The sequence below is a fragment of the Chelmon rostratus genome, chromosome 14, assembly GCF_017976325.1.
Source record: "Chelmon rostratus isolate fCheRos1 chromosome 14, fCheRos1.pri, whole genome shotgun sequence".
In the NCBI taxonomy this organism is placed as follows: domain Eukaryota; kingdom Metazoa; phylum Chordata; class Actinopteri; order Chaetodontiformes; family Chaetodontidae; genus Chelmon; species Chelmon rostratus.
In genome coordinates, this window is record NC_055671.1 from 13,434,352 (window position 1) to 13,722,709 (window position 288,358).

A 288,358-nucleotide genomic window follows, 5' to 3' on the forward strand; every position below is an offset into this window, starting at 1 on the left:
CTGACTTTATTCAGTTCAGCTTTATTAAAAGATGAATAAGTGCACGCACATTAATGCAAAGCTACTAAAACACAAAATATGCATGCAGCTGTTACATATGAAGTATTGTGCGCTGTATATTAGAGACAAATATTGATGCACCACACCAGATACAGTACTCATGAAAGTAGGTCAGTGCACACACACACACACAAGCACACACACACAGAGAGAGGGGAACATCTCTGAACGTAACAAACTTTATTATAACTTTTAACTGAGCTTGAGGTCCTTCAGGGATTTTTTTTGAACTGCTATTTGTCGGAGAAAGAGTAAAGTTTCCACTAAGACATATTAATGAAAAACTGTTGCTAAAATAAGAACCAAATGTGGTGTCTGTTGCACACATGTAGCAATATTGTGTGTGTTATGTTACGTATGAAAAAGACTGTAAGCATCCTGTGAATAATTTTGCCTGCAGTGTCCGCTTCTTAATACTCAAATTTAATTTATTCCGATGAAACAGCGATGGAACATGAATTTTCGATAATGTCCTCTGTGACTCTGGAGGGAGCTTTTCAAGCCTTGAAAAAAATAACCTTGATGATGTCATTAGGGTTGGAAACATGTTAATAAAGCCTGAACTGGTGGTGTGAAGCTAGAAAGAGGTGAGCATTTCAGAGGAAGGAAGGGTCTGTGTGCAGCATGTGAAATGTAGGATTACCATAACTGAGCCGTTATGAAACTAAAAGTCAGATTTTGGCCATCCTCTTTTCAATTTGTCTCTTCTGAGTCCACAAACTTTATGGAAGAGCAATATCAAATCCTTGAAATACCCCTTCAAAAGTCTTTCCAACAGCAACCACAACAAAAAATGTAAAAAGTTAAGATGTTTATTGAAATCAGGAGTATCAGCGTTGGGCTGCATTCACAATCAGGAAATTTTGCATCATTTTGCTGTATTTGAGCCAACAATGTTAAATTTACATGCAAGGTTAGATAAGAGCATCTCAGCTCAAAAATATATTCATAATGTCCTATTCACCCAGAAATCTCTTTGAAGAGATTCCCAGAACTACAAACAGGACCTGTGGAAGTTGCCGAAGACAAGTTCTACTCCAAGGTCAGGCGGGCCCCAGTGAATATGTTCCCCCTCTCTGGTATCCCCCACCGCAGGAAAGTTACCATGAACACATCCCTACACGTTGACGTTCAAAGGCTTTCAGCAGTGCCCCTGGTGCCAAGATCCAGGTTCATGCTGTTTGTCAGTTGTTATCACTGCTGGCAAAGGAAAAGCCTCTCGCTGTTTTCCATTGCTTTATTGTGAAAGAGATGTGTGTGTTCTGTGTCAAGAGGGCGCGATGTTGTGCACCTTCCTGTTTGTGGTCTGTTTGCACGTCATGTGGTAAACAGCCTTGATTTGCAAATCAATCACCGCGATCCAACTGGCTCTTTTCGTGCAACCGTAGTCCAAAGGTGCCTGACCAACAGGATTCATGGAGGAAAAACAGTCACCGGGCTCTTTGGCTCAAGGCCTCTGAATTGCTATTTTTAGCAACTTTTCACTTTTTTCTGTGGCGTCAAGCGGAGAAAAAAAATGACAGGAGAAAGGAGCCAGCTGAGTCAGTGTGAGCCTGGTTCTCATTTGTGCTGACCTTGCATTATAGGACTCCCTCACTAGTGTCACTCACACTTTACACTGCAGGATGGAGCAGAGCGAGGTGGAGGGGAGGATGTCAGAGCAGGCAAGGAAAAGAGAGAGACAGTTTACTGCAGCACTCGTTTGGATTTAGATATGCAATCAGACTCATGGAGCCAAAACAAGAGGCCAGCGTTGAACTCTGCTACATCGCTAATTAGCGAGAAATTACAAGAATTGAAGGGGATAAGTCCACTGAGAGTTCGGCTTTATCGTTTTAGCTTTTCTAATTGCCATTTTGACGGAGTGTTTTATGCACATTGTTTGTACTTGGTTTAAAAATAACACCATTAATCATATTTTTAAATCTTAAAAAAAGAATAAACTGTTCTCTGGATTGCAGCGCAGAGCAATCAGTCAGCTAAACAAACTGTGAATGTATGAAAAAACGCAGCGTGCTGCTACAAAAATGCAGATTTCCCCACCGCTCCCGAGTGTTTTTTCCGCTTGAGAGTGCGCAGGTGTCAGACGCTCCGGTGAGAGCCCAAACATTTCAGTTTACCTTCAGTCAATCAATCTGTTGGCTTTTAGACGGCTGAAAGTACCTCAGGCAAGAAAGACATGAAATATGAACTACATACAAATTGTTCCAAGAACTCTTGACAAATGTGCAAGTGTTGCGGCTTTGGAGTGTAAATATCGGCAAGCGACCTGCTAACACTTTCGCCAGTTTACCCTCAGGTTGCTGCAAGTGCTACACAACCAGGCTGCCAGTGTTGGGAAAGTTACTCTTGAAATATAGTAGGCACCATATCACTATGCAACCGATTATATTTGATTACTTTTCGTGGGGAATCTTATTTTTTGTGACTGTGTTACATTAACTTACCTGTAGCTGTCTCCTTAGGTTTTGACATTGAGCATTTCAATGCATTTTCACTGCTGGTAAACAAGTTTTGAATGAATGACTGTTATATTCTACATTTAAACTTCTTACAGAAAGATCAGATGCAACCTCTTTGTAATCACCAGCATTTTCATTAATGAACTGTAATTCAGTTAAGTGAGATGAACATATCACTTAATCTGGACAGATAATGGTTTGCAGTGTAATGTGAGGCAGTGTTACTGTTGCAGCCACTGAGGCCACAAGTGGCAGTTACAGGATGAAGCATGTTGAATTCACGTCGCTCCCCATTATTCTTTCCAGCCTCAGCGGCAGAAAGAGCGAAATCAGTGGACTGACTCAGTGATGTCATTTACTCAGTAATATCTATTTCCTGTTTGTCAGCATTCGCCATCACTGACTAATGGTCATAGTCGCCAAGTGAGGCTGTGAGCTTATTAAACTACATTTGAGCACAGTTTCGTATTCAAGATGACGAGATAATTATTTGGTGATCTTGAAATAATAAACCTAAATGAATCACGAGCAGTCGCAGCCACTCTCGGCTTCCGTGGTCTGCTGATAATCTGACTTTTATTGCTTTTCTTAATTGGCAGCATTTTGAATAATCTACTAACCATGCTGCTTTGCTTATTGTTCTGGTAGAATTCTCAAAGATTTCGCACCTTATGTGCGTACATCACCGGACTGCAGAACCCCAAATCGATTCAACTTTTGACTCCTGTGCTGCAGCCATCAACTGCCTTTCCTGATTGTGAAGAATGAAGAGCAGTAACCCGTTTATACATGATCTCATGCTCTGAGCCTGAATGGGCCATTCAACCCCGCGCAGGTTGCGATGTTGCCAGCCAACACACTACAGGGTGGGGTGCCTTTTCTTGTTAGTAATTCTTTATTTGCATGAATTACAGGCCGCGGTTACTAAGGCAGAGTTCAAAGGTCGTGTGGATGGCACCCAGTTGGAAGGAGCAGAGGAAAGGGAGGGAAGCTGAGTGAGCCAGGATTATTCAGTGTTCCCTGCTCTGCAGAGGCCCTAATAGACTCCATACCTCTTTTTCCCTCATCCCCTCTCTGTGTTCCCTCTTTTCTGTTTTCCCCCTCTCGATCCGTGTTGCTGCAGTGGGCGACTGCAGTGGGAGATCTGGTCCAGGTCCGACTGCCTGTCAGCCTGTTAGTCAGCAAGGATTGTCAGAATGTCAGCAGCAGCTTACTCCGAGTTCACAGCGAGGCTTGGAGTCCTGACTCGCCTTTGTCGTCATTTCATTTATCCTTCCGCGTCTCTGTCTGCTTCGCCTCTCTCCGTCTCACTGTCACAATACCGCCCCCCTCTCTCGTTCTCCGTTCTGTTCGTCTTTGCCCTCTTAATTTGCGTCCAAGATGTGAGCCAAAGGTCTGACTGAGATACCGAACTTAAGAAAACACTCTTGGCCCTCAATCAGGGAGGTTAAACCAACACCATAGGCAGTGAGGAAAAGCGACAGGACAACAAAACCACTGCTTTCCAGTACTGCAAACAAAAAACGGGGCTGCAGCGAGCCTTTAAAAGGGAAAAATTGATTGTGGTGCAGGCAAAATGTGTTTCACATTACAAGCCATTATGCTGATTTATGATTGATAGATCGATAGACTGCGAGTCAAGTTTTTTCTTAGATGGAAAAGTTCTATATTCCGCGCCGAGCATTTTAAAACACCACGGCTGCCCATTTATTTCCCCGCGGCTCAGCAAATCACGTGTACACCTGATGTTTTTCCACTGTGTGTGGAGCATATCCCAAAGCTCTGTAAGGAGGCGTGGGTCGCTGACCCCTCACTGTCAAGGAAACGTCAGGCGTTATCCTCTGCAGATTTTTCAAGTTAAAACAATAAAAGGCAAAGCTTTACTTGTGGGGTTACAGCCGGCATTCCGTCCAGATTATTCGTCTGGTGCTCACAAAATCTCACGCATGTAAACTTTCCCAACACATTCAGTAAGAACACAGCAAATCAGCGGAGACAACCAATCTCAGAGCGCTCACTTATTGTTTTGCATTTTTGGCCGTACACAGTTAAACAATAGCAGAAAGTAGCTACTCTCCAAAGTCACAGTGTTCTCGGCAAGCTCGTTCTTAATTAATTTCCCATTTTATTCTAATCTCCCCTGACTGTTATCTGACAAGACTGTATTCAGAGAAACTCGAGCCATGCATAATTAGTTTCCAGTAGTGAACCAGCTTACAGCATTGTGCCGCAGCAACTTCTGTTCACTCGGCTCTATTGTGATTCTTCTCTAATTGATTTACTTGCCAACATTTGTAAACAGCCTCTGTCTTTCTGTTCGCGCAAATTTTCCGACATGTGCCCGTCAGCCTGACGCAAGAGTCCCCACCGTGAGGCCGTGAGAAGTGCGGATGTTTTATGACTCGGATTGCAGCGCATGTGCTCAGATACAGGAGCAGTCAAAGGTTAGATTAGCAGAGATTACCTGAGTAGTTCACCCTGTGATACTCATAGTTCAAGAGTGTAATAAATATTCCAAGATAACAATAATGGAAAGCAGAGGAACCCCATTAGTAACTTTGAATTTCCAGTCCTTCAAAATCAGGCCAGCCAGAGATGCTGCTACACATCAAACCACATGAACTTTGAAACTATCTTATTTTTACAGCCAAATTTGTCATGTGTTTCTCCTGGAGCAGATGCTCTCTCTCCCTTGCTTCATATCTTTGCACTTTATTCATGACTTCTCCCTCCTTCTCCCGCCTTCCTCCGAACCACGTCCCATGTGAATTACATCCGTATGCAGCTATTCTGCAGCAGTGATTTACATTCGATGGCAGCGCTCGTTGCCAGTGCAGGAAGCACTGTGATGTTCACACAACCAGGGGCAAGAGCAAGGAGGCTGCACAGTGAGTCAGTAACATAGTCAGGGTGGTTTCAGTTGCCACAGCTCAGACACATCCAGATTTCTATGTGATTATGGTGAATAATTTTGTCTTTAACCCAAACAAAACTAAAGTCATCTAAATATAATTATGGACATTTAAAAAAAACAGTGCTCTCCTTTCTCTATTAATAACAAAAACATTTATGTAACATAATAACGTAGAAATTCAACATGCTTCTCATGCAGCAAAGTGAATAATTGTTGTTTTGACACACTTCACAGGTCAGAATGTGTTTCCAAACTTTTTCTCACTCACTCTGCTTGACAAAACAAATCTCCCCAAACCTCCCGGGGCTGATCGGGGGGGAAGAACTGCTCCATCTTTCTGTCTTCGGTACGGACAAGTCTTATAGCTTTGGATGAGTCTGCCCGAAGCGGAGAAGTGAAGCAGGGAATTAGGGAGTATTTACAGTAAGAGGGAGATCAGTTCTATGGAGGTTTTTGGCCGAGAAGGGACGTGGATCAGGCTTATCATTGAGACGAGCCAACTGCTTGTCATTTCAGCTTAAAGCATTGGACTGCTTAAGTGCTCGAGGCATGAAAAATTTGCTCAACACTTTGTTTAGATTAAGTTGGAGTAAAAAAGTATTGCTAAGCGACATGGCTTGTATCCACATTATTTGCACTTAAATAAATTGGTTCCAAGTTTTTTTTTTTTTAAATGATGATTTTTTGACACTTACAAGCGGCAGCATCACGCTCCTCCGCAGAGGAGAGACGAGACTGATGGCTGCCAGTACAAGATATGAGCTTTGCATTTTGATTTTGATGTTACTCTCTTCCCCGTGGTTCGAATATTATATCATTATTCATTTGTTTATGTGTAAAGACAGTAAAGGCATATATCCCTATATTCAGCATACTCATAGCAAACAGCGCAAAAAATGGAAAGCAAGGAAATGAAAAAAAGGAGAAAAAAAATTTCCCTTTGAGTCACGTTTAGCATTTAGCGTTTGCTTGTCCCTGTGGATTGTGGGTATATTGGTCAGCCAATTACAATAAGGCTGAAGTCACAAAAACACTGGAAGTGTGAAGTGTGTACACATGCTGATCATTAATATTTAAACTGGCAATAAAGTTTTTTTTCCCTTTAATGTATCATTATGAAGTCAATGTTGATTGCATGATGTAATGGCTTAAGAGTAATGACACCATCAGCGTTTAGACTGGTTCCCCGTGAGCCCCGCTTTCGCTTTGCAGTTCTGCCGCCACTCTGCCTGGAAAATGGAGGCTGATGGGTGGTCCGGTCCAGCTGAAACCATTTGTATCCGCCTTCACGTGTCAATTATCAATGAAATGAATGGATGAACTCACACTTTTTCTCCCAATGTTTTCTTCTCCTCCCCCTCCACCTCGGAGGGCCATCCCTGCTGTAGTTACTTGGAGCAATACTCAAACTACTATATATATATACTCCATAAAAAATTATGACAATTTCACTTTACCTCTTTATTGAAGGTGCATCTTTCGCCTCTCTAGTTTCCAAAGTGGTGTTGATCATTTCTTCAAAGAATTTTTGAAACAAATGCAGTGCATCCTGTGCTCTTGGTAGTTCCTGCAGGCTCTGAGGACAATGGAAAGCAATCAGGTTGTCTTTGCAATAGCAGCCTTTAATGATAATACCGCTATAATAAACACTAGTGTGGCTTGATAAGTAGTCTGTTTTGACATTAATGCTGAGACTGGTTTAGATGTTTTGCTGCTTTTACACTTCTATAGAACCGGGAGATCCAAGATTTGGCTTTCTATCAGTAATTTCACAACATTTCACCTTGTTGGCCGCATCAGTTGGCTAGTTGACAATTCAGTCCAAAATCTGGGAACACATTGGAAGTCCGTGTGGTGATTCATAGGCACTGAGCCCAGGCTAGGTCTGGTGAACATACTGTTGCTTTATCAATATTGTATTGATTCAGGTTAAGGTTGATAATTCACTGAAATGTGGCTCCACCTTTCAGAAAATCAGCTGGGAAACTTGGAGGTCCAGGCTGCTCATTATACAAGAAATCATTACTGTAAATGGCAGTGAAGCGTTTCTTTGAACGGACTGAGTCACTGCAGCCGTCAGTAATAGTAGTAGCTGAGTCAGGATGCTGCGGCTCCTGTGTTTGATTATAACCCAGTGTCTCAGGCTCCACATGTCTCCCAGGGTGTCTCTCACAAGCCGTTTCTGTGAATAAAACACGTAAAAAAAAAAAAAGGGACAATCTCTTTTGGCCCGCATGAGTAATGAAACCACATTTCTTCTCTTGCACGGAAAGTAGTGAGAGAGAGACTTTCAAACGAGGGTTTGCGACTTCCCAAAATGTTTTCCTGCCGATAAAAACCTGGATTACTTTCACTGATTCATAACAGTGTTAAGCTTTGCTTTGAGGCTTATTCCGCGGTCGTTTGCGCGCATGAAAGGTCAAAAGATCCGAATGGATTGTCGCAGTGGGTGGCGTGGCTGCAGATAAAATGAGTCACGTTGGAACGAGGTTGTTTTTTAGCCTTGTAATGAACGGTCGAGCTGTGGAAGAATTGGTTTGGCCTCTTTACCAATGACTGCCGCAGACCACATAATAGAGATATCAGGCGTAGCGAGCTGTGAATGATGAAGATTTACGGGGGGGCTGTGGATATCTTCGAGGTGTCCCCCATGGCTCCCACATTTCCTGTCATGTCTAGAAAGTAGACTCCCTCTTTAACCTCAGCAGGAGAGTTCACTCTCATCACTGCCACCTCCCCTACCGTGTCCTCTGCTGCAAACGCCCCTTACCCCTCCTCCCCCCAAACTCTGATAGCCATAGAGATTTAGATAGATGCATCAGGGTATTGCACCTTTCCAAAGCACCTTTCTATCATACTTACAGTGCACTGTCATTTTGAATTATATCTAGCGTGGAAAAACAGGCTGAAACTCTTGCTGATTGAGAAAAACCAATGCTGGCTGAGTCTGGTGAAATAGGAAGGAAGGGAAAACAGTTAGGTAGAAAAATTAAGGTATTTTCCCAAGTCACTGTGCTGCTGGCAGTGTTTTGATCCATTCTTATCTCCTTCTGAGTCGCTGCAGACGCCCAACACTGGTTGGTTTCTTCTCACCCGTATTTTATCTTTGCGTCGTTACGCAATGAAACACGGTACCGGTCAGTGCTTCAAGGTTTGTTTTCCAGCGGTGTCAGCGTGAAAGATGGCTGCACAGTAACTCTTCCCCCCTGGAAAGACAGGGGAGATTTGGACGCGGGCTTCGTTGGCTAAATCGTTAACAATAAAGCATAAACATGATTCAGTGCCAGGGGAGTGGATGCACAGTGCACAGAGGTCCATGTATCTATTTTATACTTGATTAAACCATTTTGTAGGTCACCCTGACACGGAGAAAGCTGGAAGAATATGAATTTACTCAGCTGACAAACCAAATTCCTTCTCATAAGGGAAACATCACTTTTCCATCAGTCATCAATCCCTTTTTTTTCCTAGAAACTCACCAAAACTTATTTATTTAGAGGTTTATTTGGAATATTGATTTATGCTTACAGTCCTGGGGTTAAGACAGCTGAAAAGAAGGACTTTTCAAATGGTTACAAGAGCAATGTTTCCATCTATTGTCAAGCTTCTCAAAGCATAGTTTCGTCAGAAGTTGGCGGGGGAAGCGGCGTCACGCATGGCTCTAATATACAGAGTAGTAGAAGAAGAATGTTGAAAACTGGAAAGGACACGAGTCGCGTCTGCCACCTGACAGAAAAACAGACTGCAGAAATTTGTTTATTTGGATAAAACTTGGTTCATGTGCAGATTTATCCAGACAAAGACATCAGTTTTTGGTATAATCATGAAGAGAAAGGCCTGCTGCTGAGTTGACGAGTCAGAGATTTGAATCTGAGACTCTTGCGAACTACAGGACAGCACTGACTGACCCTCCACGGTGACCTGCCCACAGAAACCCAGCATGATCTTGAAAATCCAATGTCACGGTCAAGTCGGGGCACCATTCGTCTTTTGTGCGGCGTTCCCACCTTCAGAGCGACGTTCAAGTTCCTCCTGCGGCCTTGTGACATTCTTTGCTGCTCTCTCTCCTCAGCGGTCACATGCGGTTGCTATTCGTAGACATACAAGTAAATAAAAAAACTGTTTCCCCTCACTTTTCAGATGCAAGTTTTGCTTTGGCCCTTTCGCCCCCCCCCTCTTCGCTCTGGATCTCAGTCCGCCTCTTTCTCTCGCCTCGCTTGGCCCCCGCTGTGCGAGTCGTCCAGGTTGTAAAGGAAAGGGTTTGTGGTTGTACATAGCTCAGATGAACTGAATTCCTGACTGCGTGGCATGTCACCCGGAGGAACAGTAAGATGTCAAGGCCAGCAGGCCATGAATGAAGGCGGGAGAGAGAGGGGGAAAGAAAGCCGCCCAAGAGATTGTGTGCTGGAGTAAGATGGATGAGGTGAGAATTCCATTTCATTACAGAAACCGGTCAGAGCGAAACAGTTTAGTGTTTTTTTTCTACTCTTTTTACATAAAGAATTTTCTGCTTACTAGGATTTCTTTTCTCCACATCTGCAGGTGGTGCATATTTAAATCAGCAGCTGTGTGGTTCAACATCAGGCAGTTCCAGCAATTTTAATCCGCTGCCCCTGAGATGTACTGTACTCCTGAAGCTGTCCACTGTCTATATATTTGTGATGACTGCAGTTTAAAGCAGTGCTTTGACTTCTTGAGGATTTCGCTCGTAAATGCACCCTGTAATTATTTAGCAAATACCGCAAACCAAAACAAAAAAAAAAATATGTGACTGCCTGTTATTGTCACCATCTGTTTCTCTGTCCTTCCCTCCAGCCACATTCTCGCTTCTCCAGTTGAATCTTGAATCGTTATTATCTACCTGTCCACCAGATGTCACTCTCATTTGCCCTCCCATCACCTCTTTCCTTTCACATGAGCTTCCCTGCCCACCTCCCCACCTGCATCTCATTTCTTCATCAGCCCTGCAGCACATGTACCAGCCCCTTTACTGCAACCAGTTGTTGTCAGATCAGTGTAGTTACCATGGTTATTTGCTTTCCAACCACCTGAGCCTGCATCCTGCACCTACCTGCATGCCTATCAACCTACCTCTGTCCATGCTTATTTAAATCTTGCTGGTCTTTAAATCCTTAAACTGTCCAAATCTGCCTTGACTATCTTCAGTTAGGTCTTGTCCTGCTGCCTCACACTCACCTGTCTGACAATCCTCTTACTGTCTTGTTACTGTACTGTTCACATCTGGTTCCCTTGCACCTCCATGTATGTACAGTTACATGTATGTACAGAACAAAAATGACACTGTGAATTGTTGAATTGGGAAGTTAGTTTAGTTACATCTAAGTTTAACTAAACAGAACTAGTTTCTTGTAAGGCTTAATTTTCAATTTAGAAGCCAACGCCTCTCTTTGAAAGAGGAAGGATGTGTTGCACGACGTAGAATAATTACAAACAAACGACTGACGGCACAAATATCTCAATCCATAAACTGTTCATGCATACATATATCCTTACATACACACCTTTATTTGTGACTGAATTACCGTGAAACATTCAAGACGCTCTTACTTTTTGCCCTGTAGGAGTCGTCACAGATGCAAACAGAAATACACAAAGGAACAACAAAGAACAAAGTTTGCCAAGTGGAAATTAAGGATCATATTTCACTTCATACACATATTGTATGCGCTTTGTTTGCATTTATAAGTTGACTTACACACCATCTGTCAGTTTGTCAAAGTACAGATTGCGCCTAAAGTGTTTAAGCATAAGCACAACCTTAAATGTTAAAATTCTCAGTAAGGGTACATGTACCTGACTTATTGCTCCAGGTCTTCTCTATGGTAACAAACCAACTCTTCTACTAAACGACTTAACAACTGCAAATGGTAAAAGTACAGAGAAGCAGCCAAAACCAAGGTTGGCATCACATAAACTCTGGCCCTTGACATGGAAAAAAAGATTGAGGGTGGAGGACAATGTAATCCTCGGGGCAGCAGACTCTGGGATTTGTGAAAAATGCATACCATGAGGTTGATGCTTGAACTAGATCCAAGTCGACCGACCTCGTGAATATCGTAGCGTGCGAAAAGAGTTGCTCCCTATGAATTCGGACACACAGCTCCAGAATTACTTTACTCTTTTGCTCTTGTTTTCCACTGAATAATGGGCATATGGGAGGCTGCTCACAAAAGAATAGCTTGTGCCATTAATCACCGGCTAAAAATAAGACTTACACAAGCACAGCTCTAAGTGATGGAGAAGGTGACCAAAACAGTGGCTCTCTGGAGAGAACAGGGAGAGATGTTGAAAACAGCTTAATCATTCCCCACACTGCATGTGTGTGCGTGCCTGTGTGCACATGTGGCCATACAATGCACATACAGTAAATGCTTCTCAAAGATCCAAACTGCAGAGCGAAACTATCACTCATGGCCGAGACTGTGTGTGTGTGTTTGGAGAACCCAACAGGCGCTGATTGCACTTTATTTAGGGCCAGCTATAAATACATATATGGATCTTTTTACAGTCATCTCCAAACCGGTCTCTGAGACACCCACACACTCTTCACTCTCAGGCTTGTTAAATGAATGGGAGTACGGCTTGCCAGTCACATGGAGGATGCAGACGGCGGACGCATCATAGATACTTGTTTTCGGGAACTCTGGGAGGTGAGATCACGCAGTTGGCTCGCACACTTTGTACAGCTCGGTGCCAAAGTGCATTGTGCATTTACACGAAGATGAATACAAAGGTTCGTTATTTCCCTGACTTTGCTTCTCTGGGTCACATTACAGATGTACATGTTGCAAACATCATTCTTGTCATCTAAAAGGGGGGGCAAAAAAATAAACTGCCTGAACATTGTAAGCTGTAACTGTCAGTTATTGTGTTGCCAGTCCAGCAACACTGTCAACTGACCTCTCCTGAACCTCTCTCAGCATTGTTTAGCTGCAGTGTTGAGCCAGACGTCTTATTGTTTTTGCTTTTGGGGTTTCTCTCACGCTCGCCCTGTCGCTGTGGAGGGTCTCTCCAATACCACTCGGCTGACCTCACACAGCGAACTCTGGCTTTGTTGTGAAGCGTCGGGCTCGCTGCACATCTTTGTGCGCATTACAGGGAGCGCTCAGACGCTCACAAGTGCGCACGTCTACGTTCTTGTGAGCGCAAGGCGGGATTTGTGTGTATGTTCCTATCTGCAGTTCAAAACCTCGTGTTGAAGGCCCAGAAACACAGGTTGAAGAGAACTGGAAGGGGCTCAGGAACGGCGAGCAGAGCAAACACGAGTCCAAGACTTCAAGTGGAAACTATTCCAGACTAGAGTCCCATCTGCTTTCACTTTAGAGTCTGAGTCCTAAACTAAATAAAGATCCCTCCTGAACACTTTTATTGCCCTTCTCTTTCTATCCATCCTTCCCTCTGGTCCGAGTCTTTTTTGTGTATCTCCTCTCCCGAGCACAGATTCTCTTTATTGTTACTTTGTGCGAGCTTCGGAGGGTTGACTGGAGTGTGAGCTGGCTATACTGTATTTATTCCTCCCTCTCCCTCCCTCTCTTTGTCTCCCTTCTCTCTGGATGCAAATAAAACTGTCTCGTGGCGTTATGAGTTAAAAATGTCCCTGGTAAAGGCCAGATCTGATCCCTCTTATATGCAACACTTGGGTTTGTTGTTTTCTACCTTCTTCTCATCTAAAATATTGTCTCTGCCTTCTCTCTGTTAATGATGCATATCTGATGACTGGCATCTGCTTAAGGTTTTTTCCTGTTTGAAATTGAATATAATCTAATGTTCCCCTTTTGGACATTTTCAGTTAATTTCAATCCTTTCATCTTGCTGCCATTTTCAACTGTCTGAAAGAAGGGGCATCCTGCTCATTAAATAATTAGCGGCAATGGAATTTATTGCTTTTTTTATCTATTGTCTATTACTACTACTAATTACTACTTATTACTATTTATCAGTGTTTATACAGTCAGTATTTGCATGTGTTTGGCATCACTAGTCCACTAGTGGCCACTTGCTCTCTCGTCCTATATAAACAGTCATTGATAAATGTGATACGGGAAGAGGGGGCAGTAAAGGGATGCCCTAAAGACAGATGCCAACAAAACATCTGGATGCCTTTTTTTTTCTTTGTTTATTATGCTTGAGTACAGGGAACAAAGAATGCATGTTTTCTGGCACAAACATTTACCATCCCTTCATTTAAGTGCCTTGTGGATGATAATTTGATTAAGTATGATTCTCTTATGTTTTCTGAGGTTGCATCATTTAAATGCTTGTCTCCGAGACCAAGACGACATTCATCAAAGAAGTATTTGTTTTCAACTTTGTGCGCTTCCCAGCAGGGCGAGCGACCACAGAGTAGCACAGCAGCATTAAATATTCCAATCAATTCGACAAACAGAATTGCTGAGTGCAGTCTGCACTCGCAGGGCCCTACCATAATGAATAGTTGCCACACTAAACCAAGACAATCCAACTGAGTCAACACCACAATTTTGAGTCCCATTAAATCCTCACAGGAATAAAAACACACACACACACAAAAAATGCTGCAGCTCCATTGTGGCTGGAAGTGGACCCACGTTTAAGTGTCTCTGTGTTCGACGTCAACCAAGGGAGCTCCGACTCTGTGAATTATATCCATCTGCTAATGTCATCCCAGCCCTCCCCTGCCTCTCCCTGCATGGTACGGTTTGGATTGTCACACTCTGCAGCCAAGGCAATCACTGGGCTAACTCCCAGGCATGCGCTGCAGCCAACGGAGGCCATGTTTTTGTTTGTCTAAACAAACACTGTCCATTTTTTGATGTTAGGTTTGTTTGAGTTTCAAATAACAGACACCAAAGGGAGGAATTGGGCACTGAACAAAGACTTCTTCATCCATACAAAGAATTCATAAAATGAATGAGACACTCCTGAAGTCCACATGAATCTGGAGACACATCTGCCGAACAAAGAGATGATGATGAATTTGTGGCTGACCGCATTTCCCAAAGAGACGTTTACTGTATATTTATGTGGAGGTAATTCTGTTTACTGATGCGCAGTCTAACTGGCTGTCTCTGGCTTGGTATTGCAGGTTAGGGGAGGGCAGAGCCGCGCTCAGACAGCTTCTGCCCACTAGCCGGGTCACATGTGACCTCATGATGCTGGAGACATCGACAGCCTCCGTCTAATTCTTCCTTTGGGACTCTAACCAGCCACACGGGGTGCATGAATAAGTCATGATGTAATCTTTTTGTCTGAGGTGATGCCCCTCTTTCTGATTGCTACCCCTCTCTCTCTCTCTCTCTCTCTTGCTTATTCAAATTCAAAACAAGAGCCTGTTTCCATTAAGGCAAAACTGGCCCGTGCATCTTAAGTTCGGGACCAGTTTTCTTTTAAGAGATGCACACTTGCCCTTCTCCTTCCCGCTCCTCTGTTTCTCCTCTGGGTCCTGTTGCGGTGAAGCAAGCAATTTATGCATCTATTGATTTTCTTGTTTGTGTGTTAGCCCCATGTGAAGGAGGAGCTTCTTCTGTGGGGTTCTCAGCTTCGGCGAGCCCCAGATCCAGCCGACCGAATCGCACCAAATTAGTCCCCTTGGAAAAACGCAGAGACGTGTAGAATGGAGTGACAAATGATGAGTGAGAATCAATAATTACTAGAGAAGAAGGAGAAAGGTGAGCATTTCATGCCTTGCCTTGTCACTTGTTGTTCCAGTTGTTTATGAAGGCACTGTTCTACTGACTTTCACTCTGTTTGCCATTCTGTGTTTTATGTTTCGGTCCGCGTCTCGGCCACCCCCGAGGGAACGAGGTCTGCATGATGTTAGCACGGAGGTGAAAGGTCAGAATACAAAGTGCTTAAGAGGGGTGAGGAAGGCTTCAGGGATGATTGACTATGAGAGAAAAGAAAACAAACTAGAATGGTAACCTGAGCCCCTTGGAGCTAATTTATGTATAAAATGTGCAGAAAGTCAGAAAAAGCATTAAATACTTTAAAGTTCAGAATGCGGCATGACTGAAAAGAAGATTTCTGCCCCGCCTTACACACCTGACTTTTCCCATCACTTATGCTGCTTTCACTCCGGAGGATAATCTCTGCAAAAAGCTGAGAGTATCAAGATCAGTGACTACAGAGAGTTTGCTAGATTAGTGTTGCCTTGAAGCCATTTGTCATTTTGTCAAACATAAAACAGATGCACATTCACATCACAATCAAAGAGGCATCTTTATTGTCCACTCACATGGGAATTTGCCTTTGGCTCCAAGGCAAAACACATGGTGTAATAAAAAAGAAAATAACACAAAAGGACACGATGAAGACAGTTCATACACAGACACTTCCTCTGCCATGGGTTAGAATGCATCAGATAAAAACAAATAAGTGGGCTTGTGATAATAATTGGTTGGGGTGAAAGTGCTAAAATAATAATGAATAAATATCTTAGATAGACATCATAAAAACAACAGCAGTCGCTAATATCTGATAAAAAAAAGTCATGTGTTTAGAGAGATGACAGAGGATGGAATGAAAGATTGCTTAAAGATGTTTCTCTGACTCCAGATCAGCACTGAGCAGTTTCCACATCTGAAAAATAATAATTCACAGTCGGATTTGTCACCATCTACGGCCTCTCCACATTGTGTGAGAGGATGTGACATGAACATATTAGCTCAAGACCTAATAGAGAAAAAAATCCGAATTGTATTGATTTCACCAGCTTTCTGTGTCATGTTGCGCTTCCTTGTTGCGAATAGCAACAGGACACAATTTCATTAAAAAAGGATTTTTTTGCACAAGCGAAGGAAAATATGAGCTTGGCAGGAAGACACGAGAACACCATATACAATCACGCAGACAGGAGGTAGTAAATCAAGGGTAGAGTAAAATGTGGAGTATGCTTTTGGTGTATGGTATGGGTGTGTGTGCGGATGTGTGTGTGTGTGTGAATACAAATGCAAGCTGATCACAAACCTGCCCATCCTAACATGCATTTATAGCAGGAAGCCGCCTCATCAGGCAACATCTATTTTGGGTGTCACTATGTGTGTGTGTATTTCCCATGATGCACTTATCAGAGGAAGTGGAGAGCCCCCAAAACATGCATCCTTTCATTCACCATGAAACATTCACAGTCAACAAGCGTGTCAGCTGATAAAGGTTTTCTACAGCAGATGATAATGTATATTCAATGTATACTTTTCCCTTTTGCCCATTTCACCTATTTCTGGAAATGACAGTAAGAAATAGAAAGAGTCCATAGAGGGGGTTGGAAAAGAGGCCATTGAAGTTTACTTGGTACATCCTGGTTGTAATTCAGGATATAAAAAAACCTCTTTGCTGTATCTCAACGCTGGCAGTGTAAACCCAGCTGAGTTTCAAGCAGTCGAAGGTATTAAACTGGCTCTTAAGCTTCCACAGATGGATATACAATGGTTCCTGCTTTACCCTAGATACACTGTACATACAGATGAGGTGCATGTGAGTGAGAGAACACAATAAACACTGAGCTGAATATGTTTCTTAACTGTGAAGGACAGATGTCTCGGAAACATCTGCAGCAATTCCAGGGCAAAGATGAGCAGCTTTCCCAGTAAGCCACAATGAAAGGCTCCGAGACGCCGAGATGAGCACTGTTATAAGCTGCACTCGCCCAGAATAAAGTTGAGGCTGCTTTCTTGAACTTTTTTTTTTTTTCTTCAACGGGAGGAGGATTTGTAAGAGAATGTGGGGCTCACTCTGGTTTTATGGCTAGTTTTGATTGGTTTAATCTCCACAGTTGATCCTGTGAAAATACGTCTTTGTGGGGTTTCAGGGGATGGAGAGGAAGAGGGGAAAGTCTGAGCTTGTAGAAAATTGCAGAGAAGAAAGGCAAAACCAATGCCATAATTCAGTACAGTGAAACCTTTGTGGCAGGTGGAAGAGGATGATGGTTGGATGGATGTACACACCGCCGGCAGCCCTGACTCAGACTCCCCAGCACGCCAAAGTCACAAAATCACATGTGAGGTTTGCTAATTATGGGTATCAGTGCACACAAATTCCAATACAAATGATACAAGTTGACTCTGAGTGTGTTTGTTGAGTAACGTCAGCAACTGTCTGACTCACCATGAGTTCGATAAGAATGCAACACAGGTTTTGATCTGCTGTGAATGACTATGATCCTGCACTCGAATGACACGCAACAGTTGTGCAATCATCACGGCGGCTACGAAGATCCACTTGGAAGAGCTGCTCCGGTGTCTCTTTCTCCTCTAAGTCCTCTGCTAACCCAAGTTCACAGGTTTTCATAAACTCTCTAAACACCCTGAGATTTAGTCCAGCCAGTAGCTCCGAGAGAGAAATTACTCCATGACCATATAAGGACATAATGTCTCCTGATCTGCAATCTCAAATGCAGCTGTGCGTGTGTGTGTGTGTGTGTGTGTGTGTGTGTGTGTGTGTGATCTTGTACGTTGTAAGCACAAATTTGAGTTTTTTGAGGATATTTTTGGAACGTGAGGACGTATTTATTCATTCTAAAGGCAGTTTTAGGGATAAGACAAGGCTCGAGGGTTAAGGTTAGAATGGGATTATGTTTCAGCTCAGGTTGAGTAAAGGTTTGGGTCAGGTGATTGTTATTGTGATGGTCCAGGCTGGGGTTGGGGCTAGGGAATGAGGCATGTCAGCGAGCATCTTTGCAAGTGTTTATTTTTGACGCATATGGTAAATATTCTGATGGTACACTGCTGGCTAGTTGACGGCCTTGTGATAAAGAGAGACCGTAATTGAGATTGTGTATATACATAGCAGAAGGTACTCATGGAGCTGGAATATATTTCCCCATGTATAATAAAATCTCACCTTTATTTTTTGTTTTACTTGACACGCTACTTGAAATTTTGTGTCACATTCCCAAACAAAACATCCTCAGTCCCTGCCCAAAAAGGAATAAAAAAAAACTCACAGTGTGATACAATTTCTCAATTTCTCCTTTTTACAATGTTGCTGCCAAACATGTCAGAATCATTGTGTAATGTTCCAAGAATGCAGCGATTTCTAATCCACTAGAAGCTTTTCTGGACCCTCCGCTTGCGCTGTTTTCTTAAAGGGGACCGGGGATAGAACATGAAATGGGTTTGGAGGGAATACAGGAAGGAGTGGTGGGGAAAACTGAGAACGTGTAAAATCTGCGAGAGGGAGAGGACGCAGGTGGGCCGAGCGCCCGCGTCTGACCTGTAAAACTCACTTCAGGATAGCGGCAGCCCACTGTGCCAAATCTGACTTGCTTTCACTTCGTGCTGAGGGCGGGGAGGGTCACAAATGTGCTCACCCTGAAATTAATGCAGGAGGGACAGTCAGACAGTGGCAGAAACAGTGGCATACATCCAAAGGTCAACATTTTGGAGGTAGAGGATTTCTGGAATGAGTCTGCCCTGTTGCTGGCCTCCTATTTTAATAGATTTGACAAGTAAGTTAATTTTGGTGAGCAGTCTTACCCACAGTAGAGGGGCTTATAGTGGCTATTTGGGTGGCTAGTGGCCCCCTGCCTACTTAAATCCTTATAAGTGCTCAATAAATTAAACCTCTTGTGGAATTCACTTCCAGGCAAGCTCATATTAGAAGTCCTGCTGTCACAGGTGACTGAACAAACTCCTCAGTTTCTATATGCTGTTGCACCACTGCAGCCAAATTCCTTTACATTTGTAGTTTTTGGCCAGTAGAGTGATTGATTTTACTTCTTTTAGGATTGTTGACTGTTTCAAAGCCATTAACCCGGCATCCTGTGTCTGCAGACGGATGTCAGCGTCGTCAGTTACTCTCCGTGCAGTCACTTCAGCAGCAGCTAGAAGGCAGAGGTCAACAACTGGCTTTTACTTTATGCGCTATCTCCAAGATGCTGTGGCTGGAATTAGGAGGGGCAACAGCAGAGGACGAAAGATGAGGAAAAGTAAGGAAGAGCAGAAGAGGTTATTTGCTTTTTCTGCAGGGGGCGGAGATGGTCTTGTCATTTTAAAGGGGTTCGAGGGGATGTTTGCTCACCCTCTTAATGGCTTAAAAGGACTGGAAGCATCTATCTTTCTCTCCGCGCATTTCGGGGGGGGGAAGCCCAAGAGGAATGGACCAATTCTGCCCTGTGACTGATTGCACAAGCTCCAACAGATATGCCCCAGCACACATGGAAAAATACCATTATTAAAGTAAATATCACAATGGAATTTCCATTATGCTGACATCAAGGGAGGATATGCTCCATATTAATAAAATCCCATGAAACCAGTTTACATTTGAATGCACTCATCAGAAGTTCAGGAGTATGTGGTTTTGTGTTCTTGTAGAATTTAACAAAACACTGTCTGTCTATGGAAATACGTGCAGATAAACAGTATATTCTACTCATCACACCGGAGAACAACATTACATGCACACAGGCTATTAACTGCATAGTTTGATACTGTACATCCATCTCTCATGATTTTGTGTGTGTGTGCATGTGTGCACATGGACATAAACTGCATATTTATGGGATAACTTTATTGCTTAAAAAGACCAATATGTCTCTGGAGCAACATATTCTCCAAAGGAATGTCAATGTGCAAGTGTTGTGAGAGCGTGTGTGAGAAAGAACGAAAGAAATGCTGCATAGCGAAAGAGAGAATAGGCAAAAAAAAAAAAAAAAAACACTAGATAGAACAAGATAATAAAAATAGATGTCGGGAGACTTTGCATGCATCCACACACACACACACACACACTGACACACACACACACACGCATGCACAGAAATCACCCTCTAAATCATTTATGCTAGCCGCCACTGAGCGTGAGCAGTGACAGCCTTCATCACGTGGTGCCTGGCACTGAGGCTGACAGCCCGGTCTGTAACATGAGGACCGAATGGACCTGGGAATCTCCAGGGGGGGCTGGATAGGATCTTTCTGCACCTCCATGTAACACACATCTGGCCTGCTGCACCGCTGTTACGGCTGGGGGTACGGAGGGGGCGATGGAGGTGAGGGGAGGGTAATAGTGGTGTATTCTTGGAGCAAGAGATGAGGTCTCACATGAAAGCGACCCATGCAGCTGCTCTGTGGTTTCTTGCTTTCTTTCTGTGCAGATTTTCTTGACCTTAGACAAATATGTGGAGATTAAGCAAGCACATAATAAGCATTTCATTTATGAGTCTGAAGAAAAGTCAATTTTTTTGTCATTATTTATGTCCATCTATGCAGTTGCATCCGTGCTTGTTAGTAGCTGTGGTGCCGGTAATCACACTGGGCCTGTCAGTGGTCTGTTTGACGTAAATTTGGACATTATCCTTGTAGACAAATGCTCCAGCGAGGCTTGTATTGCTCCGTTGCCCGGTAAACAGACACATTCTTGGCTTCCTGGGCACATTACTTAATGCAACTTTGGATTTGACGTTAAATGTAGCTAAAGAAAGGAGTATATCTTGCGATTGCTTGTACAGGGGTAAATGTTGAGTTGAGTTCGGCTGCCACTCCGTGTCCTTGCCAAATTATGTCTTGTGGGTTTTAGTTATTCATCTTTGTGGTATAGCATCAGAACTACTCCTACTGTTGTTGAGATCATGTGTTTTCTTTAATGTTGGGATGCCTCCAAGACAGAAAAAACAGTCAAAAGATTCACACAGGTTTTTAAGATCTTGTACCTCAAGTGCTAAATTCCCTGTTTTTACCATTGTTCATCTATTACTGTCTTCTAACTCTTCTCTTTTTTTTTTTGCCTTGCAAGCATTTCCCAACTGTTTCAGCTGACCAGCGTAATGGAAAGCTCCACATCAAACCAGACCGGACCCAATGCACAGTGCAGGCAGCCTAATGGGTCTCATAAGGCTGAATAATGTAAATGTCACCAAAGAGCTCAGACAGAGACCACAGACAAAACCGAGAGTGCCAGTGTGCGACGCTGTGTGTTCAAAAGGATTATACTGTAGAGCAGAGCTGGTTGGTGCTGTAGTGGCATGTAGCACTGGGAGGTTCATATTCTCAATTTCACAGTAGTTTCGTAACAGGGGCCATGAGCGAAACAAAGTTTAAAGACATGGAGCAGCATGGGATGTCCGTGAAAAAAAGGTGTTTCCTCTTTCATTGTTAGTGGTTGACTGGATGTGACTGCCTCATAAACCCGGTGAATGCTTGGTGTTTCTGCGGCGGCCTGTTTGATTACAGTCCATTTCCCCTCTCCCACAGCCCCACCAGGTGGCTGCCCAGCTCCCCTCTGTGAGCCCAGCCCACCGTGGCCACGCAGCACTCAAACGTCCCGAAGGCGCTGATGAGGTTCGTTCAGGGGCTTTCGGGCTCACTGCAAAAATTATGGGTTCGTTAGAACAGTTTCAAAAACCAGTCTGACATAAAAAAAAAGATCAAAGGAGTGCCTTTAGGATCCCATATTTTTTAAAAAAGGATTCATTAGAATACACAATATGCTGGAGGTCCACTGGGTTTCTAAACGTTGTGAGTATTGGTTTGACGGGAGCCACCAGATTCAAGCTTTTTCAAATGATTTTGGTCAAATGCATTTGTTGATCATGTCATTTTTCTCAACTCTGCACTTACTGTAAATTCCATGTAAACATTCATACAAAACAATGTGTGTGTGCACTGTTTTGTGTTTGATTCAGCTGGATGTTCCTGTCTTTAGAGGCTTGGATGATCTATTTTGTTTGACTGTTTGAATCTAAAATATATGCTGTTTTTCTTTTTACTCTCATTAGGGATGATGCCGACATGAGCTCACTAATCTCTTAAGTCTGACTGGGACAAATCTTTTTGAAGACACGTCACCTCTTCATACGTCCTCAGGAAAAACAAAGTTTAGGAGAAGCATCTTGACTCTCATTAACTACTGATTTACCACAGCTGGCACTAATGTTAAGACGATAGCTCTAATTTATTTTTATTTCATATGCGTTTTCTTTCTGCTTTCATGATTGGGTCTATGTATCCCCTGTTTCCTGCTGGGATTAGTGTGTTTGCTTTGATGTGGGTTGTGTCCCTGCTGAGTGTGTGTGGGCAGGCCTCTCATTCCTGTGTGTGTGGCAGGGTTGAGGTGAGGGGGTACATGCAAGCCCCCTTTTTACTCTGGCAGTGTTTAGATGTAGTGCGTGACCTGGAGTGCACCATAAACCAGCAGATTCAGGAACAAATACAGCTGTAAAACTCTGATCTTGGCAACTAACGCAAACACTTCTGATCACAGCTTGCTCATTTGCTCACGTGTGTGTCAGTGTGTTCGTGTGTGTGCGTGTAAGTGCCCCATTATGCGCATGTACATTGTTCGTGTGTGGGTCGTTAACAAGCTACGGCGTGTGCTGCCAAGTACAGGTAGCTGATTTTAAAAACAAAATAAACTCAGGAAGCATTAATAACATCTCTGGCACACATGGGAACGCACTGAACGCTTCCAAACTTGCCAAAGCCTCCATATGAATGACTAATTCTTCAGTGGGAGAGACCGACCATAGCAATATCACGTTCAACATGCACCGATTATAATACTTATGTGTTTAATTCAGCATTTGTGGTGAGAAACATTATTATTAGACTGTCATTTGAGGTTTAAAAGTAAAGCAAAACTTACCTACCTTACCAGGAAAGTAAAGCTACTGAAGTTACCCACTAGACAAAGCTGACTACTCTTATTTGGTAGTTTATTAACAGTTTGTTAAGCTCCATGAATAATAATTATTCAAAAGTGTTATTCAATAGATGTAGTGTAAAAGTTAATTGTGTACCTTGGAGTAGTTTAGCAATAGGTCTACTTGCTCCCTTTACCAGAGCTTTCAGCTGTATTTCCTGACGTTCCTCAGTGGATGGAGTGTGCTCCGGTTGTCATGGAGATAGCTCAGTTAGGTCATGTGATGACAATTGAGCTGCTGTATCAGCTGTTGCTCATCATTCTTCCTCAACTGTTCTTTCACCCTGTGGGCCAACACGATGTTATAACACAACATGGTTAAACTATATTGAATTCAAAATAACCAGGAATAAAAATACAAGAAGACGTGGAAAAATGAATCTGTTGGAAATGTGTTTCTAACAGTTACTGTTTGAATGAAACTCCACTTATCAATGGAAAAGGAAGGAAAGGATTTACACTACTCGGCCATGAAAGCTCCTGTGCTAATATTACAGCTCAGCAACACACACGCTTTAGAAAAACAGCAGCACGACATCCTGCAAGGAAAAAGAAAAACCTTCCGCGGCAATGACCTGTAATATTTACCCAGGGTGACTCCTGAATGGCTCACTCACAGCTACAGAGGGCCCCGCAAACCTCAGGGCAGGGGCCGATGTTTTCGTTGCTCCTGATGCAGAACAGATGAGAAGGACTTTTTGGACATTTTGTGGTTGCTGTTGAAGATTGGAACGCCCTGCATTCAGTAGCTTCATGGTCAGTCAAAACATTTAAACGGTGATATGACCTTAAAATACAAATGAGAAAAGTGCATTTCCGTGCAGGCGTGGCTGCTCGACAGACATCTGCCTACAAGGAGACAGCATCACAGTAGAGTACACTCGGCCTCGGTGTTAACCACTGTGAGGTCAAACACTCTTTGTTTGAAAAGAGGGTGGGGTGTCTCTCTGCAGTGTAAACACTTCAAAAGAGAACAGTCTATTAGCAGCGTTTCTGATTAGCTGATGAACAAAGGCGATCAAGCTGGTGTGGTCTCTTGGAGGACATACATCAATGTCACTGGCTCGGGGCCTGCGAGTGATTGGCGTGTTCATTAGGTGTCCTGTTTACAATAAGCAGAGAAGCCCACATGTGAAGTCAGCAGATGATTCCGAGAGTCTCTGAGCGGCTGTTAGTCATCCAGTAGTTCGTGAGGATGATTGTAAAAGCCGCTGTAGTCATCATCATGTGGCCGCACGGTTTTTTCCTCACAAGCTGCTTTGCTTCATCAGCTTTTGAACTGAGTTGTCTCTTTGATGATGAGAGCTAAAGCATCGTGTTAGTCTGCAGTGGCTTATATGAAGTCTGCTTTTTGTGTGTTTATATAGTGTAGATTTGATTCTTATTTGGCTGTATTTATGTGTGGGATTTGGTGCCATCATGAGGGCATATCAGGTATAGGATGGACAAAAGCTCTTCAGTCAGTATTTAGTGATGATGTTAAAGAAGAGAAAATGCAGTGATTTCTGATTTATGTGCAGGGTCAGCGGAGGAAGTGTCTGCGTGGGCTGTGAACGTGTCTGCATGAGATTTTCGCTAAATTTGCGTGAGTCTTCACATGATTCAACAGGTGAGTCTGCACACTAATGACTGAGTAAGGACCAACATCCACTGCTTCCAGTAACTGGTCGAGCTGCGGCCAAACTCGCGCTTCCTCTGGTCGATGACTAACTCAGAGATCACAAACTTTCTCCGCCACTTTCTACAACCAAAAAAATACGTGCAAACCTCCTCTGTGCTTCACGCTGCTGACTCTGCATTTTCCGTGGTGCAAATGAGTGGTCACACACAACCATGCATGAGTGTGCTTCCTCACCAACACTCTCTGTTCATGCCATCATTCACGTCTTCCCTCAAGTGCTCATTTGCATAAGTTCATCACGAATGGGCACAATTCTGTGTGATTTTACAGCAAGTGAGAATTTAATTGGTGTTTTTATTCCGCATGAACATGCAATGAAAATCCTCCACATGAGCATAAAAGCAAACTAGGGCAAAGGGCCTAGCACAGGCAGTAAAAAGCAGCTATGAATTATGGCCCTTGATTTGAAGTTAGTGTGGTAGAGTTGTTGGTAAAAAGAATAATCTCAAACAGAGGTCTCTGTGGAAGCAATCCCTGCAGCACAGCCTTTCATTGCGCGTTTGTTTTTTCATCCTTTTGGAGGGATGAACTTCAAGTTAACTTACTCAAAACGCCAGCCTGCAACTGTGCATTCTCTGTTTATTGGGGTAAATCTACAGCATTTTCGTACATAAAATAAATACAGTTATTTATTTTTATTTCATTGGGTGCTGCTTGGAGCTCAAATGGCCTTTTATTTGACCAGCTTTTACCAAGGAATGCATGAATATTATTATTATTGCTACCCTGTCAAGTATTGTCATCTCCCTTCTCATGCATAAAACACATGGAACTAATGTAATTGTAGCATGTCTTGCGGAAGAGTCAATAAATCCACTCAGTCCAATAAATCAAGATTCACGACACAATAAAAATGAATCACAATCATAATTAGGAGAAACTGATGGTAACTGGCCAACCAGGAGTGGGAGTGCGATTGCTTTATAATCTGGGTGGACAGCGCTGGACGCACGCGTGCAGTAGCAGCAGCTGCGACTAATTATGTCACATGTAATTATGTTTTTTAACATGTTCGCAAAGCTGTAAAACATTTTTGTTATTTGTTCACTCTTTCAGAATAGAGAAGAACTCGCACGAAACGCCACACCATGTTCAGTGGAACAGGTAGTGATGCAGACTGGCACCAAAACACACAGCGACAGCTGGAAAATTCATACTGCATTCAAGCACACTTCCATTAGCAAAGCATTCCCATATGGCATTTCACGCCCGCCCCCCCCCCCCTCCAAAAAAAAAAAATACCAGGAGAGTTTCTCTTGGCTCCACACTTCTTTCAGCATCCAATCTATTCATTAATAAAACGCTCACTCTTTGCTTTCACTTCCCACCTCCTCCCTCAGACTCTGACTGACTGCAGAAGCTGTTTGAATCCCCTCAGCCCGTCAGTGTTTGTAGGATCTCGTCCAGCACTGTTAACGGTGACCATAGTGGTTCATTCATTGCTTGTACGCTTGAGTGCAAGACGGGCTTTATGCTCAAACATTCATTCATCCGTCACCTCGAGGCTCAATCAAACTGTGATGATGCCCAGGTGGATGTGAGGGACCTTTTGAGGCATGATCTGTATGAAAAGCATTGATCTCTGGCATGAAATCCATATTGTGACCGTGTCAGACGTATGTGTGCAGTGTTTTAATGTATTGGCTGCTACCATCCTTTTCACTGAAAGATGCCACACTTGCTTCAATTCTGTGTGACTACAAGGACTCAAATTATTTATCAGACGTGTTCTGGATCTCAGATGTGACTGAAATCTGGATGCAAGCATGCCTGACTGACAGACTCTGCAGAGAGTTGCCGCTATTTCATATGTTTCAAGTGTTTTATTGTTTATTTTTAATGCATGAGACAATATGAGAACAGTAATACCACACAGCATACAAAAGGCCCAGCACAATTTTTCCTCCTCAGGAGATCACATGCCAAAACTTACCCACAGAGGGCAGTATTGTAGCTGTGTTGTGCTTTGACCATATGAGGTTTGGAAGTTCTCTCAGTGAAATGATGGAGATGACAAGTAAGCAACCTAAAAACTCACCGGAGACATCTACAATCAAGAAGCAAGGAAAAATATCAAATTTTATAATATAATATGATACTTATGGGTTAACCTTTGTTCAATAAAGCCACACTGATGTGTTCACAAAATTTGAATTATAGTGTTATGTGAAAATAGTAATATATCTAAAATTTGAAAGAATATGTGCCAAAGCATTTCCCTTATATCCGCCCACTACACTGGCTGTCCCATTGTATCAGGCCACTGTATGTTAATGATAAGCTGACTGTTTGAGGTGGGATGGGGTGTTTACGAGCTTGTTCTCATACAATAGATCTTCTTCACACAAACAAACATGCTTTATCTGTGAGGAGCAGAGATTAAAACTTTTTTTCAAGAAAAATGCAAATATACTAGAGGGCTAACCTTCAGATATTGCACAATTCCAATTTTATTGCATAATTTCAAATAAACTCAGCTATTAACACGTAGCACAGGTCTTTGTGCCCCAATTATGTCATCAAAGTGAATTTACCGCTGCGGCCACAGGGGGCAGGATTTCTCGGCATAATGGAGTTTGCCTCCAACCTTTGGCTTCACGGTGATCATCAGCCCCGTTAGATCATTAACACAGTTAGAAGAACTCGCACTTACCTGAGTTAATGAACAGCCACCAGCAGCTGGCTGAAACCTTCACACGTCACCTGATGGATGCCCAGAAAGATGGGCTGCAGCCGGGTGGAGGAAAAAGCAAGAACTCTCACTCCCTTCCGAATTTCAGGTACAGTTCAGACGTGCGATGGGGAAGTGCGCTTAAAGCCTGATGTCTATAAAGTTTCAGTTGAAACATTTGTAATAACTGTGCCTTATCAATTATCCCCAACCCGTATATCACACATGTAAAGGCAGGCAACTGAAAAATAAAGATGTTTGGAGTTGTGCCAGATTGTTTACTATTTAAGTTAAGTAGCTATATTATTAAACATATATAATTTAAATACATTTATACATAAATATTAATAACTTGATGTTACACGCTGCTCGGCAACAGTGACGGCTAGCAGCAGGTAGCATCATGGTTTTTTCAAGTTTTGCGTTCATAAGGAGTGATCCATCTTCACAATGAGTGATCCATCTTCATAATGAGTGATCCATCTTCATAAGGAGTGATCCATCTTCCCGTCAATAGACGTTCTTTGTATCGGAGCGCGTCTGCAAAATGAATTCCACCGTGTCGTCAGTTCCGTAAAGCGATCCTCCTGGCTTCATTAAAGACAAGGTAGAGGATTATTTACGAAGAGTCAGAGGACAAACACAGTTAAAACAAGCCTTTACGTTACTTTGCCATTTAAATATTGTTAAACACAGCGCCGCGTTGTTTCCCACGGACGCCTTTTCCCGTGGACTGACCAAAGACACACCAGTCTCCTCTTAGCCGCGCATGAACTGGGATGCACTGCCGTTAGCCTGTTATTAGCTTGCTCGCTAGCTTCCAGAACAGCTCTGTTTGTACGACGGGACCAAGCGCACCGTAAGTCAAAGCGTTTAAAAACACTTCATTTTGTCTGTTTTGGGGGACGTTACATCGCTGCCGTCGTTAACCCGCCGGCTTTGCCCGGTGGACTCTCTGGGTTGTTTGCCATGTTTAACCAGCTGCATGTGTGAACTAGAAGCAGGCCTTTTTCGAGAATGCAAATTCAGTTCCAGCCTGAAAAAAGGCTTCACTAAAGTGCTCATTTTCAGCACATTGCGATGATAATTCGTTATGTTTTCCGGCCATACCCCCATAGTAAACCGCCACGATGCTGGGCAGATTGAGCCCACCGGGGGCCTGCAGCTAGCCTTACCTGATGGAGACTGAACACCTGTGCTCGTGCACCTGTTCTGGCTCCCAGGGTTGTTTTTTTTTTTTTTTTTTTTTTTTTTTTTTTTTTAATAGTGCGATTCATTTCAAATCAAACGTTTCAGTTTCTCACTAGAAAACTCAACTATCAGTCATGTTATCTTCCATCAGAAGTGATGATGGACAATAAAGTACATAGTCTGTGTTGTAGATCTTTAATTGTATATTTCAAGCTATTTTGGGAGCTTGCTAATTAGAGACTGACAATAAATAATATGTAGTCTCAGCCTGATTTGACTCAGCCTGGACTAAATGACTTGACTGAGAGGCAAATGACAGTGAGTTAGGGAACTTATTGAAGACTAAATCCTGCAGCTCAGCAGGGCCTGTGTCAGATGTAGGTGTTATGCAAAGCAGCTGACTTGGTTACTCAGACTATGAAGCTTTTAGTCTCTGATGCAAAGTAGCTGAGTATCTTGTGCTGTAAGAGCAGAGTCTCAGTTGAATATGCAGACTTTCCAGCACATAACACAACATGATCAGTGAATAAGGAGATGTCTGAGCTCTGACACAGGTGCAGGAAGCTTTCTTAGAGGAGTGTTTCTGCGCTGAGTGTTGTTGGGCAAGAGAAACACTTCCAGTGTCTAAAGTCAACACGTGTCATTCTTCAGGAAATGGACTGGGCCACCTGTGCTTTTTTTTTTTTAATGGAAAAGCCCACTTAAGCGAGGTCAGAGCAAATGTAAACAAGCGGCTCTCCTCTCTCCCTTAAAACAACGTCTTTACTATGGGTGCCAGCAAGTGATCCAGCTGCCATAAATCTGCCATATTGTTATGTTTGTTTCGTTCAGCCACATGGTAGCAAATCTCACAAGGACACCAATCTTTTTTTTTTTTAAGTAATTCAATATTTGCCTTAATTTCATTACATAATGCACACTTACTACACACTTATTAGTTATATGCTGCATGTGAGTTGCCAGGTTTTCTGCTTTTCAGCTGTGTTACAGCATTCTGTCAAACTATCAGTCCAAAACCCAAAGACTCTTCATTTATGTATTCTTAAATGACAAAGAAAGGCAGCAAATCTTAGATTTAAGAAGCTAGAACCAGCAAATATTTGACTTTATTGCTTGCAAGGTGACTGAAATGATTAATCGATTATCAAAATAGATGAAGATTACTCTTGCTCGACCAATTGAGTAATTGTTGCAGGACTTATTCACATGGCATGTGAGATTACACTGAAATAAGTTTAGTAGCCATATGTATTGATAACATAAAATCGGCATTTAACCATCAATTAAAAACAGAATACTCAGAATTACATTGTGAGGCATTTGTTGATAAATTAATGAGAGATATTAATATTCTGAACATTTTAAAAACAGTTGCCAGTTGTTCTTTGATCCATCTTTTTAGCAGTGACTCAGAAGTGTGCAAGCATATTTCATTTTAGCCTTCCTTTGATAGTTCTCCTCCATCTGAATAAAATCAACATACATTACTCACAACTGCAATTTCCAGGCCTTTTTATTTTGGCCTTAAGAACAAAAAGCCACAAAACACCCACAAGTGCATAATGAATCACCTACTGTATTATTGACTTTTGTATGTCGTTTGCAGCGCTGTAATACATGCTGGGCTTTATCAAGGTGTGATGTTTACCTGTTTAACCGACACCCTCCTCTGCAATGTGAAAACCATGATAAGCCACGTCTTTGGTCTTCAAATTGACCTAAATGTTGTCTCTCTCTCTAACACACACACACACACACATATAATACACACAGACCAGTTGTTAGTGTTTGTGGGAGTGAATTCATTAAGCTGTGAATTCATTATTCCTGTCCAAGTCAAAAATAGGACCTATATTACAGCTTGTAGCAGGCCAAATCAGGTTGACCTACTGGAAGGTGGAGACAATGTCGATGTAAACATTTTGATGTCTCTCTCGAGCCAGGGTTTTTCGGGAGTGGGCACTGCTAAAATATGGCCCTGTAACTGAGCTGTAGAGTAAAGTGGCCACTTCAGCGAGCCAGCTCATTATAGCGGTGGCTCCTGCGCATGGGCCTTTCATAGGTGTGTTGTTTTTATGCCGAGTGGTAGCCTTGCTCTTTGAAAACCACCCTCTTGCTTGTTTGTGGCAATTATATTCCCATCTGCTTAATGATTTGGCTGTTTTGACTACGCTCTTTGGTCTCTCCTCTTCAAAGCAGCATTTAGGCCTCGCTGTTTTTCCATCTCTGCCTTGTTCACTTTATTTGCATGCAGTAGTCTCTGGTAGCCACACTTTCTCTCTCTCCTTTGTGTTCACAGATATAGTGCATTATGACAGACAGCATCATGAGTAAAGCTGCCACAATGGAGATTCCGATCAACAGCAATGGTGACACGGGGACGCTACCAGAGGACGACAGCCTTGAACAGGTGGGTCACTGCTACTGTATCAGTTGACAGTCCGCTGTGTGGAGCATTTTGAGACCACCCTGTGCTGTTCTTATTTACCCATTCAAAGCTATTACACATGAAAACAAATGTGCAAACTGTTAGCGCTAACCCACTTGTGATCCCAAGCTGACAGAAGATAATTTTCATACTCAAGACCAAACTGCAGTGAGGAGAAGAGAGTACCGCGAATCAGAGATGTTTTTTTATCTTATTCATGGACTTAGCGTAATTTAGCTTATTGTTTTTTTCTTACTATGTAAAGAAACACTCTGATACTGCTTGGCCATTGTTGGCCCTTTACAGCTGTTTCATATCTTAGAGATTGTTGCATAAAAGTGTCTTACAGTAGTCTGGAAAGAAAGTCATAGTATTAGTTTAAAGTTGTAGTTATTTTTGTATAGCTATTAGCTATATATTAACTTTAAACACCTGTTTTTATTGGTTTACTGTTTAAGTGTGCACTTGCATTTTTTGTCAGGTTTTTCTTCACTATGAAATCAGTTATTTTCAGTTTTCATTAGGTACCCACATGGGTTTTCTTGCTTTAGATTTTCCCTTAAGGAAACTACAACAATGGCCTGAGCTTGAAGTATTCAGTGATGCAGTAGTATCCATGCAGATTGTATCATTCACACGAGAGCACATGAAGGAAATCTAACCGACATACTTAAGCCAGTTGATGTCATTACTGTACGTGGCGTTACTAGACAGATGAGTGCATATGTACAACACAGTTTAGGAATTAGGCTTCTTACAACCCTGATTATAAAAGCATTGCAACGCTGTGTAAAAATAAATAAAACAGAATGTGATAACTTCCAAATCCTTTTTGAAATATATTCAATTGAAAAGAGCTCAAAGACAATAAATTTAACGTTTTACCATCAGCTTCATTGATTTTTGTAAATATCCGCTTATTCTCAATTTGATGCCAGCAACACGTTTTAAAACACGTTGAGGCAGCAGCAACTAAAGACTGGGAAAGTTGTGGAACGCTCCAAAAACACCTGTTTGGATCATTCCACAGGTAAACAGGTTGATTGGTAACAGGTGATAGTATCACGATTGGGTATGAAAGGAACATCCTGGAAAGGCTCAGTCATTCACAAGCAAGGATGGAGCGAGGTTCACCACTCTGTGAACACATGACTGTATAAAGGATGTCACTTCAAGGGCTCAGGAACACTTTGTAAAACGGTTGTCTGCAAACACAGTTTGTTTGCAAATGCATTCATTCTGTTTTTATTGTTATTTGTTGTTTTACACAGTGTCGCAACTTTCATGGATTCAGGGTTGAATACAGATGTCAGTCCTGAATGTTGCCAGACACTGTTATTCCTTTACTTGATTGTATCTGTAATGAAATGCTCAGAGCAGAATGTATTGTCTCTTATTGTGAACTTAAGGATTGTTCTCTGCCTTGACATAACTGTTATTGCATTACGTATAACCTGTCATACGCTACCAGACGTCCTTGGGTCTGTTTAGCTACAACAATGGAAAGAGACCCTAATGGGAAATCAGGTTTTGGAGACCAGCTGTCTCCTTGGGAACCAGTTGTTCCCGTTAACAGCTCGTTTGGCCTCGTGTGCAGGTTTGCAGGGCAAATCTCTAGTGTATTTGGTTAACCTTAGTGCTATGTGCTTAACTGAAATACGAAACTCTGAGATGTAGTTGTTGCTCTCCAGGCGGGGACCGTTCATTTACAGAAGCACTTGTGGGCCTCATTTGAAGGCAGAAGACACTGTGCTGCAGAGCAGCTGAGCACCAACACTTTGTTTCCACCATTTGTGGGAGTGTCTCAGTCAGAGTCAGACTGAAATAACAGTGGAGTTGCAGTAAGCTCTGTGGAACAGGTTGCTCATTTTCCTGCATCTCAAGGCACACCTTGTTGGACAAACAGACTGAAGATCCTGGAGTAAGCCTTGGCAGTTAGTTTTGTTATTTGCTCACCAAACTGTGTGTGGCTCCACACACGTAGTAAAAGAAAGCCCTAGCTTCTCACCAATCTCGCTTAGTGAAGCAAGTGCGGCTCCCTCACTTTAATGTGTTTGTGTATAAGAAGTGTTTAGCTGCACTGTTTAGTCCTGGATATCAAGCAGTTGTCATGGCAACTCTGCAATTAATCTGAAACTGGCTGTGCTTTGTCCTTGGGTGAAAGCCCTCTGAAATCAGATTGATATCTACTGTGCAGCGCTGTTGGTTAAAGCTGCAGCGCTCTGGATTGCTCGCGCAGATAGAGATGAAGACTGGCAGGTTAAAGAAAGCAGGAGTCTGATTTCAGCTGCTGTAGCATCATGATCGTGTCAGAGCAGGGATGTGACTGGCAGCTTGACAGTGACAGCTGGGACTGGCTGCCAGCAGCATCCCGGCAGAAGCATCAGCTGCATCACAGTAGCTCACTGCGGTCTACTCACACAACCAGCGGCATTTGAAGATGTCTATGCTGTCACACACAAGTTCTCAGAGGTGATTACTTGTGCTGTTAGATTTGCAAAGCTGCTCAGTTGTTCCGAACAGAATGGTTTGGGGCATTTTTAAAGCCGAGCCTCTGCTATCCAGCCTATATTTATCATGTCACAGCATTCTGTTTTATGATGATTTAAAGGTGCTGTAGTTTCCTTCATCTCAGGGAACAGGCACTGTGTCAACAAAGTGTCTAGGGAGGCATCAGTGTCGGCGTCAGTTTTCTCCCACATTGAGCAGATGCCACAACATGAGGCAGATCTCTAAAAGCAGAGCTAGCTTACACGTACAGTGAATGAAGGAGAAAATGTAGTTAAACAGGCTTTGTCCTTCATTTTTTTTTGTCGCTTCAGCGTCTGTGTGGTTGAATATCCATCTTTACAAGGGGTTTAATGTTAAAGTGTGATTGTAGGCTGCAGAAAGTGGCACCGTTGCTACGATGAAGGCCATTTGGCTGAAAGGTCACATGTTAGTTCTGCCATGACCCACAATGAATAGCTAAAGAATAGAGAGTTGTGTTTTGGGCCCTCAGATTTGGTGTTTGTGTGGATGTTTGTGTTTGTCCACACTTCCTTCCTTCTGGTTTATTTCACTTGTAATGTATGTTTGCGGTGGTGTAATAGAGTCTGTATTTATTTTGTCCAGACAGTGATGGAATAATATCATGGCAAAGACGTGGTAACACGCTATAAAATGGAAAATGATGAGCCTCAGCACACAAAGCAAAAAACATGTTTTTATCCAGTGGACTGGAAAGTGGATGATCCACTTGAAACTTTAACATAAACCAGCTAAATGATGAATCCTGACCCGCTGTGATATCAGTCATCACTGCTCTCCATCCTACATCCCTGCTGTCTGTGGACATTACAGTGATTTTCTGGGATTTCTTTTGCATCGTTCTCTCTTGTTTCATGATTTCAGTCATGGATGTTTCTTTTTGTCTCCTTTTCTTTTCTATTTGTTTCTTTTTTCTTTGTTGTTGTCGGTCTTGTGTTTGTCGATTCCCCCCTCCTCCATCTCTGTGCAGGCTGCAAAACTGCAATGGAGCTTAGATGAGAAGGTAGGGAGCTCCAGAGGCAACAGGGTGAGCAGGCCATTTGTGCATTTGTGTGTGTGTGTGTCTTTATGTTGGTGTGTATTACTGCCCAGTGGTTTGTCTTTGTGCTGCATTAAATTGTCTCGCATCACTACGTCGGTTTATCGCACAAACTGTCAGATATTTCATTTTTATGGCAAACCACTGTGCAGCTCGAGTTGTGCTGCTTGTTAATTTGGCTCCTACTAACTCTAGATAGAAGGAATCTCTCAATCACGTTTTTAGCGATAACCCTCAAATTGTGTAGTGTTAACAAAACAGCTAACACATCTCACATTACGATGTTTCCATTTGATTATTAGACTCCTAATCATCCAGCGTGTGTGGAACTAATGTAGCCTCGACTCTGTGTGTGCACTTGGGTGTTGTGTGAGTGTGAGTCCTTAATTTAGGCAGGTGTTGGTTGACAAAACAAACATAGTGTCACGCTAATAATCATCACGCCATACTACTGCTGTAATATTGATGTGAATTGGCTCCGTGTTCTGTTTTGATGTGTTTTGGCAGTCGAGAGAGCTGACCATGGCTACAAACAGAGCCCTGCAGCAGAGTCCAGATACATTTGCAATAGATACAGTTTGCATCATGCAGATTTTTTTTTGTCCCCTCACTGAGTGGATCACAGCAGGCATCAAACATCCTCTTTATGTTTGCTTACAGGAAGGAAACGGCCACCTCCCTTCTTAGATTTTAGAGTTCTCTTATCACAATCGTACGGGAGCGCTGCCTTACGCTTTGTGATGCTGGTAATTCGTCAGCCGTGACGAAAAATTGTGCCAGGTTTATGTTGTCTGATCCCGGCCTAAACGAGAGTCGTAATGATTAGTCGATCAATCAATTAGTCAGTTGAAAGAATTTTAATTGCCAACTGCTTTGGTAATTGATTTATTATTTCAGTCAAAAATGTCAAACATTTGATGGTTCCAGCTACTTCAATGTCAGGATTTTCTGCTTCTTCTTTGTCATTTATGATTATGATTGGACAAAAGAAGCAATTAGAAGATGTCACTCTAGGACATTGTGATGAGCATTTTTAATGCTTTTTTTGGAGGGGGGTGGAGTTTTATAGACAAAACGATTGATCAATTAATTATGAAAATAACCTGCAGACTAATCGATACTGAAACTAATCCGTAGTTGTAGCTCCAGTCTAAGAGCTCAAAGTTTCAGGAAGTGTGCTATATATTACGCTCCCGTTTACATGTTACGATTGATGGCATTGGTCTTTGCTCATAGTTCAGTCACCATGCTGAGTTTGTAGCAAATTAAATGAGAGGCTTGCTCTTTAAATGAGGTTAAATTCAAACCTGTTTGTCATAGCAACCAAGGCCAATCAAGTGAGAAACCTGTTCAGGCCAGATTTCCCATAAATCCCTCATAAATGTTTTTTTTTTTTTTTTTTTTTGCCACGAGCTGATACATGAGCTGGAGGGCAAACAAACGAAAACAGTGAGCTAAATTAAGGAAAACACACACAAGGTGGATCGTGTTGCTTGTAACACATGATCCAGAGCTCCACTGAAGCCTGTGATTGTTTTGGAAGGAGAACATGGTTTGCTTGAGCATTTCCTGTGGCGTCGATCACCGCAGTCACTGCTTGGGGTGAGACTTAAGGCCTGTCACAGCTGTGGTATTGTAGTCCACTCGCTCGCTCCGATCAGGGCTGGAGATTCAGTTCAAGCCATTAGTTAGGTTGATTATTGACTAGGCACTTTAGTGGCGTGTTTTCTGTCTTTCACAAACTTTATGGTTGTCCCTGATGGATTCCAGATTAGTGGTTCAAGTTGGACTGCCTTGTGTGTACTGACTAACCTTTCTAACATAGCAGTGTTTGTCCCCCTCTAGTGAATAAGCCTTTAACCTACATTGTGTGTGAATTTAACACTCAAGTCATAATCTCCTGTCTACTGTATGTATCCCTACCCAAAACCCTCTATCCTTCCCTTTGTTCTTGTTCCTCCCTTCTTTTTCTCTCAATTTCTCCACTTTTCAGGACCTACAGCAGGTGATGGTATCAGGTCCCAATCTCAACGAGACTAGCATCGTATCTGGGGGTTATGGAGGAACAGCAGAGGGTATCATCCCCACCAGCTCAATCAAAGGTAGAGTCCTACTCTGCCTCGCTCACTCATTTCCAGTTTCCTCTCAGCTTTACCGTCGCTCCTTTCCTCTGCACTCACTGTGCGCCGCTGACCCAGGAGCTATTCAGTGAGTTCATTCAGAGGAAAAGTGTTTGATTGCTGGGGCCTCCAATCCTTCTTCCCATGAGATCATGCTCCACTTAATTTACTCTGATTGGTGGTCAGTTTACACTGATTGAGCTATTTTAGGCCTGCAACAGATCTGAAAATATGCCTCAGTGGTCTATGTACAGACTACAGATCCAGATATGGGGGAAAGCACAGTGAATTGAATTGAATTGATTTTAAAAGCCATTTGTGAGCACCAACGTGTTAAGTCTAATAGTAATGTATGTATTGGATGTGGTCCCAAACTGCCTGTTTGTAAAAAGACATTTTTCATAGCTACACGTACTACAGTAATCAGTAAACTTGATGGAATTGACATGCTAATTTTTACTGTTTGCTTAGCAATCATCCCAACCAAAGATAAAATGATTTGATGATGATTATTCAGAGTTGAAAAATCTGTCTAATAGTAATCGAAAATTCTACGGCGTGTTTTGATGTCTAACGAGCCATCAACGCGGTCCCTGCATTGTTTTAACGGTCGCTGGGTAATACCTCCATAAAGTGCCCCAACTCATGACCATCTCAAGTTATCCGATCTGCTGTAACACTAAGACGGCTGAAAGGCAAGTTCATTATCAAACATGTCAGCGTTTTTAAACATCAGCGGTTTGAAGCCAGATCATGTCAAGAATTAATAGTTGCCCCAAGTCAAACACCCACACTTCCCTTTAATTATTTTAATGTCTCTTCTCACTCATAAGCAACCAACATTTTGCGGTCAAACTTGGTACCGACTGATGAATAGATCCAGCACATTTGTGGTTTCTCCATATGTCATATGATACAAAAGGTCCACTTAGGAATTGACTTCCGTCTTTAGTTGAAAGCGCTGACTTCAGCATGGCTGTATATACAGTGTCAAAGAGAAATAACAACACTCGTTTGATACTAATATTTCTGCATCTTTGTCCCGCTCTCTCTCTCTCAGGCCCCGCTGTGCGCTACAATGCAGAGTTTAACAAAAGGATCCCAGTTACAGGATTAGGTGGCTCCTCAGACCTGATTATTATTGATGATGGAGAGCTTATTTCCAAAATGTGATTCTTTTTTTTGGGGGGTGGGGTGTTTCTTGCTTACCAATTACGTAAAAACAACAAATATCCTCATATTGTTGTTTTTACAGAATTGGTAAGCAAGAACCTTTGTTCTGTTAGCAGCAATGCACATAATGCAATTTAGATTTTCTTGTGTTTTAATGGATTTTTCTCACAAGATCAAATCTCATTTTGGAAAGATGCTTTTTGCTTTGAGTATGTCTGTTTTAGAGAGCTGGGAACCAGCTTCTCTGTCCCTCTATCTTTATCAGATTTTCTCTTCATCAGTGGAGAGAGGTGCTCTGCTGCTCTTCTTGGACTCACCGGGGCTTTTTTTCTGTCACAGCCTTTCTTTTACATATTGTTCGTCCTTTCTGGTCTGTTATTTTAAGCGTTTTAAGGGGTCTATAACTCTGACCTTGAATATTCATGACAAAGAAAGATATTATTGGGAAACTTAAGTTTTCATTTTTAGATGTCCTCATTTCTCTCATGTAACCATTTCCATTTATTGCTATTTAATGAAAGGCTGATCCAGATTGTTTAGTGTGGCACTATTTAGTACTACTGCAATTCAAACTGCCCCCGTCTTCATCATCGCTCATTTGTCTGCATTGTTCACTGTCATGCACTAAATGTTGTCTTTTCATCTTGTCTATCTTTGTCCTCCACCTCCTTTTCAACCATTCCCTCCTACATGCTCCTCACCCTCCTCTTCTCCCTTTTGTCATCTTTCTGTTCTGTCTTTTATCTGCATCTCCTTGCTCCTCCCCACAATCTCCCTCCTACGTTTATCATTCCATTTTTGGCACGCTTGTTCGACCTCAATCTTTACTTCATGTTTAAACCCTAAATATCCAATTATCATTTTAAATCCCGAAAAAAAAAAACTTCCCAAAATTTGAAAAATCCCCCTCCCTGCCCTGATCCATACTCGCCCTGAACCATTCCTTCATCCGTACCCGACCGCTGTCGCAGACCTGCGTACGAAGGCCAGACGAAGTAACGTTTCCCCAAGCAGTTCTTTCTTCTGCCACACAGCAAGCCAATCAAATGAGCACCAAGGTACTGGGGAGGCAAACAGAGTGAAGTTGACATTGATTCCTCAGATATGCTATTTTACCAGTGACCCGAAATATCCCTGCAGACATGTTGTTCTTCCTCAGTATTTTCTCCCAGTTTGCATCTCCTGCTCTTTACTCACTCCTGTGCATGTTTACACTGCTTTAAGGGCTAATGGTGATGGACATGACAGATTTAAGAAACCATCTTTCTTGAATGCAGCACAGTTAAAATGCACTTTCAATGGCTGAGGGTTGAGTGTTCGGTCTAATCTTTGCTGGGGTTAATCTCCTTGTCTGCCTAAAAAGTGCTTGTTTGCCCGTGTTTATTTACAGTGTTCTCGTGTTTCTATTTTTGGCTCTTATCTCTCAGGATCCAACATGCACCACAGCAGCAGCAGCTCGTCGATGACGGCAGAGGAAACGACCCGCGGTGTGGCTGTGGAAAAACTAGAAACAATGAAGAAGTGGGGTCTCAACACTTATAAGGTATCTGAGATTCTATGTAATGCATCATGATACAATGACAGAAGGGAGTTGCATTGCGTTACTGATGTGTCTGTGTGTGTTCCTTCATTGTTTCAGTGTACAAAACAGATGATCTCAGAGCGTTTCGGTCGGGGTTCGCGGACCGTGGACCTGGAGCTGGAGGCCCAGATTGAGGTGCTGCGAGACACTAAAAGGAAATATGAGAATGTGCTGCGATTGGCCCGAGCGCTCACCAACCACTTCTACAACATGGTGCAGACGCAGCACGCGCTGGGCGACACCTTCGCTGACCTCAGTCAGAAATCTCCAGAGCTACGGGTGAGACCTCTAAATCTGTTCCTGTAGCTTTTACATGGCCTCCTCTTCACTCTTAGAGATTGATCCGCAGCTTTAAGGCTGAGTAATAACGCCGGGTATGGTTGCACTGGTTAGTTTTATGTACTCGACCTCTAAAAAGCATTAATACCATTCGTGTTCTGATGTGGTTGCCTTTACAGGATGAGTTTGGCTACAATGCAGAGACTCAGAAGTTACTGTGTAAGAATGGGGAGACTCTACTTGGTGCCATTAACTTCTTTGTGTCCAGCATCAACACACTGGTCAACAAGACCATGGAGGACACCCTGATGACAATCAAGATGTATGAAAATGCCCGGTAAGGACATGCAGGACATTCATTATTCTTCTCATCTATAAATGACTGTTTGATGCCCGTGCCCCTATGTGAGCAGCTTTTTTTTAATTATGATGTTACAAAATCATCATTCACTCTTGATCTTTGAAACATACCCACCTTTTTCTTAAAGTGCCTGAATTTGTTTGCAAATTTCAACATTTTTTTGTATTGATTTTGTAAGAATAACACTTATAAACCTCCGATAATCTGCTGCACCAGGACTGTGTGGGTGGGGTTTGATCAGAGTTGATTGACAGTGACCAAGCAACCCACCAGCTTTCATCACATTTTCGATTGCTGAATCCTGATTGGTGCACAGACACAGAAAGAAACCAATACAAATACACTAATCTAACTAATGTTGTGCTCATGTTGGATCCAATAGCTTATAGTAAAGATGGAGGTTTTCAGGGCCTTTAAAACTCTGTATTTTCTCTCCTCCAGGCTGGAGTTTGATGCCTACCGGTCAGACCTGGAGGAGCTGAGTATGGGCCCGAGGGACGCTGTAGCCATGGCCCGCATAGATGCTGCTCAGCAACAGTACCAAGTCCAGAAGGACAAGTATGAACGGCTCCGCTCAGACGTCACCATCAAACTCAAGTTCCTGGAGGAGAATAAGGTTAGTGGGCTGGGTGGGCCTGCATCAGCAGCAGCAGCAGCATCAGCAGCAGCAGCAGCAGCAGCAGCAGCGTTCAGAGTGATAAAAGTCTGCATCCAGGTGACTCAAAGTGGTTTCTAAGCTCCCCTGTGTCTCTCTCTCTCTCAGGTGAAGGTGATGCATAAGCAGCTGCTCCTCTTCCATAACGCCATCTCGGCGTACTTTGCTGGCAACCAGCAGCAGCTGGAGCAGACGCTGAAGCAGTTCAACATAAAGTTGAGGCCCCCAGGGGCCGACAAGCCCTCCTGGTTAGAGGAGCAGTGAGAGGGTCTGCTGGACCTCCTGCAGCCTCCTTCTCGACCACCTCCACCTGTTACCTGTTTAAACCCCCTACTTACAGAGGACCACTACGGAGGGCGACACATACAGATAATTGGGTGGATGAAGAGATGAGATGAGCATGTGGCTGGACTGGACAGATGGATTGCAGGGTATTATTGATGAATGGGCTAAACGCAGCAGGAAACCAAGTGGCCAGTTTCATGAACAGTCTGGGGGCTTTTAGTGCCTCTTCCCAACTTCCTTTTTGTCCACTCTTTCTCTTTGTTCTTTGTTCCCAGAGAAACTGTTCATCTCTCCCTTCCCTCTCTCCTGTTCGACTCGACCCCCTTCTATCTCAACACTATTTTGCCGTGTGAGCTTGTACTCGTCATGTTCATGGCCATTACTGTGCTCCCAGAGTTAGAATTCAACCCCACACACACACACACACACACACACACACACACACACACATCTTAATGAACACAGACAGGTGAGAAAAGGAAGAATGGTAAAAAACCATTAAAACACACTCAAATGTGACCAAACACTACATCAAAACTCTTCCAGACCTTACCGCTCTCCTGGTGTGCCTCCTTATATATGAGCTAATGTACTAAATGAACACGTGGCCTCGGGCGAAGAAAGATAAGTTCAGAAACGGATTTCAAACCACACATGAAGGGGATTTGTATGGTACACTGGAAAGGAATGTCCAGACATTTCAAATCGATGTACATTTCAAATTAAGTACTGTTTCACTTTTGCAATAAATATGCGATTGTTTGTAGGTTCTAAAAAACACAATGTTGTGTTTAGTTTTTGCTTGATTTGACTGCCACGTCTTTTATTTTGTAATTATTTCGTTTCTAGTCAGCTGTATGTTCTATGCTTCAGAGTGAAGGGCAGTGTACTGTTTGGGCAAACGTGTGCTGGTGGCTTAGACTGCAGCCACCGCCGCGCTTCATCTGTAATCAGCAGAAATGCTACAAGTTTCAGTCGTACCCTGAAAATCCTTCAACGCGTATATGCAACGATTGTTTTAAGGCACACTGCCACTTCCCAAAGTTATACTAGCTCTGGTCTTTGCTCATTGTGTTTTATTTGCCCAAAGAGAATACAAAGAGATGCTTATTGGTTTTCACATCGGTCCGTTCAGTCCCACCGACTTGGATGGATTTAGTCAGTCATTTGTTTAACCAACTGTATTCGAAAGGGTTTGATTACATTTTGTTTTCACGTTGATTCATTGAAATGTGTTTTTGTCTTAAGTTCTGTCTTTTTAAAGTTAACAAGGACATATCATCGACATCAAGGGTCATACTGTATGTCAGCCCTCCTAAAACAGGATATATTTGTCTATGGTTACCTTTCTTCACACTGAAGATGTCTGTAGCGCTCTAATATTACTAATCCTAATATTTTGGCATAAAATCTTGTAAATTAGTCATTGGGGAATGGGATAACACTGATGATTGATCATTTGTTTTATTTCCATCTGAAACGACGTCTTGGTATGATAGTAGTAAACAATCATCCATTCTTGCCAGTTAAGAGAAGGAAGTAACTACTACCTGTGTAACATTGAATTGTTATTCGTCACTGTATTTATTATGTTCATTGTGTGTGTTAATCTGTTGGAATCAACATACTGTACAATGAAACCTCTGATATCTGCAAATTACGACTTGACGAGTGTGACATTTATAGCATATTGCAGGAGACACACTAACCTAAAAACATGCATCAGGATAACCAAATCTGGAATTGATTTACTCCAAAAAACAAACTGATAGAAAGTGTTTTACTTTGTGAGTCCTGAAGATAATCCAGTGTACTGAATGTTTCACCATGCTGAATTTAACTCCCGAGAGCCTCTAGTAACAGAAGGGAGAGCTCTGTCAGATAATGGTCCTCCAGCTTCTTGTCTCCTCTGTATTTGCATGGCAGGCAGGGATCCAGAGCCAACCTGCAGATATCTGTGGATGCGCCGATGCTCTGCTCTTGGCCTTCTACATGCCAGCTCGCATGCACTGGCCATGCTTATGATTTCAATTTTGAAACTGGCTGAGGCAGAATCCAAAACTTTTAATGCTGCACTCCGGAAGACAATGATGAAAGGAGGTGGATTTGATGAAAAGACACAAAAACAGCAAACATGGATGCTATGATTTGTTTGGCTTGTGTTTTCTGAATAATGTGTCAGTGTGTCAAACGGGTGTATCTTAATTCAGGCTGACAGTCACTAAGACCTTGGCCTCACTTGTGGCTACAATTGCAGTGTCACTGGCCAGCTCCTGGTCTGTTTGACCACCACACAGCAATATTAACTAAATGTGACTCCTCTTTCCAAACCCTGCCCCTCTGAAATTCCTAACCCCAACACCAAGATGAATGGCAATAGGATTTTTTCTTTTGTTGTTGTTCCGTAGTTGTGAAACCTCCAGTAAATTAAAAAAAAAAAGTGTGACACGCATTTAAAAGTCACTCTTACTAGCAGTCTTTGCATTGTTGATGAAAGAGAACCAAGATTTATAAAATGAGATATTTTATTTGTGTACAATCAGTGTTTTCTAGGCTGAGTTGGCGCGTTGTACTGTATGAACGATTGCACATAATGCTATTTAAAGATGATAAATGAAGTCTTGTCATGGATTGATGTGATTCTCTGCCTTCATTCCTCACTACGACCTGAAAAGTCCCACCCCAACCTGAGGGAATAAAATTAAAAGTACACATTTTCAAATGCTCTGGCTGTGGTTTCTGTTTGCTCTCTCATCTCGCTGGTGTTGCACTGTGTAGCCCAGTGTGCTTTCTGTTGCATGTAGACCGAGAACGAACATCTGGATTCATTCAAATAAGACTTTATCCTCATGATTACATTCATACACATCACATATTTAAGAATCGTTTATCAGCTTTCTCTTATATAAAATGCTTTTTTAAATTATTGAGACAGCTGGAGCCCAACATTTCCGAATCACCAGTTACAATTTTATTTGCATATTTTTGATGCATGTTTCTTTAATGCAGAGTGCAGCTATTTTGTAAAATTCCATAAATAAAAATATAACAACTTTTTCTTTGGATGTAAATGACATGGTAGTGTTTGCATAATCATATATAAGACTTTACACAGCTTTATCTGCCTTTTTGTGTGTGTTGAAGGGCTATCAACCAGACAGAGGATGAATAACATGCTTTAAATATTACACTTATATATCAATTATACTTACTTTTTGTTCATACAGGAAGCGGTTTAACTCTTCATCACCAAATGGTCACACATCTTTTTCCTCGCCTCCTCCCAAAAGGGCGTCTCCGTACCTGGCAGCTGATTTGATTGGTGGAGGCGCGCCCCGCACCTGTGGCCGCTGTTTGTGAGACAGACTGTAGCAGTCTGCAGGAGCACGAGGCCACGTCGGAGTGGGATTTTATCTGACAGCTACGTTGAAAAACACGGTGAGTAAAAGTCATTTGCAGCGATGCTTCGGTGAGAGTTCAAAGTGTGTTAAAACGCCGCCTCTCTGTTTATTGTGCAGGCCGGGTGATTGGTTAAGTTAGGGACATTTAAGGATGTGAGAGCCCTTAGTTGTATGTAAGAGTTTCCAGCGAATCTCGGTTAAAAAATATCAAATTAAGGATGCCTTATTTTAAAAAGTGCACCGACATATTTTAACAACACTCTTGGAGTCTCTTGTGTCAACGTTTGTATTCGGCATGCGAATATCCCACCAAATAGGCTATATTAAATTATTCCGCTTAGTTCGCACGTTATTTTCCGCAGCTTCCACCTCCAATATAAGCAGCAGATCTCTGCCGCAAATGTTGTGCATGACAAAATTAAAGTAAAGATCACATGTCAGTATTTGCTTGATGGATGGCAGCTTTGCCGAGTACACTACAGGGCTTTAAAAAGTAATATAAGATATAATTCAAGTTGTATGAAGCATTAAGCTTTGCAGTGAAGAAGGAAGCATTAAAAAGGGAGATTTTCTTAATGATGTTTCGTGTTGTGACTGTAAGAACCAGAATTAAGGGGAACATTATGTTTATTATTTATATTTATTTTGTGTAGTTCAAGGAATGGAAGTAGAACAATAATGAAAATGTCTTTGTGTGAGTGAAGGAGTGATTGTACAGTGTTGACCAGCTGCAGTGTCTGACTTTGGTTTTGGAATTTCATAGGTCACTTAAAACAACTGAAGACAATAGAAGAAACTGATAAAGGCAGTTCTTTGGTTAAATATCAAAGCTGTCACAGGCTTTGGGCAGGCTGTCAGCAAAGTAGTAGTTGTAGAAACACAATCTTTATGAAATTTTTGTTCCTTGATTGTGTTGTTGATAAGTAGAATTTGAATTCCCTCCGTGGCTTTGCCAGTGAAATGGATAAACATTCATCTGTTGCTATGAAACAATGAGAAAATTATGACATTTGAAACAGATGGTCTTTTTTTATAACCATTTTTATGGATTTAATTTTTTGTATCTCCTCAGATCTTAGTGGCAAACAGCGGAATACTTCCTCCAATCATCTTTTGGATTTGAGAGATTACAGATGGAGGGAGTGCTGATTTTAAAATCTGCTTCTCCTCCCAGCTGTTCCTCTCAAAGCTCTTCTCCTCCTCGTTCCACGGATGCTCAGGAAGACTCAGATCTCCAGTCATCTTCTCCTGTGCCTCCCGTCATGTGCGTTACTACTGCACCACCACCACCACCACCACCACCACCACCACCTCCTCCTCCCCCTCTTCCTCCTCCTCCACCTCCACCTCTTCTTCCTCCCCCGCCTTTCAGCTCCCGTAATGACCAGCGACGATCCATGAAAAAGCTGAACTGGGACACCATCCCCAGCCAGCGTGTCCTGGGCAAACTGAACGTCTGGACGTCTAAGCGGCCTCAGAGGGACCTCGTGCTGGATATCCGGAGCATGGAGGAGCTGTTCAGTCACGTCGACAAACGGGCCTCGCTACGCCATTCGAGGGTCATGGGTCTGAAGAACTGTGATGGCATGGACCCCTTTCCACAGGAGCCTCAGGTACATAGCTAGAGGTTGCACTCAGGCCTTGTTTTGAAATTTTGTTTGATATAACAAAGGTTGATTTCCTGTAACTGACCATCCTACGTTTTTATGGAGAAGTTAGGGAAGTAACAAACACACAAACAGGAACCTCTTTTAAAAGTTCCACACTAATCATGCAATCAATGAGGAACTTGCTGAAGTAAAACCATGCTTGGGTATTTGTTTGCTTCCTCAGAGATTATGTAAATGATAATCTGAATGTGGGTGGACAGAGGTGAAACTTTTTTTTCTGATTGGTATTCATTGTTTTTCTCTTCAGGTCACAATCCTTGACTCTAAGAAGAGCATGAATATTGGGATCTTCCTGAGGCATTTCAAGAGGTAAGGATTGCTGAAGTAAAAGAGGGTGATATCAGTGACAATAAGTGTCTAAAAAAGAAAATGATGTGTGATTCGGTGAAAGAACACATCAGAGTTACAGATGGAAACACAATGAGAAGAACAAAAGGACATTTCCTTGTCAGAAATACGGGTCTTGACTCACTTCCACCATTAGCCAACCAGCAGGCTCTTTATCTCAGCGGGCCATATTCAAATAAATGGAAAGGCCTGTTTAAACATCATTTTGCTTTGCACAAAGAGCGTGAAAGAAAAAAAAAACAAAAACCAAAACATACATGACAGCACATAATACATAACATAAAAACATAAGCTGCATTAAAAAAGCCTAAAAAGGAAATTAAGTGCAAGTTCAAAAAAGTGCCAGACTAAATGCTGTGTGGGACAAAGGAACATTCCTGGGCTTGCTACACCTTCGCCCTAAAGATACAGTAGATTACAGGTGATTTTAGGCTTATTGTTATTTGCAGTTTGCATCTTTTGCATGAGTGTTGGACTGGTTTTAGAGATGTGGGGGACACAATGCAGTCAGAGGTTCTTAAATATAAAAAAAACATAAAAAGTAAGTTCTATTTCCCGCATTTAGATATACAAAAATATGATTTTCAAAAGTGAGGGGGTGTTTTGGACATCAGAACTGTAATACTAAAAAGTATAGTTATATTAAATTGCCTTGTAACATGTGTGCATACGTGTGTTGTAGTTCCATGTTTAACAAACCGGTTAACCTACTGTAGTGGAGTTTCTGTGTCTGAACCTCATCAAGATGATGTCACTTTCAGTCCAAGGTTCACTCTGCTCTCACTTTGAATACCAAATGCACTCTCAATGTGGGTCAACAGCTATGTGCTGTAATGATGCATGCTTTGACCTGTTAGTCAAATTCAAACTGTGTCAGCTTCTGTGTGCTAGTGACAAAGGTGCACCTGATGATGCTATTTGAAGGCATTTTGGCCTTTGCTGGATGCTGTAAAAATACCTGTGTGGTTTCATGTAAAGTGTGGCGTTCTGACTGAATATGTCAGGAGGCGTTCATGTTTGTCCTGCTCCCGCTGTAGAGAGAGCGGTGATGGCGTTGTCAGAGGGGGCATCTGTGTGTGCCAGTTCATAGCTGACTTTGGGACACATTCTTGTAAACACGACAGTATGATATAGAGATTCATACTGACACCAACCACCCCCCCTCACTTCCATGGAGTAGATAACCACATTCGTTTTTGGAGCACCTTCCTGCATATATTTGCGTATTAAATTTAAAATCTGTAGCTTCCTATACGTCATCCTTTGCAGCAGTAACATCCAACATCTAATCGACAACCAACAGCTTTTTGGATTCAATAAGATACTAAATTCACATTGCTTTTTTCCTGACATCCATGTTTAGGCAGTGTTTGTTGTTCTTCAGGGTTTCACTTTGCGACTGCCGTGCTGTTAAGCAGCTTTCTCTCTAATCTTAGGTGCACTAAAGGGGACAACACCTTGAGAGCTTTCTCAAATAAGCTGGTGGTTTGCAACAGCTCTGCCAAGCAACAGCAACATAAAATACAACCCTGATTCCAAAAAAGTTGGGGCGCTGTGTAAAACAACATAAATAAAACAAAATGCACAAAAGACAATATATTTAATGTTTTACCTCATCAACTTCATTGATTTTTCCAAATCTGAAGTTATTTTGATTTTGATGGCAGCAACATGTTTCAAACAAGTTGCAAGTTGCACAGGAGCAACGAACGACTGGGAAAGTTGTGGAACGCTCCAAAAACACCTGTTTGGAACATTCCACAGGTAAACAGGTTCATTGGTAACAGGTGATAGTATCGTGATCGAGGGAGCATCCTGGAAAGACAGATGGGCTCAGGAACACTTTGTCAGCTGAATCTGGTAAACACCGCTTGTTCACAAGTTGCAGTGTTTTGCATTCTGTTAAAGCTCTGTTAAAGATAAAGTTCAGTCTTATACTCACTGGAATGGATAACATGCCCCCAGCAAGTTCGAGGCTGCTGTAATTTGTCTTTCATGCTGTTTTTAAAATGAATAAGTAAACAGCTGTATGAGTCAGCAGGACTAATCATGTTTGATAAGTCCTGCTGATTATTGCAGGATTTCAGGCAGCGTTAATTTCTTTTAATGGCTGCTGTCTTTTGTCTCCCTCTGCAGGCCAGTGACAGAAATGGTGCAGGACATCTGTCAAGGAAACTGGCTCCGGTTTGGAACAGGCAAGCTGAGAGAGCTTTGTAAACTGCTGCCAGAGGAAAGTGAGGTAATGACAGCTACACGCTTCTCATCTATCTGCTTTAGTCCAGTATGCATAAAATAAGATGGATGAACATTACTTTGAATAAGAGCTAGTAAGTCCAGGTCTCCTCCTGAGTTATATTTCGATATTACATCTTAAATGAATCATTTTGGAGGAGTGTGTTATGTCCATTGACTTGGTCAATCATACCACTTCACTGTCAGTACCTGATACTCGAGAACTCCAGTTCCCTTTTCTCTCCAGTCTATCTTGTAATATCCATAAGAAGGGGTGATGATAAACACGTGTCACAGGTGAAGCAGCTGCTGTCATTCAGTGGGAACCTCTCTGTGCTACCTGAGGCTGACCAGTTCATGGTGCAGCTGGTCAAAGTGCCAGGGTGAGTCTGGAGTTGTTTTATTATATATTTCTGAAATATTGATTTAATTCCACTTAGTTAAAGAAATGTTCTTTAATACAAACTCAAGCCAACTACTTCAAAATGCACAAATATTTTACACATATTGACACTTCTTTTCCCAATCAGTGACCATCATTTACAATTAAAAACATTAGTTGCTGAAATCTTAAGATATTTGCATCTATTACCTTGCATTTGTCATATTGTTTTTTAGAATTCTATCACTTTGACCTTATATAACAAATTAAAACATGCATTCATTGAGGAAACTGTGCTTTTATTTTTGGTGATCTGTCAGTCACTGAAGATTTGGCCTTATCCAGATGTCTCTAGGCTTAGCTGATGCGGTAATTAACAGGTCTGTTGTTGCGTCCTGCCTTCAGCTACGAGGAGCGCCTGAAGACGATGGTGCTGAGGGAGGAATTCTTTCCTCTTATGGAGGAGGTGAAGAACTGTGTTGCTGTCATGACCAAAGGAGCTAATGGTAACATTTTACATTTCCAGCTTCGATCTCTTTTACACCACCCAGTCAGTTCTCATCTGACCTTTTATATTAAGGTTATTTGTCGCTGTCTCTTTTTCTTCTCTCCCCTTAGAGCTGTTGGACTGCGATGACCTCCACTCGGTCATTCGGCTGGTATTAAAAGCTGGGAACTACATGAACGCTGTTGGTATTTTGTTTTTGTTTTTATTACCTACATTAATGCGCCTACTCAGCATTTACCATATGATATACCATTCAAATATTTTGTTTTTCAGGGTGGCTACAGTGCCAACGCCATTGGCTTCAGGATGACCTCTCTGCTCAAGCTGGCAGACACCAAGGCCAACAAGCCTGGCATGAACCTCATGCACTACGTTGCCAAAGTGAGGGGGATTCCTGGGGTGGACAGATGCTCACTGACGAAGATCTTTGTGAAACCATGACCCCCCTCCGCCATCATGCTATGTCCCTAAACTGTTCCATCTCTTTGCCCACTAATTATAACTAACCATCGCTCTCCCTCCTTTACCTTCCACCCACAGCAAGCAGAGGACATCGATGCGGAGTTGCTGACTTTTTCCAGCCAGCTTGAAAACATTGGGATGGCATCAAGGTGAGTCTCATAAGTACACTGACAGCCTAGCTGGTTATTTAACTTGAAGTGGTTTGGTTTGGTCGCCAACAGTAGCTTCAAATGTTGACACATCTGGTAAGACGCAGTTTTCTGTTGCCTCAATGCTAAAAATGTTGCTCGCTAACAGAATCTGCAAAGACGAGGTAATCGCAGACTTTGAGAAAGAAGTCAAGAAGATCAAGGAGGTGAAATTGTACAGCAGCAGACAGCCTGGCCTCTTACAACAAATGGAGACATTTCTCATGGTAAAGTTTGCCGCTTGTCGTTTCACCACGCATGTGCAAAAGTGCCAAAATGAACTTCTGAATACGTCGTGTGGTTCAGATCCCTCTTCTTTCTACCCTTTTATTTTGTCGTTTCTCAGAGGGCCGAGGCAAAGCTGGCTGATGTGGAGTCCTCTCTCCAGGAGCTCAATGCCCTGAGTGACGCTGTCGCTGAGTACTTCTGTGAAGACCCAGCTACCTTCAAACTGGAGGAGTGCTGCTCCATCTTTCATTCATTTTGCAAGCGGTTTGACACAGCGGTACAGGTAAGAAACGAACGTTGTTGCTCTGTCAATAGTTTACACTTAGTTGCATCTTATTTGAATATATTATCTCTATACACGGCTGTAGGAGAACCAAGAGCGAGAAGCAGCAGAGCAGAGGCGCAAGCGGAAGGAGAGCATGCGTATTGCATCCAAACGCCGCTCCACGGTGTCTTGCCCAGGACCTGAACCTGACCGGGACTCCTCCAGCTTGGAGTCGGTTTTACACAGCTTTCTCACCACAGTTCCAGAGGGATTAGCCAGATGCAGGAAGAACATGCTGCCCCCGATCAAAGGATCCCCCTCTGAGCGCAGTTCTCCGACTGGTCCACCAGTAGAAGTAACTGAGGCAACACCGCGTGCTGGACAGGAGAGGCCGGAGAAGAAGCAAGCCAAGCTGCAGGAAGACGGCGAGCAACTGGAAAACAAAGAGGAAGCCAAGAAGATGCGTGAGATAACTCGGAAGGTGCTTTGCTACCAAAACGGCAGAAGCAGCCTTGATGGAGACAGAGTTTCAGGCACTCCACGGAGGTCGGAGAGAGCGCAAGACACGCCAGCTACCCCGAGCACCCCCCGGCCTAGAACCAGAGACTTCTTCTTTGCCAACAATGGGGATGTGGGCTCACCGTGGACTATCGTGAGCCCTTTTACTCGCCCCCAAAGAACCCCCCTCCAGGGAAACAGACAAGTACACCCATGCAGACTATCCTTAAGATCCGACGGAGATGACCTTGACGATGGAGTCTGGGAGAGTGACGAAGGCAAGCAGCTACCCAGTTCCTCCAACCGTGATGGTCTAACATCGCCGTCTGGGGGTTCTGTGTCTCTTCCTGAGTGCCCCAGTCAGAGAGCCGTGTCGCAGGGTCCAATCCTCAGGTCGGCTTCCATGGACGAAACCAGGCAGTCTCCAGTCTTCCGGCTGGGAGACATGTTCCAGAGAAGCATATCTCAAGGTTCCTACTCCTCTGGATCAAGGACAGAAAAAGGAGCAGAGGTCTGTTCAGCGCTGGGCAGAAAGGTGGAGAATCAGGTAGAGGGGCAAGTGAGCTCCTCCGGGTTCATATCCTTCTTCAGACGCATTGGGGGCAGGAGTAAGCCTGGTAATGTGGAAAAGCAAAACTTCAAAGGATCGAATACTTGATTAAAAATTTTATTTAGAGACAGAGACCAAGCTTTGTCATTTTTTTGTGTGTTTTAGATTGATGAAATGTCTGTCTTTTTTCTTTTTTCTTTTTTTACTGTTATGGTTTTACCCTTCAGTGGAACCAAGGCAAACGAGGACTTGCTTTGAACTGTGAAGGTTTTGACTTTGTGGAAGCCAAACCACGTTCAAAAATCGTAACACCTTTCTTTCTTATTTACCTTTTTGTGTGTAATAAAGGGTGACATTATACCTTTCTAATTTCCCTTGTATATGGATCACTCTCCAACATTTGTTATTTAATGCTCTTCAGGTCCAAACGTCTGCTTTTCCAGCCTTTTCATGACATCCTTGAACGCCTCCTTAGTGAAGCCTGCTCAGTTTCCAGTACTTGCCTTTCACTTCATCTATTATTTCTTGTCTCTGTCAGTTCGGCTGGAAGGCAGTTGTTCAGGTAGCAGAGGAGTTCGCCTTTCAACTTTAAGGCTTTCAAGACTTTTAAGACATGTACAATGAGACAACTACAAAGAAAAGTGCAAGCAGATAGCTAAATTTGGTATTTTCATTAAAATTGCAAACTCCTAGCGACACTCCAAGTGACAAGACTACATAAGTAGGACACATTACTGTTGGTGGACCCCGGCTGGGTTTTGCCAGCCCCCCTTTGGCTTCCAGATGATCTGTCCTTCCACCACTGTGCCACCCTGACGTCTCTGCTCAGCAGTAGCAGAGATTTTGGACAGAAAGAGAAGAAAGAGACATTCAGCTGTGTTTCTGTGGCAACAGGGTTTGTTTACAGCCGTTTCATTTGAGCTCTCGCAGTGTAATAATACTCTCTTGAACAAACTGCTCAATACAGGCTCCTCTCTGACTGTTCTGTTGTCCTCCCACGTCCAACCCTTCCGCTGGCGGGCGCTCAATGGCGACATTTTCAGTCGCCTAGCATTTCAGATCAACATGCACACTGAATGGAATAAAAGAAGGAATTTGGGGAAAGTACGGGCCGTTTTCTTATGGAATTGGACGACTGTGACAATGAAAATGTGGTCTTTTCTCGAGGCTATAAGCATGCAAGCTCATGTGCAAGCGCGGCCTCGTACGCAAGCAGAGATAACAGTGTGGTACTTGGAGCAGAGCGATAACGTCAGTAGCGACTGACCTGCTTGATGTAAAACGAGAGCTCCAGAGTACAATCAGGCCATTGTGATAGAGGAGGAGGACCATCTCATGTGAGTCAACTCCCGAGGACTTGAGGTGACTTGCTGTCTCTCATCGGGCCTGTGCGTTCAGTGTGTGTGTGTGTGTGTGTGTCCCAGTGAAAGATGAGAAACGGGCATAAATAGAGAAGAGGAAGGAGGTGAGGTGAGGTGGGGGGTGGGACTTGGACCAAGTGAGAGCAAGAGAGGGAGGGAGACTTGCAAGTTTTATTGTGAGGAAGAGTTTTAGCAGAGAGCAGAGGGGAGCATGTGACAGGAGCGAGGAGGCCAGAATTTTAAAGACAAGCGAAAGACAGAAGGGAAAGGAGCAAGAACTAATGTCAGTAGGCTTAAAGAGGCCTGTGCAGTGACAATCCTGGATATTTCTTAATGTGGCAACTGGCAGCTGGACCGAAAAGGTAAATTCATATTGTTTCGAGTATGAATAGTAACAGATCAGCTGTGAAATATGTTGTCAAGTGTAGTAAACTTGCTCTAAGTAATGTATTTTCATGTTTTTATCATATAGGCCTCAAAGCATTTAGCACTGAATTTGTGTTGGTAAGAAATAAAGAGGCCTGCTGGAATTCAGCTCCCTGCTCTTTGGTATCATGACAGAAGGTCACACTGTGTGGCACTGCACTGGTTGCTTGTGCTGTAAACTTAATCCGCTGTGCCAGCCGTAATCAGATTTGAACTCGCAGGGAAAAACGGTGAAAAGGGTCCACCCGCGATGCAAGGTGTGTTTCCAAAGTCGTGTCTGAAATCACCTTTTGGGTTCTCGACTCTTCTGACTCCAAGTCTCTGCAAGACACTTCTGTCAGGAGAGTGTGAATGCTGAACCTGTGACTGCTCTGAGGCAAAAGTGGCAGCCCTTGATTGGAATTTAACATTGACCGGGTTTGATTGAGCTTGGAAAAGTGTGAAGCTTGTAAACAGAAACAAGTTGATGAGTGGAGTGGAGATTTAGGATACATCTTTTGTATTTGTATATCTGTCACTGGGTTATTAAACACTGCAGTTCCTTCGCGTCTACATTTGTTTATTTGTTTCCCAATACAATTCAAACAACCAAAGGTTTGACCCCGACGTGATTTGAACACGCAACCTTCTGATCTGGAGTCAGACGCGCTACCGTTGCGCCACGAGGTCCTATACATAGAATTTAGGGACAATTTTTCAAGTGCCCGCATCCATTTCTCTCTACTATGGTATGTCGTTTTGGATATTTGCACGACATGTTTATCCTCGCCATCGTAAGATTTTACGCACACAAAACCTGTCCTTGTCAGAGCATACAACACGAGACGCTTTCACGGTGTGCTTCTCAGATACTGTAAAAAAAACATTATAAATGTTTCATTTATGGATGTCTTCGGATGCAAAGTGTTTTACTCGTTGCCGCATTTACATTTGACTCCACTGATCCCGCGCGTCTCTTCATTTCCAGATAAAAGGTGAATGAAAAAGGTGAGATCACAGCGCTCCACCGAACGCGCGCGGCGTGACGGTGTACGTGTCCCTGCAGCTCCATCCGGTTACATGTTAGGATGCTGCGGGTGACTTTGGCCCCAGCCAGTCACTAGATGGTGCAATTGAACAGAGCTTGTTTGGTTTCTGATTTGCATTTTTTCCTACTTACTGCTTTGCCATCGAGCGCGGAGCCATGATAAATAATAGTTGGCCCTCTAAGACATGTAAGTAGCCTATTTGTAAGTGAATTAATATCTTATTCAATTTGGCTGAAGTAATGCAATCTGTAGAAGAATGCATTTGAAGTTGTTGCTTAAGGTCCGTCTGAATCCAGTAAGAACTAGATGTAAATGAATCTGTTGTAAAGCGGAACAGTCCTTGTGTATTCATTGCACTGTTCTAAATGTGCGCTGATTTTCTTCCTCTATCTGATGTTTTCAGGTGTGCAGGTCTGTCTGTTAATCCCAGCTGTTTCCTGCGTGGGAAAGACGAGGAGAATCTGGAGAATCTAGGGCACTTATCTGCTCAGCTTCATCAGAGACCAGCCTGTTCCTGGTAAAATGGATGAGTAAGTGCCAGTAAAGATGTAAAATTCTGTCTCACACATTCTGCGTCGGCTTCTGATTGGCCCTGATCGCGTAAAAGCACTGGTCCCCAACCTGAGGGTCCCCACCCCCACTAGGGGTCAATATCAGGAAAACTCATCTTTGAGGCAATATTCACAGGAAATAACTTTCTCAAAATTAATCCAAATCGCTCATTTGGCACAAAAGTTCTGCAGTTATTGCATCACAATTTGGCTTAATTGTACAGTTTATCAGTTCATATGTACTGTTATTGTTATGCATTGAATATAATATGATATATCCATAAAATATGTCACTTTACTCAATCATAGAGGAAAAAGGTTTTGAACCACTGATATAAAGGTAACAGGCCAACCACCAATCAAGAAACTGAGTGCCTTTCATAACTGTTACAGTTCTCTCAAAATTACATGGTTTGTCGTCATCAAGGTATCCTAAAACTCCTTATATTCACCAGTCACCTTAAAATAGAGCTGCTCAGGGCTGATATTAACGTCCCTCCTGCTCCAGCTGTAGGCGCTCTGATTAGGATGCATGCTGTTTTCTGTCTACACTGATGAGCTGGGCTTTAACGTCAGGGAGTCGCAGCAGTGCAGGGCGCATTGATTAGCTGGCTAAATGTCACATTGTTGCCGGCGAGGTGAGCGGATTCTCATCCTGTCAATATGTCTGTCCTCTTCATCCGGTTTTATTATTCTGTTGCTTTTATGACACCAAAGCCAGGTTCCCTTTCTGTCAATCACAATATATAGCAGGTAGAGAGATGGTGATGTCCCTCTCAGTTCTCTTCTGCCATCTCATTGGGTTGACAGGGGTCAGGCTGTAATGTTTCAGGGTTATCATCTGTGGTTGGTTTGGCTGAGCTTCAAGCTTCAGGTGAGAGCTCAACAGTAAGCAGGAAGATGCGTGTGCCTGTCTGTGTGCATTGGTTTTGTCACGGACAACAGAAAGAAAGCCCCAGGGCCTGAAATGGCGTTGCGCAAAAGTGCACTGTGCTTTTCATTGAGTTTGCGACCGCAATCAGTGTCCGATTTACTAAGACAGCAGCTCGTTGCACAGTCAGCTCCTGGAACTGAACCTCCAAGGTGCAGTTCAGTGGTGAGATTTCTATGAGATCTGTGAGCTCAGAAAAAGAAAAGACAAATCATGTTTATTAAATATTTACTTTAGCCACTGTTCAACATCCACCTGAGAAAAGTCAAACTATTCCTCCTAATAAATATGAAAACATTCAGCATGTATTTAAATGATAATACACTAGGAGGCAACAGGTTCACGGGAACTAAAAAGTAGATGAAATGATATAATAAGCCATGCCAAAGACACTCAAAATACACACACTGCTGAGGTAAATATGACCAAACTCACACTCAAATGTCTTCACTAAAAAATGGAAAAATGTAGTTGCAGCCTGAATTGATTTCAAGAGTCAAATTCATACATAAGAAGTCTTCTGCACCCAGTTTATACTGCCTCCCCAACACACCTCACCTATTCACTCACAACTAATACCCATCTGACCACATTCACGAGTGTTAAGCCCGAAATCCATCTAAGACATGATCTTCCAGTTAGTCCGCTCTCATAAGCAGCACAGCCAACAAAAGATTTCTGAGTGGAGATTTTGGGACAGAAAGCGTACTGTTCCTGCCACTGGTGGCACGATGTTAAAGCCTTCTGCATTAGAGCAGACGTGAACATGAACGTGAAGACTGCGCCTCTACAGGTGAAGGACTGTGACAAGTTATATATACTTTTAGCCACTTACCTGCAAATTACTTCACATTATGCTGACCATTCTATTAATAATACTAACCATTTATACCAAGTGCCCACCTCCTAGATCCACACTGTTTTCCACTTATTTCAGTATGACAATCAGCTTAAGCAGACTACCTTTAAACAAACAAACCATCATATTTAACATGTATTCTACTGTATATGATTTTTTATTTTTTTGCCAAAGGACATTAAAACTTTATTATGCAAGACTTTTTTCTCACCAGTTTCACATTTCAAGCTACACAGATTAATTTATGAATGCAGCGGCTTGCAGCTAATGATCAAATCCCGGTCCTGAATGTCATCAAATCACTGAGCCAAATGTTCGCCAGAATGGATTCCTTAATTCTGAAGTCTGTCTATTCTGGAGTCTGTCTAGTCTGTCTATCTATAATTTGATATGCTATACCACACTCTATAGGTAAAAAATGCCATTCCACACCATCACAGTCAGGCGAAAACCTCCTTTGGTACATAGGTTTGGTGATTTTCCTTATTTCAGATTATATGCATGGCATGGATTGAGCAATGTGTACCTGTCTGTCCCAGTGCAACCTGTCAGAACTCCTTGGATAGTATCAGTAATGCACAGACAGGCTTAAAGCATGACTGTTTGCCTTTATTCAGTCTGACTATTCATTGGTGAATACACAGACCAAAATCTATTAATAGTAGCATCATTTTATTTATATACCATGTAGAGGCAAGATATGAAACCCAGTTAAGTGCTGATGAGGGGCTTTCATACAGTATTTCATTTATGGCTATACAGCATCAACATTTATTTTCAGTGATACTTCAGGCATACTTAGACTTTCAAGAAAACGGGATAAAAATGACTTGAGATAAAATCATTTTGCATGCATCGGCTGTATTATAGTTTTATCTCTTGCATATGCATATTTTCTGCTGCATGTGTGTGTAGAAATTGTGAAACTATATATTTTTACAACTATAAGATGTTTCATAATAATATTCTAAGCGATTATCGTTAAATGTGTTGTTTTTGGGTTCTGCTTTATGCATTGTTAAATTGACAAAATTTTAAGTCAAGTTCCTGCTGAGTTTGTGCTGCAAAGGAAAGATTAAGGCTGAGGAGAGTTTTAAACATGCATAGAGAGTCAACAGAAGTTAACCGAAATAAACCTGGATTCACTGTGACTCTCTGCATATTGATTTTCAAAATATCCTGTCATGAAATAAAAGCAAGTCCACCTGGACAGTTAATCTGAGAACAGCATGCTGAGAAATGGTCAGCAGGACCACCAGTATAGAGACATCGATCAAACCACAGCGTGTTTGCATCACCTTCATGCTGCGGCCGTCACATAATGGTATTGTCCACACAGTCTGCATTTAAATGCAGACCTTATACACTTTACATGAGCTGCAATGAAGACGCATACGATGATTGGTCTGAACACCGGTAGTCAAATGTGCCTTAAATAAAGAAGAGCTTTTCCACCTAATGCATATGCAGTGGCACAGTTGGTGTGTTATATAAATGCGACATGTTTAAATATATTAGATGATCCTGGTTTGGTGAGTGATCTTCTTGCAGTTTCTTGAAAACACAGCAGATGAATAAGCCTTTCCTCTGTCAGAAAATAGTTGCCTGATGCTGAGTCAAAAGCTTGTCTGTACCTGGAGGGTTTTCTAAACCTGCACAGAGACCAGCTTTTATGATTTGCTGGTCAGGGATGAGAAGCAAACTGGACTGTTTCAGAGGGAGAGAGGGAGAGCAGCCATCTGCGTGCTCTGCTGCACTGGATGCAGTCTCCATGGCAACATGGTGCTCCCGCAGCAAAATCCTGGGAAGATGGTTCGGTCTCCACCCCCACGCGCATGCACACACAGGCACGCCACACACATGCACTTGCAAGGAGGATGGTGCTCATGTCTCCACTGTCCATACACTGTTTCCTCTTTACCTCCCCAGCTCTAAATGATAGACACAAACATAAAAAAAAAGCTGCATCAACATTGTTATTCATCCTTGAACTTGAACCTTGTGTCCTTAAACAGCCATTGACTTTCTCAGTTCATTCTCTGTCACTCACTTCTCACTTTCCCTCTGTCTCCCTTTCTTTTTACACCAATCCATCAGCCATTGCATCCCCTCTTTTAAGCCGATCACCACGTTTGTTGCTCTCTCCAACCGTAAATTTTTAGAGTTCTCAGCAGGCTTTGGTGATTTACCTCTCTTGTTCCTCCTATCAGTAACCGCTGCACCTACACTGTGTGTGTGAGAGGAGGGGAGAAAGAGTGACGGACCAGGTTGCCTTTTCTTTTTATCACACTAATTCTCTCTTATAAAGCATCACCAGTTTTCTGTTTGGCAGTCTGAGCTTTTCTCATTCTTCTTGTACACATGTAATAATAAAAAAAAAAAAGAGAGAGAGGAGACAGGAGAGGTAAGAGTGAGGGCAGGAAAAAAAAAAATCTCTGTCTCTTTGTTGCCATCTCCCCGTCACTCTACTCATCTGTTACACTATTGGTCAATCCAATCCCCTCCCATTTTCACATCAGCCAGTCAGCTTGTACAATCTTTCTGTATCTCTTGCCTCTTAACAGCCTCTCTCTCTCTCTGTCTCTCTCTCTCTCTCTCTCTCTCTCTCTCAGTCGCTTTCCCTCCCTCTAGCACACACATTCATGCGTTAAAGCCAGATCCAGATTGCTCTCATACACACACACACACACACACGCCCTGTTCCTGCCTCCCTCCCTACACTCTCTGTGTGAGGTGCTCTTTCCTTTGGCGATGTCGTGTTTTGTGGATGGATATCGCTCCCTGTGGAGGAGAGCGCGCTGAAACTTCCCCGTACCTCTCTCTCGGCTGTCAGGAACCTGCTGTAAGTAAACCTCTCTCTCCGAGACTTCCTCCCATCCTCGCTCTTTCATGCCATCCCCGCTGTGTGCCAGCGCTCATTCCTCCATCCTCCACTATTCCCATCTCACACCCTTCTCCCCTTGACGGAAGGTGCAAGCCTCTCCTCCTCTCACGTCTCCCGCTCTCCACTCCATCCCTCTCTCCTGTCTTCCCTCCCCTCTCGCTGGTGGACGCATACACCCTATGTTGTCTGTATGCAAACTAATGCCGCAGGCCATTTGCTGGCCTGTGATGGGTTTGCACTGTGCAGCATAACCTGAAAATGTTTTTGTGTGTGTGTGTGTGTGTGTGTGTGTGTGTGTGTGTGTGTGTGTGCGTGTATGTGAGAGACACCCTCTGTGAGGCTGACCTGACTGTGATTATAGATGAGTGGAGAGATAGGCTGCAGCCATCTGTGCTGGATGGGTGGTGTGGTGATGGGGAGATTGGGGCACACTTGAAATAATAATTTGTGGCTTGATGCAGCATGTTTTTTTTTTACACCGCACTTTATAGGTAAAAAATGCTATTCCACACCATCACAGTCAGGTGAAAACCTCCTTTGATACATAGGTTTGGTGATTTTCATTATTTCAGATTATATGCATGGCATGGATTGAGAATGTGTACAACCTGTCTGTCCCAGTGCAACCTGTCAGAACTCCTTGGATAGTATCAGTAATGCACAGACAGGCTTAAAGCATGACTGTTTGCCTTTACTCAGTCAGTAAAGTGGGCCTCAGAAGGTTTAAACCTCATCTTTCACCAGTTCCACACTCTGGTCTCATGCTATAATCTGCCAACATACAGTAGATGATGAGAGCAGAGCCTGACTTTGTCCTCAAGCATGTGTTTTGAATAGAACTTCGACAAGACACTGGAGATTGCGTGCGGGTGCGTGAGGTATGTGCACCCATACACGTATGTGCAGAAAGACTGCGATGTTGATCAAGGACTTTTTTTTTTTTTTTAAATAGTGATCCAGGGGCACCTCTGTGGTCTCTGTGGGGGGAAGTGGAGACTGGAATGTCCAGCTGGCATGGGAGGAATGTCACCGGAGCTGCATGGGAGGGGTGGGAGTCAGGCGAGGAGGGATGTAAACTTAACCACACACCAAATGATTGACTGAGTGCCCGCCAATACTCTAACTATTGGATTTCCTGCCCCATTTGTGTCATAGCTGTCATATACTGCACACCTTTCTGGCTTGATCCCGTTAAGGCGCTGATGTTGTCATTGTCAGACATCTGTTGCTATTCTTGGATTATTAGCTCTCTTGATGCACATTGCCAATTGTGTGCTCTATGAAAGCCTTTGTGCAATTTCAGATGTTGCATTCAAATGGCCTGTCTTGTGACACACACACATACTGTATGTTACATCTTTCTGTAAATGAACAAGAGGGCACTTTGGCACTTGGCACCATCGCAAATTACATGACGTCAGCAGAAATAGCCCTGTTAGTTGTGACAGTTGTAACCTGCGTGTGTGTGTTTGTGTGTGAAGGTGCGCCGCACTCTTCATCCTCCCTGCAGACTTGTTCAGCTCTAAGGTGATTGTGTTGCCATGGGTAACAGCAACAGAATTGCACCTCCACTCTGCATGGTCAAGCAAATATTTGTGCAAGTTTATATATATATATATATATCAAGGACTATATATATATATATATATATATATATTAATGCTGCTTTGATGTGAGCCCATCAGAGGTAGGGGTTGGGGGAAGTTGGGGTAGTACACAGTATCAAACAAGTGCAGCTCAAACTCATTAAGTTTTAACTTTGTGAAGTCTGAAGAAGAGAAAGCCTGAGTTAAGTATAAAAGCTAGAGGAGTTCCTCTGAGGGATGTAGCGGCCTCAGCTGGGAATTCCTTGAGAGTCCGGTCAGAATAATTGTTATTACCCTCTGCTGTAAAAGCTGTGATGGCTGATAAAGCTTTAATGACTTTTTATCTTATATTAGTTTATATTGTTTCTTTTCCATACATCCAATTCCAGATTTTCTGACACCATGCCAAATTCACATCACTCAGTTTGTTAATTTGCCTACAGATACCAAATGTAGACTGACAGTATAATCACTGTGTTTAGCTGTCTGAATGGTAGTGTACTGTAGTGATTACTGGCCTACTTGTTCTATGTTATGGTCTCAATTTCTATGTGTATTGTTTTTATAGTTTATAATAGTTTGTGAAGAATTTGTACATTTTAGCACAAACTTCTTTCTCTGGCATGAAAAACAGTCTGACTTCACCGTCACTTGTCTTGTCCTATGTTTGGTTACAAAATATGTGTCTGCATATGATTAGATGTGCACAAATGCATAGTATTTATGTGTGGAGTAAAATGTGTAAGTGCATGTTTGCACGTTGGCTGTGGGAATTTACGTTTTTCAAAGCATTTTCAGCTTTGGGGGGGGGGGGGGGGGGGGGGGGGCGGCATGTGGTGAAAGCTTAGAGACTGAGCTCAGAGATGCAGTCATGTCATGTTGGATATATTTAGATGGATCCCTCAGGGGGCCTCAGTAATAGCACTGGCCATATTGTGCCATTTCTTGAACATTTCATACAACATCAGCAATAAAACACTCTTATTTAACCCAGTTTGGTCCATTTCTAAATTCAGTTATGCATTTTATTAATTGCTTTGCGGACCAGTGTTACAATAACAAAAACTATAAATCTAAATACAGGCCATTGGAAAGGGCTAAATGCACATGTCTTATGATATACCACATCATTCTATGTGCAAACTCATGGCCTCGGGTTATTTTCAGGTAATTCCACATGTTTTCCTTCTTATTTTAACCATCTGTGCTCTTCTCATTTTTCACATTCGTGTCATATTTGAGAGACATTTGCAAGAAATTAGCATCTCTGGTCATTTGGACATGGCATGTTGCTTCATCGGGGAGGCAGCCACTTGTTTTCCATCTAGGCTCGCAATTCTGACCTTTATGGAGATACAGAGCTTTGCGTATTGATGCTTTTCCTCATGATGAGCCATGATCAAAAGGCCCAAAGAAGAAGATGCTCAGCATACCAATCGGCATTATGTAGCACTGGTGTTTCACTGTGTGTTACAGAGGAGCGGTGTGGCTATTGTTCTAAATACAGCTGAAGGATAGATTAGTTACACTCACTGGCCTGTTACAACACTGCACTATTGATGTTCCTGTGTTCACTGTCTTGATAGTAATCCTTGAACCAGTCGTGTGTTGGTTCATTACTTCTTCAAGGACACACGCTCCCTCATATAAGCATTGTGTGTGTGTCAGGTAGCATTTGCACTCAATGTTTGTGTTAGTATGAAAAATACAATAAAACTGAGCTCTCCCGCTCTATAGCACTCTTTCCTAAGACTGAAGGTGAGAGAACTTTTTAGATTTTCAGATATTTATTTATATATTTATTTGAATGGGACAGTGCATATTGATGAACATGTTAAAACATGTAAAGATGCCAGATTGTAGCTTGACGCTAAGCTAAGTAAGCAACATATTTAGAAATCCACAGGGCAAAGAAGGTTACCATTTATGGTAAATTAAGGGTGATGTGTTGGAGCACTTAGAGTCTGAACGCTATTCTGGGATCAAATTAAAACTGTAGCGCCTCTTGTAATCAGCTTTAATCAAACCTCTGTAAATGAAAATAAACCTTGTCACCATGCTGTAGGTGCAGCAAGGCAAAAGAGAAAAGCAACAGATTTGATATCTGAAGCCCTCTAACTGAACTCTGCCAGTATCTGTACATGGGGAAATCCCGATTTCTTCCCTGTGCGTTCATTTTTTCCTCCCACCGACACGCTCCTGTGGCAACGAGCTGTGTGCACCTGTGTGTCTGCGCGTTTTCGTGTGTGCTTGCATGCTGGAGTGTGAGCCGTGTGTTAATATGTTGATACAGGCAGTTCCTGTGACACATTCCTGGCCAGCTTGGCTCAGATCGGGCGAGCTGATAATTTTAGCTGCGCTTATGTCAGTCAGTCCCGCTGTGTGAGGACAGTGAAGAGAAGGTAACACTCCTCGACATTTGTCATCCACTGCATCATCCGTGCCAGAGGACTACACATGACGAATGTCTGCGTAATGTTTTCTACTCTGCCATCAAAGCCGCAATTCTAAGACAAGCGGCTTTGAATATGGCATCACAAAAAGTGTTTTTTGAGGTAGAAGGAGCACTTGTACAATCCAGTCCTGCAAAAACACAACCATTGTGAAGCCTTTAGTGTGTAGTTTCAGTTCTCTGGCCATGTTGAGGCCTCATCGGTCTGGATTGCATTATATCGGAAGAAGTTTCTGTTATTTTGTCCACCGGGATCGTGGTTTAGGCCTCCTACTTTATGTGCAGAGGTTGACAGCCGCACAAATCATGAATCCGCTGACCTATCAGCATGACGAACAAATGATGGAATTTCTAATCCCCTTAAGTAAATGAATTTCCACCCTGTTAGGAATCTGAGCTGTAATGCACATTCAGGATTCGATGACAGGTTTCTTCATGTCTGATTAAAATGAGCAGCATGAGGGGAAAAAAACTAGCGGACTAGCAGACTAGCAGACTGAGGCAGGCTTTTCTGCTCCTTCCAACCACAGAGCAAGAAAACCCAAAACTCCAGATTATGTTACTTAAAACACTATATTCTATCTCTGACATCCGTCATCAGGTTGGATTTTGGTGTGTGTGTTTCTATGATGAGAGGGGCATTTGAGTGAAACGCCCATGGTGAAGTGCTTATATTCTTCTGTTGTGATTGCTGTGCTTGTTTTCGGAATATTTGGCTGTTACATAAACCATGTTTTTGACCTTTTTTTTTTCTAAAAGCATCCAGATGGTGTCAAACATCTCAACTTCCCACGTACCTGGATGGATGACGGAAGGCCTGTTAAACTGCAGCCCACCTGAAACATCATTGTGGTCGGCGTCCTATTACGCCATGTGGCACGGAGCTGTTTATGTTAATATATGTTTAGCTCAAGGCATCTATTGCCTCAGTTATTTAAAGAAACAAATTATTTCAGGATCAGCTCCTCTACCCCGTGGCACATGCTCCTCTTTCACTGAAATAATTCTCTCTGCTGGGAGAGGGAGAGGGTCGGGGAGGATAAAAAAGAGGGTGAAGAATCTGTGCGTCATGTAATATTCCCTTTGACTGAATTAAACTGCAAAATATTCGAATACACACTTAAAAACATGGATTATATAATCTGTTTAGCTCTCCTACTTATACTGCTTATAACTGCCCATGCAAATTCTGTTGATGTTCAGTGTAGAACACATGCAAGAATAATGAATGTCAATGTCAAGTGTTTGATATTCATAACTCAGTACAAATGAGGGCAGAGAGACAAGAGATTGCACTTTTTTTCCTCCAAATTTGGTCCGACATCATGTGGTTGTGACTAGCTGCGAGAGTGTGCTCACACTGGCTCGGCATTGTGCACTTGAAGGGCTGCGAAGTGAGCCTGTATCTCCCTATCTGAGCTGCTCGTGTATCTATTTCTCAAGGCTCAGTGGAGTTGAGCTGCTGTTCTGATGCCTTGATGTTATTCATGTCAAGAATCTCTTGATGAAGTTCTGCTCACAACAGAGTGGAAATGAGGGGAGATGAAATGAGTTTTATGGCTGCTGTGGTCATAGATGTGGTTTATTTTAGGGGTGACTTAAGTGTTAGTATTAGACTTAATTACCTCTGTGAGACACTTTTACTGCTTAGTTTTACTCATCCTTACATGACTACACCGATTTTTTGTTGCTGTGATCTTGATACTTTTAACTTAAGAAAGAAAAGGACATTTGTGGGAACTGGAGCACTTGGCACCCAATTTACGCTCATACACCTGCTTTCCCTGAGGCCAGCTGTGGTCTAAAGACAGCTGGGTAGCTGCCACAGCATTTGAGAGGAAGCGTCAGAGTTTTCCTTTCAACCCATCAATCAATCGGCGATTTGCGTGCACAGGAGACCTGTGTTTTACTATGAGCTGTCAATAACAGACTCTTGCTTGTGTGTGCACAGTCTCAAATATCTACCCTATAATGTGTCTTTATGATGCATTTGCATATTTATACAGAATATTAGCAACACATGCTGATCATTTCCTTTTTAAAATCCAAACCTTATTAGTAATTATGCTGCCGTTCTTCTTCTAAATCCATTCTTAACATATAATCACACATGCTGGCAACAATTAAACGGCACAATAGGCCCGAGGATATGATGGCGATGCTTTGGGACGCTAATGCTGTAGAAAGCGCTCATGAATGGGTGTAAAAATAAATGTCAGATGTGTAGTATGTGCGTTACGTGTGTTGGAGAGAGGAACAAGGGACAGGCTCATGGATATGTGCAGCATGTGCATCCTTCTCCAGTGTTTCTGAGTCATTACTATGCTGGTCATCTGAGGTTCCCTGCGCTTTTTCGCACTGTGTGTGCAGCTCAGAGCACGTGCCTGCCAGTGGTGTGAAGAGGATGAGAACTGATAGCTCTATATATAGAAGTATATGTATGTGGAGGCTTAAGACTGGACCGTGCAGGAGGATGGAGGCTCACCGAGCATACTAACAAGGGTTGCGCAGGCTTCATACGCCATCGATTAGCTCTGAGTGTGCATTCTTGTGTTTGTATGTTTTTGAGGAAATTAATTGGGTGTGTGCATTTGTATATGTATACAGATGTAACTTAAGCAGCTGAGGAGGAAAGGAGGAGATGGGCTATAGTGTGACTCAGATTGAAACAGATGACTGACTCTGTGTGTGTGTGTGTGTGTGTGTGTGTGTGTGTGTGTGTGTGTGTGAGCGATGGTGTCAGGCCCGGAGCTGTCAGACTCCAGCACCGTCATGGTAGCCCCAAGATATCAGGATCACGCTCTGTTACACAAGAACCTTCTCGCCGTTCGGCGCGTGAATGTACTGTACAGTATCTGTGAGTCCCCTCTTCCTCGTCCTCTTCGCCACTTTCCTTTCTCATCTTCTTCTTGAGTTCTTTTCCTCTCCACCTTCCTCTCCTCCTCCGCATCTTTCCGGGTTCACTTTGTCTGTGTCATGAGGTTTCAGAGCACGGCAGGCAGAGGCATGAGGGCACTGCATTCTGTATAAAACTCAAGCAAAAATAAATAATGAAAAAACAAGGCATCAGGTGTGCAGCACCGAGCGCTGCCGCATTGTTGGCTGCAATCAAGCACAGCGGCACCCTTAACCCTCGTTACTCACGCTCACATTATTTGTCGTGTGACTTCCACAAGGCAAAAAAAAAACAAAAAAACGCCTGAAGTGGGTGTGGATCTGCTTGCGGAATATCTTGGAGGACGCCGCTGTCATTACTATCATTACTGTTATTGTTGCACTTCTTACTGACCCTGGGGCAGAACGGTTTCTTCTGGTTGTTGATGTTGCACAAGAGCAGGCTGCCGCGATGTGTTTGTTTCTACCATTTAACTCCGCAGTTTGATATGGACCACATGTATCTGGAGTATAAACCATCTAATATTTAAAAATATGTGAAGAAACACTTACAATTACATTCTACTTTCTGATTATCTGTAGTCTTTTGGTGCAAACAGTTCTCCCGTTCTATTATGTGGTCTCTTTGGGAGGCCACTAGTGGTTCATCTTCCTCTCGTTTAGTAACTGCAGGAGTCGTATATTCTGATAGAACTGTTGTTTCAGCAGAAAGCGCCGCGGTAAACCAATAATGCTGTGGAGCCCTCACTGCGGGGATGACAACAGTCTTCTTCAAAGGGCTGCCCACACCGGACTGCAGCATTTGGTATATCGGTCATGACAGAGACCCTCTCTCTAATTACTTACTGTGGTGCATGAACACAAGCCGTCTATAGATTGTTCTATCCAGCGGCAGTGTGTTTGAGACAGAGTTTGGACAGAAAAAACATCAGATATTGTGATTTTACAGGACTAAAAAGATTCACCACCACAGCGGCTCCTACTAGAATCAATGGACGTGGTTGAGAGGCTGCAGCAACATACTCAGTACTCTGTATGGGCGAGCCCTGAATAAATTTGCTGCAGACAGCTAATGATATGTCGTTCTCTGAGCGGTATTTTGATCCTCTTATCCTCTACTTCCTGTCCCACCCACCCCAGCAGTCTGGCCCGGGAGTTCAGGATGATGGGATTTTTGGAAAGGTGTGCGTGGGCGTGGAGCGAGGGAGCAGAGCCCGATGCGAGGGCCGGGGGGAGGGATGGCTGGACTCAATCCACGCAGATTAACTGCGGATTGATGTTTTTGTCTGAGAATGGTCACCTTCCGCTCCAGATGAAACTCTGACCACCCCGTACAGACGGCGCGTTTAAGGGATTTGGCGCAAAATCATCCTGTGACAAGATATTTTACTTGAATTTCAAAATCATAATCCCCTTTTCAGTATTAAGGGCCTTTCTTAATCCCAGCATATGTGTAATTTGATACTATAATGCTAGACGGAGAGGCATATGTTCCAAATCCTCATTTGAAGTCTTTTTTTTAAAGGTGACATCATGAATTATATAACTCTGTGTTTTGTTTGGCTGCCCTGCGTGTGTGTGTGTGTGTGTGTGTGTGTGTGTGTGTGTGTGTGTGTGTGTATGTACTTGTCGGGCAAAGTAATGACGTATTCCTTCATAACTATAACTGGAGGCCAGATGATCCAAATGTTTAGATGATCATCAACCGTCAGCTGCTGTTTCTGCTTTCTCATTATTAGGAGCTAATCGGCATAGTTTTGAGTGCGCACGAGATTACACAAGTTAAATAATCAAACAGCAGATTGAGGCCTTATGTTCAATATGTTCCTGCATTCAAGACTGTTGTCTTTCCAGCCTTGACAGTTGGACTTTTCTTTTTGTTGTCTGTTCCAGTCTCTACCTCTCACTCCCCTCTGGCCAGCACGAATAGTTGGCCTATGATGCAATCCCTCGTCCCTGCTAGTTTAAGTTTCCCGGCCAATCAGAGCACGGCAGTAGGAGGGTACCCAGTCAGCTCACGCTTGTAAACAGCACTGACAGTAGGAGGGACTTTAAATTTACAGTCCTGCCCTCTGTTGTCATCCCTGTTCAGCCTTTTTCAGTGTGTGTGTGTGTCTGTGTGTGTGTGTGTGTGTGTGTGTGTGTGATGCACAGTAAAAGGAAAAGCCAGAGAAGGAAAAAGGAAAAGGAAGAGTGGTCAGCAGGGTTGACGGGGGAGACGAGGGGGGTGGAGTGGGCGTGCATGTGTGAGTCAGGGTGTGAGCTGATTCTTCAGTGTTACACTGACTTAGCACAGAGCTGCCATGGTGCCTTCTAGACTGGTCCCCTCCACACTTCTGACAGTAGGTAGCTTTTCTGTCAACTCTCTGTGTGCATGTGTGACTCCACGGTATCAGCTGTTACCAGAGAGGAGTGTGTGAGTTTGTGTGTTTGTCCGAGCTGTCAGCACATATTCATTGGTGCTGCGTCGGTGCATGAAGGAGAGCAGAGAGCAGAAGGGCTTGTACTTTTACTGTATTCCCTCCTTTTCCTCTTAAGCTGTCCATCTCTCTTCCCTCCTGTTGAACTGGGAAGAGGTCGTTTAATTTCCTGTCGTGCCTACTCCCATTTTTTCTTTTCCACCTCACCTCATCTCCACACGGGTGTTTGGGGAGGTACACATTAGCTGCGAGGATCCTATTGTACAGCAAAGCAACAGCAGAGGTTTCAGTGCAGAAGGAGACAAAGAAAACTGTTGCTTTTGTATTCAGCAAAGGCAGCACTGAATAGACTCTTTGTGTGTTAACTCCACGGGTGTTAGCTTGTTGTCACACACAAACATCCCGCACGCATGCACTTAAAAACACACACACACACAAACAATTAGTTACACATACAAACAGTGTAATCCTGAGAGTTTGGAGAATTAGTCAGGCTAAGGTCACCGGCAGCACTACAGCTGCTATTACTGCGCATATAATGGGCAGCAGAAGTATGACACATTTCATTTTGATGGTATTAGCTGACAGCTCTCTGCAGGACGTGTCCTCTCATTAATAATTTTTTTGAAGCTTCCTGCAGTCCTGCCTGGGCTCGGCTTTATCCCACCCCGCTGCCTTTAACTGCAGAGGCCAATTTCTGAATCTGCGTGTCTCTGCTCACTTTTTATTTTTTAACTCGCAAAGTCTGTCAAGTTAGCTGGTCATGGTTGCTTTAGAGCCTTAGAACTAAGCATCGTGGCCTACTTCGGAGTTAAAGTGGGCATGAACGAAGTTGGGGCCATTTCAAAACACGGCCAGTCTGCAAACGTGCACAGGAGTACCCGCCCACTCATGTGCAGGCATGCATGACCGTCACGTGTTACGTGTCCATCAGCTTGATAGTAAAGAGTAGTGAGGAGCTTTCTACAAGTTCTTTCATGCATCAGCTAAACTAAGTTCAAATGTTAAACTTTAAGTATTGCACCTTGAGATTGACTCAATTTCCACTTGGTGACACCAGGCTCTTCATTCTCCAGCAGTCCCCCGGTCTTATTTTAGTTTCACTGTCATTGCCTCCTCGCCTACCCACTAATACACATGTCTAAATTTAGACAGACGTCATTACAGATGATATTAGTATCGTTGTGTGGTCTAGTGCAGAAAGAGAATGACAGAGGAGTGTGAGAACCTCACTGAAGTATACAGCACATCCTGTGGCTGATCCCTCTTTAGTTCCACGTTCTATCGAGAGACGTTCAAGCCTCTTTTCATCTGAATTCAGCAGAGACGACTGGATGCTCTTGAAGTGCCAGTTCCGAGCGTAGGGTTTTTAGAGAACAATGCATATTTAGATTTAGACAAAACATAAGCTACTTACCGGTAATCATTTCCGTGAGACACCCTGCGTGTCCCTGACCAGAGTGAATGTGACATGTCGTTCTCATGGTTGACAGCTTAAGAAGTGACCTGTACCCTCCCAGTCTGGAGATCTAGAGATTGTGTGTCATTGGATCCTCTGTGTGTGTGCGTGTGTGTGTGTGTGTGTGTGCGTGTGGGCAAAACTAACAATAGGACGTGAGCAGAGATGGAACGTAGGGGATTGAGTGCTGTATTAGATCCAGCAGTGACAGATGTGCAGACAGGGGGAGAGTCTGGTGGGGGTTGATGATTATTGGTGTGTGTGTGTTTGTGTGTGTGTTTTTTTTCTTTGCACACATGTGTGTGTGTCCTTGTCGTTGATTGTGTGATGTTCATAACTACAGTATATCTTAAGGCCAGGCATGTTTGTTTGAGACACATGCTGCTGTTCGCTCATCCCTGCAATTTGTATGAGCGTATGAGTGCACGTCTGTGTCTGAGACATGAATAATACATGTGTTGACCTACTGAGAAAATGTGGCTCGTCCACATCGCTGCAGCCAGTTAGCAACATGGAGATAAAAATGGCACTCAGGGTGTTTAACAAACATGACAATTTCAAGCTGTAGGTCAAGTCAGGTGAAACTGTTCTCTGACAAATGCACGTTGTCATGGCTTCTTGTCACTTTCATCGGTAACACCTCATTGTTGCAAAGGGCATGTGCACATTTTTGGATTCACACTGGATGTTTTTCCCGTAGACAACACCCAAGCTTCCCTGCTTCATTTTCACACTCGGTGCATAGCAATGAGAACGTGCTGCATAAGCATCTTTAACACACCGCTGTTGTTATTATGCCATATGTGTTCAGACTTGCACTGATGAATGTGAAAGTGGGCCACGCTGGAAACGGCTGTGGTTTGTGTTGCTAGGCAGAATATCCATACCTTGCAGCTGGATTTCCATAACGGATGAGATTGTGTAATGCATAGGGGGGCTCCTCTGTTCTGGTCACCTCACACAGTTTTGCTGCCAGTTCAAATTGGTATTCTAGATGTATTTCAAAGTATGTTTTTATGTGCCTGTGAGGTCAGGATTTATAGTATAAGCCCCTTTACAAAAGAGCTGGGATGGTGTGTAAAACATAAATAAGTTACTAATCCTTGAAAACAGTACAAAGAATATATTTAATGAATCACCTCATCTGTTTTATTGATTTTTGTAAATATCTGCTTATTTTGAATTTGATGGCAGCAACATGTTTTAAACGAGTTGGGACAGGAGCAACAAAAGGCTGGGGAAGTGGTGGAATGCTCTAAAAACACCTGTTTGGAACATTCCACAGGTAAACAGGTTGATTTGCAACAGGTGATAGTATCATGATTGGGTAAGAAAGAAGCATCCTGGAAAGGCTCAGTCGCTCATAAGCAAGGGTGGAGTGAGTTTCACCACTTTGTGAACACATGCTTGTATAAAGTAGATTAATACATGGGCTCAGGGACACTTTGTAAAACTGCTGTCTGTAAACACAGTTCAATTACAAATGATTGCATCCTGTTCTTAGAAAAGTTTTACACAGTGTCAGAACTTTTCTGGAGTCGGGGTTGTCGAAAGCTCCTCTTTTATGTTCCCTCTGTGGTGTTCGGTGAGATGTTAAATCAAAAGCCAGGCACATGGCCATACTGGTTTGTCTACATCTGCTGCTGTCTGCACACGCAGGATTGTTGCATGCTTCTATTTCACACAGTTCTCATTCAGCTGGCTTTTATCTGGTATTAACCCAGAAATAACACCACAACAATGGACACATTTTTGTACTAATCAAGGAATTAAACAGCTTTGTTAACTTCAGCTCCTGGTACCTCCTGTGATAAGTTTGCTGAGCTTCAGCACCCTGAAAGTGACACTTTTATTGCCAAAATATTGGCAAATATTCATGACTTTATCTTTGTCTCCCTGCAGGTTATCTGCTGTCATTGTTTGTGGCGTTAAATGTCCTCTGCCATGGCGAAGCGTGAGGCCGGGAGTACCAGCCCTGTGGTGCGTCAGATAGACAAGCAGTTTCTGGTCTGCAGTATCTGTCTGGATCACTACCGTAACCCCAAGGTCCTGCCCTGTCTGCACACCTTCTGTGAGAGGTAAGTAACGTTTGTGCTCGCTACTTCACTGACAACTGGCGTAAGTCCTAATTACCTACACCCCCCTCAAGCTAAACCTGACACAAACCCACATCTCTGCATGCCATCTGCTGCACGTAGCTTCTTCTTCCCATGCAAAGAAGATGGAACAGCACTTTTTACCATTTATCTACAAGCACTTATCCTCCCATCCTATGACAGAAGAATTCTTGCCATATTTACATGTCCTCAAATAGAGGAACCTCGTCTATTGCAAATCCTTACCCGCAATTAAACAGCTCAGAGCACTTCTCCTTCGACTCCACTGGGATAAGTGCATTCCTCAGCATCAGGGACTGCGGTCTGAGAAAAGGCTCATTGTTGGGAGACACAATCACAACGCCTCAATCTACAATTCCTCAGAAAGATGACACCCCCTCAGGAGGTACTTACTGGGACCTTCCTGTGCCGAGCCAAGCACAGGGTGGGAGGATGGAGAATGAGGGAGGTGCAGAGGATAGCCGGGATTATGTTTCAGACTGGTTTACTTCTAAACCTGTGATCAAACAAATATTTATGGAATAGTTTTGAATAGCCACACAGATGGGATAAAGCCTTTTTCCATGCAGCGCGAGGGGCATTTGCCCACCGGAGGGCACGTTTAATCCCCGGTTTAACTGGACGGCATGTGATCTGGAGCCCTGCTGAGGTGCACAGATTTTTGTCTGGAGCTATACGTGATGTTGCCAGACAGATGTTTTAATGCTGGATGGGTTGATGTAGATTTAGGGGGTTTAGGGCTGGCAAACCCACACTGGGCCCAGTCTGTTTGATGACATTGTATCTTTTTTTAAATTTTGCTCCCCTTTTCCTCTTCCTGTGATCATCTTTGGGCATGCAGATTAACTGTACGACTACTTCTTAATATCCTAATGGTGTTCTCCAGATATACGAAAACATGTTTGTTTGAAACACACCCCCAACACATTTTTTTGTGTGAAAATGAAATTTCAGATCCAAATATGATTGTTCCCACTGATCGCGAAGCATATCGCAATTGTGGTATCTGTCAAAATAACCCCCATATGCTTTTTTTTATATCTATATCGTGCAGCCTTAGCAACAAGTATTCAGTAGTTGACAGATGTGACAGTGGGAATAATGATTAGCTGTGGTCCTGTCACAGCACTTTTCACCACATAGCTGTTGGAGCCTGCGGTCCCCGGCTGGTTGTGTGTCTTGACAAAGCAACAGTAATTTATCCAGGCCTCAGAGCGTTTCAGAGGTGTTGACACAGCGGTAGGTAGACAGAGACTTTTGTTAAAGCCCTCTGTTGTTATCAAAGGCTCGCGACTGCAGTTTACCAAGGTTTGCAGTGTCATAAATTAAAGAGGACGGTGTTAGCATGCAGCCCAGGCAGCTGCCAGACATCCTTGAGTACGGCAACAGGGACTTATCCTCGACACTGACCCCAGGTTTCTTGCAGCATTAGCAACCAATTTAATGATAACAGGAGCTGGAGAAAAACAGTCGTACATCACGTGCTGGACGGCAGCCGGGCCGCAGGCCAGGAGTGCGACGTATTCTGCATATTGCAGCTGAACTTTGCTGACTGTGTGTTTGGTTTTTCGCTTGAAGGTGTCCAATGTTAAATAGGTTTCCTCCTAAGGGCAGCCGAACTTGCACAGCATCCTCAGCCTTTAGGGGCCGATGGGTTAGATGTGTGATCGCTGCCGGGATCCAAATCCAACAAACATGCAGAAATATAAACAAACATGCTGCACGCAAACGTCCATTCTGCCTAAAGTTTTCTGTCTCTTTGCATCTGTGTTAGGCAGACCAGTTTGCCAGAGATTCCCTTCCTCAAAGAGAGTGTGAGAGAGAGTGTGTTTTCTCCTGAGGCTGCGGGTCCTGCAAATTGACTTGGATTCACACTTTTACCCTATTTGTTGTGACAGGAGCACTATTTAGGCACTGTCTCTCAATTATGGTGATAAGGTGACAGCACTCTCTCTCTCTGTGTGTAGCATCTTCCTCTCCTTCTATCTCTGCTGCATTGGCAAATTGAATGTGACTAATAATTACAAACATAACAGTGCAAATGCTCGTGTTGATTTTCTACTCTAATTCTTACATTCTTCATTCGTTCACTCCCTCCCTCCAGTTGTCTCCAGAACTACATTCCCCCGGAGTCTCTGACGCTCTCGTGTCCGGTGTGTCGGCAGACGTCCATCCTGCCGGAGAAAGGAGTTTGCGCTCTGCAGAACAACTTCTTCATCACTAATCTCATGGAGGTTTGACTTGCTGCCACTTGTTTACTTGAAGTCAGGCACAAATTGCATGGAGCGAATGACAAACAGCAGATGAAAGCAGCTATGGGGTTAACAACAAAGCAAAGATTGTTTAAAACAATTACAGCCAGTACTGAACGAAATGGGACGCAGGGTCTGTGCATGATCCTGTGCGCTCATGGTGATCAGAGGGAGGACATTTTTTTAGAATGAGGTCATTCTGGACAGTCAAGGGCCTCTTTTAGGGTTTATTTTAAATGCAGGATTGCATGGTTTCCATAGGGCATGTGAGGGTGATGATTAAGGTTAGCACTGGGGTAAAGGGAATGAATGTATTGAATGGAGGGTGCTCAAATGGACAGAAGTACAACAATGTGTGTTCGTGTCATGAAGAGAATGAAGTCAACAACAGACTACAAGGAAATGCAGACAAAGAGAAAAGCATCAAGGGGCATGTAGGTTAGGGCACATACCATATGTTGTTACTGCAATGTCCCCAGTTTGACTTGATCCTGGGCGGAGACCTTTGTTCCATGTCATTCCTCTCTCTCTCCCTTTTCCTCCGAAAAAGAAAATATTATTGAAACTTGCTCACTGAAAAACAGCCTAATGAAGTTTAAAATGTTTTTGACCAGGTCCTTCAGCGAGACCCGGAGTGCTCACGGCCTGAGGCCTGCAGTGTCCTGGAGTCGGTCAGCGCTGCAGCTGCGGGGAAGCCCCTCTGCTGCCCAAACCACGAGGGCAAGGTGGGAAACCCTTTTGTGACGCTTCAGTCCAGTCATCGCCGCACCAAAACTGCCTCTTTTGTTTTTAGCAATAAACAGTGTGAAAGCAACTGAGTCTTAAATTTCCTCATCTCCTGCACAACCCAGCAGGAGTGAGAGCAAGTTTTTTTTTACTTGGTTTGTCTCCCTCTGCAGGTGATGGAGTTCTACTGCGAGTCGTGTGAGACAGCCATGTGTTTGGACTGCACGGAGGGCGAGCACCGGGAACATGTGACTGTTCCTCTGCGGGACGTCGTAGAGCAGCACAAGGCCGTGCTGAAGACACAGCTGGATGCCATACACAGCAGGTGGGGACCTGACGCTTTGATAAAGCTTTCAGGATATTTCATTCACATCAGGTGTTTAAGATTAAGTATGTGGCCCAGATTTGACATCTGTCATGTGAAACCACGGTGGCCTAGAGTAAAGTGGCAAAAACCCATTTTCATGAAAGAATAATTTATTTTTTCTAGCTTTATGGCTAGTTCTTCATAAGAATGTTCAGTTTTATGTTGGTTTTATTGTATGATCACAGTTGTGTTTTTCATTTTAATGTTTTTTTAAGACTTTTGCTTCCTTTTAGTTTCAGTTCTGCAATTTTCGGAGACAATTTTCACATCGTGTCATCTTGCAGGCTCCCTCAGCTGACCGCAGCCATCGAGCTGGTGAGTGAGATCTCTCGCCAGCTGAATGAAAGGAAGACCGAGGCGGTAGCAGAGATTACCAGTACGTTTGAAGAGCTGGAACGGGCGCTGCATCAGCGCAAGACAGCCCTCATCACAGACCTGGAGAACATCTGCAGCACTAAGCAGAAGGTTAGTTATGTTTGTCGAACATGACCTGCCACATGTGAACACACTTCAGCCTGCTGACTTAACAACTTTGACTTCTCCATTCTTCCTCTCTCCTCCCCTTCTTGCTTTTTTGTGTCCCTTTTTCTTCCACCTACCTGAGTGCAGGTCCTGCAGGCACAGCTTTCGGCTCTCCTCCAGGGAAAGGAACACATCCAGAGCAGCTGCAGCTTCACGGAGCAGGCTCTCAGCCACGGGAGTGCTACTGAGGTGGGCTGGCAGATTGTAATTCGTACAAGCAAGCGAACAAACAGGTTACAAGGCAGATGGGAATCAGCAATCCGATGTGTTGCAGCAGTGTAGCAGGTTGTGAGCTCTTTTAAAGTAGCTGAATTTTTTTTTTTAAATAAATGACTTAGGATGCAATATGTGTGTCTTGCAAGTGTAGGTGCTGCTGGTTCAGAAGCAGATGAGTGAGCGGGTAACAGCGCTGGCCAGACATGACTTCCCAGAGAGACCACATCAGAATGCACACCTGGACTGTCAGGTATCCACTGATCCACTTCTCTGCTCTTGATTTCCATTATGGTGGTATGACTGACATCCCTGCATGGTCAAAGTATTGCGCTCCTTTCTCAGTCGATCACTGTAAGAAAAAAATAATAACTCTGTAGAACATAGACATTAAAGCTGTATTAAGCAGTTTTGAAACTTTCCAAAAGATCCTCATCGATACAGCCTTAATGTTCTGTCTACATGTTAGTTGTTACCTCATTGCTCTGTATTTTTGGCCACTTGACAACTTTAAGTCTAATATTCTCCGCCAACTCAGTCCTGAGAAAAACATCCTCCATAGTCTTTAGATCGATGCTTGACTTTCTTCACCAGCGGGTAGCACACAGTTATTTTTAAGTTCATTATAACTTTTTGGGATTATTTTGTCGTCGCCATAAATCACATGGACTCAACCATGGAAATTAAACATCAGAGAGCAATAAGGGATTCTGCAGTGAAAAATAACATAGCTTTTCTTCTGTCTGCTCCAGGTGGAGACTGAAGGTCTGCGACGCTCCATCCAGAACCTGGGTGTTCTCCTCACCACAGCCGCTGTGGCTCACACCTCCGTCGCCACAGGAGAGGGCCTCCGCCACGCAGCAACTGGGCAGCACCACACAATTACTGTGACAACAAAGGACAAAGTACTGTCTTTGAATTTCTGTTTCTGTTTGGTTTTTATTCAAATTCACATTTCGTGCTGTTTTTATCCTGTTGCGCTCTTGCAAGAAGTCAGTCATTTTGTGGTGATCATAAAGGCAATTAACAGGGATTATTATTATCAAAAACAAATCTGTACGAGCTTGTGGTGTGTCTGTAGAAAGTGCTGCCTCAGAGGCTGCAACCATGTGCATATTGCTTGAACAATAAGAGACTTATTTTGGTCAGAAATTGAATCAGTGACCTCTGTCTGCAGGATGGGGAGTTGGTGCGAACAGGAAATGCTATTTTAAAGGCAGAGATAACATCTGCTGATGGGAGCCGCGCAGCGGAGCCAGAGATAGCAGACAATAAGAATGGGACTTATGAGGTGGGCTACACGATACGCACTGAGGGAGAGTACTCTTTCGCCCTGATGCTCTACGGCCAGCCGATACGCGGCAGCCCGTTCCGCCTGCGGGCGGTCAAGCCCTCGGATGTGCCGCAATCTCCAGATGACGTGAAGAGGAGGGTGAAGTCTCCCAGTGGGACGGGGGGCCACATACGGCAGAAAGCGGTGCGGCGGCCTTCCAGCATGTACAGCACCACCAAGAAAAAGGAGAATCCCATCGAGGATGAGCTCATCTACAGAGTGGGTAAGAAAATCAATACATTGTTCCTGTCAAACCAAGTACTATGTAGACCTTATCATAGCAGGAAATGCCCTCCATAAAGACAGCCTATTGATTGTTTTTGCATGTTTTATACAGTTAACTACAAATCAAGAATACTCTTCACATGCAGCAAGTTTTTAGAGTGACGTCTGAGAATGAACAGCAACTTGTATGTTGTGTACTTGCATTAAAATGTCCCTGCCATGCATGATAATGTAACTTTTTCAAACAAATGAAGGTGCCACACTCCAAAAACTTAAGTTATGCTTTGAAAAATAATCAGCATCACTGCACAGGATAGGCTATTTTTAGTCCAAAACCGCTGGTATGAGCCTCTGAGGAAAAGCATTACACACTGAGACATGGATTAAAACATCAAATGGCCCATTTACTGAGTGTGTTGCTGTTTATTTGTCAGGTACGCGGGGCAGAGAAAAAGGCGAGTTCACAAATCTGCAGGGAATCTCAGCCTCTACTAACGGCAGAGTGGTGGTGGCTGACAGCAACAACCAGTGCATACAGGTGAGGCAGACAGAGAGAGGAAACACCTACGTGTGCATGTATGGTCACATAGAATAAAAGAAATTCTGTTGTAGTTCATGACACACTTCACACAAGAGGGGCTCTTTGATGGAACCGTTTACAGGTATTTTCCAATGACGGGCAGTTCAAGATGCGCTTTGGGGTCAGAGGGCGGTCTCCAGGGCAGCTGCAGAGACCCACAGGCGTCACCGTGGACGTGAACGGTGACATCGTGGTGGCCGACTACGACAATCGATGGGTCAGCATCTTCTCCTCTGACGGCAAGTTTAAGGTGAGATCTCACAGCTTGTAATCAGCTAAACAGCACCAAAGATACCTAATACCAAGTGTATTTATTATCTCTAATTTATCTTACTCTTTAATGTTAGCTTCTTCGCTAAAATCTACCCTCCCTCACAGAATAAGATCGGGGCAGGCCGGCTCATGGGTCCTAAGGGCGTGGCCGTGGATAAGAATGGACACATCATCACTGTGGACAACAAGGCCTGCTGCGTCTTCATCTTTCAGTCCAACGGGAAGCTGGTGACTAAGTTTGGAGGCAGGGGGACGTCTGACCGACAGTTCGCAGGTGAGAAGGAGGTCTTGGCTTGTAACAGCAGACCTCTTTCTGAGAATGACAGGGTACAACACTTGCTCACTTTCATCCATCTGTCAGTGAGGCAGCAGTGTCTGTCGCTTTTAAAGTAAACGCCTCGTGGCACAAAATACCATGTGGGTCCCGTATATATAATTTTGAAACAGTCCTGCAACATGTTTTGCAGCGTTCATTTCTCCATTGTTCTGGATTGATGGAAGAAAAAAGCTCATTGTGACTAACGGAGGCGCAGTGTAAAATGTCAGCTCGGGGCAGCGAACAGCATGAGGAACAGTAACAATGGAGACTTTCAAAAGAGCACCACTTAGTAAAAGAGCAATCTGTTATATTCTCCAAAATGTGTCTTCCTCGGCAAGACTGTCCTCATAAATGCATACACACAGTGAATAACACTAACAGCGAGGGGTGCAGAATAACTAATAACATTATGTGGTGTTGCATCAGGCATGAAAGCGACGAGGCAATGGCCACAACATTAAGCCCGATGCTGAACTGGTGTGTTTCTCCACTTGTGTTGACACTTTTAGTGCCAGTTTGAGAAAAAAAACCAACAAAAAGTAAGCTCAGCTCGCTCTATTTCTGAATGTAGATCAATGTGTTATATCACATGTTACGTTCTGATTAAAAATATAAGCCTGCATGGAGACAAAGTCCCAGGCGGTGCAGTGACCCCGTGCTCCCCCCTCACAAACTGCGCCTGTGCTGACCACCCTACTCCATTTTCTTCTTTGCTTATCCTTCATCTCTGACTACCTCTTTTTCTTTCTTTCTGCTCTTCCTCCTGTTTTTCAATCCAGAAAAACTTGGCCCAAACTTAAATAAAACTGGCTCAGTTTTCAGTAAGTACTAAGTGTGGCCTTGCTGCAACCTTAATCCCACAGTGCGGTGCCCTCTGTCTAACCCGACTCCCTGATTATGTGTCTGACTTCCCGAGAACTCAGATTGTTGGATCAAGCTGTGCCTGTGCCATGATAATCAGAGATATAGAAGTACACGCACGTTGTAATAATCACATAATGAACGATTTGTCACGTGCATTGTGTTCTTTTGTGTAAATGGCAAAGAAAAGATCAGTGTGAATGATTTTCGCTGTTCTGACTCCAGCGCCATGAAACTAACCAAGACGATCAGATAGATTAATGGTCAACTCAGCCAATAAGCTTTCCTTTCATATGTTTCATATGTTTCTTGCAACCATTCATATATGAGATGGAATAATAGAAGATTGAATCTCACAGCCTTGAGCCTTTCTTTATAATCTAACTTTTAGTAGTTTTGATACTCTGAAGAAACAGGAAGAGAACTGCATAACCCAAGTTAAAGCATCAAATGCATGAAAATAATGCCATCAAGCTACTCCAGGCGAACCAGAACAGCTAACGGTCTGGTTAAACTAGGTTGTGTAATTGCTGCTTTAGGCACAGCTAGTTGGAATTTGTGTTCAAAACAGCCTACTAACAGTAAAGAGAATAAAGTTCCACAGTAACCTCCCTGTCTCTCCTCATCCAGGTCCGCACTTTGTCGCAGTGAACAACAAGAACGAAATAATTGTGACTGATTTTCACAATCACTCAGTCAAGGTAAGACATGATCTCTGAAGTGGCCACAAGCATGATGTACTAATGTAGGATTAAACGCGTACACTGCCTGTATGGTTTACACACACCATGAGAATCAGCAGTGTTTACTGACTTCCTGTCCCAGGTGTACAATGCCGATGGAGAGTTCTTGTTCAAATTTGGCTCTCATGGTGAAGGCAATGGCCAGTTCAACGCTCCCACTGGTGTGGCTGTGGACACCAACGGAAACATCATCGTAGCTGACTGGGGCAACAGCAGAATACAGGTGAGACGGTCAGCTTTAAGGCTTGAGGCTTGAGAAAAAGCGTCAGATCATGTTGCATTTACAAAGAAGTTACATTAAGTCATGACACACTGTGGTGAGGGATGCATTTTATAATAAAATAAAATAAAATTCCTCTTTTGTTTCAGGTGTTTGACAGCACAGGCTCCTTCTTATCTTACATCAACACCTCAGCAGACCCGCTGTACGGCCCCCAGGGCCTCGCCCTCACCTCAGATGGACACGTGGCTGTTGCAGACTCCGGCAACCACTGCTTTAAGGTTTACAGATATCTGCAGTAGGCTGAGGGAAGACGTCGCCGACGCAGCTTCTGCTTAGCCAAGCTAAGATCCCATACCGCTCGTGGACATAGAGCTGCAACACGCCTGTACACTTCACAGTGGTTCCAGGTTCCACGTATTCATTTCCTTTCATTTTGTCTGTGTATGTTCAGAGCTTCTGATTCAAGTGTATGTAAAAAGTTTTTTTTAAACAAAATAAGCTAGTTATCCCAAAAATTATTGCAAGCAGTCACATTAATTCCTTTCCTGAGAAAGAAAACATCTCAAGAGACTATCCTGATGAAATAAAGTTTAAAAAAGAGGAAGGAATAAAACGTTGTGTAATTAGATATTTCGCTATCTGATCACTCATGATCTGAACTTTTACATTTTTAACCAAATACCCTGAGGGAGAAAATAACTTCTGGAAGAAGGCGTTTCAGCTCTATTTCTCACAAGCGGGACCCCGCCAGTAGATGCCAGTCTGACGTTGGTGTTTTTTGGGGGCTAAATGAAGATGGGCGACACTCCCAGCAACCAGCAAACAACGCGAGGCACAGAAGCCGAGGTCCACCGCCTGTGTCCCGGTGAAAGATGATGCTTTGTGATTGAACAATGCTCAGGCCTTTCCTCGAACACTGTCGCATGTCAGTGTGCTCCAGAAAAAAGAAAACAAATAGACCCTGTCGTCACTGCCTTCAATTTGTCATCAGTAGACACAACAGAACACACGCAGACAGGAATGTGTTGTTATTCTCATTCTGCACCTTATCAGTCTGACAAGATCCCTGCACATGGATATAGATTTTCTTTAGTTTTTTTCCGAATCATGAGTGATATGCAAGTCTTTTGTTTTGGTACCCAAAGACAAGCATCAAGAAGCACAACAGTGAGTGGAAAAATAAGGTTTTTTGAACATTAAGTTTGGTCCCTTCCAGCTCGTCTTTCTCTTCTATTAACCAAAACAGACTTGTTATATCTAACCCCACTAGCTCTTGCACTTTTGTGTATTCATATCTACAACCTAATGTAGTTGTACATATGCATATTTAGGTGTATATACAGATTTGGTGTTATTTCACTATATACTATATGCTTACTCCAGCACTTAATGAATCAAGGATTTCAACACTGGAACATATACTAATACGGTAGAAGGTCATGCCAAGTAGTAGCCAAGTGGACGATTTGCAAACATCATTGGAGCAAAGGTGTGCACACTTTATTTGTGTTTTATTTTTTCAAAGGACTTAATTTATTTTTTATTTTATTTTCTACATAATTTGTTCTACAAATTATTTTTCTAATTGGTGCGTCTGAACTGTCGCCTCTTTGCCAAACGTCGTTGTACATAGGCCTCGTGACTCGTAGCACTGACAGCCGCTCACATCCAGTTAGACAGTAACTTTCCCTTCGGCCAAGACGTATCGTTGTAAGTTGTTGTTGAACATTGCACAAAAATACAAATATTCTAAGAGTTATATAGTTTGCAAGAGTAATATATGCCTCTGTGTATAGTTATCATTTAACATAATCAGAAAGTGTACTGTATATTACAATCATATTCTCCTTGTAGCTGACAAGCACCTTTATCATCATGGGTTTTTGTACTCATTTGCTTGGTAGTTCGGCGTTTGGAAGGTTTTCTGTGCAGCTCCTTGAGGAACGCATCACCAGCCGACGTGCAGCGACACACAAAGTTTTTCACTTAAATAAACCGTCTGTCCCCGATGATTGATCCGTGAGTCACTCCGTCTTTTCATCTCCCTGTAACGACACATTTATTTGACTTTCCTCCTCCGTTAATTGGAACCCTGTGTTAGTTTTTTTGTCTGTCACCTGTAACTAACCTGCTCATGTCTGTGAGAAATAAAGGAAAGCACATATAAACGAAACACGTCATCAACCATCTTGTGAAGCCTGCTGTATACTACAAGAGGCCAGTCTGACAAGAAGTAATCACTGCATTTATGTAATCATGGCAAAGGTATGATTGTAAATATTAAAGAATGACACTATGAACTGTTGTGCAAATGGTCTGTTTTGTATAACTTCAGTTAATTAATGGATTCATTTTTTATTCGAGGGTGAGAATGATGCGTTGGTTTTTTAAACAAGATGAACATGTATATGCTGGTTGTTCTTTTTTTATTTTTTATTTATTTATTTATTTTTTTTTTGGGGGGGGGGGGCGCAGCGTGTCCATGTCTTTTCTGCTGGGAAGTGAGTGTGTGAGTGGCTATTTTTAAAAGTCTGTCAAACTAGCTGCAAACATGGTCGCTTACGTGTTGCAGAAGTTGGAAAAGCAATGAGAACTAGACTGAATGTCATTTATAATATATGAGTTACTCCTAAAAACTCAAAGATGACCATGTCAACTTATGTCTTTAGCCGTAGTCAACAACTGGAGGTCAAATGAAATTTTAGAAAAGTCAAGAATAATTTACAGGCTCAGAAAGCAAGAATTGGAATATTTGAAATGGTGGAATAAATTATACACAATAAATTATGTTTTGAAGAGTTACATATTTTTCTTTTGCTTGTATGTAGTTATCACCATCACAATAGCCTACTTTATTATTCTCCTTCCTTTCCTGTTCTAATTCTAACTTTCATTATCATTTTTCCCATTTTTCTCACTATAAAATACATAAATATTGTAAGAACACTATCAGTATGAACAACACCATATGTAAGCACATGTAAATTTAAGTAAACTCTTAATAAAGTATACAAAATATATATCTTTAGCAGTAATAAAAGGCAACTTTATTGCGCCTTTTTGCATCACTTTCTCTGATCATTCTGTTTATAAAACCAACGTTCTACTCAAAACAGGAGTTCTTCCAAACCATTTAACTATTTTACAGCATTAACACTAATACTTATTTTGAAACATACTAAATATTGCTGCAAAAATCAGACACTAGCCTCTTCCTTTGAAAACTGTCAAAAACAGTGTCTGTCTTAAAGACTCCTCACTGGAAACCAAATGAGTCATAAAAGACTGACGTTCAGAATCTGTTGCATAAGGTCACATTAGCAGCCTTTACAATTTGTGCTCATAACACTGACCCGTTTTCCTCTGTTGAGGAAGATCAATGGCGTACGCTGGCCACCAATGGTGCAGTATATATGAACATAGTATTGATTTGTCTAGTCGACATATCATTCATGTTCATGTATTTGCATCACAATGTATGGTCAATTATCTATGTGGTCCTACATTAAAACCACATCTCTGCAATGGGGGGGTCACTACTGAGTCATTACCAAAGCAGGAGGAGGACATTGAGAGAGCTGTGTTTTCTCACCTCCTCCTTCAATGTTCTGGCAGTACAAAACTGAATCAGCAACACCAAACGGTCTCAGATGGTTAAGTGAGGATGTTGGACCAGAATAGCAAACAGGGAGCAACAGCCCTCTTGAGAAACCTCTTACTGTAGGCAGCAGCCTGGTCACTGCAAAGAGATCATTTGGATGTAGATCCAGGAACTTGCACACATTAAAAAGGTCAAAAACTTTGTTACTCAGGTGTAAAAATCAGACCATCTAACAGCCAGTACAAAAATGGAAGAAGTTCAGTATTTTGATGCAGCAAAAAGGCAAAAAACACAATGTCTTCCTGAAGACGATGTTAAGAAGGTCTAATTTCAATAATTCAAGTGTTGAATCTCTCATAATGGACTGAAAGTGTCCTGATATCAGAAATAAGTCAAACAAAGGAGAAAAGACTGAGCAAAGTGGGTACAGCAAGTGGACAGTAGAGGACGTTTTTTTTTTTTCATCTTTTAATCTCATTGTAATGTCTGAGAAACACGAAGCACATTCATAGCAGGTGAAAGGGCCACAGACATGGACTACCAATATATCTTTTTATGTCACGCTTATGACACACAGCCCAAAAACTGCTAAGCTGAACACATTAATGACACTCAGCAATGGAAAGTATGTATAGGTATTAAACGAGGTATACAATCTCAGACAAAACATTTATCAGCAAATACTCAAAAGTCAAAGAGCACAGACGTTTAGTCCGAACATGTGAACACCTTAGACGTCTAAAAATAAACTGAAAATGGAGCAACTTGAGATTGGCTGCAGGGGACCGCCATTCTCAATTATTATCACCAACCATGCTGTTAAATGTTTCTACTGTGCTCCTCGATAAGATCATTTGAAAAAGAAAAAAAAGTCACTGCACGACCCTGTAAGATGGCAAACATCCCACTTGTGGGTCAATAATAGCACTGTGGAAAACTGCACAAGCAATAATAATAAAAACTAAAGATTATAATCTCAAATAAGAATGTTTAAAGCACAGGTTTATGAAGGAAGGGAAAACTATATATAATTGTTCATACATGTATTTTTTACATTCAAAAATAATAAAAAAAAAACAGCATTAAAATAAAAATCAGACTGGACGAGTTGGATAATACACCTAAAAAAGGATCAACTTGCAGCACTGAGACCAACTCAACAGCTAGCAATTAGCAATCTAAAGCAGGATTATCAAAAAGAACATAAGGAAATGCGAGGGGGTCATTTGTAAAAAGCAAACAAAAAACCATGAAGTCAGCAATCCACTAGTCTTCGTTTTAGTCAAGTCCACCAGGCTCTTGGCTGAGAATCCTGACAGATGTTGGAATGGCATTAAAAGTAAAACACGTCTACAGGTTCACTCGTTAAGTGACAACATATGTGGGGCCGTGGCTGTAAACTTCATTTGCTGTGAGGATATCTGAAAACAGTCTTACACCTGCTCGTTTTCAGGCAGACTGAAATTAATTTTAAAATACCTTCAGTATCACTGCTCACATAAAATAAGCTGCAAAATGTGACTTGGGAATATACACAGAAATTTGCAAGTCCACAACTGTCAACAATGTACAGGATAAAACAGGATACATAAAGAGGCTAATGATAAAATTATCTGTGCTGACGTTAACGTCCACGAAACGAACAACCCCAGCCACTCGTCAGCAACGTCAGCTCTGACCGACTGCTCTTCAGTCTAGAATTAACGAGGAAGTCTTAACTGTCAACAGCTATCAATGTGATAACTATGTCATGTGTCCTTGAGTTCTACCCAACAAGGCAAAAACATGAACCCTGACTGACAAAAACCTAGTTTATGGACAGTAGTATGGCATAGCGGTTGCTAATAGGATAAGAGCTGTACATGCTCTGATCAATAAGAGCATCAGACACAGTGTTATAGACAGCAAAGCACCTCTCCAATCCCCCCACCCCCCCACCCCCAGCCACAGTGGTCAGGGGCATAAGCCTACAGTGTGTGTCTAGGTAGAACGATACCAAATTTGTTCCACCTCAGGAGAAAAATGAAGCTCTTCATTGCACCCAATGTGCAATGAGTCACCTGGTAGCTCTAGTTCAGTGTGACCCTTATTTTTCAACACCAGTTAAGACCAACAAGTAACAGCTCAAATGCATACAGTACACGGATCCAAGGGTCAACGTCACCCTGGCACTCCTGCCTGGTCTGTGAAATCTGAAAACACTGGCATACACGAGTTGAGATAACGACATTTAAACACTCATCACAGCTCTCTCAGTAATAGTGGCATATCTGCAACCTGCTGCCTGGATCATTCTTCCCTGGGCTGAAGAAAGGGTAGACGGGCTCTTCAAAGCAGGTGTCGAACATGTACAGTCTCTTCATTGTGACGGCGTCATAGAAACTAAGACGGCCGTTGTCGTAGTCCAGGTACACGCCGACCCGAGGTGAGTTCCAGTAGTCGGCGACAGGGATGCGCCCGTCCTCTTCGTTGGCGTACAGCCGGTCCTGCAGACACAGGCTCCAGTACCCTGCGGAGGGAGTGAGGCTGACGAAGCCCTTCCTGTTGCTGCACTCAGTGGTGACTCCCAGGTACCACACGCCTTTGTCCTTCACATCCACCTCCCAGTAGTGCTGGCCGCTGGCGTACTGGGCTGTGGCGAGGACACCACAGAACCGGGTGAAGCGGGCTGGCAGGTCTGGCTCCTGGTTGCGAACGCGGCCCTCCTCCACTTTTGTGTCAAAGTCTGAGATGAACAGGTTTGGGTGAGCTGTGTCTGGGTCCAAGGTGAGGTTCTGGGGCACTACACAGACAGATGGGGAGAGATTAGTTCACCTTGCTCTTACATTAGGCTGCAGCTGGCAGTACAGTTGAAAAAAATACAAATAAAAAAACTAAATAATTTCAATTTGATGCATTTGCCGAAGAAATCTAGCAGAATTGTACACCAGAAAGAACGACATTAAGTGCACTGCTACAGTGAAAGGCTCACCAGCTCACTTTTGTCAAAATTTAACATTACCAGGGTTCATACAACTTTTGAGTAAAATTCAAGCACTAATACCAAAAGTCTCCAGATCCCAAAGCCTTTATCATCACACTGAAATCCTTAGAATAAAAACAAAATGTGAAAAAAAAAAAAAAAAATCAAAAGTCACATCCAATTGAGAGTGCATTTGCTTTTTGCCAATAGCACCATAATCAATGTTGGTTTTAGAGCACAATACGTAAGTAATTTCTTCTAATCAACAACTGTGCCCACGTATCCTGTGCAGGGTTGCCGGGGGGCGGGGGTCTGGAGCCTGTCCCAGCTGACACTAGGAAGAAGGTGAGGTGCATCCTGAAGAGGCTGCCATCAAATAGTTGAAGTACAATATAGACATCAATCATGCTCACATTCGCACCAAGTTAGAGTCACCAATTAACCTCAATGTCTCGAATCATAAAAGGAAACTGCAACAAATATGGAACATGCAAACGCCACACAGGAAGTCCTAGCTGGCTGACAGTGCTGACGACTGCACCACCTCGCCGCCCACGACACATGAAGATAAATAGACTTAAATAACTTGTGTTCAGTGCATGCCAGTTTGCGTGTCGAGCAAACTCACTGGTATGAAGCACGTGCATCATCTTCTTCCACATGATGAGCTGGAAGGGCCCTGAGAAGTCTGTAAATTCAGTCTGACAATTAACCTGCTCGAGAGATGTGAAAGGCTTGCAATGGATGACTCTGTGGAAGAAAAAGGCAACAAGTTTTTTAAAGTCACCTTTAACTGTTTTTTATGGGTCCGTATTAAAACAAACAACTGTAAGCTACTTACTCACTGAACGTCTCTGCAAGGCTCTGTGGGAAGAACAAAAACGCATAATTTGATTACTACTGAAAGCACTTCATATTTTACTCAGGAGAGTTTTATTTACTTATATTCAAACACTAACGAGTTTCATAACGTGTTTCTGAAGCTTTGGTTCGTGCCAATAGAGTCTGAAAGAAATGCACCTCCCACTACAAATGTTCCCATCACCATTTCAGGGATATATTTTGAAAGAACAAATCAATTCAGTCCACTATTTTTACATAATCCTTCCTGCAGTGACAGACACAGTCATCCATACGTATCTACTGTGTCGCTCTAGCAGAGGCACGGTGATTTAAAAGGTAAATCACCTCTGTGAATCAGACGGCTTATATGTTAAACTGACCTCAAAGCTCGTTTTCCCACTGATGTGGTTGTGGATATTAGTAATAGCTTTGTCCACAGCTGCCGCCTCAGTCTCCACAATCTTCAAGTTGTCGTCTATCATGGCCATGGTGGCCACTTCCTCAGCATCCAGGCTCTCAAGCAGGGAGTCTCTCTCATCTAGCAAGAACTGGACCAAGGCTCCGACGTCAGCCTCAATCTTCTCCTTGAGTCTCTGTTTCTTTAACTGGAGGACAGAGCGGTTCAGAGGATTAGGAGGAAGGATTCGCTAAGTGCCAATGGCATGCTCCTTCAGTGTTAATGTTTCAGCACAGTGTGTACCCTAATGTTTACAGATCAAGCAGTTCATGACATGGGGAAGTTAAAGAAGGTTGTAAAGTTAAGCTAGGCCTGTGAACATATAAATGTCACCATTAAAAAATAAGAAGGTCCATTCCATACCCTGACTTCACTTTTGGTGCGCTCATCAGCTGTTATAACTTTTACACATTGAGACTTCTGCCAGTTGAGCTCCATTAGCCTCAGCTTCAACTCCATCTGTAAGACAAATGTGTATCAAGACACACGCGCCCAGGAAAAACAGGACATTATGGATTGTGATATCACAGAAAAAAAGCACCCATGATAGCTGTAGTGCTATCATGTATGGAAAATGGCACACTAATCTCTTGGACAAATGTTCAGCGGGATACTAATACGCAGAAGATAATTCATCCTTGCAAATCTGTACCTTCATATCATTCACAACTTCTGGCACTGGTGCCACATCATGGTGTCTGAAATGACAATAAAACAAATGATGATGCAGTTAGTGGTTTACAGAGCAATGTGTCACGCCACCACAATACACTGAAGATGCCCTGCGGAGTTTTCTTGTAAACCAACATTACATTCATTGTCTACCAACCCACATTTTGTGTGGGCGTCTTACTGCCACCAACTGTCAATAAAAAAAAAACCATTATATATAGAAAAGTATGAAACCAGTGCACAGTCATGTGCATGGGGACAGACATGCACGGTACAAAAAAAATGGGAACCTACTCATAATAAAACTTTGCTCCAGCACTATTAGTAGTCAAAACAATCACAGGGTAACCTTTAAAAAGACCACAGGAAGTATTTTCTTCCCTAGACGCATTTAAACAAACTGTGGGTGCACGCTTTAGAAAATCTTACATTACATGATGTATTTTACTTCCATCCATGTTGAAAAGGTGTGAATAAAACATGTGCCCTTTTGCTTTGCAATGAATTCACCCTTCACAAACCAGCCTTGACATTTGCTTGAACTCCTCTTTTGCCACTGTGAATCTGTGCCACGGTATCAAATGTCTCTGGAACACATCGCTACTGTTTTGTCTGTTAATCTTCACCCAATCACAGACAGCCACAGTGGCTGGCTGGGATAGCAATGGAATGCAGTCAAGACATTTCTTACACAGAGAGATGAAAAGTGAAAGACAGTCAGTAACAGTGTACATTACAAATTCAGATATAAAGTCCTATTACAGTAATGTCAACAAGTCTCTTTATAATTTTGACAAAGAAAAATACCTGGACTGCAGTATTTTCCTATTGTCAATACAAATGGCAGTAAATTTGTGCACCCACACAAAGTTAGTTTAAGATGTCATTGGTACTGCCTCTCGTGTTGTGTGACAGTCTGGCTCTGCACAAGTGATTTACAGAGCAGATATGTATGCTGTAAACCCGTTAATTTTAACTGCTTTTTAACTTCACATGACCATTTACATAACATTAAAGCAATCTGAAGGCAAAATGTGGTGACATACTGCTGAAGTTAAGAGGCCAGCAGACAGATAAAAGTTGGTGCACTGCAAAGATTGAAGGACATGACATCAAGGACATACAATTTGAAGGAGCGAGCAATACATGACACAGACTGGTTCTTAACAAGTTAAGGAAAGTATAATGTTTATCAATAACTAGTAATTTCAAAGGATGGATATACCGTATAGCCCTGCCAGAGTAAAAATGATGCAAAATGGATGCAAACAGATGAAGAGCAAAGATTACGCTGGTGGTTCAACCGTAATGTCAATGTTCATGTTAATGCTATGGCCTGACATAGGGAGGGCTCAACAATATTCTGTCTATTAGTAAATTCACTGTAGTGGAAATTTCCATCTACCCTGCAACATCCATGTCACTTTGTCATTGGTGCATTTTTTCTCAGCCCACATCCCACCCCTCCCTCACACTCCTTTATACCCTTGTGGACATTTTTTTTTTCTTTGAAGACAGCAGTGACTGTTCTGGTGTATTTTACTATCACTGTACCTTCTGTACCCACGGCTGTGCTGCTAAACTTCACTAAGTGTATCATCATTGCCTGAATCCTCATTCCCTACAACACTCACACTGCTGTGTGACATTAAAGTTTGTGATGTCACTAGAAGTGACAAAGAGGCACATTCAACCCTCTCAAAATCCAATATGTGCCTCAACAGCTGCTCGCCCTGCTGTTGTTGATTTGTAATGGGATGAAACAAATTAAGTATGCAATGGTGCAATGGAGAAAAAGCAAGCAAGTGATTCAAGTAACACAAGATAAAATGATGGGATAGCACATTGCTGGTAAAGTCTGGTGTCTCTTCATCAGAACGGTGATAGCATACGAGGAAAATATGACTAAAATACTGTGGCATAGTAATTAGACTTAGATCAAGTTCTCATTACCATTTAAGTGTAGGGATTTGCATGAAAAAGATACACAGGGTAGAAAGCAGAACTAAGGGGGAAATCTCATTACTGCTTTTAAGTATTAGTGTTTGTCTCACAATAATCTGGTTTCTTGCAAAGCATCAAAATGGCAACTTCACAGCATGTTCAGGGAACTAGAAATGGTAAAGTCCCAGTGTTCATCAGATCAATACATTAACATGACAAATTTCAGTTACACATTTAATAAGTGTGGTTACAGTTAATAGGGGGAATATCTGCATAATTCATGTAAATACAGCTAAAATGTGGCATATTCTGGGTTTGGGTTCTCCTGCAAGTCTGTATCAGCCTACACTGGCAATCTGGCCTGAGCGATTTCAGTAACTAATGATTAGTTATTAAGGTGATAAATTTGAATAGCTAACCTAAAACAGCGTTTGTAAGTTTACAATATAAAATAAGGTAAGAAGTCGACTAACCTGTGCGCTCTAGACTCCCTGCATACCACACAGATGGGCCTCTTATCAGTCTGACAGTACAATTTAAGCTCTTCTCCGTGTTGTTCACACTTTCCATCCACTTTAACCGGTTTTGATTGTGTCGGACAAGACCCCAGACACTCCAGATCGTCCAGTTTCGCCACCAGGTTCTGAACCAGGTAGTTTTGCGTGAAGCTCCTCTTGTTGAACACCTGAGGGAACAAAGACAGCGACTGAGAAAGACGCGGAAATGTGGTTGTGTCCGAGCCCAGAGTCAAAAATACTTCACTTACGGTTACGTTTTTATCCATTCTGCATTAAAGCATCTCATTAATAGCTAAAGCACAAACGTAGCTAACTGACCTGCTCATTAGCGTTAGCTAAAGCCGGCTAACTTATAATGGCAACAGTAGCCACAGAATGCAATGCGTTGATAATGCCATTTTTCCAAGACCAACAGTCAACAGGTGCTCTTAATTCGCTGATAAACAACTGGAAGCAATACTGTCACAGGTGTACCAAAAATGTTTGGTGGCAATAAAAACACGGTAGAAAATACAGACAGCCTGTAGAAACTTACCGTTCGGCATTGTGGGCACTGGTACCCGTAGTCTGCGCCATTTTCATCCCAGTGCATGGAGATGCAAAACCGACAGAAATTGTGCCCGCATTTCAGTATAACGGGGTCTTTGAAGAAGTCCAAACAAATTGCACATGTGAGCTCTTTTCTCAGGTCGTCTCCAGCTGCTCCGGCAGTAGCCATGTTGACAGGCCAAACGCAGCAGCACAACACTGCTGCTTCAGGAAGTGAAGGAACAGGAAGGGCGGAAGCGGGCTCATTTGTGGTGCGTCATGTTTCGTCTTAACCAATCAGATTCTTCTCCGCCTCTCTCCGGTTAAAAAAAGAGAAAGTTTTCATTCGAAGGCCAGAAATCTCCGTAAACATCTGATCATGTCAGTGGAATAATACTTCACGACTTCGCACCTTTATTTTGTGATATTTACACATGCTGCTGTCATGGTGTAGTCTATATAATGTATTTCATTCATGCATTAGTGTCTTTTTCTGTCATTCTCCTCTCCTAACGATCACACCAGCGGATTATGATGATGTTCCTGTGAATGGAATTTTAAAATGTGTTTTTATGTGAGGACTACACATAAAACAGATTTGTTTTATTCTCTTGTGCACAAGTTCAAGCCAGGTCTTCTGTGCTTGAGGGCAAGTTTCAAATCAATTGCAAGATCCCTAGGTCTCTGAATATTGAGCATGAAAATGTATTAACTGTTTTCTACATAGCAGAGACCTTTTAATAAGTAAAATGATGAAATATTCAAAATTCAGGTTGTTTTCCTATGCCTGTGCATTATTTATCTTTCATTTACCATGTCAGACCAAGAGAGATTTGAATGTTTTCGCTTTCCAAGCTTAAGTCAAGTTTTATAGAGTCTCAAGGATTCCCCATCTCAAAGCACTGAAGTTCAACCTGAGTCTGACTCTAGTCTATGCATCAAATTTCCACAGTGTCTCTGCATAAATGCTAAGTGAATCAACAACAACCAGTAAGCAACAATATTTATTCTTAAATACCTATACATAAAAACCCATTCATAAAAAGACACAAACTGAATATCAAGTTTGATTGTTTGTGCTAAAATTGTCATATACATTGGGATAACTGGCTGTGGTGTATACATTACATTGCATAGCTTGGATTGGCATGTGAGGGATGTGACTCAAAAAGTGCATTTGATGTCAGATATGGTGTTATTTCTGAATTCATCAGGGCCTTAAAAAAAAAAAAAAAAGAAGGAAAATTTATCCCCGCCAAGATTTCAGCAGGCTGTTAGTTGTGTAAACCGTCACATCCATCGCTGATTCACACTTCAGGTGATTTCCGGTTCATGTTCATCACATTAGCTAGCCCTGATAAATACTGAAAATAATTATACAGCGATGACTGACAACACCATAATAAGACAAATATTTAGGAACACTGATCTCAGCATGTCATATATCCATAGCAGAGTAAGACACAGGTTTAACAACACATGTAAACAAGAAATTTCACCAGTGGTATCAACAAAACAATGAGAGAACAGATTATATCAAATGTCTCAAACATTTTTCATGGTGACATACTGATTTGTAAGCAGCTATTTTGTTTGCATCCTTTGTTCGAAAACATGACTCAGAACACTGAAATCCCACACAGCACTAGTGACAAATAAAGCTTACAGGAACATAATGTGAGAAGAGTAGGGGTCAAATCATAGGATATGGATACAGTATTTGCATGTTCACAGCACCACACTTATTAGCAGTGTAACACAGAAGTGAAAAGTGGCTCTGTAGAGATTCTCTTCAGTCAACAGTAGTAAACTGTGTTACAATACACGGTTCATTCTCTGTAAAAGAAATAACTCCTGAGATGAGTGTCTTTATACACACGTACCTTAACCAGTGTTTTTTGTTTTTTTTTAAATGCAACATTATGCCTTAAGAATTGATGAAATGTATAAATATGACAATATCACAGAAACACACAGGGGAGCAACAACACTGTGAGGATGGATAGCAGTAAACATCGCGGTAATGAGACAACATAATAACTGAGTTTACAAAATTCAAACAATATTAGAAAAAAACAGTGGGAACAACCCGACTCAGCAGCAACAGGCATGCTCACGCCATCTCGGAAAACATTTCTCATCATACAGCGAACAAAATAAAGAAAAGCAGACACGGTGAATGAATAAAAGGATTAGCTGGTTAATAAATGGAAATTCTGACAGCAGTGGTATTCGCCTCCTGTGGTCTGACGCTAGAGCTCCTCAGGGTTAGTTCACAGACAAGAGACAAAAGGGGGCGTCTTGTGTTTCATTTCACATTGTGTAATCCACAATGACTGTCCTGGCAAATGTTTCAGGACAAAACCGTAGCCCTAAAGGCACACTTCATCTCAGAATGAACATTAATCTACTTTACGCAGCACATTCTTAAACGTTCTGTGGCCAAACACTATAGATTCAATATGTATAATAGGTTCAGTATTTTCCTAAATGATATTATCCTGGCAATGGATGGACAGTAGGTGAGATCATAGTGGAAATACTGGATTTTTGCATCCATAATGCAATTGTTAAAATACTAAAATACTTGGAATATACTGCACAGCTGTGCAGAAATCAGTTTTCAAAGTACAAAAGTACCAGGGCTCACAGACTTCAGTGAAGTTTTGACTGACACGGGCAGGCTGATAACATCCGAGTGTTCTTTTTGAGATGAACTATATTCAGTATGAATGCTGACTCCATCTAGTCCCCTCTACCCGAGATCCACCTGCAGCACTAAATCTCTGACTTGGCCTGCGTGACACTAGCTTTATGAAAAAAGTGCTCTCCGTGACTGGGACTGTCCTGAAGGGATGTAGCTGCTGCAGGCACTTTAACACCATAAAGCCAGTAAGAGAGAGAAGAAATACCATGCTACTAGCAGCACAAGTTGGAATGTTAAGTGAAGACAGTGTTGTTGATCAAGGTACGTAATGGATCCCGTACTGTAGAAATCCCCCCGCTAACAAGCACACACACACACACACACACACACTTGATAATGTGTGTGATCATTCTCAGATTTTTGGTGTTATGAAAGTAATTCAATACCAGTTAAAAAAAAAAATCCAAAATTTTACAAAAAAAAGCCCCCATATCTTCATCCCTTTGTCCATCTGTGGATCCTCGCATCCGATGCTCAGACCTCTGAGCTGTTGTGGCAGTCTTGCATCCTCACCACCAACATGGGCTCTGTGCTGACAGACCCTTTCACCACCTCCTGCACCCCCTCCCTCCATCCCTCCTTCCCATCCTTCTGTCTGGATCTCAGCACCAGTATGATGGTGGCAATAATGAGGACAGTGAGCAGCAGCCCCACCAGTGCCCCCACGACAGTCACCAGACCCTCCTCTTCTCCCTCTGCGTTCAGCTCGCTATGTTCCAGCCCATCGGCAAACAACTCATTCGACCCCGCTGCCCTACGCTTGTTGCGGTCCAAAGCGATGTGCATGATATTGGTACCACGGCTGTTGTCTGCTCCGATATCCTCAGCGACCTCTGGAACTTCAGCTGACCTCCTGGAGCGATGACCTTTGCCACTTGATGATGTCAAGGCAAGGTCATTGCTCGCGGAAACCAAGGAGTGATACTCGAGGCTGCGCTTTCCAATGCCTCTGTTTGCATTCTCTTTGGAGCGGACTGTGTAAATGGTATGAATGTACCACTCACGTCCTGCAGCAACCTGAGGAAAACACAAAATGATGCATACTTTGTAATTACATTCAATTTACAAAATGACAGAAGCAATCAGGATTGGTTAAGACTACAAAATGAGTGCATCTTGCAAAAATAAATATCTACATTAATTTTTGATAAGATGGGACCTGTGGGTGCTAAACTGACTCATTATTAGACTTTAGATTTCTTCATTCATTTCTTATTCATTTCTTCATATAGCTGCAAAGCTGTTTCCCACAATTGCACAGTAAAGCTTCTTGAAGCTTTATACATTGAATGACAGTTACTTACTTCTGTAGGTGCTGATTCACAATAAACAGTCATTGGCTATGAGGAGTAGAAAGATGTAGAATACCTGAAACATAGCTGTAGAGTCCAACCTAAAGCCATCAGACCCTGGCTGTCTGACGAGGGACATGGCTGATGGATCATCTAGTGCCAGCACAGCATTAAAACCGACATCACCAAACGCACGTGCCTGAGTCTCCGGCTGAGCCTTGTCCTGGTGAGGTGTGTACGGAAAAAAGGAAGCATGAAAATGAGTGTTTGCATCTCTCTGCATAGTGAAACTGCAACATGAAAACCCTGCATGAACTCACGAGAATCTTGAATCTATAAAGCAATGAAGGGGAGTCAGCCAGGCAGCCAAATTCAAACTTGGTCGGGTTGTACTTTGGTACATATCCATCAGCGCCGGTGCAGAGGAACACCTTCTCTATGCTACAGAAGAAAGAGTCTCCCAGGTTCTGCACAGGGTCCACCATCACACGGCCATAGATCGTATCACCTGAAACAAAGGGAGAAGACATGAAGCATAAAACCTTCTCCAGGTTATCATTATGAATCTTACTTATAAATCCAAGGAGGACAGAATATTTAGTAAGTAAATGGAATCGAGTCTACGGAGCCACACTGGTGGTTTTCAGTGCTTTTAGACTTTAGGCCAACCAAGGTCTCCATTTTCATATCGTGCTGCCATGAACTCAAACCAACGTCTGCTTGAAAAGTAGGAAATCAATTAAAAAAGTGGCTTTGCTAAATGAACAAAAGTGATGTAAAGTGAATTCCACCCATAGTTAATGGGAGAAAAACATTTACACCAAATAGTGCAGTGTCCTAAATCTTCACTGCATGGATGAGAAAAGTCTTTTCTGGTGATAGAACACTTACCCTCAGAAAAGGCTACATCACTTTCCTGACCGAAACCCATGGAGCCATCAGAGAGCCATAAGCTCCTCTTGGACAGCAAGAACATCTGCGTGTTCAGGCTGAACTCCACTGCAACTGGGTCGCTCACCTGCGGGAGGATGCATAATGAGCCAGTGACAGAGAAAGAAGGAATATCCTCCGATAACAAAGAAACATTTTCGGATCTTAAGGGTCAAACAAAGCCTGTCTTACTTGCTGGAATCTGATGTCTAGATCGAAGTTGACCGGTTCTCTGGGACTGCAGACAGGTGGAACAGTGTATTCCATATTCTGGGCTGTTGTGCAGGGGATCAGCTTCACTGTGTAGGTCCCGGAGTAGTCTCTCACCTGTATGGAGCAGAGGGGGCAGATACTCAAGCGTGCAGAGGGGGCAGATACTCAAGCGTGCTCGAGCACACAGATATAAAGAGCTTCATGTGGTCATACTCACAGCAAAGTCAGAGGTGAAGGTCCAAAGCTGGACTGGCTGGTTGTAGGTGGGCTCACTCCTCACTAAGGTGAGGTTGAAGGTCAGGCCGGGGTGGTCCACACTCATCACCATGGACGACATGGAGGTCGCTTGGATGTTGAGAGGGGGAGAGGTTGACAAAATCAAATGTAAGCACTCAAGCAATGTGCCTGTATCTTTAGAGGGGTGGTACTGTTGAGGGAAAGTAAAATGATATGATTATTAATCTCACCAGCTTTTTGTATCCTGCCTCCAGAATGAGACTCCACAAACAGGCCCCTGAAACGAGCCTTGGTGCGGAAGTTGACCACCAAACGTCCCTGTTCATTGATGCGCATGCTGGTCGGATACAAGGCACCTGGCAAGAACACATACAAGCATCTAAATATGGATGGCACTGGGTCCAGAAACACAAACTGCAATGTTCTTGCGGTTGCAGAAACTTACCCTGCAGCTCGGCCTGCGGCGGGCTGCCGATGCCATCCTTCCAGAGGATGGCCGTGTCGTACACGAACGTGAGGCGCAGCTCTGACTGCAGGTCAAAGTGCTGCCAGCCGCCGGTTCCCACGGGGGAGTGGAACACATACGATACGTAAAGGGGCACACGCAGGGTCACGTAGGACTGGACCAGGTTAAGCACCTGTGAGGAAGTAAAATTCATCACGGTGTTTATTTACTTGATATCATGGGTGAAGCTGTAAGCAAGAAATCCTCCGTAGGTAATGCGAGAATTGTATTATCCTTTTAGATTAAGGGGTGATTTTAGGTCGATAAGCTAAAATAAGTACTGAGAAGATGTAACAGATGAACACATTGTTCTCCTCCACAAGGTGCTTGAACTCTTTCACTCCTACTCAGTGCTGTCAAAGATGCAGAAAAGTCTTCTTGTGTTGTACACATGCAACCACAGTGGGCAGCGGTGTGGGCTCGTGTTGTTCTTTTCTATCTTGGTTTTCGTTTTTAAGTTTCCAAATACTTAGAAACTTGATTCTTGTGTCCATCATTCTTGAAGCGCATTTCCGATCGATAAAATATAATTGTAATTACGCATACTTAAATTTTGTAAGCTGAAAAAATGTCCTATGCCCTTTTTTCCTGGATAATATTCAGTATAACTCACATTTTTCTATACCAAGTTCCCTTTTTCAAATCTCTTCACACGGTCAGCACAACAGAAGTCAGTGTGAAAACTGTTCATAACACAAAATTATGATGCATTGGACTTCAACTTGTTACATTCTGCTGCATCTAAATCTAAAAAATAAAACAGAGTTCCTATTTTCATTCCTTGATGACCTTTATGACAGACAGGTGAGGAAAAGGGGCAGGTGAGGACGATGAGGCGTTTCACCATCCCTTCCAGTCACAGAGTGGTTTACAGTCCATCCCAAGGTGTCACTTTTCCTTCCACCTCCCCATTCCTCAACATCTTAAAAGGATTTCTTCTCCTCATGGAGGTGGAAGGTTTGTGACCAGCAGCCAAATGATCAGATGTCCCTTTTGGACACAATGACTGCAGATATAGACAGGGATGGATCAGGCATGCAGAAAGAGTCTTTCCAGGTGGATTGTAAGGGGGGACATAAAATGTGACGTGGATGACAACTTGTGGCTAAATGCAGACGACAGGGATCTATCCTGTACAAGTGTCTATATTAATTCTGTATAGTTTTGTATTGCATAAACAGGATTGATTTAGTTTCATTTTGTGCACTTGAAGTTATTATGCAAAAACAGGAAAAAAGAAAGAAAGAAAGAAACCCTGTTGAAGCAAATTGCAGCATTTCTGATTCATTTCTGTGACATTTGCTGTAAGGTTGAGCAATCCAAGTAATAAAGAAGCGCCTTTCTTTTTGTTGTGATGGAATCTTGGTTTGTGAAAAATGAATAAAAGATGCTTCAAAGACAATAGTCACTGATATTGTAATGCTTGCTAGTGATTTTTATGATAAAGTGTTTGTGTTGGCAGAAAAATGTTGGCAGTGTTCAGACACAAGAGTCGATCCTGAGATGTGAATGAAGGGTTTTGGTCGCATTAGTGCATTCTGGATGTGAAATTAACTCCTGTGCTGAACTGCATGTCAATCAAGTGAACTGCCTGAACAGGGAAGAGAAATCTGAGTTGAAAAACTGAAAAAACTGTATTTCCAGATAGGCAGCCACTAGGTGTCTCTGCTCACCAACATTACATCAATTTCAGGAGGCTTGAAAGATTGGAACTATGTGCCCGCACAAGTTTGACAAAGAGTTTGTGTTAAAAAACAGACTGAAAATGCACCACCTTATCTCTCTGAAGTGAAAACGTGTGTCAATTTGCATAGTCAATTACTGAACTGACTGCTGGGCAGGAGATTAACTGGCAAGAGACACCAAGAAAAGCAATTTGGCAGAGGATGCTTTTGGTATTTCTCTGATCAAACATTCTTCATCACTTGAATACATATATTGTAGCTTCCAATCTTATTTCTAAAATACATTTGAACACAAAGTGCCACTACATTAAGAGTCAGCACTGCAAAAACTCCAGCTCTCAAAAACAAGAAAAAAAACAACAAAATGGGGGCTGTATCACTTAGAATAAGCAAAATGATCTGGCAACAGAACAAGAAATTTGCACTTACCAAGGTTGTCAAAATATCTAGTCTCAAAGAAACCAGTTATCTTAAAAGTGATGTGGACGTTTCTCTGGATACAAAGAAATTCTGACTTCAACAAAGCAGTTTTGTACTTGTCAGTGTTGATAAAACAGCTTTATAATTCTGGAAGTTCTGGCGTCAAACATTAAGTTACTAAGTAGAAAGTTAGAAGGTCTTGTTAAGATAATTAAGGACAAAAAAGCTTGAAACAAGTGAATCAAACAGAAAAACTGCCTGGTAAGTAGATGTATCTTACCAGATAAAAAACAAGCATATATTGCCTTGATTTAGGATATTTTATTGTACTTAGATTTTGCTTTTTGCAGTATGATATAATATCTTTGCATACAGGGAGACTAAAGATCATCAAATACCTGTGATTCATTGCACACGCAGCTCAGTGAGGTCTCAGCAGAGAAAGTTGTGAAGTTGCTGAATCAGCAGCCAAATGAGAAATGAAACAACTGCTAGCCGAGAGACAAACTGAGCTCATTTTACAAAGCCGTAGCTTTATCACAACAACCCCCTAAAATTAATGTATACCGACTGGAACTGAATAAAAATAGCACAAATTCACAGATTCTAAATGATAATTGTCATGTGCGGCTGAAATATAACGGCCTTTCTTTCCTTGTGAGTTAAGAAAAAAGAATAAAACACTGATTGAATTGAAATTGAGTGTTTTTTAACATTGATTTGGTCTTTTGTTCTTCAGACTTATCTGAATTATTTGATTCTTCCTGTGCTATTTGATTCGTGCCCCTGCAGCTGCTGCAAGGTCCTGACTGCTTCTTTCTTTTTTCTTTTGGTGGCACTCCTTGGGAAAAAAAAAAAACGTAACCCTGGTGACAGCGTGACAGTGATCTCCCTTAACAGAGTACACTTGAAGTCTTGTGGATGACGGGCATCATGTGTAACTTTGTGCAAGCGGGTTTTTGCAGTGACTGGGGACAAGTAAATTAATTTCTTACTTCTTCTCCTTCTCACTCTCTCTCTTTCACACACACACACACACACACACACAAACCCAGTCACACTCACGCAGCAGTCTGATCAGCAACAAGAAGCTCACAGATCAAAGGCCGGGGGAACACAATAGAGCAGCAGGACATGAGCAGAGGAGCGAGGGTCTGTCTCCTAATCCACAATAACAACAAGAACCAGGAGAATACTGCAGCCTATTAGAGCATATAACACAAACAGCAAGTTCGACATCAGCCGCAATGATGCAACAACAGCAAACGGCTAACTGGAAGTTTGTTAGCATCTAACTGGCAGCCAGCCATGATGCCAAAATTTAACAGCAACGTCTCACTTCTCCACAGAGCTCCACTTTCATACCACCAAGACTGTAAAAGATGAGAACTGAGCAAGGGAAGTAAGATTTCTGCTCTAAACAGGATGTAGGAGTAATAAAGTGACTCTCCTTCCTTTAAGCTTTAACGCTCCATGTTGATTTGTCCATTAGGTGAATGACAGGTTGGCAACACTTTGTTTGAGCGCGTGTGTTTCCGCCTGCATGTGTGTGTGTGCACACTAAACGCCGTCAATCACATGTCGGGGCGCGGAGCGGGCAAACATGCGTGCACAAACACGCGGTGAATGGGACGCGAAACACAGGCAAACAGATACGGTGCCGCTCTGTCTGCGCCAGCCTCTCATTCAGAAGGCTGTAAATAGACTGAACATACAGACAGGAACACACACACAGGTGGATAGACACACACACACACACACACACACACAGAGGAAGGCTAACAGTCAAGCAGATGTACATACAAACCCTAGATTGGAATTTCTACGTTGTGGACAAATGTACACAGAGACACAGAAAAACACACACACACCTGTCCATCAGTCCCTACGGTGCCTCCACAGTCAGTGAGCAGCTCAGACATGTGGTAGTAGCTGGTGAACTCCCACAGACAGGCCTCCAGGTTCAGGTTCCTGTAAAAGCGCAATGTGCTGTTCCCCCGCAGTGAGTTGCTGAACTGATAGGGTGCCGTGTCCCCCATGCTTTCGGGGCTGCGGGTGGAGGCGGTGATGAAGCCGTGACCGGTGGTGACCTCGTCGTAGTCGAGCAGGTTGGAGCAGCGGTGGTTTCCGACCCGCGTTCCGTCAGGGCTGAGAGTCAGCTCGAAGTTCACGAGGGGGCGAGTGGAGATGACCGGAAGCATGCCTGCCAGTGGAAAAGGAAGACGATGTGATTCTGACTGTGTTCGACTACCTTTGATACAGAGAGAAATCATTATTTCCAAAAAAAAAAAAAAACTAAGAGGAAAGAAGCAGTTGAGCGGAGGGGGGGAGTGATGAAAAGAAAAGCAGGGGAGCAACAGAAAAAAAGGAAGAAGGAAACCTGGAAGAGACGAGGCAGAAGGAAATTAAAAATCAAGAAGGGAATGTTAAGTAGCGGGCGTGCTTGAGGGTTTCTACAGCGGGGTTCGATACAACCCAGCAAGATCTATATTCTGGCTGTCATGCTCCTGAGGATCCCCAGACGTGAATATTACACACACTACATTACACTTCACTTCATCTGTGGTACGAGTCCTGCCTCCAGCTCCTACCTACCATCTATGTGAGGCATGGTGACAGTCACTTTGATGAGGTTGGGGTGTTTCGGGTCTTCTGCTCCAGTGTAGCGCAGCTTGGCGGAGAAAGGCTCAGCGCCAACAGTCCCCATCTTACGTGGCTGACACATACCTTTGTAGGACAGAGAGATTCTGAACACAGGGACAGACTGCAACACCTCGAAGGAAAAAAACCCACAAACTGAACGGCTTGTGTCTACAGCTGATTGCCAATGCTATCAATCCGCCTCAAGTTATTTCACAGTTATATTTATATGCAGTAAAATACCATTAAACACAGTTTTCTCACAACCCGCCTGAGTCAGGTAGTGATTTTCACATCTCTAAGAATACCTCGCGACCACCCTGAGAGAGTGTGCCTGACCTTGTTGCATTCAGGATGTGTAGGTGGAGCGGGCGCAGCATAAGTGATAACATAGTAACAGTAAAATAATGCTTTTATTTTTTCTTTGAGTAAAGAGTAAGTGCTCTGACCCTCGCGTCATTTCATTATGGAATGTGTGTTTATAACCTTCTGATTTGCTAAACGCTCTTCAAGGATTTCTTTGGTCTTTCAGTCTGAGGACCTGACACTCAATGCAGTGCATTTAGTCAAGTACTATACATAAGCAAAAATATGAGATGCCTCCACTTTACTTTACGTCTTCTACACTAAATTTTCAGAGGGTAATATTGTACTTTTTACTCCACTGCATTTATTTGCCAGTTTTAGTAAGTAGTCACTTTCCAGATGAAGATTTTTCGTACAAAACAGATGAAGGTCTTATAAAACATTATATACTGTATTGTATATAAAAATCGTTCAAATTAGCTCCACCCTGAGCAACTACAACAGTACAATTCTACTTACATACTTTAATCGAGCAACATCTTGAATGCAGGCCTTTGTTTTTTTGCTTGCTATAGGATGTGAACTTCTCCACCACTTTCCATCATTTGGTTTGGAAGTCTTATACAGCTGAAAAATGAAGTGATGGCAAAAAAAAATTGGACCAAAAAGCTGCTTGTTTTTCAGTGAACCAGGCGTATTTTTCTTCAAATGTGTTTGTTGTGCAGCTGTACCTTACAGTAGGCCCTGTTCATTCAGAAACACTATTTCTGAACATCCGTGATGCTCGGAGAACAAAGCCCTTTTGTTTCTCATTGCAACATCGGGCCAAAGCTCTGTTTATTTCCTCCTCTTGAACACTGGCAATGTAAGACATGGAAATGGCTGTTCATTGTTCTGTCCTCACCTTCCTCCTGGCTGATAGTGACAATGGGGCTGGTGAGCTCCAAACCCTCATCCCCGTTAGAATTAACGGCCCTAGCGGCACACTGGACCCTGGAGCCTGCCTGGAAGTAGACTGAGTCCAGTGTGATCATCTTTGAGGATGTGAAGAAGGTGTCGAAGTCCACCTCCCTCATGGGACTGGTGACGCCATCGGGGCCAGCTGGGGCGCTGATGAGCCAGCGGTAGCGGGTCAAGGTATTGTTGATGTGCTCGCTGACACAGATAGAGCCCGTCTTGTCATAGTCTGGGTATTTTGTGTTGCAAGCCTGGAGGATGGATGAGGAATATAGCAGGAGTGGGCGGGTGGGCAGGGACAGCAGAGAGATGGGAAAGATACAGCAGATGCCAGAGGACAAAAGGAGAGAGAGGCACAGAATACAAACGAGTGAGCGGCTGTTGCCAAGGAAATCCAGATGTTTCAGTGTGCTATGTTTTTCGCATTTAAGCGCATGGAATTGCTTTTTCATAATTTCAAATTAGAAAAATGGAGATATGGGATGGAGGGGTTTTGCTTTTGAAGTGGTTCCCTAGAATTTTTTTATTTTTTTGAAACTTGTTGACACAGCGCCTCCTGATGCAGCACTCCATGTTTCAGTTTTGACAACATTACTTCATTTTGTCTCCCTGACCACAAGGCAGTGAAAGAAACACACACACACACACACACACACACACACACACACACACACACACACTCAGCAGTCACCTGAGAAGCAAATGTCTTAACACATCACGAAAATCCATTTAAGCTTCTCACTGAGCCTGTATTCAAGAGTGGAAGGTATTCTCCTGTGCATGAAAGCACGAGGACTGTGGCCTACTAAACTGCGTAATGTGTCTTTTAAGGACAGACTGGCCAACTCCGGAAGGACAATTTAACTTTGGCTAAAGAAAAAGTGTGGCTCCTGAGGGATAACAACGTCCCCTCCACTCCCAGAGGATGTGGGTTCTGATTAGGTCCTGCCACCTCATTACTGAAAAATCCTACAAATTCAGCTGCAGTCCATCAAGTGCTCTGTTTCTGCGCCGTTAAATTCCAGAGATATCTCCAGAGCCGCTTGTGTGCCTGAATATCACGATAAGTTTGACTCACTGTGACACAGATGACGGGGTAGCCGGCCAGAGGGTGGAGGCTGTCGGCTGTCCTGGCGGCTTTGTCGTAATGGAGCAGTGACACCACGTGAGGCAGGGAGGGGAAGGTGACATCAGCCATGCTGTTGGTCTCCTCGATGTAAACTATCACTTTAGTTACCTGTTCGAGAAAAAGAGGTTGAAGACTAATGAGAAGTAGCGACACAGCGCTGTTTCTGAGGCAAGACACCACCAATTACGCTCAGCGAAATGATTAAACTCATCACAGAGCTGGATGTGTTTACAGTCTCGCCGGTGCGCCTGATTCCTGGCTTCTCGAGTCGCCCTGCTCTCTTATTTCTCTCACGCTGCCTCTTTTCTTCTGCTAGCTGTTTTGTTTTCATAGATAATCTATTATTTATTGTGAAATGTTTTCATCGCTCTTTCGGCTGCAGCTACAGGAAAGTGCTGCTGTGTCTTGGTCAGGACACCCTTGTAAAAGAGATCCTTGATCTCATTGTGACTGACCTAAATATATAAATATGGGTCAAATCAGAAGGAAAAAAAAAAGTTTGTCCTCTCTTTACTTTTTCATTGAGCTGAAATTTCATATCTGGATTTTGTGCGATTGCTGTGTGATGGTGTGAGCGCGCTCCTGACCTGAGTTTCAGCCACCATGTTTTCATCAGGCTTCAGGTGGAGAGTAAAGGCTTCCCTCATCTCTCTGACTCCATCAAACAGCACCTCCACCTCCACCACATGTTCCTTATCCCCCTGTTTGAACTCAATGTCTGGACACACACAAACACAGAAACAGCTCAGCAACTGCACGTACAACACACAATATAGTTGATATAACAACAAGCGCAATGCAGTAATTGTTGTGGCAACTTGAGTCAGGTGGAAAAGAAAAGTCAGAAAGTTTCTCTCTTTTTTGCTGAAGTTAGTTTTCCATACAGAAATGAAAAGCCTCACAGGTTAGCCCAAATCATGTTTTATTGCTTCAGTGGAATATATCACTTAGCTAAAAAGCATTGCAGGTTTCTATTTGCATAGTGTTAAAGGTGCGAGATAAGTTGCAGGGCTTTGCATTGGAAATGTGCTGCACTGAGAAAATACTGGGCAAAATGAGAAATTCAACGCTGTATGATTCCAAACTGCTGGGAAATTGGCACTATTTGAACGGCGGGGAGGCAGGTACGATTTGAATAGACTGAAAGCAGTCATATAAATATTTCAAGCCTTGATTAAGCTAAGAAAGGTTCACTGCACTAAAAGCCGAGTGGATGCGGAGGAAGATTTCACCCTGCTGACAAAGCATGAAAAACTACTGAAATTCAATTAAAAATTGCATGACCCTCCACTGGACTATTGCAGAAATTACTTTTCCCCATTTGGGATGAAATTAGAAATCAATGGCCCTCACCCAAATAAATCCCTATGGCCATTTCCATTAATTTATCATTCCTGGGGGGAGCCTTGTTTCACAACCTCTCTTATTAGCTCCTACAAATGCTCAACAGAAATCTATCAGAAGGATAGCTGAAAGCCAGAAAGAATAAAGGTAATTAATGTATCATGTGGAGTGTTTAACCGCTAGTGGTGCTGTAAAGGTTTTGGAGTGGTTTTACGTGGCAGGACATGCCCATTTACTTTTGCAAACCATGCTGGATGCACTTAGTCTTTCAGGTAAGTCACATTACTGTTGCATGGTAAAGCTCTTTAATTGCAGCCAGATAGCCACAGTGTTGCTTTAATCCTGAGAGGAACGAGAGCACGGTGCGTTGTTTACCTCGAGACACGGGGTAGTAGTCCTCTCCTGAGATAGCTGACCCATCTTTGGTGTGAACACGGACCACTGACACTTTTGATGTGTCACCCACTCGTACCACAGGGATCCTCACAGTTGCCACGGCGCCGGCTTCCTTTGGTTCACTAACACTGAACTTGGTTTCAAAGAAGCGGATGATGGGTTCTGAGGCGCACAGAAAGGGAGAAAAATATGACACAAATTGTTGGATTATAGACAAAAACCTTTAAATATCACTCCCTTAATTATCACTGCTGCTGACTATGAGGATAAATTGCACCCAATCTGCTCAGTTATTCAGATAAATAAAAAGATGGATTAACTTCTTTTTATCTTAGCATATATTTAATTCCTGACTTCCCCGCCACCTCCATCTCCCCCCTCCTCATCTCACTTACTGTCAGCTGTGTCCTTGATTTTCACCAGGGTCTCATTCAGAGCTCCCACTGATGCGCCAAACTGTGAGTCGCTCCTCGGGTTCCCTAAGACCAACCGCAGCTCTTCTCCTTCCTCGTACAGCGTGTCATCCACCAGTGACAGGATGCATGGCTTCTCCGCCTCGCCTAGAGTGCACAGCGACAAGGTGATGACGGGACTTGTCAGAAAAATATGAGGTGGAAGAACGGATAAAATAAATTCTACAATAATTCTCTTTTTTTTCTTGTTACAGCATATAACATCTTATTTATTTAACTTTTTCTGAATTTGTTTATGGAAGCTGTTTGCACATGTTGCGGAAAGAAACACTAAGAAATGACAGCACAGTAGGTGACGTATGCTTGTAAGCCTCCACCTGCAAGGCACTGTTGATTTCGCAAACATTGTGTGACAAAAAAAAAAACAGTTAAGCGCTGTTTATTTCATTAAAAATGTGTCAACCTTCAAGACACAAGTTAAATCTTAAAAAAACTGAGAGAAAAAATGTGTGATGTTTCTTGAGTGACTGCTGGAGCACCTGGTAAGAACGTGATGATAGACGCTTCCGTGTTGGGTCGCTCATCAAAGTCGGAGGCGACCTCTGCGGAGCCCTGCCGGGTGTAACAGCGGACGGTGGATTTGTGTCTGATGTCGCCGCTGCGGTACACTGTCGCCGTGATCTGACCGTCACTCTCCTCTCCGGCGTACAGCGGCTCGCGGAACTGGACCTTTGGCACTGTCAGTCAACAAGTGAGATCAATCGTCACATGCAGAATGACAAGGGTAGTAATAATGCCTCCTCAAATAACACGACTGTCACAAAAAGCTTTTTCTGCACCTAACATCTGGAATGACGCTTGGTGAACTATGAATAAACAATAAAGAAAAAGTGACAAATTAATTGTTTAGTTGTGCTTAAAGCAGCTGAACTGAAACGTAAAGCATTTGTGATGACAAGGAAGAAAAACATGTTTCCATGACAGTTGTTTTTAAGGCTTTCATAAAGTTTTTCAGCACTTGGGGAAGATACACTCTCCTATAGCAACAAACTTGAAACAAAATTATACATTAACAGTAAAGAAAAACAAGAATCTAGAGCCATGCTGGCAGCTCTGTGAGGCTGTGCTTTGGCACAGCGGGGCTTTGAGCTAAAGGCTAACATCAGTATGCCAACATGAAAAGTCAAAGGTCACCGAAGTTATTACAGTTCATCCTGGGGGACATGAGTATCTGTGCAAAACGTTGCACCAATTCATCAAGTAGATGTTGATATATTTCACAGGATAAGTGAAAACTGCTGGTTGCACCAGAGGAAAAATCAGAGGATCATCAAACTCATTGGGATTCATCTCCTCGGCAACATGGATTTGCCAAATTTCAAGGCAAGTTCATTCAATAGAACGGCTACAAACATAATATTAGAGCTGAGAAAAGATTCAGTGTCAGTTTCTGGGTAAAAGTAAATCAGTTCACTTACAGTCAGACACTGAGTCATTGATGAAAACTGTAGCCTTCCCAGGTTCTCCCAGGATGCCGTTCACAGGCATACGCAGGACAAGCTCAAAGCTCTCAGCACCCTCCAGCTCCGGCTGTCCCAGGTCATCCAGAATGGTGACCCTGAACATCTGCATGCTGACGCCCGGAGCAAAGTCCAAGTTACGACTGATGCCAACGTAGTCAATACCAGCTGGAGGAAGGACAGGTACGAAGGGTTGGAAAAGGTGATGAGGCGTACAGAATGATCTTACCGCTAAGCTCAACGATTTCCAATCAAGCACGAGCAACACTTGACCATACGGCCGGCAGCTCACCTTCTGCAGAGACGGGCTCGGCCTTGCGAGAGCGGACAGTGATGGTGCCCGTCTTGGACAGATCTGTCCCCGTCCTCCACACTTTGACCTCCACATAGCCATCACTCTCATCCACGCGATACTCGACCTCTCCAAAGTAAAACACTGGCGCTGGAGAGCAAAGCAAGCGAAAAGGAAACAACTAAATGAGCGGTATTTGTTCATTCTTCTCTAATGTTGTTTGTTGTACATTGCATGTTCATAATTCCCCTGCTGTTTCTACCTGTGATCCCTGTGCTTGTTGTTTGTTGATGCAGTTTTAGAGTGCCTGACATATTTTCCACACCGTTTAACACATTAAATACTTCTGGAGCTTTTATGTATTAGCCCACATTTGGACACTGGTGGCCTTTTTAGAGCTCTGTTAGTTGTCTCATGTTGCTTTTTGAACTTGACAAAGTCTGTTTGTTTGACCCACCTTTGTGGCAGGGTTCACATTTACAACTTTTTCACTTTTTTTTTTTTTTAGTGTTAATCTTACTTGTCTTCTCTCCTTATGCGTGCACCTGTGGTCACATTAGACCTGTCAGCAGCCACCCGCAGTCTGAAATAATTCATTTGTAAAGCCAGCGGCCGGATACAGAGGTCAAACAGCGACAGCCCATTAGTCTGAAGTTAAACTGCAGGGAGGCATGACCTTTCAACCTTTCCTGGCCTTTCATCCCACCTCATTGTTGCCATTCTTCTGACAGAAACCACTAAGTACTTTCAACAAAAGAGGATGCAGTTAGCACTGAAAAACAAGGCCTGTGTGTGTGTGACTGTGTGTGTGTGCGTCTTTCTCCGAATGTGACACAGTGAGATGGTGAGACAGAGAGAAAGAGGCCCCCTAGATGGCTCAAAGGCTTGTTTGAACTGGCATTGTTTCCTGAGGCAGCAAAGTGGAGGCAGTCCAATGTGTATTTGACAGCTTCATCTTTCACAAACCCCCCTGTCAAGTCCAAAAAACTGACAGAATAAAAGTTCTTCTGTCTGTTTTAAGCTGCCACTCTCTCTCACTCGGCTCCTTTCTTATATCCTGGCATATAATCCAAAAATAGCACGCGTATTATCATGTTTTTTGTGTCATGATCAAACGCTTCAGCAGTCCAGAGATTTTTTTTTTCTTCCTGAATATCACTTTTATATACTTTCATAATTTATTTATATACTTTAACTGGGCCAGATAACAAAAGCTAAGAATAGTGTACATAACTAAAGAAATGAGAAAATTCAGCGCAGTTAATTTTTGGTTCTCCGCTTAATAAGTGACAGCTGAGGGCAAATAATTCGGTGAGGATCTCAGATCAAGTGCAGCCTGTGTCCTCTCGCTCCATCCCAACACCTGCTTTCTCAGTGCATCTATCTGTCTTTATTGCATATGTTTTCCTCCTACACACTCGGCTTCACCTCACAGATGCACCACTCGTTTGTAATGCAAATAGGATCAGCGTATTTGCACAAAAGCGAAAGGAAAATTACAGATTGTGAAGGTGAGAAGAACACATAGATTAAATCATCTCACCAAATGCTCTAAACAGTGTATGAGCTCGTAACGGCGCTTTTTTTTTATTTTGGGATGATTATTATTGTGTAATGAACGCCTTAGCTATGGCAGCGAAAACATGCAGCATATCTGCAAACTGCAAGCAATTTGGCACACATTCGTTTTTACCCTCAGAGAGGAAACTTCTCCTTGACTGCTGATATACATGTCTGCGTTCACACATGTCCCGACAGCGCCCGCAGATGACAAATTCTTGACACCCCGAGAGGGAGTCGAGTGACGAGTGATGAGTGAGAACTGCATCCTCGCTCCCCTCTGGGACCACGCCTGTGGTTTAGCGCTCTGAAGCATGTGTGAGGTCTGAGGAAGGTGTAAAGCCAAATTGTGATAATTACTATGTGTGGGTGTCTGTAGCTGTTTGTGTGTCAATGCACCTTTAAATACAGTTTATAGAGCATTCTCAGCTGTCCTCTAAAGAGGGGCCCATGCTTTTGGAAGAAGGTGACTAAGAAAAGTCTTTAAGTGATACCCTGGAATCAAAAGTGCTTTCCTTATTGTTACAAGCTACCCAACGGTGCTTGGGGTTAAATATCATAAATATAAGGGTTCCAAAATCATGGAGAAGGTAGGAAATAAGTTTATTTATTATGAGGTTTCTCCAATTTTTGGGATTTAGTGTGAAATACTAGACAGCTTTACCTCTTCAGGCTTTTAAAAATTATTGAAATGAAACGGCTTGACTGACTTATAAATGCGGTATATCAGTAGACCCACAGTGGAACCACAATCTACGATGTGGTGATAATCCTTTCATGCACGGGTAAATGTGTATGAATTTTTACCCCTTTATTGGGTTTGTTGTTCCACTACATGCTAATGTGCAAATTGTTGACTATTTCCATTTTATTTCTCCACTTTTTTTAATTTAATTTGCATGCTGCATGTAACAGGCAGCAAAATTAAGGGAGAAAATTAATGGATTAAGAGGGAAGAGCTATGATTTGCTGCTTGTAATTGAGGTTATGTGGTGTAAGACGACATGCATGCATAATAGAAATATTTGCACTTAAAGTTGCTTTGAGCATGGAATGTGTTGCCATAGGATGACAACAGGTGAAACAAAAGTTTCAAGTCCACTCCAGTCCACCCCCCGAAGTCGAAAAAACCCCACTTTCTATCTACAGCGAGGGCATATAATGTACGAACGAGCAATGAGCAAGCAATTCTGCAGCTTCAGAAGTGTGACCAACTGTGAGGCTGCCCGAGTATTTAAATGAAGGACTGGGTTTCCAAGAAATACTCTGAGCTAATCTACAATTCTACAAACTCAGCTGTGGCCATATGCACCCGGCTGAGAGGGCCTGAGTGTCCTCTCTTCTTGGCAGGGCACAAGGAGATGACAACACTCACTTTGAGTCAGAGTGTGCAGCCATGCGGAGCGCAACACTCCGGGAGACAGGTACTGTTGAGTTTAATCTGATAAAGCACTAAATCTAGCAGACACCCCTGGGTCTTTTTTTTTCCAGCTAAAGTGAGAGAAAGTGTGCGGTGTGTGTGTGTGAGAGAGAGTGTGGTGGTGGTGGTGGAGAAATAGATGGAAGGAAAAACGGCAGACTAAACTTGACTTTGACCTGGGGGAAGGAAAAATGGGGCTAGAGAGAGCAGTAGCAGTCACACAAGTGCTTTTCTCACCACTTACTTTTGATGCAGGATTCGAGAGGAAGCCTTAACCCAGTGTGCACGCACATAAACACTTGTGCACGGCAGACGCAGGCAGCCTCGCACGCAAAGTACGCACGCAGCGTCGTAACTCTTGTTTCACCATTTTCCTCGCCGACCCGAGTTTGTGCTAAAGCGAAGGAGGCTGCAGTCTGACTGGCTGGGTGCAGGTATTAGAGCACTGTCAGACGGTGTATTATCCTCCGGGAGGCTAAAAATGACACATCATCTCTCACTGGAGTTGGGCTTTCACAAACACATTTACATCCCTTTGAACTCAGCACCACGTCTGAAGTCTTCTGACAATTTACTAACAATCAGACAGTGTGTCATGTTTCTTGTTAACTAGCCCCCAGATGCTTTCACATGCATACCCCCCCCCCCCCCCCCACCCCCGACACACACACACACACTCAATTTGGCACAATTGTTTGTATCCCTAAATGAGTTCTCAGTCGTCATTGTTTTATTTATCCCAGTCTGCAGTTTGGCACTATATGACAAGTCCTCTCTGACACTATTTTTTCCGCCACAAACAATTTATGACTAAATGAAAGAGCTACGAGGATGGAAGACTGAGAGTCCTCTGAGAGGAGAGTAGTCAAACGTCATTGAAAGAATTCTTAATTTTCTTTTTATCTGAACTTGGAGATACACCCTGACCCACATACTACTAAAAAAAATGTTTTCAGGCTGAAGAGACCTGTACTGACAACCAGATCCTCTATTGTTACAGTATCTGTTTATCACCCTGGTATGTGACCCTGTGGGACAAAACCAATGGTGGGAAAAGCACTCAGATATTTTATTTAAGTAAAAGCAGCAAAAATGCTATGTTACAAGTTACAAGTCCCTCAAAAGTTTACTGACGAACAAAAGTATTAGCATTAAACATTGTTAAAGAACCAAAGTATTCATCAGGCAAACGGCCCATTTCAGAATAATACACATTATGTTATATTATTGGATTAATCATTGATGTATCCATGTGTACATGACTTCAGTATTGCAGCTGGTAAAGGTTAGGCTAATATTATCTACCATATATACTGCAGTGGAGCTTGAGAATTTACCCTCAGAAATCAATGAAGCCTTATCTTAACCAATACATAATAAGTTGCTTGCTGATTAATCTCAAAGTAACTAGTAACTTATTAAAAAATGAATAAACAAAGTAGAGGAAAAAGTACAATATTATTATATTACTTATATTAAATGTACTTAGTCTGATGCCAGGCTACTAAGTAAAGGCTTTTTCGCTCTGCCTAAAGAACTTTGCCTCTTCTTTCCTGTGTAGTTATTTTGGATGGCCGCCAAATGTAGACGCTCATTTCCTGCAACAGAGTACGGCGAATAATGAGGTAAATTTCTCCTTAACAAGGTAAGCATAAAAGGAAAGAAAGAAACATCCATCTGGAGCATTGTAGCTGGTGAAAACAAGACATTTACACTCAGTTGGACTAGATGTAAGTCAATTAGATCTTATTCATTTGATCATATATCTTCCTTAGAACTCATCTTAAAATATTGGCAAGCACTGGAAGGCTTAAGTCTTATGCTGACTTTACACAGGAAACAGGAAACCAGGGCATATTTTACAGTTTGCACTTCACTAGTCAGACGCCAGACGGGTGGGTGAGTTTATAAATCTGTACAATAAGAACCACAGGGGCAAGGACAGGGGAGACTTCCTTGACTTCTACGAGGCCTTGATGCTGTAAAGTTACATTGCTGGTAGCTGACTCAAATTTATTTCACTGCTGCTCAATCTTCTCCAGGAAAAAATGTGCTTTACTCTGAAAATCTATACCATGGCATTTAACAAAAAAAAAAAAAAAGAAAGAAAAAACATGAGCGGAGGCATTCAATCTCTCTGAGTATGTAAAGCAAATCAATGCAGAATAGCAAGAAGTTAGCGAGCACCTGAAGATTGGAACGGGTATTTCCCAGCAGGCTTGTCCCTCCCCAGATAAATCCCTTTACACATTTCTCTGCCTTTCAGAAGATGCAATCTATTTTGCCCGTGCGATGCTCTTACGGGATGAAAACAGACCTGGAACGCGTGTGATAATGTAGTCCCACTGGACTGCGTGTGTCTTGATTGTAATTAAAACCTGCTTAAATGACAGCGAGATGGGAGATTCATTCCATCCGTCTGCTGCGGGTGCAGGGTGAGGGTCTGAGCATGTACGGGTGTTTCCAACACCCCGTAAACAAGCTTAATTGAGAGATCTTCAAGTAACGGCTCTGATGACGATCCAGAACGTCAGAGTGTTCTGCAACACCCTCACACTGTGTGCATGCGCCTGCATGTGTCCACAGGCCCTACACACCAACTGGAAATGAATTTAATCTGCTCAGCCTCTCTTTGGAGACAAAACACTTCCTGCAAAGTCCACTACGACCTCTCATCTGCATGATATGTGTACATCACATTCAATGTGTTGAACCACATCTTGATTTTAAAGTTTTGCCTATAAAACATATTACAACCTGCACAGAACAATCACTGGAAAAAGAAACATGGGGGAAGTGAATTGCCTACTGACACACACACACACACACACACACACACACACACACACACACACACACATATTACCGTAGCAGCGCAGCATCAGCATGCCTTACCGTCATCCATGTCTTCCAAGATGTCAACTTTGGTGGTGGGGTAGTGCATCCCCAGACGCCCTCCGACGGGCAGCGACAGGGTGACATTGAAGCTCTCCTCTCCCTCGTACAGAGAGTCGTCGATGATCACCACGCGGCACTGCTTCTCCCTCTCGCCCTTGTCGAAGCGAAGGATGCTGCCGTGCTCCTCTGGGCGGGAGATGTAGTCCGAGTACGACAGGACGGTGGTGGGAATCGTCCCCGAGGCGGAACCTTCAAAGGGTAGAGGTGAGGACAGTGAAGGCTAGAAGGTATCCAACAGTTTGAGAGAATTTGACCTTTAATTACATTAAGACCATCACGTGAGTCAGAGGGTTAGTTTTAATGCCGGAACACAATGGGAACAGCCCACCCCCGCAGATCTCCTCAAAATCAAACCTGTGGTTGAGCCACTACAGCCAACAATAGAGCCTTCATTAGGCTAATCAGTGGGTGCAATATCCCATCACGTTTTCTCTAAATCTATTCCTAACTGCATGAGAACAACAACAGCTGCAAATAACTGAAAGTAATTTGAATGATCGCACAGGGATCGGAGCTGCTGTGGAGGTTGTTTGGAAGCATGTTAATGTTTTGGATAAATGACTGTAAAACTTGGAAAAGGCACCAGATAACAGCTCATTGTGATGCTTCTGAGCTTATGCTGTTACTTCTTATATGTGAAAATGCAAATGTGTTGTGAACTGCTTCCCTTCCAGCGTGTTGGCTGTATTTAATCAGACGTCATTGGCACTAGCAAACAGGAAGCAGGTGCACCTGATGCTCCACCGCACACATGGATTCCCTGATTCCATAAAAGTTGGAAAGCTGTGTAAAATGTAAAAAATATTGATGCTTTACACAGTGTTCCTATTTGTCTGATCCTGCCACGCTTTGTGTACATAATCTGAGAAACATAAAATAACGCTTTCATCTACATGACTACGATGTGGTCGAAAATTATTCATCGAGCCTCAAGTAACACCATCTGACACGAGCTGCAGCGAGGCACGGTACACAGGGGGGCAAACGGGTTAGATGAGGTGAAAAAAGGCTAGCCCATACCCTGCTGTGTGTAGCAGACCACCATGAGCTCCTGGCTGATGTCTCCGCTGCGGTGCACCGGGATGAAAAGCTCTCCCACATCTTCCTCCACTGAGTGGATCTGCTCAGGGAAGAACACTGTCGACTCTGTTTGGAGGAGAAAAGACAGCGAGTGGAGGGAGTCAGAGGAAAAGAGAAAAGGGTAATGATATGCATAACAATCTGCAAAAAATTCCACAGTACATTAGGCCATCAAGGACTGATACAGGCTTTTGTTCTAGCTCTGCATTAGCGAGCCGCAGCTGACATTTTTTTTTATTCAGCTCTATTGAAGTGGTGGTCCTGCGGTGTGCTTATTCAAATTCAAAAATAACTCTCCATCGCAGTTTTCAGTTTGATGCAACCAGAGGTGCTCTTCAAAGAGACCCCTTCGGAAGTTTTTCTTACTGCCTGGTGTGTCGCAGACAATTACACATGCAAGGCTCTCGGAGTCAATCAGCTGGGAGTTTCACAGATTGACTCCTCTATACACAGAGGGGTCAGCCAGACCATCTCTCTTATTTTCTGTCTCTCTTTGCCCACTCCTTTCTCCGCCTCTGAGAGGAGTCTGTGATTGAGAGAGAGACTGAGAGCCAGTGAAAGCATCATCTATCAAAGCGAGGAACTTACCGCCATTATAGAAACAATAAATGTTGGAGCTATTTTCCACAGGCGCACAGGGACCAATAAAAATACTAACAGAGTGGACTGCGCTTCAGCTCGTCCCAGATCTTCCTGGGAGTTTGCGGACCCTCCTCCTCTGTCTTTTTGAGTGAATGAATGATTGGAACTTCAAGACACTTGTGGCTTCGCTCGCGCAACAGAAAAAAACATTAAAATGGCGAGCGGCGGATCGTGGAAAATCAGCGAACAAACTGATTCAGATATTTGAATCAACACCCGGCGTAAAAAAAGACATCAACACCTGAGATGACTTTTTGGGATGAAGCCATCAACATAAGACAATCTGACGCGCGGCGGGGGGGGCAAACATTTCTCTCCTCTCACAGTAACTCTTCCTAAAACGTCGTCTCTCCTCTCAATCTTCTCCCTTCAACTCCATTTCTCCCTTCTGTCGCTGCCCACAATCTGTCACTCCCCAGGGGGGTACAGGGACTCATAGCGGGGGATTAGGGTCCACTGCTTACCTATTACACACACGCACACACACACCACTATACCCTGATTTTCCTCTCTCTCTCCACACACAGACCGCACACCTCACCTCTCCTCACAGTGCTTTCACATTTCACCTCACACTTCGCTCTTCGAGTGCCTCCAAATCCACCCAAGATTTAGAAAAGCAAATTTTCAGCCAAGTGGGTCAAGTTCACCTCCTGGTGGAAAACACGCAGTCATTTTAAAACATTCATGGGGAGGTGGAAAAAATACATGCTTTTACAAAGGGTGTACAAATAGTGAATACTTGCACATGATCTACGATTGTCTTGTTAAAAACAACCCCCAAAAAAGGTAACACTTTATAATGAGGTTCACATATTCAACATTAAGGAGTTGCTTATTAGTGTGCATATTAGTAACATATTGACTCTTTATTAGTCATTATAAAGCACGCATTAATGCCTTATTCTGGGGGTTATTAAGGGTTCATGTCAATTCGTGTGCAGCTTCCTTTCTTATTATCAATAAGCAGTAATTAGGTGGAAAAGTGTTAGTTAATGGCCTACAAGTTGTAGAATATGCTCATGCAGAATAAGGCATTAATTGGTGCATTATAATGACTCATAAATAGTGAATATGCTACTAGTATGTGTGCCTTAATATAAAGTACTACCAAAAAACCTGTTTGGCTTTCATGTTTATGCCTGGAACTTCTCTATTATTGACAATTTCATGAATATTCTATGGATGCAGTTTCTACTCTCTGGTTGCTGCTTTGATAGTTGTTCATTTTACTCATCACCAGCTTGAAAAACTGGCTACACCCCTGAGCTAAAATGCCTAAAATGTAACCATGTATGCATAACAAAGCAGCCTCTGGAAACGCACAATTGATGGCACTATCTGAGTAGAAGCAGCACAACACCATGTCACAGCTCAATGCAACAGCAACCTCACAGGATGTAGTCCCTTGTCTGATCTGCCCTACATTAGTCAAGAGATTTTACATCCTAACTGAGACAAAGCTCTTATAATTACACAAGGATGTGCTTGACTGCAGCTGGCCTTGTGGTTTCAGAGAAAGCAAAATTTACAAGACAGAAAACAGTTCTTCATCATTTAGTGGAATGACCTTGGTGCAAAATGCAGGAAAGTAACAGCTCTACTGATATATAGCGTCCTCGCTGTAGAGGAAGGGAAAAAAAAATACCCCTGACTGCAGCAAGACGTCGGAGCTGCTTGCAGCAAACAGTCGAACAGCAGGCTGCCACCTTCATCTTTTGTCAGCACAGTGCATGGATTATATATGAAAGAAAATCATAAAGTTTTGCAGGAGGAAAGCTAGGCTATCACACTCTGTAATTAAGCAGAGTTTGTGCCGGCCACGCCACAGGACAAGCCCACTCTTCGTTATTAATCAAAGTTGCACCCGGCTAATGCAGAATGATGGTATAGACTACACATTCTCTAAAGAAAGCAAAAAGAAAACAACGAAGAAGAGCTCCAGGCATTCACACAGACAAACAGGGACTGTCCACGCTGTTGGAACAAACTCAACTTATTATGCTCTCCTTAATTTTGGAACACTTTTGGTTAAAGCTTAGCGATCCACTCTCCCCCTCTAAAAGCTATTAGCCTATCTGACACGTCCTCTGGGGAGAGAATCTCCAGGCAAACCAGAAGCCCAGACAAAGCCAGTTTTCATCATTAGAGAGAGAAGCTGGAGTTCAGCTAACGCCACGATCATAGCTAGAGCCCATTAGAGTACAGAGTGGCACATCTCTGTCACATTAGACATTCCCCGGAGATAACAGAAAACAAAACAGCCCCTGCCCTCCACACACACACCATAATTAACCCACAGGGGAGGATAGATTGAGGAGCGCGAATGTGAGGGGGGGAGAGAGAGATCAAGACCTAGTGAAAGAGAGAGAGAACGAGAAAACAAATAAGAGGGGGAGAGCGATGAGAGCAGCTGTTGTGTGTCACTGTAATGGAGGCTTCAATGTTTCAATCTTTGTTGCACGTCTATAATTACATAAAAGTTGCACTGAGGAGGAGAGTAATGCATACAGAGAAGTAAATGTAAACGCTGCAGAAGTGTAAATCTGGGCTTGATGGAGAAGAGCAGCGAGTTTGTCGCACTACTCTAGATTCCATTAACATTTCAATTTGCAGGCAAAGACACAAAGAGCTGGCAGAGTGAAAACGGCAGATTACAAACTATTTAGGAGAGAAAGCAAGCAACTTTCTTGTGTGTGTGTGTGTGTGTGTGTGTGTGTGTGTGTGTGTGTGTGTGTGTGTGTGTTTGAGACACTTTCCATACTTAACCATTAGAGTTTGACTAATGTTCACCATCACTAAACAGCAAAATCAGTTCTCAATCAGTCCACCGAGAACCTTTGATTTGGCCCGATGATGACGAGCAAATAAATAAACATGTAACTCTAATTGTGCTGCTTTTTTTTTTTTTTTTTTTTTAGGATGGAAGCGCTCCACTCAGTACTTCCGGTGAGTGTCGGAAAACAGCCGTCATTCCTGTGTAAAATCTCCACCGGCTGTCATGTCAGAGCTGTACTTCTCCTCGTTGCCTGAGGGCAGATTTGACATGACTCTATATCGACGGTAGACACTGTTTATATTGACAATTCTTCATTCTGTGTCTGCCAAGTTGACTGATGCTTCACACAACAAATGTGATACGTGGTCAAGGGTTGTGTATTTTTCATTGCCTCGCAGCAGGAATACTTGAGTGGCGGTTGGGATTTTGTGTGATGAGCATCATAAATGTCAGAAACTTCACTGTGGCTGAAGTCGTATGTGTCTGTTAGGCAGACGAAGTATCCCTGTCATGTACAAATACTGTGTATTATTATTTATGTATTCAGTATCTCAAAAATGTTTTGCTTCCAGGATATAAGAGCTTCTCAGAGTGTTCAGACTAATAGTGAAGAAATGATTTAAATTTAATGTACAACATATTGTCTCCACCAATAGTACTGAGATCTTGTACTTCACTATAAGTAGCAACACCTTAGTGTACAAATATAATAATATAATATAAAGAACATTAACCGGAAACAATCAGGTAAAGTACAAAAAACTTCAAAAGCGTACGTCAGCAAATGTACTTAATTACCTTCTAACCCTAAAAGTATCAGTGTGTGTGCAGGTTATTATGAGCGCACGAGCCGCACTGACCGTCATTCGGATCCAGGATCTCAACTGTCGCCATGGCAGGGAACTCCATCACTGCCATCACCGGCTCCGACAGCAAAATCTGGAAGGTCTCCGCCTGCTCGTACTTGCCGTCAGTCAGTATCCGAACCCGCCACGTGGCTCTGGTCTGCCCCGGGTTGAACTGGACCTGCCTCTGGGACTTCCCCTTGAAATCCTCCTCCTTCTTTGCACTGCCGTCCTCTGTGCCAATGCCTGAGAGGTGCAGAGAGTGACAGACGGGAGAAGGGAACAAGGGAGGGAGAGCAGGCCAGATGATTAAAGAAATAAGACAGAGAGGAAGAAGAGGAGGCAAAACAAAGAAAGCGATCATGAAAGGGTGACAGGCAGGAGACAGAAACAGATGAAAAACATATTAGATATTCACACCCTTTAATGTTGTTCACAGAGTGGTGAGAAAAAGAGCATTGAGTCTATTTTTCTTCACTGATCACTTACAGAGCCTCAGGAATGTGTGAAATGAATTTGTGAGTGAAGCGTTTAAATAAGCACATTCCACCTTACTGAGATGGATTAGCCACCATGATTATTTCCCAAGGGTGAGGTATGCATGCGCGTGTGTGCGCGTCACCTCTTTTCTCTTCAACTGTCTCTTCCATTAATAATTGGTCTTTCATGTGAATCCACTTTACAACGATCCATCTGACATTCACGCTCATCGATACACCTCCTTCAAAGTCGAGAGAGCTTGCCAGTGCCACTGGGTTTCACATCAAACACACATCAAGGAAGCCCAGGTGGCATAAGCCATATGATAATGTATTACATTTGGAAATATGCAGTTCATATTCCTTTGTCTACATTCACAGCGTCTCATGAGAACAAGCTGAGCGGAGCCACGCCAGGCCGATGCATGTGCCTGTAAATAAAAAAGGATTTGTTGTCTTTTTTTCAGGCACTCAAAAGCCTGCACCAGCAGAGAAAAAAGACGGTGATAAACACATGCAGATGAGACTGGATACATTAGATCATACACGCAGTGAGAGCTGAGAGGTGAGCGTTTTATGCAAAATTTAAGATGAAAATAATCGTGCGCGGAGGAACGCAAACTCCTATGCAGTCACGCTCTTTCGTGTTGCTGAACCTGCGAGGACCTGACAGGGTAAATTGAGTAGATGGGTGTGGGGTTTGACTGCAGCAAATCTGTGAGCCACACACCAACACATCAATCCAGCAAACAGCTCTCTCTAGACACCGTGTTTTCCACTAATGGTCACCGCGGCCGACCACAATGCAACGCCGCACTGTCTCGCATTTGACCTGCAGTTAATGAAACGCTCTCATTCATTCCATTTTGGTCAATAACCCCAGACGGCACACAGAGGCATTGCAACTTTCTCAGTTCTGCTTTTTCTCAGAAAAAAAAAGCTCAGGACGCCGTTGTTGCCCACTGCGGCCGCGCTGACACAACACAAACAAACATCCACTCCTCTGGGGACTGCTGACAGTCGTTCAGGAAAACCTAAGACATGACTAATGGAAGTTCAGTGAGGACAACTCTCCTATCTGCTTAACCTGGGTCGAGCTTTTTTAGATGAGGGTTGCACAAAGTTGGTTGGCACAAGTGGATACATCAAAACTGCTGCATTCGGAATAAAAACTGATTAAAACACTACAGTGCAGGGCTGCCCAAAGCGGGGCCTGCCTGCCATAAGGTTCCGTTCGGCTCGCCAAGAAAACACATTGCAATATAAATTGCTGTTTATGCTGCTCGATTTTTTGTGAGGTAAAAATGCTCTTTAAATATGTAGGATCCCTAATTATTAAATATTTTTACAGCACATCAGTCAGAGTGGCACCCCTGGTATAGAGCATCAGGTGGTAGAGTTAATATGCCATCAATACTGTACACAAGCTTAAACCAAAGTCTTGTTTCTCACTTGACCTTAAAAAAGTTCTGACACACATCCAGCTCTGATTCAAAGAAGTCATCCTCTGGGAAGCGTAAATGAGCTTAGTAAATTCCATGGCAATCTGCCATTGGATTTTTAGATTTGTCTTGTGGAGATTTAAATTTCAGCGTGACTGTAGGGCTAGAGAAAAGGTCAGCACAGACACTTAAAAAAAAAAAAAAATCAAGACCATGACGACAGCAAATTTCATGGTAATTTGTGCAGAAATTGTTCGACAACTTGCTGTGGACAAGACTTTCGGTTGGACAGACGTAAAATAAGATAATCTTTTATCGATACCACAGCGGAGAAATTTGCAATGCCACAGGACCAAAGGGGAGAGTGCAATAGCAATAAACCAGTAAAAAAGCAAGATATAATAAATAAGTAAACAGACTCAATGACTGAATTCGCATTATTGCATAAAGGGAATATTAATATTGCACAGTTTAGTATAAGCTGTGCCACCAGCACCAGAAATGCGTGAAGAACTCAGCTAACAGTAGAAACCACTTCAGCAGAACACACAGATATCTCAAGTTAATTCATTTTTTGAACATTTTGTACAAAAATTTGCCCACATCTCACACGTTTTGCCTTTAAGAACTACATTATAAATTTATTATTTCAATTTCAAACTATAAACTGTGAGTCTTAACGTCTTAAGAGATAGGTATCATCCTTATGGTTTCAGTCCTGGCTGACTGACCCATGCACAGATCCCAGAATCTCAGATTTTCCGATTGATATATATAAAGGATAATCACTTTAAAGAAAAAGTGTCCTCATAGCGGATAGATCATATCTTTCTTTTCTTTCTATCTTGATGATCGGTTGACCAGCATCAAATAAAACACACACAGAGGAAAAACCTGCATTCTCGTGAGAGGAAGCGTTGATCTTAAAAAAGGTGGAGCCTCATTGCGCCACCCTTGCAGGACTCCCTGGAGGGAGGAGACACGCCTTGTCTCGGGTCGCGCTGGGGTTCCTTCTCAGCAGGTGGAAATATAACCACCCGAGGGCTTTTGATCTCTATGGTGCTGTTCCTCAAAGCTAAAGTCCCCTGTGTTTGTGTCTCCATAAGACACACAGACACACAGACACACCCACAGATACGAGGGGCTGCTCACAAACACACACAATTTCTGTTTATAGCTGCAAACTTTCTCTTCTCTTGTTCCATACTGTAGCTCATTTCACATGAGCAAAGCTCGGCTGAATGTAAAATGTACAATTCATCATAAAATTTTGTGATTGCAGACACCCTCATGCTGATTATACCATAAAGGTCATTTCACATCAAGGCGGCTGAGGTGGAGAGCTGTAGAAAAGAGGTTCCGGTGGGGGGGGGGCAAAAGTTTCAATTATCTCCTGGTGAAATTGAACGATATCTCCATCCACCCTGCATGGCAACAATAATGACACTGGAATACGTCCCACAGGAGATGATTAACCTGGCAAATGTACATCTTGTTAACAATCCTCAATTTATCTCTCAGAGCAAGGGCAGACCAGAAAGGACAGTAGAAAGGGGGGGAAAGAGTCTTCAAGGAGTGAGCTTTGACTTATGCAAGAAGTAAAAAAGAGGAAAGAGAATTCAATTCCATCTTTTTTCCCCACGGGGGTTCCTCATAATCCACACACAGCAGAGAAGATAGAAAGAAAGAAGAGGCGAAAGGGGAGGAAAGGAAAGCAAAAGAGAGAGGGAAGAGGATGAGGACTTGAGAGTGGAGGGTTTTCGTGAAGGGAACAGAGCAAGGTGATGTGACGAAACAAAGGCAAAGATGGAGAGGAACCAGCAGAGAAGCACCACGATGGGTGACAACCAAGCAGAGGATGCACACGAGGAAGTGAGAAAATAGAAGACAGAGCGAGAACAAACAGCGAACGAGCGCCGCGCCGGAGTGAGACAGAGAGGAGAGAGGAAGGCAGATAGAAGACGAATGACAAATGGAGAGTGGGTGGAGGAAGGATATAAGACTCAGCCTATGGCACAGACCCTGGGCTGTAAAGGCAGTAAGGGAGCAGGAGGAAGAGAGATGGTGTCTTTGATGAGGAAAAGCAGGTTAGGAACAAAAGGACCAAACGCTCGGCACCGTGAGATGAGGTGAGGAGAGATTACGGATGAAAAGGAAAAGAAGGTGAGACGGGTTAAGTGGGCTGACAAGTCAGGAGGACAGTGTCCCCGGAGACAGGAACATGTGACAGCACTCAATTAGGGGAATACACAGCAGAGGCAGGCAGAGGGCGCACACACATGAAGAGTTTAGCTGAAGGTTGATGTGTTTTTTTTTTTCCCATAAGGAGCGAAAAGGTGAGGTATAATCTTGAAAACAGTGGTAGATGAATCCAATCGGAACCCCGTGCTCTGCAGCCCCGTTCTGCCTGAGCTCTGCTTTGCGGGGGCATCTTTGAACCTTGATCCTATCTCTGCAGTCCTCCATCACTGATCCTCTCTACCTGTACGTCCTGTTGTGATGGAGCATGTGTAACAGCTCTCCTCCACTGTTGCCAGGCACCACAGCAGCTTTCATCAGCTAGCCCTTCCAACGGCAGCCAGCTTCTGACAACATCACTGGGTGTCTCTCCGCCTGCTTTTCCATCCCCACCTAATCTAATGCAATCTATCTATCTGTCTCTGCAGCTTCGACTTCTGTCAGGAGTTCCTCTGCGGCTTTCTATTTTGTCCTTTCCTCGTCTGAAGTTTCTGTTCTTTTCATATTTACTGGGACAATTTGTGAATTTCTAACGGGGGGTGGCCCTGACCTTGACCCCAAACCCTATAGTAAAAACTGTCATCTCCCCTAAAACCTTCTGCTACAGAGGTGACTTGGTCTGGGGGTGTATTTTCAGACGCTACTGAATAATCATAGAACTATTCTAGGAATACTACAGACAGCAGTGTATCTCTATGAACCTCTCGCTCTTCCACGACCACATGTCGCTTCTTCTCACTTTGATCATGATGGTGACACAACTCTATAGAGTATATAGGCTACAATGTGGCAAAGAAGTCATTTTTTCTCGTATATAGTTTAGAGATTATTACAGATCCAAGATGAAACTGACAGAGGAGCTGGACTGAGACAAAAAGGCGCAATAACAAACCCATCTGATACTTCAGCACCACGGACAGCACCATGGATTTATCAATACACAGCACAGTTAGGCTGCTCGTATTTCACAGCCGTGGTCAGGGTCATAGATTCTAACTTGCACCAAGCTCAGTCAGATAAAAGATGAATGAGTCCGGCAGACTAGAAAGACAAATTCAGTTTAGCAGCCCCTCTGCGTCTCTCTGCTGCTGCTGGGGGGCAGGTTAAGAAGGGGGATGCATTTTGGTCATTTTGCTAACAAGGGGGCTGGCATCACCCCCCATATCACCTACTGCTACCATCAATTCTCTATTCATTACAGCTTTGGTTTTGTTGTGATCTTTGTTACTACCTTCCCATATCCTCCCTCAGCACACCTCGCACACACACACACCCAAACACACACACACACACACACACACACACACACACACACACACACACACACACACAGACACCCACACCAGCACATAGAATGAGAAAGCATGATCAAACTAATGTTTTGAATAGTTTTGGTTCGACTTCAGCATGCTGGCTCTGAAACGAAACAACAACTCCAAAGTGGTGTTTGAGGTTTACGGGTGTTTGAGGGTGTTCATATCCAGACTGGCTGAACAGCCCTTTTTAGAGCTGAGACAATTAATTTGATGAACAAGCCCTCATAAAACAATTGTATTAATTGATTAAGTCATTTTTAAACAGAAAAATGTGAGGATTTGGTATTCGTTTTATATCATTGAAAAATTTAATATCTTTGTATAATAGGCTGCTGGCAGGACAAAACAAGCAACTGGATTCTGAAATCTTGGACTCTGGAAAATTGTGATGGGCATTTTTTCAACATTTTATCGACTGGATGTTGAGGAATCCTAAAACATACAGACGAGGCAGCAACTGATGATGTGCATCACTGCTGAAGAGCAAACTGAAGGCCGAAAAACCCCCAAAACACCCGACAAGTGCAAATGCCTGCAGCACAGGCCTGGAGGGGAATCTTATATCTGCGTCGTAGACTTCAGACAGTCATTGACTGCAAGGGATTTGTGCCCAAATATATGTGATGTCTCTGTGTCAATATTTATGATTGTTCAACTATTTTCTTTCCATGAAATTTGGCGGTAATATGTGCAAACAAGGTGTAAACACATCTGATGTGGGTATGTAAAAAGCCTTAAATAAGCTTTATTTCAGTTGACACTTTTATCTCACAGCTGTTGTTTCATTTCCAATCTAACGTGCTGGAAAATGTGTCTCTGTCATACTATTTTCTGACTGCACTGTCATCATCACTGGGTTTCTTTTTGTTATATGTTTCATTTTACAGGTGACATATGAATGTGTTTGTATCATAACAATGAATTTTAAATAGTTTTTGATAGTGAAAATACTAAATTATTTGTTTGGTTTTGTTTTTTGTTTTTTTTGACTTTTTTGAGAGTTTTGAAGCTGCCTTTTCAGCTTTGATTCTGATCTTAAGAGTTGACATCCTATCTCAAAATGTGCTCCTGTTGTTTCGTCCTTACAAAAGCCATGAGTGACATCACTACTTTAATACTATCGGTAGTAGGTGTTAGCCTTAACGGCTAACTGACAATCAGCCGAAATGGAAGCATGATGCACAAACATGCACAGAAAAACTCTCAAAGTGGAAGAGGAAAAGACTTGAAAATCATTCAGAATTGAGGCAAACACATGCAAGCAAAGTGAGAAAAGAGGGACACAGCAGAGCCTCAACCACACTGACTCTTAATGAGATTTAATAACGAGAAACAATACAGCCTTAAAATGAGTTCACACCAAACATCAATCAAAAGTGCCATTGTATTGATTGCATTACACCGTGCGGTGTTCCTGCTATTTTGTCCACCTCGGGTTTATCGCCACCCTGTTATTGGTTCATTCGCCCCAGTCTTCTGTTCACCTGCCCGGCAAATTGAAATCTATGAAACTTATTAGACGACTTCTATCAGCTTCATTTTTTCAATCTGTGTTGCCCTAAAGTAGACTACATTTCATCATCATTGAACTGAACAGGTACACACTGGGCATATAGATGCACAAATACAAAGAAATACGTACATGCGAGCATACACATTTTCTATGGGTTATGAGATAAAATACTGTTGTCAGAGTGGCTTAGGTTTGGAGCTCTGGAGAAAGATAGAGTATTTTCTGATGGTTACAAGTAAATATTCCTTCTCTTTAATCTTACTTCAAACCGTGCACTTATGCATAAAAATGTTAGCTCAACATGTTGTAGCTAGAAGGAAGCCTAGCCTAGAAGGAAAGCACTTTCACACTGACACATTTAAGCACCACGTCGACATACCACGTTAGACGTTCATTCAGAGAGAAGGCTTGAAAGTGAACGTGTGTGTGCGGCCGGAGATAACCAGGTGCTCACACGCCAACTGCGCAAAGAGATGAGAGCAAAAACGCAAGCTTTCATGTGTGATACCCTCCTGAGAGGAATCACATACACACACGTGCACACCAGCAAACACACACGCACAGGTAGATAAGTCTTAAGGCTTACATAAACTGCTTCTCTGTGATGCTAACACCTGACCCAAAGATTAACAAGGATCAGAATGATGATGAGAGGCAGGGGGGGAGTAAAAGCCGCATTCAGGTGCTGCTTCTCCCAGAGCGAACGCGCTGAAGCACGACAAAGTCAGGGCTAAGAGGGGCATTCAGGGACAACAGCATCATCATCCTTTTAACCTTGGAACCTGCACAAACACTCGTACATACTGTAAGCACAAAAACATGCTGGGCCGTCCTTTCCAGCACAAAATCACCTCCATCTGCTGGTCAGAAAGCTTATTAATAACTCTGACGATGATGTTTGTGTAGCTGGCTGGATGTGAGATTTGAGCAGCGCCCAGCCAGCAGTGCGCTCTCTGCCCACTCTGTGTTTCATACTGATGAGCGCTGCAGGCGGCATGATGCTCACTTTATTTTTAAGTTTGCTGATGATTCACTTATTGTCAGTCCTCTAGACATATTCCCGGTGTCACCATCAGCTGCTGTGATGAGACATTTTACAGCCAAATATGGCTAAAAGGCTAAGAGGAGACATTCATATGCTTCCTGTGCGGCTACCTTAGATTGATTATAAGCTGAATTTTAACGGCAAAGCAGGTTTAGTTTGGAACAAAATGTAACAGCAGCTTCTCAGAAAACTCTCCCAAAGAACAGGACTTTGACGAGCAGTCACCAGTACAGTAAGTCACTTTTCTAAGTATAATTGTGAATTTAGCTTTATGTTTGGCCTGACCTCAACGCCTTCCTCACTTTTTTAAAATGATTTTTTTCATACTGCAGTTTAAGGCCCTGACGCATCGAGCCCACCTACATAAAACCACTTGACAAAGATCGACTGACGCATCAGCTCGCCTCCCATCTACTGACATACGCTGTGCTTCACAATGCAAAACACAGCGGTGAAGACGACAATGAACAACTAGCTGTCGTGCATGAGAGAGAATAGAATGCAATTTATTTATATTTCTACTTCAGTTAACATTGGGGAAAGACAAACAAGCCAACCTCAAACAGGCACTTATAAGAGCTGTAAAGTGGCAGTCAGACTGTATAGTGTTGGTGGACCATACAGTGCTGAATGTCTGAATGTCAGCTGAGTGTGTCAGAGCTTGTCAAACAGACACAAACAGGTCAACATGCATTACAGGGGTGCTTTACATGGAGACAAGGAGATGACAGAGTAGCACTTCTGTTAATTGTGACACTAATGATATCAATGACGCTATCTTATCAATGCCTTGATCCAAGCCCACTCATATTACCAGTACTGACGCTCTCAGTGTTTTCTTTGTGCATTCTGTTGTATCCACCTGTTCAATGTATTTTTTATTGCTTTTTGACATACTCGTTTACTCATTTGATGCTTACTGTGACACACCACTTGCCCATCTGGGACGAATAAAGCTGAACTTTGCACATCAAGGAAAATGGCGTGTTGCTTCGCAAATGGTCTTGCGGCAAAATTGCTTTTCTTGACATTGTTTCCCTGTCTGTGCTGGGCAAAGAGTTCCCTTGCACAGGACATCATAGTGTCCTTACTTATTCCTTTTGCAAATGCTGAAATGGCTCAAGGCCAAACAAAATTACTTTGGCTTAGAGGATAAATCTTGTTATAGTGTGTGTTCAATGGATCTGTTGCTTTTTGAGTTTAATGCTCAGAAATGATCTGCATGTGTGTTATAGAGCAGGTACATAAAGCTCTGCAGTGAAGCAAAGGAATTCCATAGCATTTTGCTGTTATTTTCTGTGCACTTTTTACTTTCATGCTTATGTTTAACACAGAAAGAGGAATGCAGAGCTAACAAAAACCTGACATTAAAAGTCACCTAACACCATGAATGTCTAAATGAATGCTACAGAAAGGAGACAGTAAGAGACTGTTTGACAGGCAGAAACAAGACTGAGAGGTTTCAGCCACGCTAGCAGCTCTGTGAGGCTGAACAGAGGCTGGCTGTGAGACTCGGGTGCAGGTGTGATGTCATCCAAGACGCTGAAAAATGAAACCGCTAATGTGCTAAGCTAATACAATGCTTAGCAGGTCCAGCCGAGACCAATGGGAATGTTATTATAATTCATTTTGAGGGAGATGTGAATGTGTTTACCAAATGTCACGGTAACCCATACAATGGTGTTGCGACGTAGTCAGAATCAAAAGTGTTAATCTCATGGTGGAACAAAAAATGCAAGATTTATGATTTGGGCATCATGAATGTCTGAACTGGCAGGCATTGCCATCCGCAGAGACACCCTGCCAGCATGGTTAAAAACACAAAGCATGTCCTCTAGGATCAGTAAGGAAAAGAGACAGAAAGACAGGCAGACTGACCAATGAAAGACGTCTCTCCAAGGTAACCTCTCCGCCTGAGCACCACCTCCAGGAACTTGTCCTCCTCATCCACCACGTAGTACTCTCTCTCCAGAGAGATCCAGGCCCAGTCCAGACGGAACTGCTGCCCCTTGAGCTTGTTCCCACCTGAACAAAACACACAAAACATAAATACATTTTGTTATTCCTGACCTTTTTTACCCTGTTTTTTTTTTCTAATGTGAATGTTTTATTGACATTTCATTTGTAGTTTGGCATGAATTCTTTGCTCCTTGTGTGTTGTGAAGATGCTGTTTATCATCTAAGATCTCTGCGGAAACACTGTATGTTCTGGGGCGGGTCTGGGCCTATTTATTTCTCTGATTTAACTACCAAATGTTGAGTTCAATATTCCACAAAAACTGGAAAGGAAACTGTGAGGGGAGATTCTGTGACCGAAGGGGGCAATTACTGTGAAACCGTAATGAAGAAAAAGTGTTTTAATTATTTTCAGTGTGGAGTCCAAATGTTCACAACACATCTGCTGCAGAAAGACTCATAAAAAATGAAACACACAATGCTTTCCTTCACACCTACCTATATCTAACAGTCTTTTCATGTGCTCTATAATTAATTCACATTTTTCTTTGCTGAACCGTAATTTCTTTTCTTTCAAAAATGGCCATCATCCTGAGAATGGCAGCCAATTAGCGTTATTAAGGAAGGATTTGCAGGCTAAATGGTCTTGTTAGTGTAATAGAGCTATTCAATAGCTGCCACTTCAACAAGCGGACAGGAAGGATGCTGCGGTGTGTGGCTAAGTTACCCACCTGCAGGGGGTAAAGATGGAGGTCTGTGATAGCGAAAGGAGAACACAGTAAAAGTGGAATAAAAGGGGGTGACGCTTTTCTTTCTTTTTCTGAACAATGCCTAACTATGCATGGCATTCCTGTGAACGCTAAACTAAACGCCTGAGCGTGTGTGTTTTACTGGCGGAGGGGAACGCAGAGGTGGAGGACTGCCTGTGCAAACGTTATTTGTACGCTGTCGGAGAGGAAATCTCATTCAGCTCTATTGAGGACGATTTCAAAGCTGTTTGTTCTTTCAAGTCGTTTATGCCTCCGAAATGCTTGAGCAGCAAGGCTGTTAAAAGCACACACAGCGTAGCACTTCACCTCCATCATCACAGAGGTCAGAAGTGGCAGCATCGTTGTTCAAACCTCCTTGTGCAAAAAAAAAAAAAAGGAGCCGCTGCTTGGTGACTAATCCTGCACTCTGCAACTCTGGTAAAATAAGAGTGCATCGCTATCCCAATAAAATATCATAAATTGAATCATAAAGAGTGGCGATGAGAGCCTCCACATGCACATACAGATACAGCGCTGTTAGAATAATGCTCTAACGCTGGTGTTAAAACGCAGCCGAGGTGAAAAGTTCAGCACATTCCGGCTTGGCAGACATCGCTACAACATGCCGGGGTGAGGAGACAGCTAATATAATCAGAGCGCATGTATCCTCCAAAAAGCCCGTAGGCCAAGTTCAGGCTTCACTTAGAGGGCGCAAATACAAAATTGCACACATACACCCACGCAAACACACACACGACTCTTCACCTCCAACTTCACTGCAACCTTGACTTTCATCCCAGCTCCCTGATAGTAAATACAGCATAAGCTGCCTGATATCTGTGTGTGCGTTTGTGTGCATGTGTGTGTGCGTGCGTGCGTGCGCGTGTGTCTGTGTTTGTGTTTGTGGGTGCATGTTTGTGTGTGTGCGCCAGTCCTTCCGTGTGACCTCTCATTGAAGGTGAGGAGCTGTGCACAGACAATAGGGATCTGAGTCAGTGGGCTTCCGACTGTCTCATTCCTCCAGCCTTTCAAAAGGATAAAAGGCCCCTCACATGTGCTGACCATACAAAAACAGCAGCTTTGAAATCAGCCTCAATAGAGCCAAATTCACTTTACACTCTCTTTCAAAGGCTTCCCTAACAAAAACTCACCACAAGGGTTTTCTTCTTCTTTTTTTTTTTTTTTTTGGGCACCAATTAGGGATCACGGTTTCTGTACAGGAAATTTCAGCGACCAGGACACGCTGAGAAATCTGCGGAGAAAAACTTTGATGCTACAGTTTTGATGCCGGCTTGTGTTGTAGGATCTACTTTGCGGAGTCATTGCTGACAGCTGTCCAATCAGAGGAGACTATTTTACAAAGGATTAAAATCAAAAGGCGATTCACCTTAATACAAACGTTTTTGTAGTTGGTCTGTGTGATGCTCTTACTAAGCCTGTGAGGGTTTGTCACAGCTGCTGATTTTCACCTTCTCATGTTCTGCATATGTTCAGGATTATAGTGCACAGGTTGCTGTGTAAACCATCATGTAAACCATCATATCTTGTTTTGGTCTAGATGGTCTGAGACGATATAGACTCAGCTCCTGACTGCACGTCTGGCCCGCCAAAGCTTTCCATCCGTCCTACGGGAGGTTATTCTGGAGCTACCGGAGAATCATGAAGCTTGTCTATTGGATGCAAGAGGTGTCACTTGGGTTTATTTTTGTTAGCCAACTGCTGTATTGAGTACCAAACTGAGTGTTTTTGTTTGCTTCCTGGGATCCTGAAGAGGACTCATTCATTTCTAGTTGAACTGTGTGTCTTGTATTGAGCACTGACTGCCTCCTTGATGGAGGTCTGTGAACATTTTTTTAGTTAAGATATGGATTTTCCAAGTTTCTTAGGAAGAATAATAAAATTCTGGCCCTTGGACAAATGTGGTTGAGGACACCTGCTATAGTCCCCATACGCTTATGAAAATTGGTAATGAGACGAGTGTTAGCAAAGCAGTTAAATTAATCTTTATGTTTCTAGCTTTTTTAGCTCATTCTTTTGGTTCTATGGCCCTCATACTACTATATGTTGCAGTCTTGCTGCTCTCATAACCTCACTTCCTTCACAGCTGTGATAAACCCACTATACACTACCTGCCCAGCACCAAACTGTGTTGAGCAGGTAGTGTACCAACTAGCTAATGAACGAGCAAGCTCTTTCTCTGACGTTAGTGGAGACCAAACCAGAGCTATGAGGACAGTGAATAGTGGATTATTCCTTTGGTGCTTAGGAAAATGTCGCTGCTTGCCTGCTGCATGAAGATTGACAGTAACTGTTGGCTGAAACGTTAGTCGTAACATTTCATGAGGAAACAATCTCTTTCAGTTTATTTTGGATATAACTTTTCAAAATGTCCTCCTGAGTGGCCATAACAGAGACACTTTGGTTTACAACCAAAATCAAATGCTGCAGCGCAAATCAAAAAGGATGTAAGATGTTTAAAAAAAAAAGGAAGTTCCATTTCTATTTCCTATTAAATGTCTTTTCATACAAAGTGCATCTGTGCAAGCTCTCAGCCTGCAGAAACCAACATCCCTCTTTTCTCTTTCTAAAGATATGTACAGTAAATCCTCGTCCTCCAATAGAAACCTTCCATGAAGGTACAATCATTCATTCAGAATCAAAACAAATGCTTCTGACCTACACATAAGCCTGAATAGCTGCTCTGTGTCTGAATACGCTGCTAGGAACAGGCACACAAGATTCTCACACTTTGCTGCAAAGCTGCAAAAATATGATGATCTTGTAGAATATGATGCATTACTATCGATTAAACAATCCAACAGTATAAAGCAGTTAGATTTAGCTCAACCTAATAATGCAGCTGTAATATTAATCCAAAAACATCATATCGAACAGTACTACACTGACATGGGCCATTTTTCTGCAGAATGAGTACTTCTGCGTTTGATACTTGAAGTACATTTTGCTCATAATACATACAGTACACACCTTTACTTAAGTAAGGTTTTGAATGCAGGACTCTTACTTGTAGTGGAGCATTTTCATGGTGTGGTACTAGTACTTTTACTGAGTAAAACTACTGCTTATTTTGTGCTGTATGCTGTATGTTACATCTCACAGAGCTACACAATTAATTTCCTTCATGGGACAATAAAGAAATCCATAACACAGTATTAAATCCATAACACAGTCAGTCAAAGGTCACCACTGGGCAGCAGGGATAGAGCACTCATCCTGCAACCTGACAGCGACCGTGGTTTCAAAATTGCCACATTAAATCTTCACATCAGATTCCCTGCAAATTTCTAATGCAGACTCATGCTGTAGCTCACATTTGCTGCATGTGTAGCACACACACAGAAACATCTTCTCTCTTCTAAAGGCACCTTTGGATGAGAGAGGGTGTATGAGTCCATCCCTCTCTGCACAGTCGTGCCTTTGATAAAAGAGCAGCTGGATCATGTACTAACAGCCAACATTGAGGTCAGAAACATCACAACCAGATCAATAAATGTTGGTTTTTATTGATTTATTTTTTCAATCAAAACACTTGTATGATTAAACTCTCAGCTTCAGTCTGAAAAAAATCATGTCTGTTGCGACTTTCAGCTGCGTCTGTGTGTCTCTGTGTGTGTGTGTTCACACCCAAAATCAAAGGAAATTTTTCACAGCAAGGCGATGCCGTCTGCTGCTCAGTACATCTATTCTGCTGCTGGCGGCGTGGCCCTTCCCTCACTGTTACGTCTCCATCTGCCTTCTGTACTCCTTTGTATACGAGTCCCCAACTCCCAGTGAAACTGGCAATCAAACAGCTCCACGCAACCAACAAACCCAACGATCTTTCCTCTCACCATGGAAAACTTTCCAGAAACACTGAACTAGGAAGTAATCGCTAAATCTGCTATTTATTCAGTTGGCAACATGTTCCTTTTCACAAAGCACGTAGTATGTGAAGTGCTGCGACACTCCGCTAAAATAGACCACCAGTAATATTTCAGTAGTAATAGAAGCCCACGCACCATCCTCCTGACAGGAGTGCTTCTCTCCATAAATCTTGATGGTTGACAAACTACAAATATCTCACACCCCCTCGGGATGTTTCAGTACCTTTTATCCTGACAGATGTGCGGCAGTCACTGTACTAACACCGGGAGGTTTGGCATGTGTGCAACTAGTGGCAAGGAGGATCACAAAGATTAGGATGGGTTCCGCACTCAGCTGTTTCTTCTTCTGTGTGTGTGCATGTGTGTGTGGCCATGCATATCAGACTGAAAGCAGGTCATTTTGCAGGTCTTTTATCAGCACCATAATGTCTGTGTCTGTGTGTATTGTACTGTATGTCTGTGTGTGTGTGTGTGTGTGTGTATCATTGTATTTACATTTCACCCCAAGGCAACTGGCACGATAGTGTCATGGTGAGATACCATTAGGCTGTCCAGGACATAGCATTTAAAATGCCGCTTAACTCGAGGGCAAGTTGAAGCCCATGTGGGTGAGAATGCTGTTAATTTATTTACATGTGCGTACATACTGCGTTTGATCAATCACTGTGCAAGATGTCCAAGCAAACCAAATGCCTGGATGAATGTGGTGCCACTGTTCATATCAGGGAGTATTTTACACTCTGTAGGTGCGCCTGTATGTGCCTGTGGGCAACAGAGGAAGTGAAGTCCACGTTGCCCCACCCCCCACCCACCCTAAGGTCATAAAAGTTGCGTGCAACAGAATAATGCATTGTTTCCTCCCTACATTCAACAGCCATCAGGCATGCCTGTGCTGCGAAAAACACCTTAAGCGGCCTTGCACATGAAACCATAAGAAACTGACATCTGGGGCAGAATCCTCACTCCTTTGAAGTTCTTGTGATACGCTTAATAACCTTGAGGTTTTTCACTGATGTCTATAAAGACAGCCATATACGACCCTGGGCATAGCTTAAAGGCAGAAGGCTTGAGGACTCAGAAACGGTGGCTTCCTTGCGGTGTGTGTGTGTGTGCACTTGTGCAGTTGTGCTTGTGTCTGAATCCCTGCGCAAGCGCCTGCATGTCTGCGTGAGTGTCATATGAATGATTCCACCTAAAAAGCAATTGTTCTCCTGTGTGCTCATCACAGAGGCAGGACTCCAGCACGCCGATCACTCCAGCTTTAGCACAAGTCTCCCCATGCCACCAATATAATATTTAACAGAGGGATGAGTTTAATGTATCTCAGGACGCTTACTGGCACTCCAGAGAGCAAACTGTGTCTGAGCACAGAGATGATAAACTAGCTACTGAAATCTCTTGTTTCTCCTCCCTACTTTCCCCCCTCTGCTCTCATTTCCCTCCATTATCTCCTACGACTCCTTAAAACAAAATTTTCTTTTGCCAGAAAATGCTCATTTTTGCTTCAGTGGCTTTAATGTTTGCTTTTAGATATATGGTTTTTATTAGAGGGTTTCAAAATACAAATAATAAAGCAGAGCTCACAAAAGCTCCCAAGTGCTGTGTACTTTTATACAGCAACGTGAGCAGAAGACTGCAAATAAAGCATCACTTTACATTGTAATGCTTAAATTATGCAAATATAAATTAAAGGTCCATTGAGAGTCATTAAAAATGAAATAGCAGGAGACAGAGCTGGTGAGGATGACACGCAAAGAATGAGATTTTATGCGCGCTGGGAATTGTCACTTTCCTGCAGTTTCCTTTTGATTAGAGAAAATGTAAGAAGAAGAAAGGCCTGGGTGAAAATTAGATGACAAAAACTGCGAAGGGAAAAAAAGAGAAAAGTAACTGTGCGAAAAAAGGTAACAGACAGACTAAAGATGAGAAAAGAGAAAGTCTGATGCAGATAATTGGGAGCAATACATTCATATAGCCAAAAATGTAAATCAGAGCACTTAGTGGCAAAATAAATGCTGAAAAGATCAACAGTTTTTGTTTATTCTTGAGATTAGAGGGCGGTTGGTCGTGCTCGTGTGTTTACGTGTCGTCGGCTGTCAAGCGCTGAGAGACGTACAGAATCAGAGATGATTAACACGATGAAGAATCCCTTCACATCTCTCAACAAGTCTCACGCTCTCGTCTCAACGCTCTAATGAGATGCAGATCATCGCGAGTGACATTCGCGGCTGCAGAATGTGCTGTAATCCTACAACAGAGAGATCCATCAGCACCAACGCTGACAGACAAACACGGCAGGCGGGGACAGACAGCAGGAAAAGACAGCGAGGGTGTGACAGTAAAACCGAATCCTGATGCCTAAGACAGAGTCAACACTCGGCACAATGAACCGCAGCGTGCTTCGAGATTAAACTCGGCGAGGCAGGAGGGCAAAATATTAAGACTGTATCTCGAAAGGAAGGGGCGATACAGGCAAAAATAACACTAAAAGAGCCAAAATATGCAATGAACACGGATGCCGAGCGGAGTAAAAGCACGGAAAATGAATAAAAACACGTCCAACGAGATCTGAGAGTGACAGTGAGAGAGGGGAGAGATGTAGGGGATAAAGACAGCAGAGTTGGGCCCTGGGAGAAGTGAGTGACAGTGAATTCCTGACTGCCGACAGATAAAGAGGATCCTCTCCTGGAGCCAGGGGACGTGTTAGCGTGTGTGTCAGGCTGTGCCGCATGCTGATGCATTACCTCGCAATTCTTCATTGATCAGTAACCTTTTGCTGGACAGGTTAACAACAACAACACCAAAAAAAAAAAAAAAAGGTCAAGGGATTAACCTGATCCATTTGCGGCTTTGGCGACAGCCAGCTTAAACCTGTAACTGTTCAGGGTTTTTTTTTTAGCTTCTTTCACATTTAAACTCAGCTTCCAAAGCAGGTGAGATATACTAAATGAGGAATGGGAAAAGTTAGCGCACAACTATTGTGTTTCAGCTTTGGAAACCGAATAAGATTGCTCTTTCAGTTCCAGAAATTCGAGGAAATCCAGACTTCTAAAAGTGGATGATCCCATTTACATTCAGCGTGTTCATGGCTGACTTCGAATTTCTCAGCCTCTGTGAGTCATTCCACTGTTGAGTTAAAGAGTTTAAAAGTTATTACAGAAGCAGTTTAAAACTGACTCACTTATTTCTTTTTTCGGGGGCCCGACTTCTTTCTTCCATTAGAAAGAAAGTCTGCATGTGCATAAATAATTTGCAACACATTTAACAGAGAGGAGGGCAACACAAGGAGGTCAATTCATCTGAAGCGCTGGCGCTGCTTTTATGGAAAAAAGGCCTTTTGAAGAGAGGAGGGAAAAAAAAAATGCCACAGTGGCACCACAGATCGACACCCAATCACACATCATGCACGAACAAGACTGATGATAAAGAACTGGAGCCCTTGCAGAATAGCCTGCAGTGATAACTGGTCTTCTAATCCTTACAAGTAAAGGGAGAAGTTACACACAAAGCATTTTGTTATATTCAAGATACATTTGCGAGGACACATAAATATATGTAATGTGTATCGCTTGCGGTGAGAAATGGGGAAAAAGAGGCTGCAGGGGGTGTTTTACGGGTAATATTGGCGTTGTTAGTCCAGATAAAGCAGTGGTATGTCGGGGCTGCTCATGGGCAAGGAGAGGTGAGGGTGAGATGAAATGATTTTATTGTAGCGATCAATATTGTTTGCAGTGGAAGGAGAAACATACAGAAAAAGATGAGAAGGATGAAAAACGCTGGTTTGCTTCTCATTTTTTCCGTGTGTGAATGTATAAAACATCTCTTGCATTGTAGCTACAAATTACAAATCATTTCTATGATATATTGTGCTTTTAAGTAGCGTACAACATGCAAATTCATCCAGATTACAAAAAAAACCCAAAACATGTTTTCTCACGTACTCTCAGTGGGATGTAGCCATGCAGAGACATTTGTTTTTATTCCCACAGGTTTTGAAATATCCACCTCCGAGATTTCCACTGCTACCCATATTCAAGAAGGTGACTGGAATTTTGCTGGTGGTGCTAACAGCAATGAGACATCACATTTAAAAAATTCATCTGCCACATCTCTTTCCAGTCACAGGGCTCTGGCGACTCTGGATAATCCACAGATTTCTTTTCATAGAGACTGTATCTTTGGAAGAAAGTTGCTCCAATGAAAACTGTCAAAAGAGATTTGTGGGTTATACAGAGTATGAGTGCTGTGACATACGTGTCGTGTCAGGCAGGGGGGTCTTTGAGACAGACAGACCTGAACGACCTGCACCACCAGAGATAAGTGAGAAAATGTGAGACTTTGTTATTTCATTTCATTAGTCAATCAACTGAAAATAATCAACAACTATTGTGATAAGCTAATAAAATAATTAATTGTTTGAGTGGTTTCCAAAAATCTAGTTCTTCTCCATTTGGAGGATTTGCTGCTGATCTTTGTTTGTTTTTTTGGTTTCATGGTCTTCAGATTTGCCTCATTGTAATTTGTGCTGTTTTCTGCTGCTCGATCGGAGGATCCCACAGCCAGGGAAGAGCCTGGGAAACAAACTGTGTTCCAGCCCATTACAGTTAACTATAGTGATCCCAGCCCACCTTAACCTGAGACAGAAGGTGCTTCCTGCCACTCTTCCCCTGTAGATGAGCCTGTAATAGGGCCACGTAATTACCAGTGGCTGCCTTGGAGCTCTGCCCAGCTCAAACGCCCAGGGCTCTCATTACCCACAATGCTGCCTGGGCTCTTAAATATCAAACACCTCTTTGTGCTGGAGGCTCAACTGCTCCTTAGCCTACGGCTACCCCTCTGTGCTCTGCTGTGCATGCATCTGTGGGATTGTTTACCTGAGTGTGTACCAGTGAACATCTGGAAGTGTCTTAATACATATCTATCACACACACACACACACACACACACAGGTACACATATAAAAATGTAGGTGCATCAGCTTACATGTATCTTAATGTATTGTGTTAATGCCCACTTTCTGTACATTAGAGGCTTGTAGGCAGGTGGACTTGATTTGGGGGGGTCTCCTTTTAAAAGCCTTGGGCCCGACTGTTGCCAAGAGCAGAGAAAGAGAAAAAAAACTTTACAGCAGCATGGACAATCAATTAGTCAATGTTTCTCCTTTCATGTGCATAAAGAAAGTGTTATTCTTCTACTCATTAGCACTTTCTTCTAAGTGCATTAGCACCGCACTATGGAAAAACACTTCTGAAAAATGGGTCTAGGGCTAATTCACAAAACCATTAGTTCATATTCTCAGACAGAAAGTGTGCAATACATGGCCTCCTCTTGTGTAATGTGGAGGGCACATTTAATTGGTGGATGTCAGTGGATACGGCATAAGGAGAGAATCACCATTCGAACAGAAGTGCTATATCCCATTATAACTGAAGAATAAACACTGCCCTGGCAATATACAAAGTAACCTTGAAAAGTGGCCCATGATCTCGACACTATATGATACAGTAGTATTAGTGCTGTGATTCACTGAGCAATGGTGCTATTTAACCGAGTTTCTGAATGTGAGTCTGAGGATTTTCTCTGCAAAGTCCATTAAATTTAAATACCCCAATGATGGGAGGCTTACGAGGCTCTACATCAATTGTTCTGCGAGTGCTTAGTGTTTCATGCCGTGCCATCATATCTGATCATACAGGAGGAAAATGAACAGACTGCAAGAGCCGAGAGGCTGTTGCAGCTTGCTCCGAATGCATGCTGCACCTAAACACGTGTCCCGTCATGACACAAGTGCACCTCTTCTTTTTAAGGGAGGACTGCACAAAAAACGGATGGCGCTCGTGTCACCTGCACAGTCAGGTTGTGGTGGAGTTGAGAAAATCTAATTAACCTGTATGTTGTATCTCAGTGACAGCAGACAAAGGAGGAGCACCACTCCATAAGGTCAAAAAAAAAAGAAAATGAGAGCAGAAGCAGGTAATAACTAAAACGTTATCTGACTGTTTTAAAAAAGCACCAGTGTGGACTGGGAGTTGTGGCTCAGTGGTCATGACACTTGAACCACGAGGTGAAAGTTGTATTAAAGCTAATGCTTGTGGAAATCTAGACATCATGTCTTTGTATGTGACTGCACTGCATTGCTTTCCTCAAGGCCCATTGATATAAATAACCAAAGACTTTTCTCTGCCTTGGTAAATTCTGTGAAATTTTGTTACTTCATTAGTGACCATTTCCGTCCCACTGTTACAACATCTGGATTTCTTTCCGGAGCTTGCTGATCTCGGACAAATGCAGCCGCCTCTCAAGCTCTCCTCCCCTCGCAGAAATTTCCTATACGAGACTCCCAGTCGCTGATTGCTTAATTGGCTGCTGCCTTGGTAAATGGATGCTGATTTCGCGCACGTCACAGGCAGACACATAGAACGAAATGCACAGAATTTAAAGTGGCCATTTCATGTGCATAAATCAGAAAGTGAATGACAGTTAAAATGCATCAAAACTCTCTCTCCGAACAAGAGACATGAGCACAATTTAGACTGAACAACTCTGTGTTTGTTTTGATCTCTCATATGTCTTGTGTAGCTTGTGTTTTCAACACATCTTGTTCAAAGTTTCATCTTCTGTATGCTGCCAAAAAACCCCTGAGAAATCAACCTTGCATCAGGACAGAATATACAGTAATACAACCTGACACATCCTGCGGTCATATTCACAAATTACACAGGGAGTCTCATTAAATCATCGAGCTGTGAAAATGATGTGCGTTAATCTCAGCACCACAAAAATAAGTTTTCTATATTTGATGAACCTGGATGCCTTATCTCTACACCTGTAAGATTATATGATGTAGCATCATTTGCAGTGCACTGATACAAAAAAGGGCTTCTGTCGGCCTACGCACATTTTTGTCAGAAATTGATATTCTGACCCGCGACTGCACTGCTGTTCCGAATGGCAGATCACTTTACAGGCTAATGGTGAATTAAATGAAGTCAGCCCAAATATCAGCCATCTGAAGCCCGCAGAGGGATGCCTTCCATTTAGCCCTGTGATTATGAATGAAAAGAACAGAAACGTCCAATATTTTCTTTACTGAAGTGTTTGTTAAATCTGCCAGGAACGACGGACAAAATTAAACTCACTACGAGCTGAGATATGATGCTTGACGGCTGACTCGCAGGTCCGTCACAGTCGCGAGTTGAGAGTTACTGTGTGAGTAATGAGTGATTCTCTGAGGCCTGACATCTACTGCAGACAATCAAAGAGGAGAGGAGAGCTACAGATTCACCCGAGGAGGTGAGTCTAAAGGTTGAAGAGTCCATACCACACCCAAAAACTGACAGGCTTGATCTTCACCTAAGACAATTTGTATCTATCAACATTTCGTTGAAATGTCATTGGGCAACATATTCAGGACCTCGCTGCTCATGCAGCGTAAAGTCAGCCAGTCAGTCAGTGTAAAAAGAAATCTTACCGTTGTCCTCAACGGCGAAATGGAAGAGGTCTGAAGTGGCATTTTCTTCTTTCCGTAACACGTAGCAGATGTTCATGTCATCAATATCAGCTGTAACAGGAAAGTAAGTTTAGTCACAAAACAAACAAGAAGTCAAAATGGCACCAAACCACAGCAAGTGTTGACGTAATTAAGGACAGAATGCTAATGGAGGCTGCTCCGCATTTTAATCTGTGGGGTTACACTGTCATGTCAATGTGAGATGATGCATGATGAAAATTTTAACAATCTCCTTGCTCCAATCTAAAGCAAGGTGATAGCTAAATTACACATTGTTTATAGGAGAGAGTTGTCCTTGCCAAGATTAAAAATATATATTTCTGAAACAATTTGCATTTTAAGATTAAAAAAACATTGATGCTCGCCACAGAAATAGCCTCAAACACGCTTTGAAGTTGCATTATGGCTTTATGCCGTGTTCAAACACTCTCTCTGTCAAATAATTGTTCAAAGATGGAAGCTGTCCCGCTTCAGCACCGTATCAGCTGCAGTAACAGCAGGTCTCTAGTATCACACTGATTCAGTTCCTTATCAGCACTCAGCATGAACAATTTTCTACCAGAGAGAGCATTCTGAAAGTCATGCATCCGTAATCCAGGACGATAAGGCCACAACCTCAAATCCGAGACAGCTCAAGCTAAACCAACAGAAAACCTTTAAATCCCGAACCTGCCAGCTTTCTGTGTCAACACCCCTGAAAACCAGGTGACAGTGGATCTTTTAATGACAGACGAGGGTAAGAATGTTAAAAACAGGATTGCGGCAAGCGCCTCCACTTCCACAGCTGTTTTCTGAACTTCTCTGAATTACAGGGCTCTGCCTGCATTTTTTTTCCACCATTCTCCACAAACGTATATTGCAGTGCAGAAAAATCATGGAGACTGTGAAAGGGCTTGGCCCCTGCAAACCACCTCCTTCAATAATGGATGGCAGAGGAAGGAGGTTCATAAAAGTATAAACCCCTGACTCCTGACTGGGACACATCTTAAACCTCTCGGGTGGCTTCCTGCCATTCTCCTCCTTCCCTTCCAACATGAACACGGACAAAAAAAATGTGCAGTATATGTGTTTTACTTGTATACATTATGGAATGAGGGTCTTGTTCTTCTTTCGGATTAGCGTTCATCTTTTTACATTCCTGAGTACCTCTCCGGTGGTACAGCAGAGGGCTGTTCTTTGGAGTGTTGTGACGCAGCCTTGAACCCAAGGACCTTGCAAATATAAAGTCAACACTGTGAACCAGGGCCACGATGTTCATCAAATATTTAAAGAGAAAGCCTCATGGGATGTGCCCTGGAAATAGGATGAGTAAATAAAGAGCGAGGGATTGTCTCTTTCACCTGACTGATTCTTCTGACGAGCCTGTTTGCTCTCTCTCAGTCACTCTCTCACGCCCCTTCCCTCATTCTTTATTTCTCTCATGCCCCCTCCCCCCCTTTATCTCCACTTTACATGCTCACTCTGGCCCCTCTTCTGCCCCTTTGCCTCTCATTCTCGCCCCGTTCCTGTCTCATCTGTGCCCTCTTTTTTCCCTGCACAGCGGTTGTCAGGAGCGTCCGTCTCCTGCAGACTGAAGAGCTCTTTTTCACTCTGTGTTCTCAGCCCGTCTGTGCTTGTGCCAAGCTGTGGCAAGAGCAGGTGAATTTTCTTACTTGTTCACATAATTGCCCCAGCATGATATGAAATAGTGCATTGATTGCATCGCTTTAAACCTCAATCAGTGGCATTGTTCTCTTGGTTCTGCATGATCAATAAACAGACACGCACAACAGCAAAATGTTGACAAATTCGTGGTTCAGGTGGCAAATCTCCCTGTGTGTGTCGGCGGTGTACAGATATGTATAATGTGAAGAAGTTTCAGTTTGTTATGTGAATTTCTAAGACAGATTGCAATAAATTGTTTCGAACTGAACTGAACTGGTCAGACTATCAGAATGTGCTGCAAGTCAAATGCCATCCTGTCACCGAAAGGTCTGCGCTGACCTTTTCACATGATCCTCTACTTCGGTCCTGCTTCATTTAACAAACCACTGTAGAGAACATCAGATGTGAACATTCCCCCGGAGATGCAGAAATAATAAATTATTCATCTGTAACCGTCTACAAGACATTTGCGCGAAACATCAGCCTCTAACTTTGGTCTGCTAATTATGATTTGATGAGCAAGGCACATCTAAATCAGGCTCACAAATTAACTATTGAAATTCCCAAGCCTGCACTTGTCACACATATGAATAATTATTACTCCATAAATTAAAATCTTTGGTAGGCAGTGTGAAAAATTAATCAGAACTTAGAGTTTCGCCGTGATTTTTAACTTCGGCATGTTTCTCTAAGGTTAAAGAGTATCACACCGCACAGTAGGGGATTATAATTGTTTAATTATATGATTAAAACCACTTTCAAAGGCTAAATCAGCACATTAAAAAATATGTTTGAGTGCTGAAAGACATTTTTATGTGATTGAAACTAATGTAATTTTGTTTACCAATAATAATTTGTAATAACTGTTATTATATTAGAGAGTGGAATAACCTTTGAGGTAATTTTGTTTACCTGATGTGACAGATTACAAAATCCTTTTTTTTTCCGGAGTCCACTCTCACTCAGCCGCTGAACAGCTTTTAGCAAAATCATTGTCATTTAATTACACCGTCTATGTGCAACATTCATGCAAAGGTCATATTGTAATACACGTGGGTGTTTTATTTTTTTTTTTCAGAGCTTACCTTGACTAAAGGTGCTGGTGGAGCTGTTTCCCTGTCCCAGGTTAATGATGTAACCATGCTCGGGCTGGGTGGTGATGTGGAACACCAGAGAGGCCGAGCTGCTGTCTCTGTCCTCTGCCCTCAGCACTTTGGGGTTGATGGGGAACCCCAGGTGACCCGTCGCCAGTATCTTCAAAGTGGGAGCACCTTTATTGACCAAGATCTGGGGGACGCCGTTGTCAATCGCCACAATGGTGATCTTCATGGTCTGAGGGTGACGAGTCTCGAACACAGTGTCGGGGAAAACGTAGAAGTCAGTGTGCGTGCCATCGGTGACGGTAAAGGAGAAGGAGTCCTCCGAGGATTCGGTTCCGTCGTGTTTGTAGCTGATGAGGTTTTCGTTGAGGTCTTGTTTGGTAAAGCTGGTGACGGGCGTGGAGCGGTTGTAGAGGAGTTTACCATGAACAGGCAGCTGGGTGACGGTGAATTTCAGCAGCTCCTCAGACGTGTCCTGGTCCTCAGCAGTGAGCTCAAACGGCGTGATTAGCTTAATCTGCCCTTCTGTGACAACTAAACTATTCACAGTCACAACTGGTTTCTTGTTATCGACATCCACAATAGAGACCCTGAATGTTCTGAAAATAGGATTGTAGCCGTCAGTGACTTCAAACTCAAAACTGTCCATTTTCACCTCATCGTCTGAGGTGTGGATGTAGTAAATCTTACTGCCAGCCAGCTGGAGTTGAGTAAAAGACACAATGGGCATCCCAGGAGTGTCTGTGCACTCCAGGTGGCCTCTGACAGGGGCCCTTGTTATGGTGAAGGCTAAGTTCTCATCAGGGCTGTTGAGGTCAGTGGTGCTGAGGAGATCTGTGGTCAAAGTCACTCTGCCACCTTCTCTCAGAGACACACCTTTGCTGACCACGTCGGGGAACACCATGTCGATACTGCCCACGGTGATGTAGAAGTAACGATCAATGAGTGGGTTCATTCCATCTGTCACGTCAAATTTGATCAAGTCTCGGATGCCTTCCTGACCGCTGTGTGTGTAAACTATAAGCCCTGCGTCGACTTCCGCTTGTGTGAAATTCGTGCCTAGCGTGATGTTCTCCAGAGACCCGGATGGGTTTTTCCTCTGCAGGAGACCCTGACCAGGCCCGAACCGGATGATATATGCGAGCGTGCTGTTGTCTGAATCCAAATCCGTTGCTTTGAGCACTTTGTTGTTGATCTCTTTGGTCTCCCCAACTTCTACCTCCAGACCGTCGTTGATTAGCATCCTGGGGGTCTCGTCATCAACAGCGATGATCAAAACCATGGCCGTTTTCTGCACAGAGTACTTTCCATCAGTCAGAGTGACATCAAAGCTGTCCTCTGTTGTCTCTGAGTCATCATGCTCATAAATAATACTTGATGCCTCCCTAATCTGCTCTAAAGTGAAATTAGTCACCAAAACTGAGCCTGTGGATAGCTGGTTTAAAATGGCACCGTGTTTGGGAGGTTTGGAAATGATGAACATCAGCTCCTCAGGTGGAATATCGGCATCGGCCCCGTTCAGAATCGGAGTGTCGATGACGATGTTCATCCCCTCCATCACCACTATCTCCCTCAAATAAATCTCTGGCTTTTCATCATTTGCTGGGATTATAACAATTGGGAAGAAATGGTTCTCCGAGAAATTGATGCCATCAGAGCACCTAAATGTGAACCTGTCCTCCACTGGCTCTACCCCTTTGTGAATGCTCTGCACATAGAAGATATTCCCCTCCCTGATGTCTCTGATGGTAAAAGCAGTGATAGCTGTTCCTGATCTGGACTTTTCCGAGCCTGGGGCAGGTGATATATTTTCCACATAGCCTGCAGTGGGCTGGACGATGATGGTGCAAAGGATATCATCCGTTGGAGTGTCATTATCATCAGCGTTCAAGTGCTGAGGGCCGATGCCGTTTTTTTCCCCTTCAATGACGCTGAATTGAATCCCGACTCCGACCTCAGGGGCCTGGCTGTCAACAGGAAGGATAGTGACACGAACGTGCACTCCGTTGACCTTATTGCCACCTATCGTCCAATCATCGGACATGTCTGTGAGAGTCAAATTGAAGCCATCCAGCTGAGAGGCAAGACCTATCTCACCACCAGTGTGTGCGTACACAACCACACCATTAATTACATCAGCCTGTGTAAAACTAGTGGCAGGCACCCCTTTAACAAGTATTTCACCCATAGCTGGAGGATCTTCCACAATAAAGGTCAGCTGGAGGTCATCTGTGTCATCATCATGGCCTTGAATGACATTAGTCGTGATTTCCGTGGCTCCGTTTTCCAGCACATCCATATGAGAGCCGACTGTTCCCGCGGGCAGGCTGACGGTCGGAGTTTCATCATCGACAGGCTTTACATTAACTTTGACCGTCACAGGTACGACATGAATCCCATCACTGACATCCAGCTGAAATTCATCACTCATCGTCTCCTCCCCGCCGTGCATGTATGATATCTTGCCCTCCGAGATATCTTCAAGACTGAACACACCCTTTTTCTCTAGCTCAGTGAATGCAACCTGGACCTGGCCATGTTTAGGGGGCTGGCTTAGAGTAAAGGTAATCTGCTTAATCTCTGTATCTGGGTCTGTGGCATCTAGCTCAGCATTACTGATGATGTGCATACCGCGCTCAAACACAGTAAAACCAGTGTTGGTAATCTGAGGGGGTTTGTTGTTGACTGGCTGCAGGTAGATAGTGAAAGCCCCCTCTACGCTGTTCCCAGCTGTGTCTTCAACAGTGTAACGAAACTGCACGACATGGGCTGTAATTCCAAGATCAACATCAGGGGGACCGTAGGAGATTTTATGATGGTTAATTTGAGCTTGTGTGAACTCAGTGACCTCCGTGTCAGGGCTGTCTGTCAGAACCAAAGACCCGAACCCAACTGGATTATTTTCGTCCGTATCAATCGGGGGCTGGATAACTGTGTATTTGAGGTCACGGTCCTCAGAGTCCAGATCAGTGTAGCGCAGAACTTCTTTGCTAAAGTGAGTTAGCTTGTACTCCTGAACGGTCATCTGCAGGGTGGTGCCAGGGAACAGCTCAGGGGGTACGTCGTCTATGGGCAAAACCCGAACTATAAACACACTCTCTCCTGACTCATTAGGGGGGTCATTGTCATCCTGAACTGTGAACACAAACTGATCCATGATGGTATCTGTGTTGTGAGGGCCTGTGTGCTTGTAAAACAGCTTCCCGTCAGTGATATCTTTCTGGAGCCACTCTGTCACCTCTTTCTCGTACACTTCGTCCTCAGCATTGAACTTCCAAGAGGAGGGGTCCTCCGGGGCGTCCGACTGCCTCAGGAACACTGTGCCAATAGTAGAAAAGGGAGGAACAATGGTGAATTTGATAGTTGAGTCCTCAGAGTCAATGTCAGCAGCGCTGAGCATGAGGGGAGATATAGGCATCATCTGGTTTTTGAATAGCACCAGGCCAGTGTTTGCATTTATAATCGGCGGCTCGTCGTCAGTGGGAACGATTGTAATCGGGAAAAGGAACTCTACTTCGTTTTTCCCATCCGACATCTTGAAGATAATGTTGTCGCTGTATGTGTCGCTCCCGTCATGCTGGTACACGACAACACCTGTCGCAAGGTCAGCAGGTGTGAAGAACTTCCTGTGAGAGCCCAGCACCATGAGGTCCCCGTGGCGCAGCCCATCCACCACCGTGATGGTGACGGTGTCCAGGCTGTCTTCATCGCTGATCTCCAGGTTGTGGGCGCTGAAGAGAGGCCGAGACTGGCCCTCGTACAGCAGCTGGCCCGTGTTCCGGGTCACCACAGGGGCCAGAGAGTTCATCGGCTTCACGACTATCATGAAAGCGAAGGGGTCTGAGACGGCCCCGTCTGTGTCGACCGCCTCAAACTCGAGCTGGAAAATCCTCTCAGTGTCTGAGTCCAGGGAGGGGGGCTTGTAAGCTATTTTCAGGTCACGCAAGTCTCTCTGGTAGAAGGACGTGATTGGCAGGTTTCTGTCATCAGTGCTGACTATGTAGCCCTCCTCATATGATAAGGGAGAGGTGATGTTGAAAATAAGCTCATCTGGGTCTGACTCTGCATCTTCAGCAGCCAGCATATCAGGGGTGAGGGCGGTCATGACAAACTGGCTGATCTCCATCATCATCATGGACACAAAGCTGGGCTTGGGGGGAGTGTTTTCTTCTCCCTCTTTGATGCGAATCATAAGATGGAAATACTCCTGTTTCACCAGGTTGCCTTCTTTGTCATGCAGCTCTACAACCATGGGAACATAGTCCCTGTTGGGAGACTTGCGCTCGAACGTGTGCTCATAGCGGATGTCAGATTGGGTGAATTCATCACAGTCCAGCATTTTGGAAAGTTTCCCCCCATCAATGAGTCTGCCGTACCTGGGCAGCGCGCTGCCGCTCGTCAGGGATGCAACCTCACATTTATGAGAGTCTCTGTCGTACGTGAACTCCAGAATCTTCTTATCAATTGGGTTGCTGATCCCTCTCAGATTATCGACAGTGAGAGGCATATTTTTGGTGAGTAACTCAAGCTGCGTAAAAACTACTTCAACCTCCATCATAAACGGGATAATAACGGTTTCGGTTTGCGCGTCATACCTGAGCTGCAGCCTCACTCTGTCTTTAGCCGGACTTCTCGAGCCGTAGTGGGAATATGTGACATCATTGGGACCGAAATCACACGGAAACTTTTTGGGAGAGAGGTGCCCCGGTCTCTGCGAGAGCGGGTCGTTATCCAGGACGGTGATGCTGCACCGGTCTCCCGGCTGCGTCTGAATCACCAAATCATTGATGGGATCGATGAAGACCGACCTCCCGAAAGGCACGCGTACTCCGTTGTTGGCCACCAAGATTGCATCTTCTGACAGTTCAGATCTCAGCGCGTAAAATAATCCAGCGCTGTCGGGCTGCGCGAAAACAATACCTGTAACTGAAAAACACAGGAGAAGTCTATGGAACATCTTGGCAACGACTGTGATCCAAACCATGCGGAAACAGTCACTCTGCCAGGGTGGTGAAAAATGCTCCTGTTTTTCGGCTCGATGAGGTAAAAACCCCCGAAGTGTCGGGAGTCCGTTGGATGCCTACGCGGTGACTCCCACGCATCAGTCCGTCCGGACACTCCACATGCGCGGCGAGAATAGCGCGCAGGAGTTTTAACTTCAGACACTTGAGAGGCTGCGTAAAAGTGCTGCCGCCCATCTCTGCACATATTGGAGGATTTTTAGGGTTTGCTACCTCAGCCTTATCGCCAATGGGCAGTTCAGCTGACAGTCACGGGGAGGCGGAGACTGGAAGATGAGCCGAATTACACAGATGCGCATCATTACATTTATTGCGATTGCTGAGTTCGTTGTGTCAGGACTATTCTTTGTAATATGGGATATAACAAGGGATTTAATATAACATTGCCCTGAATGATAATAGCCTATTCAGTATTGCTCATGTGCACTCTATATTACACAGATCATACAATTATGTCATCTGTGGACATAAAGCCAGTGATGAAATTGTGAGAAATGTCAAAACTCTAACCCAGAGGGCTGCAGTGATTGTCAGTATTTTCATGCCATGTCTGAAAGAGCAAGTTCAGTAAGTGCACTATCTGTGTTCTGTTACTGAATGAATGATGCATTTTAAAAGATGAAAAATAAAAAACAAATCAGAAATCAGGAATCATTTATTGTCATTACACAAGTTTCCAAGTGCAACGAAATTCTGTTCAGTTACACCGTCCCCGTCAAATCTTGTAATAGTCATTCAAAACAATGGAACCATTTGTTTCTTTCACAAAAACAGGCAATTTATGCACTTGCAGGCTTGTCTGTCCCAGCCTTCATTCACAATACATTTTTGCAAATAAAGCTCAGGGGCATAAATGCCACATACTGCTTAACTGCAAAGTCCCTGCTTCCAGTGTGATCATGGATCATTGTTGCATGTCATCTGTCTCCCGCTCTCTCTCTCACTCTCTCCTGTCTCTTCTCTCAGACTGTCCAATAACTCTCCCAAAAAGCTCATTGATACATATTCAGCAACTACAGGTGATTTAGCACATCTTAGTATTCCTTGAATTCTTGACAACCTTGAGTGCAACCAAAATCCAGAGATCCTTGAACCCAACTGTACAGAAAACTTTACTATAAAAACTTTGGCTTTAGTGTTATGATTTTCTTATATGGCAGTGGCAAGAACCATATCCCAAAAGGAAAATAAAAAGGAAAATGGTGACCAATTACTTTCAATGTATGGCGAAAAAACTGGATAAGATGTGATTCTGGTGAGATAAACTGTGGGGTTTATTCCCTGAAAAAAGGGATACATCTGCACACACCCTGCAAAAAGCTTCAGTTTGAAAAGCTGATATAAGTGAAAGACTAAGTTGTTTAGTTCCTATTCATGTATGCCTTCATCCATTTATTCATTTTACTGTTTATTTTATGGTGAATAAGCAGTTGAATGTGGGCCTGTGAAGCACACTGGCCTTCCCTGAAGCAAGAAAAAGATGCTGTGCAAACCTCCCATTGTCCAGCAGGCTGGACAAAGAGTGACCCCCTCCTTGTCAGTCTAGGTCAGCGAAGTATAATAATAATGCAGAAACAAAACCCAACCCAAAATACTGACATAAGCAGCAGCGCTGGGATGTGAAATAGACGTTCTGCTGTCAGGGACCAAAAAAATGCTGCAAATTGTTTTTTAAGACTAAAAATCTATCCTGCCAGACCTTGGTGGTGGTCCTAGGGGGAAATTTGTGCAGCAAGTTAAAACATCTGTCAAGGCTGAGTCATGAGAGAATAAACCCTCTTTGCTCCCCCTGCTCTGCAAACAGGCTTTTTGATGTAATCACTTCTCTGCCATTGAAACACTTTTGCTGAATATTTGCTGCTTAGCATTCATGGACACAGCAACTGTTGCGGTCACATAAAAAGCATGGCTGCCACTGATCAAATACAAGTCAGTCCGAAGTTTGTGCAAACTTTTTATACGATTACTGAGAAACACAGGTTACTGTTCAACTTAAATAAGTTGATCAAAGCAGGACAGAGCATCGGTTCTGTGAATATGTAACAATTCATACCAACACCACCATCAGGCAAACTCATATAGCCGCTATAATCCGAGCGAAGTCTCTGTCTCTCGCCGTGAAACTGGTAACAAGTTTCAAAACATGAATATTTTAAAAGTTCCACGCTGTTCTCACAAACCTGACAGCCCTGAGTCTTTAAAATCCTCATACATAAGCCTGAACCTTAAAAGTACTGCTGGTGACTACTTTTGTTCCTGACTCACCACCACCACCCACGTTTAAAATGCCAGGTGATTAGAGGGCTTCTACTGCCTTGTTATTTCAAAGTACATGGCACCCCCTGCTTTTCCAGCTGTCATGCCCTTTCTGTGTGCTGGAACATTCTTCTTGTGACTTTGCATGAGAGCAAGCATTCAGATACACGCGTGTTAGATCTGCACCGCCAGACGCGAGGACATTTAGACAGATTGTATTGAATGCCAAAGTCTGACGGAGGCAGCTATGAGGAACAAAGGATGGATGTAAAGATCATTATTAAGTCAACGAAATTAGAGGCTGGTGAGTGTTTTCACCTGGAATTTTAAGCCACTGTATTTGTTTCCCACACAATTATTTTCCTTGGAAAACGTATAAATACTGATGGCCTGATGAGCACCTGTTTACAAGCAATCCCCATTAGTTTGACTCCCTGTATTTCTACTTTCACAAGTATTTCGTCTTTCCCCATTCGACTAATTAGCACTGAAACTGTGTCTCATCCCCACAGCCCGCCTCTATCACCTACCAAGCACGCTGAAACTTTTGGAAAGTCCAGCCTTGGATTTATGACATATTCATACAGTGCTGGATATGGGGCTCCTTCTGCACAGCAGCTGCTCGGCCGTGATAAGGACACACACAGAGATTCTGGGGTTTGAGCCCATACGGGATGGTAAAAGATTCAAAACTGTCAGGTAATGAGACAGCATGAGGGTTAGGCAGCCATCAGATTGTTGCATTTGCATAACATCTTGGCACAAAAAAAAATCCCCTGCTTATCATAAAAGCTAATTTACTTGAATAGGCTTTTCGCGATGAGCTGGACCCACATTTACCATTAAAAGCCAAATGAATATTCACCAACGTCGTACACATTGTTATGCAGCAGCAGGAGTTCACCAGAGCAGATTAGTCTAAATCAATTTTACATATTTGTGTCATTCTTAAAGTCAATATGAAACGATTATTGTTGTTTGCCCTGTGGATGTGCGAGGCAGGCTGTGGGACGCCTGGTCAAATGGTTTTGCCTGGTTAGCAGGAGGAGGAACCGTTAAAAAGCCATCAAATAGTCCCAAAATAACTGTTGAGGAAACAATGGATTCTCAGAGCGAGGCCGAGCCCCCTGAAAATGTGGCTGCACCGCACTGAGAAAATTCGTTTTGTACACACTCACCGCCCACACACCTTTGTCCCACCAGAATCAAGAGGTGGGAGTTTTAATCTGTGATGCTGCGACAGAGCAGGAGTGTGACAGTTGATGTTGATGGGGTTTTTTTCTGGGGCCATTTTTTGCTCCTGATTATGCTTTTGCAGATGTCCGGCAGGGTTTGAGTCCATGCACAGTTCATCACCCGGGGAGAGGCTCCTTGTTTTGCATCTTGATTGCAGTGGGTTGGTTGTATTGCTTTGGGAGAGCGTGACTTCACATTTGAAATTAATGACCTGTAACTCCAATGAATAATGTACATGTTGTGAGTCTATTCATACAGCGAATACATTTAAGGCACAGAAAAGAATTTCCTATGCATACGCAGAGAGGTGGAAATAAATCCAGTATACATTTTTGGGTTACTTGTACTTGAGTTTTGTCATTTTATACCTTTTCATAATTCTACTAAGCCATTTTCACTATATTTTAATGGCTGTACAGTAGTTCATATGCACATGACTATTTTACATACAAAACATTTGATCAGTCTGAAAGAAGATGCATTGAAATAGTTTCTTGTTCAACTGCATATAAAGAAGTGATAATTAGTTTCTACATGAACAGTTGCAATATTAAAATGCATCTTACATATTAATTCGTGGAGAAAATTAATCCAGTGATATAACTCCGGCCATAAGGGTGATATGAAATGAATAATATGAAATATATATATTTACTTTTGATAGCAAAGTACATTTACTACCAAATCTGTACTTTCACTGAGGTAAACATTTTGAATGCAGGACCTTTATTTGTATTTGCACACTGTGCTATCAGTACTTTTACTTAAGTAGAGGATCTGAACACTTCTTCCACCACTTCCTCTTGCATATCCACCACACAGCTGTTACTCTGAAGCTTTCAGCACTCGGCATCAATGAAAGGAGCCTTCCTCCTGTCACTCTCCACTCTGTCCTCGCTATCTCCATAACCACGCAGAACCTGTTGCTTCTTGAGGAAGCCAACGCATAAAAGCAGCGGCTCGACATGCAAAACCACTGATTTCACCTCACTGCAAAACCAAGCTGCAATTACTTCTTGTCTGGGTCAGCTAACAGTGTAATGGGAAACCCCCTCCTACTCCCTCCTACCCCCCCAATTACACACACATTCACACAAGGACATACAAACCATACAGATTCACATCTGGTCCGTCTTTGTTCCCATATTACGGCCGTGAAAAAGTAGGCTTTCAGAGGACGCACCAGAAACTCTTCTCTCCAAACAGGCATCTCAGCGCCGCGGCTGCTCTGTAATCATCAACACAATGACCGTGTGAGTTTACACAAAGTGCCATTCTGGTAAACGTTTACTGTCTGGTGAAACCGTCAGTTTGTTCCTGTGTCTCACACACTCATTTACATTACAGATGACAGTGCTCGTGCAGGCTTTTGCCTTTCAGTTAGGGGAACAAGGTTATTATTATGAATTTGAGGGCAATTGGGTAAATAGCTGCCGTATCTGTGGATCTGTTTCTAGATTAATTGCCGTGAAAACTGTGAGAAAAGACAGAATTTCAATGAACCATTTTGCTCCTGTCAGGCCTTTGAAACAGGCTCTAGTTTGCAACCATTTCTTTCACAACTACCGGCTATATTTTTGCAAAATCCTGCTTTTCCCAGGTTAATATTCACTGGTGAGACTTTAACCTGAAATTCAGAACTGTTTGGAATTAATGAATTGTTTACAGCTTGTGTGTGAAACCTTTTCCGGCTGGTTGGCTTTGTGACATGCCCCTCACACAGCGTATTCTCTCTATTTCATGTGATTTCACAGAGGTGATGAGTCTAATAAGGGACAAGCCTGCCACACTCCATCACGCATCAGACAAAGCCCTCAGCCCTGCAGGCACTGTCAATTTGCAATGGTTGTTGTCGGCTCTCGTGGCTTGTTGGAGGTGAATTTGTTACAGTGTTCTTACAGCATTTTCTTGTTACTGTGAGTTGTAATAAGAGGCGATAAGAACAGAAGGGACAAGGTTTAAAACCTATGAAAGAGTCTGTGCTTCTTAGTAGTTTTTCTAGACTTCCACTTGCTTTCTGTTTTCACACAAACCTTTTGGAGTCTAAAACAGATACAGAACAGCAGCACACAGAAAAGAACAAATTGTTTATATTCCTCAGACCAAATATTCCTGAGGAAAGTACAAAGTTACTTACACGGGAGATGCAACTGAGGTGGTATAAACCCTACTACAGTATCTTGCAGATTATTTGCTGTCTGACAGCGTAACCAAAGGATTTTGGTAGTGTGAGAAAAACAAAAGAAACACCTCCACTCCTTCTCCGAAAGAGGCAGATCAATCATGCAAATGCAGCCGTGAATTCTATTGAAACGGTCAGGGGAAAGAAATGGTGTTATTATTCTTTTTAATAGGCTACTGCTCTCTGGTGGTGAAGAGCAGCAGCAGCATTCCAGGAATCAGCTCATGAGTCAAGTGCTAAAGGTTATCAGGGGCTGACGTGTATCAGGTTGCACTGACGCAGGAACAGATGCAGCATCACGACTGAAAAACCTGAAAAGTTTTGAGCCGATCGGGCACGCGGCTGTTGTTTTCCAGGGGTTTATTTCAAATGATCGTGACAAAAGTTTTTCTGGCTCAATCCTGAGCGTGGTAAACAGAATTAAAAGGTTGCCACTTTTTCTGCATGTACAGTAATGTATTAAGAAAATTATACTGTCTAAATCCACGTTCAACCAGCAAGCTAACCTCAGTGAGGATTTTCCCTCTGACTTTTGACATTGCATGCATCTCTCTGCTCTCTGTGTTCAGTCCACATTGCGAAGATAAATCCCACGCACACTCTGTGTGAAAGCGGGACGTTAGAGGCAGGTGTAAAAGAAAATAGAGAGCCTCTGAGCCAAATTAAATTTCACAGCTTTGACTCAGAGTCAGAACAAAGAGTGCAGCTGGTTCTTTGAAGGTTAACAACCTTCTGTATGACACCCTTTCCCTTTGCTCCTGCTCTGTTCTTTGGCTCTTCCAATGAGCTGATCCTTGTCCGCTAACACCTGCTGCACACGCACGCACGCGCGCACGCACGCACGCACGCACGCACACACACACACACACACACACACACAAAACTAATATCAGAGCACCAGTGAGATCTCTGGTACTGAAGGAGGACGGCTCACGGCAGTAACTTCCTTGCTTTTATCTTATCAGCAGTCACATTAGAGTTCACTGTGTGACTAATGGACTCATTTGCAGAGAGGCTGTTCCACTCGGGGTGTACCTGCACTGGGATGGACTTGTCAAGCCTTCTTGAAAATAAAAGAAATTTCAAACAAATCAATAGGTTGAGATGTGTACATTGGCTGCTTAAAGGGTTCTTTAAAAACGCATTTTAATTTGATGATGGCAGCTCAGACCTGTCCAGATCTCATCAATCTACAAACAAAGCACAAGGTGCAGGGCAAGCCCTACCTAATGCACAGAAACAAAGCTATCCTAATCCTGTCCTGCATCCCTCCTACCACTAACCTCAGACACCCACTGACAGAGAGGTGAGTCCCCCACAGAGGGACTGACCTGACCAGGGTTGATATTGACTTTAAAGGGACCCTCCAGCCATTTAGCACTGCTCTTCCATAAAGTTGGGGGGCTGCCAAGAGACAGATTAAAACACATAATGGTGAAAATTGAAGGAGCAGAGATATCCTGACTTTTATAGGCTCTCGTATGGGTAATGCTGCAAAAATGCTAAATTCCCGTAATGCAGCTGGATAATGTCTTTCATTAGACCCCCCCCCCCCCCCCCCCCCCCCCCCCCCCCCCGCCTCCTAAACACACATTTCTTTTTGTCATTTTGTCACACAGACTTTCTGTTAGAAACATTTATGTTGTTAAGGCTCCCCAGCCCAAGATGAGGACACCATCAGGTTGCTTTCTCAGACTTTGAAGAGGTCCCTCCGGAACCACAAAAGACATTTTACAATTGTTTTCACAGGCTGAATAATAGCCTCTGCTTCGTAAGTAAACTGAACTTCACTTGTAAAATAGGCACTTTAATCCTGATATATTCTGGCAATAAACAAAGGTTAGGTTTAGGAATGATTTATAACATTTGCTAATTTTCTTTGGGAAAGACACCTTGGCTCCCACTAGAGGAACATATATTCAGTCCTCAGATATGTTCCCACCAACTGATTTTGATGTTAATGCCAGTCCTAAAATAGAGGACTGGCAACCACAGAATAAACATTTAAATTCATATGAGACTAAAACTGTGTCAGCTCAAGGCTTTATGATGCTGAAAAGAAAAAGTCATCTCACAATTACTATCAGAATTATTATCATGTGTGGTAGGATTAGTAGTGAAGCAATGATATTAGTAAATAAGTCGAGATAGTATTTATTATTTACCATACTGTGATTCATTTTATTCTCAGCATAAAAGACTGCAGCTAGTAGCTAGCGTTACTTGATTCAGTCTTATTAGCATGCTAGCATGTTTACAATGGTAATTCTAACACGTTGAACGTTGTTAGCTTTGCAGGTACGAGAGCTTGTGGAAATCATAGTTGTTCAGACATTCAGTATGACTGCAGACGTCAAAATCGGGATCACTGTCATTGTTGTGATATTTGGTCATCAATTCAATCATTGTCAGGACATTTCACTGAAAAAGCTAAAATGTCAACCTCATGGAAAAGTCAGAGGACCACCAGAGTCAGTAGGATTCATTGTCTGGGGACTGTGAAAGTTCAATCACTTGAGATGTGTCAGCAAAAACAGCACAACAAGGCAGCGATAGAAAGCAGTTGTGAAGCTCTAAGTATATCCCTGCAGTCTGCCTGCACACACACAGCGTGCTATCACTGAGCTGCTGTTGGAAAAGTATACTGACTAAGACTTTGCTCTTTCTGTTTTGACCAGGCTTCATGGATATAGCGCAAACAAGCTAAACTCAGCCTGTGGCTGTTGTGTCCTTAAAATACACTCTCCGAGCGGTTTATTAATACTCCCACAAGCCCTCTAAACACAGTACTGAAAGTTGGTGCAGAGAGAGAAAAGATACAAAGAAAGAGGGGATTATAAAAGATTAGCTCTAGGAGCGCCTCTACAGATTTAGGAGACCACTTAACTCAAAGGAGAAAAACTGTTTAGTGAAGCGACTTTCAGACACTTTAAAAACTTGCACAGTTTCTCTTTCGCAGTCGAAAAACATACAGATGCTGAAAAATCGCAGCACGTTCTTGTCATTTGACGTCTCCTCCAGCACACCCAATAAACTAACCCCTCACTTGAATGTAATCCAAGCTATTTCTTTTATGCTTCATCTCTAATATGAAGAATACATTTACCTTACATTACATACATCATAGTCATACATGTCAATGCTGCTTATTGCTAAATAAGTTCATAGGTTCACTCACATAGACTAATAGTGAAATACTGGAACATTTGGCTGCAGCAGTGTGATAGTTTGACAGCGTGTGTTACGGATATGGAAAGGTTTTTGCTTTTAAATCAGTGCTTACCAAGAGGAGCATCAGGTGTTTTGCAGCCAAATCCCATTTTTTTCCCCCATCACTTAGAAACGCTCTCCAGATGCATAAAAAATGTTTGCAGTCCAGACTAGCAACAATGGCAAAGAAGGAGAGAGGTGGCAAGAAGCAGAAGGTATTTCCTATGACCTTATCAAATTGGATTCGGATCATTTTGCCTTTGAATTGCATGTGTCTGGGCCTTTTTTTTGACACTGTGTTTTAAATGTTTTAAAGGGTTGTTATATTATGTATATCTATTCTATATACTATTCTCAGTCACACCATCATTTGCATTGGAAAACACTTGGAAAAATTGTGATTTATATCAAAATCTAAACGATTAAGCTTCCTTGCCGTCAAAAGACTCTGGGAAACAGTGTACAGCATTTGTATAAAAATACATTTTGAGAATGAGAAAACATGGGTTTGTGTGTATATTAATGTTTGAAAGAGCAACCCTGCTTTAAAGCCACATGTCACTTTAGCCTGAAGGATATCAGTCGCTCAGATCTACCATAATGACGAAGGACAGAGATTCATGGAGCGCTTGCCCCTCAGTGCTGAATAACAGAAAATCGCAGCACGTCTAAATGTGCTGTTCGCCTAAATATCTGTACTCCATCAACATTAATTATTTGCCATTCTGCAGAGGAAGAGATGCAAGAAAGTGAATCAGAGCAGTCCATCAATGCATGCGCTCCTCCATGGGGTTTTCCTCCAGCTGCCATTCTAATTTTAAAACAGAAGGGGGCAGAATTAGGTCATTCATATAATTAAATAATCTTTAGGCGGAGCCTCATATGGCTTATGTGCATTTATCAATTTCCCTGAGGTGTGATACCACGTGGCTGTGTGCATGTGGTGACTGAGGTTCCAGCTCATTTGGGACACACCTGCACACACACACACACACCTGTGTATAAACATGTGCTGCACGTGTTTGAGTGACAGATGTTGAGGAATGAAGTGAAAATGTGCAGGATGGGCTGTCAGAAGGGGGCTGTTTCCATGCCCGGCTCCCTATTTCTTTATCTGGCTCACTGACCTGTGGCGCTGGTCTTATCGACGCCGCTTCTGTGGAGGACCACCAGATCTCATTTTAGATTGCCCGCCTTTAATGGCAGGCCAAAGAGTACTCTCAACATGTCATTTATAAAGCAGTGGGGGCACAAAAGAAGACGGAGGACTCCATGGGAAAACCCATTTTATAGCAAGTGGCGCTGTATTCCTGTATATTTTCCTTTTCCTGTACACACACACACACACACACACACAGCTTCATGCACAGCTGCTGCGATCAGTCAATGCCAATTTGTCATTCTCGTCTCAGCATCCTGTTTCCTCTTTCTCTGCATATTCGACATCTTCAAACCGAGAGACTAAAAACACTGCTGGAAACCATCCTCTAAATCAGATCATGAGCTGCGCATCGCTGTATTGATCACAAGATAAACCAATCAACGGGAAAAGTTTGCTCTTTCTCTGTAGTTATAATCTAATAAAGTTCTGCAGTAACATTAAAGCTAATGTTGAGACGTCAAATCAATCATTTTTAATAAAGCCACAAATGGGGCAAGCGTCTGAACAGCTGGCCTCGCGGTTTACTCTGCAATAACTTAACGGCTGTTGCATGTTGTCTCTGGAGTTCACACATGGACAAGGGTTGGCTGGGCAGGGGATACGTCCTTCCACCAACACTGCAGCACTTTGTCTGATTATGTAGACAGTGGCAGAAGGGTTGAGAGCACTGGAGGACAGACCGGTCTGCGCTCATCAAGCATCTTTTCTCCCAAACTTGTTGGATGGACCCACACATTCACACACTTTCTCTCTGCATTGTCTCATCTCACCCGGAGGGCTCCCGCACTTGACGCAGGGACTCTAAAACCAGACCACAATGCGTCATCCCCCCTGCGGGATCTGTGCCACAGCAAAGCAAACACACTGCCTGGGAGCCACGGTGGACTTGCTGAAGCCCGGACTGGTGCTGCTGCCGATACGGTGCTGCATCAGAGGAAATTCTCCTCCTGTGTCAGTCCCTGTCAGGACTTCATACCTGCTCATTCTCAACTCAGCTCAGGTCTGAAAGCTCAACCTGACATGTGACTATGAAGCATCTTTCTACCTCGCTGCTCGTAAAGATTAAACTGCAGCACTCGCTTTGTTTAAGTGTGGAATTTTAATTTCACGCCTTAAAGAGCGCAAAACCAGAGGATGTGAAGAAATTATCTGATTTCCTCCTTTTTAATGAACCCATGTTATCTTTTTGCTTGTACTTCATGAGCATTTAAAATGTCAAATATTTATGCTGGCCTGATGATGACCATGCACTACTTGGTTTAAAAAATAAAAATAAAAAAATGATGTTTAAGATTAAAAACTGCCATTTAAACCAGCTTCACACAGAGCTTGTAAATGCACATTGTTTTGCAAAAAGCTGCAGCAATTAAGCACTTTTTAGGCGAACACTGCGACATCATCAGCTTCCGCTGCACTCTGATCTTTTCCCATTTCAGAAGTAAATTTCTGGTGAATTTGCCCCACAGTGACTTTGATTAAAATAAATGAGAAAATCCATTTGTGATGGCACTCCTGCTCCCCGCCCTCCATCTGAGTCTGCATCCTAATGGATGGTGAGACCCGACGGTGCGCTTTCTCTTGTGCATTACAGCATGCACACTCCATTATTCTCTCTAGCCTATTTTTCTTACCCAAGTATGCATTTTTGTTTTTCGAGGGTGGAGAACGGAAAGAAGCAATTCGGAAACAAATGATTCAGACCTTCTCAGATGATAATGATTAATGTGGAGGGGATTATGAACTGCTTTCCCTCATTAATCAGTCACAGAAACAATAAAGCACATTTAAGAAGAAGCCACTGCTCTACCTATTAGTCATGATTTTGTTTTGGATGAGAATAAGATGGCGACTTAATAAGAAGGTTTATTCTATTCACAGATTTTTCAAATTGCCACCAGATCCTGCCAAGAAGAAAAGACTCAGAGGAACAGACTGCAATCAATCATTTATTTCCCAGATGAAAACCAGTGTTTTTGGGTACCTCCGTGATATCTATTGTAACACATTCTGGGGCCTCTGCATTTTAATCGAAGCTTTCTGGATGTCTGCCTTGCTTTCTCAACACCTGCTCCTCTGCTGCTAATTAAGCCACTAAACAGCAAAAAGTCCATAACACTCAATGTAATCTTGTATTGTGTATGCATGTATTGTGTGTGAATGGGGCATGGTGCAGTACACGGCTTGGAATACAGAGACAAGGCATTTGGGTGATGCAAACTGATGTTAAAATGTACCCTGACAGAGGGCAGCAAAGATCCACGTCCCTGCGACAGTTTGACACATGAACTATCACATTTCCTCACATTAGCATAAACATTTATGTGTTTCTATAGTTATGGAAGGAGCTGGTCCACGACTCAAGATCAGTACACATCCACGATGCACGTTTATTTATCTTGTGCTTGAGAAGTACTCTGAAATAAAAAAAAGAATTTCTCATGTGAACAGATTTTTACCTGCCGATCGACAGCCACTTATTAAAACAACAATGGTCCTAAAAAGCTTGTTGAACATACATTTTCAAAAAGGTTCACTTCTCACATCATATATATATATAATCACAATGCTAATAAAGACAAAACATTGCAAAATGGGCTTGTGTTGCTGTTAGTCATAATGATAGTTTATTGTCATTTACAAAGATACAAAAGCTGTAACTGTTGACTCAATTGTTTGTTAAACTTAGCTGATATCTCCCCCATGATGCAGCTGCTGTGTTTGTGTAGATTAATTACTCAGTACCTCTGGGTACTCTCGACGTCACTCCACTGTTTGATGCGACTACACTTACAGATGAAAAAAAGAAAACCCACTCGACAGAGAATGAAGAAGCAGGGAGCATGCAAGTGTGTAGCATGTCATCATCAACTTTATATATATGTATGTGTATATATATATATATTCTCATGTGAGTCACTGTCAGTTGTGGGCCAGAAAATAAATATGACACACGCTGAGGTGTTTCCTGGGTCTCAAGTGTTATATGCTTCAGCCGGGTGAGTCATTATGCCATCGACGTGGAAAAGCAGCATCAGTCTCCTTGTCCTCCCACTCTGTCTCTGGGAATGATGCGAAGCTCTGAGCCGTGTTTCAGAAACACATTCCCTACAACACAGAACAGAGTGCCATATAAGAGATCACAGTTTATAATCAGTCGTGTTTCATACGGGGTCTCACTGTCAATAAAGCTGATACACTGCAAACAGCTTGTCAAACAGCTTGTCAACTCACCAGCTGGGAGGGAGACTTTGCTTCTTAAAAGATACAATTTCTACTCTCGAAAATAATGGTTTGTCCAAAATAGTGATAAAAATACTGAAAACGAATTATGTTAGTATAATTGTATGATTAGCTGAGCCCTTAATATAAAGATAAAAGAAAACGTAACTGAAATTCATAGATTCGTTTACAAAATCACACAAAAGTGTGGTGGTTACACAGACATTTGCAGTAAGAGGTCACAGAGATGCCTGATTTTCTGCCTTTTTCCATCTGCAGGAGCCTTTTATTCTGAAATAAGGTGGATTTTAGCAAACACACACATAGCGAGGTCATTTGAATAATTTTTTACGCTGCATTATGGAACCACAGATAGCAATTCCCTTCATTAATTTGCTCATTAAACCAGCATTCATGCTGAAATCGTTTTAATCGTTTTAAAGTTTAACTCATTCCCTGAGCCATCAGTGTAAGTGCACTGTTGATACGCAACAAGAAAAGAACGATAAAGATGTGTGAAGAGACAGACGCTGTAAAATTACACCGGATCAATCTCCACCGTGTATTCGATGCCGCGAACACGAGGTAGAGTGGCTGCAGTGGCTGAAAAAAGGCAGTGTGACAGAGGTGTCTGAACTGAGGCTATTCCTGGCAGCACACAGCATGAATGTTTCGCAGTTGTGAATGCCCACCACCTTCTCCTTTCTCAGCACAAAACACCCAATCTTGCCTTTGGTCATAGCAGGCGTCGCCTTATCCCGCTCTATGAAGAAAACCCAGTCATCCGTTACCCGTCTTTGTTGAGGATGACGACTTACATAAGGAGAAGTGGGCTACACATTAAGTACGAACCTCAGGGAAACACACCGAGGAGGCTGACACAGAGAAAAAGTGAATCACCAGGGCTCGGCCATAATGTGGGAAAGGAAAGTCAAGCGGATTCTGACTAAACAGCTTGGTGCATCTGTTTCGCCTCCAGTCAGAGGTCACTTTTTAATTGAATTTAACATTAAATTCTTGCCTTTCGGGGCACTGCATCAATATTCAAGACTCAGCAAACGCCAAGTCCAAGGCCTGCTCCAACACAGAGATGTCAGTCAGTTAGGATTATTTCAGGAACTTAAGCCTCAATTTCAGTCCTGACCAGTGCTACAATTCTCCAACACACCACCGTGAACCAACCGCTTTATTTCACTCTAATTCTACTCTGAAAATTATAACATTTTTTTTTTGGGTAGTGACCTCTGTGGGTTGAACAATTTTATATGCTTGCACTTTTGAACACATTAAACACCAATATGAATGTAGCCGCACGCCCAACGCTGATGTAACCTTGCATTATGGTGGTAAAATGCAACATCACCTGTGGATTACTCCTCAAAAAAAGGTTTTCAGGAGGTCACTCCCAGGGAAGTATCATGAGCCGGGGCTCCTCTGCACTTCAAAGTTGAAGGCGTAGAGCAGAACTTTTTCTGGCACCCCCTCCTTCAGAAGGAGCCCCCAACGCTCCAATTTTTATCAATCATAATCAGTGATATGGGAAGCAACTGATAAAAAGGATCCGATTTGAATTTGAGCGAAAAAAAAAGGTCAGTGAAGTTTATTTTCCCAATACATATATTTGTTCAACTTAGTTTCACTCCATGTTTTTCCCCTGCTCACCCACGCCCCCTCCCTGCAGTGGCTTTATGCCCCCCTGAGGGGCCTGCCCTGTAGTTTGAGAACCACCGGCACAGAGAGAGAAAATATGAGAGGCTGGGTGATGTGGGTTTAGCAGACACATAAAACCCTTAAGGTGGTTTTCTCCACCGCTGTTCCGCAATATCTTGCCAAGCTGGGAAGGTTAGCGCTAAATGTTTTTGAATGTTTCGTCTGTATTTAACATACATTTCTGTCCCTGCTTCACATCATAACACCAATTTAACTTTACTGTTCAAACCTGACTTAAATAATGCTGATTATATTAGCTGGAACTGCCGGATCCAAGATCAATTTGTCACGACACCTGAAGTAAGGCTTTTCATTTCTTTGTGGAACCACCCACAGAAGTCTCTGCTTCTGGGTGCTTTGTCAAGTTAATCTTTTAGACAATTAACACAATGCCACCAGCATTACTAAAGTGCATTATGAAACATGATTTAGTCAAGTTCTCTATTAAAGCCTTTGGTTATGAATGCTTTGATGAAAGCTCATTGACAAGTGGCAAAGTGCTTAAAAGAAAGCTCCGAGGTTGATGACGCTTTTAAGCACCTTAAAACAAAAGTTTCACCACCTAGAGTGGCTTTGTGGAGATATAAGAACAACAAAAATGTTTGTGTGTGTGTGCGTGTGCGTGTGTGCGTGTGGAAAAAGAAGCTTTTCACAGATTATATAAGGCACTGGCTGCAAAGCAACAGAACAACTCACCTGCTGTCTGGGCAGGGTTGATTCCTATTCCGTCTGCAAGGCGAGCATGAAAGAAAACACAACATTTTTAGCTAAAAAGATTGTCATGCAAATGAACAGCACAGACAATTCAAAAGATAATTTACAACATCAGCAGTTAGGCAGTAATGATGTTGCACTAGGCAACAAAAATGAAAGCGTGCCTCAGCAGCAGGCAATTCCGTCCGAAACAAAAACAGATCAGCCTCTAATTCTACGCTGATAAAACTGAAACTCGTATTTGACATGGCTGTCATATCTGAACCATTTTAGCAAAAAATTTCATCTCAATGTTATTTGGCAATGTTTGTATGTCTGATACTTTTCCACAGCACCCTACAAATGTCATCGTTTTATGACGAAGCGGCAGTATGGGAGAAAATGCATTAGGCATACTGCTTGTGAACGTCTCTTTCTCCATTTCCTATCACTGTCAGTACAGGCAGAGGTAAACAAAAACATTATCAGCTTTTATGTAGCGCTGCACAGTTTAATTGTCAGGAAACAATGAATGAACTGACAATTTTCCCACAAACAACCACAAAGACCATTTACTGTAATTTGTTCTGGTGATTGCTGGTTACAATCCAGCTGAATATTTCTTACATTTTACAGGCTCAGGTTATTTTAGACGAGCGTTTCATGGGGAGTAGATGAAACAAGCTGCCTGAGTTTAGTTTGATTTCATTCCTAAAACTTCATGATGTAAGTCAAACAATCACCTTTCAACTGTATTATGAAGTAAGATTACTCAATAATAACAATTTCTGCTGTATGCAGGCTATGATTAGCTATTTTTTTTCGTCTCTTTAAGATATAACTTCGTGCCAATTATAGGCCAGTGTGTTCTAGCGGAGTTTGGGGGCTGAGATAAGTGGCATCAGTGTTTTTGCGATTCTTGCTGATACAAATCAATAAAGGCCATAGATTATTTGATGCCTCTTAAGCAGGATTAGCAGCAGAAACAGAGTACTGCTTCTACGATGTGTGCTGTTTTCTCATTTGAACGCCCAGGGACTGCATGCAAAATAAATCAAGAAATCTGCCACATCCTCCACATGGTGCTGGTGTAATAATACCTCCTATCTCCTCTTAGTTTAATTGTATTAAAGGAGCCTTATATCTGCAAAGTAGTAGGAAGGTAACAGGAAAGACTTTGCTATAAAAAAAACCCTTAAAGAGTCAACTTTAACCACAAAGCCACATTTTAGACAATACTTTTGATCATTTTTCAACTCAATTTCAAAAACAGGGCAAAATAGTGGAAACCATTATTAATAAATCACTATAAATCAACTAAATTAGTTTACTTGGATTTGGCAGCAAAGGAATATGGCAATATTTTGACGTGACAGTGAATTGGTTTTCTGGTTGAGCCTTCACTGATCATTATGGTGTATCATCTTTCAACCTGACAGTATTTCATTCGGCAGCTTACTACCAGCATCATTTTGTAAGAGCTCCCTCAAACTTCACAGCTCGTCGTTGAGGTTTCGAAACTCGGCCGAGTTTCCAAACATCTCTGTCAAAACACTCAGAGAATGAGACTCTCTGAAGCACGATAGCTCTTAATGGCTGTCAAGCTGGTAAACATGTCAAATTTGCACGTAGTTTGCAAAAGGGATAAAAAAAATATATCATTTGCTGAAAGATTTTTCTCACAAACTCACCATTTGTTATTATTGCGCTGGTTGCTGATGGAACTTTGAACTGTCAAAGAAAATGCAGCAGAGACAAATGATCACACTCAAATCCCTATTAGTGAAACTGAAAACCGAAGCTAACATTTGGCACTTCGGAAGTGTCAGCAGCTCGAAAATATTTTGGTTAAATAATCAGGAACATGTTGCAACCCAATTCGACTTGGCTGAAAGACACGGTGTGAATAAATCATCAAATCTTCATCCACTGAGTCAGCGCACTGAGATTCACTGACTGCGAGGTGACGACTTCAGGATCGGCGCTGTAGTTACGATGCATTCAGAAATCAACTTTGTGAAGCAAACAGAAAATGCTGTGCAGTGTGTTTTAGTTCCAGTCTTTTGTCTGCCAACTTTCACACTTGACAGACACACACGGGTTTCTGTTTTCACTCAAATTCAGACTCTTACTCACACACACACACACACTTTAGGACAGAGCCGGAGGGAAAGATAGCCACGCTTGAATTTCTGGAAGAAAATCACTCAGCATGGTCACAATACGTGTCCTACTTCAGGGTTCGACAGAAGAGGATGTGGGTTTGCTGAGATTTGCAGTGAAAGGGTGGAGGGTGGAGGGAGCAGTCTGTCACCAGGGAGATAAGGTTAGCTGCTCACCAAACTACTGCCAGGTAGCACCAGGCTCGCCTGTGCTACTCATAAAATGCAGTTTAGATCAGGAAAGAATGATCTTCGGTTCATGTAGCAGAAATTCGGCGGTTAAGGTGGGATTTGTCTCTGTCCAACACATCAGCCACTGTTATAATGATCACTGAAGGCAAGGCTTCAAATACAGCCCTGCTAATTACAGGTAAAAACTGGCACTGGCTAATCACGCTTTAACTCTGCAAACCACTTAGGCATGTGAGCCTTTGACAAAGTAACAGTATTCGCAGACTGACTCTGAGGAAAAACAATAATTAACAAATGATAAACATTATTCAACACAGCAGGCTATCTCTGTTGGCTTGATGGAGCAGCCCTGTGTAAAGCCAGATGTGATCATTAGGATCTACCAGTACAGTGCCTGTAATAGAAGCAAATTAACCCTCGATCTATACACTGTAAAAGCAGCACATCAGCACCTCAGCAGTAGTAGCTGAACATAAAATGGAGTAAAATAAACTTTAGGCTACAGGCTGCATATTTATATTAAAATATAAGCACACTGAGTCTTTACAAATGTACAGCACCGAAACTCAATTTTAGTTTAGTAATACAATATGTACAATATGTTAATATTTCTGTGCACATAAAGTTCCTGCAGGGGGACAGATAATCAGCTTGAAAGGTTTCACACACGTACGTTTTTTTCTTCTGTGATTTACGTATTATCTTTTCCCTTGCAATTTTAATTTTTCTGCCTTTTCTTCCAAAGACGTTATTTTTGAAGCAACTATTTTTTTGTCTTTTTGTGAAAGTATGTCAGTGTTAAAGGTGGGGCTGAGTCACTCTGGAGAAAGATTACTGATGTTCGCTGAATTTGAAATATCTCCTCAGAGTCCGCCAGCTTCCCATTCTGTGTGTGCGCACTGCAAAAAGATCTGTCTTTTGTACACTTTCCTGGCTCTGTAAATGCGGAAACAAACTAAGTCGAGCCACACAACACTACTCCAGCCAATCAGCAACAGGTGGCGTCCATGCTCGTGCACAGGACAAAGGGAGGGGGAGATGGGGGGAGGAAGAGGGACGCTAAATCTGGCACACTAACATGTAATGGTATTGTGAAGGAGGAGAGATGGCAACATCAACAGTCTCTGTCCAGAATGACTCACCCACATTTAATGATTTGTTTTTTAGATCAGTGCTGAATACCAAATACAGAAGTTAAAATAAGATGAAAAAACTGAATTGTCATCAATATAAGATGAAATATAAACTTGTCAGTGCTCTCTGGGGGACAAACTGTAATATTTACACATGTACGATACTGAATATCCATATGCATCGACAGGACATTAAGATTAGATGCAACTTAAGTCCCACTTTAGGAGGATATCAAAGACGTGGACAAAGACACATATTTATAGCATAGCACAAAGAGGAAGCTTACCTCCTCAGCTGCAAACTTCAAAACTGCTGTGAATGGTGTGCTCTCTGGGACACTTAGTCTGTAACAAAACAATGTATGAAACAGGATTTTCAAAACACATCATAAAATCCAGCCTTTACTTTATTCTTCATGGATAGTTATTTACATTTTAAAGCAGGAATGCCACACGGTCAGATATCATCTTCTTGACCTGAGTGTCAAGTGTCTGGGCTGCTTTTGTGTTGTAGAGCAAGCCCCTACAACAGCCTCTGAGGTTAAATTCTGTAGCTGACCATTCATTCTGACTTCAAAACGGAGAACAAAATGTACATTTCCTTACAGGCCTCAATTGAATGTAACATTACTTCTGTTACTTCTGTCAGAGGATAAAAGACCATTTATGGCATAAATAGTTATACACTTCCAGTTGGATGCTTCTTCAAAGAATCCTGCAGTGCAGGTGTCTGCAGAAGACCCCCCTGTCCTAGGGTTATACTAAACAGAAACTAACAGACACATTTGGCTGAGATTAAATAAATAAATAAATTGGAGTTGGAGATATAATCGCTGCGTAAGATAATACGGAAGGCACTGAGGTGGTGCAGGGCAAAATAAATCGACATAGCCAGTACAGCATCGAGTAGCAGAGAGCAGGGCTTCAGTACTATGAGTGAGATTGAATGCTTGTCTCATCATAAAGACCTCCTTACTATCTCAACTGGCAGTGGGACGTCACTTGTTTGAATGTGTGATTATAAAAATAGGCTGAAAAGACTGATGGTGTGCTCAGGTTCAGTCCTCTGCAAGAATTAATACAATGCCTAATTTACTATCATATTAATCTGTCTATTCATGTTAAGAAATTAACAGCTGCAGCGAGACCTTGTGTGACCTCATTAAAGAATCGACTCCCTATCAACACTTCAGGCTCAAAAAGTCAGCATGTCCTCAGTATTTTGCAGAAATCTGTTTGCGCTTGTTCAAATCCAAAGTCAACATAAAGCTCTGTCGGGAATTTTGACCAAGCATGAAGCCCAAAAAAGGCTATGGAAAAAAGAGATACTCAAAAGGGCATTTGGCATTTTGGAGTCTGAGTTTTATCACTCTTGAAAGTAACGTGGCTCATTCTAGCACTGTATTTGCACATGTTAAAGGTAGAAATAAAATGTGATATTTTTCACAGATTCACAGCTGCTTCAAGAACAGTACCTATGGTGAACTGTGCAGTGGCTCCAAAAGATTAAGATCAAGACGAACTTGTTCATCATTATTATTAAATCTATATTTAACCAGCAAAGTCCAACTGAGATCACAAAATCTCTCTTTCAAGAAAGCCATGGCCAAGATAGGAACATTACAGTAATAACCAATGAGAAAGTTGCAAGTTACACTTAAATTGCCTGATATTTTAAAGTTTAGTGAGACAATCTCTTCCTGGGATCACATACACACTGCTTTAACTAGTACGTTGCAGAATGTAGTGAATCAATAACTTATGAACTTCTTCCTATGCACTGACTTAAAATGACTTAATCTGGAGTGACGGAAATATGGTTAAAGCAATCAAAATTGTAAATTTACTTTACAGTAACAGAATAAAATCCCTATTAATTCAAAAATACAATGTTTGACTAGTGTGATGTACAGTATGAGCAGAGTTTGACATTAAAAGGCAGCTTTAAATCAGTCTGCTGAGTGGGGGAAATGTTAATTTTCATGTCTTAAACCACGCCTGTGCTTGAATGTGACAAAACACAGCAGACATGGATTACGCTGCGCACACAGAGGCACACCCACAAATCATGGGTCTTATACACAGATGATGATCCTCCATTCATTGTACTGCTGTCTGTGTTTTACCACCAGTCTTATAGCCCCAAGTGAATGTCACAGCTATAACTTGTTACTTTCACCAGTAAAAATGTACTGTTCACAGTCTGTAACTGGACAATTAGCCATGCCTGTGATTATCTGCTGCTGCTCTGCCTGGCTGCCATCTTTGTTATGATCAGATGACATCCACCTACAATGATGTTAATTTGTATTTGTCATTTTTAAGGCAGTGGTTTTGTCACAAGACAAAGAGAAAGCGACATTATTTTTAGTGATCAGACAGTAGGCTGTCAGGTCTATTTAATGCATAAGAGGACTCACAAAATGCTGCAATGCCAGCCGTACTATATCAACTGTCTAAAACGGAAGTTAACTGTGATTACTCGGTACTGTTAGCTGGTGTAGCTAAGTGTCAAAATTTGAATCACAGCTTTACACTAACAGATGTTCTCTCACTGACCACATTTTGAGTAGCTCAAGTTAAACACATCAGCACAGGTTCTCACAACGGTCTCAAATACCGAAATCTGCGTTAGCGATAAGTGAATATTTTTACATTAATGGTTAAATGAAAGTGAAATGTGGTTGAATGTTACGTTAAAGCTGTGACTGCTGAGCTGTCAGTGTACTCACACTTTATACGGCAGCCGGGGGTCCGACGTCAGGGTGATTTTAAACGTTACTTTAGACCTAATGAAGAGGACAAAATGAGCGTTATTACTGCCTTGAAGCTGGCTAATTAATACGGAATATATTCAATGACAAATTATGCGTTACAAGTGTTAAAACTTACATCTTTAGAGCGAGGCAACTCCGTTCGCCTTCTGTTTGTGCACACCCGGAAGTCCAAAGGACCCGTACGTACACGTCATCCATCGAGCTGTATTTCTGATAGAAGTTCCGTGTAATTGCAGTTTTCAGAAATTTACAGCCTTTTTTTCAAAATGTGGACTTTTATGTGCTAAAATGAGTGTATTATGATAAAATTTGAAAGTACAATATGTACTATTTTTTAACAGGCATTCATACCAAACGACTAACGTTTGCCGTAAATGACAACAAAATGCGCAGTGATATTTTCTTGGGCGCATATTGTAATGGAGGTGGATAAGAGACACTACTCAGAGAGGTAAATGTAAAGCAGCCGTTTTAGTGTTTCCTCAAGGAAACATTGCACATTTAATCAGTGATTAAATCTCAATAAGAAGTCATCTTAATAAGACTATTAAAGACAAAAAAGCTTGAAACAAATGCAAATGCTCTAACATAAAAACTGCCTGTTTAGAAAACAAGCACATATACATTAATTTAAGATATTCATCTTACTTAGATTTTGTATTTTGCAGTGTGAGCCTAATCAATGCTGAGCAAAAAGCAGTGAGTGTGTCAAATGATGGAATTTTGGCTGGATTGTCTTTCCACAGTGGCAGCATTTCAGTATTTCACCAATAGTGTCACTTTCAGAAGCACCAATTCAGTGTGTGAAAATGCTGAATTTCAAGGTCAGCCACAGCAAGCTGTTCACTGCTCTCATCAATCCAAACAGAAAGCATGAACCAAGTCACAGACCTGCTCAGTGTTCTTCAGGCTTATCTGAGTAGACAGTGATGGATGAGCATGAGTGTACATACCCCAGGAGTAGCACAGACTCTAAACGAGTATTTAAAAAACACACATATGATATATTTAATTTACTGTTGGACTATTTGTTTTGAGGAGAGGATGATGAGAATCCCGTCCCAGCTTAAGACCAGCAGCGGACACAGCTAAATCAGCGGGACCACCAGGAACATGTCAGTGGGTGTGCTTTGTGTGTCTTGGCTGTAACAACATCTAACAAGAAAACTGGCCCCAGCATCTGAGAGGAGGTTAAAGGTCATTGGAGGGCCAGAGGATGATCAAGGAAGCTGTTGTGACTGCAGTTTTCCACACACAGATCAGGTGATGACACCTGAGCCAGCAACATTCACTGAAGAAGACTGTGAGATGAAGTGCAAACCTCCGAACGCTAGTAAGTGGACCCTGGAGCTTTGATTATTTTGTTATTTTGTTACATAAATAAAATTGCTAATTATGTTGTACGCATGCATATTTAAATATATATTGTATGTGAGTTCAACTGTTCGTGCTGTACCATCAGTAGAGAGAAGGAGAGGATGATGCAGTGTAGCAAAGGAATGACAACTGACAAATAGCATGAGAGCAGACTTATTATGATGACTCAGAGTTACAGTAGACACTCAGGCACACGCCTCTGGGATTTCAGTGGTGGGTCTTCCCCAGAAAGAAGTAAATAGGCAGAGGAAGATGTGGTAAGGCTGGAAACTGTACAAAGGATGACAACTGTTATGGCAGCTTACATAAAAAGGAATCTGGAGGCCCGCAGCATGAAAGCAAAGGAGTAAATAGATCTTACAAATCTTGTTTGCAAGCAAACTAGACATTGTAAATATGAAAATCAGACAAGATCCCTTGAACATTTAAGTTTTTTTTTTAATTTATATTCAATTGGCATGAAAATGGTGACTTAATTCAGCATATTCAGGACACAGCAGAACACTGAAGATTGAAGTTTCTTGCCTTGTCTTATTCTCCATGATCATAAAGAGAATTACATAACCAGGAAGTGCTTCAATACAGAAACAGATTTTTCATGGACTGTCTGAATCCATCACTGTGGTAAAGTAGAAATATTTGCTTCGAAGCAGGAAGAATATGACAAAAATATGACAATCGTCCATCATCGTCACGGAGGCCTGAGAGTGCATTCAAAATGCAAAATACAACGACTGCGTTCGGTTCATTGAGCGGCCTGCGCTGAAAGAGCTTATTAACATACCAAAAGCAGGTCCCATGTGTAGAGAGAGAGAAATACCAATTACCTGCAGGAGAACAGTAATCAATGCTAATGCTGCTGCTTATGCATGCCAGCATGTGCACACACACACAAACAAACAAACAAACACATGCATCTACTGTATAGGTGTACAGCACATGCATAAAACATGTGCTTGCATGCACGCAACAGCCGCCTTTCTCCTGATTGAAGAGGTCACTGATGAACTGCTTGTATAATTTTTCACTGCATCAACAGAACTGCGTAAATGACGTGTCAGCGTCCACAACCATCGTTGGAGAACTCTGTGACTTACAAACACACATTATTCCCTATTTATGTGTAGGACATTCTGTCTCTAAAAATGCTCTGCAGCACCCCCTCAGTCATCCTTTGGAGTTCTGAGCTGTTTGATCGCTGTGTGCTGCTTTTGATTCAGGGGTGTTACATTCCTGCGTGTTTTCGTGTGCTCGTGTAGATGGCTTTAAAAGCTGCGTGGTTCACCACAGTGTTAATCAACACTGACGACAGAATTCAGGTATCTGAATAGCCTGAACTTTCTTTTCATTCATTTCCTCACCTTTACCTCTCTCCGTGCTGACTGCTGATATCACCAGAAAATAAGAACACGGCCTGCTTAATAAATGGCACATTGCCAGCTTGGAAACCAATATAACAGACATTTGGTTCCTCGATTTTCCTTCAGTTAAAATCAGACCCAGCAAAGCCTGCTGCTCCAGACAGACAGGTAGTTCATGATTACTGCCTTAATAAGGAGCCCCTAACCTCTTAGCTAGCACCCTGCTATCAAAAATAGCAGAGTGCTGGAGTTAAGACTGGATTTGAAGCCCGGGCTTAGCTTATCAACGCAGCAACACTGGAAGAAAAGGTCACCAAGAGGTTAAACCATATCATGGTTCATAGACCTGAATTGTTGAAAGAAAAATAAGTGTCCCCTCAAATATCTAGAGATCTTATATATAGGGTGAAAATTAAAAGCTATAAAGCTGCAGATCATTTTGAGTGTCTCCGTCTTTGCTTCTCTCCCCTACTTGGCATTTACATCACATACTGTATTACATTATGCACATTCTGAAACTCACTCTGTGTTATTGGAATATTTGGTTAACAGCAGAAACATGAAGGATTCTTGCTATTTTGCTCATTATTTCAACCTGCAGTTGCTCGCTTGTGTGTGTGTGTGAGTGTGTATGTGTGTGTGAGCGGCTGGCAGCAGCATCTTTTTATTCTAGCAGTTGGCAGGATACTACAGGTGGACAGAAGCATCCTGTTAGTTGTTTTGTTCAAAGCAACAACATATTGCTCAATGCACTGTGTCCCATTGTAGTATGGCCTCTGGTAATTAACCCCTGAGGAGGACTCACTAAATATCCATTATACTTTCAGTGTTATGATGCTGTTCCAAGGAAACGAATGGGCGGCAAACAAGGTGACTAAAAACTGTGCTTACTGTTACTGAAAACATGGCTCCTGCTTATACAGATCCAGTACAGATCCAGTACAAAAGATATACTTGCAGCAATACATTTGACATTACACCTCAGTCTCGCCTGTGTTCCTCATGCTGTCTTCGTCTTTGTGTTTTAACTGACAATATCTCTATTTCTTGATGAAAATATTTTCCACACGTGCCAGTGTGTGACTGTGAAAAGCTCACAGTGCACCTGAAAGAGTTTTAGCACATGTTGTTATTCTGCTGTCTGAAAGGCTTACACAACTATACCCACATGCCGTTTTTATTTGTATTATCAGGTTGACTTTACACACACACACACACACACACACACAAAAAGCCATCTAATCCTCTAAAGCTGTGTAGACATCACTTGTTGCACTTGTTGCACTTGTTCTGAGCCAATACCAAAAATTGGCAACAAATTCTCGCTCATTTTCTTGGTCTGGTGTATTTACTTTTCGACTGGATATTGTTTGTCATAACTGTAGTTTTGTTAGATATGTGCTGCGTTCTACTTGATGAGGGAGAGCTTGCTGAAAAGTGTGATATTCTCTCAACTGTTATTATTTTTACATAATTATCAGGTGGGTTTCATGCTCTATCTTACTTTACATTAATTTTCTATTCCTCTGTTGTATGTGTCTGTTTTCACGTGAAGCACTTGGTGCATGCGATTCGTTGTGAAGCACATCTCCTGATGAAAGTTGCTACACAAATAAAGTTGAGTGTTATCATTCTTATTAATTAATCCAAATAGTACGGCTCTGAAATCAGGACTGATAATCACCCGCAGAACGTTTTCAAGCAATGCTCACCCATACGAAACAGGTAACCATGTTTGGTAAAGTTATGATCACAAAGACACCTCTGGAGACAGCCCCTCTGTGTCACTCTATTTATGTTTACTTTACTACTTTGCATAATCCCAAGCATGCTGACTTGTAATTAAATTTCAGCGGTGGAATAAGTTGCCCGGGCTGTGTTAACATGGAGAGAGCATGATAAGCAAAGTACCGAAGCAGCGCTTCCAAAATGTGTTCAAATATCTCTCACGGGGACGTTGTGCAGTGACACAGTTACAGGCCATGTTGTTTGTATAGTGTGAAAAACTCCCAGATGTACCACGCTGCTCCACAGTCTCTTACAGTCATTAATATTATTGATAGAGCTGTTTAACCTTCCTGGTGTTAATGCATGCCATTCCCCAGATGCTCTTCAGAAGACAAGTCATTATCCTGGAGGTACACTGAGTCCAACAAAATGAATCACAGATGCGAGTGAGGCCACACACACATGCATGCACACGCACACACACCATACAGTATAGAAATATTGAAACACAATTAAAATACAGTCTCATATACGAACACACCGTCACCAAAATCTAACGATCAGACAGACAGAATAAATAGGTGTATGCACTGTGGGTTTAGGAAATGAAAAGCAGCTGGAGGGATAAGCATGTTTTCATTTATCCAGTATTTGCATTCAAACACTATTTCACGGACTGTATCCCCTTTGATGTCTGACAATTCTTCTTCTCTGTATAAACTGTATCTCTTATCTCACAGCACGACCCCTCCTCCTCACGCACGGCGCATACTTATAATCTGCAGTCAACAGCACATCATTTCTGCCGACAGACTGGCACTCAAGTAGCAGGAGAGTAAAGGGTTCGTCAACGTGATGTCAAGATAGAGGCACATTAAAGGGCAGCGGCCGAGAGCTGGCGAGCATCCGTTTTAATTGCACGCTTCGTTCCGAACAGGTCGGATGTTGTTAAAAATAACAAGAAGATTAATAGACGACAATGTGATGCTCGTGCAATGTAAACTGAAGCTAAGTTTTAGGAGAGAAGATGGAAAAGAGAAGAAAAAAGATGGTAGCAGTCAGGCATTGAGAAGACTGTGGAGAGGTGTGTGGGGCCATGTATTGCCCGTGGCCTTCTTTATGGGGACAGAACGCAAGCCCCCATAATGTAAATCATTGAATGTTGGGGTGAAGATTTGGGTTAAGGTTAGGGTAAGGGTTAAGTTTAGGTAAAAAATGCATAGTTTTTTTATTATGTCTTACATTATTGCCAAATTTGTTTATTGTCAGTGTATAAAATATGAGTCTTGTATTGGAATGTTTGCTCCTTCTCCACTTTCTTTGTCCCGCATCATCTTCCCCTACTCAGCACCTCTCCTCCTTTTGTCATGTGTCTTTAAAAAAAAAAAAAAAAATCTCACATCTCACTGACGCGCCACCATGGCTTTCTCTTGTCTCTGTTCATCTTCGGCATCCCATTTGTCATTTACCGTCTCTTCTGTCACCCTGAATCTTCTGAATCGAATGTGCTGCTGACAGTTAAAGCGGCCTCCCATCGCAGTCAAGCATAATGGCATTAAGGTGTCTTTACCGATGGCTTCCTCCAACTCGAAGCCTCCAAAGGGCAACCAAAACCACCAACAATTGCAGAATCAATACAAATAAGCCCATTATATGTGGCAGATAACCCCCAGAGGTTTCGAGAAGCAGTGGAAAACTCACAAATTGATCATTATCATTGGCAACCTTTTAAACTATAAACCCCTCAGTACTGGACCTCTGTGCAGCTGCTTACCTCTTTCCTCAGAAAATCTGTGCGTAGATAACGTGTATGTGTTCGTTAATGTGTGTGCGCAACCATGAGCAGCACATCTATTTGTGCCTCAGCTGCCCACACTACAGAAGATGAGGCCTAAAGCACTAATTAGACCGTCTATGATTACCGCTCAATCCCTTTCTTCTGCCATCACACACACTTCCAGACACAGCCGGCTATATTTAGAGAAGGAAAATCAGTGTTTTCTGGCAGAAAACGCTGTGCCACAATCAGTCTGGGATGTGCATGATTGGCATCTCTAACAAGGTAAGTAGGTATTTTGAAGCCATAAAGTAAAAGTTTCCAGTTTTTTCGCTGGGTTTTGAGAGGTGTCCATGAGCCAGAGGGTTGCAGAATTTCTCTTACACCTGTGATCATTCAGTTCATGTCAAATGAAGAAAATCAATAGGTGTTGGAAGGCTTGCACCACCATTGCTTTTGTCTCCACCTGGCGCACTGGACCAGATTAATTTGAAAGTGGCTAGCCTTTCCAAAATCAATATTAACTTGCTTAGTGGCTATCATTTGTTCTGCTGCAAGGAGCTTTTTAAGTTTTGTGTTTAACTAAACTAAGTTCTGAGTGGTTCACTGGCCACAGTCATACATGTGACAAATCTTGCCTGGTATGTTCTACGACACAAAACCTTTAATTACGCGACTGACTTTAGAAGTTAAAGCAAAGGCCAGTCTCCTCTGCAGGATGTCAGTGGCATTTAAATGTGAAAATATATTGATTACCTTTATCTAGTTTACCTTTCATAATAAACCTCCCCTTTTCAAGTTGCCGGGCTACAAAAGAAAAGCTCTATGATAACTCATAAAGAGCACAAGTGCACCTTTAGAGGATACGTACTATATGCAGGATGGGGACATCTTGAGATTTATAACGACAACACGGAAAATTGTTTATTCGAAAAAGAGAAGTGTTCAAACATGCAAATGTGTATTAGCAGCATTGTCATATGTGTCAATGGATGCAATATGAATACAAAACTATGTCATGGCGATAAAATGCATCTTGTTGGATTTAGAGATAATATGTCTGCAAAATGGGTATTAACAGAGAAATTGTGGGTCATGCGTCCACTGTCAGATGGATTCTCAGTCCACTTTTTGTGGTGATGTGATGGGTGACTACATCTTATGGCTAAGTAGCTGCATTTAGCTCTAATCTGTCTGGCACTATTATGCCTCCATCCTCTGCCATTTAAACACAAGTGAGCCAGTCTTGCAGATGGTCAATGTCCTGTCTCACACACTCGCACTCACACACACACATACAGACACATGCCTTTCTATTAGCCATCAGCTTGAGAAATTATTTCCATGTGGCTGTCATGCTCATAATTCATTTCACGGATGTCATTCTGTTAAGTCGGCCGCCTGTTACCCTTGGCTGTTCCAATGCTGCAACCTTATTACACCGCCTTGCTTGAATGAACATGCGTAGATGTTGAAGGCTGAGTGTGTATAGACTGTGTCCAGCCTATTGTATATTGTGATTGCTGTATGCTATTTCCTGTTGTGTGTCTACTTCAATATGTATGATGGTGCTGTGTGGTTCACCTAATGTGTTTCTGCACCGGTGCAGCCAAGGCAATTTACTGCACATGTATTGTGTTTGACATATAAAGTTAATTCAGTCTTGTAGGACACCCATGCACCAAACTGTGTGAGTGCGGGAAGGACGTATCAGCATCATCAAACGTTATACTTGACAGTACTTACTGTAACATGTGGCAGAGATACAGATTTTTCAGGTGAGGCAAGCTTGATTTGAAGCCCTGCCAGAGATGGGGTGATGCAGTAGATAGATGTAGCCCAGGGAGGGGGGGCCACATCTTTATTTCATGTCGTCCAACAGGTTATTTACTTAATCGTAAATTCAACGTTCTGAATGACAGTTCAAGTGTTGCTAAGGTGAATTTTGATTCAACGGACAAAATTAGAAACATATGAAAGCAGCGCTCCTTTGTTCCAGCGAAAATAGGGGATGAAACGGAGATGAAAGGCTGGGTCAAGCCTCCAGCACAGTAGTGCAAGGTGCACATCAAAACACTGTGGTGCAAATAGTTCCTTAAAATAACACAAAGCACCTGAAGTGCACCAAACCATGACCTGTTCCATGGCTGTGCCCTGCTCACAACACAAAGCCCCTTATTGGACGCCACTGTTGAACAAAATTGAAAACATCATACGTGTATAGCCAGTGGTGAAGGATGTTATCACATCCTTTACTGCAATAATACAACACTAGTGAAAAGAAAAATATAAGGTCAGGACAGAGTAACACTCCAGAATTAAAGAAGTAAAGAAGAAGGATTTGGGAGCTATAACTGTGATTCAGAGGAAGAGGAGGATGTTGCATATAGATTTTTAGTTAGTATAGTTTTTCTGTGTACAAAGAAGATAAAGGTCAGCCTTGTCCTGATAGTAATATGTGCATATGTAAAATATAGAATAACATGGCAGAAGCAAAGCACTGATGTTGCTGATGCAACCTTTCAGCTGTATTGTGCACCACTGGGGCAGGGATTTTAAGTTGTCTACCTCTGCAATATCTACTTAGTCTATTTTAAGTGTGTTTCCACAGGTAACAGGTACATTACAGCCAATTCCTGTTCATTTTATTCACAAACCACATAAAAACGTACTAGAAGGGTTCAAGGTGAGATGTAATTCAGTCTGCACAACAAAAGTTACTTGGAGCCAAACAGTTTTCATGCTTTTTCTTGGTTTGTCGTGATCTAATGCAGGAAAAGTAATATAAGATACTTTGGCTGAAACTTAACAGTGTTAACAGAAGCATAAACAGAGAGAGGGTGGCGAGTGAACGAAAAACAGCTCCCCGGCTGTGAAGCTGGCCAAGATCAGGCTGCTGTTTTTGGCAGCAGGGTGTCAGCACGGAGTGTACCCAGGGCCTCCTTCTGCAATCAGAGGCTTAATGGATGACTGGCCTGGGTAACTGCCGGAGCTATACAGAAGTGATGGAGGTCTGTCTCACACACGCTGGCACACACTTATGCAGACATACACACAGAAAGGCTGCAGGATTTGGTCCCCAGATGAAAATGTGATCTCTCAGAGACAATTGGTTTTGCGCAGCACGTGGTGGATGGCTGCATTTTGCACTGCTATAGTGGCATTTCGGTTGGATGCACGCACGTTTTTGCATACAGTCCACCATTTGTGCTTGCAACGCCAAGCTGCTCATAAAAACTTGTGTGGAAAACGGCAGTCAAGGCCTGTGCCATTTTCATGGCCTTATCATGTAACGCATGTCTAACCAGATCCTATTGAAAAGCTTACCAGCTCTTAGTGTTGAGGACACTGTGTGTTAGACAGTTTGAATTGGATTGCAATGTAGCTTCGAGCAAGACATGCAGTAACCATTCTATACTCAATCTGACTAGACGTGGCTGTGTGAATGAATGTCAGCGGTAGAACATCATTATGCACCATGTTGCATATACAGTGAAGGTGCCAGCACCCTGCAGTTGTTATGAGACTTATGGCAGATGTGCTATTTCTGTAGCAAAGCTGTCACTGTGGTTCATTTCTTTGGCTCAGTAAAAATGAACCATTTCTTACTCTGGGCACTGCTCTTATAGGTGCAAAGGAACTCAGTAAACAAATGTTTTATCCTATTGCTCCCTAAACTGATGTGATTTACATGCCTTGTATTAGCTCGTGGTTTTTCTGCTCATCCAGCAGACGGATATCAGCTTCCTCTTCTCCTTTGAGTGGACCCTAGTGAAGTGGTCATTTTGCCGCTCATGCTGCGAATCCCTCACACACCTGAAAATGTATTCCTCCTCATCCCACCTCTGCCACAAACATTTCTGTTCAATGGTGCACAAGAGTAGAGCCCATAGAATCTATGCAAATGCAGTTTTACCAATTTCCCTCTGTGAGGTGTGATGAATTATTAATGGCATTTTCTTCATTTGCAACAAGCTACCTTAAGTTTAAATGAGGAATTAAATGGGTCCAGTTTGTCAATTCCATGAAACAAAAGCAGCATTGCTCAACCCTAACTTCTGCACAACAGTGCAGTTTTTATCACGACATGATTCTCCAAACCCAAAGCCCTCTGGTCCCCCAGCTGGTTTATTACAGTAATAAACTCAAGAACTGAAAGCTACAGTCAATTATTACAATAATGTGGCCTTAATGAAGACAAATTCTTCCCATTTCGCCTTAGTAGTGATAAGCAGGCAGGCTGCGCTAAACTTGTTAAATCAATGTTGGATTAGGTTATTAACTTTATCATGCAGTAAAGACAAGAGGTGTTTTATTCTCAATGGGAAATTGTGGTGATCTAATTTTAGCTGTCAGGTCTGGGAGGATGAGTCACAACATTGTGTTCATGGAGATAAAAGAGCCAGCTGTGTGCTTCTGTTAAAGCTACTCTGTCACATTATTCCCAAGTTTCCGACTTTTAGGCTAAGTAGCTGCCGTCCTCCAGCGCGCGCTGTCTATCAAGCTACTTGCCCGGTCATGAATTCGTCTTCAGCTATTCAGCATAGTGGTGGTGTGTGATGCTTGAGGGCACCACTTGTTTTCCTAACCAACTTGCTTGGTTAATATTCAGTTATGCAAATGGATTTCATTTTGTTGGTAACTAATCTCTTCCTCTGTGTTTCAATCCAGCCTTTTCAAGGCTATTAACTGTTAATTCTAATCCACAATTCTGTGTATTTTCTGCAATACCTCTCCTGCCTGTTTAGCATCTTTCTGTTTAAACATGTTTGCATTCTTTGAGGAGCCACATGCAGTTTCTGTGACAGCTCACAAAAGCTTATGAGATTCCCAGTGCCCTAAGGCCTCCTTGCTTTTGTCAACCATGTGTTTTGTCAGTGCACAGTGAGTTCAGCGTTTGTCCCTTTTCCAATACGCAAAAAGCTCAGACGGTGCAAACATAATGAGCCCTCTGATATAATGTGCTTCCATATGTCGCATGCCCCGTGGGAAGACTAATAACCACTTGAGAGGAACCACAGATCAGGACTTGTGTGTATGTGTGTATATGGGCTGGATGTTAATGGATTTTGCGCTAGATAATGTGGATATAGAGAGGCAGAGGGCAGCATAGCTTGTAAACAAAGCTCATCGACCATGCTTAATCCTTTCTATGGACAGATTCTCTTCATGAGACTCCATCCTCACGCAGTGATGGATCATCATACAACTGATATGCATGGTTACACCGAAGAGAGATCAGACCCGGTCGATACAGCGGTGCACCCACACCACTGCACCATGCACACTGTAGGTGGTTGGAGGCACAGAGAGACAGACAGAAAGGGAGGGGTCGCACAATTAAAACAGCTCAGAAATTAGACACCAGCCAGCTTTTGACATTATCCGTAGCACACCTGGTAACCATGGCGACAAGGCTGAGGATGAGTGATTTTTCCTTATACTCTGTGACCACCCCACGAGATAAAACAGAATCTGACAGGAAGTGAAAGATAGTTTTGCAAACTCCAATCCAATCCAATCCAACTTTATTTATAAAGCACTTTAAAAAAAAAAACAACCAAGGTGGACCAAAGTGCTGTACAGAAAAAATAAATAAAGACAGAATAAAAGAAATAAAATACAGTAACACAATAAAATAAATAACAATAAAACAATGAATAAAAAATGGAATAAAATAATAGATACATTCAACGTCTCAAAGTGTCAAAAGCCAGGGAGAAAAGATGGGTTTTTAGATGGGATTTAAAAACAGACAGAGAGGAGGCCTGTCTGATATGGAGAGGTAGATCGTTCCATAGTTTTGGAGCTGCTACAGCAAAGGCACGGTCACCTCTGAGCTTGCGCCTGGTTTTTGGTACACTCAGGAGCAGCTGATCAGCTGACCTGAGAGAGCGGGGGGGTGAATAAGGCTGCAGCAGCTCAGAGAGGTGGGGCGGGGCAAGGCCATTGAGGGATTTAAAAGTAAATAAAAGAATTTTAAAATGTATCCTAAAAGGTATAACTCATCAGGTAACTCATCATAATAAGTCAAGCAGGATAAGATGAAAAAGCCTGATAGAATGGATACTGTTTGAGACTGACCACATAACGGAGGCACACCTGTACCACACTGAAGCGCACTCTCACTATTCTGAAAAAAAAAAACCCATCAGCTGCTTTTCTTTTAATCATATATATTGTCACTATGCATACTGCATATCACCACGGAAACATCAGTCATTTTGGAGCATCAGTAGTTTTTAGCATGGACAAAATAGCTGCATTGCCTAAAGGTCAACTAAAGAAATGTCTATTAAAATACATGTATATGAATTATGTAAAAAAGGTCCGTTAGTTTTCATAATTTTTCCATGTGGGCACCATTTCCCAGCTGCATGCATTGACATTTTTAACTCACAGAGGTGGACATCATGGAACCATCATTTACATATAGAGTACATATTCACCCCGTGTCTAAAGCTGTACATGTAGGACTATAGTACTATATAACAACAATAAGAGAATGGCAATACAAGAACTGCAGTGACAACTTATATTTAGAAAAGTGCAAATATGCATTATCTTTGCTGCACTTTGAATTAAAATGTCAGCTATTTGAATAGTTTCTAAATGTCAGTTATTCTAGTACAAGCTGCTGCATGGGAAAATACTGTCATGATGCTCTCTGCTGCCCTATAAGGAGGGAAGATGGGTTGGGAATCAAATGTTGTGACCATTAACATTTCAGTTCAGTAGTCAGTAGTGCACAGTGCAAATCGATAGGCTGTGATTACTGACTTGACTAATTTTGTGGTTGGATATAGCTTCGTGCAGAGGGAGCACATTCGTGTGGAAATATAGCTGTTGGCTGCTGGTTAAAGGTGTTTACGATACAAATAATGAGAGTGTATTTATAAAAACAGCAATATACGGATGCAAAGTGCCTAATAATTCACACCTCTGCATTCTGTGACATTTTATATCATATTCATGTGTGGAAATTAAAAGACATGAAGACTGAAGCTACTTTTACAACAACTGAGTGTAGGTTGAAGGCAGTGCAGAGGTTCTGTGCAGCAAAACGATATCAGGCTGCATCTTCTCAAACCCACTGGTATTTGTTACATGTCCAGTGAGTCAGTATTGTTGTCAGGGTGATTAAGTTATGTGTTTTGACTGTCTAAACGTGTTGTTGACTCATAGACCGGGCAGTCTACGGAGCTTCAGGATCCCCTGGATCTTGTCCTCTCATGTCAAAAGCAGAGGCACCCCCGAGGGCACTCAACAATAATATGTGGAACCAACACATGACTGAAGCACAGCTATCTGTCTGCGCTCTATAATATCTTTAAAACTCTAAATATGGCATTAAAAAAAAGAAATATACACACATAATGTCTAAAATTCACTTTTTTCAGCTTGCTGTCTGATAGGATGATAAAAAAACAAACAAACAAACGCCCACCAGTGATTGCACTGATTTGCATACTCCATTCCACTAGAAATCATTACATCCATCATCCGCCCGTGTGCTGGTACCAAACACCTGAACTGAAAAGACTGCACTGCTTGATGACACTGACATTTGTTCAGATTGTTCATTCAGATTTCGGTGGGCTTGTTTAACGTGATTTTCATCTCTCAGCACACTCCCTCTGTCTATGAGAGGTGACATTTAGAGCATGTGTGTTCCTGGTCATGATCGGAGGCCTATTCAGTCTGCTGACTATTGCCCATTGACATTAATAACGATAATAAGGACGTCATAACCATTCTGAGTGAGCAGCACTGACAGCAAAGCAGTATGAAATTTATGCAGAAGACAGACTTAAGCAGGGCACCTGAGTGAGGTAAATTATCCCTGATGTGGTCAAGCAGTGGCACACAACAGAAGGGAACATAACAGGGAGGACGGTTTCATTCTTCACCTGAGGGACTTCACACATAAATGAGATTAATGCAGCTCACATCTGCCCAATTAGCTTCTTAAGAATAATCTAACTGCTCATTTCAGAAGAAACAAAATTATGCTTGTTTGTGAAACAAATCCCATTCTTTCCTCCTCTGAGACTGAAGTTATTTTCCTTTTATAATGTGCACCTGTTTGCAGAATTCTCCATATTGGCTTATCCACATTAACTCACCTTTAGATTGAGCAATAATTTGTTTGGCCATTTGGAGTCAGCCACATAAGATGATGGATTTTTGGACGCCAGGCATCAGCTCTGAAATGTCACTGGCTGAATATTTATCAGCACAGGGCTTTACAAAAACTCCTCTCGAGGAAAACACTAAATAACATCAGTCTTCCACTGAGCTCAGCTGACGTTTCATAAAAGGACTTTACTAAAGGTCACCTTACCGTGATGCCACAGTAGAAGCTGATGCCATCGTAAGCTACAGTACGAATTTTCAGCTTCAGTTCAGTTCAGTTTGGAACCGAATGGTTAAAAAAAAATGACTATATAAAAAAAAATCACACTGACACTGTTACATATTCACACCTGGACACTGCTCAGCACAACCACAGTCCTAACTGCTGGCCACTGGCTGCTCCACTGGAGCATTATGGGTTACGGGCATTGCTCAAGGGCACCGCGGTGGTGGTAATGAGGGAGGGGCAAGTGCTGCCATTTCACTTTCCCCACCCAGTTTCTCTTTGGCCTCCATGGGCACGAAAGCTATCAAAGTAACTTTGGTGATCCCCCCTGACTTTTGCTATAGCACCACCATCAGGTCATGATTGTATTTTGTTCATTGCTTCAGTTTATGATCAAATCTCTGCAAAGCAAAAAACCTTCCCATCAGCCTCAGCTGTACTTTGTGTTTTGTGCTAATTAGCAATTATTACATGCTAAACAAGCTTTCTCTGTTGTCTCTTGTCTATTTTAACACGCTTCCTTTTTTTTAACTGACCCCTTAAACAGGATTTAAATTTCACAGGACTTCCTGGTTAAATAAAGGTTAAATAAATGAATAAATAAAAAAGATGTTGAACATGTTGACATTTTAAGTGCTAAACATCACATGTTAACATAGTCCTGAGTGCCTTTAGGCACAGCCTGCAGAGCCACCAGCATGGCTGCTGATTCTTTAAATTGAATTGTGAGAGGAGAAACAGAATTGTATGTTTAATGTAAGTCAATATCGATCAATGTTCACTTGGTGCAAAGTAAAAGATCAAAATGGAATCAAAACAGCCCACTCCTCTCTGCAGTTAATCAAGATTTTTTTTTTCCTGAGAGTTCAGAGAGTTTATTCCTAACTCGTATCACAGAGTGAGTTTATATGAACAGAAATCAAAGGGTCATTTTCACTTCTATGGGGAGTAAACCAATTAATTGTAGGGGCATCTCAACACTCTCCTGACATCATACTGCATGTACTGTCAGAGTGGCGCGGCTGAGTGCATCCCCTTGATGGGGTTTTTCTCCCCAGAGTAGAACGAAAATTAAGGGTATTTTCTAAAGCGTTTACAGCCGTAGGCAATGATTAAAGTGTTATGGCTCACAGAAGTGTTGTAGTATCTTATGAATATAAAACGTATCTTATTAGACAGTTCTTTGTAGTGTCACAGGTTTCTGCTGCACTGTATCTGTTCATGAGAAACGATGACGTAGCAGCATGATGTGATTAGTGCAGGTGGAGAGATGTTTCTGATGATATATCACAACCAATGCACACACACACACACACACACGTACATAAAGATGCACAAAATGTTAATGACGTCCTGTAAAATTTTATGGGGACATTGATTTCCTGCCTTCCCGAACAACAGGCCATGTTGGCGTTGAGTTAAAAGATGCTGCGGCCGGATGGAGAGAAAATCTAATTCAAGGCATTACTTCCTCAGGAGGTTTTTATTCTTCAGACCAATAGGGGATGTTTTCCAAGTGGTTGGACTCAAGTTACACACAGCCAGTCGTCTGTAATGCCATAATGATGCTGAAACACAGGAGGGGAGATCAAGTGTGTCCAGCTTGTAGCTTCTACCCTCGTTAAGCCTTTTCAAATACCAGATGCATGAGCACCAAACTTTAAAATCTTCCTACGCTCCTGTTTTATCTCTTCATCTTCATATTCCCTATTTCCGCCTATTATTAAATCTTTTCTTTTGTAGTTCAACCATATACTGAAACACCAGCTGGTCTGAAACACAGAGCTTTGAATATTAAGTCTCTCTTCACATCACCGGTGGATATCTCTCACTCTGCTGCTAAGTCCTGGTCTTACCATGTCCCCTATAGAGAGCAGCACTATAGTATCTTTCTACCATTATATGGCTTGTTATCTCGAGCTCGTACATTTTACTACCAGTTGTGGCTATTAGGTTGCTTAAAGTCAATAAAAATCAATGTTTTGGCTCTACTTTAATGCACCCTCGCTCTGTGATGATTAACATTTCTACCCTGGCCTTCAATATCTAATTTCTGTGTTTTCTTACATTAATAATAAAAACAATAACATCAAATAAATTAGTTGTTCATTGATATACTAAACTATACTGCACACTGCAACTGTGGAAACCAATTTGTACAACATCATAATGACCCATCAGGTGTTGCTTACCTAAGTTCTGGGAAACATCTGAAGGATTTCAGATAATCTCCTTAAACTATTTTTGCATTAGGTTTAAGATTATTTATTTTTGTCGCAATAGAAGTAAACCTTTTCAACTTTTTTTTGGCCATTATAATACAAAACACAAGTCACCTTTAGCTTACTGGCAGGAAACAGTGACAGCTTTATCAGACACAAGAGTGCCTGAGGGTGATAAATGAGAGGCTTCCTGTATTGATTAGCCCAAATGTTAGCAAGAGTAAAAAAAAAAAATAAATAAAAATGCAGACAATATGATGGATGGCACTTTGGTCAGAATCTCTGGATAATAATTCATAGCTGTTTGTACTGTTTAGGAAGGGGGAGGTCAGGAAGACAGCAAGGCCAACCTATTAAATGAAGCTCTGGTTGATCCATAGAGAGGTCAGGGTCCTGTGGTGCCACTACATCCTCTTTCCACCACCATATTCTCCATCAGCTGGCTTATTGATTATCTATCTGACTGCACTGTAAACCCAACCTGGTAAATGGTGAATGTCAATTTGAATGATCAATTATTTTTCTTATCTATTTTCATCATCTTCCTCTTAGTATATTAGTATATATGATATAAAAAAAAGAACATCTCATCAAGTAAACTTTTGTGTTGGATTCATTTTTGCCACAATGCACGAAGATGGATGTTCTCACACATGCAGCTGTCAGTCAAGATTTAATTACTAACAAGCATTAAACCCAAAGCTCGTTATGCTGTGCCACATTGATTCATTGCGCTGTCACTATGACAGTGCAATGAATAAGCAGCAGGTTGGCACGCCATAGAGTCAGGGTGTGCCTGTGCTTACACACAAACTGAATTTAAAAGCTAGTTTGAAACATGACCCTCGCAATTAGATACTGTACAAGAGCTAATGTTGCTGTATCATTAGCCGCACAGGAATAAATCAGCAACCAGCAGCCATCAATAATGAGGCATTAACATCGTTATCATGGAAACAGATGTGTACAATAATGGAAAATGTGAATTCAGCAGCAAACTGTCTGGAAGCCTCCGTCCTACGGTCTGTCCTTGTGTGTGTGTGCTTGTGTGTGTGTGTGTCTGGACTGGGCGTTTCCCTGCAATCATGGCTCACCTACACCTGCTCCCACCCAATCAGCCACCGCAGCTGCATCCAATCCACACTCACCAGACGCAGGATTAAAAACCCAGATCTCCTCACCAGTCTTTGCCACATTGTTGTACTCATGAGCCTGGTAACAAGCATTTGGAGTGCAGTCATTTGTCTCAGACCTTAACACAAATGGGCATTTCCACAGTGATGCAGGCTGGTAACATTTTAGATTACACTTTGTAGTGCGGGCATCCATCACAAGCTAACAGGAACAGAAGCAGTAACAAGCTAAAGCATCATTGAGGAAATCATTTCTTCTTTTATGGATACTTTACAGTGGTTTGCTTTGTTTTGGTTCATTATTTTTTGTCGCTGAGCAGCATTCAGCCTCTCCAGTTTTGCATTGTCAGTCTCCAGTGTGATTCAAATGCGTCTGCTTAGCGACTGGAGGCACAAGCAGACAATTCTCATTTCCAGACACAATGAAACAGGATTATTTAACATCTGTTTTCTCTGACTGCTTGTGTTTATTCAAAAAGGATGAGTTACAGTCAAGTAGCCCCACACCATCCATTTTTGCAATGGAGTAAGTGACTCATGAAAGAATTTAAAAAAGCAACTTTTAGTATCCTTTTCACGTGTTTAAAGTGACCTAATGCTGCTTTTCTAAGGATGCTTGTTGTCTTTGGCACAGACTCCCTCTGCTGTTTCACTCAATCCCTTGATTGAAATACTTTCAGCCTTAATGGAGCTAACAAAGCTGTCTGCATTCTCTATCTCTGCCTTTCTATAGTTATCTATGTGATGCGTGACAGGAATAAGACATGTACACGCATCTCCCTAAATGGAGTTTTGTGAGTCTGTTTCCTTCTCCTCTTATAGCAACAGCATATTTTATTTATGTGGTCATTTTAATTAAACCAGACGATAGCAAACAACTTAATTCCTCTTTCGCTCTCTCTCAGCTGATTGCTTCTCTTCTCTGTGTCTCCAGCTTACAGCTGACAATGACATCTTAACGTCTTCCTTTAGTACAAACAAGAGACTGTATTATGTGACTGTAATAATCCTCGTTTCTTGAATAGGCCAATCAGCCTCATATGCTTAAACATATTACATCTGCTAAGTCCATTAGGTTACTCATTTAATGTGCTGAATTCCATTCAACTTGACCAGGTCCCATGCGGTCCAGTGAGCACAGCGAGCACTCCGACACCTTCAGTCCGCTAAGACGGCAAGAACAGCACCACATGATAACGTGACAGATGAAGGGAAATAATGCATACAAAGAAAAATGACAATGTTTCAATATTGCAACGAAAACTTTTATAAGCTACTTGCTCACATTCACGACCCTCTACCTCGTCTTTCAGTTTGTTTGCTCGTTACTGTTACTGTGACTGAATTTCGTACTGTACCGTGCCCTTTAGAGACCACACTGTTCACAGATGGTATGTATATTAAAAAAAAAGAAAAACAGGGGATGTGGACAGAACAGTATGTGTGTAGATGTGTAACTAAATGCTATGACATTCACTGGCTAAGCCCCCGGGGGCTTAAGAGTGCTCTTTTCCTCTTAAAGCTGAAGAATTAAAAGCCTTGTAGACATTCAGTCTGACCTCGCTCAGCTGTTGTCCTCTCACTGTTACTTTCATTTGTCCCCTCTTCACCCACTCCCTCGTTTCCTGCAGGCAAGTCCATTAACCTCCTGTTAAAAGCAGTTTGGAGTGACACTGCTGCAAGTTCCAGTTCAGCAACTGTGAGCAATAATTGGATCACTGTCACATCATAATTACCCATTTTTCCAGCACCGCATTTTTCTTCACATTTGTGGTCATCACGATAAACTGTTGATTTCAGGGTAAGGATAGAACGACCATCTATTATCATGAAAAAAAGAGCTAATGGTCATTACAGTATATTTCAATTATGGTCAGAATATTCTATAAACATGGTTTGTCCCTCTAATTACCTAGAGCAGTTTGTATCTGCAGGTGTAAAACGATAACCAGTCCAAGGTGCAGAGCATCTCTCCAGTTGGTAATAAGAGACAAATCTCAGTGACACTGTGATAATTGGCAATACCTTTCAGTTGAGGGAGAAATGTCTATTTTGCTGCTTTAACGCCTCTCAAGAATAACTAAATCTATATCCACAACTACAAGCAGTTACATCTGCAGGGAAAATCCTCTCCTGCTGAGAGAATTGCATGTTTTACGCTGTGGAAGCAGCCGTGGTAATTTGGAATAAGCAAACGAATAAAGAGATAACATAAGCCACAGCAGCTGAGCAAACAAGAGCGGAAGCTACAGAAATGCACACTGAAAAAATAAAATTAACTCCTAAATGATAACCACTGTAACATGAAGAGATTTTATACTTTTAAACACCAAGAGTTTGTCCGAAATATTTCTACGTATAACATGCAGTCCCAAGGCTACAGTACACGAGCGCACTGCCACACTGTGATATCAGGAAACCACAAAAAAGTTGATGAAACTGTGCCAAAAGCCCTGACTGAAACCAATACAGTATGTAGCCTCATGGCAGCAGTGGACTGACTTCCAATTAGAGAATAATGATTACAACATTTTATCTGCATTACTTACTTACATCCTTAAAAAGGGCATGATGTGCTCAGTCCACCTTTTCCTCTATTTTCTGAATGGTTTCCAGTGTGTCACTGCAGCTATCATCTGCACTTGTTACTTATCATAGTTATACCGACAACTCTCTTCTTTATATGTCTGTCAGAACATGACAGTTATCATCATTGACATCACTGACGGGGTGGATAATTTCCAGGAAGTAATTGGGGTGAAACTGATCTGGAGCAAATGACTCAAATGAATGCTCCTCAGGATACCTCTTATAGTTGTCACAAAGAGAGGGCTGGCTGACTTAGCTTTGACCACTATGCCTCCAATTATAAAGCTTTTCTAAAACCATTGCCTACACACCAAATTCACAAAAACTGCAATTCAGGATACCCTTTCTGGTTGGTTCTGGTCCTAACGGTGATTTCTGATATATTTCCAGAAGTCAAGTCCATACATTTGGGGCAAGTACTCTTGTGCCGCTATTGTCTGGTGTTTCCTCGGCAACTGGATAAGAGAGGATGGCCCCAGAGGTGATGTAAACTAGGGGTATACAATGCTTCGTGATTATTGAGGAGATACACGCATAATTAATGTTGTGCTAACACAACAAGCTATACAAGATTTAAATAACAGGACATTATGTCTGTCTTGTTTACATGGTGTATTTATTCTCGCACAGCTCTCTGTGAGTTACCCTTTAACAATACACATGCACGACTCATATTCATGGTTTTTTCTTTGACTCGTCACTCATGCATGCAGAGCCCTTCTAACGCGAAAACACAATGACAAATTAATAATGGTGTGCATGCTTCGACACCTATAATTTCAGCACACTGATCATTTCTGTTATTTTCGGAGACTGGTCATTTCCATGGTGACGGTGTCCTTTGAGAAGCTTAGAAAGCACTCTCCTCCCAAGGTGCTAGATTACACTTTTAGAACATTTTGCTGTTGTTTTGGACCCATCTGCGGCAATTACATAGTAAAACAAGGCAAGATGAAAAGTAAGGAACCCAGTTGTGTGGTCATTTTGATGGTTTCTAAACTCTCACGAATCAGCAGAGCAGCGTGACATTTTAATGGCAGAGGCGTGAGACAAAGGAGTAAAAGCAGCAGGGCATCCTAATGTTCTCAGCTGGTACTCTGCGCTGCTCAACCTTGACTCAGGAAGCCCTAACGGTGGTAAGTGGAAAAGAAAATTTTACAATGATGTACTTCTTGAAATTTTCATCATATTGCATGCAGATGTGATATTGTTAAATGTTTTTATGATGTCTCTGTGCTCCACCAGGTAATGAGTCACCAGAAGGGTTGAATCATTAGTACAAGGTTGTTTCTGCTCACATTTTTGTCAATTACGGACTCCTGAGTTCCCATTCAGTCCTCTACCTTGATTTATTATTTTGTACTTATTTTCTTCCCATCTGCTCTTATGCAACCAGCAATTGTATATTAATATGAGCAATATCCTCCCCTCCGTCACCAATTATGGCTGAAGTGCAGTAAAGCAATGCACTTATTGTAACCCTGAACAAAATCTCATAAAGTATACAACAACGAGTCATGGAGCGTGCATGGAGTCAAAAATGTAGACTCCATGCACGTCAGGTGCAGTGTTTTCACTCTTTCTCCAGATCAGTAACGTGATCAAAGCTCTCTTCATAAGACACATGTCAGTGTGAGAAACAAAAATGTTCCCCTAATAAATTAAAGGCTATAAACCGTTACTGTACAGCAATTGGCAAATGACATACTGTGAAACCTGCATTCCCTGAAAGGAAAATGGACAATGATTGGTTTTTAATAACTGGTTTGCCATATGCTGTCAGACCCACATATTTAGTGCAGACCTGCAGATCTGAAGCTGCTTTTACTTACTTGTCTTTTTGCACTCAGTTGGCAGCCTTGGCTGCATAATTCATTATGGTAAGAGGGAAAGTCGTAACACTAAATGCAACTGTAAAGACAAGTCTGCCACAGCGTCAACCCCTGTAATCTAAATGCAGCTATTGCTCCCCGAGGTGAAATTCATCATTTGGATTTGCCCTTTCAGACCTGTACTTAGCAGACGTGAGCAGTCTACAGTAAGAGAGGAGCAGCTGATGCCTGTGTCTGTTCTGGCAGGAGGAACCCCTTAAAAAAAAATCCACAAGACACAAAAATGACTTGAACCAAAAACATAAAAACATACATGTTTGGTGACAGTAATAACCACACAGCATTCTGGGTAGTTTTATGTGTCCTAGCTGGGCTGCCAGCAACAGCATTCCTGTCACAAAGAGTACATGTCTGTTAATATGTATGTGGCAGGGGTGGAACTAACCAATTACATTTACCCTCATTGCTTGCACTCAGGTGTATTTTTATCTCAAGTCTTGTGCTGTGCCAGATTTCAAGTCCTATCTGAGCGAATGGAAAGAAAGGAGCCAGCTGCATTAGAGAAGAAGAAGAAGAAGAAGAAGAAGAAGAAGAAGAAGAAGGCTGCCAGCACCTGAACTAAATTAAGTTTTAGAACTAAGTTTGGGAACAAAGACCACGCCTCTAACACATACCATTTCTGCACAAAGTATTTGAGCTCACAGGATTCATTTGTTTCCTCTTCGACTCGGTCTTTGCATCCCTCCCACCCTGAACCCGTTTCTCTTTTCCTCTCTCCATTGTCTCTTGTTCGTATACAGGAACCACCGGGGACTTTAACTGAAAATCCAAGAACATTTGAAGAGGTGGTTCCCCCACTCTGAGCCTCAACTCCTCCATCCTGTCGCCACGCCGACAGCTCACACTGGTCCATCGTCGCACTCCATCCCTTCGTCCTCTCATCCCTCACCCTTCTTCCCCTACTTCATCATCCCTCCATCCCTCGCTCCTCATCCCTTCATCCCTCCACCCTCATCCCTCCTTCCCTTCATCCCTCCATCCCTCAACCCTCATCCTAACTTATTATCCTTCATCATCTACACTCTCCTCAATCCATAATAACCATTAAATAATTATAAATCTGCATCTCATCGGCATGGTCTTTGTCAGTGAATCACTGATTCAATGCAGCACCTCAGTTGACATCAAACACACCCATGATGTTGCGTGGGTGTGTGTAGTACAGCTACACTGAGGAAGGCCATTATAACTGATGATAAGTTGTATGCACAGGCTGTAAATGTCTGTCTATAGAAAAATAATTTATTGCCGGTTTCAGGGTAAAGGCTCAGTGGTGCAGCACCGTTGTCTGCTAGTGCATACGTCCATATGTTCATGCGCTTTATTGTGTCGCCTGAAGGTATTCTTTTTTTTAATAGCTATCATTCATATATACCCCCATCCAGCGCACTTTCCATCCCTGATATGTGGACATGCATTTCTACTCCTCCTTATTCCATCTGCTAGTGTATCTTCTTTCTCGTGCCCTCTGTCCATACACAGATCCATACACAGATGCATGCGTAGCAGGCAGTCATGATAGACTGATTGATATCCAGGACACGTGTAGCCGGAGTTTCTCATTCACGTGCGTTTGATTTCTGCACGGGCTGTGTTTGATGGTCAACACAGGGCTTGTTATCTTTGCATGCGCCAGACGCATCACAAGACCTCGTTTAGGACTCATTTATACTTTTTGTCGCTAATGGGTGACAGTAAACATTTGATTTAGTGTATTCTGCACATACCGTGTATGCGATGGAGCTGGTTCAAATGTTGAATGATAATCAAAGGTGCAGGCTCAGTGAAGCATGGGAGGATACAGAATGTCTGTTTGATGAGATGACAAAGCCCTTGCTAGTGATGTGTTGTTTCACAAAAGTCTCCCCCACTTCCTCAGAACAGGCTATTATTTTTGAGAGGGACACTGCCTGCTCTTTCCCCGTGGCTTTGCCTAATACCCTATTGGGGAGGGGGGCAGTCAGTGCAGTTTGAGCTAATAATTGGATTTCTCTGTGTTTTTTTTTTCCTTTCCCCCAAGGCAAGGAGAAGGAATAAAGCATGACGCATGACATCCATCAGTCTGCTCAACTTACCTTCATTTGCATTGTGATTGGATCCCTTGCGTGATAACCCATGACTCTGATACCTCTGGAGAGATCGATAAGGGTAATTACCATGAGCCTCCCAAGGCATTAGTACAAGCATGACTGGAGATGGCTTAAAGTTAATGCGTGAGTGGGTGCGTGTGGGCGTGTGCATGATGGACAGATCACAATCACATCTGCAATCAAATTACTCCAAAGTGCCAGAACAGCTTCATGTGTTGTTGAAGCTGAAGCTGATGAAGCTGAGGGAACGCTAACAAGTGATGGACAATACCACAACGATCAGATAGAGCAGGGACAGCACAATAAAAAAAGAAGACACAGACTCTAACGGAGGCTTCTTCTGCATGTTCAGCGTGCCCCTTTTGATTGATTTGATTAACACTGATATGTTTATACAAATCTGTGGTATCACCACGTCAGCTGACAGCCTTCCTACACAGTACCCCAGCTAGTGACATTTCCATTCTTTGACAGAGGGTGACGATAATACTTAAGTACCGGCTCGATTTTGTCAGTCTCAAAAGAAGAAGAATTTGCACAAAACAGAGCCCAGAGACCACAACGTTTATTGATCCTTCTCCTATGGAAATCAATATTTGCTAAAACAAGATAAATAGGTGAACACAGGGACAGAAAAAAGCATGTTTAAGACTTTCCTGCACTGATATCTAAGATGATTGCATATTTTGCAGTACATGTTTGAAGCTGACTGTGAGTGAATTTGTTTTAAAGTTCCAGACACATTTGGAAATTGGACATTCTGGATCTACAATATGAACCACGGGCCCCGTGTCCGACCCACCGCTGCTGCTCCCGCAAGGTTGACTGGTGAAAGAGCAGTGCGCATCAAGATGGCTAGCATCAGAGGAAACATCGGAGATGCTCAGTCATGCATGTTTGAGCCTCAGGATGTTTGAGACTGATTCAGCATAGATTGCATCCTTTATTTGTTTATATTGTTCGTTAGCTTGTTAGCTTGTAAATGACAGTGGCTGAAACAGTGTTAGTGGTTGTACAATAATACAATAATATCCGCTTTCACAGGTTAGGTTTGAATGTTAGATTTTAGGGAAGTGCACAGACTTCTTCCTTCAGTAGAGGAATGTGAAACACATCTCTTGTGACAAGCTTTGCACAGATGCAGGTAAATATAGTCAAGGTCAGGCATTTTAAGGGCCATAAATATAAGAAAAACAGGGGTCTTTCATCTTTTATCCATTTGAGAGAAATTCAGTTGTCAGCAGCATCCACTCAACAACCAAATGTGTCCTTGTTGAACGTGCACAAGAAAAAAAAAATCATATTCAAGTATTGAATTGACAAGATCATGAGTGCAGAGACACCACTAATAATGGACAAATGCATTGCATTGAGAGGTGTCTAAGTGAGGTTTAAAGGGATCTCACCCTGACTCAAATGCAACTCAAACTTGCATCAGTTTAATCTCTGTCTTGTAAAGGTACAGTTCCACAAAGCAAGAAGAGCCACTTGTCCCATGTGAGTATATGATCACATTTCTGCCCATAGATCCCCCTTAAACCCTGCATGCTGAACTTTTAATGAAATCAGGTAACCAAGTAATCTTTCAACTTTGAACATAGCAGACATGAATATTTCACCACTGGCCAATTACCGCCCTGTCTGAAAAGTTTGGAAAAGTTGAGAACCTAATATCAGAAGGACCAGAATTCAAAGAAATGTCTCCACACACCTGCAACTAGGGCACTGTTTTCGAACAGAGCTTCCTAAGCATGTGCAGCAAGAGCTCTCTGGGAACATTTTGTCAGCGACTGCACGAACACTGTGCTTGCAAAAACAAAAGAAACTGCATCTCAAACAAGCAAAGAGTCACAGTAACCCAGGATTTGTTAGCTTGTCAGCCTGTTCTTAACCCCCCTCCCTCACAGCTCACAGGGGTAATCCAAAGCCTTTGTTCATACAGTGTAAGAATATCTCAACACTAAACTAGAGCTTGAATGGGTGTGTAGGCCAGTCAGACAAGAGACAGACAAGAGATCTGTGGGTTGCAACAACATCTTGTGCAAACAGAATTAAATGCATTTTTGTTGTAAAATGTATATTTAACAGCAGCGAAAGAACTAAAGTAATTTGAACTAACTGGCTTATATCCTCATTTTCTCAATGCATAGTGTCTCCCCTCCAACAAGTGACTGCTGACTTGAGCATAAAAATGTCTTTGATACTTTGTCTCTTTAAAGTGAGCGAGTAAAGCAGCTGCAAAAGCAATGCTGGAAAAGACCTGAAGTGAGCAAAACAAGAAAATATTAACTGTTTAAGAGTCTCCTAAAAGTGTGTGTCACCTGTCTTGGAAAATGTTGTGTATGAATGTACTATTCAGCATGTCTGCAAAAAGGACTGTCGACAGGCTGCAATCGTGTTACTTTATAACAATGCGCTTGCAGTCACTATTGGTTTTCTGTACTAAGTAACCATGATATTGATCTTTAATGAACCTTAATCAGCTTTTTCAGTTACCACACCTTCACCATTTGCCGTGACATGTGCAGTCATTGTAAGAATAATCAGCTGAAAATGCTCGAGCATTCAGAAATGTCGTCGTGATCGGCTGCCTGGCAGACAGCCAGCCAAGCATCAAAAGAATGCACTTACAACGCACTTAAATCAGCTGCTTTGTGGGGTACATTGATGTTTTGTCCTGTCTTCGGGGTGTTGGATTGGAGCAAATCAGTGTCTAGTGACTGGAAAATGAAGGATGTTTCGAAACACAATGATACTTTGCCTTAAAATCTGAGTCGACAAGCTGAAAGGAAGGTGGGAAGAGGGCAATCATAAAAATCAATAGCTGCAGTGTTGGCTGGGGGAAGGTGACAAGTTGCACAAAGCATGTATGTCTGACACCACAAAGCCAAAATCTCTCTCTTTATATATATATATGGGTAAGGAGAGAAAAAAAGAAACTCATGTAGAGCGTTTTACTCTAATCCCTCTTTCTCACTTTCACTTTAAACCTGTCAACACTCGCACTCTTTGTCATCCCTGTTTAGGTGTCTGGTGGCTCCAGGATACCGTTCAGTTTGCTTCAGAAAAAGGCCTTTAGACTCTCATCTGGTCGTCCCCCCTTTGATAGAGGAGGTCGGACAGGGGGCAACACCTGGCTCTCCACCAGCTCCCTTGGGGCACAGAAGCTCACACATTAATTCACTGAAGTGAGAGGATCTGTCATGAAATGCACAGCGCACACAGCATACTTACGGGCACACCCTCACAACTCCGCACACACAAACACACACACTGTCACAGTAAGCTGCATCTCGAGGGACAACAGTAGCCTTAGCAACAGGAGTTGTGCCAGCTATTTCTCCCCTCCTTTTTCCATTCCCTCTGAACACACATGGTAACAGATCATTCTCAAAACATCGTTCAACTTGTTGTTGGAAATGTTTTCAAACAATATGTATATCATGTTCTTTTGCACAGACCCTACAGCCTACACTCTGCAAGTGATTTTTTTATTGTGCATGTGCAGCTTAAGTTTTGAATTTTAACTGATATTGATTTCACAATATCTCATAAAACCCGGATTCCAAAACAGTTGCAAGTCTGTAAATGAAACAGAATGTGATAACTTACTAATCCTTTTTGACATATACTCCAATTGAAATAGTCCAAAGACAATATATTTAATGTTTTACCTCATCAGCTTCATTGACTTTTGTAAATATCTGCTTTTTCTGAATTTGATGCAGCAACATGTTTCAAACGAGTTGGGACAGAAATTATTATTATTATGCAACATTGAAAACCAAATGCATTGAAATTGTTTCGCTGTCTGTATCGTAGCAAACCCATTTGTTTGGCTTGACCGACCAAGTTTCACATGCTGGTCTTGTTTGGTCAGCAACTTTCCTCACTATGAATGGCTGAAGTTTACGCACTATTTTCATTCATTTACTGATGCAATAACCTCTGATAGAAAGCATTTATTTGAATAGAAAAGTTCCTTCCTCTGACAAGGTCTTTGACAAGCAGGTGTACTGCCACTGGAGAGCTGGAGCCTTTAGAAAGCTGCAGGTAAGGATGAAGTGAGTAAACATTCAGGCTATTGTATGACGCTCTACCATACCTGATTGAAGCGATGCACTCCGTCGTGTGAAGGCATGCCAAAACATTTTTTACATTTCAGAGCAAAGGCTGCTCTTATCTCATATTATTCACCATCCTTAAGTTATTTCGCCGTCGACTGGGAAAGGCTTAAAGTGATTTGTGCAAATGCAAGTTTAATCAATGTTAAAATACAGCAGGAGCAACAAAAGGCTGGGAAAGTTGTGTAACGATCCAAAAACACCTGTTTGTAACATTCCACAGGTAAACAGGTTGATTGGTAACAGGTGATAGTATCATGATTGGGTATGAAAGGAGCATCCTGGAAAGGCTCAGTCGTTCAGGAGGAAGGATGAAGCGAGGTTCACCACTCTGTGAACACATGACTGTATAAAGGATGTTACTACAAGGGCTCGGGAACAGTTGTCTGTAAACACAGTTGATTTGTAAATGATTGCATTCTGTCTTTTTGTTTTTTGCAGAGCATCCCAACTTTTTTGGAATCAGGCTTGTAATAGTCAGCTTGTAAATTCTTTTCATTAGAGATCCTTTGGTACATTTGTACAAGCTGTTTTTTCAGAGTGATGGCCACTTGAAGACCCATTCGGATCTCTAAGTGGTTTCCTTGCCTTTATTAATTACTCTACTTTATCTCACATTTTGTCCTTGGATCTTTGTGGCACCGTAGGAAAAGATTTTGGACGGCTTGCCCGTCAATTAAAGGGATGACACTGACAGATAATTACAGATGAGTGCTTTAAAAGCTTCCCACTGATTTGCATGTGCTTGAGATTTGGGAGGAAATCAACAGCAGAATAAATTAGAAAGCACACCTGCAGTGGTGGTGTTATTTAATCAAAATAGCATCAGAAACGTGTCATGAAAGATGAGCCACACATACAAAACTCTGGTGCAAATGTTTTGGCCCAGTGAGTTGCATTTTGTGCACAGTGTGGACTTCATACAGCACGTCTGTTGCAAAGTGCATTGATCAGGGTTGATTCAAGCGTGTTTGAAGACATATTGTTTTCTTATGCATAGCTTCATTAACGGCCCTGCAGTGGTTCCTCAGTGGCTGTTGCCTTGTGTTGGCAATGGATGATGGAACCACCACTAGAAACTGATGACTTCAAAGAAGGAGCATGGGCGCCCAGTAAATTAGGTCTAATGGGGATTTGATACCCGCAGAGGCTAATGTGTGTGTTTCAGTAACCATGTATCTTTTCAAAGTATCCTTGAGCAAGACCCTGCACAGACTGTTCACTTAGTACAAATGACTATTGATTACAGTATCAGACAAAAGACAGAACTTCAAATTAAAAGTGAGGCAGGATTTGGCACAATAAGCAAAACAGGAGGATCTGTTCAATGTTAAGAGCAATAAATACTAGCTTCTTGCTTTAATGATTGGAGGGTACTGCACGCCAGTGATCATCAAAGCTGGAAACTGTATGTTATTAGACAGCTGAAATTGCAGCACAAATACTGAAACAGTGGTGAGAAACGTATAAAATTTGACCTGATACTTTCCATATAGTTTGGATGACTCCACTGCCACACTGCATTGGTTGAATGCTGATGCTGCAGGGCCGATATGAAAGCAAACCACAGAATAAGCTCAGGGCATGAGCAGAGATTTGTGCCACCAGAGAAACAGATTTGGTGTCAATTCCAGTTTTTCACAATTACCCAGAACATTGGCACCGTCTGAAAGCTTCCCCAGCGGTGGATTGTGCCAGTGATGCTGTACTTATCATTAACTGTGACACAGTTTCTGAAGTTGGAAATTAATGTGGAAAAAGGGAATTTGTCACGAGCACTACTGATTATGCGAAACAGTTGCATGATGAGTCTGAAAGGGGATCTGGAAACATAACCTTCCTGATGTTGACACAATTAGCTTGACTTGGGCTTGGAAACAAAGTTTTAGCAGAGAGTCTGTCTTAAAAACCTGTGGCCTGGATGCTCACTGGCACGACTCTGTCAAGTTACATTATGGCAAAAGTCAAGATGGCTCAGCCTCTGTTGCAACCATTCTTAAAACTCTGCCACTCATGAGGCCCTCCAGCATTAGGCAAGTGCAATAATTCTTTCATGTTCCAGTACTCAGAGGCTTTGATGAGTGATCAGTGATGTGTTGGGGTGTTGGACTGAGGAATACAGAGCTCTTCATTGCTGCTTGAATCACCAGTTCAAACCATTAGTTAGACAGCAGACACTGAGTGTTATGACATTAAATTCTCTGCGCCACTCATATCATAGATTGTACTTCTGCACTTTAATGGGTGCTGGGCAGTACAGTACAGTACAGTAAGTGTTCCACATTAAATGAGAAAATAAAGCATTTGTCAGTGGCCCTGACCTCCTTCCTACAGACATTGTTGCTCTACGATAATGTCACCTCACTTCCTTGTTTGCTAACGTCATAATTACTACAGTCACTGTGGGGCTTTGTCAGATTAAACGACTGATGCTCAGTGTCTTGTAGCGTCATTAGAAGTTTGGTAACACTTTATATTAACGTACACATATTTGCCATTAACTAGTTACATATTATCATGCATATTTGTACATATTGGTTCTTTATTAGTCATTATAAAGCACTTATTAATGCCCTAGTCTGCATGGCATGATTCTACTACAACAAGGCCATTGACTAATTCCTGCTTATTGATAGTAAGTAAGGAAGTTGTTGTACATGAATTATGATCTAAATGACCAAACCCTGCATAACCCTACTAAGACTAAGCCACTAATAAGTGCTTTATTATGACTAATAAAGAGCCAATATTCTATTAATATGTATGCTAATAAGCAGATGGTGGATATGTGTACCTTCATAAAAAGTGTCACCAAAATATTTTGAGTGACTACGTGGCACAGAAATGGCTTTTTTCAGTTGTTAAAAGTAGAGACAAAGCAAAGTAAAAGCACACCAACTGTGAACCAAATTATGCAACGTTGAAAACCAAATGCATTGAAATTGTTTCGTTTCGTACGTTGTTTCGTAGCAAACCCATTCGTTTGGCTTAACCCACCAAGTTTCACATGCTGGTCTTGTTTGGTCAGCAACTTTCCTCACTATGAATGGCTGAAGTTTACGCACTATTTTAATTCATTTACTGATGCAAAAACCTCTGATAGAACGCATTTATTTGAATCAAAAAGCACCTTCCTTCTTTGAAGGTCAGGTGTGCTGCAACTGGAGAGCCTTCAGAAAGCTACAGGTAAGGATGAAGTGAGTAAACATTCAGGCTATTGTATGAAGCTCTATCATACCTGATTGAAGCGATGCACTCCATCGTTCTTCACTGTGTGAAGGCATGCCAAAACATTTTTTACATTTCAGAGCAAAGGCTGCTCTTATCTTATATTATTCACCATCCTTAAGTTATTTCGCCGTCGACTGGGAAAGGCTTAAAAAGTGATTTGTGCAAATGCAAGTTTAATCAATGTTAAAATACAACGCTCTTTTTTTTGCAAATTAGTTTTAAAAGCAGACTGCAGACATTCAATTTAGCAGCAGGCCATTCCACTCTGTCAAATGTACAACTGACAGATGAAGGGGAGAGTGGGCATATAGACGTATTATGTAGCTTTGAAAACATTGAGATTCCAAGGGCAATCACTTTCATTTGAGTCCTGATGATAATAGCATTGCCACTGCAAAACCAGAAAGAGCAGCCAAGTGAGATGAAAAGACCATTGTTCATTGGCTTTAAAGGATTCAGACATAAAACATTTCTTTGAATAGGCAACATTAACAATCAGACCGCCTTAATGCCCCTCATCTATCATAGTTTAATCACTCGAATAAAGCTCATCAGTGGTGGTCTTTGAAAAGCAGCATGAAAGAAAAAACCAAATCCTACAACGATCTAGAAACATTTTGTGCCTTCATACAAGTAAGGGCAGAAATGTAGCGGTGCATTTATTGTTACATAAGCCACAGATAACTGCAGATAACTGCCTTGTCCTTGACAGATCACCGCAGTTGATGTTTTTTCATGAGGGTCAGCGTTAGTGAACATCCCGCACAGTAGCAGTAAAGTTTCAGGTTGTATTGAGAGAGGACATGTGTGTACTCTGAGACAATCTGTTTATTCTCTCTGGGGTCTGGAGGATGATAGCCGAGCAGCAAGAGCCAATTCTGCTGCTGCACGCCGTAGTTTCTTAGGAAGAGCTGTTTACTCGTCCTTGGCATCACTCATATAGAAGAACTCACAGTGTTTCAGCCATACACAGGAAAGTGCTTTCAGAAGTCACTGTATTGTATCCAAGAATAAATGTCCATTACTCACACAATATGTATCTGGAGGCTATAGACTTAAATAATCTGCTTTACGCTGCAGAGCAGAGTCTGTGTGGCCATCAGAAATCAGAAAATATTATCAACTCTAAAAATAGTGCTAGAGCTAATTCTTCTCCCATAAAAGGGCTTTTAAAGGGGATTGATTGGAGTGGATACCTCAGCAACATCTGATCTGATGTGGAAGGGGAAAGCACAACAGCACATACCACTTGCCTCACTTACACTGATTTATTCACTTTTTCTTTTAAAGCTGCCTAATCCCTTTGTTGTAATGAAGGAAGCATTTCTTGTACCGGTTAATAAATCTTTGCTCTGAGGGGAAGCACAGCACGACTTCTGCAGCAGGAGGACGCTCCTTTTCTACTTTTACTGAACAGTTGCCGCCTGAGAGTGAATTCCCCCTTATCATAAATGCAGTGTTGTTTCACTTCTTAATAAAAATGTTTCAGCATATTGCCGCATGAGCATAAAGGCAGCGTTATTGCTGCGCTTGTTGATAAGACCCCATTTCGGTAACTGTTCTGCTGCTGCAGCACATTTTGTAAAACTTTTGGAGTGTTTAGTCCTCTCAGTGCTGCATTTGGCGCGGTAACTTTCCCCACAAAAAAGAATATTCTTGCAGATGCCTATTAATGAACAACCGGAGAGTTGTAGTTAAGGGGTTGCATGAGTTCTAACAGATGGTGCAGTTCTCATCAAGGTAAAAAGGGGCTCAGGAGAATGTGCAGCAGGCTGTTTCTGCAGCTACAAAGCAAACAGGCACCCTCGCCGTCTGTGAAATGCAGCATGCCCACTATTCCAACATGAACATCCAGTTGGCAGGGACACCTCCCTTTGCAGCCTCCCCTCTGTCCGTCTGTCTTCCCCCTTTGTCTCGCTCGTATCACTCCCACACACTCGCTCACACAGCTGCAGGTTGAACCCACTTTTGTCGAAAGCTTGACAAAAGAGTTGGACTGATCTCTGTTACAGAGGTATGTGTGTGAGCGTGTCTGTTCCCTGAAATCTAAACTTGTGCTCCAACCCAGAGTTTCTCTTTTATCTCCATGGAAACGCAGCGCCGTCCTCATCCTGTCCCACGCTTCTGAGAATAATCAGTCACCCTTTCATGAAGTTCCACCACGCCACGGATAAAACGCGTTTTTGAAAAGGCACTGCCCCTGTCAACATCATGATTATATAAGTCGCAGGTTTTCATAACCCCTCTTTTCTTCTGGGTGCATCCGTGGGAGTCGTGCAGCGTTCTGTATCCGTGGCTCTCGGGGTTCCCTGAGGTTAGCGCGGCCATCTCCACTGTTTAAATCCCTATTACTCTCATGCTCTCTGAGATGCTACTGGGTAATTAAAATTGATCTGTCTCTATCCTCCCTTGAGATGCCCCCTGGCACCCGGCACATATTTGGTAGTGTAAGCAAAAATGAGCAAAAAGAGGAAGAACATTACTTCAGCAATGCACAGTGAAGGGCAATTATTCATATTTGTATTTTTGTGTTTTATTTCCTGTTACTTTCTTTTTCCAAAAGACTTGAGGAACAAAAGAAACAAACTTTCATTGTTTTGTCTTCACAGAGCAGCTAAAATTTCCTTTGTATATAGCTAATTTGCTATGTGAAATGTCTTTGGTAGGAAATGTAATTACTGCTTGGAATATGTGTTTCATTTTTCCCAGTCCAGTTAGTGTGACAACCTTATATTGCACAGAAGTTGCAGAGAGGAAGTCAGGATGGATGGTTGGGTTTAAAACTCCATGGCTTTGACATAAGACACCAAGGTTAATGTCTCAGGTTTTGGAATCTTAGGCTACAATAACTGTTTGAGGGCAACCCTTTGGTGGCCACAGTTTTCACCCTCAGAGGCTTTGGCACGGAGGTCAAGTGTGTGTGTGTGTGTGTGTGTGTGTGTGTGTGTGTGTGTGTGAAGGTGTGTGTTTGCGTTCATGGCATTTGGCTGAAGGGACAGCAGGGAGAACAGCAACAGGAGTGGCCTATGGCAATAAGGTGCAAAACATCCAATTGGATTCATAGACTGGCACAAGTTGTGGAAAGGTTGCAGATGAGCCAGACAACTGTTCATGCCGTATGTGTGTGTGTGTGTGTGTGAATAAATTAACTTCTTGATGCTTGCACGTATGTGTTTGCAGTGATCTTGCCCCCCACCAAGATGCATAAACACAAATGGGTGAATAACGTGGGGGAAACAAATGGCAGATGCTGACAATTTACAAGCAAATTCAATATATGCATTTTATTGTTATGTCGAACAACCATAATCTGGGCGGCATTACTTAAGTATGTAAATCTTATGCAGCAGGTTTTTCATTGTGTAGAAATGCATTGGCAGCACTTTTGTACATATGTATTTGTCATACTTATTGATGTACTAGCAGCTTATCTTAATTGACTATTGATTATCATGCCTTTGGTTCACCGGTACAGAATGGTTAGAGGCATTACTAATATGTCACATTTATTTAAATCTAATTTAATTTTCCACCCTTCTGTCACAATCAATTCATTGCTTTGCATGTCTGTGGGTATGTGTGCTCCTATATCACTTTGATTAGGTTAACTAGCATAGTCATTGACCCTAAAAGAGGAGTGTTCTTTGTTATTATGATATTCATTTGTCTTATATATTATCAGAAATCAATCCCTGTGCAATAACCCTGTAACACTAAAATATTCAGGTACCTAGTTATATATTTAATAGTTTAAATACACACTGTTTTACTTTTTAACATGTACATAGCATTATCATCAATATTAAATGTAAATCTAAGCACGCTGTATGTACAGTATATAGACAATTACATGCATATAGTGTACATATCTACTACTTGCTGTACGTATAAAAAAGTAATCCATTACATTACCCATTCAATATTTATTTCAGCACTTTTTGCACTCTGCACCATTGCACTAATGCATTCTTCTGTACGATTTAAGGAAAAACTTGACTTGTATAGACATAGCATGTTGCTTTTCAGTGTTGCTTTTTTGCATATTTATATGCGTCTATTTTTTCACCTTCCTTGTGCATTCCAGTCATGTTGAGAGAGATCACCAAAAAACAGTCAAACAGTCCTTCTAAATTAAGCTGATTCAGACTCCCAGGAGGAGTCTCCATGTGGGATTTGGGCCGAGTTTCAGGGAACCCTGTTATCCCTTGGGTACAGCCATTTAATCTGACTCTATAGAGCAGGCCAGAGAAATTAGCAGCACCAGGGACATGAAGCCGGAAATTAGTTTTAATTAAGAAATTCCTTGAGAGGCGGCCAAAAGTGCAAGGACTAAAGGAGAGGTTCTTTCATTTTTTTCTATAATGACTAAATTGGCACGTGTTTAAAGCCTCCCTACAGTATTTGTCAGTATGCATGCAAAAAAAATGACTAAATGCATTATTTACATGTGGGGCCAACCCACCGCCAACCTTGGTAATGCTTAAGTGAATGTAGCTCAGAATGGTTCTCTTCTTCATGTGATTCGGAAAATGAGAAAGAGCATGATGGATGATGGATAAGCAGTACAAACCCACAAATCCATATTCTGTCTAATCTACAGTACGCAAAACAAATGTCCCAGTATCTCCATCCCGACACAAGCAAGCACTGAGTAATCGAAGCCTCCACATATCCAGAAATCTGTCCCCTGTGACATTTCACAGTGACTGGACCTGCAGTTTGAGTCCTGCCAACATAAACTCACACACAGACATGCACAAAGAATGAGTCTGGTCTGGAGACCCAGAACATGTCAGGGGACATTTAAAAGCATTACACACTATTAGGAAGAATTTACAACATCAACAGGCCCATAAGTCAGCCAGAGAGAGAGTTGGCATTTGTGTTTAAACTATGATCAGTGAGCTGATAAGCTGTTGAAAGAGATTAGTGGGCAACTCATGATGTATAACTTGACTAAACACCAAGCAAGTGTGTCCAGCCCACTGATGAATAAGTCAGAATGGATGGGAGGTGCCATCCATATTCATGAATATGGTGATCAATGCATACAAGCTTTGTCTAAGAGGAATGATTCTTTTTATTTATATGTTTGCAAGTTTAGCTGACAGGGAACGCATATAACAGCTTCAATACTTGAAACCACAGAGATGTAGCTAAAAGTTCATTTTCATGCCCAGATCTCGGGCAGGTGAACAATAATACAGACATCCATATACAGCAAGCATTATAAAGTATTGTTCACTATGCACATGGTCACAGGACACACATGGTATTTACAGGATAGATATGGTTGATTGGTTAATAACGGTTAATGAAAGTGAAATCGATGATTGCATTCTTGGTTCTGTAATGACCTTTCCAGCATCTTAGAAAAGGGATAAAGATCTGCGGACGTTTGGATGTGAGATAAAGCAAGGGTTTGTTTTTAATGGCTTTAATGGAAAAGACAGATCACAGTGCAAAAATCTCTGTGACACTGGCAGCTGGATGGTGTGTTTACAGCATTATTATACTAATGCATCACTGTATGTTCAAAGAGTGTTATTCATGTATTTTCAATTACAGCAACACAGAAGTGTATTACTTTTATTTTTATTACAAATCTCAGTTACAGTGTAGGTATTAGAAGCCAAATGAATATCCTTCTGTATTTTTACTGTTGACTTTACTATATTCCCTCTTATGTTGTTTGCTTTTCACTGGATGGCCATCAAATAGAAGTAAACTATGTTTTCACATGAGTTGCATGCAGGAATGTCTCTTACGCCGTAGTTTCTTAGAATAAATATAATATATAAAAATACCAAGACAGATGACTATTTTAAAACAACTTCACTGGTTTCCAATGTAAACCCACGATGCCCTTAGAATAATCTGCAACTGTTTCTTATCTTGGATGAGACGAGTTAAACTGCATGGGAAACTGGAATTGTGTAATTTTGTGACTTCTATTTGTTTGAAGAGAGACTGAATGTCTGGCTCAATGCTGGTTTGGATTATTTCCCCCCCTCTTGCAGTGCCACAGTGTTTAATGCGTCTCCAAGTGCGCACGACCAGTCTGCAGCAGCGCTCCGCAGACCGCCTGCCAGGCATCTGGCTGCTCTACGTTTATTTCTGGAGGCGCTGCTTTTTGCTCAATCACCCCCAACAGGTGGATAAGTCGAGTGGGCAAGAGCATCGGCGAAAATACACCCTTGGGGGTAATGGACGCGTCGCCAAACCAGGTTTAATCTACCGAGGAAACTTCGCTGTTGCTTATTTTCGTCTCCAGGGTTTGTTGCGCGGTGAGCTGAATGCGGTGTGCAGCGCTCTGCGTTTTTTCCCCAAATAAGACCGAATGGAAGTCGTGATCAGAGCGGAGCGAATCTGGATATACAGCGGGAGTACTGCCAAGTCTCCAAACATGAGAGGGGAAAATGCAGACTAGACTAAAAACCAAGAAAAAGACGGACTGGCATCACAAGGAACCAACAGATTAACAAGCAGGGTCTTCATGCAGATCCACACTGCAGTTTTCACGTTTGGGAGATGCGAAATTCAAGAAGTTGAGGCGAATGATTCACAGCTTTACGCATCTGTTTTATTAGTCCTCATGGGGTCTCGGGATATTTTCCAAAGGACGACCACGGATCTCCATGAGCGAAGTTCCAATGCGCAACATCCCACAGGTTAGTTATTTGCTCCAGTGTAAATGACATTTCCACATTTGGCCATAAAATGTTTTTCGCGCGAGACAGGAGCAGACTGTAAAAATAAAAGGTGTGATTGAGCGCCTTCAGGGTTCCTCGGCTTACAGGTGACGAAGAACCCCAGAAGGTACAAAGAAGAGTCCTCTCTTATTTTCTCAATCATCATTTTTATCCACGCTCTTCCGTATTACGCCCGGACAAATTGTCGCGCACAAACACGAATAAAGATGGCAAAATATCACCTGAGAGTGCATACAGGCGCCATTCTGGTACGTTCAGTCTGCCAATTTACACAGACCTGTTGTCGTTAATTAGTGAATGCATGCCTGTTTAACTGTCACTGTGAACACGGGACAGGCCTCTGAAACGGGCTGCACGGTCTCCAGGAAAGCTCATCTGTACAGACAGTGTTGTCCAATCAATACAACTTTTAGAATAAAAGCTATTTAGCTCAACATACTCCCTGCCACTGCTCTTGAGTGGTGCTTCACTGTGTAACAAAACAGCTCAGGCTCTCTGTTTCTAAATATTGACTCCAAGAAGCTGTGATTACTCCAAGAAAGAGCCCTCTGCACAGAAGGCTGAGTATGTGTGTGTTTTTAATAATAGCACACATGCATATGAGCAGACCATCCACAAATCCTCTTTCTGCTTGGTGCGCAGTCTGACTTTATAGCTGCTGTATTTTGTGGCAATTTCTGGCCCAAGTTCACAGTCAACAGCCGTGTTACTTTAATGGGAAAAGATGTTATTACTGTAGAATGACACAGCAGCATTGTAGAGTAGAGCAAAGTATACCTGGCGAAGGTGACATCCCCCAGTATGCGATGACACCTGATATAACACCTGCTTCATACACTCTTATGTTTAGAAGCTGTTAAACACTGTTGCTGAGATGTGGGCTTTGTTGTGAAATGTTAATACTATTATATCAAAAGTGCAATTTTAGCATCAGTTTAGAAATCAAGATCTACTTTCACTCAGTCTTGTTCATCCACTGCATCCACTATCACTGCATTCTGCTTGATTTTTATTCTACCTTCTAAAGACTGAGGTTATTCAGCGATGGTGACTGCAGGGTCCCCATGTGTGCAGCTCAGAGTCATTTTTGCTTCAAAATGAAATTGTTCCACAATGGGCCATAGCAATATCAAACTAATGCCCAGGATCTGAAATGAGGTGTGAAAACCTGCTACCAAAGCCGCTCTCCAGCAAGTTCTCAAAGGAAACAAATCTTTCTTTCTCTTCCTTTCTCTCATGGATGGACATAAGCGGGCATTTAGAGAATGTCTACACCTGTGAAGTGGCACCTTGGCTGTAAGAGGAGATGACAGGTGACATAATGTGAAAAAAATGTTGCTTAGAAACGCCAACAGACCGTGAATTCCATATTGCTCCTTTGATATCCTCCACTGTTGTGTTAATAACTCGCATTTCAGTTATCATAAATTCATGCTCCTGCAGCACATCAGGCTGTGGGAATGTTGGGGTTGCTAGTTCAAAACCTGGACAGTCACATTATTGCTTGTCATCTGCCTCTGAAAATCACTGCTCAAACTAGTATCAGATTAAAATGTGTGACGACTGTACATGCATGGAAACAGGAATACTAAATGTAGGACCTAAATGCAGGCAAAGAGGCAGAACACAAGTGGTAAATCACAAAGTTAAAAACAGGCAAAAGAGTCAGAAATCTCGGTGGATGTCCTGGAGGCCTGAGAGCAGGTGAATCAGGTATCTCAGACCAGGTGGACAGCCAGCGCGTGAACTGGAGACAGCTGCAGCTCAGGAGAAGGTGTCATCCGGACCGGCGACTGGGGACCAGGAACAGGAGTCGCGTCGGCCGACCTGAGGGCTGAAGTGACGTCGGTTACTCAGGAGCAGTCTTTGGGTCAGCCAGTTCCAATTTAGGAACAGGCTCAGGAACAGATGAGCAACTGAGGAGTCAGCTGGCCAAGGATTAGGAGAAGCGTTAGTCAACCGAGGATCAGAGTCTAGAACAAGAGGCTTTTTGGCCAACTCAGGAGCACACTTGGCAGTGAGCGACCCAGGGTCTGTGGCACTGAGCAGCAGGACCTCCATGGTACTGGGCAACTTAGAGGCCAAGGCGCTGGGCAGCAGTAAGGATGAGGAGCTGGGCAGCTGAGAGGCACAACGTCAGCAAAAGCCACACTTCCTTCAGGAGTTCTTGCCAAAAGGTTGATCCAGGGCAGATTCCAGCAGGAAACTTACTGGTTCTGTGCTCGCAGAGAGATCAACTGGCCGATGGCTAACAGTCTGGAGCCTGCCCAGCAGACAAGAGACCAGGCGGCTGGATGGCAGGGAGCCTCAACTTTGTATTGAGCATCGCTTTCTTGTCATAGGTAGCCAGGTCCCTCAGAAGGTAGACTCCTGGCCAGCTCAGCAACAGGAACTGGCTTGAAGCGAACAGGCCGGTGGCTTGCACACTCAGGAGCTGGAGCTGGCAGTAGACTAGCTGGCCAGTGGGTTGTCCACTTTGGAGCTGGCAGGAGGTAAACTGGTGAGAGTCTGGCTGGCTGTTAGCAGTCTGGGAGGTTGGCTCAGGACAGGAAGGCCCGGGCTGCCTAGCCAATCGTGCTATCTCGCTGAATGGACGCTTACTGAGTGGAGCTTAAATGGGCTGGATGCTAGCAGGCAGGAATACAGGCTGGTTGCTGGCAGACCAGAGTGATGGCTGACTGCTGGCAGGTTGGAGGTTGTACAAATTAAACAAACAAGATGTAACATATTACTAATAACATTACTAATTTAGAGGTGCTGGTAGTTAGATCTTCTCACCTTTTGACAGAGCCAGGTAAGCTGTTTCCTCCTTTGTCCAATCTTTGCACTAATCTACAGTAGCATGAGTCCTGCTGGCCTTACCTCCATATTTACTGTGCATACATGAGAGGCATTGATCATCTCATCTAACCCTCAGCAAGAAAGCAAATTAGCGAACTTCTCAAAATGTTGAACTGCTCCTTTAAATATTCTATTTTCGGCTGCAGTGGTTTGGACACAACATGCATAGAGTTACACATATTTCTAAAAGAAATCAGTGATTTACTTTTTCTTTTCTTGTAATCTAATTGGGCTTCTGTGAGCCTGTTAATCCGCTCATTATTCATTGAACAGAGTCACGTAGAGCAGTAATGAGTTGTCCTGTTGTTTGGGGGGATTTAAGCACTAGCTACTTCAGCTCCTTTCTTTTATATATTTAGTGACATGTAACCTTTTCCTCTATGTCTTGTTTAGTGCTTGCACTTGTGTTTTATTCTCCAGCCTGTCCATCTCCTGCACCCACTGTTTTCTTGTCCTCTCAGTCTATGGTTTCAAATCCCTCGTGTTTGCATTTACTTTTTTGTCTTTTTAGTGGATATATTCAACTATTAATATATATTTTAATGAGGTCATTATTGTGTACTCATGTAATGTACTGCACTGTGTGTATTTGTAGATCTCTCTGCTGCCAGATTCCAGAGAACCTAGAGCTCCTTGACCGTTGCCTTGTTAGGTGACAATCACTGTACCGTGTCACTGTGTCGCTCTGAAGGCTCATTTCTGTGAAGCTGCACAGCCACGAGTGCTGGAGGCGTCACTTTACTGTCACCAGGCAACCACTAAGTCAGCTGCTGTCGATCAATTAGCAAGCATGGCTAATGACATTAACTAAAGCAATTAGTGACTCAAGATTTAAACATCTTGCCATCCATTTCAGGTGCAACACCTGAGGCCTAATGCTGCATATCATGATTTCCTTTGGTGAAACAGGTTGAGCAGGACCAACCACGGCCAAATCTTCCCCTGTTTTTCTTGTTTAGTTTAGATTTACCTGATTGGACAACAGAAGAAATGATACGGTGACATGAGATGCATCTTTGCTCAGAGTTCAACATGTCTTTTTTATCTTTCAGTGATTATGAAATTGGCTTAAATGTTTTGTCAAATACAGTTTGGGGGATTTATCTGCAGAAACCATAAGTTTAAGTAGACTTTTTCAATTTATAAAGTTTGAGAATCTGTTTAAACTTTAAACTCCTGACTTTTCTCTGCAGTTGCAGGCATTGAAATTGTAGATAAAGACTTACAGTAACATTAGGTGATTCATGGATAGGTAGATGATGTTATGAGCTACCTGCTTCATCCCTCTCTGCCTGTATAATCCTCTCACCTCGGCCACCGCCTCCTCTCTTTCTCATCTTTTCTCTCTAATGAAAGTCAAAACCTACAACAGCAAGTGTCCTCCTCTTATAACACCTGATCCTGTCTCCTCTAGTGTGAACTCCCCGAGCCTGGCAGCAGCTGTAGCAGTGTTAGCAGGGTGCCGGCAAGCTGAAGCCCAGAGAGATGTCACAACTATACTACCGGCGCACTGACAGCTCCTCGTACCGGGACCGCATCCCGCTGAGAATTGTGCGGGCCGAGTCGGAGCTGTCGCCCTTGGAGAAAGCCTACCTCGGAGCCGTGGAGAAGGGGGACTATGCTAGCGTCAAACAGGCTCTGGAGGTGTGTGTGTGTGTGTGTTTGTGTATGTGTAAATGCATGGAAGAATGGATAATTTGGTAAATGGATGAATGCGTACAGTCACTCTAAAGTACGGATGGATGAATGGATGGATATTGAAGCCTTAATCTAATTGGACTGATTTAGAAATTATATATGGGTGATGTGTAGCCATGATTATCCTCCACTCATTTGCAATTACATCTGGGGCCTTTATTTGACAAGTGACAGACCTTTAGCAGAAACAAAACATTGCTAGAGACTGTTAGGTAGTCCCATATTGCCTGGAAAGCCCAAAATGATAAAAACAAAAACAAAACAAAGTAGAAACAGAGTCCTTGTCACACATCGATACAACCAGCTACTCATCAGTTTCTTTCTAGAGAGCAAATCTCAATCTAAAAGCCCCTTTATGCAGCTCAAATTTTAGGCTTTTGGCTTAAGATGTTGCTGCCTAAGCATTTCTATTACACTGCAGGACTCGTGATGGACAATTTTAAAAAAGGGATCAAAATTGGTGCAGGAGAACCAACTATCAAGTGATCGCTTGAGGCAGTTTTGCCCAGGTCCCTCTGGAGCCACAATAGGCTTTTTTCACATGAGCAGTGGTACTCATTTAGATCTGTAAGCAGAGTTGATGTGTACACTTGGAGGAATTCCCCTTTAACTGCTGCTGATATTGGTAGGTTACCAGACTGTGGTCATCAGAGCTGCAGAAAGCTTCAGATGAAAATTCTGTAGACAAGTACTCTATCAGTTCTGAACGGTGTGAAGAGTTTGCATTTCCTTTCAAAAATCAATGTGCATTCTGTGTCAATGAGTATTTTCCTTTTTAACCAAGTCCCCCGAGCAGCTCCTGAAACAAACCCTGACTTTCACTCACTACCTCATTTTGTCAGGAGGCAGAGATCTACTTCAAGATCAACATCAACTGCATCGACCCTCTCGGCCGCACGTCCCTGCTGATTGCTATTGAGAACGAGAACCTGGAAATCATTGAACTCTTGCTGAGCTTCAACGTCTACGTCGGCGATGCCCTGCTGCACGCGATCCGCAAGGAGGTGGTGGGAGCTGTGGAGCTGCTGCTGAATCACAAGAAGCCAAGTGGCGGCATGCAGGTGAGGAGGGGACTGATGGGAACTGAAGGAGTTTCAGATTAGGAGCGCTTTATTCATGAGATAGGAGTGTGTCGCAGCACAGACAGCGAGCTGATGACAGGACTTGGGGATATTAGGAGAGATTTTTATTTTATTTTGAGGGGACCTGTGCCAGTTTTAGTTATTTGTAATAACACTGTATTTTAACAAGTTGCTGAATCGTCCCTGAATGATGATTCGGCCAGTCTGACGTTGCCGTGCTCGCTTGGGAGGTTGGTCGATGGTTAATCTTGGGCGTGACTGGGCACAACTGGCCACATTTAAACTGGTAATTGAAACATAAATTAACACGCCGCGGTTGGACTCAGCGCGGCCAAAAGCGCCAGTGGAAAGCACCCTCGTTTTAAATTACAGGAGGAACTTTGGATCTTAACGAGGGGTAGAGTCAGCCAGGGGCAGTGTCAGCCACTAAAATACTGGTGCTGATCGTGTAGCTCATGAGCTGTATGCAGTTGCCTACAGCCTTTTATACCATCCAAAATAATTGACCCAGTATTGTTGGCAGCAACAAAAGCTGACACTTCAAAAAGCTGCCTTCAGAAGCCTTTTTCTGACTTTTGCAAAAGGAAAAGTTCTGACAGGAAGATATTTAATGAGTATGCTCACGGAGAGAAAATATAATATATATTTCATCCAAAGTTAGGGTTGATCTTTTTTTTTTTTGATTGATCCAGCGTCATATTAGGTTGAAAATGCAACATTGCTGCTCATACACAAGTCCCATCCTCTCCTGAATGAGAACTGCCTGTTTAGAGAAGTAATTACTGTAATCAAAAACAAATACAAATTAATTTCAGATTGGTGTCCTTTTGCCCTGATTGCTCTCCACTCAAAAAGAAACTGTACTCACTGGAACACACACACACACACACACACACACACATACACAAACACACTCACTCACAGATGCTTCGCATGCTTTCTTCCTCTCTTCTCCCTATCAGCAATAATGCACCATAAACTACAAAGAAACAGGTGGCTTAATCAATCAATTGAAAGGGATACGATATGATGTGCTTTATTAATGACCCTCTGAGGAAGAGAGGGGAGATGTCGCTGCTGTTCCTGTTGTGTTCTGTAAGAAACTGTTTATTTGGCGTTGGTAAAATAAAATGAAATAGTGGAAAAACAGGTACAATCAAAGGATATAAGAATAAGAATATATCAGAGAACAAAAGAGAGCACACAGGATAGCTCAGGGTTGTTTGTTTAATGGATGTGGAGGGAAATGAGATACAGTACAGAGGCCAGCATTTCCAGTCTGAACCCCTCAGCAGTGACATCTATCAGTTTCCACATTTCCCCTTTACCTTAATGCCTCCATAAGGTTGTGCCTCTTCCCATCAAATGAGAAGGCTTTGAAAACAGAGCAGTTTAGTTTGCCCAACAGAAGCTCATCGATTATATTAAAAGGCTGCCTGGGAAAAGAGCATCCATTGCCAGGGTCCTCTCTGAGGTTTATTAATGAGGAGATTCAGTTGATGCTCTTCTGGAATTGCGTGTATTCGTCTTTCTATTTTGCAGGCTGTCTGAATGACGTGTTTGTAATAATCTCACAAGTGTTTTGGCTTATTTGTTTTCTGCTCAGGAGCGCATCGGATATCAGCTTTTTAAACAGCTTCATGTATTATTCCCTGAGTACAGATATGCATCTGCCAGAGGCACAAACACTGCAGCTCACAGCGTTTCTCAATTAAAAGGGCCTTCAGGCGCCTCTGTGTTTTGTTTTCTCTTCTTCTGTCAGACTTTTCATAATCCACATTTTTGCTGATTGTTTTTCAGGGTTTCTGTGCAACCTGCAAATCATATGCACATAAAGATAGTTATGTAAGGGGATCCCTCTTCCGCCTACACGGAAAACGTGATATGAAGTTGAGAAGCGTAATCATGCTTGCTTGAATCCACAAAGACTTGAGCTTGTTTTCTGCAGTGTCATTCAAAAATAAAACTGCTCAGTGTCCCATTTTATAGCAGCTTTATGGAAACAGTGTTTGTGATGTTGCAGGATGACAGGTGGAAGCCAGCGGGGATGCTCAAAAAAGGAGCACAGTGCAAACAAAAGCGAAAGCACGCTGACGCCAGTGCTGAATTTTTAATCAATATCCTGACGGTGGCTGCCTCATTCTAATACGAGTAACACATATGCATCGCAGGGACTAGTGGGCTATGATTTTGTTTCTTTTCTCCACTATTATCATAACTTCACATCTACCAGCCTGCACTCCTCCTGCACTGTGCTTGGGCTCAGGCCAAGGCTGTTTGATGTAGATTATTTGATGTCCCTCCTCCTCCCACGTGGAGAATGGAGTATATAGTTTATTAGATCGCCCTCCTCTGCGAAATATGACGACTCTAAGACATGGCTCTGTGCCACCCTTTGGAGTTGCTGCTGCATTGTGACTGCTCGGAGAGTAAACTACACCAGTAATTAGCCTCCATATGATGAAATTACTTTTCAGTGCAGTATGGATGATGAAATATTCTTGAGAAAATGGACCAATTCACTGGATAACAAGTCTTCACATTTTGTTCCCCAGAGAGGACAGAGAGAGACGCAGAGTTTCACTGATACTATTTCTGTTTCTACTCACAATAGACTACTCTGTGAAACATTTATAAAAAAAACAACCTACAGTGTAGCACATCTCAGATCTGGCCTTAAATGAGACTTCACATCTATTGTTTTACGTCTTTTAGGCATTAGGCATCTAGCTTTGTAAGATATTCTTGCCAAACCATATCATACACCAACCAAGCAGTGTCAGCCAGTCCACTGCTTTTATTTTTATCGCTAATAACGATTGCGATATTTTGTCAAACATTCATGGTATCCAGAGGATGAATCTTAATGACTGTGGTCATCCCTTGACTTATCAGCTTTAAGTGAAACCTCACAACATCGACCAGATGGATTGTACACACATTCATGGCTGCCTGAGGATGAATCTTTATCAATTAAGTGGCACCCTGACTTTCCTTCTAGCACAACCATGAGGTTCACATTTGTGGTTTTTAATGGTATCTTTCAATCACTGGGGGGATGGATTGCTAAGAAATTAATTCATGTCATCCCAAGCATTGATAATTAAACAGGTTTTTATGCAGCACCATCACCAGAATGCTAAAATGGTCATTTAGTTTATGAGCAAATTGTAAAAGCAATGCCATTTCCATCAGCTTCAGATGTACTTTGTGTTTAGTGCTAATTAGCAAATGTCAGCATGCCGGCACACAAAACTAAGATGGTAAGCATGTTACTATTGTCATTTTGAGTATGTTAGCATGCCGATGCTAACATTAGCTTAAAGCTCTGCTGTATTTAAGAACAGCAGAGCTCACTGAGATGCTCGACTTATTCGTGTTATGAGGAGAGTACAGAACCAGATGTTTTGGTGGAATATTTCCCTATAAATACATTGAAGTCTTTTTATAGGGAAGTTGGTCTGGAAACAGTGCCGTACATCCAGTTAGTTATGCTCATATAATAGCACTCACAGGCTGTGTCATTCTCACGTGTTCCTTGTCAAACTTTCTGGCTTGTCGCCATGTTCTATGTCTTCTCATGTAGAAAGCTGCCATCCAAAAGCCTTCTGCTGTGAACGGATTATTTCTACTATCAGATGAGAACACCCGGTCGGCTCTGAGAGATCAATATCAGCATGTTGTCAGTTTTGTCCGTATCTGTCTGTTCCTTGAAATACAACAATACAATCAATTTTACTTCCTGGGATTTAGGTTTAAATTGTGAGTTATTATGTGCTGCCCTGCAAAGCCAAGGCACAGTAACTATTCTCAAAATTCAATTAAAATCCCAATCTTGCTATTTGACATCAAAGATTTTGCGATAAAAAAATATTATGGTGTAAAATTGTGCATTTAAAAAAAATACATACACGTAAAAATCACAAAGCAGTCATTGCACTCTTAGCTGGTGAGATAGCCACAGCTAGTTAAAGCTAACTCACTTCGTACTTTTCCTGCCTGTTTCTCCTGTATTTGAAAATCTATTTATTACTATTTCAACTTCTTGTTAATTTGATATCCCACAGGAACTGTACATCAATCCAATGAAGGAGGTAAAAACAACGTATGGACAAGTCCTGCTAAATGTAAATAGCCTAGCATAGCAGTGTAGCAAACTGCCCTCTGAGTCCAGTTCATCATTTGGGGTGGTTACGCTACATTTACATCACATGCTTAAATCCATAGATTGATTTGTTGGATTAGCTTATTTGCTGAAATTGACAAGATGACTGAAGGAACTCATTTGGTTTGCAGACACTAGGGGCGTAAATTAAGATTTTACAACTTGCTAAGTAGCCGTCAGACTTCTCAAATCCTTTTTCCTCAGCTTTCCTGGTTGTGTGGCTACAGTATAGAGAAGCCCTGCTCTTTCAAGCTGCTAGTCTTTAACATTATTCTTTGTAAAACCCTCACTACATCTAGAGCCCCTTATTCCCAGCTGTCCTCTGTCTGCATCAGGTTAGCTAAATAGGTCCTTGCCTATCGCCTGTTTATCCTCCAGCCATTCTCTCACTATCTTTTTCTCCCTCCTCCCATTCTCCCTCACCGCAGAATCAGATAATAGGCCTTCAATTATGAGCGAAAAGGGCCAGGCAGCTCCTCTGCAGCCTGCAGCCGTGTATTCCCGCTGAATGACATGGGAATAGCAAAAGGGCTTAGCTGGAGTGGCTGATAAGAGGGATAGGTGGAATGAGTTTCTTTCTCAGCATAATGATTCCCTCAGAAATGTGTGAACGCTGAGGCCTATATCCTTTAGAGCGGCCTTGACATGGATGGCATTTTGGTTGCGACTTTGACCAAGGGTATAATATCAGAGCTGGAAGCTCTGACGACTGTTTATTGATCCTGCTTACTTCCATTATAAAGGCCTTTGAACTGCACTCTGGGGCGAACACGAGGTCTTTCAGGTGTTTTCTGCGCTTTGGTTAAACACAGAGCCTGAGAGCATGTTTGACCGAGTACGTCAGCGTCAGTAAAACCTGACAGAAGGACAAAAAAAAAAAAACAGATCACATCAGGCCAAGGCCGAATGCACTGCTCAGTGAGTTCCTTTAATTATATGTGTGATTAAAGTATTTATTCCCTCCTCTCCCCTGAAAGGTTCCCCCTATCTTATTGGACAAGCAGTTCTCTGACTTCACCCCTGACATCACTCCCATCATCCTGGCTGCACACACCAACAACTATGAAATTATCAAGCTTCTGGTGCAGAAAGGCGTGTCTATGCCGCAGCCACATGAGGTGGGTAAACCCTACGTGTTTGTGGTATAAATCGCATTTGCATTCTGTTGATTATCGGCGTGAAACCCTGTCTATCCAAAAGTCAACAACTGTTCAAGGAACAAACAAAAGTCTCGTGTGCAGCCGGATTCACATGCAGTCTTGACATTTGATATCGAGGATACACCACGTCAAATGTAAAGTATTTGACAGAGGATTGTATTTATATTATTTATAGTCAAATAACAGCCAAAAACTAAATCTGAATGTTTGTGATGCTGTTAAAGGTTTGTTTACATGAGTAATGTTTGCTTGCATGTGTTTTTTGAGATTGTGATCAGTTGAGAAACAAACTAAATGCTTATTTTTTAACTGTGAGTGAAAATCTTCAAATGCACATCATTTATATAGTGAAAAACTTATTTACTGGGCCTTCAGTGTCTCATTTACATACCCAGCCATGACTACTCAGTCAGCATGATGGATGAAGTACTTGCATTGCTACAGTAAACCAAAAACATGATCCATTACTAAACATGGGGAAACATCATTAAACGCCTCTGTGCTCCGTTTGATGTTGCAGGTGCGCTGCAACTGTGTGGAGTGTGTGTCTAGCTCAGACGTGGACAGTCTGCGGCACTCGCGCTCACGCCTCAACATCTACAAAGCGCTGTCGAGTCCCTCCCTAATTGCGCTCTCCAGCGAGGACCCCTTCCTCACCGCGTTCAGGCTCAGCTGGGAGCTGCAGGAGCTCAGCAAGGTGAGGATGAGAGAGACGGCTGAAGCATAGGATTTGATCTCAAGGAAATGAAATATTGCGTTAATTAACCCCGATGTGCCCTCTCTTGACACCATCATGTGACACTCAGTGGCATCTCCATCTATTAGCCAAGCGTTCATGCAACTTGGTCTTGGTGAATTATTCTTCAAAGAACGAAGAATACACCAGGATCAGCTGAGATGAAAACTGGGTCCTTGCCTGCATGAATGAACACGATATTTCCAGATAAAATATTATAAACCAAAAGTTCATTATTTAAATTGTTTAGTAAAGCTTATTAGCAAATAAGAATTTGAGATGTCAGATGTTTTCATTGAGTCAAAATAGAGGGCTCTGTAGATCGCACTGCATAAGTCTCTGTGCTTTAGGTGTTACTTGAGGCAAACTAAATGCAGTTTAACATATATTTCACACAAATTTTAACACCATTACATTTTAGTTAGTTAGATAAAACAACCTCCGAATGTGATACAATAATTGCTTATAGAGGTGGTGCATTTAGTGAATATCTGTAAACAAGCTTCATGAAGCAAAACACCCAGAGGCAGAGTTTGATTTAGAAACACCGTGTTTTTTAGACATACCTGTGCCCTGAAATTTTCCCTAATACATGCAGCTGCCAGGACTCTTGATGCGTAGCGGTATCTGTGTCCTGCATGCACTCATTTTAAGGTGGAGAACGAATTCAAATCAGAGTACGAGGAGCTGTCTCAGCAGTGTAAACAATTTGCCAAGGACCTCCTGGACCAGACAAGAAGCTCCAGAGAGCTGGAGATGATCCTCAACTACAGAGACGACACCAATTTATTGGACGAGGACGGCAACAACGACCTGGCCAGACTCAAACTAGCTATCAAGTACCACCAGAAAGAGGTAAGCATGATATATAAAGACTGACGGGGGAAGACTGCCAAGCCTGGAGCTTTTTTTGCTGCACCAAGCCAACATCTTCCCACAGGTGTCACTGCCAGCCGTTCTGAACTGGTTTAATGATGTTAGAGTAGCATCAGGTTCTTATTTCGGTCGTGCCAGACGCTGGTTTGGATGGGATTTTATCTGTTTTCGGTTTGGCAGCTCACACAGATGACAAATACCAAAGCTTGAATCGCATTACCAAAGCACTGCAGCTGCAAGGTAATACTTGATTCCATATTAAGATTGTATCCGTAGATATAGATTTAGGATGTTTACTTGCTAAAAATAACTTGCAGATCACACAAAAGAGCAGCAAGTCAGCCATTATCTCAGTGAAAAGAAAACAACGACTCGCTGTGATATCTACATGCAATGTATCCAGTTAAACATACATGCTCTGCTGCAGTGTGTGATGTTTAATGCAGAACATGTGCAGCCCAGCTGTTTTTAATGCACTGGAGGACAGGTGGTAATGAAATGTCAATTTCTTTCACAGGCCCAGTTTACTCACATGCTGAGTAAATTTATTCAGCAACTTTGTAGCACCTGAATTGCCTTATTAACACAAATGATGAATTATGAGGGGAAACCTGGTAACTGCACTGGAATATTCCCTTTATATTAAATATTCCCCTTACAGTCTTGTGTGAGGAATGTCTTCTCCGTGGGTAAAGCCAGGAGCAATTAGTGTGGGAATACAGCTAATTATAAAGTAGCTTTTAACTCCTATAAAGCATATCATTAAATGTGTGCCGCTGCTATATAAACCCTCAGTACGTACAGTTTGGCTAATAGAAAGAGCATCTTAAAATATATGTCCTTTTTTTCACTTAATGCCCAAAGATGTTGTAATTATAACTCATGAGTATTACAAGGTATGTTTTGTATAACTCATCTGCATATTTGCTTTTGCCGGATATGTACCCATGTTAAAAGCTTAGTGCTGCGGGTGAATAAGAATGGGCTGGTGTAGAAAATCATATAATTGATGCATGAGCTATGTTTTTCTGGGAGGCCCGGTTTGATAGCGTTTCTGAGTTATGGGATGACTGAAGGACTCCTCAGGCAACAAGAAAGGGGTTAAATAGATATTACACAGCAGAACTGTTCCACTGAATATTAAGGTGAAGTGAAATGATGAGGAAGCAGACACATTACTCCCAGGAGTGACTTATAATTCATTCAGCCTGTCTTTTGCTGGGAGCTCTGCCTGGATGGCAGAGCAGATGCACTTTTGGAGGCGTCTGGATTTATGAAGCTGCTGTTTCCTCTGTCATCCATCCAGTTGCGCATTGAGACGCCGGCTGGCAGATGAGCATGTCGAGACACAAGAGGAGAATTGGGAGCAGTGCAAGTGCACAGGTGGACATGATGATGGACAGACCCCTGTCAACTTACCCTACCTCTGTGTTGTTGGCAATAAATCTGTCATCGCACACCCTTTGAACAAACATCCCCTCCTGCTGACTGTTCCTCCACGCATCTCCACTCCCCAGATGTGTTTTAATTATCCAGGAGATGTCCCAATGTGCCCTTCTCCTGCATCCTATCAATAACACCCTTCGATCACGGGGGGGCTTTGATGGAGGGCGTCGCCTCATGATGTGGTTAACAATCCACCGAGCTGCCCTTTTCATGTGATAAATGTCCCAGCTATGTAGAGTGGTTAGTAGTCATTTCAAGGTGAAGTTACTCCACTGGAAATGCTGATTCTGTGGTGGTGGTGGTGTGTGTGTGTGTGTGTGTGTGTGTGTGTACAGTATGTTGCGGGAAATTATTAAAGAGTACAGCAAAAGCAATTTTAACCTGCTGTATCTCACCACATTTCCAGTGGAGTTTGAAGTGTTTGATTTCTGTTGGAAACAATAACCTTCCTGAGTCGGGAGATATTTTTGACACTTGAGTCGTTCTCAATTTCAGACTGATTTTTTTTTTTTATGCGGAATATGTAGTGATGCGGCTCTTTATCTGTTTTATACCTTTGTCGCATGTGGAGAGAATGTAGCAGTCTTGCAAAAGTGGCTGTGTGAAACTAAATTAAAGTAAACAGCAGATACGGTGCCAGCACTGTACCATAAGGTGTTGCATTTTGTGGGATTTTTTCAGATATGCTTGAGTAAACTGTTCATTGATTAGGAGGAAGGAAATGTTAGATGTGTGAAGTGCGCAGCATTAAAGATATTGACTGTAGACTCAAATGGCAATTTGCAATGGAAATCATTGAGCTCACTGTAGAAGTGGCAATATAACAGCAAATTCTGCTGCAGTCTCCTGAGAAGGGAAGATGGCATCTGTACAGAGGAAATGCACACACACACACAGACACACACATACACATAGGTATTTATAGTGATTGCTTGTGACAGATGATCTTTAAGCCAGACAGGGTTTTGCCCCCTGCATGGCATCGAGGGTTAAGTGGACACTCAGCTGGACTGCAGGCGGCTCATTTGATTTGCTCTTGCAGAGCGCGGTTACTATGTTCAGGCCGTTTTGTCAGTGGTGTGATCACCACTCGTCTTTTTCAGCGAGTTTGCAAACACTCAAGCTCTTATAATTGGCACGACACTGAGCCTGAATGTGTGATTTTTTTTTAATAGTACAGGCTGTTGATGAGTCATGAGAAGCTTGTTTTTGACCCTCTACTGAACAAACCCAAGGTTAGTTCTCCTCTTAACCCTCTTATGCGCGTAGTGTTTACAATTTCCCGTTTACGGTTTTTGTATTTATCCTCTGTGTGTGTGTCTTTCGGCTTTGCTGCTACGGTGCTCCCAGGGTTTGGAAAGGCAATTTATAACGGTCTGAAGAGAAATCTCCACAGGCCTCCAGTCTAAAGAGCTGCGCTGACAGAGCAGCCTGCTCTTTGATACAGCGGGAAGCCAAATCAGATAAATATGATCAGTAACACATACGCATTAAAGTGCCGATTATCCCCTCCACCTCCCCGAGGGTTTCAGCACTGGATTACTCTCATTTGGCTGATATACTGGCAAAAATATAGGTGAGAACGTTGAAGATTCGCAGCTTGAGCGATAACGGCTGTCTTTAATATTTTAAATTCTCAAAGGCGCCAAGGGGAACATATAAATGTTACACGCTGTAGTTTGACGTTGCCCCCTTGAGATATCTTACAAAAACTGCAATTCAGTGTTTCAAGATATTTCGAATGTCTCCATTAAATGGAGTTTGAACAGGAATCTAGCTAGCCAGCAGGAATATGCATTATATTAGTCTTTATTTAAAACAGCGAAGGCCGTTGATAGCAAGCTCTCTTTCACAGTGATGCCCTGATAACAGCGTATATAAAATACAGTACATCTAAAAATGACAGTAAATTAAAAAACAACACAACAACATGAGAAATGGCATGAATTCAAATAAAGGACCTATGTTCACACTTAAAAGAGATTGATTGAAGGGGATCAGCTTGTCTACTTTTAAGAGTTCATAGAGGTTTTTGCATTTGCCCGTTGTATTTTGGAGCCAGAGCAGTGACAGACCACCAGCTTTCAGCTGTTTTAGCAGTCACTGCAAGAGATGACTGTCTTCACAATTCCTGCTGGAGTCAAGTGAAGTCCACGAAGACCCCGTTTTTATAAGTGTGAGACCAGTTCAGATGCATTAAAGGTGAGAGACAGTGCGATGATCCCTGTGTGCCTTCATTCTGAAATCCTGTTCGTGACCTGGAAGTTCACACCGTGGACACGTTTCAGTAAGCTCGGAGACTTCAGCTTTGCAGGTTGATTCTGATTAACTTGCAGCATATAATGAGGAAAACTCATTGAACTGATGCTTTACACACTCTTTACACAGAAACTGATACCCTTTCCCTGTCTGAGTGTTTCAGCGTGGGACTACACACTATGTAGCGCTAGCCTTATCCTTCCTTTAAAAAGTTTTTAAAATCATCAGTCTATGGTCTTAAAAATCTAGGGACTTCACATCCACCTGTATTTCAACTCTTCCTTGAGCAAAAAGCAGCTAAAACAAAACCAGCTGAAAGTTGCATGCCTGTCAGTGTGTGTCTGTGAAAGTGGAGAAGACTTTCAGCAGAGCTTTTATGTTGGTAAAGCTTCAGGGTAGCATGTCTTCACAGAGCTAGAAAGCAGCCTCTCTTGTACTCTCGCACACTGATAAGCACTTCCCTGACACTTTTGGACAGTTGACAGTGGAGAGAGGCGGGGGAGGTTGTTGAGGGACTCCTTCCCAACCGGACTTGAGGCCAGGAGGGGTCCTGTTTGAGCTGCGAGGACAAGCCACCTGAGACAAATGTGACACTCAGCTATAGCTGAGTTGTGGATGTGATTGTGACAGATGGAGGGGGGGTGAAATAGCAGAGGTGTTTGACATGTTTGGACTTTTTTCCCCCAGGAAAAAGGTATAGGAGGAATAGGAGCTTTCCTATTCAGCTGTTTATAATGAATGGAGGTAAAAGCCAAGGGGATTCCTGATTGGCATTCAAAACACTACAGCAGCATGAATAATGAACAAAGCACATTATCCTGTCTCAGTTTCTATTGCCATTGAGGCCAATGTACAGGAGGAGAACATATGAGGAGGTACTATAATTGCTTAGCCGTTTATTCCCCTGAACTACTGGATCTAAAAAATGATTCTGCTTCATGGAAAGATTTTACTCACTTAAAAGTGGTCGAGTTTTCTGCATTTGCTCGCTAAACTATTCTGTCTTCCTCTAAAATGCAAGTGTGGACAAAATAGCTCAGCGAAAACCAATTAATTAAGATCACTTAATCTTATTATTATTAAGATTTCCCTCATTAAGTAGATAATCTGATGAAGTTTTGGAGTGTTATCACATTTTTTATTGCGGCTCTCGTGCTAAGACAAATACTAGCATGGATCCATTTCCTATTTATAACGTTAATTAGCTTAATTTCTGACCTCATTAGCATCACTGTCTGTGTTTAATATATCGTGCTGATTAAGGCAAGACATCAGGCAGCTCAGGTACCTCTTGTTTACAGGCATTAGTTTGGAATAATGTTCTGACAAGCAGTGAAAGATGCAAGCTAAAAATGAACTCTTTGATTTACGAATGGACCACTCACTCCAAGTGTCCACATACCTGTGACAAAACAGTTGGTAGAAAATGATCAAAGCATCCTTTAAATAGACAGAGCAGTGCTGCTGCGGCAGAATTTAAAACAATTGCTCGTTTTTTATTTTTTTATTTTCTGGGCTAAAGTACTTCATTACGAGACTTAGCCTGCACCCACGGGTCTGCTTCAGACTTTTGGTTTCAACTTAATGAGGTTAGCTGTTTTGTCTCTAATAAGGTTCATTCTCAAAGGAGTCATATGAAAATAGAAAATCAGCAGAGGGGATTTTTTCGCTTTTCCTTTGCTCTTTATTCTGTCAGCGTGAGAATATGTTGATATGTTGGTGATACAAAGAGTTGAAGCTGCGTGTCTCTCCTCTCCTTTATTCCCCCTCTGCATTTCCTCTCAAGTTTTGTGGCAATACTGTGGTTGAAGTGTGGAAATATGAGCCATTCCACTCAAGACCCTGACGCAGTAGGGATCTCTGGTTCCCATGGTAACGAGGCTGCAGAGTTGGTGAATTGGTACCTAACGGTGCCGGTCTACACTTTGACTCTGACACAGAGGCTCAGTGTGACATTTCACAGCATTTAGTGTGCCTGTACATGTGTATTTCCATGTGCCTTAGCTGCTTGACTCATTTATACAACACAGTTTGAGCTCTCATATGTTTTTAAAGCAAAATGTATCACAGATACCTCTGGATTATCACCAGATGCCGCTGATGCTTCAGTCCATTTGGCTGCAGCTGCAGTTTTGATGCATCAATATTTTGGTCTTGCTGATCATAAACCTGCACTCAGTTACCAGAAAGAGAATGAACTTAACTTAGTCAAAATTTCCCTCACTATATCACTTTTGCAGTCACACAACGGCCACAGCAGCGAGCCAAACAGCACAAAAGGGAACAAAATACCTGCCACATGTTCGTTTATGTTCCAGGTATTTTCCTGTCGTGGGTACGAGAGATAAAATGTCATCTGTTTTAGATGAAGTTCCAATCATATTCAGACATCTCAAGAAGGAGTACTGTGTTTTTATCTGTGGAAAATCAGCAAGAAGTAATCTTACAACAGGATTTTCTTGTCAGCTTGGCAGCATATATGTCCCTTTTGACTGACCTCACAGCCTGTTCGAGGCTCCCTTTAATTTCTGTGTCAAGACAGCCATTAGCTGGTTTCCTTCTGAAGCATCCATGTGTGTCGATGATTAGCCTCTAAATTCTGCCACAGCCAACACATCCTACTCCTACGTGTGTGTGCTCTAAACTGGAACTTGCTGCAGGTGCTAATTCTGGCATGTGGTCACTAGAGCATCATGTTCTGTGTAAAACCACTAAATAGCCTCAGGCTGAGGATGCTGTCTCCCAGCAGGCGTCTCTGCTACAATCATTCCAGAGATTAGTGGATTTCCTTTGAGTCATTTTTACCTCTGTAGATCAAACAGATGGAAAGTATAACGCTCACTTTTCTTCTTTCTGTAAGTTTGTAGCTCAGCCAAACTGCCAGCAGCTCTTGGCGTCCCGGTGGTATGATGAGTTCCCCGGCTGGAGACGCCGCCACTGGGCAGGGAAGTTCTTCACCTGCGTCTTCATCGGCTTCCTCTACCCGCTGTTTGCCCTCTGCTACCTCATCGCTCCTAAGAGTCGCTACGGCCTCTTCATCCGCAAGCCCTTCATCAAGTTCATCTGCCACACGGCGTCCTACCTGACCTTTCTATTCCTGCTGCTGCTCGCCTCCCAGCACATTGTCACCACAGAGCAGGACAGGCAGGGCCCCGCACCAACCACTGTGGAGTGGATGATCCTGCCCTGGGTGCTGGGTGAGTAAAAGGGTTGAGAACTGAGGGCGTTTGTAGGCGAGGATGGTGGTACGTGGGTGGCCCGAAAATAACCACCACGACCACTTGACATAGGCAATAAGAAGAGAAGATGTGTGACTCATCACCTGTTATTTAAAGTTTATGTGTCCTCAGTTTACCCAACTTTATTCCTGAAACATCACATCTTTTCCATCAGTTTGGTCATATTAGATGGGTCCAGCTACTACACACTGGCCTCAGCTAGCGTCGTTATGGAGAAGACACCAGTCAGAGCCTCAGATCAGAGAATTCAGAAAACTTTCAATATTGATATTCAAAATTGATTTGATTTAAAGTTGCTGAATGTATTCCAACAAAGAATGTGTTTACAAAGTGCTAGAGAAAGATGTGGCACAAATCTGATTCCATAGACAGTAGGGTGGAACTGGGGAACTGGCCCTAAAGCATTACCTGCTTTTTACAAAAGAACATAATGCTGTCCTGTAGAAGACTTGAAACTCGCTAAAGTAGCAACTGAGACCTTACATCACAATGTTTAGTGATTGTGATATTATACAGTATTAGCCTGTCATCAACTGGTCAGTTGGTCCTCCATTTTGGCCCAAGCTGAAATTAGAGCTGCAGTTAGTCGATTAATCAATTGGCAACTAATTTGATAAATAACTAATTGTTTCAGTAATTTTTAAAGGAAAAAAGTCAAACAGCTGCTGGTTCCAGCTTCCTAAATGTGAGGATTTATGTAAATGAAGAGTCTTTGGGCTTTGGACTGTTGATTGGATGCTTGGTGCTCTGGGAAATTCTGATGAGCATTTTTACATGTTACACAACAAACAATCAATCAGTCATAATAAAAATGATCATTACTACAGACATCCATGTTTTCCACATGATGAATCTTAATGACTTGGGTGATTTGGTTTTGAGTGAAATGTGTCTAATGCGTGGAGTGCCATGGAATTGAATGCCACTAAAGTCGACCTGCAGACATGTTAAAATAAGATGGCGACCCTGGTAAACATTATACCTGCTTGATATCAGCATGTTAACATTGTCTCTGTGAGCATGTTGGCATGCTGATGTTAGCATGTAGCCCAAAGCAGCAAAGTGTCACAGAGCTTCAGACTCTTAGTCCTGCTAATAGAATAGCCAGATATGATCTAATGCAACTTCTGATCTTTTGTAGCGGTAATTCAGTCAGGGGAGTTTCATGCCCATCCAAGCTAAAAGTGCTCCAACTCCCACTCATCTCAAGTTGTCTCTGCAGAACATGAACCAGAGATTTATTTGCATGACTCTGGTTGCCTGAAATAACTTAATGCTATTTTAGTGTACACCTGCCAGCCAATCAGAAACAAGTGCTTTCTGTGTCCATGGTATAAGGATGTTTATTGAACAGATGATCAGTCAGTCTTTCTATTTCTAGGATTCATTTGGGCAGAGATCAAACAAATGTGGGATGGCGGTTTCCAAGACTATGTCCATGACTGGTGGAACCTGATGGACTTTGTCATGAACTCTCTGTACCTGGCCACCATCTCCCTCAAGATTGTAGCCTACACTAAGGTAACCAATTACCTGTGAAACGCAGTAGAATAGACACTATGTGTAGCGCAACCTTCCTGTGTTCTCACTCTGTCTGTCCACCATCCTTTGTCCTGTTCAGTACAGCGGTAGTAAACCCAGGAACCAGTGGGAGATGTGGCATCCGACACTAGTAGCTGAGGCGGTGTTTGCCATCGCGAACATTTTCAGCTCCCTGCGCCTCATCTCGCTGTTCACCGCCAACTCTCACCTGGGGCCTCTGCAGATCTCTCTGGGGAGGATGCTGCTGGACATCCTGAAGTTCCTTTTCATCTACTGTCTGGTACACATGTTTGCACACAGGCGGAAATATACATGCATACATTAGCATAAAGTAGGGTCCAATAAATATGACAAAGAAACGTAATAAATAATAATTGCATCCACTTTGCACACCCTCTTGTCTCTTTCTCCAGGTCCTGCTGGCCTTTGCTAACGGGTTAAATCAGCTGTACTTCTACTACGAGACCAAGGCTTCAGATGAGAAGGACAAATGCAAAGGCATCCGCTGCGTGGAGCAGAACAACGCTTTCTCCACGTGAGTTCACATGAATGTAAATGTAAACTTCCTTGCATGTGTGGCGTAAATGTGGGATGTCGGGAAATTGAGTGTCAAAGAAATAAAGAGTGTGTGTATGATGCTGATTGCAAAATGTGTGAAAAAGATTGATTTAGCTGAATTTCATGAGCCCACCCTTCCTCCACCCTTATGGGAAATCATTTAATTGATAAAATGTTCAAATGTTGCAGGTTGTTTGAGACCCTGCAGTCTCTCTTCTGGTCAATCTTTGGCCTGATCAGCCTGTATGTGACCAACGTGGACGCAGACCATCAGTTCACCGAGTTTGTCGGCGCCACCATGTTCGGCACCTACAACATCATCTCACTGGTGGTGCTCCTCAACATGCTCATAGCCATGATGAACAACTCCTACCAGCACATTGCTGTAAGCGCAGATCAAACACACAGCAGATACACAGATGATTCCTGTGCCGGCGGCACTTTTCATGTGCCGTAATTTTGGTTTCAGGATCACGCGGACATTGAGTGGAAGTTCGCCAGGACGAAGCTGTGGATGAGTTACTTCGAAGAAGGGGCCACTCTGCCGGCCCCGTTCAACATCATCCCCAGCCCCAAGTCATTCTGGTACCTCGTGCGCTGGATCAAGAGGCAAGTGTGCAAGAGGACAAACTCCAAGCGGCCTGAAACTTTTGGGACTCTCGGAGTAAGTTTCAAACACGTAAACACACCTGTCTATAATTTTCCCAGAGATAGGAAGAAGAGGGTCTGGCTTGTTTGAGGAGTGAACTCAGAAGCAGTAGGCTAGGAAGGCTTTAGTTCTACAATGTTACACAGCATATCCATAATCCAATTTGAATGCTATTATTTTGCCAGTCAGACACAAATGATTTGCTTTAAACTTCAACCATAATTTGCTCGTAATTGTGCGGCCAGTCATTTGTAAGCTTAATAGAGCTGAAAGAATTAGTCGATTGGAAGGAAAATGAATCAGATTCAGTCACTGTTAAAGCTTTAAATTGCTTCTATGTCAAATGTTAGGATTTGCTCATTTTCTTCAACACATAGTACTAAGCTGCATATCTTCTCCATCTTTTTACCGATGGCTGCATAAAGATGCATTTTTCACTCTTTACTGACAATTTATAAACAAGATTATTAATCAATTAACTGAGAAAACAAGATTTATAATGCTTAAAACAAAGATTGCTTGTTTACCTAAAGATTAGAATCCTTTTTTTTAGGATGATAGAAATCTCATTTTAGAGCCTTTTAGAGCTGTTTTCTGCTGCAACACTCATGAGGCTCATGAATTGAAAACCGCAGACAGCGAAGTTGAATACACATTTCTGACAGTGTGAAGAAAAACTAAATATGCCTTTTCTCTTATCTCCCACTCTATCTGTAACTCAACCTCTCTGGCATCTGATGCCTGTGCAGAGGCGAGCGGCAGAGAATCTGAGGATAAACCATCAGTATCAGGTAAATGTCGTCTCTTTAAAAGCGAGCTTGAATTGATTAGCTGTCCTCTGCTTGTGTGTGTGCGTGTGTTAGTGAGTGACAGAGCATACATTCTGCTCTTTGACTGCCTTTCTGCACTTCCCTTTTCAATCCATCAGCTGAATGCTTTTTCGATGTCTCATGTAATGGGCCAGACAATTACACTCAGTGGGATGTTCATCACCATTCTCTGCAGAGGATTTTTTATTTGTCCATATCTGCAGGTGGTTATTGTAGTATTTGTCATGGGACATGTAGCTTGAAATGTCTTTTGTTGTGCGTGTATATATTTGCCGTCTTTTTCCTGACTGATTGACTGAGTTTTGCATTGTGTTGTAAAGCGACACTCTCATTCAGTGTTAGAAGATTTTATTGTGTTCAAAGGCTTTTGTTTTTTTCGCTGCTGTAGGAGGTACTGAGAAACTTGGTGAAGCGCTACGTGGCCGCCATGATCAGAGATGCCAAGACAGAGGAAGGTCTGACTGAAGAAAACTTCAAGGTAGGCACAGTTCCTTCAGAGCAAAGAAGAGGATTTAAAGGGACTAATTATTTCTGTACTAACAATAGATCACATGACTACATGCATTCAGCAGGGGTAGCTCATAGCTGCAAACTGACAGAGAAATGTCATCAGACTTTGTTTTCTGGCCCACATCTTTTGCTGTTTTGTGCTCTCACAGCTCTCGTATGTCTTCGGATTCAGCAGGCAGCTGTTTCCAGTTGAAAAAAGATTCAAAAACAACCTGGTGTACCCTACCTGCACAGCACCAAACAATAGTTAGCAACTAGCTGGAGAACATAGTAAAAAATTCAGCAGCTAAGAGACCACTGGTCTCAGGAACTGGTAGAGAGCAAACGCTGAGCTAAAATATCTTAATTAATTAATAAATATTAATATAATGTTAATATAATAAAATGAAATATTCTTGCATGCTTTGTGAGAAAAAGAAAGTACCATTATTTTTTAATTACACTTTATCCGCTCAGTATTGACAGATTTTAACTGAATCGATACTCTGCAGAGTGCTCTGCTGATACCAACAGCTGCGATTGATAATTAAATGAAAAGCGTTTGTTAATTTACCTTGGGAGCTCACTCTTTGCTTTATTCTCCCAGGAGCTGAAACAAGACATCTCCAGTTTTCGTTACGAGGTGATGGGCATGGTGAAGACGGGGAAGCCCGCTCTACAGGGGGCGAAGGCCAGTGGTAGCTCAGCGGACTCCAGTCTCGTTTACTCCAACCCCTCGCTCGAGGTTTCTCCCTGCCCTCAGAGCAGCCAGGTGAAAAGCAAACTCAACCGATTCAAGATCATCACATCCATCCTCAAGCAGGGCAGTTCTACGGCTTCACCCAGGCCGCCCGAAGCCTCCAACGGGCTACCTAACGGACTCTTGTCTCCAGTCCCCGATGAGAGCGCCGGCGAAAAGTCAAGCCAGAGGAGAAGTTTCCCCAGAGATATCACTGAGTTTGGCTTGTTCCAGAAACGCCACCGGGGTGGCTGTGAAGACACGTTAGATGCTGGAGAGATTTCTAGAAAGATGTATTCTCTGTCAGAGGAAGTGGTGGAGTCTGTGGGCTCGGACACAGAGGGGCAGGACAAAGAGCACAAGGCAACAGGAAAGGATGAGGAAGGACTCCTGGAGACAGAAACAGAGGAAGACGCTGCAGTAAATGAGGCCCTGGATGAAAATGGCGAGGTCCTGAACACTAATAACAGCTCGGACGAAGGTGGAAAAATCGAATCGGAGGACAAGGACAGAGAGAGTTTACCCTGCAGTGACTCAGTAGCTCATGGATGTTTGTCAAGGTCATCCAGAGAAGAAGCGTAAGATGTGACAATACAAGAATATAAGTACAGGCCAAGTAAAGTTGGACTGAAGGCAGAGAGACTGACAATCAGTGTGAGCTTCAAGTGAGGATTTATGTTTTGCAAAGAGTCTAACTTTTCCAGCTACTACTAAACGGATGATCAAATTTGATCTGTGGAGACTCAGGGAGGCCTTTGGTGTAAGTGTTTTAAATGCTGTTATAGTAGCAGTGGAGCTGCAGCAAAGGTTAAGGGAGCTCTGTGTGAGCATCGCAAGGACTTAGATTTTTGGATAAAGTCATTTCATCTTATCTCATCCCCACAGATAATTGGAAAGTAATTATTTCCTGTAACTGATTTTAACCTCTTCTGTCCCCCTGTCCCTCATCTGACACCTTCCCTTCTTTTAAAGTGACCGTCATACACCACCCTCTCTCCTTCATCAACCTCTCTCTACCTCTTCTCCTGCTAGTTCATCTCCACACTGCTTAATGCTCTCCATCCTGATCTCAAGAGCAATAGATATGTTCTGTTTTAGACCCGACTTTCTGCCTTACTCTGTCTGTTTCTGCACTTTGCACACTTTATACTGGAATACGGTATCTCAAGATGTGTCAAGCTCGTGCAACTACAATTCTGTCAATGTTTTTCTATGCAAAAGCCAGGATTGTGATTCTCATCGTTCTGATGAGGATAATGGTACCTTTGACGGAGACAGTTCATGATTATATAAGGTAGAGCACGGCAGACAAGAGATAAACAACATGGACACAGCCTATCAACCATTTAAAGCAACACATTATTCATCTTTTATCACTTCTTCAGAGAATAAACTAGTTATTTTGAACAAATTTGTTGTTTTTAATTGCTACCTTTAGATGTCATGTTAGTTTGACTGAATGATGTTAAAGAAATTAAAATATAGATCCAAAATAAACTGAAAAATATAATCTTTATTTGACTGCTTTCTTCTGTTCCGAGCAGATTGCAGACATTCTGTTTTGAAGCATGTCACTTTTGAGGATTTGATGAAGTGTTTACATATTGACATTTTCAATTTCTATTTTCAAGGCAGCCAGTCATTCACAAAGCTTTATCGATTCTGAGGAAAACTGGAGAAATAACTCTAAGAAACAGACTTGGTTTGATTAATGAGTCACTTGAAAGACTTCACAGCCCTATTTTCTTTGCAGTTTTCATGGATTTTATCTGCTGTTGAGGACATGTTTATGTTCAAAAAATACTTTTAAAGTCATGAAACACAAAATATTACTGTTGCTTGATCATCAGGGCATGTCTTTCATTAAACTACTGAAGACACGTGCACGCATCAGTAGTTGACATGTAGCTAATACATTCATATTTATTTGGCTACTAAAACCTGTCTGAAAAAGAAAACATTCAAAATCGGCCTTTAACCTGGCTTATGCTCTCATTTAAGTAGCTGATGTCCACGAGATTCATTCCACTCCTGAGGCTCCGAAAAACACATACATTTGTGATGAGGGAAGCTGCAGCGCGTCTGTAGATGAGTGAGGTCTGGGAGAAAAAGGAGGAACAGGCTAAAGGTTATCAGAGGGTGTTTTTTAATTCTAATTATTAAGAATGTGACAGAATTATAAATTCTCCTTGGACACACCATCAGCCTCGTAAACCATCTGCCTGACCAGATATATGTGTAAATTGTAATAATTATATTGAGTTATTTAGTCATTTTTCAAGTAGAAGAATCTAGTTTGGAGTCTGCTCTTGATGCAAAACTTCCATTCAGTAACATTTAACATTTTGTATTTAAACCTTTAAAAAGTTCAAAAGACTGATGAGTAAACTACATTAATATATAAAGCTGTTTGATTGAGCTTCAAAATCTGTCCTGTTCTTTTGTACAGAAGCTCTCTTAAAACAGTGTGAATCTGACAAGCGAGTGCCATATACTGAATGCATTAGTGGAGTTAGACCAAGCACAGAATTACTCAATCATTTCAGGAAGAGTTTTTGTTTCTTGCTCCATTATCAGCTGAAATATCCTTCCATTAGTTCTAACAGTCTGTACAGCAGAACCACACATTTGTCTGCCAGCACATACAGCACTGAAAACCTGCTCGGTCCAATGAGCAGCAAGAATTAATATATTACTTATTATTATCATGACTTTCTGTACAGAAGAAGAAGAAGAGCAAGTAAAGCCCAGCAGAAGTCTTTGGTGCCAACAACTTTATAGAACTGCCTCTGTGTTTAAACCAAAACTCTGTTCAAAAACTGATCATCAAAGCAAAATTGCATCAACCGCCTGGATTGTTCTCCCGTTTTTGTTTTCTCTGAATTGTTTTCTGTCACTGTCCCGTCCGTCCATCTCGGTGGCCTGTAATTCCTATCAGCGAACAAGCGATCAAGCAAGTGAAAAAGAGATGAAATATTCAACAGATGATGAAACTGAGCTCCAAGTGTGATCAAAAGGCTGCGTTGAAATGCTCCTGGGTTTGTGATGGATCTCCCAGCACTACACCAGGCGCTAACAGATGAAAAACGCATGAACAGAAAGCGCTCAAGCTACCTTTTATGAATTCTCACACTCACACATTTTAAACCTAGACCTCAGTCAGAAATATTTGTATTACGTAAGACTACATATTATTAATCATTGAATTACGACTGAACTGCCATATTTCTCTTTCACACTTAATCATGAATCTGAGTCATTTAAAATCCTCCAACGACAGCCTTAAATACCTAAAATACACGACATTTTTAAATTTAGAGTGCATGTGATTGAAAATTTCTTGTTTTATAAAGAATAGGATGAATTCCAGGAATTCAGGGCATCAGTTTTGTCCCACAGATACAGACAAGTGACCGCCATCTGCTTAACGGATAAATATTCACTGGTCATTGTGAAACAAAACAGCCAATCGAAACTTTTGGTTTTCCTTGCTGATTCATGTGTTGACACATCCAAGCTAACAGAGGCCTCACACCAGACTGTACTGACAGGCCTTTTCCACTAGGGGGAGATGTCATGATAGCATGGAGTTCCTCTCACCTCCTCTCTGCCAATATCTCTCATGATCTGACATCCAAAGAAACCACCTGCAGCCCATTAAGGGAGTGTGGTGCCGTCCTTCTGGCAACAACAGGATCTTAAAGGTTTGTTTTAGTGGATAGAAAGCTGACAGATCACAGACAAATAGAACTGAGGCATTCAATTTACTTGTGTAATTAAAGTGAAAATCCATTATGCACTGTGGGTGTTTAAGAGTCTGTGTGTGTCCATGCATGAATTGTCTTAGAGGAGCCTTAAGCAGCGGTGGGAACATGAAGGAAATCAATGACTGATAAGGCTTGAATTACTGTAAATTGCAGGCTGGGCTGAATATGTGAACAGAATATGCTGAGATAGCGTCATAGACAGGAAGCTGGCAGGAAGCCCCCCCTCCAAAGGGAGGGGGCTCCTGCATGCTGCTGTCCTCACTGGTAACAGAGAGGTCACACGAGTTCATCAAGAGTGAGTAAATCTTGGTTGTGCTGTGATTTCATTATTCTGCCGATCACACACTATTTATCATTTATGAACAGGAATCTCATTTAGCTCTGTTTTACTGCATCATATGGAAATGCATTTACCCATACCTGGGTCACATTTGTGGAGGTAAAACCATCAGATTTAGCCTTTTAAATCCAATAATGAACATCACCACGGGAGTGCTGACCTTCATGTCTCCGCTTCAGAAGCATACCTGCTCACAAGTCAAGACCGTACATGACTGCGTTTCGTGATGGATTCTCCCTTTGAAGCCGTATCAGATCTGGCTTCAGCAGGGGAGACGCAGCCAGCTGTAGGGAGAAGTTAGGGCCGGGGGAAGAGCTGAGCTGATGAGCGATGAACATGACAGCAGGGAGGATGATGGGAAGAGAGGAGCTGGAGCACAAACGCGGAGTTCAGGGGAGGACAGGCTGGTGGAAATGATGAATCCAAGTCGTAAAAGTAACAAGGAGAAAAGTGGTATCCCATGGGATGGATGGTAAAAATACAGTCAGGCTTCTGTCAAGCAAAGTGTAAACCTATTATGTACACAGATTCATCACCATGGCTCTTTGAGTTTGATTTACAGGCTTACTCCCAGCCCTATTAAAATCATTTCTTTCAATTTAACTCTTAAATTTTGCTGCCAAATGTCCCAAGGACACATATTAGATGTGTGTTTACCACCTGTGTGTGTGTGTGTGCTTAGGCGTGAATGTGAAATAGACTGACTTCTAATCAGTCACTATTAATCTTTATTCCTTCACATGAATTTACTTGTTTCTTTTTTGTGCATATTTCAGCCACCGTGGGAGGTGCAAGTGTGTTCTCCTCTTAAAATACTCACAAACTTAAAGGCACAGTAGCCAAACCGTCAATTTCAAGCGCAGAGCAACGTAAAGTTGGAGCTGCAGGGTGTCCTCGGTGCTCTGGGATGTGATGGTGGTAAAGAAATGCATGAGAAATCCATGTGAAACAGCACGAGGGAGGGGGAGACAATAAGCTCATGCTGGAGTCAGAGTTGGAGGCAGGATTTTGACTGGGAGAGGAGAGAAGGGTGTGTGAGGGTGAGAGCAGGACGTAATGGTATGGACAAGGCAGTGAGGGAGTAAAAAGAGAGTGGGTGGGTGAGGGTGTGTGCTAGAGAGAGAGACTTGTTGGTATAAAAGCTCCCTCTCTCACTCGCACTCCCATATCTCCTGTGTATTTTTTTGGGGGGGGTGTGCATGCGTGTGTGCGCACGTGTGTGTTTAAAAGACAAGAGGAGTGTGCCCTTGCAGTACAGAGGACCGATATCTCCCCAGGATGCATCAGCTGCTTGTGGTGGCCTCAGTGCTGGTGGCACTCTGCTCTCTAGGGAGCGTGGATTCTTCAGCCTACGACAAGATAGTCACCCACAGTCGCATACGGGCGAGGAAGGAAGGGTAAGGAGGTTGGAGGAGGGAAGAGATGACACATGCAGAATTGTAACAGTTATTGACTACTTTGTTTTTCATTTATCATATAAATGGTGATTTTAAAAATCCTGACTTGCATCTGTCTGCAGCTGTGACAACATAAATTGCATGATTAGTAAGAAGAAGACAGATGTGTCCCTTTGTGAAGTGCTTTGTAGGTCAGGTTTTGTGTTTGCGCTACTTTTTAAGGTGTTTTTAAATCAAACAAAATCACTCCATCATGGTTTGAGAAGCAGGTCAGGCACATTGATGACAATATTGATTCAAGCCATAATGGAAAATTCAATAGTGTCTCTCACATTCGTTCACTCCTCTGCTGTAAATGATGTGCCCAATTTGGTGTTTGAAATCAATTGCTATTTTTCCTTTAAGTTTCAGGGCGTTTGTTTCTTTCTGAAATGAACTATGGATTGTTGTGTATTCTTGTGTAAATGATGTTTTTCTTCACCTGCATGCACCCCTCCCTGTGTCATACCTGCACTCCACAACCCTCCCCTCCCCTGCTCTCATCCTTATTCCTTCTTCACCTGACCCGTCTGTCTCTCCTCCCATCCTCCACCCTCACACACATCTCGCCTCACCTGCCCTCCCTCCCACGTCTGCTTCTCACTTTCTTTGTCACACCCTCCTCCCTCCTCTCACAGACCCAATGTGTGCGCTCTGCAGCAGGTCCTCGGGACTAAAAAGAAGTACTTCAGCACATGCAGGAACTGGTACAAAGGCTCCATCTGCGGCAAGAAGGCGTAAGTCTTTAGCAAAAGGTTGAATGGATTTCTGATCATTGAAAATTTTACCCAAAGTGCAAATCACCCCTAGCACCCCCCACTCATCCCGGCAGCGGTATTTCAGGATTTTCTAACAAGTCAGATTAACTTCAAGTACTTGAAGCGCCTGTCTGTGTACGTGTTCAAGAATTTTACCTCTGAACTGACCTTTTTAATTTTGGTTCAAATGGCAGAGGTCAGCTCTGTATGGACCCCAGTTTTCTGGACCCTCAGGCTCCTTCCGTCTGGAGTCACCTGAGCATGTAGCTGTTTCACTTTCTTCTTTAAGGTTAAAGATGGCTCTTTAAGGATTTTGAGCTTTAGCTGAATATACAAAAGCGTTTTCCTTTACAACTGAATTTCATGCCCTAGGTGTCCTACGCATAGAATCTTTGTATATACAGTTTAACTATCTCCCTTTGTCCTCATCCACCCCTCCCCTCCTCTCAAGTCTGGGCATGCTGTGTAGCCTGCAGGCCTGGGCTTCACTCTGTTGTACACTTGCAGATGTTGTAAACTCTTCTCAACAGTGATTGACGCCCCACTTCCTCTCCAACGCGTTTTAGGTATATGCTTTTAGTGTGCATTTGGGGCGGAATGGAGCAGCTCTAGTTTCACCAGATCTGGGCTCCTGGCGTGCATGATTGGTTCTTGATTTGTGCCTCTAAGATGACTTTAATGGTGCTGGTTTAAGCGGAGAGTTTTCTGTCCCACGGTGGGAGTGCTGGCTCTTTCAGGATTCAGTGATAAACTACAAACAATAGTTTTTGGGTTGAACAAATGTTGGATTAGCAGCCAATGAATTGAATGCATTAATGTGTTTTTGGACTCCTGCTGGACATTTAATATCAGAGGGCGTGCTGTTGATGGATTTGACTCTGTGTAATATTGTTTGGTGACATGATGTGCAGAATGAGTAGACAGTAGAGTGAAAATGTGAAATTAAGCTGCTGACGCACCGATGGAGTGTAAGGCTCAGCTGGAGGTGTTTGCTGCCTTGTAGGTGACTGAAGTGTAGTGGGAGATTTAAAAAAAAAAAAAAAAAAACTGCACACGTGTGCATGCAAGAACACACATGCGTACACACCTTCTCTTTGTAATGCAGCAGTAACACCTGCTGCTGTGTCAGGATAAGCCTGGAAATGAGAGAGAATGGATAAAAGAGTGAGTGAGGCCAGAGGTGAGTCATTTTCTCCCGGCACAGTACAGCGATGGATTATACTGAGATAAGATTACATGGAGACACCCAGCAATTACCAAACAAACAAAAAAAAAAGATAAACAAGATAATAGAACATGAGAGCCCATAGCAGGAAGGTCGTGAGGGTTTCTGAGGTAGAAAACAAGTTTAACTGTTTTTGTCCCTTGGACTGCGAAAATATGATAAGGATACCTCTCCTTTTACAAATCCCATTAAATTGTTCACTTGATAAAATATTTTTTTCTTTCCTTCAAAGCTTCACAGCAGGTTAAAATAGGTTTAAGTTTAAATAAAACTGAAATGATTAATGAATGACATTTTCTGCCGTCAAAAAACTTCCAACAAACAAGCAAAATCTTAATGTGAAGAAAACAGAAATGATCCGCATTTCACAGTTTTCTGTCAAGCAAACAAAACTTATAATAATGGTTTAATATAATATAAGTATAATAATGATAATGTGAAAAAAATCCAATAGAAACAGACAAAAAAAAAACCCCACAAAGCTTGCCTTTGTGTCTCCCTCTTGTCTGTTGTCACAGTGGGGACATTGTTCAGCAGCAGTGAAGGAAACCCACCCAGCTGTGGTTATGTCTGAGTTGTATTCGATGCTGATGAGAGATTAGGAAACGGTGGTTAAGTCTACAGTGTGGTGTGCAAGCTATGCGGGTGTTTAGACAAGCTTTGCGGGTGCAGCGGTTGAAGCAATACCTGGACTGAATCTTTTAGAAGCCGCTATTACAAACAACAAATTATGATGATGTGCATTCGGCCTGCACCGTCTTCTCCTAATTATCTACTCTGGAGTTAAATGATGCCGCGAGGACTTCTTAATGCCTCCATTTCCGTGAAGATCTCTCGAGGAGATGTTGCCGGAGGTTCAGGTGGAAGCAATTTGCTTTAAAACGATGTGCTGTAGGTGAAGAGGGTGCAGAAAACAAGGGCTTAAAATCAGTTTATCTGTAGTTAATGTCAGAGAAGTGGTGAAGCATTGGCATTCATTTTTACAGCAAGTCCATTCCTGTGTGTAGAAAGCAAATGTTGGCACAGTGTTCAGGAAGCCACTGGCACTGAATTAAAAAATACACTTGATGAGGACACAGGAGAGACTGTTGATTATTGATTACATAACAGGAAACAACTGTAATGCTTTTATCTGATGCCAGACAACCCCACCTAGCGTTTATGTGTGAGTACAGTATGTGTGTGTGTGTGTGTGTGTGTGTGTGTGTGTGTGTGTGTGTGTGTGTGTGTGTGTGTGTGTGTGTGTGCACTCCTGGCCTGGCCTGTGTTTGCACATCTGCTCATCTGGAAGCCACATTGAGCTGGTTCATGCAGTGACACTGCCAGAGGCCTGGTTGCAGAGCGCTGGCAGTCTCTGGTCTGCACTGCATCTATTATCCTGTCAGAGCACAGCCGGGGTGCTGTGACTTCATGCCTTCCTGACGGCCAGCTGTGCACGGATATGTGTTTATTTTACATCACAACAATTAGTGCTAATGCAGAGAATGGGCACTATGACCGACATGCTTATGCGCGCAAAAATAGCAGCTTCACAACAGCATCAACACAAGCATTTCTATAAACACACAAATACTGATTGAAGTGGATTAGAGAGGGATGGCCAAAACATGTGAGTCATTTCAGGGAGTTTAGGGAAGAAAGTGAGTGATGTTGGTTTTATTAGTTTGTGTGTGTGTGTGTGTGTGTGTGTGTGTGTGTGTATGTGTGTGTGTGTGTGTGTGTGTGAAGTGGGTTATGAAGGGAGTGGCTTTTCTTGCATAATATATCACTACTGCTCGTTTCTGACAGGAAAGCAAACAGTTATTTGTTTTGGACGCGGACGCAGAGTTCACACAGAAACACAGTATTCATGGGAAAACGGAAACCCTAAAACTCGTCCCCGTATGCAGCGGATGTGTAACGAGCCCCGCGCAGACCTCTCTAAGCAAACCTCTTCAGCAAACAAACCGAGAGCTCAAACATGAACCCGTGAAGTGCTTCAGGTTGAACCCCGATTAAACTCATTCCAGCCTCCAAGGACTCGGTTTCTCTGGCAGATCATTGTCGAGCGTCCAGTGTTGACTCGCTGTGCATCTTGGAAGACATGCTTTAGCTTGGGATGACTCCCAATCAAATCTCTGCCTTCGTTGCCGCCTGTGGTTCATCTGCAATAAAGTTCTACCTGAAAAACAGAATTAATGCAGGGGGGGGCTGGGGGCAGCAGACGGCCCTGTCTGGTTTTCATGCTAACGCACTTAAAGTATCATGATGAATATATACTGCAAAGCTCTGATTTCCTGAGGAATGTGGTCGCCGTGACTCTCCATAAAGTTTCTGAGACTACACTGTTGGATTTGATTAATGTGACAGCCTGCAGGAATACTCTTTACATATTTTATTCAGCAATCACTCTGAGGCGAGATAAAAACAGTTAGAGAATGTTTATCTCGAGGCTCGCTAGCTGATCTTTTTCATTTGCTGGCTTTATTGCTGTTGCATGAGATATTGGAAATGATGTTGGCTGACTCACTTGATCAAGTGTCTCGAATGGGCTAGTCTTTCTTTCTGAGTCCAGTCCAGCTCCTCTCCATGATTGGCCTGCTGGGAGCTGTGCGCTCCGTGCCAGTTTTCTTGTGGAAGCGTTTAATGTGCCACTTTCATGTTAATGGTGTTTTTTCTCATCTTTTTTTATTCCCCCTGACGTGCTTGCTTTTTTTGGATGGTTTGCCATCACTTCTTCTGCTCTGACTTTCAAACGTGCTTTGCCCAATTATGGATTTGTTATTTGGTGAGTAAGCTCCCCTCTTTATTCTCCTGTCTCAAATGTCATCACTGTTTTGAGTCCAAGAGCTCGTCACACTCTCCATCACTGAGGTTGTGTTTTCTCCTCTCAGATGTTAATTCTGCTTAGTTGCTCGGCAAGCTTCTTTTGTTTCCTCATTCGCATTACATACATATTGCATCTTGCCATGTTTTATTTTGCTTTTGCAAAAACTGGGAATCATCAACGTGCAGCTCATTGACTGTATGTCCTCCAACACCATGAAATTATTCATTTTACATTATCCCTGATTATCAATAATTCATGTTTTTCTTGAGCAGCAAATATACTAATATACATTTTATTTCATTTTTGGAAGCGTGGTCCTTTATGAGTGCTGTCCTGGGTACATGAAGCTGGAGGGCATGAGAGGATGCCCTGCAGGTAGGTGGCTCCCATCACTATCTATCTGGTCTTTTATTATTCTTATTATCCAGTGTGCAAAATTTCTATTAATTGGTACCATTCAACTTGTCTGTTTCTGCTTCCCCCCCAGTGGCTCCCATTGATAATGTTTACGGTACGCTGGGGCTCGTAAAGTCTACAGCCACACAGCAATACGCTGACATGTCAAAGCTGAGAGAGGAAATTGAAGGCAAAGGCTCCTTCACCATGTTTGCACCAAGCAATGAAGCCTGGGATCTGCTGGACCCTGTAAGCAGACAGGAAATATAAATGAATACAATCACTGACACACTAACTGCCCTTTAACTAATGTTGTGGTTTTCCCAGAGTGTACGTTCTGCTCTGGAGAGCAACGTAAACATCGAGCTGTACAACGCTCTTCACTTCCACATGGTGAACCGCCGTCTTCTGACCAAAGACCTGAAGAATGACATGACTGTCACCTCCATGTACAACGACCTGGGGCTCTACATAAACCACTACTCAAATGGGGTCGGTTTACCCACACAACACTGCATGAATCCATGACCGAATAGTGTCTGTAAAAAGACGTCTGACCTGAATGACTTGGCTCATTACAAACCTTCCTCTCTGTGAAGATCGTGACAGTGAACTGTGCCAGGATCATCCATGGTAACCAAGTGGCCACAAACGGCGTGGTGCATGTCATTGATCGGGTCATCAGCGCCGTGGGCAACACCATCAAGGAAGTCCTGGATGTCAACGATGATCTCTCCTCCTTCAGTGTATGCAAAACGCTCAACACAATGTGCTTGAAGTGGAACGCGTGTAAACATACTGATAAACTGGTTTAAAAATAATATTCATTGATTTGTTACTCAGGCTGCGGTGTTGGCTGCTGGCATGATGGACAAGCTGGACCAGCCTGGCCACTATACTCTGTTTGCCCCCACTGATGAAGCCTTTGACAGACTGACTCCAGGTTATCTGGAGCGCATCATGGAAGATAAGGATGTTATTGCAGGTACATTGTACATGTGATACACTAAAGATAATATAATCTACTAGCATGCCATGTTGTCATTGGTTTTGCTATGCAGAGGTTTAGAGCACTTGCAGTAAATATCTTTAGCCATGATGGCCTTCTCATTGTTCTCAGTGAGATCAGATTGCTGTCCTCCCCGACAAAACCTGCGAGTGAGTAAATTGAGGTGGTGGCAAATCAGCCCCAGACTCCCTAAAAAAAATCAACATTTTGTGAGTTATTGAATTGGGGGAAACTTTTATAAACTATGTGAAACACTATCTACAACAAATTCTTAATTATTTTTCCCTAACCCTAACCCTAACCCATTCATACCCATCAAATAAAGGAGCGGGTACACACTCACACACACAAGCATGTCCACAAACCACACAATGAAAGTGGGAAATTCTAGTCTCCACAGTGGCAGCTTATCTGCTTATTTGCTGAGTCACCGACCCACAAGGAGCCTCTATAAGCATGCAGCCAGTTTGCGGTGTCCTCTGCGACCGGCTCCCTCTGGGAACACGGTATGACCTCAGATAAATTCTCAGACACTTGGCAAACAGGCTTTGCTGACCAACCATGTTAGAACATCTTCCAAAGTAAAGATGATATGGAGCCTTGATTCAACAAGGGAAGGCCGCAGAGTAATTTGGCCCACAGTGCGGCACTAATTGTACTTGAGTTTTTGTGGGTTTGGAAGGGTTTTTACTGTTGTCATTGCATTGCTGTAGCAGACCACATTTGCTTGCCTAATTTGACAGTTGGCCTCAGTCGGAGGTGTAATTCCATATGTCAATATTGAGAGAAGTGCGTAAATATTTCTAAAAGAGCTGAGAGACTATGCATTCGTGTCCGTGTGTGTTCGTGTATTGAGTAATGATCCTGACTGTGTACTGCGTAACCAGATTACAAAAATAACTACAGGCAAGTCTATAAACATGCAAAATCTGATCACTGAATTTGTCTACTTCTCTCTCACACTTTGACCCTCCTACTCAGCCCTGGTGAACTACCACCTGCTGAACAGCGTCCAGTGTTCAGAGGCCATCATGGCGGGGTCAGTGTATGAGACCGCAGAGGGCAGCACCATAGAGATCGGCTGCGACGGAGACAGTCTGACGGTGAACGGCATCAAGATGGTGCTGAAGAAGGACATCGTCACCACCAACGGCGTCATCCACCTCATTGACCAGGTGCTCATCCCTGACTCAGGTAAAACACATTTTGATTTTCAATCCAACTTCTCCCTCAGGGAGACTTGTTCAAATTATGTGGATATATCGTTTATCTGTGATGACCATCATGTCATGTTTATCGTATCGTTATATCAGCCAAGGAAGGGATGGACCTGATGGGAAGCTCCCAGAGCACTTTCAGCGACATGGTGTCCGAACTAGGCTTAGCTGCTGCCATGGGTCCAAAGACAGAGTACACACTGCTTGCTCCTGTCAACGCTGCCTTCACTAGTGAGTTGATCTCCAGAAACGTTCTTGTTGCCTTTTCACTCCTTTTTTTGACTTTTAAAGACACACCCAGAAATGTTTTATCAGGACCGGCATCTCTGATTACCCAAGTCATCTCAAATCTGTAACTTTTCTCTGTTTATCAGACGAAGTGATGACAACAGAGCAGAGCCGTCTGAGGACCATCTTGGAAAACCACATCTTGAAACTGAAAATAACACTGAGCGAGCTCTACAACGGACAGCTGCTGGAAACGCTGGCTGGCAAACTGCTCCGAGTCTTCATTTACCGCACTGTGAGAACTCTGTGTGTGTTTGTGTGTGTATTGTTGCACCAGAGAGTCAAACAGCGTCAGGAAGGAATGGGAAAGAAAGATAAGTGTCGGCTTCCATCGTGGAAATCTGAAAGCCATTACTGGGCTCCTTACCAAGTGTTAACATGATTTTGCTGTATTTCAACTGTAAACAAACGCCATAAAACAGCTAATTAGTCCAGCTCTTGGCAGATGAAGTGTGTTTCTGCTCTGGCGGTTCAGATATTAGAAGCAGCTGCTTTAATTTGTTGAAAGAAATTCTTCTTTTTGATTGACTGCAATTAAATGGGACAGTGAGACGAGCTAAGCTTAAGAGTTTCCAGATTTTTACAGTGACTTTTTTAGATAGATAGATAAGACTTTATTAATCTCACAGTGGAGAAATTCACTCTTACAGAAGCTCTTCAGAACACACAAGGGGGGGATGCAAACAGCAAATGGAGGTGCAAATAAGAACAATAGGATCAATAAAGTGCAAAATAAGAACAAACGGAGCAATAAGTTACAACTGTGCAAACCAAAAAAACAAAATGTAAAAAATGTAAAAAAAATAAATAAATAAAATAAAGGAAATAAGGTATCCTATGTACAGTAAGTTTAAGAAATATATATATGTATATAGAAAGTGTCTAGAAAGTGTCTTTTTCCCAGCAGTAGTGAATTTGGATGTTTGGATGTTTGTAATCTAATGAATAATGAATAATTTAGACCTCTAACCCTGCTCTCTTAATATTGTGCCTTGCTTTAGGCTGTGTGCATAGAAAATTCATGTATGGTGCGTGGCAGTAAAGAGGGAAGCAATGGTGCCCTCCACGTTATGAAGTCCCTCATCAAACCTGCAGAGAAAACAATATACGAGCTCCTGATTGCTGACGGACGATTCAAGTAAGAACTACTTCTTCTGCTGAGCTTCTCTTCTCTTATATTCATTATCAGTCAGACCAGATATAGTGATGTTTTTTTGTGGTCCAGTTCTAGTCACTCACTGTGTTGACTGATCAACAAAGATAATCTCGGGAAATATCCTGTAGTTTGGTCTCAAGTTTCCACTTGAGACCACAGTGGCCACTGTGGAGTAAAAGTTACGTAGCCTTGCCTTAAGGTGATTGATGCGTTAGTACAGCATGTGATTTTCCACATTATAAAATGGCATATGTATCTGATGCATGGAAAAAAAAGTCGACACATGATTTAAAATACATATATAAACATCTCCATATACACTTAAAGTGACATGGGTACTCATTTTTGTATGGCAGTTTGCCACACCCACATCACAACGGAGAAATATCGCATTACATAAGGTTTGAGCTGGGATTAAGTACAACAGCGTCACGAGATCCAACACAGGAAAAGTGAGATCGAAATTGAGTTGTGGTGTGAAGAGAACGTTACCGTCTTCACAATAAAAGTGTTATCGGCAGCGCTTGGCCGTGCACATTTCACAGTTTCTGGCTCTGTGGCAGATATTGGCACCAGCAGAGGCTGATGATGAATAATTCAGGAGGCAGATGTGTGACTCAGTGGGACCACACAGTGTAACAAAGTGTAACACAAATCCCAGCCCGAACTCCCTCGTATCACATCGCCAAAACCATAATCCCCCTGTCTAAAGTGAGCAACACATGAGCGGTTTTTGGTCCAAATGTGACATATACTGTTATACGGTCTCTTCACAGCACAGAACTCAATGGCTGCCCCAAAATGTCTGCATTTTGTTTTTTATTTCTGCTTCTGTGGATTGTACAACATAATCGACACTATCATTTCCATGAGCCCCAGAGTGTGCAAATTGCCTCCACATTGCTCTCAAGTTTAGGCTTCATTTCACTCCCACAGTGCTCTATGTCGCTTCTGTGAACTGATGACTTTCTTGTTTCCTTTCTTTCATTTCATCTGAAATGCAGGATTTTCCTGTCGCTGATGGAGACAGCAGGTCTGACTGATCTGCTGAAGCAGGAAGGCTCCTACACCATCTTTGCACCAACTGACGATGCCTTTGATGGTCTCAGTAAAGAGGACTTTGCTCTGCTCAAAAGTGAGTTCTCCACTTAAATGAACACATATCCACATCCTTTCATCACATCTCCCTCTTGAAGACTTTAAAGTTATATAATGCAGGGATGTGGCAAGGAAAATAAGAATGCTAGCTCTCCTCTACAGTCTGAAAACCATGTCGGCCTTGTGTTGTCACTGACAGGTGATCTGAATGCTCTGAGGATCATTCTGCTGTACCACTTCAGCAATGGCGTCTTCATCAATGGAGGATTAGAGGGAGGAGTAACCAATCTGCTCAAAACACTCCAGGGCAACAACCTGCAAGTTATGTCTGTACGTAACAATCAGCCATCAGTTCATTTGTGTCCTCAGAATCAAAGACGCGGGACTAATCTCTCTGCTATTCGATGTTTGTGCATCCATGATTATACCCCACAGCCTAGCTGGCCAGAGGCTAATTTTCAATTCTTGCCCACTTTTGATTGAAAAAAGGTGTTTTGGGAAAAGCAGGAAATCTCCAGTTGAAGAAGAAGCAGATGGGACAATATCCAAGGGGAGATTGTTCTTATGAGAGCATATTTATATTGTGTAATCAAGTTTTGAATGACCACACGTAAACACATTTCTTCCCCTTTTCTCTGAGCCACCATTGTAAGACTTAAACCCAATCTTTCTTCACGTTCTCATTCAAACAATAGCATCAAAGAGCCAGTGCTAATCTTTTACTTCAAAGGTGGATATTACTGGAGAAAGACCAGAACTAACAAATCCTGGCCGCCTGTCATTTCCATCAACACCCACTCTTTGCATTCACCCACCGCTCCCCACCTCCCCTTCAAATGTCCTCCACCTGCCTTTTGCCTCTGTCTGCCTTGCTCTTGCTCGTCAGTCGTCGTTTCGGCTTTATCATTTCACCCATTACCTCAATTCTGCCCTCCCTCTCCCTCCTATCGTGCTATCAGGTTATCAGCCAAGGTCTCATATCAGGCCTGCAGGACTTCCTTAATGGACACAGGAAGGTTTGTTTGACATAATTCACCCACAGAAGGGACAGTGATTCATGGAAATCTGTGGTTAGGTTTTTAAAAACTGGATTGAGGCTGAAATGTGAATGATGTGGCTCAATTTAGTGGGCGAGTGGGTGAGAGGAAGCAGAGGAAAAGGGAAATCTATCCCTTACTTACTCAGCACGTCCACCTTCGGTCACCTCCACGGAGATGATTAAATTGCAGGAAATTAATCATGAAATGGAATTCCCAGATCTCACGTCAATGGAACAGACTGCCTGGGATTCCTATTAACTCACACCTCACCTAAAAACCTCTCATGTCAAGCTATTCTTTAAAAAAGTGTAAATGTGTAAACGTCTTGCACAATTTCTGTGCTTTTTTTTACAAGGCAGTAGTTGGCTGAGCTCAAAAAATAACAATGTGTATATTGAAACCCTCGAAAAAAGGGCGCACATACATTTTTTATTGCTTGTTCCAGGTCAACAACTCTATCCACGTCAACTCTGTGGATGTGCCAGACAGTGACCTGATGGCAACAAACGGCGTGATCCACGTGGTGAAGAATGTTCTCTATCCCGCCGGTGAGAACAGCCTACATTATTATACATTCATGCAACGTGCAGTCAGGCTTGGATGCCTTATGTTATGTTCTTCTGATGGTGTATATTACTTACAGACCTTCCTGTGGGCCGCCAGGACCTCCTGGTCCTCCTGAAGAAGCTGATTAAGTACATCCAGATAAAGGTAGACAAAGAGAAAATACTCGTATACTGTCTGAATACGCATAAGTCAACGAGAGGTTTTCATTCTGTTCTGCTTTCTGTTCTTTAGTTTGTTTATGGATTTTCTTATGCTGAGATCCCTCTGACCTTCCTCAGTAAGTTTCCTGAATGCCACTATCACTGTGTGACGTCTGAATGTTATTGCACCTGCAGCAACTTAAAACTCCTTGTGTTACTTCACAGAGAGGACCATCACAACCACACATTACATTGAGACAGGTAAGGCTGCTTGACATGGTCGTACAGTAGATTTATCTTTAGTGGAGATATACGAATGCCTTTGAAACTCATTCATGTTCTTTGTTTAAAAATTAGCATCTGTTCTTAAAGTGAAATCCAACCTGCAGCCACATGCATATTACACGCATATCATTGCTCCATTCAGGCTTCTTCCATTGTCGTCCTCAAGCACCTCTGACTATCCACTCTCACTATTGCTTAAGCCCTCTTGGACCTCTTGGCATGTTTAATCAGCTCCTTTAGGGATGAGGTAATTAGGCTGTCAAAGCATAATAGGGTCAGAGACCATAGAGGACTCTTGGATGTTGTTCATTTACTTGGGCTGAGTCCAGTGCGCTTCCACACAGACGGGGAGTATGCCTTGATGTATTGGGTAACATAGGAGAGACGAAGTCCAACCCGTGCACATTACATGGAGTATAGAGCTGAAGGTCCGGACCTCCAGGGGATTTCATTTTTAGGTTGCTATAAATTTATATGATGTAATTATGATTTCTATTTTCTACTATTTTTGGCAGAATGTTAATAGTTTTCGCGCTCTAGGCCCTCGGCCTTTCATCAAACAAAAGTATGTGAAAAGGAAAAAATCACTCTTTGCTTACAAGTAGGCGTTGCTTTGTTTTATGGCCACAGAAGAAGAAAAGGATTGCTGCTGCCGAAGAGGCTCTGTCTACGTCTTCCTTAAAGGGAGGCAGAAAGTGGGAGAAAAGGAGGGATTAACAAGGATACAGAGGGCAGCTGCAGATTTATTGCACCATTTATTGCACAGTTTTTCATGAGACTGAGCAGCTCCAGTAGAAGTTTTAAAAGTACGGACACTGTGCGGTGTTACCTGCTGATATGTATTATCACACTGAATAATGAATTCTCTAGGATGTGATTCATGGGTTAACCTTCCTGAATAGGAGATGGACTCACCCTAAAGCAAACAAACAATTCCTTATCTTGATTTATATATATATTTTAAGCGTCTTCAGTCATAATGGCATTGGCCTAAATTCCAAGAAGTTCCACAGGAAGAAATAAACCTGGATATGAACAATAACCTACACATATGGTCGTAAAACCGTGCAGAATACACACTCTCATTTTTGCACAAACACAATTATAAACTACATCATTATATCATCTACGTTCATGGATGGAATAATCTATCATGCAGGTCATGTTTCATTTATAATAGTATACACTCACAAAGGAGAGCAGCCACAGTTCTAAGCATAAATGACCAAAGTCTATTAATGACTGTCTCTGACAGACAGACGCGAGTCTGGCTCTGATTACCGGACTAGGCCAGGCGTCATGGGACCTCAGGCCAAAGATTAAAAGCTCTCTGATACAAACACACATCTGTCAGCTTTCATCTATTTAGAGCTCATATGAACACTGTCACATTAAAAAGTCATCGCCCAGAAGCAGAAAATATAAAAGAAGAGAAAGAATGTCCCTGGCTGAAGTTTCTGTTGACGCTGATTCAAAGGAGGAGTTGTAGGGTTTTGCAGAGGTATCTAGCCCCATATGGGATTTCACTGACTGCAGAAAAATATGTTAAAGGATTAAGTAACATGTCACATTTTCTCATTTTCAAATCAGTAGACAATCCTTTAAGTAACAAATCTTGTACATGTTATAATATAACCATGTCTGTAATGTGATGCTTCAGACTCAATACAGAGGGGAGAATTAAATCTGTCCATAGGGTCAGCTGAGGGGGCGTAGCAGCAGCAGCTATTAAAGCCTTTTTTTTTCTGTGATGCAATCTAATGTCCTTCACACACCAGCCTGTATTTGTTCTGCATGCCTTGATAACTTCAAACTCCTTCTTGGCTTGTCTTGGAGAGAACGTGTCTGATGTCCTCCCGCATCTCTGTTTCAATTCTCTGCTAACTGCGGCTAACTGTATAGCTATGTTAGCTCAGTTAGCCGTGCAGCTAGCGGTCCTATTAGCTGACTTAGCCCTGGGGTGCCAGGAGCCAAACCGGGGAAGAAATCCACCTCTGTGTTGTATTCCCTGTCATCAACTGGCCTCTGTGAATTTTTGGGGCTTCTATTCGGTTTTGGTCCAATTGCGCTAACTGTGAGCTCCCACTCCAAGTCGACTAATAGGACCATACATTCAGCACTATTGGCCACTGTAAACAGCAATCAATACCTGCGACAAGTCCCTACCTAGCTATCTGTTTTTACAGGAGACAAATAGCACTTATTTCATGAGGACTTCTAGGGATTCATGTTACCTCTCCCTCGCTACAGTTCCTGCTATAGAAAAGGTAACAAGAGTCATCGAGACAGAGCCAACAGTCACTAAGGTCGTCATTGAGGGGGAGCCAATCATCACCAAAGTAACCAGGGTCATTGAGGGAGATCCTTCAGTCACAAAAGTAACCAGAGTCATCGAGGGAGATCCTTCGGTCACAAAAGTAACCAGGGTCATCGAGGGAGATCCTTCGGTCACAAAAGTAACCAGGGTCATCGAGGGAGATCCTTCGGTCACCAAAGTGACCAGGGTCATTGAGGGAGATCCTTCATTCACAAAAGTGACCAGGGTCATCGAAGGAGATCCTTCATTCACAAAAGTAACCAGGGTCATCGAGGGAGATCCTTCATTCACAAAAGTAACCAGGGTCATCGAGGGAGATCCTTCATTCACAAAAGTAACCAGAGTTATTGGAGGTAAGGTCCTGAAATTTTTAGAAAGTTTAAGTTATTCATATTTTGAGTGCAAATGATATGAATCTGATGGCACATTTTATTTAATGCAGGTAGAGATCGCGGAGCAGATGGACAGACGGTTACAGGTCAGTTTCCTGTATGATAGTATGATAGTGTAGATCTAAGAGCTTTCATGCAACTTCTAACAGCTGTTTTAACAAATGCATCCATGTTGACCTCAGTTGACTGAGCATCGTGTGTGTATTTCATTTCACTTTACATTTCATGTTTACTTAGTGATCATCAAGTAAGTCATCAGACACATGGTGGCACCATTCAGTGTTGTGGCCATTTATGGATGATTTGTAGATGTGATTGTTTTTTTTTTTTTTGGCTAATGCTGTTGGTTTCCAGCTGTTTCTTTAAGGCTAGCAGCTTGGCTTACCACTGATCATTCACAGACAAAACAAAAAGCCAGCTGGTTTATGTCCTGCGCTGCTTCGTTTGGCCAACTGCCAGTTGCTGCTTCAGCCTGTCTTTTCAGTTTCTCAACGTCGTGATCAGAATTAAGTATTGGCTTGTAAAATTAAGCATCTGCTGTCCATCTGACTTCATTAAAACAACAAAGAGAATCCATTTAATCATCATCAATCATCAATCATTTTCACTATTGGCTAGTTTGCCACAAATCAAAAAGGCCATGACCCACTAAAGGCAGTGACATCATGAGAAAAGCTGCTTATATGGCTTAATTATTACAAAAGACAAAGAAAAAAAAAACAAAAAAAAACCTGTATATTCACACACCGGCAACTGGACCCATCTATCCATCTACCCAAAGGCTAAGAGAACCACAACCGATCACACATGAATGTAACCCCCAATATTTTAAATCATCCTGAAGAAAGCCATTTCATTATTAAACAGGCTGACTCATGAAGTAGGCCAGTCAAAGAAAAGCAGAGCCAATAAATGTTTAGTCGGAGCAGTTATGTTGCTTCCTGGCCAACCCGTTCTCATTCCCAACTCGTCACGTATGGATGCTTGGTCAAGACCCCTTTGCAACTCTTTTTAAGACAACTGGCACCACCTTAGTGTCATGTTTCAATGTTTATGGTAGTCCAATTGACTTCTATAGACAGTCTGTCCTCACTTGGGGTGGATGCATGGGCTGACACCCAGGAGACTGCAGTTGAGTGTACCATGTGAAAACAAAAGCTGAAGGTTGATTTATTTTTTAAGTGAGGTAACATAACTTAATGTACATGAGTAATGTACATAACTGACATAGTTAGTTGACTGCGGAGTCCTGCACATGCAAAACTGACACTAGAGGGGTACTCAGAGCGTCGTGGTTTGAAGCTGAGGGCCAATGATGAGTAAGGAGTCAGAACGGGCTGTCCTGGCTGCTGTAGTGTTGGGGGAGTATCACAAATCATCTGTGATAACATGCTTAATGGACCACCGCATATGTTTCACACAGACAACACTCTGTCCCTCAGGATTATCTAGTGTATTATGACAAGCTTTGGCCGGCCACCATTCAAAACATCACAAGCTCATTCGGGTTTATGATGTTTGTTTAGCCACAGTAATGATGCTACGGAGGAAGGAGGGTGACTTTTACAGTCCATTTCCTGGCTAGGCGCACTTAGCTACATAAGCATAGGGCAAAGTTTTTGCACATGTTCTTCAAATTTCCATGGTGCACCATGATGTGGATGTCTGTCCATCTCACCACTTATTCACCTGATTTAATCTCTGTCAGTGTTCTTGCCTCTCAGGCAGGAATCCCATTTTTACCCATTCTCTGCCTAATGCAGCTGTGATGCGTATGTGTGAGCAGTGTGCAAATATAATATATAATGTAATATTTTTGGGGTGCTACAACTGCTTCACTGGTGCCTTGCAGCTTAGTTTGTGGGCTAAGAAAAAGAACTTGCTGTCTTTTTCTGAGCTGAGTGCGCCCTGCACACCTGTACTTCACACCCTGTGCATTTGTGTGCAAGCGTGTGTGTGTGTGCGCTCATGAATACTGCACATCTGTGCTTGACTTTGTGTCAGCGGTGGCGGAGGAGGTGTTTTACCGGCTGTATGTACCTGTCAGTCTGTCCATCTGTCAGTCAGTACAGTTGCTAAGTCGTTAAATGACTTTCAACACCCTTCTCCGCTGCCCGTCTGAAGGTGGATCCAGATACACCACGGAGAACGAACCTTATATCATTGAGGGTATGGTCTCCATACACAAACTCTTTATATCAAACAGGTTTCTTTCATATGTTTATGTCCTTTCCGCCTTGAAATAATCATGTGATCTGTACTCATTCATGTGCAAGACAAGTGGTTCCTTCAAGGTGGTAAAGAGAATGTCATGTCATTTTAAAGCTGATGTAACTCCATACATGATTTTGGATGTGAGGCACAAATTGTTCTGCATTTTGGATCTAATGGTTTTGTTTTGAACGCTCAGGCCCGGACTTCTCTAAGATTACCACCATCCACAGCAACCCAAACCTGATCGATGAGGAATCCGAGAGAATTACCAAAATCATTAAAGGTGAATGATCATAACTGCAGATCGGCATAGATTTCATGTAGGATGTGTGTGTGTGTGTGTGTGTGTGTGTGTGTCTGTGTGTGTGTGTGTGTGTCTGTGTGTGCGCTCATATGCATTGACTGACTGTGTCGTCTCTTCATTTTGCAGAGGGGGGTAGATTCGCTGCTGCCAGGAGAGCTCCAGGTAAGAGCATAGTTAGTCGATGACGCATTCATCTGCAGAAATGTTGGATGGGGCTAAAAAGAGTTTGCCAAAAACCACATAATCACTGCGGGAAAATATGCATTGCAAACGCCAACCATCTATCTTGATTTTCCTCTCACCCTTGCAGTATTTCCCTTTCCATTATCTTCCTTTGAGTGCCTCCACCTATTCTTCATATCATTCCTTCATGACAAGTTTTTGTGTTTTTTTTGTCCTCTTATTCACTCGAACCTCCGATTCCATCCATTAACTCTGTGTCCTCTTTTACAGCTGGAATGAGAAGGAGAGCAAGGCTGGTCAGGCGTCACCACAAGCCAAGGGAGTGAATCAAACAGGGGGGAAACACCTTCGGGCTCACCGCAGAGACTGAATGCATCTCAAGTGCTCCTGGTCGAGCACTGGAGGGTTGAGAAACTGTGGACCAATAGAGAGAGATCGAATCAGTCTAGCTATTCCTTTGTTCAAACCCCCAATAAGGATGATTGTTTACTACACCATCTGAACCATACTGTATGTGATAGGCATGATGTGTAATAGCAATGCAATGAAATTAGAATACCCTCCATGTAAGTAATGTCAGTATGAAAGGGAAACCAGAACTTTTGACGTGGGGTAGACGGTGGTTAGGTGAGATATATTCTACCACTGAGAGACTTTTCTTTAAATGTTTGCTTTTTTTTAACATGTGATGTTGTAAACAGATGGCTTGGGAAGATTTTTGTATACTTTTTATGGTGCTTGCATTCTGTACGATGGATGCATTTTATTGAATACGAAAAATGAAACAGTGTCAAACAGTGTTTTGCTACCATTAGATGCGTACTGTATCTCTGTAAATTATCACATGGTAATAAAAAATACAGTGAATTTTTATACAGTTCAGTCATTCTTTCCAGCTTACAGGACTGCTTTTGCTCCTCTAAACCGAAATGTTTCATGCTGTTGAATGTGTGTATGTCCTTGTGCAGGCAGGCTTCACCATCATAGATTTTTTTTTACCTTAAAAACAAAGTGGCAAATAAATGTGCAAATAAAATGTGCATAGTAACTTCAGAATACTAATGTATTTTCGATATTCTAATGTTACCCTTCCATATTACTACCTACATATTGCTACCTGCCTCAATGATACTGGAATCTGAGGCTGATGGCTGTTGCAGCACATTAAAAGAAACGGTGATCTTCTACCAACCCGTTTCCAAAAAAGTCAGGACCCTGTGTAAAACAGAAACAGAAATAGAATGTGATAATTTGCAAAACATTTAAACCCCATATGTTATTGAAAATAGCACAAAGACAAAGACAACAAAAGACTGAAAAAGCTAAAAGAAAACAGCTGCTGGAACAGCTCAAGGTTAATTAGGTTAACTGGCAACAGGTTAGTAACATGATTGGGTATAAAAAGAACCTCCAAAGAGGCTGAGTGTCTCTGAAGTAAAGATGGGGAGGGGTTCACAGACTTTGCCGGGAAATAATGAAACAATTTCAGAATAATGTTTCTCAACATAAAATTACAAAGAACTTGGGGAATTTAATTGTCTACAGTTCATGAAGTCAATAAAAGATTCAGAGAATCTGAAGAAATCTCTGCACACAAGGGACAAGGCTAATAACCAGTGAGTCCACTACTCTGTAGAGGACTCACTGCCTGGGCTCAAGAGCGCTTCAAGAAGTTCGGGAGACCTCGAACTGTTGAGCAACTGAAATCGTACAGCAAGCAAGAAAAACATAATATTCCACTTTCAAAATGACAGCAGTTGGTCTCCTGAGTTCCCAAACAAGTGTTGTTAATAGAAGATGTGATGCAACAGAGCGGTAAACATGACCCTGTCCAACTTTTTTGAAACGTGTTGTTGCCATCAAATTCTTAATGATGATATAATCTTCAAAAACAATGAAATTTCTCAGTTTCAACATTGATATGTTGTCTTTGTGCTATTTTCAACTGAATAGTGGTTTTTAGTGTTTTGCAAATCATCATATTCTGTTTCTATTTACATTTTACAGAGCCCAACTTTGGAAATGGGGTTGTCACATAAGTCTATTGCAGGATTTCTGTATTTACACATATAAAAACTCCTTTTAATCTTTTCTTTCGAACATTTATAGCTGAAAGTCCTAACAGCAAAGACTTATTTTCTCAACAATGGAACCAAACAAAGCCTGGGAAAAATGGTTATAAAAAATAATAATAATATTGAGCAGCGTCAGGGTCTTAACAGCTAGAGATTAGTTCAATTAGAAAATTTTTAATTCCATATGATTCCCAAACCAAGGCTTCATATGAAAAATAACAGTCCACAATTTCTTTTGATGCCATTTACATTTCTCTTTTTACATGGTTTCACAAATTTGTTCATGAGTCCTAAGTGAGAGGTTTCATAACTTTTCTAAAAAAAATTACATTACATTTTATAAAACATTCTATACCTCTTATATTACATTATTTAAATTGTTAGCATGTTGTTCTTTCAGCCATGTATTAGCCGCCCTTTTTAGTCATTACATGTTGTTCTGACCAGACACTAGTGAACAGGCATCAACACCCATTTAATCAACTATTGCTACTATTTATTCAACACTTACTCTATCTAATACCTGTATAACTTTAAGAATATGACCATACATTCACAACATGAGGGTGTGGCAAGCAGAGAAGAGCAAGCTCCACTGGGACTAGCTTTGGACCAACTCTTGTGTGCCTCACATGGCTCATCTGCAAATGAATCTTATAAACCTCACCTGCCAGAAGCATTTACATGATTTCCTGAAAAGCTGAATATTTGTCCTTTGCATTTCTTGATCGAAGGGTATCTGCATGGTGAGAATACCCATCGTACACAAAAACATGCCAGGCTTGAGGAATTACATAATAGTTACACAATACACTATTTTCGCTGCAGCACATGTATCAGTAATATTACACAAGCTTGCATCTATTTGACTCATCTTTTCCTGCAGCATATCATATTTTCCTTCTCAGAAGAAAGCAAACATGAGCTAGAAAGTATGATGTGGTCCTCTGTGTGCAGCACAGCTCTGTTGCAACATCATTAAATTGATCCATGGCAGCTCTTCCAGGGCAGCAGCAGAAGGGAGTTGAAGTTTGCACAAGGACTGCAGGCTTAAAGTCACCGAGCGCTGATAACAAGGTGACGAAAAGGGGTCATGTAGTTTGTAGTATGCTAGCTCACTAGGGGTGCTCATGCAGCACAAGCCTGTAGAAGCTCGCACAGACACCTGATGAAGCTGCACCCCTGGATCACCGACTTGAAGTGATGGATAATTAGTTTTAACAATGAAATAACTGCTTGCGGTACACCGGGAGCGCACTTCCAACAATTTGGACGTTGTGAAGGGATATGACTATGCCTAATTACTTTTGGACTGAACTCCAGATCATTATATCATGAGATCATGAGCATGACCCAACTTGATCAAATAATGACACACCGTTAAGCCTTTAATCAAATCCACCACAGTGTCCTCGGGCAAGCATCGGGTATTTGTTTTTCTCCTGTTTATGAAAAGAAAATTGCAGATAATAGTAGCATCATAGTCAACACGAATATTATTAAATGCTTAAAATCTGCATTTTGTTTTGGCAGGTTTATTACTTGAGTTAATAAACTTCTGACTTAATTGAGCCATAATTCATCCATTGTCTCCTTCAGCGTGCATATTGGCATTATCCATGTAATCTCCACATTTTTTACATTTGATATACTATTATCAAATGTAAAAAATTTGTATTATCACTATTGTTTGTTTTAGAATCAGAGTAACAGTTAAACGATCTCTACTATTACTACTAAACTTCTCTCACGTTTAAATCGGAGGTATATGTACAGCATTCAAACAATCATGCTAACATAAAGTATACAATGCTTAAAAAGATTAGATCAACTTGCTGCCAACACTGATTAATACAGTACAATGAAAGATGCATGTAAGCGTGCAAACGGCACTTCTCTTGCTCTTCCTTGTCTGCACTTATGTTATGTCAATGAACAGATGGGGATAACAGGATAAACACAAGCCCTCTCGCATCACGTGTTTGGTCATTTGGGGTTAAACAACCATCTATAACTCTTTACAAAAGTCATATGCATTTAAACTCTTTGCACTCTCCTTGGTAGTGGCATTAAACAAATAAGCATCAGTTGGAGTAAAACTGGACTTTGAATCAATCAATAAGACCCAGCATCACCACACTTTTTCATACAACACATACAATACACATGACACTGCAGGGCTAGATTTCTACAGGTCTACTTCTGCAGCACTGAGATAGAAAATCATCATATCCACAGAAGAGCATCGAAATAGTGGTCTAGCATGGGTAATGGCAGCAGTTAATTTCATTAATAATGTATCTAATAATTTTCTACTATCTCAGTTTGTAGTGTTAAACTGCATGCAGGAGATAACTAAACTGTGTCAGGAAAATAAAAATCAGTTTACACTTCAGGAGTGTTGAAATCAGTGCCCCTCCTGTGAGTATACTGTGGGGTTGCAGAATGGCCCTTTTGTTTCTCTCTGTCATGAGCAATTGAAAAAATAATACTATTGGATGAATCTCACAAAGACACATTCGATCCAGAACCATGGATACGATTTAGATCCTGTCATCATGTTCCAGTAGCTACAGTTGGCCAAATATGAACTCACAGTCCTCTGCAGATTCATGCAATAATAAAGTTAGGGTACAAGAAGTAAACATAAAAAGAATGGAAATCAGCACTGAAATGGTCTGTGAATGTCAGTGAGTAACTTAGTTATAACACTCATGTCAGCCTGTGGGAATATGTCATTATAATCGAACATTAACTTTTCATCGTAATTTAGCCCATATTTGTTGAAATGAAACCAGTATTGGCCTCTCCACATGGCGCACTCTGTTTTCCACTGTAATGTTTTAGCAGTTTAACGTAATTATAACATTTCACCACCAAATAAAGACCCAGTGTTTTTAACACTTTATTTTTTTTTAAATTGCATCATGACTGGCGCATGTGCAAGATTAAGATTTAGACAATGATTTGAGCCATTTTTATTCCATTTTAAAAAGTGATCTGACTTTTCATCATTAGAGATGAAGATGAAGCCTTTTTTTTTTTTTTTAAAGATGGCCATTGACATTGCTGTGATGTTCTGGCCTCCAGTTGTGCTCATTACTAAAAGCAAAATATTTGATGCTTCTCATTTTGCTGCTTTTCAGCCATTTGTTGACTTTTCTCTCACACATGCTCATGTGTGCATATGTCTCTCTATGTCACATTTATGTCACAAGTAACACGTTTTCCACATTACCATTTTTTTAACAGAAATTATAAATCTGAATCAAATGATGGCTTCGTCAATACGGTTGCTGTTCTTTTTTTAATGTGTAACCTTGTTCTGTGTGTTATTGGTTTAGTGGTCTTGTAAAGTAAATGTGTCTAAAAATGTATTTTTTGAATGGTATTAGTGACATACTGTGACATTGGGACACATGCATTTAGAGCCAAATAGTTCTTTTACTACTACCACTACTTTGCCAAATGAATACACAGTTTAGACAAGTGTTACTATGCTGAAACTGAACTGTATCCCCTCCAAGGGTTTGACCCAAAGGCTTAGCCCGCTCTTGTCCTCCAGGCTCAGTGCCAGACAGCTCTGTTGTCTGTCTTTCCAGCTCTAAATGAAAACCAGATGACCAGAGCTATGAATCTGAAATTTATGGAGGCTGAGGGTAAGCTCTGCAGAGGCAAGAGCTCTGTGCCATCCAGGATTCACTTCATTATCGATGAACTGTGATGGAGAAGCTCTTCCAAATCAATCCAAATGTGCCACTTCCACTGATCTCACACTGCATGTTCAGTTTGTGTGTTGTCATAGGGTTTCTACATCATACAGCATAGCAGACAAGTAGTTTCTGTAAATAATGCAAGAAAAGTGAGAGGGACAAGACAAGAGAGGAGGCCATTTACAGTGCAATAAATGAGAGGCCTTATTTATAGTCAGGATTATAATCTAGAAATTTTTGTGCGGCCCAAAATAAAGTGATAAACCATCCCCAGTAATCATTAAGTAGTCCTTCACTGCTTACTGATAGCTGATGAGTTTTTGCTCGGGAATTCACAGTTAGATCCTTAATAACAAACCAGAAACAGCAGGATTCTAAAAAAAAAAAAAAAAAGGTTTTAATCATTGTATTCAGACAACATGTATATTAACATTCTCATCCAACTCAAATTCTGTAGCATTAGCAATGCTGACGCCTTAAAAATAAATGTATTAAACAGAGTGCACATCAGTGTAAGTATGCTTCAAGATCTGAAGCTGTGTGGAAAGGCAGTAACTCCAAACACAAGCTGCTTTCACAAGTTGCATTTACATATTTACATATTTACAAAAAGTCTAATCTTTAGTAAAAATAAATTCAGACTCATACAGAAACTGAAAAACTCAGAACTAATTCGATTAAAGGGCAATGAATTAACGATTGTTACATCCTGAATTAACATTCATAAATCTCAGAAAAAATAGAAAAAGATGCTCTGTTTCACTCCAGATCTTGGGAGAGAATCATCATGTTTTTAATTTTCTTCTGCTTTTAAGGAAATCTGTGAAAGCTGCATGTACATTTACGGATAATTTGCAAGCAGGAACTGCTAGAATATAATCTGGCATACTTTTAATGGTGTCAGTGTGCCAAGATGTAAATAAATATAGAACGAAAATCAGGGATGAAGAATCCATTTGGGAATGTAAATTTACACAGTGCCAAAGAGAAGGAAAATTACTATTATTGCATGCCCTGTGCCCACAGACATTTAAAAAACAACAATACAACTGTAATCCTTTAAAAGTCTAGAAGAACGATGAAGACACATGCAGTGAGAGAAATGTCACGAACACCAGCAGGTGCCACCATGGCTTTAGCTATATGACCCAACAGATGCTGGAGAACAGATGATGTGGTCTGTCTGGAAGACTTTCACATCGCTGAAGTATGACTGTGATTTAAAGGCTCAACAGACAACAACACGTGCCAACGGCCAACGATAGCAGAGCAGGATTTGCTGTGCACATTCAGTGGATCCATTTGTGCTCCTGGCCAGTAGTTCCTCCATAGAGAGAGCAATTAATGTAATCTGTGTGTCTGCGAAGGGAATGATGTCACGCCTCGCAGATGCCCTTAGGGAGCAAAAGCCAAAGAGGCTGAATTTGTGTGTGTGTGTGTGTGGCGTTGAGTGATGAGAAAGCTGTGCATGGAGCTGCAAGTGCATGCTTGTAGTTTGAAGAGAAGAGTTATGGAGCAATACGGCTTTGTAGAATTAACATTTACTGTACACACACGCAAAATTAAGCCTTGAGACAAAAACACTAGCTTGATTTTGCCAAACTTCGCCACTAAAGTCTAATGTTTGCGTGGTATCAGCTAATTTATGAACACTTAGTTTTCTCTTTTCCTTCTAAGTGATCTCCTCCTTTGTAGTAACACGAGCTGCCAAGTCAAATAATGAGGCCTCTTAACATCCAGGTCCAAAGCGATTTTCAGCACAGCTCATTAGAGCGAGGCGAATAAATAAATGTGTCAGTTTGATGTGTTATACATTGAAAAATCTGAGGTTTGATGCATCCCAGAATCCAGGCAAATGAAGGTGATTTAGCTAGCTCAAATGTCCGCTGTAATCAGAATATCCATGTGTATAGCAGCCAGTAAACTTCAAACAGAGTAACAGAGAAATTAAATAAAATCAGGCCTTCTGTTACCTTTCATTACATTGCTTTTTGAAGCCCATTCTCACCAGTAAAACAACCATATTGATCGATTGCGTTACTTCTTTGTAGTGGCCTGTCGCTGGTACTCTCCAGAGGTAATATATGGCATTTTGAGAGTTATTGGCAATCAACTTATTCAGTCATTTAGGTATGAGGATGTGTTGGCTCTTTGTCATTCCTTTATTATTTGACAGTTGCCCATGTTTTACCTTTATTGTGCAGAATCTGCTCATTGCTGAAGGTACACCCATACTCAAACCTTAGTGTTCAGTCATGTAAAGGGATCTGCTCTCTTTGTATTCACAGCCCAGCCTTGACTGGTCTCTAACACAGAACATGCACGGTGACATCATCCTGTACCAACAATGATCACAGGAGGGATTTTCCAAGGAAACAGGGGGCGCAAAGTCAGAGAAGCAGGCGGGGAGGGAGAAGGACAGGAAAAGAGCTGGAGCTGAAAACAGTTTCAGGACACAAAGGGAGGAACTCTGTGCACAGCTCTCACTGTCACAGTAGGTGATACCAGTGATGAGGCAGAGACATGCACAGCACCTGTTTTATGTATGCATGTTGGCTGTTCCTGCAGCAGATGTTAGGGTGTCTGACCCCATGTCTGGACTCGTCGAGGTGTCCCTCGGGGCAAAACTAATGTGGAGCACAACACATAAAAGTTGTGCAGTGAGCAGCAACCCAGAATTACGTGGATTTCCACACAGGAAGTAGGGTTGCAGTAAATGTTGACTTTGAGCTTCATCCTTGACTTGGAGAGTCACTTATTCTGAGATGATAAAGACAATGCGGTTCATCTGCCAGGACACGTTTTTGCAACATGACAGAGGCATGTGATTTCAAGTTCTGAAGTGCTGTATCTGACTTGAAAAGGGAAACTTGGAACGTTTCCACAGTGCACTAAAGGCATCCAGCCATTGCATATCAACATACAGAAAATAAGTCTATTAATGCCTATTTGAGTATCTTGTTGGACCAATTTAGATTAGATTTGTATTTGTTTAAATAGTGCAGACTGATCTGTTTGGCTTCTTTCACCACATCATTAAAACGTGATTTACGCAGAAGAAACAAATGCATCAATTCTTCCATCTTATTCCTCCATTTAGTTTTAATTGTGGTTCATTCACCTTTTTTTCAGGGCTCTATGGCCACTTCAAATTTACCATATTTACCACAGCAACACGTCGCACCAAAAGCACCAAGCATCAAAAAATAGGGTCGAAAGGTGGCTGTTAAAACTTCAGCAGTTCCTCACTGGTGAAATGTGGTGAAATATTGTGAAAAACTGTGGATTCAAAGAGACAAAGATGAGAATTGAATCAGTTTTGAATCACAGTGAATTGGATTGTTACAAATGTATATATCTTCATGTCAAATCATTGACCATGAAAATGAAATGCATCGTCTGACAGGAACAGATAGACACCTCAGCAAGGTAGTGTCTGATGAGAGCAGAAAAATGAAACACTGACTTACCACTATGGATTATTTATACAGAATTCTATGTGCAACCGCGTTTCCAAAAAAGTTGGGACCCTGTGTAAAACATAAGCAGAAACAGAACATGATGATTTGCAAAAAATAAAAATGGCACAAAGACAATGTATCAAATGTTGAAACCGAGAAATTTCATTGTTTTTGAAAATGATGTCCTCGTTTAGAATTTGTTGCGAACAACACACTTCCAAAAAGTTGGGACAGTGGCAACAAAAGTCTGGAAAAGTTGTGAAATGCTAGCAGAAAACAGCTGGTGGAGCACGGTTAATTAGGTTAACTGGCAACAGGTTAGTAACATGATTGGGTTTAAAAAGAGCCTCCAGAGAGGCTGAGTGTCTCTGAAGTAAAGATGGGGAGGGGTTCACCACTCTGTGACAGACTGCGCTGGCAAGTAGTGCAACAATTTAAGAATAATGTTTCTCAACATAAAACTGCAAAGAATTTGTGGATTTCATTGTCTACAGCTTATAATATTATCAAAAGATTCATAGAATCTGAAGAAATCTCTGTACACAAGGGACAAGGTTAAAAAACAACATTGGGCCCTCAGACGGCACTGCATTGAAGAAGACATGTGGTAGACTCACTGCCTGGGCTCAAGAACACTTGAAGAAACCATTGTCTGTCAACACAGTTCATCTCTGCAGAAGAGGAAACTGTATATAAACCAAATACAGAAACCCAAATACAGAAACTCAAATACAGAACCCACCATCTCTGGTCGTTTAAGATGGACTGAAGTGAAGTGGAAAACTGTGCTGTGGTCTGATGAGTCAAAATTTTAAATTCTTTTTGGGAATAATGCATGTGGAGTCCTCTGGGCTAAAGAGGAGAGGGACCATCTGTCCTGTTATCAGTGCACAGTTCAAAAGCCAGCATCAATGATGGTACAGGGCTGCATTAGTGCACATGGCACACGGGTAACCTGCACATTTTTCAAGGCATCATTAATTTTGAAACATATATACAGGATTTGCAGCAACAGATGCTGCAAGTAGACGTCTTTTTCAGGGAAGGCCTTGTTTATTTCAGCAAGACGATGTCAAACCACATTCTGCATGTATTCCAACAGCAGGACTCCAGAGTAAACTCGTCCGACTGCAAAACTGGCCTGCCTGCAGTCCAGACTTGTCACCCACTGAAAATGTTTGACACATTATGAAACGTAAAATACGACAAAACAAACTTCCAACTGTTGTTGTCTTTGTGCTATTTTCAATTGAATATGGGATTTCTGTGTTCTGCAAATCATCACATTCTGTTTCCATTTACATTTTACACAGACTCTCAACTTATTTTGGAAATGGGTTTATAGTGAAATGTTTGTTTTATCAGCTACCATAAATTAACATGGTGAAGTCATTGTAATAATTTAGGAACCACAAATTTGACTTTCCCCAATTCATTTGATTCACAAAAGTTCACATTTCAGATTCGTTCCTATGGATTACAAGACATTAAAATCACAGGTGACTGTGCACACAAACCCGTGTTTCTTTCTTCGTCTGTCTTCCCTCTGAGGGTTATACTTCATGTGGATCCAGGCCTCATAAATCATCTTACCTTTGTACCTTGGAATAGGCTCACAGATTTGCTTTCCTCATCAGTAAACTGAGCTGTCTCAAGCAGGGCATCGCCCAATGATAAGTGAAGTGTAATTTAGCTTGTAGTTGGATTTACCAAGACAACCTCACTCTTCTTATAAATCAAAACCATATGAGCTGATTTTTTATCAAAGAGACCCCTGCTTTCCAGCCGCTGATTGTTTCAAGGGATCTGTTTCTGGACTGTTTAGGTTTTAATATTGTCCATTGTCTAAAATTATAGGATTTTCCATAGTCATTTCTGAGGTTTGTCTTCTCACTGGCATTGATTTTAGTTTAGAAGATGATGTAATTTATAGGGATTGACATAAATACAGAGAATAACAAGCAGGACATGATCGATCTCCAAGGCTTCCATAAAAGCGCATTGCCTGCGGCGTCCTGGTAGCGATACATGTGTTCTTGATATTGAGATCTCACACACTCATATAACAAAGAATAAAGGCATATCAAAGAAACCATTACAATGTTTTTCTTAACCCATACAGTATCTTATTAATGTATTTATCCCAGCTACATCTGTTTCCCTGTAAGGTTTTTCTAGTTTCTTATCATTATCAAATCTTTCTGAATACTTAATGAACTGCAGTATGATTTGTCCTCTGGTTTCAGTGGAAATTTGGCCTCATAGCCTCACAAAAATGTCAGCTGCGATGTCCTGCATAGAGTGTGGGCATTTGTTTTACAAGCTTTGGATTTGGACAAGGGCTTCTGCTGGAATGGAAGCATGTGAGGCCAAGACATTGATGAAGTGAAGGAAGAGTTACAGACGGCAAGACTCAAGTTACAGGATTGTGTTTCCAGGGTGATTTACTGGAATTGGAAAGATTTTCTTGCAGTATATCCACTATTGCAGTGAAAACAAACAAAAGCAATTCCTTTTAAACAGTGGTAAATAAAATTACAGAATTCAGAACATATGTTGATTATATGGACTTTCTCCATTGTGTCACATCTGAATTGGTTTGAGAAGATAAAAAGTGCTCAGGGTTTTGTTACATTGGAAGTGGATCACTGTCTGGGCATTGAGCCAATGGCTTCATATCTTATTATATCAGTGGATGTGAAATTGCAAAATCACATTGACTAAAAGAAGGGGCTTCAGTACTTTCACTATATTTAATATGGCTAAGACAGTTGACTGATATCATTTTACTTCATAAATAATACAGAGATACAAACTTAAGATGTACTATATGTCTAAATACAATGTTCAGAGATCTCACTGAAGCATATTTCTAGACAAATTGAACCTCAGTGTTGCTTGGTTTTGATCCTTCTTCTACTTCTGCAGCATAGGAACCTGAAAATGGCAAAAGTAGAGAGCAGCAGAACAGTCGCTGCAGTCAGCAAGAATAGCAGGACGTCTAAACAGTAGTATGAGTACCAGGGCATCTTATAGGCCTCTGTACGCAGGTGAGGAGCCCCTTTATGGCGTATCACATATTCCACCCAGAAGATGGCCTGATCCATGGGTGCCATGGGCTGATCTCTGTGCAAACGTGACAGTCTTTGCATGTTCTGTCTATAGCTGTCTTGGTGGAGCACTTCGTTGACACCTTGCTCAAAAGTGCGGCTGTTAACATCTCCCAGCTGAATGATCTTGCCAGCTCCTCTCTCCTGCAGGCGGAGGAGGTTGTCATACTGGTCAAAGAACAAGGGTATGCCGAGCACGGGGACCCCGTGGTAAATGGCCTCCTGGACTCCATTGGTTCCACCGTGAGCAACAAAGACTTTGGTCTGTGGGTGGCCCAGGAGGTCCTTCTGTGGCATCCAGTCCACTATCAGGGTGTTGTTGCCCAAAGTAGAAGGACGCTCCCCTTTGTGCCTCCATATCACCTGATCAGAAAATAGAAGAAAAAATCATTACTTATGCACTGTTTATCTGTTCACCAGAAGGCATATTTAAATAATATAATGACTGCTGCAGCTCCACTTAATGCATAACTAGATAATAATGAATAATAATAGTATTACATTTTATATAGGGAGCACATTCAAATATATTCAAAGATGCTTTATGTGACAAATGAAACAAAATAAACTTGAAACAATGCAAGTGCATGCCGCCATTTGTTAGGTAACATTTCATTTCCATATAATTTCATATCATTGCGTGAATCACGGAGCGTATGTCACCTTCTGAGGCATCTTGGCAAAGATGCTGGCAATTTCGTCTGCGACCTCCTTGGGCAAAGCGTTAACCAAAGTTCCCAGAGTCATGATGATCACTCCGTGCTCCCCAGCACTCTGAACAAACTCCTCCAGGTCTGCTGGCAGAGGTTGGGCCGGCTTGCACTGGAACCCTCCTATGTAGATTACATTTGGCATTGTGGGCCGAGGGAATTCAAATACAAAGTCTGACCTGAACAGCCAAATGTCTGCTTCCTGAAGAAGCGAGACGATGTCGCATCCACCCTCGATATATTTGTCACAGATGACTTCATAGCTTGGCCCCACCATGATTTTCTGCTGGAACACTATAATGCCGTAGAAAAGTATGTTCTTGACCCTCTGGATGAAAGTCATCTTGTCCGTTAAGCCTGATCCTGGCACTGGGATGTAGGAGAGTGGTGAGGGGGCTATGGCAAAGTGGCCTTCTCCACTGGTGATCCAGCGAACATTGAGCACCAAAGGCAGTTTGAGATACTTGGCTAATACAACCCCTGGTGCTATGGCTGGATCAGTGAGAACAAGATCATATTGGGAATCCTTCATGCTATTGATTAGCTTTTCATCATCAAACATACGGGCTAGGGCGTTAGACCACAGTGAGTGGGCACTCGAAATCATAGAAAGGAAATGTTTGGTGAGTTTGAAGAAAGTAAGTGCTGAGGCCCCCTCTCTCTGCGCCTGAAAACAATGATCACAAAGAAAGGGGTGAATAAGTGATTATCTTGATGCATGACTGCATGACCCCCATGAGGCCCAATACATAATCCAAAATGACATACCCTCATGTGCTCTTTCAGGTACACCTCAAAGAAGTTCTCTAAACCTTCATTCATATCCAAGGTGATGGATGTGTAGAGAGGAGACTTTTCTGCGATGTACCAGCTGGTGGAGGCCCGTATCACAGTGATGTTGTGTCCCCTGGCGTGAAGCTCCTCCAGCAGGACTTTCATATTGATCCAGTGGCTGCCGTCCACTGGGAACACCAGAATGTTTCCTCCATCGCAAGGTGCCGTGAAGGAAATCAGACATACACTGAGGAATACAAATACTCCACACACACGATGCAATGGCATGGCCCCTAAAATGTGAGAGAGAGAGAGACCTCAGCTCCAACATCTAATGCAGAGGAAAGGTGCCAACAAATTTCTGGATTTGTATCAGGTGAAAACAATACAAAGAAACTGTTCCTGCTCTTAAAACAATCACGCATCTTCATCTATTTTGTAGTGTAACAAGTTGGAAATTTCACAGTTTGATAATATAGTATGATACAAGCCACAACAGGATAATGTTGCTTACCCATGCTCAGAGTCACAACAGCAATCCTACTGGCCTGCAGACTGACGGTCCATCTAAAGGATTCCTTACATATTTGAGTTCAAACTCCAGAGATGATTGGTCCTTTCACAGGTAAATGAGTTACTTGTGACACGTGTCACATGAAGCTGTGGTGCCCCCAAGGACTGTTCTGCAAATAACAAAGTGATTATGTCTCCTTTGTCATGCTGTCATAGTTTTACTACTTCATATAGTAATGTTGTCCAGCTGCTGGTAGTATCCTCTGCAGCATGGTTTTGTGAATGTGTTTCTCTCTGTTGCGCAAGAGCCATGCTTGCATCAGAAAAACCTGTGACCTCTTTCATAAGATCATTAGAGAGGGTTGTGTAATGCTAATCCACATAACTTTCATGAATATCACTTTAATAGTGCAAATAAATACCTGGAGAAAATGTGTTGGGTTTCCCGGATACAGTACATGTATAAACTGTTATGTCTTCAGCGTGTCAAATAGTTATTTTCTACAGGTATTTGACCTTGAGGTTTGTTTACCATGATTAGCTGCCAAATATGACTGCCAGTTGAATGTAGGTTGCAGGTCTCAGAACTGAACTCAGTTGACCGGAGGCATCTCATATAAATGGTGGAGTAAGTATTCAGATCCTTTACTTAAGTTAAATTACAATACCTCGCTGTAATAGTCAAATTCCTGCATGAAAATGTTATAGTCTAATTAAAAGTGTGTAAGTATTGTTAAGAGATGTACTTAAAGTATCAAAAGTCAGTAAGTTAATGCTGGAAAATGGCCCCCACACATGTTATAGTGTTGTAAATTACATCATTACATCTTTAATAGCCTACTGGTGCATTAATGTGTAAGCAGAATTTTACTGTTGCAGTTGGTTGAGGGGAAACTAATTAAAAATTATTTAATACAAGGCTGCTCCTGATAATTATTTTTATTATGGATCCATCTCCTGATTGTTTCCTTCGTCGACCTATTATTGGTTTGGTTTGTGAAACTAGTGAGACATTCCTGTCACAATTACCCAGAACATCAAGCCAAACCCATCATTGTTGAGTTTACTGTAATTTAAGATTTTAAAAAAGCAGCAGATCATCACATCTGAGATGGAACCATCATGGAAAATGACTTGAGCGATTAATCAGGTATAAAAAGAGCTGCAGATTAATTTTCTGGTGATCAACTACACAACTAGTCAATTGATCGGCTAATCATTTCAGCTCTATATTGTGTTGGGTAGTTTCATCTTTCACATACACACATGTATTTATTCATATTTTAAGATATATTCATATTGTAACTGTTTAAGTGACATTTTAGTGTTGAATTGTTCTGTTGTCAGTGTTCAGCCAAGATAGAAATAGGCTGTTTACTGCAGTCATTGAGATTTCCAGGGTGTCAGGGAACATGTTATAAGTGCAGAAGCTGTGAAGCCTGTCAGTCATTTCAGTAACTGGTAGCTAAAGCTGTAGTGGTGCAAAAAGTATTAAATTTCACTCTGAAATTTAGTGGAATAGAAGTATGAAGTAGTCTAAAATTTGAATATTCAAGTACAAATACCTTAGTTTCTCAGGTAAGTACAGTACTTGAATGTACTTAGTTGCTTTCCACCACTGCTTAGGATAAGTTCAACCAAGAGAATAATTACTGAATCTATGTGAATGTGAAGCAACATTTCTGAAACCCACTGCACTGTCTTGAACCCTTTGGGTCCACCTGGAAGAAACGCTCCTCATATTTCACTCAGTGCGATACCTGCAGTGCTGCTACGTTTCTTGGGGTGAAAACAGTTCCCCCTGTGTTTCTCTGTCTGAGCAGGGGCCTCACACCTGTACACGACTGTGTATTAAAAGCAGCTATTAAAAGAATGAACCCACTGTGAGCGGAGGACTGCAGCTCCTGCTGTTGTGCTTCTGATCTGCTGTTTTCAACGAAGCCTCTGTTGAGAGTCTTTGAAATATACAGCACATCTCTGATCAAAGGAAATACTTGGGCTTAAGGAAGATGGTAGCAAATCCAAAGTTATCAGTAGATCAGCTTACGTTCATCTTACTTTTCATTGTCGGTGATCTGTGAACAATCAATAAGTTTAAATGAAAGGAGACAATCAATAAGTCATTGATTATTACAGCAAATGTTTGTCGCCTACCTGACTGTCCTTGGCTCCCTCTTGGGAAATGTTTGTGTATCTCTGAAGGGATTTGGGGGTAATGCATGCTGTAATCAACTGCGGGTTATAAGTGTCACAACATAGCTTCTTTTTCCTGTGACAATAAAAAGTTAGGAAGCGCTTCTACAGCACATTTTCAGGCCAGATCATGCTTTTGCTGTGCTGATATGCTGATAAATCTGATACTGTTTCTCTTCTTCTTTGCTTCTTTCACTGATTTCCTTAAACGCACTCAGGAGAAAAACAATCCCCCAGTTTCCTTAACAGAGGGAAAAAAAAAACAATGTACACATTGTGCAATCTCTGCAGGGTCCTAATGCCTGCCACTTTATGTTTGTTATTGTGGACTTCAAACAGTGGGCATATAGAAGGAAAGGGAAAAGTGACCCCCACCACACAGCTACAAAGTAGTTTAAGGAAGGGGAATTTAATAGTTAATACAGGCTGGTTAAAAATCCATCACTCTCTCCATGGAGCAGTAGATGAGTGTTTAGTCTGTGGGAATTTGGTGATGGAAACCAAATTTTAACCAAACATCTCCACATGAGGTGCAGGAAGTATCCAAATGGCAGCTTGGCGTGCGCAGTGCTTCACCAACAAATTTTCCTTCACATGCTGACGGCACCTCATAATGATTCCTTGCAATGAAAGAAAATCAACCGAAACATCACACACACTTAAGTTGTAAATCCCACATACAGTCACTTTCACATGCAACTGCTTTGTTTCAGTTTCATCAGGCTCCCTGTCCCCGTAGAAAATCAATTTCACCATACGGCTTACTTAACATAAGGATGACCTCATGTACAATTTAAATAACTGAAGCAAGCGAGTCAGCTGGAGGAGGATGAAACGGCGTGATAATTTCTTCCTTGACAAATTCTATCATCTCGTGGTTTGTTGATGGAGGAAACACAAGATCTCCCATACAGCACCGGGTAAAGCGGGTGAAGACGCTGTGACTAAGATGGCAAGAGAAATAAAGATTTTCATGCTCATGATAACATTTATTACCTTTACTTGAGCTGATTGGAGGATTCGCTCCTGCACTGTGGCGGTTGGCATTGTCTGTGCTGTTATTTTGAAGGTCCATTTCCTGTGTTCTGTTTTGTGGGCTGTAACTTTACGTTTTGTTTTCCTGAGGCTCCCTTCCCCCCGATGCGTCGAGGAGTGATTGGGCACACCTGAGTTCACTTCCTGAAATTAGGACGCCTATTTAACCTCTGCGGAGACGCTCCTCGACGCCAGAGTATACTTCCACGTACCGTGGTATCAGTTGGTCTCAGTCTCCTGTGGTATAGTACGTTTTGATAGCTTGCTGAACCTTTTTGATTAATTGTTTGTCTCTTCTCTTTTTGTTCCAGTGCCTCCCTTGCCCACACAGCCCAGCACTCTCTGGACCTCTCTGAGTTCGTGTTTTGTTTGGACCTCACGCTGCCAGCGATTGTTTCAGTTATTGCCTGTTGTTGCAAAATAAACTTTTGTTAACCTTCTCCGTTTCCGCTCCTGGGTCTCTCTCTGCACCCGCCATCACAGAATACTCTGGCCAATCATGGACCCAGCGGATTCGGACCCCTTTCGAGCGGCGCTCGCCCATCAAGGACTACGTCTCGGCCAGCACGAGGACATGCTGCGGGGAGTAATGGAGGCAGTACAAGGTCTCAGCGTCCAAGTCCGTGACCTCACCGCTTACCTCAGCCGCACGGACACCCGTGGCTCTCCTTCCTCCCCAAGTCCCACACCAGCGCCACCCCCACCGGCAACCGCTGCAGCCCAATCTACCTCTCTGTCTGTTTCTCAGCGTGAGCCGTATGTGCCGGCCCCCGAACCCTTTTCAGGTGAAGTTGGTAATGCTGGGGGGTTTATCTTGCGCTGTTCACTAGTATTTGATCAACAACCCCTTAGTTATCCTTCTGATAGAGCTAAGATAGCTTATACAGTTAATTTGTTACGGGGCAGGGCAGCGCAGTGGGCTACAGCGTTATGGGAACAGCACTCCCCCATTCTCTCGTCTTTCGACAGTTTCTCGAGGGAACTTAGTCGTATTTTTGATCATTCACGACAGGGGCAGGAAACTGCTAAACGCCTATTCTCCTTGGCGCAGGGAGCGAGATCAGTGGCAGATTACTCTATTGACTTCCGTATCGCAGCTTCAGAGAGCGGGTGGGGGGAGTTAGAGCTACGAGGTGTTTTCTTACGGAGTCTTTCTAGTGAGTTAAAGGACGAATTAGCTTCCAGAGATGAACCCGATTCCTTAGAGTCATTAATCTCCCTCGCCATACGCATAGATAACCGCTTGAGAGAAAGACAGAGAGAGAAAGCCCAGACTCGCCTCTCTCATGTTCACGAGCCAGCTTCCCTCGCTCCCCCTTCAGCCAGTGGCGGATCCTCCGGCCACTCCGCTGCTCCCTCCACGTCCTCCTCTCACCCTTCGGAGCCCATGCAGTTGGGTCGGACCCGTCTCCACCCCAGCGAGCGGCAGCGACGTTTCAGCCAGCGGCTCTGTATCTACTGTGGCCAGGGAGGTCATTTTCTCGCTAACTGCCCTCAGACGCCAAAAGGGCAGGCTCACCCGTGACGGAGAGCGCACTGGTGAGTCAGACATCCCCTAATCCCAGCTCTCCCTCCCGTATTACCGTGCCCTCCTGTCTGCTTTGGGGTCGTGAGTCGCTTCCCATGAGGGTTCTGATTGACTCAGGGGCAGACGAGAGCTTCATCCACACCGAACTAGCCACCCAGCTTAAGCTCCCCCTTGAATCCCTCCCGGTGCCCAGAAATGTAACCGCCTTAGACGGCCGACGTATAGCTCAGGTCACTCAACGTACGGTCCCGGTCACGCTCATAATCTCTGGGAATCATAGAGAAGACATCCAATTCTTCGTCATTCCTTCCCCTCAGATTCCCCTGGTGTTGGGCCTCCCCTGGTTGCTTAAACATAACCCCCAGATAGACTGGACTACAGCTAGTATCTCCACCTGGAGCCCATTCTGTCATGCCCACTGTCTTCGTTCGGCCAACCCCTTTTCTTCCCGTGTTTCTCCACCACCTCCCACGCCCCCTGTCCTTACCTCCGTGCCTCCCGAGTACCATGACCTAGCCCCTGTGTTCAGTAAAGAGTTAGCCCTGTCCCTGCCTCCTCATCGCCCCTACGATTGCTCCATAGACCTCCTCCCTGGTGCTCCTCTCCCTTCTAGTCGGCTGTATAACCTGTCACGCCCCGAGAGGGAAGCCATGGAGACATACATCCAGGATTCTCTAGCCTCTGGACTCATCCGCCCCTCATCCTCTCCGTTAGGGGCTGGCTTCTTTTTTGTTAAGAAGAAGGACGCCTCCCTTCGCCCCTGCATCGACTTCCGTGGACTTAACGACATCACCGTTAAGAACAGGTACGCTCTCCCTCTCATCGACCCCTCCTTCGAACCACTCTGCTCCGCCACCATCTTCTCCAAGCTTGATCTGCGTAACGCTTATCACCTCGTCCGGATAAAGGAGGGTGATGAGTGGAAGACAGCTTTCAACACACCGTTAGGTCATTTCGAATATTTAGTCATGCCTTTTGGTCTCACCAACGCCCCCGCTGTCTTCCAGGCTCTCATTAACGATGTCCTCAGAGACATGTTAAACCGGTTTGTTTTCGTTTATTTAGATGACATATTGATTTTCTCTCGAGATCTAGAGGAACATAGACAGCATGTAAGACTAGTGCTTCAGAGACTTCTTGAGAATAAATTGTTTGTTAAAGCGGAGAAGTGCGAGTTTCACTCTGACTCAGTGGGTTTCCTCGGCTATATCATCGCCAAGGGTCAGCTAAGACCCGATCCTGCCAAGATCCAAGCTGTCACGGATTGGCCCGTTCCCACCACCCGGAAGGAGTTGCAGAGGTTTCTCGGCTTCGCTAACTTCTACCGCAGATTTATCCGTGACTACAGTAAGGTAGCTCTTCCCCTCACTAGACTTACTTCTGTGAAAATCCCCTTCCAGTGGTCTCCCGATTCCCAACAGGCTTTCGCCCAGCTTAAAGCACTGTTTACCTCTGCCCCGGTGCTCAAACACCCCGATCCCACTCGTCAGTTCGTGGTCGAGGTAGACGCTTCCGACTCCGGTGCTGGTGCCATCCTCTCCCAGAGAGACCCTCAGACTCACAAACTGCATCCCTGTGCTTTCTTTTCCCGCCGCTTATCCCAGGCCGAGCGGAATTACGACGTCGGGAATAGAGAGTTGCTGGCTGTGGTTTGGGCGCTTCAAGAATGGAGGCACTGGCTGGAGGGCGCTACGGTTCCCTTTTTGATCTGGACTGATCATAAAAACCTCGCCTACTTACGCACCGCGAAGAGGCTTAATCCCCGCCAAGCCAGATGGGCTCTGTTTTTGAGCCGGTTCAATTTCACCCTCTCCTATCGCCCCGGCTCCCGTAACACTAAGCCCGACGCCCTGTCCCGTCTCTATGCCCCTCCCCTGGACTCGGAACATCAGGATGTCATCCTCCCGCCGGCTTGCATCGTGGGTATGGCTACATGGGAGATCGAATCCCTCGTGCTCCAGGCGCAGAAGCAACAACCGGACCCTGGTTCCGGTCCCCCCGATCGCAAGTTTGTCCCGGATTCGGTCCGGTCGCAAGTTCTCCAGTGGGCTCACTCCTCTAGACTTACCTGTCACCCTGGTTTCCACCGCACCCTCCAGTTCCTCCGTCAGAGCTTCTGGTGGCCGAGGATGTACCGCGACACCCGTGCATTTATTGCCGCTTGCTCTGTCTGTGCCAGGGGAAAAGCTTCTCATCATCCCCCTGCGGGGTTACTGCACCCCTTGCCCGTCCCAAGCCGCCCATGGTCTCACATCGCCGTGGACTTTGTTACTGGTCTTCCTCCATCTGAAGGTAACACTGTCATCTTAACTATTATTGATCGCTTTTCCAAGTCTGTGCATTATGTTCCTCTGCCTAAACTGCCTTCTGCCCTCGAGACTGCTAGTCTACTCGTGACTCATGTGTTCAAGCTTCACGGAATTCCCCTCGACGTGGTCTCGGACCGGGGTCCACAGTTCGCTTCCCAGGTGTGGCAGGAGTTCTGTAAGGCGGTGGGGGCCACGGCAAGTCTGTCCTCTGGTTACCATCCCCAGAGTAACGGCCAGACAGAGCGAGCTAACCAACATCTGGAGTCCGCTCTTCGCTGCGTGGCTGCTCATCATCCCGTCTCTTGGAGTACACACCTGCCTTGGATAGAATATGCCCACAACTCCCTCTCCTGTTCGGCCACAGGTATGTCACCGTTTCAGTGCTGTTTGGGTTATCAACCTCCCTTGTTTCCCGAGCAGGAGACTGCGGTATCCGTCCCTTCTGTGAAGGAGCACCTCCGGAGGATTAAGGAGGTATGGCAGTCTGCCAGAGCTGCTCTCACCCGCTCCACGGAGAGGAACCGACGGCTGGCCGACGCTCGCCGCGTCTCCGCCCCCGAGTACCGACCGGGTCAGCAGGTGTGGTTGTCGTCACGGGATCTTCCGTTGGATGTCGAGTCACGTAAGCTCTCTCCCCGTTTTGTCGGTCCTTTCGAGGTGTTGAAGATCATTAATCCGTCTGCCGTCAGGCTCAAGCTACCAGACTCTATGAAGGTCCACCCCACCTTCCATGTTTCCCTGTTGAAGCCGGTGCATTCCAGCGAGCTCAGCCCGCCGGCCGCCGCCCCACCTCCCCCCCGCCTCATTGATGGTCATCCCGCCTACACGGTGTCACGGATCTTGGATGTCCGTCCACGCGGCCGTGGTTTCCAGTTCTTGGTGGATTGGGAGGGTTACGGTCCAGAGGAGCGTTCCTGGGTCTCCAGGGGACTCATTCTGGATGACTCTCTCCTTCGGGACTTTTATGCCGCTCACCCGGACAAGCCGGGTAGAACGCCTGGAGGCGTTCGTTGAGGGGGGGGTACTGTGGCGGTTGGTATTGTCTGTGCTGTTATTTTGAAGGTCCATTTCCTGTGTTCTGTTTTGTGGGCTGTAACTTTACGTTTTGTTTTCCTGAGGCTCCCTTCCCCCCGATGCGTCGAGGAGTGATTGGGCACACCTGAGTTCACTTCCTGAAATTAGGACGCCTATTTAACCTCTGCGGAGACGCTCCTCGACGCCAGAGTATACTTCCACGTACCGTGGTATCAGTTGGTCTCAGTCTCCTGTGGTATAGTACGTTTTGATAGCTTGCTGAACCTTTTTGATTAATTGTTTGTCTCTTCTCTTTTTGTTCCAGTGCCTCCCTTGCCCACACAGCCCAGCACTCTCTGGACCTCTCTGAGTTCGTGTTTTGTTTGGACCTCACGCTGCCAGCGATTGTTTCAGTTATTGCCTGTTGTTGCAAAATAAACTTTTGTTAACCTTCTCCGTTTCCGCTCCTGGGTCTCTCTCTGCACCCGCCATCACATGCACAGGAAGTTTAAATGCTGAAACACGCGCCAACCAATCCACGCCTTCGCCATTACAAGTTACACACTTGATGAAAATAAAATGATAGGATGGCTTTGTGTACACTGGTGTTTAACTTACCTCCCAGGGCACTGAGCAGACGCTACAGGAAACTGCTCCCCATCAGCTTTTACCGTTTGTGTTCCTTATTTTTCCAGGTGTTTCCTTTATTTTGGTAGTCGATTCTCTCGCCAGCGATATCAAGGGAGGCAAACACGCCATGAACACAAGATCATAATCTGTTACACATTAGGTTTGATGGACTTTGTTCATCATCAGCTGTCAAATAATCCACCTGAAGTACCTACTTCAAAATGATTAACTGGGAAATGTAAAAAATTAAAATAGCATTAAAGCCCAAACCCGCTCAGCCATGTCTACAGAAGTACGCCATGTCATGCATCTTATGTAACAGCTGGAGTCTGGATAAATAAAATTTGCCATTACAGTATCAGAAGGGTTATTTTTTTTGTCACAGTCTGCACAAGCCATTTTCATTTGTCAGCAGGGCTCTGGACAGGATAATGACCATGTGGAAAGGCAGGGATGTCTGACTCATCTGAGAGAGGTCTCTGCACCGCCACACATGACGAATGAGAAACACAGAGCGCCCAGATTATAAGAGCTCATGCACGAATGAATGAGGAGACGCTTCTTACCTGCAGTTTGTTTATTCAGTAACTCCTTTCATTCACTCTGTATCTGAGTCTCCTGTTTTAGTTTCACAGGAGACAGTGCTCATTCGCCGTCTAACGTTTTGTTTATGAAACCAGTTGTGTGGACTGAGTTTATTGACTCATTGATTAATGATTCAATTATTGAGTAACATCTTTCTCATTTTTCTTCTTTTATGATGAAAAACAAAACTGTAGTGACTTCGCATATACAATTATGATAGAAATTAAGTTAAAATGTATGACAGACAGAAGAAAAACAGACAAACTTGACATGAGACATATATAAAACGAAACAGGCAAGAATTAAATAATGGTCATAATGATTCTAATAATATTATTAATGACAGCATTATGCAATTTCTGTGATGCAGCTAATTATAGGAATAATGAAAAATGGGACCCTGGTAGTGTTTGATAGCTGTCTGTAGTATGTGGGGGGCCTGATGTCACCTGCAGCAGCTGTACCTGGGTGAGGATGTGTTCGTGTGTCTATGTGTGTGTATCAGTTTACATTAAGCAGTTGCAGAGGTGAGCAAGTGATCTTGCTGAATGGGGCCTAACAAAGGAAAAATACTGTCCCTGATAAACAAATAAGTAAATAAAAAAAGTAAGTCACAGCTGCCTGGATTCCAAATGTGTTGTCAGGCTGGCAAATCTTTAAAAACACTGAATAAACATTACATAAAACTAATGTAGTTGTATTTAGTTGTGTTTGTTGCAAACAGTCTCATAAAAAAAAAGCATTTTTGTCATTTGAAACTTCTGCTACATTTAGTAATTCTAGTTTGCAATTATTTAATCTAAATGAATGTAATCAAACAAATTAATATTCACTAAACAAATGCATATTTATATTACAGGAGGCAAAGTGATTAGGATTCATGGATGATATAATCAACTTTGATTAAAATACCTTCAGAACTATTTCACTTTGAACAATTACATGATAAATTTCTGTCTGAACCAACGGGCCCTTCCACTGGTGTAAACATCGCCGGTGCAGCTGCACTGCGGCCCAGAAGCTGTCAGGGTCGGCACATGGACCGAGGATAGCGGAGCGTAACTCCTTCAACTTTTTCCATTCATTCTCTTGGGTAGTTCTCATAACTATGATGTAATATATTTTTGGCCACATGTGGGATTTTTGTGGCACAGTTTCCCCCTTTTTGCTAAAAAGTATAGAGACCCTCTTTTCATGTTTGGGTGGCATACAGCGCACCATCTGCAGCAGCGGCAGCACAGTTATTTATCACGGCTCTCTTGTCGAGCTCTTCAAACGGGCCGTCTCATTTCTTCAGTGAGCAAACTGTTTTTATGATCGTTAGTGGACTTATGTTGTCTTAGCATTGACAGGTTGGGAGCTGCACGTTGAGCCTCTCCTTGATAATGTCTGCAGTGGTTGTGTGTGTGTGCTTGTGTTTGGGGTCGGGGAGAGGCCCTAAGACAACATATTTGCACTAGGGGCCAATCACGATTATGTAACACTGCAGGACCCTTAATAAGGATATTAGTGAGACTGAGTGAAGAATGAGTGAAAGGGAAAAAGTCTGATTAAATAATGATGATGTTATTGTTGTTATTGTGACAGAGAATGGCTAACAGAAAGACTGGAGATTGATTTTTTTCTGGAACCGCATCTGAGAAGAGCTCAAAAGTTCACAAAAGCTTTAGTGATTCGAAAGGCTTGAAACTCACTGGCAACGACAAGTGGAAAAGATGTGCAACTTCAACAAATGTTCAGCTGTAGTTTGTATTAATCAATTAACACTATATTTATCAAAACCTGCAGCTAAAAGCACAGCTAAGCCCAACACATGCAGTATTCAAGATTTGCCAAAAATGTCAGAGTAATTTATGACTATTTATTACTATCACTAGTAGCAACATGGAAAACAATGCACCTGCTTTTGTGAACAAAACAACATTTTAAATGCTAAAATAAATAGCAAAGTTGAATAAAACCAAAAAAGTTTGATCTTAAGAACTCTCTCTCTTAAAGGTCAAATCCGGGTGGAGGGTTATGGAGCTTCCTGGCAGTCACATGACCCAAAGAAGACAAAACTTGAAGAGTAAGAGAGGAAAATGAGGCTGGATATTGGTTGATCTATTCAAGATGGAAGCCTCTGAAGGTGGACAAAGGATGGATGGGCTGATGTCAGTTGTTTTTATGAATGAGGGACAAACCTTTGGATGAACTCCATTGGAATATGGCTTAGTGCCACTTTAAAGTGCCCAATATGGACACATCAATCTGATCAGACAAGTGGAACCTCGTTCAGTGACACCTCCGTTGAAAAAGCTCTCGTGCATTCCTCTGTTTCCTTTTTTTTCTGTTTTCAGATGGAGACAGAGCAGGTATGCACTTGCCAAATGACTCTCCCATTATAGTGACATTCTGTATGTATGTGTGTGCGTTTGGAATAGACCTGTTCAAGTTTCCTTGGGGTGGAGATGATGATGATCTCAGCGCGTCATAGCAGGATCTTGCAGCTGACAGATGAAAACCTTTAAAAAACAAACACGGGTGCAAGATACACCCTGATGAAGCTTCTCTCTCATGTGCCAACCTGCTCGAGGACGAAACGGAGCGCGCAGGCAGCTTCAGTGTTTCAGTGATGGATAGCTTCTCAGGAAAAACGTCAAATCCTTTGTCCTTTGCGAACAAAGCATCCCTTCGGGAGGTGGACGCTGGTTTGGTTACTCATACGGGAGGCTCCAGTGTGGTAGTCATACATGCTCATACAAATACACACTCAAGCAAATTGACCTTTAATCTTCCCAGCTTCCCCTACACATCCTGAATTAAAGGACAGATAAGTTCTCAGAGACAAAATATAAAGCTGATTAGAGGCTCCGTCTTAGTCAAATGCCTTTGATTTGTCTTCCCTTTGTTTTAGGTGTTTATTTCAATTACACCTTGCAGGCTTACTTCACAGATATGACTGAAGAGCCTGTTTAATTATGGAGCCACATGGGATCATCCCTGCCTACTGAAAGATTATAATGCCATCTGTAACTGCGAAGATAAAACACACAATTTAGAAAATGTCATAGATTTGGATTTTGCAGTGAAGTGCGAAGCAAAACTGAATGTTTGCTCCTTGCTGAAGATTCACTACTTTATTGCCATGTCAAGTCAAATGGCATTTGCAATAATCCCTCATCCCTCTGCCATCATTGCATTGTTGTTGTCAATGCCACATTGCATTGTGGGATATTTGTGCTGGTGTTGTGTCCAGTATTTGCATACCAAAAAATTGAGATAGATAAAGTGCATTTAGATCAGCCATATACTGTATTTTATTTTATTTTTGTTACAAATCAAACCCAGAAAACAAACAATGGGCAAACAGGAACATCACCAAAAGTAAGTGAATTTGGTCGTCTCTTGTATTTGAACGTTTTCGTGCAAGCACTAAGTCGTAGCTAAAAGATTTTGCCAACAGTTAATCTCACAACTGTGTTACAATAAGCAACTACATGTATGACTAATCCAGCGAGTTTAAAACCTCTGCAAATGGACTGACAATACCTGAAGGAATAGAAATAAAAAAAATACTAAATATTTGCAAACATTAATCACCTGATTAATCTGCTGTCCAATGTCAAAGTTTAATAATTATATTTAATTTTAATAGCATGCCTTGCAGGTGAACCATTCCATACTGCTTCATTTATTATTCGCTATATCTTTAGTATCCAAATCAGATCAGAACCTGATTAGAAAATATGGATCCATAAATGAGAACAAAGGAAACTGCAAGAGAGCGCGACATGAATGCAACAAACAGATGTGAGTCCACAGTCCTCAGATTTCCAGTCCTGTTCATCAACTGAGCAGTGAATGAAGAACAAACTCGTCTCAACCAGTCGACGTCCTATGGTGCAATCCACCATAAAGTACTTCAAATAAACAGCTGTAAACAGCGTGGCCTTTTGGACTGTTCATGCAAAGACCCCACACAGCGCTGGAGCCAGTTGCATCATTTACAGTCTATAAAGTGTCGAAGCTACAGATACAAAGCAATATCCGTGTTGCTTTTGGCTCACTGTCTGAGATGCACAGCATATTTGACTGATGATTCTAAAATGGATTTCAGTTGCAGATATCCACAGAAGAGAAACAAATCACCTCAATGTGCATTAGCATCAACTCCAAACACATAATACCCACTCCGTTCTCAACCAGGTCCAAAGCCGAGCAGCTTTTAACAACATTAGCCTCTGAAGCTCAATCACCTCGGGACCAAAAACTCTGCAAAGTTTATGATTTCGTCCCATTTCACCGTCTTCATCACTGGACCCTCTCCGTCATGTGTGCACACACATGCAAAGTGGCACGCACGTGTGCACACGCTGGTTATTTTCCCATCCATAATGCTCATTCTGTCTTGCATTGTGGACATGGAGAACATCACTGTAGCACTGACAGCTCTCTGGAGAGGGCATTCCAATGCACACGTGCACACGTACCCACATTCAAATGCACATACATGGTAGTGATGAGGGGTTTCATGATGGGGATGATTAATGAGTGATATCTCATGCATCGCAGTCTTGCAATCTTACGATGAGACATTTTGTGTCCTGCGAACAGAAGCACGCTGTGGGATGAACAAAATACAAACTTCGGATTGAACTTCGCTATAGCTGCAAGGAATATGAAACACCATGTTCATTGCCTGTGATCTGTCTGTTGAGCCTTGTGGAAGTGATATTTGACAATTCTTCATTGTAAATTACAAATGAAATTCATTAACACCAGTAATGTGGAAGCAAAGCTCTCACTCACTTGGTGTGAGATTTCAGATGGATTCACACAGCTGTTGCATATGTTTTAAGAAAATAGACTGTAGGCCCACATATTTTCTAATTATATTCCAATATAAATGCTTTTTTAATAAAACTTTTACCATTTTCCTGTTATTATGGTACTTGTGAAACAGGAAATGGTTTGGATGGGTATAACCAGGAATCCTGTTTCGTGGGATTAAGCCCCAGTAGTTCCTCTAGCAGGCTCAGGACGTATCACATTACATATCACATCTGGCCAAGGATCGCTTCAGGATCCCCCCAGGAAAAAATGGAGGACATGGCTAGGGAGAGGGTCTGCCAGCTACTTTGTGTAGCCAGCTGCCAATGCAAGCCAGACCCCAACATTTGGCTGAAAAAGGATTGTTGTTTTTCACAGTTTCCGTGTTTACTCTAATTCGCAGTAGCACATTACGACTCAAAATATGTTAATGACAATATAAAGGCACAAAATAAAACCACATTATTTGATTTATCACGGGGCTTGTTAAACCTGCAGTGGTGGATTAACATCCTTAAAGCACTGTTCACCTCTCATTCATATACTAAATGTTTCTGGGATTAGTAGGAGCCAAACATTAACCTTTAGAAAACAACAAATTCATTGTAATGTAACAAAAACTTGATTGATGAGAGCAAACCGTGCAGGTTGTTGTTTTGTACCATAACCTCCACAGACGAGGCTGAACTCCGTGATCACCACTCACTGGCTAACAAAGAGCGTGCACAGGAAGAGGAAAGGGCATGCCTGCCGTACGTCATTCCACCTGGGAACAACTTTTGCTCTTACTGGTAAAATTCCACTTTGTTGAAACACTTTAATCACTTAACTGCATCCTTTTAGAAAAGACTAGAGGCCAAATTTGAAGCTCCGCAGGGCTGCAGCTGTCAAAGATGATCACACCATAAACTTTACAGTACGCAATGCACGCAGTAAGATGAGTGGGTTGTTATACCTCTGCCGATTTTTGCTGTGCATTCAGGTCTGTTTTCCACTGTTTCAGGATGAGCATCCTTGTGAA

At 42.5% G+C, this 288,358-nt stretch overlaps 9 protein-coding genes and 1 non-coding gene across 28 annotated transcripts; 5 read left to right on the forward strand and 5 right to left on the reverse strand.

The window, feature by feature from the left end:
• Positions 1-27,975: 27,975 nt before the first annotated feature.
• On the forward strand, positions 27,976-43,551 carry arfip2b (ADP-ribosylation factor interacting protein 2b). 7 transcript variants are annotated; one of them, XM_041952263.1, is made up of 10 exons: positions 27,976-28,281; positions 30,913-31,023; positions 34,541-34,597; positions 36,603-36,711; positions 37,790-37,846; positions 39,330-39,445; positions 39,542-39,763; positions 39,943-40,100; positions 40,566-40,740; positions 40,888-43,551. In XM_041952263.1, the coding sequence occupies exons 2-10, from the start codon at positions 30,925-30,927 to the stop codon at positions 41,041-41,043; spliced, it is 1,149 nt and encodes a 382-aa protein (XP_041808197.1). In that variant the 5' UTR covers positions 27,976-28,281; positions 30,913-30,924; the 3' UTR covers positions 41,044-43,551. The 7 variants fall into 7 exon arrangements, with proteins under 7 accessions (XP_041808197.1, XP_041808203.1, XP_041808198.1 ...); XM_041952269.1 differs by lacking the exon at positions 37,790-37,846 and adding an exon at positions 38,874-38,960; XM_041952264.1 differs by having other exon boundaries at positions 34,541-34,573.
• A 904-nt stretch (positions 43,552-44,455) lies between these two features.
• fhdc3 (FH2 domain containing 3) lies at positions 44,456-52,043 on the forward strand. Of its 2 annotated transcripts, none has more exons than XM_041952830.1 (12): positions 44,456-44,502; positions 45,538-46,078; positions 46,383-46,444; positions 48,620-48,722; positions 49,013-49,098; positions 49,503-49,603; positions 49,716-49,786; positions 49,879-49,986; positions 50,146-50,216; positions 50,365-50,482; positions 50,602-50,766; positions 50,852-52,043. In XM_041952830.1, exons 2-12 carry the CDS (start codon positions 45,599-45,601, stop codon positions 51,902-51,904), a joined length of 2,418 nt encoding a protein of 805 aa, XP_041808764.1. In that variant the 5' UTR covers positions 44,456-44,502; positions 45,538-45,598; the 3' UTR covers positions 51,905-52,043. The 2 variants fall into 2 exon arrangements, with proteins under 2 accessions (XP_041808764.1, XP_041808766.1); XM_041952832.1 differs by having other exon boundaries at positions 44,461-44,502; positions 45,640-46,078.
• Positions 52,044-53,333: 1,290 nt separating this feature from the next.
• Positions 53,334-83,811, forward strand: trim3b (tripartite motif containing 3b). Of its 3 annotated transcripts, XM_041951872.1 has the most exons (18): positions 53,334-53,519; positions 55,015-55,141; positions 72,551-72,726; positions 74,870-74,999; positions 75,632-75,742; positions 75,917-76,068; positions 76,395-76,575; positions 76,720-76,821; positions 77,000-77,098; positions 77,598-77,750; positions 78,023-78,401; positions 78,838-78,941; positions 79,066-79,233; positions 79,362-79,530; positions 80,355-80,396; positions 81,067-81,137; positions 81,262-81,402; positions 81,549-83,811. In XM_041951872.1, the coding sequence occupies exons 3-18, from the start codon at positions 72,581-72,583 to the stop codon at positions 81,699-81,701; spliced, it is 2,301 nt and encodes a 766-aa protein (XP_041807806.1). In that variant the 5' UTR covers positions 53,334-53,519; positions 55,015-55,141; positions 72,551-72,580; the 3' UTR covers positions 81,702-83,811. The 3 variants fall into 3 exon arrangements, with proteins under 3 accessions (XP_041807806.1, XP_041807805.1, XP_041807807.1); XM_041951871.1 differs by lacking the exons at positions 53,334-53,519; positions 55,015-55,141 and adding an exon at positions 68,978-69,111; XM_041951873.1 differs by lacking the exons at positions 53,334-53,519; positions 55,015-55,141; positions 80,355-80,396 and adding an exon at positions 68,978-69,111.
• trnaw-cca lies at positions 54,181-54,252 on the reverse strand. Its single transcript has one exon. It is a non-coding gene; the product is annotated as a tRNA-Trp (tRNA).
• A 1,664-nt stretch (positions 83,812-85,475) lies between the features above and the next one.
• trim47 (tripartite motif containing 47) lies at positions 85,476-93,146 on the reverse strand. Its single transcript, XM_041952340.1, has 8 exons — positions 92,935-93,146; positions 92,355-92,566; positions 89,918-89,963; positions 89,629-89,724; positions 89,189-89,413; positions 88,807-88,829; positions 88,594-88,715; positions 85,476-87,785 (listed from the first exon to the last, which is right to left on the reverse strand). The coding sequence occupies exons 1-8, from the start codon at positions 93,115-93,117 to the stop codon at positions 87,256-87,258; spliced, it is 1,437 nt and encodes a 478-aa protein (XP_041808274.1). The 5' UTR covers positions 93,118-93,146; the 3' UTR covers positions 85,476-87,255.
• Positions 93,147-96,108: 2,962 nt separating this feature from the next.
• LOC121617565 (FRAS1-related extracellular matrix protein 2-like) lies at positions 96,109-151,057 on the reverse strand. The gene is made up of 24 exons (XM_041952757.1): positions 146,059-151,057; positions 143,291-143,380; positions 131,109-131,255; positions 121,213-121,443; positions 116,872-116,997; positions 115,789-116,040; positions 109,914-110,063; positions 109,580-109,789; positions 108,641-108,838; positions 108,084-108,248; positions 107,668-107,850; positions 106,536-106,666; positions 105,898-106,056; positions 104,767-105,070; positions 103,512-103,643; positions 102,788-103,119; positions 98,752-98,944; positions 98,537-98,662; positions 98,287-98,414; positions 98,049-98,183; positions 97,818-97,944; positions 97,247-97,434; positions 97,003-97,149; positions 96,109-96,651 (listed from the first exon to the last, which is right to left on the reverse strand). The coding sequence occupies exons 1-24, from the start codon at positions 151,055-151,057 to the stop codon at positions 96,109-96,111; spliced, it is 9,396 nt and encodes a 3,131-aa protein (XP_041808691.1).
• A 12,440-nt stretch (positions 151,058-163,497) lies between these two features.
• Positions 163,498-173,193, reverse strand: ufm1 (ubiquitin-fold modifier 1). The gene is made up of 6 exons (XM_041953063.1): positions 173,142-173,193; positions 172,982-173,038; positions 170,537-170,594; positions 168,454-168,493; positions 166,766-166,798; positions 163,498-164,245 (listed from the first exon to the last, which is right to left on the reverse strand). Coding segments are annotated over exons 1-6 (264 nt in total). The 5' UTR covers positions 173,144-173,193; the 3' UTR covers positions 163,498-164,171.
• Positions 173,194-211,539: 38,346 nt separating this feature from the next.
• Positions 211,540-237,265, forward strand: trpc4a (transient receptor potential cation channel, subfamily C, member 4a). Its single transcript, XM_041951974.1, has 15 exons — positions 211,540-211,583; positions 215,881-216,110; positions 217,007-217,225; positions 222,389-222,529; positions 223,092-223,268; positions 223,962-224,162; positions 230,749-231,085; positions 232,509-232,648; positions 232,749-232,949; positions 233,083-233,204; positions 233,417-233,612; positions 233,697-233,891; positions 234,626-234,667; positions 235,095-235,184; positions 235,803-237,265. The coding sequence occupies exons 2-15, from the start codon at positions 215,952-215,954 to the stop codon at positions 236,514-236,516; spliced, it is 2,934 nt and encodes a 977-aa protein (XP_041807908.1). The 5' UTR covers positions 211,540-211,583; positions 215,881-215,951; the 3' UTR covers positions 236,517-237,265.
• Positions 237,266-241,163: 3,898 nt separating this feature from the next.
• postna (periostin, osteoblast specific factor a) lies at positions 241,164-259,746 on the forward strand. Of its 2 annotated transcripts, XM_041951665.1 has the most exons (23): positions 241,164-241,438; positions 242,116-242,214; positions 246,580-246,644; positions 246,757-246,914; positions 246,993-247,157; positions 247,265-247,411; positions 247,509-247,650; positions 248,656-248,868; positions 248,988-249,122; positions 249,266-249,414; positions 250,181-250,317; positions 251,340-251,470; positions 251,633-251,763; positions 252,919-253,021; positions 253,117-253,184; positions 253,272-253,317; positions 253,406-253,441; positions 255,716-256,135; positions 256,225-256,260; positions 258,299-258,343; positions 258,585-258,671; positions 258,819-258,854; positions 259,146-259,746. In XM_041951665.1, the coding sequence occupies exons 1-23, from the start codon at positions 241,320-241,322 to the stop codon at positions 259,199-259,201; spliced, it is 2,724 nt and encodes a 907-aa protein (XP_041807599.1). In that variant the 5' UTR covers positions 241,164-241,319; the 3' UTR covers positions 259,202-259,746. The 2 variants fall into 2 exon arrangements, with proteins under 2 accessions (XP_041807599.1, XP_041807600.1); XM_041951666.1 differs by lacking the exon at positions 258,299-258,343.
• A 10,505-nt stretch (positions 259,747-270,251) lies between these two features.
• Positions 270,252-275,646, reverse strand: ugt5d1 (UDP glucuronosyltransferase 5 family, polypeptide D1). 9 transcript variants are annotated; one of them, XM_041952392.1, is made up of 7 exons: positions 275,386-275,646; positions 275,290-275,306; positions 275,114-275,186; positions 273,233-273,401; positions 272,713-273,011; positions 271,898-272,611; positions 270,252-271,597 (listed from the first exon to the last, which is right to left on the reverse strand). In XM_041952392.1, the coding sequence occupies exons 4-7, from the start codon at positions 273,234-273,236 to the stop codon at positions 271,013-271,015; spliced, it is 1,602 nt and encodes a 533-aa protein (XP_041808326.1). In that variant the 5' UTR covers positions 273,237-273,401; positions 275,114-275,186; positions 275,290-275,306; positions 275,386-275,646; the 3' UTR covers positions 270,252-271,012. The 9 variants fall into 9 exon arrangements, with proteins under 9 accessions (XP_041808326.1, XP_041808324.1, XP_041808323.1 ...); XM_041952390.1 differs by having other exon boundaries at positions 273,233-273,396; positions 275,279-275,306; XM_041952389.1 differs by having other exon boundaries at positions 275,279-275,306.
• Positions 275,647-288,358: the final 12,712 nt, after the last annotated feature.

Coding starts and splice junctions, on each gene's coding strand:
- trim47 (XM_041952340.1), bottom strand. CDS start 93,117: ATGGCTACTGCCGGAGCAGCTGGAGACGACCTGAGAAAAGAGCTCACA. Junction 89,414..89,628: donor GCACCAAAAGTGAAGTCAGG/GTATGGAATGGA, acceptor TCTGTCCTCCAG/TTAAAGAAACAGAGACTCAA. Junction 87,786..88,593: donor GATGCACGTGCTTCATACCA/GTGAGTTTGCTC, acceptor CTGTCTGTGTAG/TGCCCCAGAACCTCACCTTG.
- LOC121617565 (XM_041952757.1), bottom strand. CDS start 151,057: ATGGTTTGGATCACAGTCGTTGCCAAGATGTTCCATAGACTTCTCCTG. Junction 109,790..109,913: donor CGAGCCCGTCTCTGCAGAAG/GTGAGCTGCCGG, acceptor TCCTTCCTCCAG/CTGGTATTGACTACGTTGGC. Junction 103,120..103,511: donor CACCATGCCTCACATAGATG/GTAGGTAGGAGC, acceptor TTCCACTGGCAG/GCATGCTTCCGGTCATCTCC.
- trpc4a (XM_041951974.1), top strand. CDS start 215,952: ATGTCACAACTATACTACCGGCGCACTGACAGCTCCTCGTACCGGGAC. Junction 216,111..217,006: donor GCGTCAAACAGGCTCTGGAG/GTGTGTGTGTGT, acceptor TCATTTTGTCAG/GAGGCAGAGATCTACTTCAA. Junction 235,185..235,802: donor TGACTGAAGAAAACTTCAAG/GTAGGCACAGTT, acceptor TTATTCTCCCAG/GAGCTGAAACAAGACATCTC.
- postna (XM_041951665.1), top strand. CDS start 241,320: ATGCATCAGCTGCTTGTGGTGGCCTCAGTGCTGGTGGCACTCTGCTCT. Junction 246,645..246,756: donor CATGAGAGGATGCCCTGCAG/GTAGGTGGCTCC, acceptor CTTCCCCCCCAG/TGGCTCCCATTGATAATGTT. Junction 256,261..258,298: donor AGATGGACAGACGGTTACAG/GTCAGTTTCCTG, acceptor GCCCGTCTGAAG/GTGGATCCAGATACACCACG.
- trim3b (XM_041951872.1), top strand. CDS start 72,581: ATGTCCTCTGCCATGGCGAAGCGTGAGGCCGGGAGTACCAGCCCTGTG. Junction 75,000..75,631: donor TCATCACTAATCTCATGGAG/GTTTGACTTGCT, acceptor GTTTTTGACCAG/GTCCTTCAGCGAGACCCGGA. Junction 77,099..77,597: donor ATGCACACCTGGACTGTCAG/GTATCCACTGAT, acceptor TGTCTGCTCCAG/GTGGAGACTGAAGGTCTGCG.
- ugt5d1 (XM_041952395.1), bottom strand. Junction 272,612..272,712: donor ACCTGAAAGAGCACATGAGG/GTATGTCATTTT, acceptor CATTGTTTTCAG/GCGCAGAGAGAGGGGGCCTC. Junction 271,598..271,897: donor TTGCCAAGATGCCTCAGAAG/GTGACATACGCT, acceptor TTTTCTGATCAG/GTGATATGGAGGCACAAAGG.
- ufm1 (XM_041953063.1), bottom strand. Junction 168,494..170,536: donor TGAAGTTTGCAGCTGAGGAG/GTAAGCTTCCTC, acceptor TTTCTTTGACAG/TTCAAAGTTCCATCAGCAAC. Junction 164,246..166,765: donor CAACCCTGCCCAGACAGCAG/GTGAGTTGTTCT, acceptor TCTGTGTTGTAG/GGAATGTGTTTCTGAAACAC.
- arfip2b (XM_041952269.1), top strand. CDS start 30,925: ATGACAGACAGCATCATGAGTAAAGCTGCCACAATGGAGATTCCGATC. Junction 34,598..36,602: donor GGAGCTCCAGAGGCAACAGG/GTGAGCAGGCCA, acceptor TCCACTTTTCAG/GACCTACAGCAGGTGATGGT. Junction 40,741..40,887: donor AGTTCCTGGAGGAGAATAAG/GTTAGTGGGCTG, acceptor TCTCTCTCTCAG/GTGAAGGTGATGCATAAGCA.
- fhdc3 (XM_041952830.1), top strand. CDS start 45,599: ATGGAGGGAGTGCTGATTTTAAAATCTGCTTCTCCTCCCAGCTGTTCC. Junction 46,079..46,382: donor CCTTTCCACAGGAGCCTCAG/GTACATAGCTAG, acceptor TTTTCTCTTCAG/GTCACAATCCTTGACTCTAA. Junction 50,483..50,601: donor AAATGGAGACATTTCTCATG/GTAAAGTTTGCC, acceptor GTCGTTTCTCAG/AGGGCCGAGGCAAAGCTGGC.